The sequence below is a fragment of the Cydia fagiglandana genome, chromosome 27 (assembly GCF_963556715.1).
Source record: "Cydia fagiglandana chromosome 27, ilCydFagi1.1, whole genome shotgun sequence".
In the NCBI taxonomy this organism is placed as follows: Eukaryota; Metazoa; Arthropoda; class Insecta; order Lepidoptera; family Tortricidae; genus Cydia; species Cydia fagiglandana.
This window is the reverse complement of record NC_085958.1, coordinates 686,596-974,953: the sequence shown is the minus strand read 5'-3', so window position 1 is coordinate 974,953 and position 288,358 is coordinate 686,596. Positions and strand designations below refer to the sequence as shown.

General features: G+C 40.6%; 10 protein-coding genes and 1 long non-coding RNA gene across 11 annotated transcripts; 5 read left to right on the top strand and 6 right to left on the bottom strand.

Annotated features, from left to right (window-relative positions):
• The first annotated feature begins 25,192 nt into the window (after window positions 1-25,192).
• On the top strand, window positions 25,193-31,736 carry LOC134677768 (probable pseudouridine-5'-phosphatase). Its single transcript, XM_063536196.1, has 9 exons — window positions 25,193-25,299; window positions 25,819-25,967; window positions 26,550-26,632; window positions 27,154-27,289; window positions 28,396-28,526; window positions 29,088-29,186; window positions 29,531-29,590; window positions 30,463-30,527; window positions 31,264-31,736. Exons 2-9 carry the CDS (start codon window positions 25,880-25,882, stop codon window positions 31,514-31,516), a joined length of 915 nt encoding a protein of 304 aa, XP_063392266.1. The 5' UTR covers window positions 25,193-25,299; window positions 25,819-25,879; the 3' UTR covers window positions 31,517-31,736.
• A 1,155-nt stretch (window positions 31,737-32,891) lies between these two features.
• Window positions 32,892-71,455, bottom strand: LOC134677978 (fatty acyl-CoA reductase wat-like). Its single transcript, XM_063536410.1, has 13 exons — window positions 71,329-71,455; window positions 55,701-55,878; window positions 52,370-52,460; window positions 51,603-51,725; window positions 50,674-50,798; window positions 47,499-47,657; window positions 39,937-40,046; window positions 38,118-38,185; window positions 37,692-37,887; window positions 36,734-36,914; window positions 35,977-36,098; window positions 34,371-34,504; window positions 32,892-33,015 (listed from the first exon to the last, which is right to left on the bottom strand). Coding segments are annotated over exons 1-13 (1,593 nt in total). The 5' UTR covers window positions 71,330-71,455; the 3' UTR covers window positions 32,892-32,910.
• Window positions 71,456-73,423: 1,968 nt separating this feature from the next.
• LOC134677959 (uncharacterized) lies at window positions 73,424-74,180 on the top strand. The gene is made up of 2 exons (XR_010100137.1): window positions 73,424-74,059; window positions 74,097-74,180. It is a non-coding gene; the product is annotated as an uncharacterized LOC134677959 (long non-coding RNA).
• A 7,352-nt stretch (window positions 74,181-81,532) lies between these two features.
• On the bottom strand, window positions 81,533-111,363 carry LOC134677986 (DNA-binding protein Ets97D). Its single transcript, XM_063536422.1, has 11 exons — window positions 111,038-111,363; window positions 110,177-110,275; window positions 109,466-109,587; window positions 108,099-108,246; window positions 92,036-92,177; window positions 88,103-88,228; window positions 86,968-87,041; window positions 86,105-86,184; window positions 85,599-85,737; window positions 84,910-85,063; window positions 81,533-84,628 (listed from the first exon to the last, which is right to left on the bottom strand). Exons 1-11 carry the CDS (start codon window positions 111,183-111,185, stop codon window positions 84,523-84,525), a joined length of 1,338 nt encoding a protein of 445 aa, XP_063392492.1. The 5' UTR covers window positions 111,186-111,363; the 3' UTR covers window positions 81,533-84,522.
• Window positions 111,364-115,513: 4,150 nt separating this feature from the next.
• On the bottom strand, window positions 115,514-145,625 carry LOC134677954 (uncharacterized). Its single transcript, XM_063536389.1, has 3 exons — window positions 143,470-145,625; window positions 117,654-117,775; window positions 115,514-116,880 (listed from the first exon to the last, which is right to left on the bottom strand). Exons 1-3 carry the CDS (start codon window positions 145,270-145,272, stop codon window positions 116,256-116,258), a joined length of 2,550 nt encoding a protein of 849 aa, XP_063392459.1. The 5' UTR covers window positions 145,273-145,625; the 3' UTR covers window positions 115,514-116,255.
• A 488-nt stretch (window positions 145,626-146,113) lies between these two features.
• On the bottom strand, window positions 146,114-184,944 carry LOC134678010 (cullin-2). Its single transcript, XM_063536450.1, has 18 exons — window positions 184,731-184,944; window positions 183,481-183,640; window positions 182,551-182,675; window positions 182,137-182,232; window positions 180,632-180,725; window positions 179,875-179,949; window positions 177,883-178,044; window positions 174,830-174,983; window positions 169,854-170,026; window positions 166,813-166,953; window positions 164,065-164,267; window positions 160,144-160,291; window positions 158,634-158,804; window positions 157,259-157,468; window positions 151,266-151,400; window positions 150,198-150,294; window positions 149,172-149,293; window positions 146,114-147,697 (listed from the first exon to the last, which is right to left on the bottom strand). Exons 2-18 carry the CDS (start codon window positions 183,541-183,543, stop codon window positions 147,536-147,538), a joined length of 2,331 nt encoding a protein of 776 aa, XP_063392520.1. The 5' UTR covers window positions 183,544-183,640; window positions 184,731-184,944; the 3' UTR covers window positions 146,114-147,535.
• An 889-nt stretch (window positions 184,945-185,833) lies between these two features.
• Window positions 185,834-188,621, top strand: LOC134677787 (uncharacterized). The gene is made up of 2 exons (XM_063536214.1): window positions 185,834-188,488; window positions 188,568-188,621. Exons 1-2 carry the CDS (start codon window positions 185,834-185,836, stop codon window positions 188,619-188,621), a joined length of 2,709 nt encoding a protein of 902 aa, XP_063392284.1.
• Window positions 188,622-188,739: 118 nt separating this feature from the next.
• On the top strand, window positions 188,740-191,383 carry LOC134677786 (uncharacterized). The gene has a single exon (XM_063536213.1). It carries the CDS (start codon window positions 188,759-188,761, stop codon window positions 191,381-191,383), a length of 2,625 nt encoding a protein of 874 aa, XP_063392283.1. The 5' UTR covers window positions 188,740-188,758.
• Window positions 191,384-195,792: 4,409 nt separating this feature from the next.
• Window positions 195,793-230,924, top strand: LOC134678034 (putative fatty acyl-CoA reductase CG5065). Its single transcript, XM_063536469.1, has 12 exons — window positions 195,793-195,926; window positions 220,122-220,328; window positions 220,730-220,887; window positions 221,054-221,144; window positions 222,192-222,337; window positions 222,957-223,066; window positions 223,686-223,878; window positions 224,501-224,577; window positions 228,476-228,638; window positions 229,072-229,222; window positions 229,808-229,914; window positions 230,796-230,924. The coding sequence occupies exons 1-12, from the start codon at window positions 195,813-195,815 to the stop codon at window positions 230,893-230,895; spliced, it is 1,617 nt and encodes a 538-aa protein (XP_063392539.1). The 5' UTR covers window positions 195,793-195,812; the 3' UTR covers window positions 230,896-230,924.
• Window positions 230,925-231,798: 874 nt separating this feature from the next.
• On the bottom strand, window positions 231,799-264,114 carry LOC134678036 (putative fatty acyl-CoA reductase CG5065). The gene is made up of 14 exons (XM_063536471.1): window positions 263,946-264,114; window positions 261,352-261,430; window positions 260,239-260,355; window positions 259,559-259,716; window positions 259,160-259,250; window positions 253,094-253,239; window positions 252,752-252,861; window positions 250,838-250,921; window positions 250,340-250,448; window positions 249,430-249,506; window positions 247,672-247,834; window positions 246,430-246,538; window positions 233,741-233,889; window positions 231,799-232,688 (listed from the first exon to the last, which is right to left on the bottom strand). Exons 2-14 carry the CDS (start codon window positions 261,424-261,426, stop codon window positions 232,553-232,555), a joined length of 1,524 nt encoding a protein of 507 aa, XP_063392541.1. The 5' UTR covers window positions 261,427-261,430; window positions 263,946-264,114; the 3' UTR covers window positions 231,799-232,552.
• A 13,153-nt stretch (window positions 264,115-277,267) lies between these two features.
• Window positions 277,268-286,849, bottom strand: LOC134677833 (adenosine 5'-monophosphoramidase HINT1-like). Its single transcript, XM_063536260.1, has 2 exons — window positions 286,429-286,849; window positions 277,268-282,496 (listed from the first exon to the last, which is right to left on the bottom strand). The coding sequence occupies exons 1-2, from the start codon at window positions 286,756-286,758 to the stop codon at window positions 282,335-282,337; spliced, it is 492 nt and encodes a 163-aa protein (XP_063392330.1). The 5' UTR covers window positions 286,759-286,849; the 3' UTR covers window positions 277,268-282,334.
• Window positions 286,850-288,358: the final 1,509 nt, after the last annotated feature.

The following is a 288,358-nucleotide window of genomic DNA, read 5'->3' as shown; positions in this document are numbered from 1 at the left end:
TTTTAGAAGCGGCATAAGACGTGCTATCACCTTGCCAAATAACGTTGAAATTCAAAGAACCAGGCTACCTCAAATGTAGGTCTCAAAGTTATCAGCCTAAGCCCATACTAGGTTTTGCCCAATTTTCTTTCAGAAGTTGTAGAGATCACACATTCTTACTAGTATTTTTAGGAGCGGCATAAGACAAGCTAAAATCTTGCCAACTAACGTTTAAATCGAAAGAACCAGGCCACCTCAAATCTGGGTCTCAAAGTTATCAGCCCAAACCCATACAAGGTTTTGCCCAATTTTCTTTCAGAAGTTGTTGAGATCACACATTCTTACTAGTATTTTTAGAAGCGGCTTAAAACGTGCTACCATATTACCAACTAACGTTGAAATTCAAAGAAACAGGCTACCTCAAATCTAGGTCTCAAAGTTATCAGCCTAAGCCCATACTAGGTTTAGCCCAATTTTCTTTCAGAAGTTGTAGAGATCACACATTCTTACTAGTATTTTTAGAAGCGGCATAGGACATGCTACCATATTGCCAAGTAACGTTGAAATTCAAAGAACCAGGCTACCTCAAATCTAGGTCCCAAAAATATGAGCCTAAGCCCATACTAGGTTTTGCCCAACTTTCTTTCAGATGTTGTAGAGATCACATATTCTTACAAGTATTTTTAGAAGTGGCATAGGACATGCTACCAGATTGCCAAGTAACGTTGAAATTCAAAGAACCAGGCTACCTCAAATCTGATCTCAAATTTATCAGCCTAAGCCCATACTAGGTTTAGCCCAATTTTCTTTTATAAGTTGTAGAGATCACACATTCTTACTAGTATTTTTAGAAGCGGCATAGAACATGCTACCATATTGCCAAGTAACGTTGAAATTCAAAGAACCAGGCTTGTCTTATGTCGCTTTTAAAAATACTAGTAAGAATGTGTGATCTCTACAACTTCTAAAAGAAAATTGGGCTAAACCTAGTATAGGCTTAGGCTGATAAATTTGAGACCTACATTTGAGGTAGCCTGGTTCATTGAATTTCAACGTTATTTGGCAAGGTGATAGCACGTCTTATGCCGCTTCTAAAAATACTAGTAAGAATGTGTGATCTCTACAACTTCTAAAAGAAAATTGGGCATAACCTTGTATGGGCTTAGGCTGATAACTTTGAGACCTAGATTTGAGATAGCCTGGTTCTTTCGATTTAAACGTTAGTTAGCAAGATTGTAGCTTGTCTTATGCCGCTTTTAAAAATACTAGTAAGAATGTGTGATCTCTACAAGTTCTAAAAGAAAATTGGGCTAAACCTAGTATGGGCTTAGGGTGATAACTTTGAGATCAGATTTGAGGTAGCCTGGTTCTTTGAATTTCAACGTTACTTGGCAATATGGTAGCATGTCCTATGCCGCTTCTAAAAATACTAGTAAGGATGTGTGATCTCTACAACTTCTAAAAGAAAATTGGGCTAAACCTAGTATGGGCTTAGGCTGATAACTTTGAGATCAGATTTGAGCCTGGTTCTTTGAATTTCAACGTTACTTGGCAATATGGTAGCATGTTCTATGCCGCTTCTAAAAATACTAGTAAGAATGTGTGATCTCTACAACTTCTGAAAGGAAATTGGGCAAAACCTTGTATGGGTTTGGGCTGATAACTTTGAGACCCAGATTTGAGGTAGCCTGGTTCTTTCGATTTAAACGTTAGTTGGCAAGATTGTAGCTTGTCTTATGCCGCTCCTAAAAATAATAGTAAGAATGTGTGATCTCTACAACTTCTGAAAGAAAATTGGGCAAAACTTGGTATGGGCTTAGGCTCATATTTTTACGACCTAGATTTGAGGTAGCCTGGTTCTTTGAATTTCAACGTTACTTGGCAATATGGTAGCATGTCCTATGCCGCTTCTAAAAATACTAGTAAGAATGTGTGATCTCTACAACTTCTGAAAGAAAATTGGGCTAAACCTAGTATGGGCTTAGGCTGATAACTTTGAGACCTACATTTGAGGTAGCCTGGTTCTTTGAATTTCAACGTCAGTTGGTAAGGTGATAGCACGTCTTATGCCGCTTCTTAAAATACTAGTAAGAATGTGTGATCTCTACAACTTCTGAAAGAAAATTAGGCATAACCTTGTATGGGCTTAGGCTGATAAATTTGAGACCTAGATTTGAGGTAGTTTGGTTCTTTCGATTTAAACGTTAGTTAGCAAGATTGTAGCTTGTCTTATGTCGCTTTTAAAAATACTATTAAGAATGTGTGATCTCTACAACTTCTAAAAGAAAATTGGGCTAAACCTAGTATAGGCTTAGGCTGATAACTTTGAGATCAGATTTGAGGTAGCCTGGTTCTTTGAATTTCAACGTTACTTGGCAATATGGTAGCATGTCCTATGCCGCTTCTAAAAGTACTAGTAAGAATGTGTGATCTCTACAACTTCTGAAAGGAATTTGGGCTAAACCTAGTATGGGCTAAAGCTGATAAATTTGAGATCAGATTTGAGGTAGCCTGGTTCTTTGAATTTCAACGTTACTTGGTAATATGGTAGCATGTTCTATGCCGCTTCTAAAAATACTAGTAAGAATGTGTGATCTCTACAACTTCTGAAAGGAAATTGGGCAAACTCTAGTATGGGCTTAGGCTGATAACATTGAGACCTACATTTGAGGTAGCCTGGTTCTTTGAATTTCAACGTCAGTTGGCAAGGTGATAGCACGTCTTATGCCGCTTCTTAAAATACTAGTAAGAATGTGTTATCTCTACAACTTCTGAAAGAAAATTGGGCATAACCTTGTATGGGCTTAGGCTGATAACTTTGAGACCTAGATTTGAGGTAGCCTGGTTCTTTCGATTTAAACGTTAGTTAGCAAGATTGTAGCTTGTCTTATGCCGCTTTTAAAAATACTAGTAAGAATGTGTGATCTCTACAACTTCTAAAAGAAAATTGGGCAAAACCTAGTATGGGCTTAGGCTGATAATTTTGAGATCAGATTTGAGGTAGCCTGGTTCTTTGAATTTCAACGTTACTTTGCAATATGGTAGCATGTTCTATGCCGCTTCTAAAAATACTAGTAAGAATGTGTGATCTCTACAACTTCTAAAAGAAAATTGGGTAAAACCTAGTACGGGCTTAGGCTCATATTTTTGGGACCTAATTTGAGGTAGCCTGGTTCTTTGAATTTCAACGTTAGTTGGCAATATGGTAGCACGTCTTATGCCGCTTCTAAAAATACTAGTAAGAATGTGTGATCTCTACAACTTCTGAAAGAAAATTGGGCAAAACCTAGTATGGGCTTAGGCTGATAACATTGAGACCTAGATTTGAGGTAGCCTGTTTCTTTGAATTTCAACGTTACTTGGCAATATGGTAGCATGTCCTATGCCGCTTCTAAAAATACTAGTAAGAATGTGTGATCTCTACAACTTCTGAAAGGAAATTGGGCTAAACCTAGTATGGGCTAAGGCTGATAAATATGAGATCAGATTTGAGGTAGCGTGGTTCTTTGAATTTCAACGTTACTTGGCAATATGGTAGCATGTCCTATGCCGCTTCTAAAAATACTAGTAAGAATGTGTGATCTCTACAACTTCTGAAAGGAAATTGGGAAAAACCTAGTATGGGCTTAGGCTGATAACATTTAGACCTAGATTTGAGGTAGCCTGGTTCTTTGAATTTCAACGTTAGTTGGCAAGATTGTAGCTTGTATTATGTCGCTTTTAAAAATACTATTAAGAATGTGTGATCTCTACAACTTCTAAAAGAAAATTGGGCTAAACCTAGTATGGGCTTAGGCTGATAACTTTGAGATCAGATTTGAGGTAGCCTGGTTCTTTGAATTTCAACGTTACTTGGCAATATGGTAGCATGTCTTATGCCGCTTCTAAAAATACCAGTAAGAATGTGTGATCTCTACAACTTCTGAAAGAAAATTGGGCAAAACTTGGTATGGGCTTAGGCTCATATTTTTGGGTCCTAGATTTGAGGTAGCCTGGTTCTTTGAATTTCAACGTTACTTGGCAATATGGTAGCATGTCCTATGCCGCTTCTAAAAATACTAGTAAGAATGTGTGATCTCTACAACTTCTGAAAGAAAATTGGGCTAAACCTAGTATGGGCTTAGGCTGATAACTTTGAGACCTAGATTTGAGGTAGCCTGGTTCTTTGAATTTCATCGTTATTTGGCAAGGTGATAGCACGTCTTATGCCGCTTCTAAAAATACTAGTAAAAATGTGTGATCTCTACAACTTCTAAAAGAAAATTGGGCAAAACCTAGTATGGGCTTAGGCTGATAACATTGAGACCTACATTTGAGGTAGCCTGGTTCTTTGAATTTCAACGTCAGTTGGCAAGGTGATAGCACGTCTTATGCCGCTTCTTAAAATACTAGTAAGAATGTGTGATCTCTACAACTTCTGAAAGGAAATTGGGAAAAACCTAGTATGGGCTTAGGCTGATAACATTTAGACCTAGATTTGAGGTAGCCTGGTTCTTTGAATTTCAACGTTAGTTGGCAAGATTGTAGCTTGTATTATGTCGCTTTTAAAAATACTATTAAGAATGTGTGATCTCTACAACTTCTAAAAGAAAATTGGGCTAAACCTAGTATGGGCTTAGGCTGATAACTTTGAGATCAGATTTGAGGTAGCCTGGTTCTTTGAATTTCAACGTTACTAGGCAATATGGTAGCATGTCTTATGCCGCTTCTAAAAATACTAGTAAGAATGTGTGATCTTTACAACTTCTGAAAGAAAATTGGGCAAAACTTGGTATGGGCTTAGGCTGATAACATTTAGACCTAGATTTGAGGTAGCCTGGTTCTTTGAATTTCAACGTTACTTGGCAATGTGGTAGCATGTCCTATGCCGCTTCTAAAAATACTAGTAAGAATGTGTGATCTCTACAACTTCTGAAAGAAAATTGAGCAAAACCTAGTATGGGCTTAGGCTGATAACATTGAGACCTAGATTTGAGGTAGCCTGGTTCTTTGAATTTCAACGTTACTTGGCAATATGGTAGCATGTCCTATGCCACTTCTAAAAATACTTGTAAGAATGTGTGATCTCTACAACATCTGAAAGAATGTTGGGCAAAACCTAGTATGGGCTTAGGCTCATATTTTTGGGACCTAGATTTGAGGTAGCCTGGTTCTTTGAATTTCAACGTTACTTGGCAATGTGGTAGCATATCTTATGCCGCTTCTAAAAATACTAGTAAGAATGTGTGATCTCTACAACTTCTGAAAGGAAATTGGGCTAAACCTAGTATGGGCTTAGGGTGATAACTTTGAGATCAGATTTGAGGTAGCCTGGTTCTTTGAATTTCAATGTTACTTGGCAATATGGTAGCATGTCCTATGCCGCTTCTAAAAATACTAGTAAGGATGTGTGATCTCTACAACTTCTAAAAGAAAATTGGGCTAAACCTAGTATGGGATTAGGCTGATAACTTTGAGATCAGATTTGAGCCTGGTTCTTTAAATTTCAACGTTACTTTGCAATATGGTAGCATGTTCTATGCCGCTTCTAAAAATACTAGTAAGAATGTGTGATCTCTACAACTTCTGAAAGGAAATTGGGCAAAACCTAGTATGGGCTTAGGCTGATAACATTTAGACCTGGATTTGAGGTAGCCTGTTTCTTTGAATTTCAACGTTACTTGGCAATATGGTAGCATGTCCTATGCCGCTTCTAAAAATACTAGTAAGAATGTGTGATCTCTACAACTTCTGAAAGAAAATTGGGCAAAACCTTGTATGGGTTTGGGCTGATAACTTTGAGACCCAGATTTGAGGTAGCCTGGTTCTTTCGATTTAAACGTTAGTTGGCAAGATTGTAGCTTGTCTTATGCCGCTCCTAAAAATACTAGTAAGAATGTGTGATCTCTACAACTTCTGAAAGAAAATTGGGCAAAACTTGGTATGGGCTTAGGCTCATATTTTTGGGACCTAGATTTGAGGTAGCCTGGTTCTTTGAATTTCAACGTTACTTGGCAATATGGTAGCATGTCCTATGCCGCTTCTAAAAATACTAGTAAGAATGTGTGATCTCTACAACTTCTGAAAGAAAATTGGGCAAAACCTAGTATGGGCTTAGGCTGATAACTTTGAGACCTACATTTGAGGTAGCCTGGTTCTTTGAATTTCAACGTTATTTGGCAAGGTGATAGCACGTCTTATGCCGCTTCTAAAAATACTAGTAAGAATGTGTGATCTCTACAACTTCTGAAAGAAAATTGGGCATAACCTTGTATGGGCTTAGGCTGATAACTTTGAGACCTAGATTTGAGGTAGCCTGGTTCTTTCGATTTAAACGTTAGTTAGCAAGATTGTAGCTTGTCTTATGCCGCTTTTAAAAATACTAGTAAGAATGTGTGATCTCTACAACTTCTAAAAGAAAATTGGGCTAAACCTAGTATGGGCTTAGGGTGATAACTTTGAGATCAGATTTGAGGTAGCCTGGTTCTTTGAATTTCAACGTTACTTGGCAATCTGGTAGCATGTCCTATGCCGCTTCTAAAAATATTAGTAAGAATGTGTGATCTCTACAACTTCTGAAAGGAAATTGAGCAAACCCTAGTATGGGCTTAGGCTAATGACATTTAGACCTAGATTTGAGGTAGCCTGGTTCTTTGAATTTCAACGTTAGTTGGCAATATGGTAGCACGTCTTATGCCGCTTCTTAAAATACTAGTAAGAATGTGTGATCTCTACAACTTCTTAAAGAAAATTGGGCAAAACCTAGTATGGGCTTAGGCTCATATTTTTGAGACCTAGATTTGAGGTAGCCTGGTTCTTTGAATTTCAACGTTAGTTGGCAATATGGTAGCACGTCTTATGCCGCTTCTAAAAATACTAGTAAGAATGTGTGATCTCTACAACTTCTGAAAGAAAATTAGGCTAAACCTAGTATGGGCTTAGGCTGATAACTTTGAGACCTAGATTTGAGGTAGCCTGGTTCTTTCGATTTAAACGTTAGTTAGCAAGATTGTAGCTTGTCTTATGCCGCTTTTAAAAATACTAGTAAGAATGTGTGATCTCTACAACTTCTAAAAGAAAATTGGGCTAAACCTAGTATGGGCTTAGGGTGATAACTTTGAGATCAGATTTGAGGTAGCCTGGTTCTTTGAATTTCAACGTTACTTGGCAATCTGGTAGCACGTCTTATGCCGCTTCTAAAAATACTAGTAAGAATGTGTGATCTCTACAACTTCTGAAAGAAAATTGGGCTAAACCTAGTATGGGCTTAGGCTGATAACTTTGAGACCTAGATTTGAGGTAGCCTGGTTCTTTGAATTTCAACGTTAGTTGGCAATATGGTAGCACGTCTTATGCCGCTTCTTAAAATACTAGTAAGAATGTGTGATCTCTACAACTTCTTAAAGAAAATTGGGCAAAACCTAGTATGGGCTTAGGCTCATATTTTTGAGACCTAGATTTGAGGTAGCCTGGTTCTTTGAATTTCAACGTTAGTTGGCAATATGGTAGCACGTCTTATGCCGCTTCTAAAAATACTAGTAAGAATGTGTGATCTCTACAACTTCTGAAAGAAAATTAGGCTAAACCTAGTATGGGCTTAGGCTGATAACTTTGAGACCTAGATTTGAGGTAGCCTGGTTCTTTGAAATTCAACGTTAGTTGGCAACGTGATAGCACGTCTTATGCCGCTTCTAAAAATACTAGTAACAATGTGTGATCTCTACAACTTCTGGTATAAATCTGAGCAAAACCTTAGTATGGGCTTAGGCTGATTTCTTTGAGTCCAAAATTTTTCCTAGCCTGGTTCTTTCAATTTCAACCTGTGTTGGCATGGTAATATCTCGTGTAATGCTGCTTTGAATGTTATTAGTTAAAAAGTGTGATCTTTATGAATTCACACTAATAATTCATTTGTGAAGTTAGCAGCCTAAAATTAAATTTTACATTTCTTTAAATTTCAAGTGTTTTTGGTTTCTGATGGGTCAGTTTTGATAGATTTGTCATTTGTGTCACTTGTTATGTCCTTATTTTCCTTAAACAACATTGTTTTCGTTGTTTATTTTTAATTTTTAATAAGACGATTTAATTTGGTCGGGTTATCATGGTCAGCTAACTTTGGGCTGCTAACTTCACACCGGTATATGGAGCCTGGTGACAGACAGACGAACGAACGGATGGACAGACAAATAGACGGACAGACGGACAGACAGACAGACAGACGGACATCGGAGTATTAAGGCGTATCCAGATTAGTCAATTTTTCGCCAATCTGATTCCGTTCAGATTAAATCAGGAGGTGCAGACGCAAATACCAATTTTGCTCGCCGAATTCAACCGCCGATAATGACCGATATTACCGATATAATGAAGTGCGTACGCAAGAATACCAATTTGTGAGGCTAGTATTTACGTTCTGGGGCATTTTTTAAATTTAGAGTGCTCTAATATCACCATAAATCTAAAATTGGAGACTGACGGCAATTTCATTTCTGATCAAATCGACTGATTTGATCAGTCCCGTCTGGATACTACTTTAGTAATAGGGTCCCGTTTTTACGGTTTGGGTCTAATCCTAATAATCACAGAAACATTCAGCCTGGCAAAAAAAGAGTAGAAATTAAAAAGTGGCAACACTGTAGTGTCATCCCGTTCTCTGATTTGAAAGGGACGACACTACAGTGTTGCCACTTTTTAATTTCTACTCTTTTTTGCCGGGCTGTAAAATAAAAAATCTCTCTATGTCAGGTGACGGTGATATTCCACGTGGCGGCGACCATCACCTTCGATGAGCCGCTGCGTGTGGCGACCAGAACCAACGTGAGGGGGACCATGCAGGCGTTGCTGCTGGGAAAAGACTGCAAGAAGCTTAAGTGAGTAAAACATAAGATATGATAAGATAAGCTAAGATAAGATAAGACAAGGTGATAGAGGCCAGAACCAACGTGCGGGGGACCATGCACGCGTTACTGCTGGGAAAGGACTGTAAGAAGCTTAAGTGAGTAAAACATAAGATAAGATAAGATAAGCTAAGATAAGATAAGACAAGGTGATAGAGGCCAGAACCAACGTGCGGGGGACCATGCAGGCGTTACTGCTCGGAAAAGACTGCAAGAAGCTTAAGTGAGTAAAACATAAGATAAGATAAGATTAAACAGGGTGTTAGTTTAGCGACCAGAACCAAGTACGAGGGACCATGCAAGCATTACTACTAGGAAAGGACTGCAAGAAGCTCAAGTTTGAGAAAAGATAACTAAAGATAAGATAAGGTGGGTCTTGACGTGTGGCTACCAAAACTAACGTACGGGGGACCACGCAGGCGTTACTACGGGGAAAGGACTGCAAGAAGATGAGATAATATAAAACGTACCAATCAAGTCAACCAACGTACGGTCATAGACTTTAATTGTTGATCCATCTAAGGTTCAGGCTAATTTGGTTGTCAATACTAACGGTATGAAATGTCCAATGTAAAGTAAACCCTAAATGGCTTAATTAAAGTCCACTATTACTTTTCCTTTGAGACAATCCATCAATCTCTATTCCAGATCGTTCGTGCACGTATCCACTGCGTACGCGCACGCCACCCGCAGCCGCATCGGGGGCTCCGTGCGCGAGGACTTCTACGACAGCCCCGGCGACCCCCGCACCATGGTGGACCTGGTCGAGCAGCTGAGCGAAGAGAAACTGGCCGCTATTAAACCTAAGTGAGTTTACCCAATTCCATGGTAGATGGCGCTGGAACGGAGCCGTGAAATTCTACATCGCGGTGTTAAGATTTTTCCTGAATTCAAGACTCGCTTGGTGAGTTTGAGGTGCCAGTAGGGTGACAGAAGATTCATTCAATGAATACTTCTACGACAGCCCCGGCGACCCCCGCACCATGGTGGACCTGGTCGAGCAGCTGAGTGAAGAGAAACTGGCCGCTTTTAAATCTAAGTGAGTTTACCCAATTTCATGGTAGATGGCGCTGGAACGGAGCGGCGAAATCCTACATCGCGGTGTTAAGATTTTTCCTGAATTCAAGACTCGCTTGGTGAGTTTGAGGTGCCTGTAGGATGGGAACAGAAGATTCATTCAATGAATTCTTCTACGACAGCCCCGGCGACCCCCGCACCATGGTGGACCTGGTCGAGCAGCTGAGCGAGGAGAAACTGGCCGCTATTAAGCCTAAGTGAGTTTACCCAATATCATGGTAGATGGCGCTGGAATGGAGCTGCGAAATCCTAGATCGCGGTGTTAAGATTTTTCCTGAATTCATGAGTTTCGCTTGGTGAGTTTGAGGTGCCTGTAGGGTGGGGAGAGTGGGGACAGAAAATTCAGTCAATGGATACTTCTAACAGCTGAGTGACGAGAAGCTGGCTGCTATTAAACCTCAGTGAGTTTACCCAATTCCATGGTAGATGGCGCTGGAACGGAGCTGCGAAATCCTACATCGCGGTACTTTATAGGTCTTTCTAATAGTAGGAGATCCCCCATATAGTGGACCTTCACCAATCTGTCTGACGGATGAAACTATGAAAATATGTTCCAGAACATAAATAAATAGGGCTGCCTAAAGAAATATGGTCAAGGCTATTTTTAATAAATTTTTGAATAAAGATTTTTTTCGCCAAATTTCACCGATTTGTCTGACGATCGAAATAAGTTTCAATGGAAAGTATACAACTTGTACAACATAAATCATCTAGGTTGCCTATCTTTTTCCGGTCACTATTATGTGGTTGCCGTGTTTAAAGAGGTGATTTGTATCGACATTTGCACTCATCTGTCTGACGCTTGAATCAAAATGATGGTAATTTTATTGCAAATACAATGGTATAGGGTTGCCTGCGAAAATCCGGTCACAGATTGCCGAGAGAAGGGTTGCCAGGCTTTTAATTAAAATAAGAAGGGAAGACTTTTAGCGATAACTCATAAACGGCTGCACTAATCAAGTTTGTTTTAATTTTATGTGATTGAGTTTTTTAAGCAATATTTTCATGATTTTTTTCATATTTTTTGGACAGATGGTTCAAAAGTTAGAAGGAAAAACCGTGTTTTTTTCTTTCTAAACGATTATTTCCGAAATGATTCACTTTATCGAGAAATGTTTTGAAAGGCCTATCCAAAGACACCCCACACTATGAGGGTGAAACGATAAAAAAAATTGTCACACACAATTTGTTTCTTTAAAAGCGATTATTTCCGAAAATATTCACTCCTCACGTACATTTTGTTTTTTTCGAGGCGATTATTTCCTAAAATATTCACTTTATCAGAAAATGTTTTCTAAAAAACCGTATTTATTTCAAAAGATCTATCCAACGACATGTCACATTATAGGGTTGAAGCGAAAAAAATGGTCACATACATTTTTTTCTTTTTTTTTCGTTTGATACCTATGTCAGAAAATGTCATTTGATATGAATTTTAAAAATTAATAGAGTTCTTCAAAAAAATTTTTTTGATAAAGTGAATATTTTAGGAAATAATCGCCTCGAAAGAAACAAAATGTACGTGAGATTTTTTTTTTCGTGTCAACCCTATGGTGTGGGATGTTATTGGAAAGGTCTTTCAAAATGAATAGGGGTTTTAAGAGATTTTTTTTTGATAAAGTGAATATTTTCGGAAATAATCGCTTTGAAAGAAACAAATTGTGTGTGACAATTTTTTTATCTTTTCAATCTCATAGTGTGGGGTGTCGTTAGATAGGCCTTTTAAAATTAATAGGGGTCTTTAAACAACATTTCTTGATAAAGTGAATCATTTCGGAAATAATCGTTTAGAAAGAAAAAAAAAGGTTTTTCTTTCTAACTTTTGAAACATCTGTCCAAAATATATGAAAAAAATCATGAAAATAGTGCTTAAAAAACTAAATCAAATAAAATAAAATTAAACTTGATTAGTGCCGCCGTTTATGAGTTATCGCTAAAAGTCTTCCCTTCTTATTTTAATTAAAAGCCTGGCAACCCTTATTTGTGACCGGATTTTCGCAGGCAACCCTATACCATTGTATTTGCAATAAAATTACCATCATTTTGATGTATAATTCAAGCGTCAGACAGATGAGTGCAAATATCGATATAAAATCACCTCTTTAAACACGGCAACCACATAATAGTGACCGGAAAAAGATAGGCAACCTAGATGATTTATGTTGTACAAGTTGTATACTTTCCATTAAAACTTATTTCGATCGTCAGACAAATCGGTGAAAATTGGCGAAAAAAAACTTTTTTCAAAAATGTATTAAAAATAGCCTTGACCATATTTCTTTAGGCAACCCTGTTTATTTATGTTCTGGAACATATTTTCTTTCATATTTTCATAGTTTCATCCGTCAGACAGATTGGTGAAGGTCGACCATAGAAACGGATCGTGGGATCTTAGACCATAAATCTCAATAATGACTACTGTATTTGTCTTCGTTTAAAACGTCTCGGTTGTAACGAATATCCAAATAGGATAATTTGCCAGTAACTGGCCACCCCAAACCAAAAATTAATCCTATTCACCTATAAACAGCCACCTTATTGAAAGCTGGCCAGTTATTGAAACGTACATAAAATGAAGTCTGTTTATAGGTGAACAGGATTCATTTTTGGTTTGGGGTGGCCAGTTACTGGCGAATTACCCTAATGCGAATTTTTTTTCTTCGCTCAGGTTGATCGAAGACTGGCCTAACACGTACGCCTACACCAAAGCTTTAGCCGAGGAGGCTGTGAGGACCATGTCAGGGGACCTGCCCATCTGCATCGTCAGACCCGCCATAGGTGAGCTACAGATAGACAGACAGACAGACAGACAGACAGACAGACAGACAGACAGACACAGACAGACAGACATACAAAGCTTTAGCCGAGGAGGCTGTGAGGACCATGTCAGGGGACCTGCCCATCTGCATCGTCAGACCCGCCATAGGTGAGCTACAGATAGACAGATAGACAGACAGACAGACAGACAGACAGACACAGACAGACAGACATACAAAGCTTTAGCCGAGGAGGCTGTGAGGACCATGTCAGGGGACCTGCCCATCTGCATCGTCAGACCCGCCATAGGTGAGCTACAGATAGACAGACAGACAGACAGACAGACACAGACAGACAGACATACAAAGCTTTAGCCGAGGAGGCTGTGAGGACCATGTCAGGGGACCTGCCCATCTGCATCGTCAGACCCGCCATAGGTGAGCTACAGATAGACAGACAGACAGACAGACAGACAGACACAGACAGACAGACATACAAAGCTTTAGCCGAGGAGGCTGTGAGGACCATGTCAGGGGACCTGCCCATCTGCATCGTCAGACCCGCCATAGGTGAGCTACAGATAGACAGACAGACAGACAGACAGACAGACACAGACAGACAGACATACAAAGCTTTAGCCGAGGAGGCTGTGAGGACCATGTCAGGGGACCTGCCCATCTGCATCGTCGGACCCGCCATAGGTGAGCTACAGATAGACAAAATGAAATGTTTTGGGAAGTTTGAAGATGGTCCGCACTTGCATATTGCTAAGTACCAGTCAACCGTTGGATCAAACAGAATCTTACTTACAATAACCCTAAGTAAGTGGGTACTTGCCTGATGTATTTAAAATAAATGATTTTACACCATGCATTTTATGCACCAGAAGATTAATAGAGAAACATATACATACAGTAGTTATTTTCAGACAAAATTTATATTTATAGAACCGAGTTAAAACCCGTATAAAACTGTAAAGAATAGGTAATTTGATCGTGACGTCACATGCTCCACTTAAATTCCATAGTATTAAAATCGTTTTGACAGTTAAAAAAAAATCTGATTTGACTATTAGTCAAATACCCTATTGGTGTGGAATGAAACCCAGTATATCATCATGAAGCCTTTAACATCTTGAGCGTCTGTATATAAGGGACAACGTCTCTCGTGGCTGTATAAGCCATATATATGTTTAAATAGAGATAAAATAAATGTCCCATACAAATTTGTCAATGTCTTACATGTTTTTTATTTCAGTCATAGCATCGAACCTGGAGCCTAACCCTGGCTGGGTTGACATGAGCAGCGTCTACGGACCTAGTGGGGTAAGTGCAGGACCCCTATTCGACAAGCGACGTTTGACGTATCGTGTTGATCTCCCGTTGATGTGGTAAAAATCATAAGTTCTCGAATACGTACAATGTCAAAATTTGACATTAACAATCCACAGTTAGGGTGACAAGCAAACCAAACCGAACCACCCTTAGTTTAGAGTTGAGTTTTGGTTGTACCAAATGATATTATCCACCGTTGATGGAATCAACACTCAGTATGCAATAAAATCAACTGTTGATTTGACGTGGATGCGAAATCTGACAGTTGTACATGTCGAATTTGGCCCCAGCTCTAGCACCCAGTTCTAGAGGCAAAGTGATGTGACAATTCCACAATAAAGCATATAGGGGGCCATCGAGTGCGCCGACTTCTGGTCGAAAGGTGTCATGTTTTTGTGTTCGAAAGGAGTTTCCGGGGCAAACTGCCGAATCCGATAAAAGACCAACCGATGCAACGGAGCCACGCCGTTTTGTCGACTAAATAGTGTTTAGTTTTAAGTTTATAAAAAACATTATGTATGTTAGTCTGTAAGGTATTTGTAATATGGGCCTCGTTGCCTGAATAAAATTTCTAAATAAATAAATAAACGTCATGTTTTCATAGGTAGTTGGTGTTTTGGTGTTTGTTCCACACTTTTTACAAGCTTTTAATTAGTTTAACGTTTCACCAGTCCCGTTGTCTGTCTGTAATTAAATCTTGCAAGTTAAATTTGACCCACTTCCCGGTTTCCAACGAAAAAAATTTGCATACATATGTAACCATGCAATATTATGGTACCATCGAGATGATCAGAGGGGTTATCCATTAATTACGTCACACGTTTAGGGGGTGGGAGGGGGTCAAGAAAATGTGACATGTTGTGACAAGGGGGAGGGGGGAGTCACAAACATTGTGACGTCATTTTAACTTCATCACTATTCATCAGTAACCGAAAATTAATTTTTCTTTTTTTATTCGCTGTACATTTAAATAATGAGGTTTTGGAAGTAGGTAATTTTCGTTCCTAATTGGTTTTGTGTTATAAAATTGCTTTTTATTAAGAGTGCTATTACATTTCGGGGTTGAGCGAGTTTAGGTATTTTACGCGCTGCGGCAGGCCGTGCGAGCTCAGTATTCCGATCCCTTCTACCACACTCGCACTACAATGATGGATTAAACATTCTTGATCCTTCGTGAAGCATATTGAAATCAACCATAACAACACTAACTGTACTTAACTTATAAAGTCCTAAAACTGTTATTTGGTAAGTACGAAAATACTAAATGCAGTGCAAATGTACATAGGGGCTGTTCATAAATTACGTCATCTATTTTTGACCCCCCCATCCCTCAAATCATCCAAAAATCATGCTTCGGATGACTCTGTTTCCTCCTACGTCATGCTACCATCATCCGATGTCCAGACCCCCCCCCCCTCCTCCCATTTGAAACGACGTAATTTATGAATAGCCCCATACTCGTACTTATGAACGTATATTACTCGAAAGAAATTATAGGTACTCAATTATTTACAAGAAACAAGTTACAAGAAACTGAAGATACACAGGGTCTGATGATGGAGCTGGAAGGTGGCCACGGGTACCAGTCTATCATGTAACTAAACCACTTCGTGTTTGGGCTCGTTTGATTCGTCTCAACAAGACCTTTGACACTGAAGATACACAGGGTCTGATGATGGAGCTGGAAGGTGGCCACGGGTACCAGTCTCTCATGTAACTAAACAATTTCGTGTTTGGGCTCGTTTGATTCGTCTCAACAAGATCTTTGACACAAGACAGTATTCAGGGTCTGATGATGGAGCTGGAAGGTGGTCACCATTACCAATCAACCATACAACTAAACCACATCGTGTTTAGGCTCGTTTTATTCATCTCAACAAGATCTTTGACACTACAGTCCGTTTTTTTTAACATTAGAAAGAACTTCGCAGAAGTAAGCTTGTGGTTCCAAATCCGGCACTATTAGCGGTAATAATTTGAAGTAAATTATATGTATTGACCATGCTTCATTAGATAATTCAATCATTATTAACAATTAAAGAGCCCGATAAAAACTGCACGCTTGCTTCTGTAGAGTTCTTTCTAATGCTAAAAAAAACGAACTATATATAGGTGATACTCAGAGTCTGATGATGGAGCTGGAAGTTGGTTACCGGTACCAATCAACCATGCAACTAAACCACTTCATATTTAGGCTCGTTTGACTAGTCTCAACAAGATCTTTGACACTAGGTGATACTCAGAGTCTGATGATGGAGCTGGAAGATGGTCACCGGTACCAATCAACCATGCAACTAAACCACTTCGTGTTTAGGCTCGTTTGATTCGTCTCAACAAGATCTTTGACACTAGGTGATAAACCAAACACGAAGCCCAAACACGAAGTGTTTGAGTTATGTGATAGACTGGTACCCGTCGCCACCTTCGAGCTCCATCATCAGACCCTGAGTAGTATCTTGTGTCAAAGATCTTGTTGCGACGAATCAAACGAGCCCAAACACGAAGTGGTTCAGTTACATGGTAGACTGGTACCCGTGGCCACAGTCCAGCTCCATCATCAGACCCTGAGTACTAACTTGTGTCCAAGGTCTTGTTGAGACGAATCAAACGAGCCCAAACATGAAGTGGTTCAGTTACATGATAGCAGTGTTGGCAAAAAATCAATTCGAATTGACGATTGAGAATTGACCGATCAATTCGAATTGACGATTGACGAAACTAATTCTAAATCTACTGATTGAAGATTGACGATTACTAATCGTTAATTCGAATTGATCGGTCAATCCTCAATCGTCAATTCGTATTGACGATTACTTTGTATGTACCTACCTAATGTCCTTTTTATTTAGGCCATTTTTGTGAAACGTTAGAAACATGTTTCGAAACCTTTGGGCACCTCAGATATCGATTTTGAACGCAATCGGTTAATTGGAAGAAATGTCCCATAAATGTCCAGAAAATAAACATGTTACGGAACCTTTGGAAATCTCAGATATCGTTTTAAAGTGCCAACGATCAATTTAAAAAAATGTCCCGAAATGGAAGGGACATCCTTCAATACTGACGTCAGAAACATTTTTCGGGACCTATGGTCGACATCGATTACGAATATGAACGTAATTGGCCAATTTCGAAAAATGTCCCTAAAAGGGACATCAGTCAATACTGACATCAGGAACATGTTTTCGAACCTCTGGGAACCTCAGATATCGACTTTAAGTCCAGTAAGTCCCTAAAAAGGACACCTTTGAAAACTAATCTTAGGGAAGGGAAAGGGACCCTAGGTTAATCTAGATTGAGAATTGATTTAATCCAAATTGAGGATTGATGCGTTAATTCCAATTGATTCAATCGGATTGACGCGTCAATCAGAATTAAATCAATTCGAATTGATCAATTCGGATTGATCAATTCGGATTGACGCGTCAGTTCGATTGATCAATCCGGATTGATTTAGTTCAGATTGATGCCAACACTGCATGATAGACAGGTACCCGTCGCCACCTTCGAACTCATCATCAGATCCTGAGTACTATCTTGTGTCAAAGATCTTGTTGAGATGAATAAAACGTGCCTAAACACGAAGTGGTTCAGTTACATGATAGACTGGTACCCGTGGCCACCTTTCAGCTCCATAATCAAACCTTGTGTATCTTCAGTGTCAAAGATCTTGTTGAGACTAATCAAACGAGCCCAAACACGAAGTGGTTTAGTTGCATGGTTGATTGGTACCGGTGACCACCTTCCGGCTCCATCATCAGACCCTGAGTACTATCTTGTGTCAAAGATCTTGTTGAGACGAATAAAACGAGCCTTAACACGAAGTGGTTTCGTTGCACGGTTGATTGGTACCGGTGACCACCTTCCGGCTCCATCATCAGACCCTGAGTACTATCTTGTGTCAAAGATCTTGTTGAGACGAATAAAACGAGCCTAAACACGAAGTGGTTTAGTTGCATGGTTGATTGGTACCGGTGACCACCTTCCGGCTCCATCATCAGACCCTGAGTACTATCTTGTGTCAAAGATCTTGTTGAGATGAATCAAACGAGCCCAAACACGAAGTGGTTTACTTGCATGGTTGATTGGTACCGGTGACCACCTTCCGGCTCCATCATCAGACCCTGAGTACTATCTTGTGTCAAAGATCTTGTTGAGACGAATTAAACGAGCCCAAACACGAAATGGTTTAATTGCATGGTTGATTAGTACCGGTGACCACATTCCGGCTCCATCATCAGACCCTGAGTACTATCTTGTGTCAAAGATCTTGTTGAGACGAATAAAACGAGCCTAAACACGAAGTGGTTTAGTTGCATGGTTGATTGGTACCGGTGACCACCTTCCGGCTCCATCATCAGACCCTGAGTACTATCTTGAGTCAAATAAATACATATAGAATGTCAGGTCGTTTCAAATATTTTTAATCCTGTCCGGTAGTTTATTAAACTGTACCATTATAAATTATAATACTATAAAAACAGTGCTAGGATCAAAGTCTCTCGTTGCGGTTTACACGCACACAGTATAGCGTTTTACACGGCGCCCGCCGCACACAATGATAAAAAACCTCGTCGTCGCCGTTGAAAATGTGCGGAGCCGACCGACACACGTCCTGCCTGTACAAGCTCTGCCGCGGCACTGAGCTGGCGAGCGCGCGTCATCGGTAATATAGAGTAGTTTTCAAAAAATTGCCAAAAAATTATAGTAGAATTTCATAAACACTAATGTATACCAACAGTATAAGCAAACGTTGCAGATTGCTTGAGTATGAAAATGACTTCGATATTAAGTAGATTTTCGTAGAAATTGACACTTGTTTCGGAGAGAAAATTGAGTTCGTTTTACTTTGATTTTCTCTTTCTCAAAGGTATGTAGGAAAAATATCGTTTGATATGCCTAAAGTACAGGGTATTAGTAATACAAAATAGCCAGGTTTAGCAGAGTAAACTTCTCAACATTTCGAAATAAGAGCTTGCCGTTCAGTGCTTCACGCGGTTTTTCGGAAACGACCATCAGAAAAAAATTCATTACTAATTTAATAAGTCCTTTTTCTAATATTTACAACGATATTTAAAAAGATAAGAAGACGCTTTTACTGGAACAAGTACTCATTGTTTCTAATAATGAGCACAAAGTCCTGAATTTCGTCGACTAGTATCATCAATTTTGCATTATTTCGACTTTTCTTGTAAGAGCGCTCTTAAAAAGATAAAGCCCAGTTAGTATTGCCGATATCGTTGAAAACAAAATTGCCTAAAATGTGACGTCACACCAGGTGGGGAGGGATTTGCAAAATGTGACCAAGTGTGACAAGGAGGGGGGGAGGGGTCAAAAAACCTAGAAATTCGTGTGACGTAATTAATGGATGATCCCAGATGATGGAGACACGAGGTGGCCATTAGGAACTCTGTGATAAAACAACGCAACCTAATTGTGTTTGAGGTAGTTAGAATTGTCTCGATGAGTTGCCTGTGGACAGAAAAGTACTTTAGTCAGCAAGAAAAGCTTGTACCAAAAAAAAAATTAAAAAAAAAAACTAAAAATATTTCATATATACCTTGCAAAGTTAGCTTGGTTCTGATTATCTGTCTATATTTTTTCCAGCTCCTCGTAGGCTCCGGTCTTGGCGTTATGCACACTTTCATGGCCGAAGATGGCGCCAAAATCGACCTGATTCCCGTGGACTATGTCAACAATGCTACCATTGTGGCAGGTTGGGCCACGGCGGAACGCCGCAAGAACGGACAGAGGGATATTAAGATATATACCGTGTCGCCGGCTAGGAACCCTATTACGTGGCGTAAGTATTTGAGTAAAACCTAATTCCCATGGACTAGACTACGTCAAAAATGCTACCATTGTGGCAGGATGGGCCACGGCAGAACGCCGCAACAACGAACGGAATGACATCAAGATAAAGATGGTCAAGCAAATCTTGTCAGTAGAAAATTCAAGGGCGCAAATTTGAAAAATGTATATCTTAGGCGCAATATCCCTTCGCAACTACATTTTCCAAATTTGCCGCCTTTTTCTACTTACAAGATCTGCTTGACCAATATATACCTAGTCACCGACTAGAAACTCTATTACGTGGCGAAAGTATGTATTTGAGTAAAAAAAATGCTGGCTCACTGAAAATGAGGCTTCTGTTCCTCACCAACTGCATACGATATTGCTAATTGCTATGCTGCATGTCATCATCATATCAGCCAGAGGACGTCCACTGCTGGACATAGGCCTCCCCCAAAGAGTGCCACAATGACCGGTCTTGCGCCACCCGCATCCAGCGGACTCCCGCGACCTTTATCAGGTGCATGTATTTATGGTTATTTATTTACTTTTCAGACGAGATAATGAATATAATGTTCACGAAGGTATACTACTGCGCCAGCTCGCCTAAAGCGGTGTGGTACACATTCGTACACCATACCAGCCGCTGGTGGGTGTTCTGTCTGCTGACTTGGCTGCTACACTTCGTTCCTGGATACCTGGCGGACGGAGTTCTGACGATGCTTGGAAAGAAACCTAAGTGAGTACCGTCTTACAACAGGGCCATCATACCGTCTTACAACAGGGCCATCATACCGTCTTACAACAGGGCCATCATACCGTCTTACAACAGGGCCATCATACCCTCTTACAACAGGGCCATCATACCGTCTTACAACAGGGCCATCATACCGTCTTACAACAGGGCCATCATACCCTCTTACAACAGGGCCATCATACCCTCTTACAACAGGGCCATCATACCGTCTTACAACAGGGCCATCATACCGGCCCACTAAGGGCCAGCGTGTGTAGTTTGTATCTTTAGGTATTTAAATAAAAGTAAACAAAATCTACCCTCAAATCGCTATACTTAAGCCAGTTGAAGCTAGATGAAAACATTACATGATCAAATAATGTAGGTTAAAGTCAGGAAGTTCAGTGACAGATCCCGGTGTCTTTGTACTGGTTGGTTAATCACTAAATGTTATAACTACCCGAAAAAGTAAAAATTGTTTCATCATCATCATCATCTCAGCCATAAGACGTCCACTGCTGAACATAGGCCTCCCCCATAGGAAAATAGGGAAAAATTGTTTACTTTTATTTCAATACCTAAAGATGTAAATAACACTTGCACTGCGTGGGCTATCAAAATCGCTGCAGACTTTTCTTGGTCTAACCTAATACATTTTCATTATATTTTCAGAGCGATGAAATTATACCGGCTGGCATTTAACCTGTCTTCAGTTCTGGCTTATTTCACCTGCCACGAGTTTCACTTCAACGATGACAATCTGGTCAAATTAAACAACAGCTTATCCAAGACAGGTACGTTAAGCTATCAGTTAGAGTGAGAGGAGCGCGCTGTCTCACTCATGCAATCTGTCTTATTTCACCTGCCACGAGTTTCACTTCAACGATGACAATCTGGTCAAATTAAACAACAGCTTATCCAAGACAGGTACGTTAAGCTATCAGTTAGAGTGAGAGGAGCGCGCTGTCTCACTCATGCAATCTGTCTTATTTCACCTGCCACGAGTTTCACTTCAACGATGACAATCTGGTCAAATTAAACAACAGCTTATCCAAGACAGGTACGTTAAGCTATCAGTTAGAGTGAGAGGAGCGCGCTGTCTCACTCATGCAATCTGTCTTATTTCACCTGCCACGAGTTTCACTTCAACGATGATAATCTGGTCAAATTAAACAACAGCTTATCCAAGACAGGTACGTTAAGCTATGAGTTGGAGTGAGAGGAGCGCGCTGTCTCACTCATACAACCTGTCTTATTTCACCTGCCACGAGTTTCACTTCAACGATGACAATCTGGTCAAATTAAACAACAGCTTATCCAAGACAGGTACGTTAAGCTATCAGTTAGAGTGAGAGGAGCGCGCTGTCTCACTCATACAAACTGTCTCGTGCTGGCTTACTTTACCTGCCACGAGTTCCAATACTCTAAAGCACCCTGCACACTCGTGCGGGAATTAGTTGATGTGTGATTCGCGCACGGGTGTGGAACGGGCTTAAAATGCATAATGTTATTTTTGGTCAAAAGCCCCCTCCAGACTATGCGCGTGAATCGCGGGCGAAGCCGGGAATGCGAGTGTGGAGTCGATTTCGCTGTCTGCGAAAATCGACTCCACATAACCGTATAAATAACCATAAATACATGCACCTGATAAAAGGTCGCGGGAGTCCGCTGGATGCGGGTGGCGCAAGACCGGTCATTGTGGCACTCTTTGGGGGAGGCCTATGTCCAGCAGTGGACGTCCTCTGGCTGATATGATGATGACATGCAGCATAGCAATTAGCAATATCGTATGCAGTTGGTGAGGAACAGAAGCCTCATTTTCAGTGAGCCAGCATTTTTTTTACTCAAATACATACTTTCGCCACGTAATAGAGTTTCTAGTCGGTGACTAGGTATATATTGGTCAAGCTGCTTCCCATGGACTAGACTACGTCAAAAATGCTACCATTGTGGCAGGATGGGCCACGGCAGAACGCCGCAACAACGAACGGAATGACATCAAGATAAAGATGGTCAAGCAGATCTTGTAAGTAGAAAAAGGTGGCAAATTTGGAAAATGTAGTTGCGAAGGGATATTGCGCCTATATACATTTTTCAAATTTGCGCCTTTGAATTTTCTACTGACAAGATTTGCTTGACCATCTTTATCTTGATGTCACTCCGTTCGTTGTTGCGGCGTTCTGCCGTGGCCCATCCTGCCACAATGGTAGCATTTTTGACGTAGTCTAGTCCATGGGAATTAGGTTTTACTCAAATACTTACGCCACGTAATAGGGTTCCTAGCCGGCGACACGGTATATATCTTAATATCCCTCTGTCCGTTCTTGCGGCGTTCCGCCGTGGCCCAACCTGCCACAATGGTAGCATTGTTGACATAGTCCACGGGAATCAGGTCGATTTTGGCGCCATCTTCGGCCATGAAAGTGTGCATAACGCCAAGACCGGAGCCTACGAGGAGCTGGAAAAAAATATATTAAAAATATATTCGCGCACGGGTGTGGAACGGGCTTAAAATGCATAATGTTATTTTTGGTCAAAAGCCCCCTCCAGACTATGCGCGTGAATCGCGGGCGAAGCCGGGAATGCGAGTGTGGAGTCGATTTCGCTGTCTGCGAAAATCGACTCCACACTCGCGTTCGCGGCTTCGCCCGCGATTCACGCGCATAGTCTGGAGGGGGCTAAACACACAAACAATTCAATAACAATTTTAACAAACTAGGCCTTATTGGGAGTAGTCCGGTTTCCTCACGATGTTTTCCTTCACCGAAAAGCGACTGGTAAATATCAATTGATATTTCGTACATAAGTTCCGAAAAACTCATTGGTACATACGAGCCGGGGTTTGAACCCGCGACCTCCAGATTGCAAGTCGCACGCTCTTACCACTAGGCCACCAGCGCTTTATTTAGGGGGCTCTAATATGACCAAAAATATAAAATTAGTGATTAAATTGGAGATTGACGCCAATTTCATTTCTGATCAAATCGGTCGATTTGATCACCTCTGTCTGGACACGCCTTTATTGTTGCGTCTACATATACAAGTATTGTTTCTGTGACTTTCAGACCAAGACCTGTACAACTTCGACGTGGAGAAGATGGACTGGACCCAGCAGATGGTGACGTGGGCCATCGGCCTGAGGAAATACATCGTCAAAGACGGCCTCCAGGGCACGGAGTACGCAGTCAAAAAGCAGGGGGTATGTGTTAGAGAGAGACAGCGGCGTTAGACAGACATTTTCACATACATTTTGTATGAACCATTATAAGCGATTTACATTCGCGCGCCAGCCACGAGACGAGCCGCGAGCCGCGCCACGAGACGCGAGTGTAAGCGGTGGGCTCGTGGTTCGTCTCGTGGCTTGTACCTAAGCTCGTTGAGCTAATATAATTTAAACACTAACGGCACGGCATAAGGTTTATTACCGAATGACAAGCCGAACGCGAGTGTGTCGAGGCGAACCACGAGACGCGCCGCGAGCCGAGCCGCGAGCCTCGGGTCTAAACCGGCTATTAGAAAATAGACACCCAAAATTTGTATGGAAAACTGGGGACACTTTTTTTCTTTGTCTCATTCAATAGTACTCGTGATTCTGAATCTAAATAACCCATAAGTTGATGGTTTTTCGAAAAAAGTATTTGGTACCATTTATTTTGAAAACCCCCACATAGAATCACCCTTAAAAATGTTACCCAGAACAAAAAGAATAGATAGTATAGAGGGGTCCTGTCATTGTAAATTTTGTAGTCACAGTAAATTTATTGCCATCTATCGACAGACGACTAAAACTCAAAATGAAAACGTATAAAATTATCAAATAAATGTATATATATGGATAAATGATTTTATTATTTTTATATCATTTTGATCCATGTTCATTCACTGATATCTATGTGTTAAAATTGTTAAATATGAAACGGTGACGTCACGCCATCCAGCCGAGTATAGGCTAAAGGTGTGTGCGGCATCTATCCGAGAATGACTTTTTCTTGATTTTCGAGGCACGTTTTTTCCTTAGACTTTATTCATCTTATACGAAGTTACATAAATACATATGTCTTTGCCCAGAATAACGAATTTTTTTTTTCAGGTGCTTCGGGTGCTAAGTTACTTAGTTGGCGCGCTTTACCTCTACGCTATATACAAGCTGCTTACTTTAGTCTGTTGGTTTGTTTGTCTCCTTGTTGCTATCTTTTAAATAAATCACTGGTTTTCTACTTTGTAGTTTCTTTTACAACATTGTATTACACCATTTTACCCTAAATAGGTGCATGACAATAGGGATGTTTCCTGTACTTAAAATAAATTATTTCAAACCGTGCACGAAATAAAGCACCAGATAATGATTAGAAAAACATAGATATCAGCTATTTTTAAACACAATTTGTATTTAATAAATCGGATTGAAATATAAAAAGTAGGTGAGTTTACCGTGACGTCACTATATTAGTTTTCATATAAATTCCATACTAGCAAATCGTTTTGACAGTTCTAAAAAAGAAGCTGATTTGAATAGTAGGAATGTAGCCTATATCAACATATTCGTGACCATAGAGTCCATAGAGATGGCAGTGCTACATCTGATATAACCGATATCAAAGAGAATATAACCACTATGACCGATATGACATAAATTAAAAAAAAAAATCTAACGTCAGATCTGACAGACATCAAAATTCAAAATTTAATAAACAGATAGTTTTTATTAAAAATCAGTTTTCACACCATTTTCTGTTTAAAACAACAGGTTTGTTAATTACTTTATTTGTATTTAGATAGATATATGTATACCTAAACACTTTTCGGGGTTCAAACCCCGGCTAGTACCAATGAGTTTTTCAAAACTTATGTACGAAATATCATTTGATATTTACCAATCGCTTTCTCGCTTTTCGGTGAAGGAAAACATCGTGAGAAAACCGGACTAATCCCAAAGGCCTAATTGCCTAATATTTAGTAGTTTTTATGTAGTAGTATATTCATTATATATTAGTATTTTTTATTTATTTTATTATTTTTATCTGTGTATTGTATTATGTAGTTTATTATGTTTTTCAGTTGTTTGCAATAGTTCCTAGTTAATTAAATTCTCTTACTTTTCTTCTCGCACCATTTTTATTACATCTCTGTTTAGCTCTATGGTTGACTGGTAGAGAATGCCTTTAGGCATTAAGTCCGCCATTTTTACATTTTATATGTATTTTGTGCAATAAAGTTTAAATAAATAAATAAATTTACAAATTTGTACACCTACAACTTTGCCCAGTTCCCCGGGCAAAGATGAACAATGTCCTGGCAAAATTTGGCTCGTCGGCCCCTCGCGAGCAATGATCCACATCCCGGCCCAGTTCTACTGCACCAGGAAGTTTAAGAAAGTGACCCATTGCCTTTTCGACTTGGACGGTACGGTACTTGGTAAGCAATTATATCCATATACCTACTAATCTATACTTAATATGTGATTGAGGCCATTATTAACGATGCTCCGATATAAATACAATGCCGCGCGACGCTGTGTGGCGTAAGCGCCATCGACAATAAGGTCCCTTTTCATAGATAATGCCCCATATTATAAAAGGAAGTCTGTCTGTCTGTTACCTCTTCACGCTTAAACCGCTGAAGGCGCTGAACCGATTTAGATAAAATTCGGTATAGACATTATTTTAGTCCCGAGGAAGGACATAGGATAGTTTTTATCCCAGAAATCATCCCTTATAAGTAAGGGTGGAATTTTGTATGTGTTGTATGCGTGACTCACTCCGCGATTCTGTCGCTTTGCTACAGGTAGCTAAAAGTGCATCCGTTCGACCCCAATTTTGGGGTTTGCCATAAGCCGCGCGTGGCGCTGTCGCCACCTAGCGGCCATATCTGTGCTGATCGTAACAGACGCGTTTTGTTAGGGAGTGAGTCTTCTGTACCTAGTACGATTATTTATTCTGTGGCATTACTATATGTACTCTATTTGTATTGTATTCTTATACAAACATATATCTACAGATTCCGAAGTTGTTTATCAAAAAGCAATCAGGACGATCTGCGAAAAATATGGAAAAACGTACACCAAGGATCTGGAAATTGAGGTAAGTAGGTACATACATATAATCACGCCTATTTCCCGGAGGGGTAGGCAGAGATCACGGATTTCCACTTGTTACGATCCTGACATACCTCTTTCGCTTCCTTCACTTTCATAACATCATCATCATCATCATCTCAGCCATAAGACGTCCACTGCTGAACATAGGCCCCTTTTTTGGGGGGTGAATGCCATAATCGCCCCGCTTGGCAGGCGGGTTGGCGATCGCAGTCGAGTACACCGAATTTGAGGGACGCTGCTGCCTGTCCACCGGTGGTCTTGGACGTGGTTTAAGGACATACCCGAGTCCTGGACGCAGTTTAAGGACATACCCGGGTCATAACATAAGGTTTCATAACATAACATAAGGTATGTTGAAGTTTAGTTTAATTTTATTTTAGTAAATACAATAAACTATGTCAGTGCTACGGCGCCACGGACCGTGACCTGTCAGAAACAGTCGTGCAGCGCGTGCTGTTGCCGATTTCCTTGGACTGTCTTACAGTTATCTTATCTTATCTTCAGTGCTACGGCGCCACGGACCGTGACCTGTCAGAAACAGTCGTGCAGCGCGTGCTGCTGCCGATTTCCGTGGACGATTTCGAGCACCAACTCACCGACCTCGTCGGCAAAGATGTCTCCAACGCACCATTACTGCCTGGTAAGTCTAGCGATGCCTTTCTCGCGCGACCGATTAATTCCGAGCGACCGTTTGGCAGAGTCGCCATGTGAGGTGGGACGTTAAGACAAACACTATCTTTGGAGTACTTATAGGTTTATTTTGATATATAATACTTATGCTAGGGTATATATAGGGTACATATGAGAGAGTGTGCGTGTCATATACGGCCGGCCGGCTAGTGGATGTGAGAGCGACCCTGCATAAACCGATGGCCCCGGGTTCAAATCCTGGCAAGGGCATTTATTTGTGTGATGATGTATTTAAGTAGGTATTTATATATTTTAAAGTGTGGCTACAAAAATAACTGCATTCCCGTCGCCTGGGAGGTTTTGGGATTATACTGAGCAACTTTTACTACGGGACCAACCCAGAAATCGCGTAAAAAAAATTTGGCTGTTTCATATATTTTGGCTGGTCCATTTCCTATGGGAGTGTAAATTTTTTAGTATAACTCAGTATCCAAACCAAAACCTCCCTGGCAACGGGAAGGCAGATATTTTTTAGCCGCAGTCGTCGTTGTCTGAGTACCCACAACACTAGCCTTCTTGAACCGTGGGGCTTAGTCAATTTGTGTAAAAAGTTTTCCGGCCTAGCGGCAGGGTCCGCTTTCCTGCTCAGTCTTCTCCACTTTGCCCGGTCTTCGGTGTGAGATTGTTCTCTTCCATGTCCGCTGTCACGACGTCCACCCAGCGCTTCTTAGCGTTGATTTTGAAGACCGGTCTGGCCTAGTGGGTAGTGACCCTGCCTGCGAAGCCGATGGTCCTGGGTTCGAATCCCAGTAAGGGCATTTATTTGTATGATGATACAGATATTTGTTCCTGAGTCATGGGTGTTTTCTATGTATTTAAGTATTTGTATATTATATATATATCGTTGTCTGAGTACCCACAACACAAGCCTTCTTGAGCTTACTGTGGGACTTAGTCAATCTGTGTAAGAATGTCCTATAATATTTATTTATTATTTATTTATTATTACGCCTACCGTGGCCACGTGATATAGAAAAGGCGCCTCTCGCGCCATCGCGTGAAAAAATGACCTATAATATTTATTAAATCTTTATTAAAAAAAAAAAATGGTTGCAGGCGCCGAGCGTCTTCTGACGCATCTGTATGACTCCAAGGTCCCTATAGCACTAGCGACCAACAGTACGGAGCGTGCTGTGAGGATCGCCGCACAAGCGCGACCAAAACTCTTCGCGCTCTTCAACCACAAGGTACGGCAACGCGCAGGTGACCTCGTGGCTCAATTTCACCATACGAGCATTTTTATCTAATTTCCATGAAATTTTGAAATATTGATATGATATAACAAAATGTGATGTGATAATTCGTAGGAAAATAAAATAAAGCCAATATTACTTTCAGCGTACACATATTCATGAAATTTTGAAAGATATTTCAGTTTAAAAATTTGATCCGGGCACGGGAATTTTTGTGTCCATGGGAATTGGATTTTGCTGGCACGGGAATTAGTTTTCTAAGAAGTAATCGTATTAAAACTATGTTTTTTTTATGGATCAAAAATAAAATAAGAAACTTTTAGTAAGCAGTCCCAGTAGCCTATTCAATTCAATTCATCTTTGCATCTCCAGAGAAGTTACATCTGAAAACCTTCCATATAAAGTTAACAGTTGGCAAACAAAATATTGTATTAATTTAATATTTAAAAACACAAATCATGGAAATTGTCTCTGATTTGTGAGAGATGTGGGCAAAGCTGGCGGTGGGCAAAGTTGTCACGTTTGGGCAAAGTTGTAATTTTCTTATTTCCTTAGGTGTGCGCTACGGACCCCGAAGTGGATCGCGGGAAGCCCCACCCTGACATCTACCTCGTCGCGGCCAGCCGGTTCCCGACCAAACCTAAACCTGCACATGTAATGACTATATATAAAAAGTAACAGTGGACCGACGCCTTTGATGTTTGCGTAAATGCCGACACCGCACAGTAGGGTTGTCAAACTTGTTGTGCTTTTACACAATTGTGGACGATTCAAACTGCTCGGGAGCGCTTTTTTGTTCGAAGTTGGATTACACAGTATAAATCGGTGTACACTGTCAATATCCAGAGACTAAAATGGGGTCTCCGTTTGTATGGAGAACCGAACGAACTGGTAGGAACCTTTCCTCTTAATAGTTTCTAGGCAAACATTAATAATGCAGCGCAGTACTATTATTTATTCTGCGGAAACGCTTATAATTTTGTAATATTTTCCGACAGTGTATCGTGTTCGAAGATTCTGAAATCGGAGTAAAAGCGGCGGTCGCAGCGGGCATGCAGGTTACTACTAAACACCTATACCTACCAGTGGTGGCGCGTCAAACATATCCATAGGCAAGCCGGGGCTTATTTGGCTTACATATGTGACGTTATCTATGAAAAGGGACCTTATTGTCGATGGCGCTTACGCCATTGCTAACGATGTTCCGATATAAATACAACGCCGCGCGACGCTGTGCGGCGTATGCGCCATCGACAATAAGGTCCCTTTTCATAGATAATGCCCCATATTTCCTTTACAACTCTGCTCAAACGTCCAAAAACAAGCAAGCCGGTGGGAATCGGCTTTTATGGACGCGTCGCCACTGATACCTACACATAATTATATTATAGTACATGTACTCATCCTTACTTGTCTTTTTGCCTTTCTGTTTTTTTTTTCTTACGGTAGAAAATAAACAGTAGTTTGTGTTACAAGGGATCAAAATGATATTTTTCCTTCAAGGGCGTACATTGTATCTTGAATGAAGCGATGGATTCTAAATGAAAGTAGAATCCTGAGCGTAATGAGGGATTCAAGTGTTAACGACAAAAACGAAATAATTTTGATACCATGTGACACATATACTGCTTTTCACATCAACGATGAGATTAATAAAAAAATAACTAAATGAGGAAATTATCATGTATCAGAAACACTATTTAAGCTAAAAAAATTGTATGTCAAAATGAAAAAAAAAATGTGTCCTAGAACAGAAAAGTACAACTTTGATCCCTCCTAGCAGGGAAGTAAAGTGCCACTTTGATCCCTCCTAGCGGGGAAGAGAAAGCCCTTTTTCGAATCTTAGGTGGTGTGAAAAGGAACAACGTTCGTGTACGGAACTGTCCCTATGACGGAATTGCCCGCATTGATCTTATTTGTTATTTTACAGGTGGTGATGATACCGAACCGACGCTTAGACCGTCAGAAGACGCGCCAAGCCACCATAGTCCTAAGGTTAGCTCCTGGCTGTTTCAATACCCGCCATAGGGGCTATTCAGTCCATGAACATATATGTCTTTGATTTTCAATTGAATGAAAAAAATCATTTGCTTTTGATTGCTGAAACTAAAAACAATCGCTGCTTTGTCGATGATATTATCAATTTTGGTCGTTGTTCGATAAAAACTTTAGTGGACGGAATAGTCCCTATGACGGTATTCGCCACATTGACCTTACTTACTTTACCATTTTCCAGGCATAGTACGATTTATCGACCACATAAGCGCCAATATAATTTCAACTTCAGTATTCCGATATAAGGTTAAAAATAGATTGCACTTTCGGGAAATGCTTCAAATGAATTATCAAACCTGGATTAAAGATAAAGATTAAGATAAAAAATTGTTTATTCAAGTAGGCATATTACAATGCGCTTATGAACGTCAAATAAACCTTTACCGGCTCCAACCGTACACCTCTGCCCCGAGAAGATTTTAAATCCCCCCTCAATTGGAGGAGGGTATCCCAATATGGGACCGGCAACAAAATCGGCGGGACACATCTTTTCAAAACATTATTACATCTTATAATTAACATGTATTACGAGTAATTAAGAAAAATACAATTTAAATTACTATAGAATTCATGCAATTATACTCAGTGAGAATTTGAATATGTTTAAATTTTTTGGGAAAACATTGTAGATTGGTCTGGCCTGGAAAAGGGTTAAGTTAGAACTTCTATTCCACAGATCTCTACGCGACTTCAAACCTGAAGAGTTCGGCCTCCCACCCTTCCCCGAAACACCAGCCAAAGGCAAACCCACTTCAGCCCGCGTCGAACAAGAATCTAAAGCGGAAAACACTGAAACTAAGAAGGTTGAACCGGTACAGCCGACCGCTTTGCTCGTTGACTACTCCCCCAAGTCGTCAAAAATATCTAAAATATCAAAACTAAGGGCGCAAATGTCACTTTTGATGAACAAGAAAGTACTAGTTCGCTAAACGTTTTTTGTAATGCATTTGATAAGGTCGACCCATGTTTCTACGAAAAATGTTTTAAATGGAATATGTGGTAATCTCCTTAGCCAGATTATTTATAAATTGAGCACAAAAACCTAAAATAATTTTGTCAAGCTTTATACCAACATAAATAAAATTGATGTCATAACCGGGATATCTCAGGGATCATTGTTGGGACAACTGTTGTATAAAATTTCTATTATATCATGCTTTGCTTTTTTAAACCCTGAAATCGTAGCCGTTGTGTTTGATAATTACCTCAAGATTTACAATGAATAAAATGCAATTATTGCATAGCTCTTTATAGAGTGATATAGATTTAAATATAGTCAACGAATAAAATATCGAAGAAATCGATAAAGAACAAAACATTGACTAAAACAAGTTGGGTATTCTCATCGAAATAATTTTCAAGTTATCATACACTTCAATATTTAAACTTCCTATCTGTAAAAAAAACCTATAAAATGACAAGGAAGAATTTAATAAAATGGATTACTTACATTTTTATTTTGAAAGCTAGTTCACCTACCTATTTATTGAAATATAATTTAAAACAAATTAAATTTTGAACGAAGTCTGTGTTTTGCAAAATAAGGATTGTAAGAAAAATGATAAAAGTGATTCTATGCAAATGAGAATTAGGGTTTAAGATGGGAAGTTTTGAAAATAGGGCATATTGAAGTCAATTTTTTTTTGCGTGAAGGACAATTAGACATTTGGGGCATTATCTATGAAAAGGGACCTTATTGTCGATGGCGCTTACGCCGCACAGCGTCGTGCGATATTGTATTTATATCGGAGCATCGTTAATAATGGCGTAAGCGCCATCGACAGTAAGGTCCCTTTTCATAGATAACGTCACATTTTATTACTACCTACCTATACGATAGGGTTATTACCGTACACGGGAAGAAGCTGATAAATAGCGAGAAAAAATTTAAGAAATTTGATCTTTATGTAATTTAATTTTAAGTTCAAATTTCTTCAATAAAATATCTCGAGTTGTCAACTTCCTCCCGCCGTATAATTTTTAACCATTTAAGTAACTGGGAATATGAGTTGACTTTGAAGGTTCAAAATAATTGTAGGAAACATTCCCTTTGCCTTATAAAGATTTTATATGTATGTAATATGAATATGTATACACTGCTGAATACTTACAAAATACATGAAGCTTTGAAAATTGGTTTTTTAGTCCAAAATCGAAAACAACCATTTTTATAAAGAACTTTCGATCCGCACACCTAGCACACTTTTGCTATATATGGCTATAAATAACGCAAGGACCTTTTATCTAGGCTGGATTTAATGCATTATATATATATTAATTATGTATTTAATTAAAAACAATCTGAATAATTAATAAATATTTATTATAAACTAACTAACACCGAGACAAACCAAAAAACGTAACTACACAGCTTATAAATGGCGTAAAGATACAGCGCGCCAACCAAGTAATTCAGCACTCTGAAGACCTGAAAATAAAATTATTATTAAATATTGAAATAGAGAAATATTTGGGGACAGAAGGATGACGTACAGCTTGGCAAAAAAAGAGTACAAATTAAAAAGTGGCAACACCGTAGTGTCGTCCGGTTTTCTTATATATATTGGTTTGAAAGGGACGACACTACAGTGTTGCCACTTTTTAATTTCTACTCTTTTTTGCCAAGCTGTAGGGCAGCCAAACTACGCAGACAACACAGAACAGAGCTCTCTGGCGCAAATGTACAAGGAGACCCGACCCCAGTTGAGCTGGGAAGAGGATTTGACCAAAGATGAAGAAGAAGAAATATTTGGGGACGAAGTTACACACCCAACCCAAATATATTGATATGTCAGTACGCGCTTCGCACGCTTGAACGCCCGACCTCACGGTGTGAGGAACGCCGCAGGCGCCCTTGTGTTAGATCGGACTTAGCCCCCCCCCCACATCTAGCGTCTTTCGAGCGTCGGCGTCTACAACTCTATGGCCGCTGCTCGACGCAACGTCGACGCAACTGCGCAGCGACGTCATTTTCCATAGCGCTGAACAGACGCCAACAGACGCCGACGCTCGAAAGACGCTAGATGTGGGGCCCTTAAGCCTGACCATACAGTGCAAAGGGCGCCGTGTACGTCAGAGCGCGCTTGGCGGCAGGGCTCGGAAACCGTTCTCATTTGTCAAACCGCTTTTGTTCATTCGCCCGGGAACGAAAAGGATTTCGTTTCCGTTTGCGGTTACCGGTTAAAGATCTGTTCTTTTGAGATAACGGTTTATACCATATACGTTCTCATTTCGTTCTCGAGGAACGAAATTAACCAGTTAAATTGAAAATATCGAAGCGAGATAGAACGAGTAAGTATTGATTGCTATCTCTTTCACGTATGATATCGAGTTTAACCGAGAGTCTCCGAAAGCCAAGAGGAACCGGTATTATATCGTTCCCTGCGAACCATAAAGTTCTGTTCCCTCTTCTTACCGGTTAGGAGAGTGAACGTAATTTGTTGGTTCGCGTTCCATCAATTAACCGGTTTTTTAATGAACGAAATAATATAACGGTTTTGGAACGATATTAACCTTTAACCGACAGGAATTTTTGAGCGAGCGTGCTTGTGTCGCCACCGGCAGTAATTGTACGACGCAGAGTAAGGTTGGCATAGTTACGGGAGTTATAAATGTGCTGTAAAAACCAAATCAGATCTTTGTCTTATTTATCAGACTGTGGCGAAATGAACTGGATATGTAATGTCTTATATATCAGACTCTGGCGGTTAAAGGGTTATTTCAATACCGGTTCCGAGGCCGTTTGGCGCGCTTGAATGTCGGGCTTCGCCAGATCCTACATACCTGTTGCTTCTTGACGGCGTAGTTGGTGTCCCGAAGACCATCCTTGATGATGTACTTCCTCAGACCGATGGCCCACATGACCATCTGCTCGGTCCAGTTCATCTTCTCGACATCAAAGTTGTATATGTCTTTATCTATAAAGAAAAAGAAACTGAATTAGTTTAAAAACTCATTAGCACAGTCTATAAAACAGTCATTCTTGCGAAGCCGTCTATAGTTCGTTTTTTAGGGTTCCGTACCCAAAGGGTAAAACGGGACCCTATTACTAAGACTTCGCTGTCCGTCCGTCCGTCCGTCCGTCCGTCCGTCCGTCCGTCCGTCCGTCCGTCCGTCCGTCCATCCGTCCGTCTGTCACCAGGCTGTATCTCACGAACCGTGATAGCTAGACAGTTGAAATTTTCACAGATGATGTATTTCTGTTGCCGCTATAACAACAAATACTAAAAACAGAATAAAATAAAGATTTAAATGGGGCTCCCATACAACAAACGTGATTTTTGACCAAAGTTAAGCAACGTCGGGAGTGGTCAGTACTTGGATGGGTGACCGTTTTCTTTTTGCATTTTTTTCCGTTTTTTATTTGCTTTATGGTACGGAACCCTTCGTGCGCGAGTCCGACTCGCACTTGCGCGGTTTTTTTTAGCATTAGAAGGAACTTGCAAGAAGATAAGCGATCTTGACAAGTCTTTTAATTGGAAAACGCTTTTTATAATCAATAACTATTACTTATGAAAGCAGAAGAATATAAATGATCGTATTAGATTCATAATTGTTACATATGTGTCGCTTAACTTCAAACTCGGGTAAATCCATTCGACCCTCTCAGCAAATGTCTACCCTATTACCTTTTCTTAATACCAAAATCGCATAATCTGAGAGATGGATTTACCCGAGTTTGAAGTTAAGCGACTCATATTTGCTTACTTATTTGTAACTTATTTTTTAAATGTGTATTTCAATTAAAAGACACACCAAGATTGTTTACCTTATTTCTAATGCTAAAAAAACGAACTATAGGTATAGACAGGGCAATCGTGTGGGGTGCGAAGGGCGAGGGGCGGGTCGCGCGCACCCGAGCTGCATACATCACCATTGTTAGTAGCTCGGTACTACTTATAGGGCTAGCGTCTTATTTACAATGTTTGGTGTGTAAAAGTCTGTAAGAACACTTCTGTGTTCTTATACGGTATCGTCATTTACGCAAACATCAAAGGCCAGTCCACTGTTACTTGTTAGGGTTCCGTACCTCAAAAGGAAAAAACGGAACCCTTATAACATCACTCGTGCGTCAGTTTAGGTCTTAAACAGAATCGCAATAAGGACATCATGGTAAGGCCCCAGGAACCCGATTTTGAATTCCGATCGCTCGATTTCGGCACTCGAAAATCGGTGGAAAACGGAGAAATGCCAATTTTTGAAATACGTGCGATACAAATTGGGAATCAAGTGAAATTGACCACTCGTTTTCAATTTTACTTATGAGTAGAATTTAAATGCCTATTAGTAGTGGAGTGGAGATATTATTGAACGAAGTAGACGAAATCGAGCAGTCGTAATTCAAAAATCAGTTCTTCCACCCCCAAGTTCTTATATTTTATCTAGTTACCTGTTTTAGATAGGCTATCCTGCAGGTGCACCAAGTTTTCATCTTTAAAATAGAACTCGTGACAGGTGAAGTAGGCCAGCACCGAGGACAGGTTGTAACACGTTCTGTATATCTTCATCGCCCTGAAACGAATAAAAAAATATAGATTGCACGGTAGGGGGGGTGGTCAAGGTATAAATATGGCCGACCATTCTGGACAGGTCATTCCGTTGCCGGGCGTCAGACCGTCAACAACTCCTGAGGATGCCTCGTAGAGAGGCGAAACACGTGTCGAGTATTATTCTTTTGGTGGTGATTTGTTATATTTATTAACCGACTTCCTTTGCGTATTTATTTTCGCGCTGCGAGTGGCATTCGGCTCGATTCTGAAAATGTATTAGATCTCTACTAGACCTCAACAAGTTACGATATGGATATTTTAAAGATATTTGTAAGATAGGTATGTCAAATTTGACGTTTCCGCGATTCTGGAGGTCCTCTTGAACGATTTCGACAAGATAGATAAGTCAAATTTGACGTTTCCGCGATTCTGGAGGTCCTCTTGAACGATTTCGACAAGTTATGACTTAGATATCCAAGTCACATCTAGTCGATATCTAATGTAAATCTAGTTGATCTCTATATCGTTTCTAGATCTTGTGATTATCTCGTTTCCCGAATACGCGTGATTGTGTTTATATCGGAGCATCTTTAATAATGGCGTAGCCGCCATCGACAATAAGGTCCCTTTTCGTAGATTACAATTTTTTTTACTTACTTTGGCTTCTTCCCTAGCAACATAAGAGCCCCGTCAGCCAGGTATCCCGGTATATAGTGTAGCAGCCAGGTCAGCAGAACGAACACCCATCTGATCCGCGTATGGATGTCGAAGTTGTACCAGATGGCCTTCGGGGTGCCGCATAGCACCGCCTTTGAGTAGGATATCTCGAAGATTTCCCCTGAAACAGGATTTAAATCATGGTATAATAATATACTCCGCCTGGTACTCTCTTCCCGTCTTTTCTAGGTCACCTGACTGACACAAGCCTACGTCATCATGCGACAGCGCTAATATATGATAATATACGATAGCGCTAAAATATATATAGCGGCCATGTTATTGTGACGTAGGCTTGTGTCACTCTGGGAAGAGAAGACCATGTTTTATTAGACTATGATATAAATCATAACCCTCCTTTTGCGTTGCCGTAGTCGGGTAATAAGCTTTTAATAGGGAATATTACGCGAAACATTCGTAGGGGGCGCTACTACCACAATCCAGCATCAATCTGGGGGTCTACCGCGAAACAAATCGAAATTTCGTTATCTAACCTCTCTATCACTCTTGCATATTCGAGCGATAAAGAGGCAGATAAGTAAATTTCGATTTTTGCGATTCCCGGTAGGCTCTTGTTAACAAACCGCCTTGATGCATCAATGTCATATTTTATTGTATGAAAAGTTGTCAAAAAATAGTTTAAGGCACAGTATGTATATACATAAGTTCTCTATGGTTTACTAGCTAGCTTTGTAAATAACCTCCTAGCTATTTCCGTGCCGCGTTCCCGTGGCACTATAGTCCACGAAAATAAAATTTATACATTAAAACTTACGCCAAGTCTTAGGATTCCTCGCCGGCGACACGGTATATATGTATCTTGATACCCTTCTGTCCATTTCGGTGGCACATTCCCGTGGCACTATAGTCCACGAAAATAAAATACATTAAAACTTACGCCATTTCTTAGGATTCCTCGCCGGCGACACGGTATATATCTTGATATCCTTCTGGCCATTTCCGTGGCGCGTTCCCGTGGCCCACGCGGCTGCTATGGTGGCGTTGTTGACGTAGTCCACGGGAATCAGGTCGATGTATGTGTCATCGTTGGCCATTATAGTGTGTATGACGCCCAGACCGCAGCCGAGGAAGAGCTGGAATGAATGTTAAGCTTTTAGTGTTAGACCAAGACTAGTCTGCAACGATGCAACGACGAGAACGGGCCGGACCGTTGTGTAATCCGTGGACCCGGACACACGGGTAACATAGGTACACTACGGACCCTAATTACCCGTTCCGAACGGGCCACAAATCCGGTTTCGTGTAACACGAGACGAGAACGGCGCCCCATAGACGGCTACACGAAGCCCTAATTTATGCTTACCCCGCTCGGTCCGTAGACACTGCTCATGTCGACCCATCCCGGGCTTGGTTCCAGATTCGATGCTATTACTGAAACAAAACAAATATAATTTCACCACACTAAACCAAAGCAAATATTAAATGTAAAATATCAAACAAATTCAAAGCAAATCAAATCCAAATGAATGTTATTAAATATTTATCATCCAAAATCATCATTTAAAAGTCAATTCTACCAGCAAACATAAGAAAACAACTCAAAATTTGCATTTGATTACTTTGCCTCACATGTGAATAAAATGCAACTTTGCTATCAGTTTTTGAAGTGCAAAGTGAGCCTTTCCGAGCTATAATTATCAACAAAATAGTATAATTACACCTAGGGCAATAAATAAAATTGATAAATAATAAAATAAATTTAATTTAAGTAACAAGGACTCATATCACATAATATTGAATTTAAATCCAGTTACTGTAATGCCATACGATAAATAATATTAACATACACTATTCTAAATACTACATACAAATACAACAAACAAATAAAGTAAGAAATGTTTGTCAAACTCAGCTTTGCCTCGGCCGATAATTGCATGTGATCCGAGGCTAGCAATACGTAAGTTGCAAAACATTCTCAACATTTCCAGTAACTTGGGAAATTCTCATGCAATTTTACACTTAGAAAATTCCCGTGCAGATTAGAGACGAGTAAGTATATATTACTCAATAAAAAACCGGGCAAGTGCGAGTCGGACTCGCGCACGATGGGTTCCGTACCATAATAAACGTAAGCAAAAAAAAAACGGTCACCCATCCAAGTACCTACTGACCACTCCCGACGTTGCTTAACTTTGGTCAAAAATCACGTTTGTTGTATGGGAGCCCCATTTAAATCTTTATTTTATTCTGTTTTTAGTATTTGTTGTTATAGCGGCAACAGAAATACATCATCTGTGAAAATTTCAACTGTCTAGCTATCACGGTTCGTGAGATACAGCCTGGTGACAGACGGACGGACGGACAGTGAAGTCTTAGTAATAGGGTCCCGTTTTACCCCAGGGGTACGGAACCCTAAAAAATACATAGATTGCTCACTCCATACAATAGTTTAGGTACCAATAACACTATTATTTTCATTGTCGACATCTAGCATCGAGTAGCGGAATTATCAGTACTGCTACTTGACAATAGGTAGCGCCGACCGGAAAGTCTAATGCTCAGCAACATAACACTTTCCGGTCGGCGCTACATCTATTGTCAAGTAGCAGTACTGATAATTCCGCTACTCGATGCTAGATGTCGACTATGAAAATAATAGTATTTTTGGTACCAAAACCAGTGTTGCCAACTCGGATTTAGAAAAAATGCTAGACTGATGTATAGATTATGCCAAAATTATTCCAACTTTTTTTGAAATAAGCAAAAAAAAATGTTAAAATGTCACTTGAAATTATAGACACTTCAAACACATAATTTTTTCAAATTTGCCGTTTTTTTCTACTGACAAAATCTGCTTGACCAACTTTATATAGACCGTCGACGTCCATCCGTCCACAAAAGTCGTAATTCATAATACCTAATGAAAATATGAACCACATAAGGCGATAGCGCATATTGTTGCTGCCAAGTTGGTACAAACTTGGCTTAGACTAAATTATGCTAAAAAATATGCCAGATGCTAAATGGAAAATATTGGTGCCAAAGCGAGTGAAAATATGCCAGATCTGGCATCATTTATGTCAAGTTGGCAACACTGACCAAAACTGTTGTATGGAGTGAGCATTCTTATCTTACTATATTTCTTTATGGCTCTACTGTATGTTTGTCTATCTGTAGCTCACCTATGGCGGGTCTGACGATGCAGATGGGCAGGTCCCCTGACATGGTCCTCACAGCCTCCTCGGCTAAAGCTTTCGTGTAGGCGTACGTGTTAGGCCAGTCTTCGATCAGCCTGTAAAGAAACCATTGAAATGTAAATAAAACTATATACTTATGTAACGTACATTACACTGAGCTTCTAGCCAGGCGTGGCTCACTCCGCGATTTCGTTGCCTCGCATAAGTAGCTAATACAATATACATCCGTTCCACACCAATTTTGGTGGCTAGCCATAAGCCGCGCGTGGCGCTGTCGCCACCTAGCGGTCATATCTCTCCTAACGCGTTTTGTTAGAGAGTGAGTCTTTTGTATCTAGTACTAATATCCTATATCCGCCCATACGTCAAACCTTGCCAAGCAAAATGAAATTTTATTTTGTCAACACAAAGATTAAATTAGAATGGAACAGGAGACCTTTTTATAGGTCTCTGGGCGGCTAGACGTTATTTATTCTGTGCCCTAATGTAAATTACGGGATCCCTTTGTTTCCCATAAAGTTTTTAGTAATAATTTATTGTTTGTCATATTATCGTTAGTCATAAAACTGAAACCGTTAACTTTTCTGGATTTTCGTAAGGTTATTCTGTAGAAAGGTTAGGTTAGGTTAGGTTTGTTTTATGCCAATCCTGAAAAGTTACGGGTTTCTGAGAAAAATCAATTATGACTAACGAAAATTCGGACAAACAATACATTATGACTTAGAACTATTTGGGAAACAATAGAGACCCGTAAATTACATTCGATAGCGTATATTTTTGTATGGGCAGTTGAACAGCGCGCCAAGCGGGACGTTTTGGAAGCTCTAAATCCCATACAAAATGACATTTAACGCAAACGCGTACGTCACGTCACGTTATGACGTTATTGGAATGAAATTTACACTAGAGGTACTGGCGGCTTAGCCAAGGTTACAAATCGCTATCGCTTCGCCATCGAATCGCTTTGTGTCTCTCTATCACTCTTCCATATTAGCAAAAAGAATAGATAGTATAGAGGGGTCCTGTAATTGTAAATTTTGTAATCACAGTAAATTTACTGCCATCTATCGACACACGACTAAAACTCAACGTATAAAATTATCCAAAAATGTATATATATGGATAAATGATTTTATATTGTTTTGACCCATGCTCATTCACTCATATCTATGTGTTAAAATTGTGAAATATGAAACGGTGTCACGCCATCTAGCCGAGAATAGGCCAAAGGTGTGTGCGCCATCTATGCGAGAATGACGATTTCTTGATTTCCGAGGCACGTTTTTTTTCCTTTGTTCATCTTATACGAAGTTACATATATGTCTTTGATATTAATGTAACAGTGACAATTGCGTTTCGTTCGCTACGTAACGTCAGGGCCGTCTTAAACTATGCTGGGTGCCTTTGGACACAAGAATTTTGGGCCCTTTTGGAAAGTAAAGAAAGTAATCTATTTTTTTTTCTATTATCTATAATGTTACTGTCTGTCCTTGGGGGCCCCCTGAGGATGGGGGCCATGGGGCCCCGTGTGCCCTTATGTTAAAGACGGTACTGCGTAGCTTTAGCGATTGGCATGTTGTTAACGGAGCCTGACCTACTAACACGATATACTTACGATATAAGTATTAAGTTACTTAGTTTAGGTATTGATGTAAAATATTTAAGAGTCAGCTATAATGTTTGCTTAGGGGTCATCCATTAATTACATCACACGTTTAGGGGGAGGGAGGGGGTCAAGAAAATGTGACATATTGTGACATGGGGGAGGGGGGAGGCACAAACTTTGTGACGTCACTTTAACTTCATCAGTAACCGAAAAATTATTTAAATTATTTTATTCGCTGTACATTTAAATAACAAGTTTTTAAAACGATAATCGTTTTTATTCGTTTAATTTTCTGTCCTAAGCAGTTTTGGGTTATAAAATTACTAATATTTATATCGTCAAAAATATTTTGATAAAATATTAATAATACTTAGGTACTTAGATACTTAATTCGATTTGGCGTTTTCGAGAAAAAATGTGACCTCACACTTGGGGGGAGGGGTTTGCCAAATGTGACCAAGTGTGACAAGGAGGGGGGGAGGGGTCAAAAAACCTAGAAATTCGTGTGACGTAATTAATGGATGACCCCTTACGAGATTTTATATTAGGTATATGTTGACCATTCTAAACTATACAGGGTGATCAATCCAAATGGGTCAGTATGGAGAAGTCCGAAACTATGAGAGATAGCGAAATCTGTTCTTAGGAACCATGGCGTCGATTTTAGATTTAATAATAATGACATTCAAACTTTTTTTTAACTCTCATACATAACCGGGAATCGAACCTGGTCAATATTCTTTATGTAACCGCGTGTAGTATTTGTTTGTATAATTGATCCTAAAAGTATAAGGACCAACGGCTCGATTCGGGAAATGAGTTAGAGATTAACTAGATTCGATATAGTAAAGATATGTGACGTTCCACGGCAAAAGGTACCTTATGGCGGCTGGCGCCGCGATTCGGGAAATGAATTAGAGATTCACTAGATATAAAATAGTAAAGATATGTCACGTTCCACGGCAAAAGGTACCTCATGGCGGTTGGCGCTTACGTCGCATAGCGCCGCAATAATATTGGAGAGGCGTTAATAATAGCGTAAGCGCCAACCGCCATGAGGTACCTTTTGCCGGAGTTTGAACCTGCGACCTCCGGATTGAAAGTCGCACGCTCTTTCCGCTAGGCCACCAGCGCTTCTATATAACATGTTACACAAAAAAGGCCGCAAAAAATATCTGACATATCGCGGCCTTCGAAGAGTAACATAATATTATTGCTGATGCCTGGTACAATGACATCAATCGGTGATCAGAGGGTCTACCGCGAACTACGTTTAACGTGTTGCCTCCCTCTCACACTTACGTACGAATTTACAAGTGCGACGTGCGACAGAGAGTCAACACGTCGATACGTGGTTCGCGGTAGGCCCGAATGGAAATGACGTGTGCTCAATAACAAAAAGAACCGACCAAGTGCGAGTCGGACTCGCGTTCCGAGGGCTCCGTAGACTACCCAGTTTTTAACAATGTATTTTTTAATGTGGAACTTGAATGAAATGTCTTTAAAAACCCGTGGGGGTTGGATCAAAAATCAAGTAATTAAGTCCGACTCACGCTTGACTGCACATTTGTAATAGATTTGTCATCTATAGGTAAATAATTATTTTGTGTATTTTTCCAAATTTTAGACCCAGTAGTTTCGGAGATCAGACAAACAGACAAAGGGTAAAAACGGGACCCTATTACTAAGACTCCGCTATCCGTCTGATGTCCGTCTGTCTGTTACCAGGCTGTAACTCATGAACCGTGATAGCTGGACAGTTGAAATTTTCACAGATGATGTATTCCTGTTGCCGCTATAACAACAAATGAGTACATACTAAAAATAAAATAAAATAAATATTTAACTTTTTTGCCGTTTTTTGCGTAATGGTACGCAACCCTTCGTGCGCGAGTCCGACTCGCACTTGTTTTTTCTTTTTGAGATACGGACCCCAAAAAAATATTCAAGGTCCTATCGATTTCGCTAATATCTTATGTAAACCGGAATCATACGCCGAAGTGTTTTTTGCAGCATTTTCCTCGATAGTAATTGCCATAGAATTATATATTGACGTGACACATGTTGACCTCACATTGCGGAACTAGAGGGTCTAATTGTTTTGTTAAAACAATTATTGGTTACTATACCGGGTGTGGCCGGTAACATGAGCAAATAATTAAAACATAGATTGTACTCCTCAAACGGTGACTCTTTTGTTCTACAACTTTTAAAAATTATGAATTATTTAGACTCCCTATTTTTCATATAAAATAAATATTATCTTCAATGGACGCCATCGCCACGCCATATCATTGTGATTGACGTTGCTTGTCACGCCATAAACATAACAAAATTCGCAATACATTGCGTCTTAGAATAAACTTAATCTATTAAAAAACAAACCACAAGTTATTTTTAAAAGTCGCTGAACAAATGTTGGTCAGTATGAGGAGTACAGCCTACAGTTACATTTTTTGCTCATGTTACAGGCCACACCCGGTATAAAAAAAACTTTAGATTTAAGTTAGGAACTGAACCCCTAGTCGAGTCATCCTTTATATTATTGACCCGCTACAAGCAGAAAACTGTGTTACGTCTTTCCTGTAGACATACACAAGAGTTAAGGGCTATAAAGGTTAATTTTCTTATTTAACCCTTATCCACGTGAAAAGGTCCTCCTTTTATTTAAAGAACTATGATAAAATCATTGCTTAAATGCCCACAAGCTGTTAACTATTGCCCACAGGAGAGGAAAACTAAAGTGTTCGCGCGAACTGTACATTTTTCTTAACTCTTGTGTATGTCTACAGGAAAGACGTAACACAGTTTTCTGTTTGACGCTCAATTCCTCATTGCCTATAATTATTTATCATAGCGTCGATAACTTTAGCGTTTATAACTAAGTGTCATGTTATTAATACTATGTTTAGCATAACCGGTAGATAATTGTCATTGTAGGTCCAACACCTGACTTGTTATAGTAACTTGAGTATATGTAAACAGATCAAATGCCAACCTGTAATAATCTTTACAAGATAAGATGATGTAATTGGCCCTGAGGTACTAGTATCGCTAAAAGCAGCCTTTTTAGGGTTCCGTACCCAAAGGGCAAAACGGGACCCTATTACTAAGACTTCGCTGTCCGTCCGTCCGTCTGTCTGTCACCAGGCTGTATCTCACGAACCGTGATAGCTAGACAGTTGAAATTTTCACAGATGATGTATTTCTGTTGCCGCTATAACAACAAATACTAAAAACAGAATAAAATAAAGATTTAAGTAGGGCTCCCATACAACAAACGTGATTTTTGACCAAAGTTAAGCAACGTCGGGCGTGGTCAGTACTTGGATGGGTGACCGTTTTCTTTTTGCATTTTTTTCCGTTTTTTTTTTGCTTTATGGTACGGAACCCTTCGTGCAGAGGCGTAACTAGGGGGGGGTTGGAGGGGGCACGTGCCCCGGGCGCTGTCCAAGGGGGGGGGCGCCAAAATGGGCAAAATACCTCCCATAGAAAATGGACCAGCCAAAATGTAGGACACAGCCAAATTTTTTTTTCGCGACTTGCTCAGTAGGTGTAATCCCAAAATCTCCCTGGCAAGGAAAATGCAGTTATTTTTTAGCCAACCTGTATACAGGATGGTCCAAACCTTGACGTCCAAAAATTTTTTTTAGTATCGTCGTCGTGGGTTATCAGAATATATATACCCCATGATTAGCCGATTTTTCGTAGTTTACGAGTTTAACTTTTAACTTTTGTTAAGAAATTCCGGGGTGAAGCTTTGCTTTGCTTTTATGTCTTCTAATACATGTTCGTGGTATTTGCACATATAACATGAAATAGCGATGGGGAAGTGACACCATAAAATAATAGTAGAAATAACAAAAGAGGACTTTTTTAATGAATTACTAATTTGGAAGCTTTCCACCTCAGTTCCTTTGACCGGCGACTCTGAAAAATTAGGACTATTAAGTATCACTTTTTTGACCTTTTAAAAAAACTTAGGGTCTAGCAGTTTCTAAAATAACAAAAAGTCCTTGAAATCGCTTGTATTTTATTTTATCATTATTTATTTTTTTATTTATTTAGGTAAGGGCAACATCTAAGCTTGAACTCAGCTCAACTCAGCCAAGTGAGGATGCTGTTGTTTTAGCAACTGCGCCGTTGGTCAAGGATTATGTTACAAAAAGAAACAATAAAGTTCAATAGTTTTTTTTTAAATTAAATCATCACCCCAGAATTTCTTAACAAACGTTAAAAGTAATAAAAATCATAATTCGAAAACTACGAAACGTCGGCTAACGTACATATTCTGATAGCCCACAGCGTGAGAAATTTAAAAAAATTATGGACGTCAAGGTTTGGACCACCCTGTATAAGACATGCCGTGATAACATCGCTCGTTCTGTGATACTAGAATGTCGTGAAAAACCTGTGTCAGGTTTCGATGTGGGATCGGGACAAACTAGTCCAATTCAATCCCACCAAGACTCAATTTTGCGCGTTTAGGGCTAAGAAAACCTCATTTTTCAAGGCACAAGCCTTCCCATCTCAGGGAGTATTGGGAGCCTCGGTGTTGAGATCTCCATCAGTGACGTCCAATAATTTCGTAGCCACCTTGCTGGGTAGGCTGCGCTCGTATCCAAAAAAAAACTCGGTGTGCTCAATAAAGGGAGGCGATACTTTACTCTGGGGTAGACAGATCCCATTTATTGAGTACTGCTGTCACCTTTGGGCAGGAGCATCTGGATGCCACCTTGGACCCTTCAAATCAGTCCAAATGTACCTGTGAATAGTCTACGATCCCAAACTCACAAGCGATATTGAACCTTTAAGTCTAAGGAGATCTCCAAAAAATAAGTGTATAAGTTTTAAAATGGTCGGCAACGCGCATGTGACCGCTGACCATCAGGTGGGTCGTAAGCTTGTTAGCCACCGATGTACTAAAAACACTTTTTTGTCTCAATTAAAAGTAAACTGTAAGTAATAAGTAAAAAAGTAACTCTTTCGTTAGTTCATTTCGTTTGAGGGGGAGGGGGGGCGCAAATTTGGTGCCTGCCCCGGGCGCCATATCCTCTAGCTACGCCTCTGCCTTCGTGCGCGAGTCCGACTCGCACTTGCCCGGTTTTTATTTTATCCTTCTTCCTCGCGTTATCCCCGCATTTTTCCACGGCTCCGCTTGGCAACTAATCCCAAGAATTGATGTGGATCTCGGGGTCCGCTTGACAACTAATCCCAAGAATTGATGTGGGCACTATAGTTTTTATGAAAGCGTCTGCCGTCTGACCTTCCAACCCAAAGGGTAAACTAGGCCTTATTGCGTGGGTGGGCCGGTTTCCTAACGATGTTTTCCTTCACCGAAAAACAACTGGTAAATATCAGATGATATTTCGTACATAAGTTCCGAAAAACTCATTGGTACGAGCCGGGGTTCGAACCCGCGACCTCCGGATTGAAAGTCGCACGCTCTTACAAATTGGGTAAACTCACTTAGATTTAATGGCGGCCAGTCTCTCCTCGCTCAGCTGCTCGACCAGGTCCACCATGGTGCGGGGGTCCCCGGGGCTGTCGTAGAAGTATTCATTGAATGAATCTTCTGTCTACCCTACAGGTACCTCAAACTCACCAAGCGAAACTCATGAATTCAGGAAAAATCTTAACACCGCGATGTAGGATTTCCCCGCTCCGTTCCAGCGCCATCTACCATGATATTGGGTAAACTCACTTAGGCTTAATAGCGGCCAGTTTCTCTTCGCTCAGCTGCTCGACCAGGTCCACCATGGTGCGGGGGTCGCCGGGGCTGTCGTAGAAGTATTCATTGAATGAATCTTCTGTCCCCACCCTACAAGCACCTCAAACTCACCAAGCGAAACTCATGAATTCAGGAAAAATCTTAACACCGCGATGTAGGATTTCCCCGCTCCGTTCCAGCGCCATCTACCATGATATTGGGTAAACTCACTTAGGCTTAATAGCGGCCAGTTTCTCTTCGCTCAGCTGCTCGACCAGGTCCACCATGGTGCGGGGGTCGCCGGGGCTGTCGTAGAAGTCCTCGCGCACGGAGCCCCCGATGCGGCTGCGGGTGGCGTGCGCGTACGCAGTGGATACGTGCACGAACGATCTGGAATAGATGTACTGGTTTATTGCTTGGTTACCTATAGGTCTGTCATGTATAGTAAGATTATTCTCAAATAATTTTTGCGCCTAAGGTCCACTTGCACCATTCTACTAGCCCGAGGTTAACCGGTTAAACCTGGAGTTACAATGGTTACCAGTACGCTTAACCCCGGGTTATTGGGATGGTGCAAGTGGGCCTTAGAGTCCTAAGATCTGTTAAACGAAATCTATGTTTCTTTTGCGCGAGCGGTGAGCTCCCGTGTAGAGCGCGTGCCAAAGCAACAATTTCATTTAAAAAGCGACTGTATTGTGGTGGTTTTAAGGTTGAAATCTGTCTACATTGTGTAACATGTTTTGGTAATGTAGAACGATCGACGACCTCAATGTAGGCGAGCGCAAACATCAAACATCAACATTTATTCAGCAAATAGGCCACAAGGGCACTTTTACACGTCAACATTGAATTTACATACAAGCAAATAAACATCAAAGTTTATAAAAGACATATAACCGCAAATATCAATTCAAACTCTTCTTCTTCCTCGCGTTATCCCGGCATTTTTTGCTACGGCTCTCACATAGGAGATTGGAGTCCGCTTGTCAACCTCCTAAACCTACCCACCTTAACCTTAACCTTGGGTTAGTTTGAAATATCAATTCAAACTAAAGTATTACAATTAGGTAGGTACTTAAGAGATGAATTAAAGTCTCTAAATGTTGCACATATTATTACATACTCGTAGATTTGAACCCTAATACCATACAGGGGATACAGCCGCTTTTTAAATGATATTGTTGCTTTGGCATGCGCTATACTAAGCTCACCGCTCGCACAAAAGAAAATTTAGGAAACAATAGAGACCCCAAAAACGCAAGAGTAATAAAAATTTTAGCAGTTTTGAATTCATAGAATTTGTCCTAAAAGGTCATTGAGACATTCGGGACTTTAGGAGGTCACTAACCGCCTCAGATTATGATATATATATAATATGTACTTTGCATTACTTACGCATAATAAAAGAAACACGTGACATATGGGGTCATCCATTAATTACGTCACACCAATTTCTAGGTTTTTTGATCCCTCCCTCCCCCCTTGTCACACTTGGTCACATTTGGCAAACCCCTCCCCCACTAGTGTGACGTCACATTTTTTCTACGAAATCGCCAAATCGAATTAAGTAAGTACCTAAGTATTATTAATATTTTATCAAAATATTTTTGACGATATAAATATTAGTAAGATATAAATAGTAGTAAGGGGGAGGCCTATGTTCAGCAGTGGACGTCTTATGGCTGAGATGATGATGATGATGATGATGAAATATTAGTAATTTTATAACCCAAAACTGCTTAGGAAAGAAAATTAAACGATTAAAAACTATTTTCGTTTTAAAAACTTGTTATTTAAATGTACAGCGAACTAAATAATTTAAATAAATTTTCGGTTACTGATGAAGTTAAAGTGACGTCACAAAGTTTGTGTCTCCCCCCTCCCCCATGTCACAATATGTCACATTTTCTTGACCCCCTCCCTCCCCCTAAACGTGTGACGTAATTAATGGATGACCCCTAACACACAAGGTTAATCTTAATTTTCGGCCCTACCGGTTTTTCAACATTTTTTTTCAACATTTTTAGGGTCCCGTACCAAATAAGTACAAGGTACCCTTATGGTGCGACTCCGTCCGTCACAGGTATACTTGAGTAATCGAAAAAAAAGATTTATGAAGGAAAATTAAAAATTATACCATTTTTCCTCGCCCCCCCTCTTTCTCTAAAGATTATCAATGAAAAATCATGAAATCAGCAATATTACAGGATAAATCGCGCCTCTATCTTGAAAACTTTTTTTTATAAAAATACTTTTCCGAATTGAATTTGCAATTTTGCCACCTTTGCCAATGTTGATACTTCTGGCCAAGTCTTTTGTGTTTATAGCTACATTGATATTATTTAAAGTTTGTACGGAACCCTCGGTGCGCGAGTTAAACGAGTGAGTTCGTTCGACTTGACCGGTTTTTTTAAAATAAATAATGTAATATATTTTAAAGTCATTGGCCACTGAACTGGGTATTGAGATAGGTCATCCCTTGAGTTAGAATTAGAATAGTATCGGACTAAGTTAAAGGTGACACTCGGTTATCAACAGCAACTGCATTACTGCTACTGGCATTACTGCTGGCATTATGGTGTGCAGGCGGGTTTACGCCTTTTTTACGTTTACGTTCTTTTTTCCATTTTGTACAGAGAGAATCAGATTAATTTAAAGTAAAATAGTGTGTAGAAACACAAGATATGAAAATCCATGCACAGATAGTTATTTGTTTTACAAGGGGGCAAAGTTATTGTTTAACCTCTCGTGCTAATATTGATACCAGAGCAAGCGAAAAGATTCCAAGATTGAATCACAAGCGTAGCGAAGCGTAAAGGTCATCGTTATTGACAATGGTCAGTGGTCACTAAAGCTGTATCCAGACGAGAATATTTTTCGCCAATCTGATGAAATTCTCCGATCGAACAGGGCTGTGCGGACGCAAATACCAATTTGATTCCCCGATCACATCAGCAGGTGCCTTAGAGAATATAACCAACGGATAGGCCATGTCTATAATTTTCGGTACAAAATAGTCTGCCGTTTTTTGCGGGGGAGGGCACATCAAATGTGTACGTCATGTCAGATAAACGTCAGTCCATACATGTGGTTGACATGTGGTTGACCATTGGCCGCCTTTTTTCGACAGAGGGGAACGCCTGTTAATGACCATTCCGTTGGTTATATTCTCTAAGGCAGGTGCGGACACAAAAATGCCAATTTTCATAGTAGAATGCAAATTGGTGATTTAATTTGTGTACGTGTGGACGCTACGTGACGTGGTGGACGAGTATGGCCAATGAACCATTGGAAAAAACCCAACTACCCAACCCGACAACTCAAAACAGATCGTCTTGGCGCCGATAAGGAGTGCCGACCCCACCTAATGTGGGATAAGGCAAAGGAAAAGAAGAAGATGACTTACTTGATATGTTTGCAGTCCTTTCCCAATAGTAACGCTTGCATGGTCCCCCTTACGTTTGTCCTTGTGGCCAAACGAAGGGGCTCATCGAAGGTCACTGTCGCGGCAACGTGGAAAATTATGTTTACCTGTCGAAAAAAGATTTATGACGCTATTCATAAACGCGTTACTGGTTCGAATTAGGTATAGTCAGAAAGTAAAAAGTCTGCAGCGATTTTGATAGCCCACGCAGTACAAGTGTCATTTTAAACGTCAAACTTCTATGAAATTATGACGTATACATAACACTTACACTGCGTGGGCTATCAAATCCGCTGCAGACTTTGTTTGGTGCAACTATATATATGAATCTTTTGTCTTAATCTGTCATTTTGACTTATGTATTTGTAAGAAAGGGATAAAATATAAAACATAATTTAACTAAATCAGGCCCGTCAAGTTTTATTAAAAAGGGGCTTAGTGTTGCAGTTTACTGACGTTTATTGAGGGGAAGGTACACATACATACATACTCGTACATACATCACTGGCTCAGTGACCCAAAAAGGATCTTGGCCTCTGACACAAGAGAGCGCCATTCTGCCCTATTCTGCGCCACTTCACGCCAGTTGGGTATTCCGAGGACGGACAGGTATTTTTGGGCTTCGTCAGCGGTATCTGGGACGCCCAGACGGACGTTTTCCCCCCGGATGCCCCACATACGCTCTTCTCACAGCACGATCCTCCCCCATCCTCTCCAGGTGACCAAGCCAGCGGAGTGGTGTGGCTTTGACACAAATGCTTATTTATTGCATTTACCTTATTTACGTAACAACTCGGCCTATCTGTGCTCGACCTCGAACCCTCCGTTTATGCCATTATAACCACTCGGCCATTCTGACAATAGTATGTCCCAGTGCCTGTTTTTGATACAGCATTTCTACATAGTCTTACCTCATTGGCTAATGTATACCAGTCTTGATCACTTATGCCCATGCGCAGTTGTGTGATGTCTCCACTGACAGCTGTCACTCGTTCTATGAAGCCTGGTTTACGTTTGTGCAGCCCATCGTATACCTGTCAGTGACATATTGAATCATAAATAATTATAATTTATAGTAGCTAGAATTGGAATTGAAGCGCTGGTGGCCTAGCGGCGAGAGTGTGCCACTTGCAATCTGGAGGTCGCGGGTTCAAACCCCGGCTCGTACCAATGAGTTTTTCGGAACTTATGTACGAAATATCATTTGATATTTACCAGTCGCTTTTCGGTGAAGGAAAACATCGTGAGGAAACCGGACTAATCCCAATAAGGCCTAGTTTACCCTCTGGGTTGGAAGGTCAGATGGCAGTCTCTTTCGTAAAAATTAGTGCCTACGTCAAATCATGGGATTAGTTGTCAAGCGGACCCCAGGCTCTCATGAGCCGTGGCGAAATGCCGATATAACGCGAGGAAGAAGAAGAGTAAGCTACAATGATATTCTTTGGTTAACATATTCACTGACAGCGACTCGCTATGCGGGCTCTCTCGTAGGCGCTTTTTGCTACATACGGGCTTTCCTATGTCATCGGCTACGCTATGTGCTATGTGTTCGCACTAGCTCGGTATGTGTTAGAATGTTAATAAATAGTCAATTAAAGAGATACAAAGGTTTTACGGCGTATATTTATAGTGTAGTTATCATTTATATCATAAAAATAGCTTGAAAGGTATATCTTACCGGATCCTGGAAGATCTTTGCGACTCGCTCTTGCGAAGTCTGTCCTTTTTTCTCTCGCAGCAGAAGATATACTCGTTTGATGTCGCACGACCTGACGGACAAACATACACATATTACATAAATGTAAGTATATGAATAAATGGACTAATATAAATAAATGGACGGCATGACAATTTTTCACATAACTAAAGTAGTTCGGAAGATATTAAGAAAATTTTCGTGATATGGCATACCTAATCTTTATAAGGTCAATTAGTTTTGTATCATATTTGTGACGTTATCAATGAAAAGGGACCTTATTGTCGATGGCGCTTACGCCATTGTTAACGAAGCTCCCATATGAATACTATGCCGCGCGACGCTCTGTGGCGTAAGCGCCATCGACAATAACGTCCCTTTTCATGGATAATGCTCCATTTGAAGTAGATTTGGCCGATTCTGTGTAATTTTTCGTGCTATTAGGTAGGTACCTGAACTTTGTGATAAACCTAAAGATGATAAGGTACAAATGTAGTGCATACTTATATTCCATCGTATTTTCTCGGAAACGTTCGTATTTGTCATGCTACTTCAGTCAACCTCAGTACTTTTTGAACCGACACTGACTGAAATAGCAAGACACGTTCGTACGTTTCCGTGAAAAACAAAATGGAAAACAATTATGCACTACATCTGTATCTTTTGAGACTTGTGACATAAAAGCTTTTCAACCAGATGTTTCCCAAGGAACATAGTCCCGGCCGTGACAAATATGACAGCATCTTTATAGAACTCTTGAACGGCCGAGTCGTTACGACTATCGCCTCTTCTACACTCGCGTGCAAAAGTATTGCATCACTTTGCATTTTTTCAACTGCACCCAATAATTTTGTAAACCGGTTATTTTCGATTAATTATTTTAATGGGATCATGTCCCTTGAAGTTTTAGCTTTACGAAAAGTTAAAAAACATGGAAAACGGCCCAGTATTTTTCAAATTATCGGCATTTTCCCGATTTGTGAGCGGTTTCGCGTTATCACGCGCACGAGTTGCGCTACCCTTGACCCCTATAAAACGGGGGGTAGGGGAGGGGTTGTTATCAGTCACTCATCAAAAGTTGACCGGTACACATCTCCGCATATTTTCCCGTGAAGAAGACCTGTGAAAAATGGAAACCACTGAAGCTGAAGTCCGCCAAGTCATCCAGCTCCTGCAAGAGGGGCGTAGCCAACGTTCAGTAGCTGCCACGCTGAATTTAAGTCAATCTACCTTTACTTCAAGACCAAGAAGCGGCCGCAAAAAGTGTATATCAGAGAGGGACGACCGCTTCATTGTCACAACATCTCTCCGAGATCGACACCTGACAAGCGTTGCCATCCAGCAGCGTCTGCGTGAGATACGAGGAGTGGCTGCCAGTGAGTGGACAATAAGAAGAAGACTCAAGAATGCGAACTTGACACCCAGGAGGCCCGCAACGGGGCCCAGATTGCTGGCGCGACACCGTACAGCCCGAAGAGAGTTTGCAGAAAATCATATGGACTGGACCATTGAGCAATGGACCCCAGTTCTCTTCTCGGACGAGTGCAGAATATGTTTGAATGGATGTGACCGAAGAGGAAGAGTCTACAGAAGGCCAGAAGAACGGTTCGCCCAATGTTGCTTCTCCGAAAGGGTCGCCTATGGCGGTGGATCCGTGATGTTCTGGGGCGGCGTTTCCTACGACGCGCGAACAGAGCTGGTTTTCATGCCTGGGGGGGCCGTGGCGGTGGATTGACCGCTGCCAAATACATTACTGACATCCTGGAGGAACATGTTGTTCCTTATGCCGGTATTTTTGATGAGGGGTTCATCCTAATGCAGGATAATGCCCCGTGTCATACCGCTAGGGCCACCGCAGCCTACCTTCTCGAAGTGGGCATCGACACCATGACATCGACACCATCGAGCCCGGACCTTAACCCCATTGAACACGTGTGGGACTACCTGAAAAGGAGGATTCAGAAGCGTAATCCTGCCCCGGCCAATGTTGAGGAGCTGAAGGGAGCCTTGCTGGAGGAGTGTGACGCTATTCCACAAGATTTCATTAGAAAATTGATTAGGTCATGAAAAACCGCTTGATTTGTGTGAGGAGGGCTAGGGGTGGCAACACCAGGTATTAATTTAATAATAATAATTTATTTTGTATTAAATAAATGACTTTTATTCTTAACTTTCCTAAATTTATTTCTCGACCATTATGTCGCTACTTTCAGTTTCTGATTTTTTTTAGTCTTCAGATTTGAAATTTCATTAAATTTCCCAATTTTCTAATGCGTTACATTATAAGCTTTCAGTTGATACCAAAATTTTCAGAATCGGCTCTAGAATTACAAAGATATTGGGTGCGGACGAAAAATGCAGTGATGCAATACTTTTGCACGCGAGTGTATTATAAGTAGTTAACCTGCCTGCGCGTGCTCAAAATGTATTTACACATGCTTTGGCTTGAGTGATAAATTTTATGACATACCTAATGTAGTTTTAAACGGTTTTAAGACATTTTTTGTGACACACTTTAAATATTTGGACGATTCAAAGACATTTTTTGAGACACACGTTAAATATTTGGACGGTTATGTGTTATTTTTCGTGACATACCTGAAATTTGTGACAAACCTAAGGATCTTTATAGAACTCTTGAATGGCCGAATGGCACCGCCCTATCGCCTCTTCTATCATAAGCAGCTGACCGGCCTGAGTTCTCGAAATGATCTACACATGCTTTGGCTTAAGTGATAAATTTTGTGACATACCTAATGTAGATTTGAACGATTTTAAGACATTTTTTGAGACACACGTTAAATATTTGCACGGTTTTGTGTCATTTTTGGTGACATACCTGAACTTTGTGACAAACCTAAGGACGCTAAGGTCCTAAGTCAGTTTTGTGACTTGTGACATACCTGAACAGCTTTTCCACTAAATGTTTCCCAAGGAAACCAGACCCGCCCGTGACAAATATGACAGCGTCTTTATAGAACTCTTGATTGGCCGAGTCATTACGACTATCGCCCCTTCTATCATAACTATCATAAGTAGCTAACCGGCTACAGTGCTCAAAATAATCTACACATGCTTTGGCTTGAGTTAAATTTTGTATAAAGCAGATTTGGACGATTATCAGACAGATTTTGTGACATATTTTAAATATTTGGACGATTTTAAGACTTTTTCGTGACATATTTTAAAAAATTTGACGATTTTATGTCATTTTTTGTGATAGCTATTTTTTTTTTCATTTTTGATTATAGGTGAACTATAAGTGAACTGTGTGACAAACCTAAAGATGCCTCGGTCAGTTTTGCGACATTACCTGAACAGCTTCTCAACCAGATGTTTCCCAAGGAACCCGGATCCGCCCGTGACAAATATGACAGCATCTTTATAGAACTCTTGAACGGCCGAATCGCCGCGCGCGATAGCCTCATCGATCGCGCGGTGCCGCGACATCGCCGCGATCTCTTGTGCTAGCGCCGGATCCATGGTACCCACTGTTGAAAATAAATTTCTGTTAAAAATGTTAATTTAAATGTTTTTTGTAAAAAAAAACATTTTTGAGAGTTTTATTATATTTAATTCAAAATTAATCAATTTAATTGATCAAATGCTCAAAATGTAATTTATTTCTCGTGTAGGGGGTTCAATTATTTAAAAATCTATGGATACAGTTTAAATTGTGTTGTAAATTAAAATAATGTCTTCTTTCAGTAAAATACCCTATCTACGATATTTAAGGTACTTTCCCTTGATGTCCCATACTCTTGGGACACCCTGTATTACAACTTATCTTTTATGTAATAATTTCCTTATTTTACACAAAAAAACATGATTTCATTTATTTATTTAGAGTTAGACCAAGAAAAGTCTGCAGCGACTGCACAATTACTTGAAATTACAAAATGTACAAATAGCGGACTTAATTCCAGAAGACATTCTCTACCAGTCAACCATGAGCTAATTAATTTTAGTAAGGACTACTACTTTCTTTTCCTTTAATATAAATAACATAGAGTTAGACTAATAAAAGTCTGCAGCGATTTTGATAGCGCACGCAGTGCAAGTGCTATTTTAAACGAAAACCTCTATGAAATTATGACGTATAAACAACACTTGCACTTCGAGGGCTATCAGAATTGCTGCAGAATTTTCTTGGTCTAACTCTAAATACCTAATTACCTACGTTATGACGTATGGAAAACTTAGTTGTAAAAACTTTATTGCTAACGCTACGTCTTACGTAGGCGAACAACGCGCGAACGCGGCGCGGCGCGGCGCGGCGAAATCAATCCTTTGATGCCCATAGAAGTGTCCTACGTAAGCGATCTCGTTGCGAACGCGGTGCGGCGCGATTTGCACGCGAATGTCAGGCGGCGCGGCGCGGCGCGGCGCGGCGGCACATTACATTTTATTAACGACTTACGCTACGTCTTACGTAGGCGAACAACGCGCGAACGCGGCGCGGCGCGGCGCGGCGGCGGCCGCTTTCGCCGCGCCGCGCCGCGCCGCGTTCGCGCGTTGTTCGCCTACGTAAGACGTAGCGTAAGTCGTTAATAAAATGTAATGTGCCGCCGCGCCGCGCCGCGCCGCGCCGCCTGACATTCGCGTGCAAATCGCGCCGCACCGCGTTCGCAACGAGATCGCTTACGTAGGACACTTCTATGGGCATCAAAGGATTGATTTCGCCGCGCCGCGCCGCGCCGCGTTCGCGCGTTGTTCGCCTACGTAAGACGTAGCGTAAGTCGTTAATAAAATGTAATGTGTTATACCTAAGCATCATTAATTGGTATCACTTAATTGGTATCACCTACTTTTTCATTGTACTAATCCGTTTATAACCACAACATTAATAGCAATTACTATCGTGTTATTGTTTATAAATATACTTAATACTTACAGTGTTTTAGGGTTCCGTGCCAAAAGAGCAGAAGTTGCTAAGCGGGCGAGGTGTTCAAAATTACCTTGACGCGCTCTTATTTTCTTAACAATAAAGTCAAGATTATTTTGAACACCTCGCCCGCTTAGCAACTTCTGCTGCTGACAGCACCTATACCCCGAAGTTTATTTTTTATTAGGGTAACATTCCATTTCCACGACAGCTGCACTACTGTCAATTTTACTATGGAAATTGACAATGACAGCGACGCGTTCAGTACCGGTAGTGCAGCTGCGGTTAGAAATGGAATGTTACCATTAGCCTGTAGGAGTGTCGCATTTTTATATTTTGACCCATGTTTATGTTCTTGTTATACTTATTTTCTTATTTCATTTCCATGAATTGTTACCCGAAATATATTATTTTCTATCGATAACATAACCCCGAAGTTCTTCTTCTTCCTGGCGTTATCCCGGCATTTTGCCACGGCTCATGGGAGCCTGGGGTCCGCTTGACAACTAATCCCATGATTTGACGTAGGCACTAGTTTTTACGGAAGCGACTGCCATCTGACCTTCCAACCCAGAGGGAAAACTAGGCCTTATTGGGATTAGTCCGGTTTCCTCACGATTTTTTCCTTCACCGAAAAGCGACTGGCAAATATCAAATGACATAGAGCCGAAGTTAACGGACTTTAAAAAAACCGGGCAAGTGCGAGTCGGACTCGCGCACGAAGGGTTCCGTACCATAATGCAAAAAAAAAAAACAAAAAAAAGAAAAGAAATATAAACGGTCACCCATCCAAGTACTGACCACTCCCGACGTTGCTTAACTTTGGTCAAAAATCACGTTTGTTGTATGGGAGCCCCATTTAAATCTTTATTTTATTCTGTTTTTAGTATTTGTTGTTATAGCGGCAACAGAAATACATCATCTGTGAAAATTTCAACTGTCTAGCTATCACGGTTCGTGAGATACAGCCTGGTGACAGACGGACGGATGGACGGACGGACGGACGGACGGACGGACAGACGGACGGACGGACGGACGGACGGACGGACGGACAGCGAAGTCTTAGTAATAGGGTCCCGTTTTACCCTTTGGGTACGGAACCCTAAAAACACGGTATATCTCTTATAATGATGGAAATACCCACTGTTGGTTCTGACGCACGACTGCGGATACAGAATCCTAATTACGATAGATGACGTTTTGTTTTGCCACAAATAATAAAATGAAACCGGTCAAGTGCGAGTTGGACCACCTACAAATGTGGAACTTGCAGAAAATACACAAAATTTCCAATATTTCTGGTAACTTTTATAATAATTTCAGTCTATAAAAGTCCTTCTGCTGGGCACAGGCCTCCTCTCATGCGCGAGAGGGCTTGGGCTATAGTCCCCACGCTAGCCAACTGCGGATTGGGGACTTCACATACACCTTTGAATTTCTTCGCAGATGTATGCAGGTTTCCTCACGATGTTTTCCTTCACCGAAAAGCTAGTGGTAAATATCAAATGATTTTTCGTACATAAGTTACGAAAACCTCATTGGTACGAGCCACAGGATTTGAACCCGCGACCTCCGGGTTGAAAGTCGGACGTCATATCCACTCGGCCACCACCGCTCTCAAAAACCATTAAATATATTTAATAACTGAAACATGTCAGTTGTAATAAGAATCAGACAGTAAAATTAAAAGTAAGATCCATAAATTCCTTGGCGAAGTACATAGGGTCATTCAATAAAAGGTTTCCGAGTTTTTTTTTATTGCGACAATTTGATTGAAATAAATTGGCGTCAATTTCATCTATAACTGCAAAACGTAATTCAAGACCAAAAAAAGTAAGACAATGTGCCACTGCAATAATTTGTTTGTAAAATAGTAAATTCCTTCTGATAAATAATCACTCTAAGATAAATTATTCATTAGTAATTTTAATCCTACTATCAGAGATATATTATAACTCCGTATAAGATAAATAAAGTCTAAAAAAAACGTGCCTCGGATATCAAGAATAAGTCATTCTCGAATAGATGGCGCCATTATAATTTATACCTTTGGCCTATTCTCGGCTAGATGGCGTTGAGGACACCGTTTGATATTTAACAATTTTAACACATATCAGTGAAAGGACATGGGTCAGTATGGAACAATAAAAATTAAAAATAATTTATCCGTAAACATATTTTGATTAATTTATACATTTTCAATTTTATTTTAAGTTTTAATCGTGTGTCGATAGATGGCAGTAAATGTACCGTGACTACACAATTGACAATGACAGGACCCCTCTATACTATCTATTATTTTTGCTACTATTTAAAAAAAGTACTTTTATTTACTTATTATTACATAAATACAAGACGCGCTAGTAAAAAGTGGCAACTTTGTTGACTTTTTTTGGTCTTGAATTACGTTTTGCAGTTTACCTACGGATTACACGTGAACAACGTCCGCATAGAATTAACGTTTATTTTAATTTTAATGGCTGTCTGCATAGAATTAATTATTATTCATATTACTGCATAAGCGACGACCGTCTATTTTTTATATTTATTTTTATTGTATATTTAGGTAAAAACTGAATTGATTATAAGTAGAATATAAATAACTAATTATGGAAAAAGCCCCACTGTTAGTTCTGACCAAGTTCTGACGCAAATCTACTGCAGACTGTATTCTAAATACGAAAGAATGACGTTTTATATGTCACAAATAGTTATTTGTTTTACAATGGGGCAAAGTGGCTTCCAAAATCGAACCACGAGCGTAGCGAGTGGTTCGAAAAATGGAATCTTGAGCGTTGCGAGGGTTTCAAAGCACGAGGGTTAAACAAAATTTGCCCCCAAGTGAAACACAAAATTTTTCACCACATCAACCCAAACCAAATATTAAATGTAAAATATCAAACAAAATCAACCCATATGAAATATTTATCATCCAAAATCATAATTTTAAAAGTCAATTCTACCAGCAAACATAAGAAAACAAATCAAAATTTGCATACTTTGCCTCACATGTGAACAAAATGCAACTTTGCTATTAGTTTTGGAAGTGCTTTCCGAGCTGGTGTGGTGAAAAATAATACAATTAATCCAGTGAGTTTGCGCCGTGCTACAAATGTTTTCCGGTCACTGATATTGACATACGCCAATAGATATTGTCAAAACAAAGTTAGGTAACTTACGGAAACGTACAGTAAAAACATGACTTGCATTTTCATCAGTCTCCGTACAAAAAACGTAGCATGACATGACAAATACGAACGTTTACGACGACGAAAACATTTTTTTCACCACACCAACTCGGAAAGGCTTACTTTGCACTTCAAAAACTGATAGCAAAGTTGCATTTTATTCACATTTGAGGCAAAGTAATCAAATGCAAATTTTGAGTTGTTTTCTTATGTTTGCTGGTAGAATTGACTTTTAAATGATGATTTTCGATGATAAATATTTAATAACATTCATTTGGATTTGATTTGGTTTGATTTTGTTTGATATTTTACATTTAAAATTTGCTTCGGGTTGGTGTGGTGAAAAATTTTGTGTTTAACTCGGGGCAAATTTTGTTTAACCCTCGTGCTTTGAAAGCCTCGCAACGCTCAAGATTCCATTTTTCGAACAACTCGCTACGCTCGTGGTTCAATTCTGGAATCTTTCGCTAGCTCGGGTATCAATATTAGCACGAGCGGTTAAACAACAACTTTGCCCCACTGTAAAACAAATAACTATTTGTGACATATAAAACGTCATTCTTTCGTATTTAGAATACAGTCTGCAGTAGATTTGCGTCAGAACTTGGTCAGAACTAACAGTGGGGCTTTTTCCATAATTAGTTATATATATATATTCTGGAATCTTTCGCTAGCTCGGGTATCAATATTAGCACGAGCGATTAAACAACTTTGCCCCCGAGTGAAACAAATAACTATTGTCTTCGTTGTCATCGTCTTCTCGTTTGTTAAATTACTTAGTAGCACGAAACTATAAACTTATCGATGTCTGGTGATTAAAGCGGGCCACTCACACACCTGCCGCAGGGGCAATATTGGAATTGGACCCTTAATTGCCTCCTTAATTGTGATGTGTGTAGAGAAGCAGGGGCAATTTTTAGATTGGGCCTGCAGGAGGGCGGCAGGGGCGCAAGACCTTCCTAGCTCCCTAGATTGTATCTACCGCCCTGCTAGGTTGTTACATGTGTAGTACGATTGGGGCAATTCCAGTCAGTTCATTGGCGACTACTGAACCAAACGGACCAATCCTTTGGTGCTTTGATAACACAGGAGCCATTCTCGTCGACGTGCGTTCAGCGGGACTATCACTTACACACTGAGTGGCAGGCTAGTGTGTAGAAAACAGCCTAAAATTGCTCCGACCACCGTGCGACCGGTATTGCCCCTGCGGCAGTTGTGTGAGTGGCCCGCTATAGTTTGTCAAAGGACTGTCTCTTTTCAATCATAGACAGCGAGAGTGATACCTACATTTGCCTTACACTAGTGCTAGCACCCAAAAGATAAGGATTTGTATAGTTTTCCTGGTTCTTACTGACTGACAAATAGGTTTGACCAACTATAACTATGTATGGGATGCATAATTACAGACTTACTGCGTTTAAACTTTGACTACTTTGAGTAGCAGTGTGAGAATTGTGAGATACGAGATATTTACAAAGTAGTGACGAAATCTTTCCGCATAAAGGCCAGCGCAAACCGGCGGAGCGTAGCGCAGATCACCGAGGAGGATTTACGAAGCGCAGCGCACACCGGCGAGGTAAAATCTCCCGCGATACTGCGAGCGCCCGCCAGCCCGAGCGCTGGCGGCCGGCGCATCAGAGAGCACTTCGGCACATGCCGGGGGATGCCGCGGCATGCCGGCGCCTACCGCCGCGGTATCCTCTAACGGGCTCCTCGATGCCGCGGAGTAACTATCCTCCGTGATGCTCCGAGGTCGGTCTCAAAGCATTTAAATTTATACCTGAAGGTCATTGAAATAGGGAAGAAAATACATTGATAATTTTAAAGTGATCTGCGCTGCGCTCCGCCGGTTTGCTCAGGCCTTTATACTATGACTACGCAATGTTACAATTTAGTAACTTTTATTTCTTAATCAACGAGGTTAACGACTTTGTTCACTTAATTAATGATAATTAGAACCGTAGATGTAATGATCATTATCTCTAGCGCAGCGGAAAGGCTTTCAAAATGAAGGTGGTGGGTTTATTATTAAACCCCGGCACAGAATAAATAATATTATTAGGTACAGAAGACTCACTCTCTAACAAAACGCGTTTGTTACGATCAGGACCGATATGGCCGCTAGGTGGCGACAGCGCCACGCGCGGCTTATGGCAAACCCCAAAATTGGGGCCGAACGGATGTACTTTTAGCTACCTGTAGCAAAGCGACGAAATCGCGAAGTGAGCCACGCCTGACCCCGGCTCGCACACACGGCCGCTAAATTGCATGGTCACTTTCTTAATGGATTAATTCACGTGGCTATGCAATTCTGCAGCTCGCTGTAAAGCATCATATATCGCAACATTAATATTGACATTTCCTAGTTGTTTTTCTATGAAGCTAAGAAGGTTATATCACGAAGAAACTGGATTAAAAACCGGCCAAGTGCGAGTCGGAATCGCGCACGTAGGGAAACCTACCATTACGCAAAAAACGGCAAAAAAATCACGTATGTTGTATGGCAGCCCACTTAAATACAATGTATTATATTCTGTTTTTAGTATTTGTTGTTATAGCGGCAACAAAAATCCATCATCTGTGAAAATTTAAACTAAGTATGTCTATTACGGTTGATGAGACACGATACAGCTTGGTGACAGACAGACGGACAGTGTATTCTTAGTAATAGGGTCCCGTTTTTACCCTTAGGGCACGAAACCCTAAAAACGGCTTAACCAGTCACATTTAAAATGTATTTCATGGAAAGACTTGCTAAAAAGTTCACTTGCAAGCCCTCTTTTGCTTTTGAAAGACCGACGATAAGACACGGACAGACAGACGGACGTGGCTTATATTTGAGTAGCTTATAGGGAATGCTCCCGGTACTGAGTTTGTATGGCGAGAACCGGGAATTCCCGGTTCCGGTACTGTTTGTATAGAAAACCAGTACCGGGAGCACTCCCTAGTAGCTTAAGTAGATTCCTAATTGACTACGAGACCCTAGAATGGTATTAAAATGCGCAACATTTCAATATTATACAGGTCCTGACTTATATGCAAATATCTTATGCATATGCACACTGCAAATTACATTGTGGCTTAATTATAGCACGGAATCTTATTAATAAGGTTTCCGACGTATTCTTTTTTCTGTCTGCGGGCGGTAGCACAAAAAACCGTAATTGCTATGTATAAATTAGGTACTTTATTATTATTACGTAACAACGTAACGTTTTTTTTCTAAATAAAGTTTTCTGATTTAAGAAGAATAAACTCATTATCAATATCAGAATAAAAGCAAATCTAGTCAGTAGAAAAAGGCGCGAAGTTCAAATTTTCTATGAGACGATAATCCATTAAGCGCCTACATTTTGTTAATTTGCCGCCTTTTTCTAATACTGACAAGATTTGCTTGACCAAGTATAATCGCTCAACCGATCATAGACAAAATAATTTCCATGGAAAGTTTTAACTTTATTTTTATAAGCTTTATCTTCTCAATTTTTTCATTATGAAACTACAAGGGTTCCGTATTTGCTATTGTGGCCACGGAACCCTAAAACAGACGTCTATAAGCAAATAATAGCATAATTTAAACTCACGTATTCGTTAATATACTTAAACATAGCACAAAACCAGGTCAATGTCTGACAAACATCGAATTTGTCAATATGCATTTTTAAATATTTTCATTACTCAGACATTTTGTGCTGACGAATTCTTTAGTTTTGGCTCAATAGGACACGCATTTTTACGTAATGGTAATAATAAATTTTGTAGGTTACAAAAATAGCCAGAAATAGATTTACGAACAGATGTTCCGTCAGATCCAGAAAAATGAAATTGTTAAAATTAATTAAAATCAATCAATAACATTTTATTATAAGCACACTTTACATTCCAAAAAATATTACAATTACAAAGATGGCGTCATTGATTTAGTAATTAAATTACATTAAACTCTCTAGTTAAGTTATATTAAACATCACTCAAAAGTCGATTCGAAGTTTTTGGGCTGGTTGTTCAGCGAACAAGAGGTGTGTTTTGCCACTCTTGTGTATAAAATGCAAATTTCTCATCAGGTTTTGAATAATTAAGAGAGTATTTACCAGCTTGTATGGTGAAAATAACTATTTGTGGTCAGATATGTCTGGCGGATTAATCGGTCAAAATATTTCAATCGATATTACTTTCACAAAAACTTGCTATTTGTTATTGTAGGTACCCCGGAAACTTCCAAACTGGGAAAATATACCTACTTATGTGGCGCGCGCACCGCTAGTAAAATCGCAAATGATCCAAACGACGTTTTTCATGTTTTTGCGTTTTTTCGATGACGTTTTTTCTGCTTTATGAATTAACACAACCAAGGTTTGAGCCCACAATTTTAGACCACATATTATTATAAGTATATGAAAGGTTTAAGCGTAGGTATGCGTGCGTGTTTGTGGTCAAATGGATAAATGTATTTCTGCAACCATTTGCTCACGTGCGTCACTTTGAAATAGTTGTTTATTCTTATAGAACTGGATCCAAAGTTTATTAGCTATAGGTCAACCACTTAGCTCAGGCGATTTATTTGTTGTATGCATATTGCATACAACATGTTGGATGATTAAGTCAATTGTGACGTTATCTATGAATCTGTCTGTCTCTGTCTGTATTTATATCGGAGCATCGTTAATAATGGCGTAAGCGCCATCGACAATAAGGTCCCTTTTCATAGATAATGCCTCAATTAAGGTAAGGTGGGGTAAGACGAACATAGTTTACTATTGCCACAAAACAAACAGTATAGGTATGAGGATTCCATACAAGTGTTTATCTTGCCCCGGTGATAATCTTACCCCACCTTACCTTAAGTCTTCTATTGACGTGTCGATGTGTGTCCATATTTTTGTGTTCTTAAATTATTATTTTTTTATTGGAAAAGATAAACATTTGACCACAATCTCGCCTGATGCTAAGTGCCGATGCAGTCTAGGGTGGAACATGCTTACCGCATTCGGAATACCTTCTTTCCGATGCGGTAACTAAACGCATAGTCTACTCTCTGACAGTTCTCCTGTCAAAATTTCAACCTTATTTATGTTTCATAAAAATTCCGAAAATGATTCTAAAATACTAATTAAATTAGGAAGTGACCTATTTGAGCAGTTTAGGTAGACTAGGAGGATCATTTTGATATGCATGAAGCCAGGTTTGGTTCAACAACCTCCGCGCAATTTGGGTGACAAGTTCCGTTCAAGTGGCATACTCTTTAGACTTGTTTCTTCGAAACCAGCTAACCAGGAGGCAGGATATGCCAACCAACCTACAGCTGAGAAGGTACATTATAGTTTTACATAAGTGTCATACTCTGGTGTATGTTATTTTGTTGGAAATGCGACAGTCATGTTGTACCGGTTATCTTGTATGGAAAAGCATGCATTTATCCTAGGCAAATATGTAGCATCGCTACAGAGATGTCTATTCTATTCACTCTTGATTTAAAGAGATCCAAGGTATAGTGGACTTAGGGTTGCCAGATCGAAAGGCGCTAAATATTATCGGGAAACAACATAAATTTTTCGGGATTTAGGGACTTAAGTCGGGAAAAAAAATACATTGAAATTAAAGTAATTGTTTTAAAAACAACGATATTTTACATTATTGGCACTACGTCAGCTCGCTCGCTCGACGACAGTTCGGAACTTGAAATTGTTGTTTTATAACGTGAAGCTGTTTTTCGGGACAGTTTAGACTTTGTCGGGAATCGGGAACACATGCTAAAAATCGGGAGAATCCCGCCAAATCCCGACCATCTGGCAACCCTAAGTGGACTGGGAATCGATTTGCAGGAAGTGAATTTATTATGAGCTTTGTAGCTTGAAATAAATGAATTTTATTTATATTTGTACATACGTTACCCTCAGAGCTCCATCACTTCTGAACCGATTTGGTATTTTTTTTTCAAATGTATACAGGGTGATTTCGGGGTCGTGGAGCAAGAGAGCTAGACATCATACAGAATCCAAAGATGAGCCTAATGATGTTGTTAATTATTGTATATCACCAATAATGATGATTATTTTCCAGATCACAAGTAGGAAAAAACATTTTTGCATACAATTTGGTGACCTTACTCAATGTGACGTCTTGTCGCTTTCCATAAAGCGTATGTCAAAAGTCATAGGGTGACCATAATTACTTAGTATAACATTAATTTTACTTGAAAAATAAGAATAATTAAAGTAATTATCTTTTAATCAAATACTACCATATGATAATGTGGATCATTTACAGAGTCAGAAAAAGTGGTTCTGGATCACGACCCAGAAATCACCCTGTATACGTAGTTCCCAATGGGTCCCATTTTAGTCACAATCAATTTCTGACGATGGGATCTACGAGTAATTGAGGGAAATCCTCAAATATAAGATTTATTATAATTCCTAACATATACACCTACAAATGAAGTGATTTATGTAGAGCTCAACTTCATTACCATCCGCGTTAGATAAGCGCCACTTGTACCATCCCACTAACCCGGAGTTAAGCGGTTAAACCATTAACCCAGTGAACAATAATCCTGAGATATTTGAAATCCTCAAATATAAGATTTCCTAACACTCATACCTACAAATGAAGTGATAAGAATAAGAATAAGAGATGTTTATTAGCACAAATAATAATAACTAATAATACGTACTGGATAGTACGTCGGTTCCTCTCTCTGCAGCCCTGACCACCGGTAGCTTGGGCCTTGCCCCGCTGCTGGCGGCACCCTAGGTTAGGTTTTTTATAATGTGTTTATATGTATTTTTTATTGTTTTGTAAGTGTTTTTATATTCATATTATAAAAACCCTAGCCTAAGAAAAATGATGAATAAAGAATACTAATAACACAAATGATGATGATTTATGTAGAGCTCAACTTCATTACCATCCGCGTTAGATAAGTGGTTGACCTGCAGCTTAATAGTATGTGACATTCCACGGAAAAAGGTACCTTTTGGGGGCTGGCGCTTACGTCGCATAGCGCCGCAATAATATTGGAGCGGCGTTAATAATAGCGTAAGCGCCAACCGCCATAAGGTACCTTTAACGTGGGACGTCACATATATATATTAGGTATGTATATTTTTAACGCATAGTCTCATCTGCTACTATTGACTAACTATGTAATACGATACTGCGGCGACGCGCCGCCATGTCCCTACAAAACAGGCGTGTGCAAGATTTTCCATTAAAAACAATGATTTAACAAAAAATACTAAACCGGAACTATCGCTACGATATGTAAATGATTTCTTGCAAATTACTTTTACGATAAAACGGTTGATTACTTCTGGATACAGATTCTGATTTTGTAATTAATTAAGGCTTTGAATTGAATAGGATTATTTGTATTAATTAGGTATGTACTTAATATTACAAGATAAAGAATTCAAGTCTTGGAGACCCTTTTACATTTTCTAAGGATAATATAATAGAGACTTTTACATATCTAAAGAATTTTAGTACATATTTGTGTTATTTGTTTTTTTATTATAGTTTTTTTTGTTTTCGACATTTAGAGACTGTATACATATTTTGAGTAATAAAGTATCTAATATTTCATTGATTCCATATTTGTAATTGTTCTTTTTTATAATTTTGGTTATTTTATTGCTTGTAAAAATATGACATGTGGCCTAATATTTGCTGAATAAATTTTTGATGTTTGAAAAATGGAAAAATCTTTACGAGTATTTACGTCAAATAGGTTTAACTTGAATTCAATTGAATAGATTTGATCTCACGGCTCGGCGCGCACGCCGATTAGAGCGTACGAAATGCAATAGTCGTCATTAGGTATCTTGCTCGCACCTATTGGTGCATGAGATGCACCAGTGGGGAGACACTTCTTTCGTGTATTCTCGGCTCAGTTCGGCTCAGCATTGCTGCGAGCAATTAAGGGTTGGCACAACTTGACGTCCCTTTGCGTACACAACCATCTGAGGTTCAAAATTCATCCTACCCTACCCTAATTTGACTACCCTAACTACACAGCCGAGGGATATGGATAGTGTCTTACATAAGGGGCATTTTGATTCGTCCCTGAATCGCTGACAAACTTCGGTTTTGTCAGGCGTGGCTCACTCCGCAAAAGTACATCCGTTCGACCCCAATTTTGGGGTTTGCCATAAGCCGCGCGTGGCGCTGTCGGCACCTAGCGGCCATATCTGTGTTGATCGTGACAGACGCGTTTTGTTTGAGAGTGAGTCTTCTGTACCTAGTACTATTATTTATTCTGTGCTATTGCATAAGATGCACCAGTGGGGAGACACTCCTTTCGTGTATTCTCGGCTCCGTTCGGCTCAGCATTACTCCGAGCAATTAAGGGTTGGCACAACTTGACGTCCCTTTGCGTACACAACCACAGATAAGACGATGACTTGAATGTTGACTACCCGAGGGATATGGATAGTGTCTTACATAAGGAAGAGGCATTTTGATTCGCCCTGAATCGCTGTCAAACTTCGGTTTTGTAGGAAGTGTCGTTGCTGTACTGAGTGTAGGTACAGTACCTACTACATACTATTATTTATTCTGTGTGTGCACCACAAAACTTCAAGGCAGGGTTGCCAACTCCAATTTTTTTTTACCCCTGAGCTCAACTTAAAAACCCCTAAAACTGTACTATTATTTTGGAAAACCCACTAAATAAAAAATAAAAGAAATTATTGTAGATATTCCAAATTTAGAACATTATTATGATTTTCAACCGGTTCGACATTTTAATGATCATACAAATGAACGTTATACATAAATGGTCAAGAAAATTAATCTTGTCGGTAGAAAAGGGCGCGAAGATCAGATTTTGTATGGGACGATATCCCTTCGCGCCTACATTTTTTCAAATTTGCCTCACTTTTCTACTCTAAAAAAACACTAAAAATATTTAGCCCCTAAAAAACCCCCTAGCTGATTTATTTCCCCCTAAATTTAGTGGTAAAACCACTAAGTTGGCATCCCTGCTTCAAGGTAATAACAAAATCAAATAAATCTTTGCTGATCATGCTGATGACGGAAGTGTTAAAGCAGTCCATTTAGGTTTGTTCGTTTTCTGTTTTTGAACGCTCTTGGGTATCTAAAGCTGTATCCAGACGAGACAATTTTTCACCAATCTGATGAAATTCTCCGATCGAACAGGGCCGTGCGGACGCAAATACCGATTCCCCGATCACATCAGCAGGTGCGGACACAAAAATGCCAATTTTCATAGTAAATGCAAATTGTTGATTTAATTTGTGTACGTGTGGACGCTAGATGAGATTGACTAAAATTATTTTCCTGAACAAATCGACTGATTTCATTAGTCCCGTCTGGATACCCCTTAAATGGGGTTTTTGGTTGTGAGTAACGCTCATTTCGAGGCTTAAAGACTCGAAACGTTAAGACTCTCGAGGCCACAGAATAAATAATAGTACTAGGTACAGAAGACTCGCTCTCTAACAAAACGCGTCTGTTACGATCAGCACAGATATGGCCGCTAGGTGGCGACAGCGCCACGCGCGGCTTATGGCAAACCCCAAAATTGGGGTCGAACGGATGTACTTTTAGCTACCTGTAGCAAAGCAACGAAATCGCGGAGTGAGCCACGCCTGTCGAGGCTTAACGCCTTAAAGGCAGCAAAGACGATTTCTTACATTTATCTATTTATTTTTTGTTTAGGTTATTTTTTTATTTATTAATAAATTAAATACAATTCTCAAATATAGTCGAGTCTTCAAGACTTACGAGTCTTGAGAGCTCGAGTCTTTAAGCCTAAAAATAACCGTTATTCACAACACTAGTTTTTTTATTTGTTGACAATTTTATTTATTCGTTGGATTTTGAAAAAGAAATGGTAGATAGATGGTCAGGGACACTCAGGGTATGATAGAACACATATCCCTATTCTATACAATGTAAGCGCAATTTAGCCGTAGCTATTTTCTACGAAATATTCTACTGAGTCACGAAAACGTATGGAATTTTTGTAATTCATAGGAAAATTACAGTCATTATTTTGTCCCATTTTGGAATTTCGTATTTATTACACCCAGAATGAGGAGCTCAATTTCATCATTCAAATCCATCAAATTTTATCCATAATGTACTAATGTAGGTACATATGTAGGTACTTAACAAAAAAATACGACAAAAAAAAACAGCCCAGGAAGTATATATTCACACATCTTTTTACGTTTATTGTAAAACCCGGAAAGTATGAAAAAATAAAATTGTAAGTTTTAGGCGAAAGTAAAGCAGAGATTTTTCTCTGCTTTGCCCTAAGGTTGACTGGTAGAGAATGCATTAAGTCCGCCTTTTGTTCGATAAGTTTCTTATTGTGCAATTAAGATTAAATAAATAAATAAACACATTAAATAAAAACTGTCCATTATAATTGAATATTTGCATTTTAATAATTTTAAATTATTACGATTTAAGGGATCATTTTAATTAATTTGACTTAGTTTTGTTTTAATTTGAATCATTTGTGTTGTTTTAATAAATTTGTAATGAATTATTTATTTTTAATTACTTATGTTTGTTATGTTATGTATATGGACTAGGACATGTCTGAAATAAACGTTTGCATTACATTACATTATTCGTAAATATTTTTAAAAACGTAATAAGTATATTTAATTAAAATTAATTAAATTAAAATTTTTGACTGCGCATTAACCTTATACTTAATTAGTATTTTTTTATTTTAGCTATTTTTAATCTGAATTTAATCAATTAAAAACACAACCAATTAAATTATATTGACTAGATTTAATCGTTTTCTATTTTACCTAATTGTATTTTTATTAAATTATAAATATAATATTGATCAATTTTTTATTAAATAATTAAAAATAGTAACTTACTTTTTAATATAATCGAAACTCGTTCAAAATATCACAACTGGCACTTTAAAGTACACTTAGAAATCACTGCTTTAATTATATTAATTTAATTAATTGATTAATTTATTTATTATTTATTTATTTATAAAACAAATATAAAAAGTAATACTATAGAAATTAATTTAATTATTATTTTACATAAAACACGTCTAGCCGACGTGTTATACACTATACTTATGTGCTAATATCACCATCTTAAGTTATACCATCGGCCACACTGTTAACTGACAGTTCCTGAACCTTATTACTATAGGCATAAGGTCCACCGATGGGCAGTCAAGGTTTCGGTTTGTATGCACGATCGCATAATTCACGTGTATTACTTGTGTTAAAGGTTTTTGAAGCTTCCGTGCAGTAGTTAAAGTGCATATTTAAATGCGTTAATATTTTTTGGCTGTGCTGGCTGTTTAGGGTTCCGTAGTATTTTAGGAATTTTTATATTTTCACCCTAGAATAGTGGAATTTTCTTTTCCGTTTGATAGATATCGATTCGATAGATTTTTCATAGATACGTTTACGTTTACCTATACGTTTTTTTTTTAAGTTAATATGTGTCGTCCCACGGTAAAGGTACCTTATGGCGGTTGGCGCTTATGCTATTACGCTACGTCTTACGTAGGCGAACAACGCGCGAACGCGGCGCGGCGCGGCGCGGCGAAAGCGGCCGCCGCCGCGCCGCGCCGCCTGACATTCGCGTGCAAATCGCGCCGCACCGCGTTCGCAACGAGATCGCTTACGTAGGACACTTCTATGGGCATCAAAGGATTGATTTCGCCGCGCCGCGCCGCGCCGCGTTCGCGCGTTGTTCGCCTACGTAAGACGTAGCGTTATTAACGCCGCTCCAATATTATTGCGGCGCTATGCGACGTAAGCGCCCGCCGCGATAAGGTACCTTTTGCCGTGGAACGTCACATATTTATTATCAGAAATAACTACTCTCAAAGGTAACACAGACAGTCCCCTATGCCGTGGGTGCATGGAGAAAGAAGAAACAGCCTCTCACGTGGTGTTGGAATGCAGCGGAGTGGCCCCATACAGGGCAAAACATCTCGGATCCCCGAGAGACCTCCCCGAGGTCCTACTCAACATCAAAGGTTTGGTGGGATTCCTCGAGGAGCTGGGCTGGCAGGACTTGCCCTCCCCCTATCACGCAAAATAGGCGCAGGACGTCGAGTTGCAAAAAATCGCCCGAACTACAATACAATACAACTACTTAGTCCCAAAAATGTCGCCCTTCTGACTTTTAACCCTTCTTTGCATGATTTTTTATTTTTGCTTGTGTTTAATATATGTGTCACGTAATTGTTTACTGATTGTGAGAAAAATAGTAAAAAAAATTACAACATCGATTTTCACTGCGAAATCAGTGTCAGAAGTTGCATAGGCTAAATCATATTTTTGTAAATATATAACTACTAGTAAGGGGTATCAGAAAAAATTTTTCACGCCACTGTTCGGAAATGTGGCAATAGATGGTCTAAAACCAAGCTGGAAAGTAGGCAATAGCTGTAGCACCTGAAGCACCACTACTACAATGTTTCATTGTTGTCATCATCTGTCATTGGTGACACTTCGCTACAGCAATGAGTATCATTTAAAACATAAAAATCAATAAAAGGTCTTTTTTTGCGCAACTTTTTCCTTCAAAAATAAAATTAGGTTATTTATAGCACCAATTTCTTGTTTAAAAAAAAAGAAATATCAAAACCATTCACTTCATTTTTTTTTAACAATTATCCATTCAGTTCACGCTTAAGGCGTTTTTTACTTTTGTAGCTTTTTGTGGTTTTATTAGCAAAAACGCTTCTAATTTTAGAGTCGGTTTGAAGCAAATAACAGAAAAACGCCTCTTAAAAGTGGTAAAAAAAGTAAAAAAAGGCGGGATCTGAAAATACCTACTGAATTAGATAGTGTAAATTATGTTTCACTAAAAAATATAAGAAACTCGTATCTACGCTCGCTATAAAAATGAGTTCTTCTAGTGAAGAAAATGATATTCTTACGCTGACGCCTACCGAAATTCAAGAGACAGTGCAGGCAGCGGCTAGTAATTTGCTACCAGAGAAATCGCGGGCTAGTACTTATAGTTATGCAAATGTTTTCTTATTTCCTCGCAGTAGTCGTGAAAAGCACTATGTAATGCCTCGGCCGGAAACGCTAAAGATGGACTCGTATTATTCGAGGGCCTCCACTAACGTGTCGGCCCTCGAACTCACTCGTCCATCTTTTAGCGATTTTCCGTCCTCTCCTACAATGTACTATACCGCCATCAGAAAGGTTCAGCTCACTTCTCATATCGACAAAATTACGTCAAAGGCATATAGAATGTTAGGTTTTATTTTCCGACAAAGTAAAAATTTTAGTGATCCTCGAACCATTATTTTACTTTATAATGCCTTTGTCAGATCGCATTTAGAATTCGCTTCGGTCGTTTGGAGTCCTCAATATGCAGTGCATATTAATGCCATTGAAAAAATCCAAAATAAATTTATTAAATGGTTGAAATATAGATTCAAATTGTTTGATAGTGATAACATGGTAAGTCTCCAGCTGCGCAGGGAGCAAAAAGATCAAATTTTTCTGTTTAAATTACTAAACCATCTAATCGAGTCGCAATATCTTATTAGCAATATTTCATATAGATGTCCTAATTCCCGAACTAGATCCAAAGCTTTATTTGCCATTCCATTCTGTCGTACTAGGTACTTCAAAAACTCATATCTTGTTAGAGCATGCTCTACGTATAACTCTAAATATTCCAATTTTGATGTGTTCAACATGAAGCTGGGTAAATTTGTCACCTCAATGAAAAATAAACTATAACCTAAATAAGAACACACTTACATAAGTATAGGATGTAGGTAACTAAGTATTTGTTTTTTTTTTCTCGTTTTAACTAGCCAGCTAAAATATCAGTTCAATAACTTTCGGTTTACTTGATTGCTTTGGATAATTTTTTTTTTTTTTTTTTTTATTTTTTTTTTTTTTTTTTTTTTTTTATTGAGAAACAAACAGTCTTAAAATAAACATATGAGCAACTTAGCTAGTAGCTACAAATTAATTTTGGTATAGACCTATAGTTCCCTAATTTACAAATATATAAAATTAGTGTAAACTTATAGTACCCAATTACATAAAAATGGAATAGATGTAAAAGATAAACGACTCAAATTACAAATATCCGGTTGCTTGCAACATTTCACACTTATTCTACTTCAACAAAGAATATACAGTTTTCTTAAACATACCTAATGAACTGCCAAACAAGTCTGCGTCCATACATTTTTCATTGTACTGATAATACTCTTTATTTGTATTCTTTGTATTTCATTAAGTTATTCCCTTTGAGCATTTCTGTTTTAATTTACCAGTGGAAACTGTTTTGGCTTGTGTATTATTAATATTAATTCATATTGTGTAAGATTGAAAGCTGTTTGTTTCCCAATAAAATAAAATAAAATAAAAAATAAAATACACTATTTGTGATATTTCTAAAAAAATAAGTTCAAAAACTAAAACCCGACTACTGCAAATCGCGCTCTAAAAAGTATGAAACAAGATAGAATTCTTATCTAAAATTATCAAGCAGGAAGTATTATAAATGTTACCATTTTTTTATATAAAATACAACGTAATATAATTTACTGAATTTTTTATATATTTACAGAGATTCAGAGGATCACCGTGGTCGTATGCCACGATTATAAACTTAACACGTTCGCGGACGCTCAGTCACACCAGTTGGACACCTAAATTTTGTATGGAAATATTGGGACTGTTATAGCATTCCTGTCACTACAAATATATCTTTTAGGTTTGTATATGACGCGTAATGCTATGCAAGGCGAATGCTATGCAATCCGCGTCAATATGAAGTATATTTTTTATACGCTATGTGACAACAAATGCTATACAATTCGGATGCATAAGCATGTCTGTCACATGACGTAGTCAAGATGGGATTTTATATGACATCGCATGTTATAGCATTCATACATCGTGCTCGATGGACTTGATGGCTGAGACTTCTGACTTCCTAACGGCGCGATTTTTGCTCTAAAGACTCATTTGCTGACCTCTTCAAACAATTTTCTTCTTCTGTTTTGTTCCCTCTTTGCTTATCATTGTAATATTGAGTCCATCTCATACATGCCCCATGCCAAGCACGTTCGCTGTTCATTCGACCTCAAATTATGTGATACTACCTACAAATTATGCGTTGGAGACCGGCTCTAATCTAAAGACCCAGCCATGGGTCTCATAGCATGTTGTAGAGAGCCGAGTTGCAATGTTGAGCTCTCTTAAAATGAGAGGAGTGTTCTTCTTGCTGTCCAAGGTATACGCAGCATTTTACGCCAACACTACTTCTCAAAAGTGTCAATATGTACCGCATTACACTTTTTCAGTTCCCTGTAACGCACCGCCGCGTTAAGTTCTGGACGTAAAGCGTCCACCACTTTTCCAAGCTTTTGCCAAGCGATGATTCACCCAACTTTATATTCTTTTTCGGATGCATCTGCACCAAATACAAGGCATGAAATATACACAGAATGATACCACAAATGCGTGTCATAAGGTGCTTACCTTGTGGGAGGTGATCATCGAGCGCCAACAGGCTATAATTCACAATTATATGACCAAAACTATGACTAGTAACGTAATTATTTCAATAATAGGTATACACATTCATGCCTCACTTTTTCACATTAATCGTTATCAAAATTTTACTGTAGTGTAATTAACAGCAAGTAAACACGTTTGTTTATTAAAACACAATGAAAAACTTAAAGAAATTGTAAGAAAAACATTAATTACGATTTTATAAAAATACGTCAAAATCGCTATCGCGCACGAAATTGACCCAAATTACATGTGTCCACTCCCAGACGCACCTGCCGGGCTACTAAGGGAGCTGCCATACAAAGACGAATGCTATAGCATCCGCGTCACAGAAAGGGGGGCCAATTTGGAGATGTCACAGGATAATTTTTAACTTCGATAAAACTATGTAATATGGCAGTACGCATTATTTGACTCTGGTGACTGGTAGAGGAAAAGTTGATGAATAATATTATACTGTGGTTAAGCGGATTGATAAGCATTTCAACGAAGAAATTTAAAAAGAATAACGGATGCAATAGCAGGCGCGTCACCAGGAGGAGTACAAAAACGGATGCTATGCAATCCGCGTCCGCGAACGTGTTAAAAGTAATGTGGCATACGACCACGGCTATCCTCTGAATCTCTGTAAATATATAAAAAAAATCAGTAAATTATATTACGTTGTATTTTATATAAAAAAATGGTAACATTTATATATAATACTTCCTGCTTGATAATTTTAGATAAGAATTCTATCTTGTTTCATACTTTTTAGAGCGCGATTTGCAGTAGTCGGGTTTTAGTTTTTGAACTTATTTTTTATTTAATTAATTTTGGGGTCATGATTTCGTTACTAACTTTTTGAAGTCACTTTATATTACTTTTGCGAGGGCGTCCTCAGTACAGAAATGCACGCAGAGCGCCGCCTATATCGGGCTACGCCCGACTCCTTTAGTGCCTATGAGGGCGCCGATGGCGGCCGTCTTTGGAACGCATACGTCGGGCTACGCCCGACTCTTTTAATATGAGGGCGCCGAAGGCGCCCGGCTTTGGAACGCGTACGTCGGGTTACGCTCGCCACTTTTAGTATGAGGGCGCCGAAGGCGCCCGGCTTTGGAACGCGTATGTCGGGCTACGCCCGAGTTTTTAGTATGGGGGCACCGAAGGTGCCCGGCTTTGGAACGCGTAAGTCGGGCTACGCCCGACTCTTTTAGTATGAGGGCGCCGAAGACGCCCGGCTTTGGAACGCGTACGTCGGGCTCCGCCCGACTCTTTTAGTATGAGGGCGCCGAAGGCGCCCGGCTTTGGAACGCGTATGTCGGGCTACGCCCGACTCTTTTAGTATGAGGGCGCCGAAGGCGCCCGGCTTTGGAACGCGTACGTCGGGCTACGCCCGACACTTTTAGTATGAGGGCGCCGAAGGTGCCCGGCTTTGCAACGCGTACGTCGGGCTCCGCCCGACTCATTTAGTATGAGGGCGCCGAAGGCGCCCGGCTTTGGACCGCGTACGTCGAGCTACGCCCGACACTTTTAGTATGAGGGCGCTGAAGGCGCCCGACTTTGCAACGCGTACGTCGGGCTCCGCCCGACTCTTTTAGTATGGGGGCGCCGAAGGCGCCCGGCTTTGCAACGCGTACGTCGGGCTCCGCCCGACTCTTTTAGTATGAGGGCGCCGAAGGCGCCCGGCTTTGGAAAGCGTACCTTTGCAACGCGTACGTCGGGCTCTGCCCGACTCTTTTAGTATGGGGGCGCCGAAGGCGCCCGGCTTTGCAACGCGTACGTCGGGCTCCGCCCGACTCTTTTAGTATGAGGGCGCCGAAGGCGCCCGGCTTTGGAACGCGTACGTCGGGCTACGCCCGACACTTTTAGTATGGGGGCGTCGAAGGCGTTCGACTTTGCAACGCGTACGTCGGGCTCCGCCCGACTCTTTTAGTGTGAGGGCGCCGAAGGCGCCCGACTTTGCAATGAGGGCGCCGAAGGCGCCCGGCTTTGGAACGCGTACGTCGGGCTAAGCCCGACACTTTTAGTATGAGGGCGCCGAAGGCGCCCGACTTTGCAACGCGTACGTCGGGCTCCGCCCGACTCTTTTAGTATGAGGGCGCCGAAGGCGCCCGGCTTTGCAACGCGTACGTCGGGCTCCGCCCGACTCTTTTAGTATGAGGGCGCCGAAGGCGCCCGGCTTTGGAACGCGTACGTCGGGCTCCGCCCGACTCTTCTAGTATGAGGGCGCCGAAGGCGCCCGGCTTTGGAACGCGTATGTCGGGCTACGCCCGACTCTTTTAGTATGAGGGCGCCGAAGGCGCCCGGCTTTGCAACGCGTACGTCGGGCTCCGCCCGACTCTTTTAGTATGAGGGCGCCGAAGGCGCCCGGCTTTGGAACGCGTACGTCGGGCTCCGCCCGACTCATTTAGTATGAGGGCGCCGAAGGCGCCCGGCTTTGGAACACGTACGTCGGGCTACGCCCAACACTTTTAGTATGAAGGCGCCGAAGGCGCCCGACTTTGCAACGCGTACGTCGGGCTCCGCCCGACTCTTTTAGTATGAGGGCGCCGAAGGCGCCCGGCTTTGCAACGCGTACGTCGGGCTCCGCCCGACTCTTTTAATATGAGGGCGCCGAAGGCGCCCGGCTTTGGAACGCGTACGTCGGGCTACGCCCGACTCTTTTAGTATGAGGGCGCCGAAGGCGCCCGGCTTTGGAACGCGTACGTCGGGCTCCGCCCGAATCTTTTAGTATGAGGGCGCCGAAGGGGCCCGGCTGTGGAACGCGTACGTCGGGCTACGCCCGACAATTTTAGTACGAGGGCGCCGAAGGCGCCCGGCTTCGGAACGCGTACGTATCTTGTAAAAAAATTGACTGTTTCATACATTTTGGCTGATGAGGACTTCTATACCTATTCACGTTATAAAATGTTGCAGGACATTAAAAAAAACACCATGTATAGCGGCCATACAAATTTCTTTTGCAAAAACCTTCTTGTATCGCCGTAGTCGCGTAACACGCGGATAGAATCCAGAGCGCTTGTAGATTCATAGTTCGAATCACCTAACCGAAAATTTAATGTTTTATCTGGCGCATGCAAGCAAAGCCGGTTGCAAACGCTAACAATATTTATATATTTGAAATGTGCTAATTGAGCTCTTTCCAATGATGTATGACACATCATCATTACTTAATTTTAGTTTTTTGGTTCGCGACTTTATGACCTCTAGAGGGCGCAGTGTTCATTTTTTTGTGACGCCATATAGCCTATAACCAGCGGACGATTAAGACGTTTCGAATGACACATCGTTTGTTAAATTATAATAAGTATTTTAGAAGTTATGAGGGAACAGATGAACATACATACATACATACATACCCACATACATACCGGTCAAAATCATAACCCTCCTTTTGCGTTGCCGTAGTCGGGTAATGATATAGTTTGTAAATATAAAATAATTACAAACCCTGAAAAATCTGCCCAAAATCACATACTAAAAAATCATCAACTTCCAGGTTTTTCCAACTTTTCCGAAATTTCGTCTTTAAATAAATGTATTTTTTTATAAATTAATATACTGCGTAAATTTATGTCAAAAATCAGAAAATGGATTAGTGTTGAAAGTTGACAGTGTTAAAAATAAATATCAATCACCTCCGAAAGCCCCTTTATTTCATAGGACAATGTTATGATGGAAATTTCCATCACCATGCAAAGAAGGGTTAAACCGTGGGTCCAAAAAAATATAATAAAATGTAATAAGTACTTAATAAAACCAATGAAAAGTATTCTTCAATACACCAGCTCGAAAAGGCGGTTTTTATTAGAAATGCCCCGAATAGTGGTTTTGGCCGTATATTGAAACTTCGGCCCCTCTCTCCGGCGAAGCGGCTAATTATCGGTGACCGAATAATACACCCGATTGATTGGACCCGGTATGTCCTTAAACCACGTCCAAGACCACCGGTGGACGGGCAGCAGCGTCCCTCAAATTCGGTGTACTCGACTGCGATCGCCAACCCGCCTGCCAAGCGTGGCGATTATGGCATTCACCCCCCAAAAAAGGGGGAGGCCTATGTTCAGCAGTGGACGTCTTATGGCTGAGATGATGATGATGATGATGAATAATACATCTTGACATGCGAACATTTAGGGCCAGTTGCACCAACCACATTTGACAGACTGATCAACATCAGCCGGCGCGCCCCGGCGCTTTACTATGAAACTTTCCATACATTAACATTTAGCGAACTCTTTAACGATACGAACAGTTTGGTGCAACTGACCCTTAGAGTCACAACTTGCAATTTTTTAGGTAAGGTGTATTCGGATAATACCGAATGTCGGATAATTCCGAAATTCAGATGAAAATCACCCTAAATTCCATCATAATAAAAGTCTCTTTTCGGAATTAGCCGAGTAAACCTTAGGTGCAACAGTAGTAGGCAACATTCAACCGAATACCGAATATTCGGCAAAGTGGCCGAATACCGAACAGTTGCCGAATATTCGTGACATCTCTAGTCTTTATTCGTCAAAAACTGATGAGAAAGTTGCATTTTATTTTGATTTGTTTCCTTATGTGCTGGTGGGATTGGTGACGATTTTAAATACTTTAATATTTAATAACATTTATTTGGATATGATTTATAATGTTACAGTTAGCATTAGCCTATCCTCCTATAACCCACCATATAAAATTTTCAATTTTTTAATTTGAACCTTATTCTACAGGGTGTCCCAGAAATCGACGTCAAGCCGTAAACGGATGATAGACCAAGTCATAACAGTTATCATAAAAATACAAAAAAAAATCCAACTCATGTTCTTTAAAAATTATGGTCACTTTAAAAATTCACTAAAAAATCCACATCCTGTAATGGTTCTTTTAACTCTTGTTACTACAAATTCCATAATTAATTCTAATTTTTTTATTATTGTGTAATCTTGAATAATTACAGGGTGTGGATTTTTTAGTGAATTTTTAAAGTGACCATAATTTTTAAAGAACATGAGTTGGATTTTTTTTTGTATTTTTATGATAACTGTTATGACTTGGTCTATCATCCGTTTACGGCTTGACGTCGAATTCTGGGACAGCCTGTATAAGTAAATTGGAACTAATTTCGTTTGTTTTAAAGAGCAATGTAACAAAAGAAATACTACTTTATTTGGTTCATGGAAGATTCAAATTAGATTGCACGATTATGTACAGTCGCCATCAGATATATCGGAGCGGCCAAGGTGCTCACAAATATCTGAACACGCCTCTATTGTCAGGGCGTTAGAGTGCGTGTTCAGATATTGTGAACACCTTGGCCGCTCCGATATATCTGATGGCGACTGTACATAGTAATGTATCTACATTTAATCCCAGGAAGCTATTATAGCCAATATGACAATACAAGGTTTAGGTATTCAAATGTGACGTTCCACGGAAAAGGTACCTTATGACGGCTGGCGCTTACGAATTACGTAGCATAGCGCCGCAATAATATTGAAGCAGCGTTAATAAGAGCATAAGCGCCAACAGCCATAAGGTACCTTTACCCGTGGGACGTCACAAATAAAACAACATGTATATTAAACAAGCATAAACTGTATTTGTACAAACAGACCTTAAATACACTATTTACACACGCACGTACGCAAACACACATACATCGGTCAAGGCGTGTTTACTATTTATATGTCGGCGGCCGATCGTAAGATCAGGCAGATCGTAATGTTCCTGTGTAATGTTTTGACGATAGTCACATTAAACCAATATGTGACCCACACCCGGTCTGTAATAATATTACAAGCAAAAAATATAATAAAATAAATATAATTTTTTGCTTATATTATAAGCAAAAAATTAAACAGTAGGCTGTACTCCTCATACTGACCAACATTTGTTTAGCGACTTTTAAAAATAACTTGTGGTTTGATTTTTAATACACTTTAAAGTTTATTCTAAGACGCAATGTATTGCGAATTTTGTTATGTTTAAGGTGTGACAAGCAACGTCAATCACAATGATATGCAGGGGTCGGACAAAAAGTGCGGATGACGTAAAAATGACGTAATCTTGCACACAGGATGATGTTTGAGTTTGTATTTAAACTTCCGTGTGACATGTAGTAACAAAGTAGTATTAATGAAGTAACAAAATAATCGTAAATAAATCCATGGAATTAATAATACAGGTGGTAGGGTGATGTAGTGAATAAAATAAATTTCACGAATAAATGTCTTTTAATATTGCTTACCTTCGTTGGTATATCTTGATTACAGCAAGAGCAGTATACGTGTTTGTCACGTACCTCCAAAAACGGAAAATTGCCACAATATTCGAGTAAAGATGACATTTTAGAGCGTTTTCTTATACATTAGTAAACATAAATTTTAGCTAAATATAATCGTGAAGATACAATAGCTAAACAATAACGAAGTCAATTTATTGTTCATCTGATTGACAATGTGTCAGTCAAAAACGTACTTACTCATTTAAAGTGGCGATATCGTTTAATAAAGAGGTTGATAAATGATAAGTGATAATTGTTTATGAAAATCAAAAATACTATTTGAAATCATCCTATAAGTAGTTTGACGTCATCCGCACTTTTTGTCCGACCCCTGATTGATATGTGTCGCTTAACTTCAAACTCTGGTAAATCCATTGGACCCTCTCAGCAAATATCTACCCTATTACGTTTTCTTAATACCAAAATCGCATAATCTGACAGATGGATTTACCCGAGTTTGAAGTTAAGCGACTCATATGGCGTGGCGATGGCGTCCATTGAAGATAATATTTATTTTGTATGAAAAATAGGGAGTCTAAATACTTCATAATTTTTTAAAGTTGTCGAACAAAAGTGTCACCGTTTGACGAGTACAATCTATGTTTTAATTATTTGCTCGTGTTACAGGCCACACCCGGTATAGGCAGGATAGGTTCGTTAGGTTGCTTCAGATGCCCGAAGGGCAAACTGTCTAAAAATAGGACTCCGTCAACTCAGGGAACGAGTCAAAGATTTTCACGTTTTACGATATGCTTAGGAATTTCACTATATGCCTGATCTTACGATCGGCCGCCGACATATACATCGACAGTCTTAACATATGTATTTATAGTTGGTCAAACCAATTTGTCAGTCAGAACTAGGGTTGCCAACCGTACTATATAATATAGTATTGTACTATATTTCGGCCTTGCGTACTATATATTTTAGGATACTATATAGTACGCAAAAATACTATATTCCGATGGGTCCTTACGCTGTGCTTTTTTTTCATAAATATGAAATAACAACATAACTCAAAGTTCTTAAACTGAACAAGCGCGAGTGTTGCATGCTTTAACGTGAACCTACATGTCAATGTTACTGTCAAGAGTGTTATGTCAAAAGTGACACTATCAGTGTCACTGTCACGTCCTCATATACAGCACTCAGCCAACTGTCAACGGTTTTTTCATCTTGTGATGTGAAGTTTCAGAAGTTTGTAACTTTGCATCAACGAAATAAATTGAAATAATATTTCAAACTACTTGTTTAATGGATAACCAAAATGATAATCTGATAATGATCAAAGTAAAAGGATTATAATAGGAACAATGGGTCGGCCTAAAGCAAAGGGAGTGCAAAAAAAGACAGAAAAATTTTGACCAAAAGTGCAAAATGTATAGGAATCGTAGAAAAAATTCAATCAAAACGCTAAAATAAGCATGTTATGTAGGAATAACTTTTCTCTAAAATCGAAAATGGCCAAGATATTTGACCCGAAACTTTAGTCCAACCCATGATTTTACACACGCCTACTGACACGCGCGATATTTGGCATACTTTTCATTTATTTTAAACCATCTCCTTGACTGTACTATATTTTCTTTCAGTGTACTATATATTTTATATGTAATTTTGCAAAATACTATATTTCACTAAAAAAAAGTTGGCAACCCTAGTCAGAACCAGGAAAACTATACTCAACCTTTTCTTTTGGGTGCTAGTACTAGTGTAAGACAGAGATAGTATGATTCTCTCTGTCTATGATTGAAATGAGACAGTCCTTTGACAAACTATAAATGTAATTGTGACGTTCCACGGCAAAAAGTACCTTATGGCGGCTGGCGCTTACGTCGCATAGCACCGCAATGATATTGGAGCGGCGTTAATAATAGCGTAAGCGCCAACCGCCATAAGGTACCTTTTCCCGTGGGACGTCACAATTTTGTTTGAATTTATGTTCTAAATTAGAATTTTTGTGTAATTCCGTACCTGCTACTATAATCATATTTACATAGGTAACACTGAAAGTTTCTGGGCCACAATTATTGAGGATTTTTTTATTCCGCTATCACTGTTTTCGTGAGTGACCTATTTTGCTACAATAAGCATCCACGGATGTGGCGTGAGACACGAAATTGTACACGAGCCTGGCGTGCTGTGAATATCATGAGACTCTGCGAATGTTGTGAGTGACCCAGTGAGTGACCAAACTGCACGAGAACACTTTCACACCAGTGGCCCTCGGACCAGTGGACACGAGAAAAATATATGTGAGTGACCCGTGTGTGAGTGACCCCCTACGCCTCGTGCCTGTCGTCGTGGACCTCCTGCACGAGCTGCGCGAGCTCGCCCGCGCCGTACCCGAGCAGCTGCTGAAGATCACACACGAACTTATACACGAACCTGTTGACAAATTATAAGCACAGAATAAGAAACAATTACATTTTTGACACGAGGTTTATATCGTTCACTACTTTTCTTTCAACGTGTGTGAGTGACCGACACACTCACTGTCCGTGAGTGACCGAGTGTGAAATACAATCCCCTGTCCGTGAGTGACCGAGTGTGAAATACAATACACTGTCCCTGAGTGACTGAGTGTGAAATACAACCCACTGTCCGTGAGTGACCGAGTGTGAAATACAATCACTGTCCGTGAGTGACCGAGTGTGAAATACACTCACCTTTTCCCCGCAACCTTCGCGATCATATCTCCGTCGTAATAATATCTCAGTGCCCTCGACAGTTTCTCGTAGTTCATGGCCGGTTTGTGTTTGCGCGCGCCCCACAGTCGAGCCACTCGCTCCGGCTCGAGGAGCTTAAACTCGCCCTCTGTGCCTGCGGGACAAGGAAAGGGATTATGAATGAATGAATGAATTTATTTATTACAGACAACATTAGGTCCACATAAAACGCTGCTGCCACGCACCTTGTCTATAGTTCGTTTTTTTCATTACAAATAAGGTAGTGAGTGTATTGCTTCGTGAGTGACCGCATACAGGCCTACAGGGTATGTTGTTGTGTGTGTGAGTGGCCGTGTGAGTGCGACCCAGTGAGTTAGTGAAAGAGTAAGTGACCGATTATGGTGTGAGTGCCTAACTGTGGTATGAGTGACCGTGTTGTGTGAGTGAGTGACCAAGTCAGGTACTTTGTTAGTGACCGAATGTAGCGTGAGTGACCGCGCAGCAGGCAGGCTGGTATGTGAGCGGTAGCATGAGTGGGTCCTAGTGAGTGCCCGAATGATAGAGTAAGTGACCGAGATAGGAACAATGTTAGTACTTACACGTCTGAGGTGTGAGTGACCGGGTGTCTTGGTCCATGAGTGACCACATGCGAGACATGTTGTGTGAGTGACCGAGTGTGTGATAGTTACCGTGCCACCGTATAACGTCCAGGTGTTCCGCGCTCGTCAGCAGCTCCAGCAGGAACTGCCACAACTGCACTTGTCCGTTGTTCCCGTTCCGAGTGTGAGCGAAGGTCGCGTCCTCGTCCGTGTATGTGTGGATCACTTGCTGTAACCATTTAACTATTTAAATGTGGCTTTCCATCACAGAAGGGTCCTTCCTTCGAGCGCAATAAGGACCTTCTTATCTGAAATTCCAGCGAAAATTATGATGGAATGGTCCTTATGGCACATAAAGCATAAGGAAAGGGTCCCTTCTATGGAAAGCAACAAATAAGTTAATTTTAATTTGAAATCTTCAAAATAATTGAGAGAACTAACTGAGATTTTGATAGAACACGCAGTGCAAGTGTTATTTATATATATCATAATTTTGTAGAAGTTTGACGTTTAAAATAACACTTGCATTGCGCGGGCTATCAAAATCTGCAGACTTTTCTTAGTCTAGAAATATACGAAAAGTGAGGCGAACTTACCATTTTGGGCCGTTTTTTGATGGCCGACTGTGGGGTCTCCAGTGGGTCAGGTTTGGTTTGGTTTTGATTCTGCACCACCGCTGCAACATATAACATTTAATTTCTTCGGACTTCTGGTCGAAGGTTGTGATATTTCCGCGGTTCCATTAAAACGGAATAAAATGAAATGAAAGTTTATTCACGAGAACATATGGTACAGTAGATATTATTAAGTATACATATTGACCCATGATATGTTCAGCCTTATGGCATGTGAAAATTATTTGTATTGACATAATTCATGCATGTCAAAGGAATATAAGTTACAAAAATGTCGCGTTAACCAAAATATTATCAAAATTTAAATTATTAAATACAAACATCTAGTTTCATGCCAATAGATGACGCAACAACAGAAAACTACGTCACGAATTAACATTTTTATGTATTTGACGACCGGTCTGGCCTAGCGGGTGACCTTGCCTGTGAAGCCGATGGTCCTGGGTTTGAGTCCCAGTAATGAACTAATGACATTTATTTGTGTGATGACACAGATATTTGTTCCTGAATCATGGTTGTTTCCACAGAAATATGAATATAAGGTTGTTTTTGTGTTTAAGTATTTATATATTACATATATCGTTGTCTGAGTATCCACAACACAAGCTTTCTTGAGCTTACCGTGGGGCTTAGTCAATTTGTGTAACAATGTCCCTATAATATTTATTTATTAAATTTAAATGAATGAAGTAGGTATCGTATACTTTTATTTTTTACATTGTTTAAGCTTATCGCGAGTCGGTTTAAGCTTAGCGCGGTCTACAACTACACAGCGGTTAAAATACCTATTTTATAACCATTTCCATTTTAAAATTGAAACTTACCAATGAACTTGCATTTCCTCAAAAGTTCAAAATGTGTCCAAAACAAGTCGCCCGGGTCCGATGGTACCTTTTCTCTAAAATTAAATAAAAATTTATAAAAAATTGCATGAGATTGAGATGAAAATTGCAAGCCAAATAGAAAACAGCCAATAGAAATGAGTTTGTTAAAATTGAACTCATTAAAAAAAATGTTTACTTCAAATCACAATTTTGTGTCGCAATTTTTTTATGACGTAGGTATTGAACGTCATGAATAATTAAAAGCGTCACAAAACGAATTTTCTTTTTTTTAACAAAATTAGGTAGGTACTTATAATTTGAAATAGTGTCATATATTTGATATCATCATCATCATTTCAGCCTATATACGTCCCACTGCTGAGCACAGGCCTCCTCTCATGCGCGAGAGATATTCTCATATATTTGATATATTCAAGAAAAAGTGACGGAGCCCGCTAGTGGTGAAGGCCGGATTTACTTAAAACACAAATCTAACATATATCTATTTTAATAACAAAACTTCCGTGAGACACAGACATATGTGACGTCCCACGTGTAAAGGTACCTTATGGCGATTGGCGCTTACGCTATTTACACCGCTCCAATACTATTGCGGCGCTATGCGACGTAAGCGCCCGCCGCCATAAGGTACTTTTTGCCGTGGAACTTCACATATTAAAAATATTAAGAACGGGTCACTCACGTATTTTAAGTCGAAAACGCTCGACATGTTTCACTACGTACCTAGGAATGTCATCAGGAGCTTGCGTTGACGGCGACGGAATACGTGAGTGACCCGTTCTTAATATTTTTAATATCATCATCTCAGCCATAAGACGTCCACTGCTGAACATAGGCCTCCCCCTTATGGGGGGTGAATGCCATAATCGCCACGCTTGGCAGGCGGGTTGGCGATCGCAGTCGAGTACACCGAATTTAAGGGACGCTGCTGCCCGTCCACCGGTGGTCTTGGACGTAGTTTAAGGACATACCCGGGTCCAATTAAGGGTATTTTTAATATGTCTAAATATTTTATGAATATAATTTATTATTTAAGTAGTGTAAAAGTAAGTAAAAGTAAAAAACACATTTTTTAAGAAAGACTCACGATTAAAATGGCGATATTTAAACTTACTTGAAATCTAAATTAGTGAGGGCACACAGCGTCCACCCGCTTATGTGCCAATCTGACAGCTTGACACCTGTCAGATTGAACTGCCGCACCGCCCACTGTATCCATAGCTTGACGTGTTGGACGGACCTGTCAAGGTTGGCACCAGTTGAAATGGTATCGTCTTGGGTCGTCCCATTCGTTTTTCGTCAAGTTCTTAAATTAGTCCTATTCTGCTTTCGTCACCGATTCTACATTCGTCACAATCGTCGGTGGCTTTCAATGTAGAACGAGTGACGAAAGCAGAATAGGACTAATTTAAGAACTTGACGAAAAACGAATGGGACGACCCAAGACGATACCGTTGAAATGATTTAATATGTATGGATACGAAAAGGACCAAAGTATATTATAGTTGTCTAAGCCGTTGGATAATGGTTATTACAGTTCAGCTATAAAATACCATTTTGCGGGGTTATTTATTTATCGTATGGCAATTTTGCGGGGTCGTCGGGTATGATGGCGCGACTGTGGTGCTGCTTGTTTAATATTATAATTGGCTAAACCGTTGCATAATGGTCATTACAGCTGTCTAAACCGTTGTATAATGGTCATTATAGTTGTCTAAACAATTGTATAAGGTCATTACAGTACCCAATTCTTCCCGTGGGTGTCGCAAAAGGCGACCAAGGGAAACATAACCAGGGGGTGGGCAGCAGCGCCCCCTGCAGAACAATTACTGAACTGCGATCCCCAACCCGCATGCCCAGCGTGGGGATTATGGGCATTACCCCCCAAATGAAAACACACGCCAAACGAAAATGGCCCCTAGTTCCCGGCCGCCAAGCTATTCCTGGCCATGGCAGCGGCCACGGTAACGGCGAGGCAAGGGGTGCTAAGAATCCCCGGGCTACGTTAGGCTGCCATTCATTACAAAATTTGACCCTGGCTACGTTTAACGGGCGCACTCTGAGGCTTGACCACCATCTAGCGCAGTTGGAAGTGGAGTTAGAGAACATTAAATGGCATGTTCTAGGGTTATGTGAAATCCGTAGAGAGGGGGAGGATACCGTAACCCTAGAGTCGGGCCATCTTCTCTACTATCGTGAGGGTGATAAAACATCCCAGGGTGGCGTAGGTTTCCTCGTCAATAAGGCCCTCTCTAACAACGTTGAAGAAATCTCCAGTGTGTCGACCAGGGTAGCGTACCTGATCCTTCGGCTGTCCAAGCGCTACAGCATGAAGGTAATTCAGGTTTACGCACCGACCTCGGCACACTCTGATGATGAAGTGGAGGATATGTACGAAGACATATCCAAAGCCCTGCACAACACCACTAAGGCTCACTTCAATGTTGTTATGGGGGACTTTAACGGCAAGGTGGGAACCCAGACGGGCAACGAATCCCGGATAGGCCCGCATGGTTACGGAGTTAGGAATCACAGGGGGCAAATGCTTGTCAACTTCCTAGAGAAAGAGGGACTGTTCTTAATGAACTCCTTCTTTAAGAAACAGCCTCAAAGGAAGTGGACATGGCAAAGCCCCGACACTGTGACTAAAAATGAGATCGACTTCATCATGACGGATAGCAGGCACATATTCAGAGATGTCTCAGTGATCAACAGGTTCAATACCGGATCTGATCACCGACTCCTCCGAGGCTCTCTGAATATCAACTTAAGGCTTGAAAGAAACCGTCTGATGAAGTCCATGCTCCGCCCTAACCCAATCCAAATTATGGCGGGTACCGAGAAGTTCCAGCAGCTTCTCAGGGATAGATTTGTTGCCTTGGAACCCACCAATGACGCTGACGAGACCCTACATAATCTGATCGAAACTCTGAGGGACGAGGGCGTCAAATTCTGCAGAACGCAGCAGACTGGCAAGAAATCCAAACTCTCGGCTGAGACCCTCGGATTGATGACAAAAAGACGGGAAACTACCCAAGCGACTTCGTCGGAGACGTCAGACCTGAACAAGCGAATAGCGAAGATGGTACGGCGCGACCTTCGGAGCTCCAATACACGCCTCATTGAAGAGGCGATAGAGCAAAACCGAGGGTCCAAAGTATTCACTCAGCAGCTTGGCAGGAGTCACCTGACGAAGCTTAAAACGCGCGACGGGAGGACCGTATTGTCGAAGCCGGAGATCTCCGCCGAGATTGAGGATTTCTATGGCCGGTTATATGCTGCACATGCCCCTCATTCCCAACGAGACGAACATGATTCCAGAGCCACCCTGACACGCCATTACACCGACGAACTGCCAGACATCAGTCAAGACGAGATCGTGTTAGCTCTGAGGCAGCTTAAAAATGGAAAAGCCCCCGGTGAGGACGGAATAACATCAGAGCTTTTGAAAGCTGGAGGAACCCCTGTTATACAGGAATTACAGAACCTCTTCAACGCCGTCCTTCACAGTGGGAGAACTCCAAAGGCGTGGAGCGGGAGTTTGGTGGTGCTCTTTTTTAAGAAGGGGGACAAAACCCTCCTTAAAAATTACAGACCCATCTCGCTCCTGAGTCACGTCTATAAGCTGTTCTCACGAGTGGTCACGAACCGTCTCGCCAGGAGACTCGACGAGTTCCAGCCGCCAGAGCAGGCAGGGTTTCGCGGAGGATATTTATGGCACCATAGACCACATTCACACAGTGAGGCAGATTACACAAAAGTGCGAAGAATATAATCAGCCCCTGTGTCTAGCCTTTGTGGACTATGAGAAGGCCTTTGACTCTGTCGAGACCTGGGCTATTCTGGAATCCTTACAGCGATGCCAAATAGACTATCGTTATATCGAGGTGTTGAGATGTCTCTACGAAGCCGCCACCATGAGTGTCCAAGTACAGGGTCAGCAGTCTAAACCTATCCAATTGCGCAGAGGGGTGAGACAGGGGGATGTTATATCCCCGAAACTGTTCACAAGCGCGTTGGAAGATATGTTTAAGACGCTGGACTGGAAAGGTAAGGGCATTAACATAAACGGCGACTACATCTCACACCTACGATTCGCAGATGACATAGTCATAGTGGCGGAGTCGCTAGAGGAGCTGAACCGGATGCTGGACAGCCTAGCTGCGGCCTCGCGACGCATCGGTCTTGGCATGAATTTGGATAAAACCAAAGTCATGATCAATGGCCACATTGATCCAATACCGATAGTCGTAAATGGCCACCTTCTCGAAATCGTTTCGGAATATACTTACCTCGGGCAGATTCTACAGTTAGGTAAAAACAATTTCGAGAAGGAGGCTAAGAGGAGGATCCAGCTGGGCTGGGCAGCGTTTGGGAAACTACGCCGAGTCTTCTCGTCATCCATACCGCAATGCTTGAAAACAAAAGTTTTCAATCAGTGCGTCCTACCTGTCATGACCTACGGAGCCGAGACATGGACACTCACAGTAGGGTTGGTCCACCAGTTCAAAGTCGCTCAGCGAGCTATGGAGAGAGCTATGCTCGGAGTCTCTCTGAAGGATAAGATTCGTAACGAATACATTCGACAGAGAACCAAAGTTATCGACATAGCTCAAAGAATTAGCAAGCTGAAGTGGCAGTGGGCTGGCCATATCGCACGAAGAACCGACAACCGCTGGGGGAAACGTGTTCTTGAGTGGAGACCGCGACTCAGCAAACGTAGTGTAGGACGCCCTCCGACCAGGTGGGATGACGATCTGCGAAAGACTGCAGGCAGATGCTGGATGCGGCAAGCTGAAGACAGGGCGCTATGTCGCTCTTTAGGGGAGGGCTATGTCCAGCAGTGGACTAATATTGCCTGATGATGATGATGATTATGATGATGATGATTACAGTACAGATTACACACCAATATGCTAGCGGCGTATTATAGTTGTCTGAACAGCTATATAATGCTCATTATAGTTGTATAAACCTTTGTATAATGGTCATTACAGTCGTTTAAACCGTTCTATAACGGGCATTACAGTACGGATTAGGTACATACCAATCTGCAGGGTCGTCTGGTATGCTGGCGCGGCTGTGGTGTTGTTTAAAGCTAGCGTCCACGACCCACTTGACGGCGGCGGCGTGCGGCGCCGGGTCCGGCTCTATTTCCGTTTCCTCTATCGTTTCTTCCACTTCTTCTGCTGAAAATAGTTATTTGTTATACAAGGGGGCCATAATCATTTGATATTTAGGGCGATTGTGCACTGCAATGAATTTTACTGTCCGGCAGTCTGAGTTTTCATGGTCCGATATGGCATGAAAAAAAAACCGGGCAAGTGCGAGTCGGACTCGCGCACGAAGGGTTCCGTATCATAATGCAAAAAAAAAAACAAAAAAAAGCAAAAAAAAAACGGTCACCCATCCAATAAGTACTGACCCCTCCCGACGTTGCTTAACTTTGGTCAAAAATCACGTTTGTTGTATGGGAGCCCCATTTAAATCTTTATTTTATTCTGTTTTTAGTATTTGTTGTTATAGCGGCAACAGAAATACATCATCTGTGAAAATTTCAACTGTCTAGCTATCACGGTTCGTGAGATACAGCCTGGTGACAGACGGACGGACGGACGGACGGACGGACGGACAGCGAAGTCTTAGTAATAGGGTCCCGTTTTACCCTTTGGGTACGGAACCCTAAAAACGGATGATTGGCTTGTGCACTTGTCCGTCTTTTTACTCGCAGGTGCGGCGTATTGGCATGAAACACACACGCTTTTCGGTGAAGGAAAACATCGTGAGGAAACCGGACTAATCCCAACAAGGCCTAGTTTACCCTCTGGTTTGGAAGGTCAGATGGTAGTCGATTTCGTAAAGACTAGTGCCTACGCCAATTCTTGGGATGAGTTGCCAAGCGGACCCCAGGCTCCCATGAGCCGTGGCAATAAGCCGGGACAAACGCGAGGAAGATGATAAACAGATATGTCAATGTCGGCGGCCGATCGTAAGATCAGGCATATCGTGAAATTCCTAAGCATATCGTAAAACGTGAAAATCTTCGACTCGTTCCCTGAGTCGGCGGAGCCCCGCGGGGCTCCTATTTCTGGGCAGTTTGCCCTTCGGGCATCTGAAGCAACCTGCCTATATATTGGTTTAATGTGAATATCGTCAAAACATTACATTATGATCTGCCTGTTCTTACGATCGGCCGCCGGCATCGATATTTCATTTAGAGTCACTTTATTTCACCACAATAACTTCTATGTCTGGTTATTTTCCACGTATCGTACCTATAGGTAACCTATAGGTTAAGATATATACAAATATATTTTTAACGGTGGTGGCGGAGCGGATATGACGTGCGACTTTCAATCCGGAGGTCGTGAGATCAAATCCTGGCTCGTACCAATGAGTTTTTTTATATATAATATACAGATATATACATAAATACTTATTATATATAGAAACATCCATAACTGAGTAACAAATATTTATGATGAACAGAAATAAATGCCCTTACCAGGATTCGAACCCGGGACCTCTTCGCGGATGTGAGGCTTTAAATATCCGCATCCGCATCCGCTGATGTCAAAAAATTTGAATCCGCAACATCCCTGGCCTATATCCCGAAAAGTCGGCCAAGTTACCGCACCTATATTCTTGTCCAAATACTAAACGTTTCTTTTTTTAAATAAAAAATGCTAAAAATTTAATATTTGACGTTTATTAAGTACCAAATCTTGACATCCGCATCCGCGGATGTCAAAAAATCTGCATCCGCAACATCCCTGGTAGGCAGGGCAGGGTCACTGTTACTACCGAGTATAGGCTAGGACGCCGCTATTAGTACATTACGAATATTACAATACAAGTGCGAAAAGTTGGATATTCGCAACGAGAGGCGATAAATTTGAGGTCAACACGAGTTGCGAATTACCAATTCGCACGAGTATCGTACAACATTTTACAGTAAATATTATGGCCCTTTAAACTTTTGACATATACCTACACGAAAAGTTATGTTTCACTAGGGCGGATAAGTAGGTCCATATGTACTCCTTCTTCCTTGCGTTATCCCGGCATTTCGCCACGGCTCATGAGAACCTGGGGTCCGCTTGACAACTAATCCCATGATTTGACGTAGGCACTAGTTTTTAAGAAAGCGACTGCCATCTGACCTTCCAACCCAGAGGGTAAACTAGGTCTTATTGGGATTAGTCCGGTTTCCTCACGATGTTTTCCTTCACCGAAAAGCGACTGGTAAATATCAAATGATATTTCGTACATAAGTTCCGAAAAACTCATTGGTACGAGCCGGGGTTTGAACCCGCGACCTCCAGATTGCAAGTCGCACGCTCTCACCGCTAGGCCACCAGCGCTTCAATAGTAGGTCCATATGTACTGTAAAATGTTATTACCTACGTGTTTAGATATATACGCAAAGTATTCAAATATACGGTATTCTAAGAACAAATTAACTTACTTTCTATGAAAATATTTGAATTTGTGTTTTTCAAGTAGACACACTATTCTTTATTGATTTCATATTATATATCCCAGTTTATATTACGTAGGTACTTATGTCTACGTAAAAATACATTTTCTAGTACATTTCCGCGAGTCAATGTATTTTATTGAATATTTAAGGAGGTTATACACTTAGGTTAAGTTATGTAGATTATTTTGGACCTAGAACTTTTACTAGAAAAAATGAGGGATTGACAAAATGAAACATCGATAAACCCTGTTATCGATATCGATAAGCGAAACAACAAGCAAGGGGTCATCCATTAATTACATCACACGTTTAGGGGGAGGGAGGGGTCAAGAAAATGTGACATATTGTGACATGGGGGAGGGGGGAGACACAAACTTTGTGACGTCACTTTAACTTCATCAGTAACCGAAAATTTATTTAAATTATTTTATTCGCTATACATTTAAATAACAAGTTTTTAAAACGATAATCGTTTTTATTCGTTTAATTTTCTTTCCTAAGCAGTTTTGGGTTATAAAATTACTAATATTTATATCGTCAAAAAAAATGTGACGTCACACTAGGGGGGAGGGGTCAAAAAACCTAGAAATTCGTGTGACGTAATTAATGGATGACCCCCAAGTCAAAGATAATTAAGACATGCCACGAATATTTAACGGCGTCCTAGCCTGGTCAGTAGTGACCCCTACGAACCTACGAACCAGGAGGTCCCGGGTTCAAATCCTGGTGGTTTATTTGTGTGTTCATCACAAATATTTGTTCCTGAGTTATGGATGTATTCTATGTAGGTATATAAGTATATATATATTAGTGATGTACCGACTATTGATTTGGCCGACTAGCCGACTAGCCGACTAATCGGCGCTCGAATGGCCTAGTCGGCTAGTCGGCCACATCATTAGTTTCGTATAAGTTTAAGTGAAAAACAATAGTTTCGCTCCTTTTGTTGCGCTATTCATCATAATAGCTTGGCTAAAAGGTGTTTTCTACAGGTTCAAAGACCTATCACAAGAATCCTCGTTCAATTTCTGTCTTTTATTTTACGATCCTGAGCAGACCATCAGTACAGTTTGTAGGAGGCATTTCCATGGCTCTATTTCCCATATGAAGTCGCCAGTTAAGAACCTATCCCCTGTGGTCAGCGTCTTCACGAGCAACGTCTAGCCCTCACGAGCCCTATCTAAGTCTCTAAATTTTGCAATAACATTAATAGTTCCTCATGGCCCTACCATTAAAAAAAAAACAAAAACTGAATAACAATAAAAATAATTAACTGCCGAACTTGCACATGACATTACCCGAGAATCAGTCGAGATCGACCTGTAGAGGAAAACACCAGCCCACCAACATACGATAACGATCAAATGGTCAATTATTTATATGAACAAAAGTTTTCGTATGCATCCTGAATAGGTATTTTAGTAAAATAAACATAAAACATATGGTATTCTTTCACTAATAACGTGCCGACTAATCGGCCATTTTTGCCGACTAGTCGCCGACTAATCGCCGACTACAAATGTGGCCGGATAGTCGACTTTCCCGACTAGTCGGCGACTAGTCGGTACATCCCTAATATATATATATATATGTGTATATTATATATATGTCGTAGTCTAGTACCCACAATACAAGCTTTATTGGGCTTACTGTGGGACTGTCGATATGTGTAAAATTGTTCTATAAAAAATATTCTGCAACGATTGGGTATTCGGCCATTTTGCCGAATATTATAACTTTGTGCGAAGTCGCCACTCACCAGTAACAGAAGTAATCATATGTGACGTTATCTATGAAAAGGGACCTTAGGGGTCATCCATTAATTACGTCACACGTTTAGGGGGAGGGAGGGGGTCAAGAAAATGTGACATATTGTGACATGGGGGAGGGGGGAGACACAAACTTTGTGACGTCACTTTAACTTCATCAGTAAACGATTTTTTTTTAAATTATTTTATTCGCTGTACATTTAAATAACAAGTTTTTAAAACGATAATCGTTTTTATTCTTTTAATTTTCTTTCCTAAGCAGTTTTGGGTTATAAAATTACTAATATTTATATCGTCAAAAATATTTTAATAAAATATTAATAATACTTAGGTACTTACTTAATTCGATTTGGCGATTTCGTAGAAAAAATGTGACGTCACACTAGGGGGGAGGGGTTTGCCAAATGTGACCAAATGTGACAAGGGGGGGGAGGGGTCAAAAAACCTAGAAATTCGTGTGACGTAATTAATGGATGACCCCTTACTGTCGATGGACCTTACGCCATTATTAACGATGCTCCGATATAAATACTGCGTGAAGCTGTGCGACGTAAGCGCCATCGACAATAAGGTCCCTTTTCATAGATAATGTCCCATATTAAAGAAGATATACTACTGCTATTTCGCGGTAGATATATTCTAAAGCAATGATAGTTATTTTGTATAAAGTTGTTGTCAGATGGTTTTAAAGTATCGCGATCCACTTAAGACACTTAAAACCATACCGTATCGATACGTATCGACGAAATGAAATTATCGACATGACTGTCGATAATTTCATTTCAATCACTTCTTTAAGCGTCAGGAAAAAGTTGGGTTATTCCCACTAGTTACCACCAAGTTCTTACCAGTGGTAACTACTGGGATTTTTTTTCCCACCTTTTTCCACTGGTAACTACTGGGAATAGTTATTTGTTTTACAAGGGGGCAAAGTTGTTGTTTAACCGCTCGTGCTAATATTGATACCCGAGCAAGCGAAAGATTCCAAAATTGAACCACGAGCGTAGCGAGTGGTTCGAAAAATGAAATCTTGAGCGTTGCGAGGGTTTCAAAGCACGAGGGTTAAACAAAATTTGCCCCCGAGTGAAACACAAAATTTTTCACCACACCAACCCGAAGCAAATTTTAAATGTAAAATATCAAACAAAATCAAACCAAATCAATGTTATTAAATATTTGTCATCCAAAATCATCATTTAAAAGTCAATTCTACCAGCAAACATAAGAAACTAACACAAAATTTGCATTTGATTACTTTGTCTAACATGTGAATAAAATGCAACTTTGCTATCAGTTTTCGAAGTGAAAAAAGCCAAAAGTAAGCCTTACCGAGCCGGTGTGGTGAAAAAAAATTCCCACTAGTTACTCGTACCACCAACTCGGCTTGGTGGTAACTACTGGGAATTTTTATTCCCAGTAGTTTATTTATTATTCGCCCGGCGGTACTATATGCGGTTTTTCAAGTGCGCATTGTGCAGGTTTTGACCGGTTTTGTAAGTAGTACCGAGCTATTAACAATGGCGATGTATGCAGCTCGGGTGCCCGCGCATGGCGTAGCTCAGGGATCAGCCGTATCTAACATCATGTTCTCTGCTTAACGACCTACCCGACGCCATACTTATGGGCGAAATATTCATGTATGCGGATGACGTGGCGGTGGTTGTTTATGATCCGACCTGTGACACACTAGATACGCAGCTAAGAGCGTTTTCACATTGTCCGATCCGATCGAGTCCGATATCGGATGTCGGATCGGATCCTACATCTCTCAGGACAAAAACGAAGTTTGACAGCGATTCAGGGTCTAATCTTGATATTTATTTATTTATTTATTTATTTATTGAGGAGATAACACAGAAAAACATACATGGGATGAACATAAAACTTAAAGTTACATAAATGGCCTTAAATACAGATGCTTCCATAAACGTATCTCACAGAGAACATATGTATATTTATACCACTTACCGCACATATGTATATTTATATCCCTAACTTATGGCACTATCCCTTTCGGCTATTTAGGGTTGTCAAAATTCAAGTGATTATCTTATCTGTGGTCGTGCACGCAAAAGGACGTCCAGTTGCGTCAACCCTAATAATTGCTCAGAGCAATGCTGAGCCGAACGGAGCCGAGCCTGACCGAAGTCAGGAGTGCCTCCCCACTGGCCCGGGCGCCTTCTTTAGCGGGCACACTACAACAAGCATTATGCCTACACGTACGCACACAAACACATAGAGTCAGACCAAGAATAGTCTGCAGCGGATTTGATAGCCCACGCAGTGAAAATGTTATTTTAAACGTCAAAGTTCTATGAAATTAATTTTTTTTTTATTGAGAAAACCAAACAGTCATATAAACATATCAAAAATACAATACAAGATGTACTGCAACAAAAGATACAATAAAAAAGACCTGGAGGTTCATAAATTATGTTAACTGTGTAAGTACAATTATAACTACTGCATATAAATACCAGATAGAAAAAACTGCTAATCAGTGCTTAGGTACTAAAACAACTTACAAACTTAACTATGGTTTTTAGACTAGATATCGAATTTTGAAAGCAATCTATTTCGGAGAGATGTTTATTATAGTAACTAGGAACTCGTCTGAAAAAGGTATGCCTGGAATAGTTCTTGACAGAAAAACCAATATGAAACAGCGATCGAGGGCGTAAGGGGTGATGCGGACAACTGAAAGTAACTAATCTTAGTGCAAGTGTCATTTATGACGTATAAATGACACTTGCACTGCGTGGGCTATCAAATCCGCTGTAGACTTTTTTTGGTCCCACTCTATTATCGCTCCGACAGCTGACGGGGGCTCCGACATGGCATGGTAATGCTACCAGCTCCTCGTCCGGCTTCAAAACATCCAGTATGTTAATCTTCCTCTCCGCCGCTCGCACTTGTATGTTAACCTGGACAACGCCTTCGCCTCTGATGCACTGCTCTACCAGGGTCTCGGTGTAGATTCAAACCAAAGGTCGCAGGTTCAAACCCCGGCTGGTACCAATGATTTGGAACTTATACAGGTTGGTAAAAAATAAGTGCACTCCCGTTGCCAGGGAGGTGTTGGTATTATACTGAGCAACTTTTACTATGGGACCAACCAAAATGGGGAAAAAAAATTTGGCTATTCATACATTTTCGCGATTTCAGGGTCGGGCCATAGTAAAAGTTGCTCAGTATTGTCATGATTTATTTATATTTATATTAAAGATAGCGTTGAATAATAATTTTAATGTGGCAACATTAGCATTACCCTGATTAATACAGGGGTGGTTGGGAAAATAACATTATACTACTGGCAACACGGTAGGTAGTGGGGACACGGAACGGAGCCAGTTGGAAAGGCTCGGGCAGTTCGTTCACTTGGGTTCAGGCGGTCAAGGAGAACAGACCGTGAAGGATTGCTCAGATCTGAGTAAACGCAAGTACCTCCATTCTTATATTATTAATAGCAGAGTAACCTTACTAGAAGAACCACCACAAATCAGAAGTGTTAACGTACCACTAACCCACAATAGGATTTTAAAGTTTATTTTGAATTCTACGTTTTATGAAACGTAAGTTAGGTATAGAATTAAAAAGTATTTTATTTCATGAGTTTGGGACGATTACATGTTCCAGATATAAGTTTTTGGTGATTGCTTGTAAGTATATAACTACCTACATATTTATAAGAAATTTTCAAATAGTAGGCATGATGTAGTTGCAGGTAGTTTTAAAACTCTCGAGTAAATAATAGTCATTAAAAGTATCTCTTGCTTCTTTGTTAGCAACTGAATTTTAATTAGTTTGCATTTTTGCTATTTTGAGTAAGAAAAATTAACGACTATAGAGGTAACGTTGTGTGATGGACCCCATAGTCCCATAGTCCATCCGGTATCAGTATCAGTACCTATAGTGTGTTTAAAAAAAAAAAGCGTTTTGTCGGTTACTAGATGATGCTATGATGAAGTTATTAGAAATACGATGCGATACGATTATTAGAGATGCGATGATGATGTTATTAGATAGAAAGGTTCATGTGGATCTTCAAACGTTTAATTTAGAAAAGATAAGTGGTGATTATAACAATTATTAACTTACGAGTAAGTGACTACAGCGTAATGATAATACTTTAAAATGGTTCAAAATAATGTATGAATTTGTAAATTCCATTAAAGTTGCAAGCGCTTAAAGTAAGCTGCGGTGCCGGCCAACACGAGATCGCCGCATTTTTGTTTAGTAATAGTAGGTTGAAAATTCGTAATATTGAAAAAAAAAATCGCTTTAGAGATGAATTGATATTTAAAGGTTGTGTATCATCGATTATTCTGACCATGAGTTTATGATAAATAAGTAAACGTTATATTTGATGACACTATAAGACCGATTTTATAGACAACCGATAAGATTGATTTTCGTTTGACGTGAGCGTACGTCGAGGTAGTTGAGAATTGGATGAAATTAATGTTTCTTTTTGACGTGAGTGTACGTCATTGAAATTGAGAATTATTTAATGCAAACATGCGACTACATTTTAAAGTGTCGTATGACTAGTACTTTATAAGGACCTGATCTGACTATGCGAGGTCGCGACAACGCGATGGATGTTTGTTTAGTCCCGAGAATGCGACCAATATTTTCTTTGAATTGTTCATATCTAATACGTATATCCTAAAACGTGATTGAACTTATAGTGGTCTTGTCGGGAATAAAAGAAAACGTACAAGTAGCTAAAAAGTAACACAGCGTTATAATTACAAGTTCGAAATTAATATTGATCTCTGTTGAGCTATATAATACAAACTATTAGGTAGGTAGATTTTTTTTTAATAAATGGTAAAATGGAAAGAGAGATAAATTATATGTATACCTAAAGAGAGCAGATATTGTATAATTCTGAGTATTGTTCGAAATTGTATGGTATTGTTGGAATAAATGTTATTTTCTTCATAACAATGATGTTTTGTCACGATTTGAGTATTTGTTTCAACTTAGACTTGAAATAATTATAATTTTTGTTTGAATTTTAGTTCTTGAGCCAGTTGAAGAAAGTAATGAACATCAATGCGTTTAATGCTTAAAAATTGATTAAGTTCTCTTGTGTTTGATAATAGGTATACCTAACGACCCTAAAACTATGACCTGCTCACGTCTGAAGCTTAAATTGACTTCCATAGCACGACAAATTTTCGTACATTATTCAGTGTTAAATTGTAAGCAATTTACACGGTCGTAAGCAATGATGTAGTAGTAAGTTCGCAAAGTGACAGAATTATAACTCAGATTAGTCTTCTTTTTCCTTCTGAGCAAAGATATATCCCCATGAGCAAAGAGAGAAAGGTTGAATACCTTTAAGCAGGTCATTGAAAATAGTACTTAGGTACATACTAAAGGTAAGCAGAAACCGCGGGTAATCAGTGAGGTCAAATTATTCTAAAAGTGACAACAGAGAAATATTGTGAAATATAAACTTTTTGTTTTATTATGATCGACAATTATAACAGAAATTGATTGTCATTTGACGGGATAAAGATACTCGATAGATCAAAGCAGCTTAAGATTTAGAGGTGATCAAAATACATTATTAGACTATAATACAAATATTTTATTGATAAATTACATACTGAACTTTTGATGAGCATGCAATATTACAGTTATTGCTATTTGTTGTTTTAATTTATCAGCTAAAAGTTTACGATACTCGTAGTTTATGTTAATAAAAGTCATACAGTTGAAAGAGGATTAGCATAAAAATATAAGTAAAGACGGATACTTATTTCAAGTAAGTTAGTGCACAATAATGTGAACAAGCAGTTTGTTTACATAATATGAAGTTTTAATAACATGTATATCAGTTAATATTAAGAGTTTGGACTTGAGAGTATGTCGATTAATTGAGATAAATAAAATATCATCGTCATAATGTGAGCTTGCATTATGGTAAATTTACATGGATGATGAGAGTTTTTCATAATGTGAGCGTGCATTATGGTGAATTTACATGAGCGTGTGTAAATTAGATGATGAGAGGTTTTCATAATGTGAGCGTGCATTATGGTGAATTTACATAAGGGTGTGTAAATTAGATGATGAGAGGTTTTCATAATGTGAGCGTGCATTATGGTGAATTTACATGAGCGTGTGTAAATTAGATGATGAGAGGTTTTCATAATGTGAGCGTGCATTATGGTGAATTTACATGAGCGTGTGTAAATTAGATGATGAGAGGTTTTCATAATGTGAGCGTGCATTATGGTGAATTTACATGAGCGTGTGTAAATTAGATGATGAGAGGTTTTCATAATGTGAGCGTACATTATGGTGAATTTACATGAGCGTATGTAAATTAGATGATGAGAGGTTTTCATAATGTGAGCGTACATTATGGTGAATTTACATGAGCGTATGTAAATTAGATGATGATAAGATAAGATAAGATAATCTTTATTGGTACAATACAGGTACACGTCAGATAAAATTTTGTACAATAATTATACAAATTCCACATTACAGAGTATTTCAATTGAAATATACACAATATGGTAATGTCAACAATTCAAAATAGAAAAAAATTATAAATAAAAAAAAAAAGATGTTTTAATTTATAAAACATATTAAATTAGTCATTGGCAGTGCCATTATTTTATTAAAGGTGTAAAAGTTTTTTGTGAGTAACCACGAATCTAAATTTCTTTTAAAGGATTGTTGAGTCTGGACATCTCTGATGATTGTACTTTATAATGTGAGTGTACATTATGGTGAATTTACATGAGTATATGTAAATAAGATGATGACAGTTAATCATAATGTAAGAGTACATTATGGTAAACTTACATGAGCGTATGTAAATTAGAAGATGATAGTTTGTCACGACGTTCAGAGTACGTTACTTATAAGTAAATTTACATAAGTGTATGTAAGAGACGATAATGATATAATTTAAATGGGTTAAATGACACTATTATGTAAGTGATAATGCATTTTGATATATTACACTTATACGAGCGTGTGTAAATTTAAATGCGCTGATTCTATATTGCTTAACTAGTATTTAATGACAATATAGAACTTTGAAAGAATTTATGATAAATTGTAAGTACATAAGTTTGTGTAAAAGTACTATCCGATATGATCATACTAAGTATGATTCGTAGCTAACAATGTGAGAGAGCATTATGGTAGCTTAACATAAGTGAAGATAACATAAGAGAAGTTAACCCAAGCTTTTGTATGACAAAAATAAATTTATTTACATGAGAGCGAGTAATGGGAGTTTGTTTTATACAAATCTACAGAATTATTGTATTTTGTCAGTGCAAGATGAGAGCTTTGTTTGTTTGTTGTGTAAGTTTGCGAAAGAACTACTTATACATTTATAACGAATTTGTTTGTTATGAAAGTCATAAGAATTACATGATTTCGGAGATATTTGGTACTATTGAGAGTTTGAGGAGTTAAATATAAAAATATGAATTCTTACCCGAAGTAATTGAAAGTAGACAAAAACAATAGAGAGGAATGTTGGATATTTCATAAGACACAGCTGTTTCATTATTACTATTTAGAGGAAGACTAAACGATATTTAGGAATATAAAGACACATTCGAGTAAAAGGAACTATGCAGTCTGTGTTCTATCAAATACGTAAAAGAGATATCTTTCACAATTCACTGACTCAAGTTACTTGATGATCACGAGTTTATTAAAGGAAATGAAAGCTAAACCTAACTATTAGATTAAATATTATTTTAGATGGATAATTTACATAGCGCTATATAGATGTGAAAATAAACTGATCAATTTAATCCATTTAGTACAACAGAGTTGACTATCTACGCAGTCATGATGAAAGATAAATGTATGAAAGTTGTAGCTTCTTTTTACTATTGAAGTTGATTACTACTAAGTTGAATTTGACAGTATTTCAAATAATTAAATGTAATTGTGATAACAGATTGATATCCCATATTGACTGGATCTTTTAGATTTTTATTGAGTGAGTACCTACTTTGAAGTCGCAACCTTTTGTGACAGTGGGTTTGACAAATTGATTAAACTTTTCTCAATCTATATGCTGTGTTAATGATGATCAGTATTCGAAAAAATTCCTTGTTATAGGCGAAATTTAAATAATTGTTAATTATTATGTTATTATTAATCATGTTCATGTTCCGATGGATTATAAATTATTTGATCTTTTATTATCAAGAAATTGAAGAGTTTTAAGCATACCACGTTCTAACTACCATGAGTTTGCAATGAGCACATTCATTATTTTATTAGAAAGGTGTCAGATGTAGAAGTGCATTAAATAAAAGAATAGAGGTTAGTTATCATGGACTAAACAAGATATTCCGTTAAATAAAACAGAGAATTGCAACGTAAAGTGATTGAGTGCTAAAGAGACAGTACCTAAGGTACATTTACTTATGCCGGTACCATAAAACACCTAGTATATGAAATATGTTTACTGTACAACTTAAACATAGAACACGAATATAATGCAGAGTAGACTTTATAGACAGTAAAAAGGCATCTCTGGTAATAAATAAAATAAATAATGGTATAGACCTACATAAGTATTGATGTGATGTATGTACAGAGTACAGTACAATAATAAATAAATTATCCATAACAAGCTTGGTTAAGTTAGTTACTTTAGTCAGAGTCAGAATAAATAATTGTACTGCCGTACAGAAAGAAAACTTCCTACAAAATCGAAGTTTGACAGCGGTTCAGGGCCGAATCATGGTATCCCTTTCTATTAATATGTCATTATCCCTTTCGGCTATTTAGGGTTATCAAAATTCAAGTGAGTACCTGTGATCATGCACGCAAAAGGAAGTCAAGTAGTGCCAACCCTAATAATTGCTCGGAGCAATGCTGAGCCGAGCAGAACAGAGTTTGACCAAAGTCAGGAATTTCGCACCCTTGCTTTAATAAATATATACATGACGATCATTACCATTGCGCTCAAATACTAGACAAAGGTTTGACAGAATTTGATATGAATAGTGATTGTTTCTTTTAGAAAAGATATTATGGTTTGCAAGTTATTTAAATGTATATTTTTAGAAAAGTAACAAATGTTAATGGACGTAAAAAAAAAAAAGCTGACAAAGGTTTATGGTTCGAGAATCTTAATAAAAATTTGGACTAAGAGTAATGAACCCAGTCATTCCGTCTCCTCGTCTCGCTATGTCATAGAAATAATACCTAGTTTTAGAGAAAGATTATAAAAAAAAATGATTTTATTGGACTTTATAACTAAAACTTGATTTGATTAAGCAGTTTCAATCATTGTTGCAATCAAATAAAGTTAAAACTTTAGTGATGACACTCCATATCTTATATTGACGTAAGGGCGTATCTGGCTGTGATTTAAATGTGTATTTTAAATGTTCATTGCTAATTCAGACATCTTAAGTTTGGCGAATATTAAATAAATTATAATTTAAAAAATTGTTGAAATGATTTGAAAAGAATATTAAGTCATTACTTTCGTGAGAATTAGTAGATGCCCATTAACATCCTTTGAAGTTACAAGACATAACATTTTGTATGTTATTATGTTAATATGGGGATAAACACTAAACAGTGACATTACTTTGAAGAAATGACATTTTAGTGATAGTATAGGGATTGGCATGAAGGAATGACGGCAGTTAATGAATTTAGTTAAACATCTTGCTTCAATGTTGGAGTTATTACAAGATAATGACACTTACATTGAAATAACATTATTATATTGAGAGTGAATTGATGGAAATGATGGAATCAGAAATGACAGAAAGAATGACGGAAGATAAAGAAGTTATTAAACTAGTTTAGTTTTGAAGTAATGACAATGACAAAATAATTGGATTATACTGACAGTGAGTGGAGTGCATAAAGCAATTTAATATCGCTACATGTAGAGAGTTGTATAGGTATTGAATGATAATCAGCGAAAGCGATGTTATTCAAAGTGGCATTTGATTGATTACAAAATATCGTTTTTTTTTCTTTTTGTTTGGGAAAGAAATTTTCGTATGATATTGTAGTGCAAGTAACAATCATGAGATGAGAAGCAAAGTACTGCTAGCTATTAAATATCAGAGGAATTAGAGTAGGATTGTTAATGTCAAGTTGGGGTAATGTTATTTTTATACATTACGGATTCAGAGACATACATGGTAGATGTGTAAATTTGAAACTGAACGTAATAGTTTTGAGCTGAACACAAAACTGGTGGTCTTGAAAATTATAACGTAGACGTCTAATTTCAGGGGTGAAATATTATCTTCTAACTATAATGATTAATACGTGAATGTAGTAAAAGGAAGTCTACATTAATTCAATATACCTAGTATAATATTGGGTCAAACAAGAAGTGAATATTAACATATGTAGAACTGGAAAACGTAGTAGTCGAACAATTTTAGAGTATAAAAAAAAAGAGTACTGAATTAAATAAAAGACACGTATACTTTAACGGACATAAGTAATGTTAAAGTTATGAGAAAACGAAACACAATATGCATAATAAAAACTGAGCTTTGTTATTTATATATATTCCATAGTTATTATACGAAAATTAACAACAGGTATTATGAAATTACATTGTCTAGTATAGATTGAATGTTACGTAGACAAAAAAGAAACGAGTGTTACACCTAAGTGAAAATTTTGGACTCACAGTATATAATAGTAATGAAAAACAGATTTGGAAATTAATTAGTTATGAATAAAGATAAACAGAGCAGAGGACCGAATGTCATGATATTAATTTCAAATGGATATACATCATAATTTTATTTAATCAATTGTGATACGTTACGTTTAAAACTTTGAAATAGAAACTAATTTTTTTTTTATGATTGGCGGAACATATAAAACGGACCTACCTTTTGGTGATAAAGTTCGTGCGCCGGAGTCATGCACGAAGTTGGATGGCCGAATGTCATGATTTATTTATATTTATATTAAAGATAGCGTTGAATAATAATTTTAATGTGGCAACATTAGCATTACCCTGATTAATACAGGGGTGGTTGGGAAAATAACATTATACTACTGGCAACACGGTAGGTAGTGGGGACACGGAACGGAGCCAGTTGGAAAGGCTCGGGCAGTTCGTTCACTTGGGTTCAGGCGGTCAAGGAGAACAGACCGTGAAGGATTGCTCAGATCTGAGTAAACGCAAGTACCTCCATTCTTATATTATTAATAGCAGAGTAACCTTACTAGAAGAACCACCACAGTATAATCCCATAACCTCCCTGGCAACGGGAACGCAGTTATTTTTTAGCCACCATGTATACAAAAAAACCGGGCAAGTGCGAGTCGGACTCGCGCACGAAGGGTTCCGTACCATAATGCAAAAAAAAACAAAAAAAAGCAAAAAAAACGGTCACCCATCCAAGTACTGACCCCTCCCGACGTTGCTTAAGTTTGGTCAAAAATCATGTTTGTTGTATGGGAGCCCCATTTAAATCTTTATTTTATTCTGTTTTTAGTATTTGTTGTTATAGCGGCAACAGAAATACATCATCTGTGAAAATTTCAACTGTCTAGCTATCACGGTTCGTGAGATACAGCCTGGTGACAGACGGACGGACGGACGGACAGCGAAGTCTTAGTAATAGGGTCCCGTTTTACCCTTTGGGTACGGAACCCTAATAGGTATCAATTGATATTTACCAGTAGCTTTTGAAGGTAATCACGAGAAGACCGGAATATCAAAAGCATAAACCACTAGTAGTAGTTTTCCACTTTGTTCTTAGGTCAGATGGCGGTCACTTTCGTAAAAACTAGTGCCAATTTTTGGGATTAGGTTGCCGAGCGGATCCCAAGCTCCCCAATTGCGATTATAGACTTACCAGGTGTAGGTAATGCTACCAGCTCCTCGTCCGGCTTCAAAACATCCAGTATGTTAATCTTCCTCTCCGCCGCTCGCACTTGTATGTTAACCTGGACAACGCCTTCGCCTCTGATGCACTGCTCTACCAGGGTCTTGTGGTTTTCCAGCTGAAAAACATTTTTTTTTTCAAAAATGCACTTATCAACAAAAAATTATTACACTGACTATACTCTGTATCTTTAGGTATGAAAAAAAAAGTTAACAAAATCTACCCTCAAATGGCTTCTTAAGCCAGTTGAAGGTAGATGAAAACATTACATGATCAAATAATGTAGGTTAAAGTCAGGTCGTTCAGTGACAGATCCAGGTGGTTTTGTATTTGGTTGGTTAATCAATAAATGTTATAACTACCCGAAAATGTACAAATTATTTGTTTACTTTTATCCTGTAAGTACCTAAAGATAAGCGTGCAATAGCTGAGACTGACAGGAATATCATGAAACGTCCGTACGGAAATAGTTATTTGTTTTACAAGGGGGCAAAGTTGTTGTTTAACCGCTCGTGCTAATATTGATACCCGAGCAAGCGAAAGATTCCAAAATTGAACCACGAGCGTAGCTAGTGGTTCGAAAAATGGAATCTTGAGCGTTGCGAGGAGGAGTTCAAAGCACGAGGGTTAAACAAAATTTGCCCCCGAGTGAAACACAAAATTTTTCACCACACCAACCCGAAGCAAATATTACTTAGATGTAAAATATCAAACAAAATCAAAACAAATCAAATCCAAATTAATGTTATTAAATATTTATTATCCAAAATCATCATTTAAAAGTCAATTCTACCAGGAAAGATAAGAAAACAACTCAAAATTTGCATTTGATTACATTGCCTCACATGTGAATAAAATGCAACTTTGCTATCAGTTTTTGAAGTGCAAAGTAAGCCTTTCCGAGCTGGTGTGGTGAAAAGGATTTTATGCACTACAACTGTAATATAATGATGCATTATTCCATCTTATCCTCCTAAGGCCCTACTTATGGTACCTCTTCAGTTCGATGAAATTTAAATCCCATTTAATTGGAATTTAAATAACAGTATCAGGTAGAAGACTCACTCTCTAACAAAACGCGTCTGTCACGATCAGCACAGATATGGCCGCTAGGTGGCGACAGCGCCACGCGCGGCTTATGGCAAACCCCAAAATTGGGGTCGAACGGATGTATTTACTTTTAGCTACCTGTAGCAAAGCGACGAAATCGCGGAGTGAGCCACGCCTGGTGAAAGCGAGTAAGTATTTGAACAAATTAAATTATTTTTCAGAAAATATTTTAATTTGGTTTTTTTTTATCAGTTAGACCTGAATACATCTTATTCAATTCTACTGACCATTTTAGCATCTTGCAGCCAGAAGGTGTAATCTGTCAGATCCACTCCAAGCCTCTTCTCTAGCATGCTCCGCAGTTTGGACAGGCGGGTGCGGATGTCCATCAGCTGGACTATCACCTCCTCTGAAACGAACAAGTAATAGTTATTTGTTTTACAAGGGGGCAAAGTTGGTGTTTAACCGCACGTGCTAATATTGATACCCGAGAAAGCGAAAGATTCCAAAGCACGAGGGCTTTGCTTACTTCACGGCCTCCTAGCCTAGTCGGTAGTGATCCTGCCTACGAATCAGGAGGTCCCGGGTTCGAATCCTGGTAAGGGCATTTATTTGTGTGTTCATCACAAATATTTGTTCCTGAGTTATGGGTGTTTTCTATGTATATAAGTATTTATATATTATACACCTATATCGTCGTCTAGTACCCACAACACAAGCCTTATTGAACTTAGGGCCCCCCCACATCTGGCGTCTTTCGAGCGTCGGCGTCTACAATTCTATGGCCGACGTCGACGCAACGTCGACGCAGCGTCGACGCAACTGCGCAGCGACGTCATTTTCCATAGCGCTGGACCGACGCCGACAGACGCCGACGCTCGAAAGACGCCAAATGTGGGGGGGCCCTTACTGTGGAACTAGGTCGAGCTGTGTAAAATTGTCCTATAATATTTATTTTATATTAGTATCAGGGATATAAACCGAAGGTTTTAGTATACCGCTAGAGTCAGTGCTCTGCATGGTGTCCTCATCCTCCGGAGCATCCTCGAACACGGCCAGCGGAGCCTGCAGGATCTCCACTCCTGTCGGCATCAGACCTAGAATGTAATTATTCAAAATATAGTATGGATTTACAATGAATATTTGCATATTTTCTGTGCAATTATAGTTTAATATCATTTATAGTCAATAGAGTGTATGCCATAATTATGTAAATATAAAAAAAAATTGTTTTTACTTTTTAGTTACTTACAGCGAAGAGTTAGGGTCGACATGTGCCACAATAAATGAATCTACCCGTCCATTTGGGTAGATCGGGTAAATACCGGGTAGGTGGGTATTTACCTGGGTGGGTAAATACCTACGAGCCATCTCTAGTTAGGGATAAACATGATATTTGCAGCACAGATATTTATTTCTGAGTCATGTCAGTCATGTGTGTTTTCTATGTATTAAAAATATTTACTTATTTACATTTTATTTTGTGAACATCAGAAGAACTGGATTAGAAGAATGTTTATAACATGAATTAAGATTTACAAATTCAACATTTAACATGATTAAAGCGATTTTAGCGAAAGACCCATGGTAAATTTGGCGCTTTTGAATTTGGAATTTCCTTTAATTTCTATACGAGTTTAAAACTTGAGTATAATTTGTACTTGTACAAGTACACGGGCATTACCGATGTTAAGAGAACCATACCAGTTTTTTTTTTACCTATTATCATCAATACACAATAACAACAACAGTATACCTACCTACTTGAACAAAAAATAAACAAGATATAAAAGCGATGTAAAATTTGACCTTCAAGTAAAGATACACCTACTGTAGAATTATAATAAACAATTACTTACCTAAATCAGATTCGGTAACATATTGAGGAATCACAGAAAGAGGATCCGAAGTATCTACACTGCCCGAAGCTTCCTCAAACGCATTTTCAACACTTTCCATTTTGATTGTGCGTACATTTAAAAGATCGTTCAAATCTGTCACCTCCATGAGTATATTACCCACACGAGCACAGCAACGATCTATCTAATCTAACAGACTTTGGTAAACTTGAGATATTTTTTAAGATTTCAAAATTGTACGAATAGGAAAAGGAAATTGCTCGAAATGTTCACTTCCGCCTATAATCCGCGTGCACCAAAACGTGAAACCATTGACAAGTGTCATTGTGGCAGTACAATTTTCACCAATAAGCTCTAGAATGTCTATGGACGATTTTTTTTGTTAGGTTGGCGTGCCTGCTTTTGCCTATAAAATAATTCAGTTTCTTATACCATAGATAAGCATATTTTTGTATTAGGCAGCCATCTATTGCGCAATAGAACAAGCGTTATTTGTTCTACTCGACAACAGATGGCGCTGGTAAGTACAATTTTCATAGTTCTAGCTTACTTAATTTTTTATCCCGCATAAGCGCACTCCATAAGGGATTGTATTGTATTGTAGTTCGGGCGATTTTCCGCAACTCGACGTCTTGCGCCTATTTTGCGTGATAGGGGGTGGACTAGTCTTGCCAGCCAAGCTCCTCGAGGAATCCTATCAAACCTTTGATGTTGAGTAGGACCTCGGGGAGGTCACTCGGGGATCCGAGATGTTTTGCCCTGTATTCCATAGGGGATATTACTGCAATGTTTTGCCGCCAGAGTGCAGAGTGCAGTTCATAGACTAACTTATACATACTGTGCCTTAAACTGTTTATTGACAAGTTTTCACAGACAATAAAATATGACATACCGGTAAACGCGAAAATTGAAATTTAGTTATCTGCCTCTTTATCGCTCGAATATGCAAGAGTGATAGAGAGATTAGATAACGACATTTCGATTTTCTTGTTTCGCGGTAAGCCATGTGATTGACGTGACGTGTCAATGTGGTTTGTTTACTGTATGTGCCACAAAGGTGCCACCTACACAGAGCTTTGCCTAATATTCCCTATTTTCTCAGCTTTTATTTTCCAAAATGTTTGTATGTTTCACATAAATGTGAAAGTCTGTAATTTGAATGCCATTGGCAAAATTGCAGAACATATATGGATAAAGTTTTGCGTCGAGGGTTAGATTACATAAAAATAAAACAAGGTGTTAGTTTTTATTACAGTGTATTTAAAAACCGAACCTTTACCTTACATTAATGCCAAACACGTAATGTATTCACATATTTCACCAAAATATGGGACATTCAAACAATTTACGGGCCGCCATAGAGTCATGTGAATTTTATCTATTTTTAAATCTGCTTGTCTATGGTCACAGAAATCTGCCAGATACACTCTGGCAAACCCTCTTTGTCAGTAAAATTTTCTATGGAAGAGACACCTTTCGTGCCAATTTTTTTTTAAATTGGGTGCCTTTTTAGTGGCGATGTGACGAGTCCACTTTTTTTCGATTCGAATCATTCGAATCGATTCGGCCACTGATCCGAGTTGAAATTCGAACTGACTCGACTCGACGGTTTGCGTGGTTCGCGACAAGGTCACGGGCCGCGGAGCCGCAAACGAGTCAAGCGGCAGTTGTTGTAAACAGAACCTTTAGGACACCGAATTAAGGTTTATTTTTCAATGGCCATACTACCAGTGAACTCGACTCGGGATGGCGAATCAAGCGGCAGTTGTTGTAAAAAGAACCTTCGGGCTACGGAATTAAGGTTTATTTTTGAATGGTCATAGTACCAGTCAACTCGGATTGAAACGGCGAATCAAGCGGCAGTTGTTGTAAAAAGAACCTTCGGGCTATCGAATTAAGGTTTATTTTTGAATGGCCTTAGCGTAGCGTTGACTCGGCTCGGAGAGTTGGTGAATTGGCGATTCATTCGCCGAGTCAGCGGATCGGATACCAAGTTACCAGTCAGTTTAGTGGCCGAGTTGATTCGGATTGCCAATAGTCTTGATTCGAATCAACTCATCTGTAGGTTGATTCGGATTATTCGAATCAGATAACTCGACTCGCCCATCGCTACTTTTTAGTTTTTACTGACGGAAATGTCTTGCCAAGCTTTAGAAATTTTAGAATAGTCTTATTTTAAAAAACTGACGTTTCTATTCTGTCAAGCTATTTCCGTCAGTAGAAAAAAGCGGCAAATTGTAAAAATGCAGGCGCGAACTGTTATCGACGTTATCGTCCTTTGGAAATTTTGAATTTCGCGCCTTTTTCAACTGGCAAAGTTGTTTGACCGCATGTATCTGACCGATTTCCGTGACCAGTCTGTTCGAAAAGAGAAGAGACGTGGAATGTAAGGGAGCCATAAAGGGAGCTATATTCTACGAAACTTCTTTTTCCGCACAGACTCTATGAACTTAATACGACGATCAGAATTTGGCTGTCTGGCAGCCCTTGATCATTTTACAAAATTTAAAACAAAAGTGTAAATTTTGATATTTTAACTCATAAAATGATGATATGATACCAAACCAACAAACAAAAAATAGGGTAAATCGTCTATTGCCTGGCCAACTTCTAATAACTGGACACCTTATACTAAAATGATTTAAATAAGAATTTTATTTATTTATTCACAGAACTCAAGTAAACCAAATAACATTAGTTTACTTTCTCTTTCTCCGAGAAAAGTCTACAGTAATTTTGATAAGTGTGACACAGTGAAAGTGTTATTTTAAACGTCAAACTTCTATGAAATTATGACGTATTATAGATGACACTTGCACTGCGTGGGCTATCAAAATCGCTGCAGACTTTTCTTGGTCTAAATTCTATAAAGTGTCCAGTTATTGGAAGCTGGCCAGTAATGGACGATTTACCCTAATAGTAGGCTGTATTTTATATATTGATGGAATTTTTCGAATAACTCAAGCAAATTTTGTCAAAAATGCACTGTTCTAAGTCTAAATAATATTTAATAAACCATAGATAACAAAATATAATTCCATTATAAGTTATAACTAACTTTTATGGCTCCTCTACACGATGGGCCAACGCCGGCCACTCCGAGGGACGCAGCCATGCGGTAGAATGAGATAGCAATATCACTCGCTCTCTCTAACGCATAAATGCGTCCCTTGGAGTGGCCGGCGTTGGCCCATCGTGTAGAGGAGCCATTATATACTTCAGGATAAAATGTGTGTTTGTCTGATTCACTTTAAAATTTCACAATTTTATCCTAAATTGTTTAACAAAACTATTTTTACAGAAAATCACAATTATACAATGTTTACAACACTTATATAACAAATAATATCAAAAGAAAAGGAACTTACATACAATTTACAGTGTCTATGGTAACATTACAAACTTTTGTATGAAAAAAAAAACAGTTTTGATACTTTAAAAATATTCTAATGACCTGAAGAGATCCCTTAAAGGGATAAGTCCGCATTTGAACAATATTTTTAATCTATTTATGTAAAATATACCATACCATACAAGTCTGCTATTTTACCAGAAAAAAATAAAACTTTTTTAAGAAATGAATCTGAACATACAATTTTTGTATGAAAATAAAGATATTTTAATCCATAGCGTAAGGCAAGTTTTGTTTACATACAATTTATATACACTAAACGAATATACATATATTATTTTATATACATCTTTATATCTATGATACAGCTTTTTTTTAAGTTTATATACTTTACAAATACGGTGAATATATAAAACTTATAAATTAAAGTTTCAATCACAAAATGATGTTGCTACCTCGACGTTTCATGCTAATTCATTCCATTGTTTTTAAACTTAGTTAATGATTAAGCTGATATTTTTTAAATAAATAGTACATTTCGATGCTAGTGCGGAAGGTATGTCATTACTTCACGAGTACCGAGATATCTTGCCACGAGCCGCAGGCGAGTGGCAAGACTCGGGACGAGTGAAGAATGACATTTCCGCACGTGTATCGAACGACGTTTTTTAATACAGTTGCGAAAAAATAAGAAAAACATTGTTAATCGTACACTAAACAAAAGTGGTAACAGTGACAGCTCGGTTAGACGTCGTCTTTAAGTATATTATATCTATGGGCGTTTGGCAGCTATTCCGTTCCATTCAGTCAACTTATTAAGAACGGAATTTTCAATATTGAATATTAAAAAATAAACGTGTTATAATGATGAAGAGGTAAGTAATTAAATATGAAATATGTAATATTTTTCGTATTCTTACATTAACGGTAGGTTTTTATGCTGATTACGACGTTTAAAGGAAACTAATATTAACACTCATCAATAAGTAGTCGTGAATTGGAACAAGTATAAATTTAAAAAAATTGGAAAAGTAAAAAGCACTAGTTCGAGATAACCAACTTTCCGCACGCTAAACAGCTACGTAAAGTAGCACTTTTTGAGCAACTGTATTAAAAATATATATTTTCAGGCACTCTTAGCATCCTCTTATAGAGAGAAATAAATCTCATATTTTATGTTTTTTATTTCGATAAAATATAAGATCGTAGTGTCATTTAAAAGAAAATTAAAATGCAAATGTGATGGCGAAATAAGTGATGGGCGTTTCAAGAAAAAATGATACTACATATTTTTTTAAATATTTGTCGATATGGAAAAAAATATGGATTTTTTAAAGTTTATCGTGTTTTTTTTTTCAAATGGTTTTACTTAAAGAAGTCATAGGGTATGGAAACACGGTGCTTCGAAACTAATGTGCCGTCGTATTTTTTTTTTTCATGACGAAATTTCAAATTTTATAAGTTTCTAAATGGACAATTTTCTTAATTTCCTGTGAAAGTTTCCTGAAATCTCCGGTAACTTTTCCAACTTTTTGGAAACTTTCAATCTGAAATTCCGTAACTTTCAGAAGAATCAAAATTTTCAGCGCAAAGAGCGCAGGGCTGCTAGATGCGATCTAAACACTGAAACCTTTGATAGAAAATTAATATTTAACTAATTTTTAAAATTTGTTAAATCATCAACCTTAAAATGTTTTTGTAGTTTTTATTAAATATATTTGACAGTTACATCAACAAAATATCATGGTAATTCGCCAGTAACTGGCCGGATTAAACTAAAAATGAATTCTGTTTGTAGGTGAATACAATTCATTTTTAGTTTAGGGTGGCCAGTTACTGGCGAAATACCCTATATAAAACAGAATGTCATGTGTCTAAAACAACTTTGGACGCTAAAATGGAATTCGCCTTCGACTCAGATTTATCATAAAAATCGCACTTCGCCAACGACTTCGCTACTTTATCTACATTTAAATCTATCTTTACATCATTTACTTTATCATTTATTAAATCTAATTTAGATTTATCTTTGTCACCAACTTTAAGATTCATATCATCTATTTTATTTTCCAATGTTTTTATTTGTGTTTTACATTCACCATCATTTTTGTCGTCATTAACATCAAGATTGTTTTCTACTTTCTCATTAATTAAACCATTTTCATTAACTCCATTAACGTTATTTAATTCTTTATCAACCCCATCAACTTTTATATCAACACCATTTCCACTCTTTGTACCTTCTGTATTTACTTCATTTATTTCACTAGCATCCCTACCTTCAACCTCAGCTTTTAACCTCTCTTCTTCTATCCTCTTTTCATCTTCTCTCTTCTCTTCTGCTATCCTATCTTCTTCTTGCTTCCGCTTCCTCTCTTCTATCTCGAGCCGTCTCTGCTTGTTCCACCACGGCATGAAACGTTGGAACATGATCCGACGCCGGTGTTGGGGCTTCAACACCCATGATACTGCCATGTCTACGTCTGCAATCCTGGAGAAAAAAAAGTTAATGGTCAGTTAAAAATAGTACTTATTTTATGAACCAATTTACATGGTGCTGCGTTTAATATGGGCCAAACGAAAGGCAATGAGAGAGTCACATTAAACCAATATATAGGTAAGATAGGTTCGTTAGATTGCTTCATATGCCCGAAGGGCAAAGTGCCCACTGCCCAGATATAGGGAACGAGTCCGTCCGTCGACTCAGGGAACGAGTCAAAGATTTTCACGTTTCACGATATGCCTGATCTTACGATCGGCCGCCGACATATATACAGTCAACAACCCTACTGGATCTTACCTACCTGGTACCTTATTGTGTCTTTTTTCTTTTTCTTACTTTGTTTGATTCTTTGCTGTATGTAATTTTTCTTTGCGACAATTAAGTACTTTTTATTTTATTTATTTTAATACGGCCCGGCCATGACATTGCGTGACCGGCGGCAGCGGCAATCATAGGTGGGAACGAAAGGTCCGGTCGCTGTCTCGCTCCAACCTGGTTGACACCGCCGCCAGTCGCGCAATGTCGTGGTCGAGCTGTTAGGGCTACCGTTTGATCCTCATGTATGGTCAGCGAAAAATTGTGCTCAAGGCCAAAAATTTACAATATGTATGAGGAATATCTAGTGGTGGTCAAAAAATGTAATCAGTCCTCCTGGTCCCAATTGTTTTAAAATATGCTAAATATGTGTCGTGAAAAGGTTGCCAATATGGCTTTTTTGTGCTATAAAAATGCCAATTGGCAACTAAATGTGCAATACTCACTTCCTCTTGAATCTGTCCCGGTCCATGGCATCTTGCTCCCAGTTGCCTCGGCGAGCCTGCCTCGCCGCGAACGACCATACTCGCATCACGTGCACTTTTGGTGGCTTCTCGGAGAAGGACACCTGAAAAGAAAGAAATTGTCATGAGAACATTGTTTTAATTTTATTATTAAATGAAATAAACCTAAACTCAATGCGGGCTGTACACACTCCGAGACAGGCGATAAACGGGTGTACAGTCACCTGCAATAATATGTTACACAACGAAGGCCGCAAAAATATCTGACACGATCTTATTTGTAGAGCCATAAGAGCGCGTCACATATTTCTTCTGCCTTCGAAGAGTAACGTATTATTGCAGGTGACTGTACATACTGTTCCCTTTTCGTCTCGCGGTTCTCCGATTGGATCAAAGTCAGAGGCTTTCGACGAGTTTGTACAGCCGGCATAAGAATGTGACAGAGCCCTACAGCGGCCACGGCCTGATCCGACCGACCCCGAGAAAGGCCCAGAACGAGTGTGTACATTACATACTGCTCCCTTCATCATATCATATCATATTTATTTATTGCAACCATGGTATTTCTATAGATATTACAATGTCTGGGTAGTTCCACATGGACCCTGTGAGGGCATAGCAATATTACATGCTTAGGATCTAATCTTAAATCTATGCGTATAATATGAAAGTAAGTCAAGTTTTTATATGAAAGTCGAATTGAATCAGTTAATTGTCAGTATGTGTATTCAATACAAATAGGCAACGAATTAATTATTAAGTGATGTCAAGTTAATATTTAAATGCAATATGTCAACAAATTGATTCAATTAAGTTTGTAAGAATACAGATAATAATGTCCGAATTTAAAATTAGTGCACAAAATTAGTGGTGTTGCTAAAGAGACTGGTCAGTAAAAAAATCTTCTAAATTGTAGTAGCATTTGTCAATCAAATAAGTTTTAAGTCTAGTCAAAAAGGTTTTGTTACATTTTTCTGCTTTTATACTGTCATCTATTCTGTTGTACACTTTTATGGCCATGGCGTACGGGCTTGAGCTGTATAATTTTAATTTAGAGCCTGTTATTGCTACCAGGTTATTTCTCTCTCGCCTCTCGTCTCGCTTTCTCCGATTGGAGAGGATTTTTGCCGAGACTCGGTGAGAGACTCACGACGAGTGTGTACAGCCGGCATAAGAATGTGACCGAGCCCTACAGCGGCCAAGGCCGGATGCGACCGACCCCGAGAAAGGCCCAGAACGAGTGTGTACATTACATACTGCTCCCTTCTCGTCTCTAGGGCATGCTCCCGGGAATTCCCGGTTCTCAAATTCCCGTAAAAATTATAAAATTTTGAAAAGCTTTATCTCGGAAAATATTAGATGTACAGAGACAATTCTAATGTTTTATTGTAGCAAATTTAGTCCACTTTAAAAACGCCCTAGGAAGTTACTACCAAAAACTAGTACTTTAGGGTTATAATCGCCCAAATCTAAAAAAAATTGCGGTTTATTCGATTTTTGACAAAGTTGCGTTCGGCGCTCGAAGTCACAAACTTGGATTATTCATTGGGCCAACATCATAAACAAGTCTGCAAAAAATCAGAACTACCGGATTTGACGCAAAAGAGTCAGGTTACAAAATTCGACAAAGTTACTGGATTAATATTACTCGGGATGACGTAAGGATTCTAATGATATATCATTCATCTAAATCGGTTAAGGCATTCAGAAGTTATGGTGGAATAAAGAGACTCACATTACATACAAACATGAACCCTGAAAACAATAATCTTTTTGTTTGGGCAGTCGTGTAAAAAGTAGAGATGCAACGCATAGTTGTTTGGCCGGATACCGGATATTCGGCCTGACCATCGGCCGAATATCAAGTATCCGGCGGCCGAATATTCGGCCAGCGGAACTATACCTACATTTCGGTATTACAGGTGCGTATTCTGCAGGTTTGACCTGTTTCCTAGTGAACGTTCGCCCGGACTCATTTCTAGGTTCGAAATGAGTGCGCGTGCAAGTCAGTGGAATGTTTAAATTGTTTTAAAATAATTAGTTTACTCCGAAATCAAGCAATTTTACTATCTGGTACCCGGCCAGATAGTAGGTCACTATCCGGTATCCGGCCTGATATTAAAATCATAGCCGGATACCGAATAACAACCGAATATCCGGCGCATCTCTAGTAAAAAGTTGTGATACGATATATAAGATCACTTTGGCCGTCATTATCTAAAGTCTGTGCGGAAAGAGAAGAGTTGTGGAATGTATGGGGCCCCATACATTCCACAACTCTTCTCTTTCCGCACAGACTCTATTTGAAGCTGACTGTAAAACATAGACATATGTGACGTTCCACGGCAAAAGGTACCTTATGGAGGCTGGCGCTTACGTCGCATAGCGCCGCAATAATATTGGAGCGGCGTTAATAATAGCGTAAGCGCCAACCGCCATAAGGTACCTTTATCAGTGGGACGTCACATATAAGGACTGAATAGTTTTGTTAACACTACCAATTTCCAGACGATGACGTAACGATCAAGATTAAACTCAACGTCATGATTGTCCAAGTGTAAACACCCGGATGAGTCACGCGTGACGTCACGAGATGACGAGGTAACACGAAAGAGGACTGGGTCAATGATACTATACAGTTCGTCGAGAAACGACCAGTTGCTTCGAGAAATGCTGTGTGAGTAAATACGCGCAAAACTTATCTCAATATGTTCTAGTCCTCTACCACAGAATAAATGGGGCATTATCGATGAAAAGGGACCTTATTGTAGAAGGCGCTTACGCTGCACAGCGTCGCGCCGCATTGAAATTATATCGGAGCATCGCTAATAATGGCGTAAGCATAGATAACGTCACAAATAATAGTACTAGGTAGTAGGTACAGAAGGATCAATCTCTAACAAAACTCTGTACTTTAGGGCCCCCCCCACATCTGGCGTCTTTCGAGCGTCGGCGTCTACAATTCTATGGCCGACGTCGACGCAACGTCGACGCAACTGCGCAGCGACGTCATTTTCCAAAACGCTGGACCGACGCCGACAGACGCCGACGCTCGAAAGACGCCAGATGTGGGGGGGGGGCCTTAGGAATAAGAACATTGTATACCGTAAACCGGTTGAGTATGACACTTACTAATCAAATAATATTATTGTAACATCTGTAAACTGTCATTGCACTATCTGACAATAAATGATTACTTACTTACTTAAAACGCGTCTATAACGACAGATATGACCGCAAGGTGGCGCAAGCGCGAGCAGGCGTCCATTCCATAGCGGTGCGCGGCAACCACTTCTGCTAGACACCAAAAGTGGTGTGGGCCGCATGTACTTGTAGCGACGCGACGAAATCGCGGAGTGAGCCACGCCTGCCTATACAACAATATTGTTTCTTGCCCTTGCCCCCTAGCCTGCGAAACTCGCATGCGAGATCTCGCATCGTCTAAATCTGCCCTTACCAGGCGTGGCTCACTCCGCGATTTCGTCGCTTTGTTACAGGTAGCTAAAAGTACATCCGTTCGACCCCAATTTTGGGGTTTGCCATAAGCCGCGCGTGGCGCTCTCGCCACCTAGCGGTCATTCTGTGCTGATCGAGACAGACGCGTTTTGTTAGAGAGTGAGTCTTTTGTACCTAGTACTATTATTTATTCTGTGATTGTACTGAGGCGGGACCATTTGATTTGCTTTGAGGGGAAATGAAATGATTCTATCCGCCTGGTATTTTACACGTAGCCAGTGTCCCTGACTATTTCCGTTACTTTTACATTACTTTCAAACAACTTAAAATACCCTCAGAAACCAAGTGCGACCAGTAAAATGATGAAACAAGTTGTCCGTATTGCGATAAGGTTATCATGTATTCAGTTTTACTTCAAGTATTCATAATACAACTCGACTATAATTAGCTCCAGTATAATTGACTTCAACAATATTTTGTTAATGCATGATAAATTGTGACGTTATCTATGAAAAGGGACCTTATTGTCGATGGCGCTTAATACATTATTAACGATGCTCCGATATAAATACAATGCCGCGCGACGCTGTGCGGTGTAAGCGCCGTCGACAATAAGGTCCCTTTTCATAGATAATGCCCCAATTGGTGGCGACTGTACTATATCATTATTCATATCTGACGATTGTATTATATATATTTGATCTGTAAGTGAATTGCAGTGCCCTCTCAGGGTTGTGTTGAGACATAATTTATTAATAAACCTACTGTACACACAAAGCAAGGAAATAAATGAAATGAAACTCCCTAAAGAAACTACGTGATTACACAAAACAGATAAGTACAGAAGTCAATCACATGTATGTACTTTACTTTTCATACCTACGCTCGGCGGCAGTGAACGCATATATTTAGTATGGAAACCGCCTTTAGGAACATTACCGTTCAAATTCTCGGGCCAAATTAGCACACATACAAAATTACGCCTACATTTAAATAAGACGACGCGTTTACAGAGCCTGTAATCAAAGCTGGTAAACAAAATAATAGTCATCTTTATTACACTAATGGTACATAGCTAAGTGTAGATGAAATGCATATAATGTCAATAACTACCAATCAGCGACATTAATCCGCTAATAACCTTCTTGCTGTACGTACTGGCCGCTGAGAGTTTGCGGTTCATATTTGATTAGAATATGACTTGGACAGGGATAGGTTTATGCCATACATTGAAGAACCAGTCAAATAATTCACGTATAATAATTTAATGCAGATTAAAAGATAACTAGTTAAAATGTTGTTATGAAATGACAGACTGACTCAACATAAGTAAATATATCATTGTTGTATAAATGTATTCCGCTATAATAAGTATTTTGTATATTTTATTATCAATCTGTATGGCAGTGCGAAGTCACATTCAGGTATAGTCTGTCCGTTTTTCTAAGATCAAGTACGCCATTGTAATGTATGGTAAACTTGATCTTAGAATTCGGACTGGCTATACAGCCTGCAAAATTTACATGGGTACACGAATCGGGTCAAAAATGGCTTGAGAGAGAACCGACATATATGTGACGGTAGAGGGTGGATTCGAATGATCAACATTTTCAGATAATGTGTGTATTTGTTAAATTAATTCAGTGGAAGTGTATCTACATATAGGAGACCGGGTATGATTATCTCACGAGTTAGTCCGGGTATGGTTCCAGTAAAGGATGGTACGGCAGTGTTTGCTTCGCGCTCGACTTGGCGGGGGCACTACCGTGCCCCCCGATTCAGTGGAAGTGTATCTACATATAGGAGACCGGGTATGATTATCTCACGAGTTATATCTCATGAATAGAACATATTCTAGATATCTTTCCAGGCATCCACTTAATTTCATGTCTCTCTAATTGGACAGCTTTTTTCCATAGTTCTCTGCGAATAGCATCTTGTGGGAATCTGAATGGAAAGTAATGTAAAATGATAATATCAAATTTGATTATGAATTTGAAAGAATGAGGTAGTTTTTTTACAGCTCCGTCTCATTAAATAAAAAAGGAAAATACAAATCTGTAAGAAAGAATTCATTACCTACTACATTTATAATTATATAGAAAATACCTAAACCAAGCACAAGTTAATAAAATAGTCTACTTCATTTGGCATAACACCATCCCTATTATCCTTGCAATTTAAAAAGTCGTATGTTGTTATGAAAGTCGTATGCAGTTGTTACGTTTTAGCTTAGCACGGTAGTATTGAAAACAAATCGTCATGTTTATTCCAAATTTTACTGAAGTTATCTGTTTACTACAAGTGAAAAGTGATTCCACTATCCTTGGTATGAACTAAAATAACTTCTGCACCACTTCACGACACATGAAGACATTTTTAATTACAAAAAAACGTTGTTTTTATAAATCAAATTAGCCATCCGTCACTGACTGTCATCTCGGACGAACTGAAGTTGCGAATCGAATAGTTTGTAAGCACCGCCTACAATCGAATAGTTTACGTTGGGTCATAACTGAGCGGACAGAATACTTCCATGTATATCAGTTCGCTGCTCGGCGGTCGCTCTAGGGTTGCGATTGTCGCGAACTATGACTTATGCACAAAAAAAAAACCGGGCAAGTGCGAGTCGGACTCGCGCACGAAGGGTTCCGTACCATAATGAAAAAAACAAAAACAAAAAAAAGCAAAAAAACGGTCACCCATCCAAGTACTGACCCCTCCCGACGTTGCTTAACTTTGGTCTAAAATCACGTTTGTTGTATGGGAGCCCCATTTAAATCTTTATTTTATTCTGTTTTTAGTATTTGTTGTTATAGCGGCAACAGATATACATCATCTGTGAAAATTTCAACTGTCTAGCTATCACGGTTCGTGAGATACAGCCTGGTGACAGACGGACGGACGGACGGACAGCGAAGTCTTAGTAATAGGGTCCCGTTTTACCCTTTAGGTACGGAACCCTAAAAACTATCGTGGTAGTGGCACTCGTATCCATCGTATCGTATCTCGTATCTAGTTGTTTGATGTATTGTTGAGGATGAAACGGGAAGAATGGAAATATAAATTAATAACTCAAATAGGTATTTTCATTTTAATGTCATTGTTATATTACAAATTTGCCACAGAAAATATCTTGCGATTATTTCGAGATTGGCGAAATGCACGATTATTATATTTTAAAGTGTAATAAATTCGCATTCTCATGTACAATGTAATAAATTCGCATACGCATTCTCTCTGAAACCACTGGTAGCTTAAAAAACGACAATTCGCCGGTTAATGTTGAATTTAAACAACCGTCCACTGTACAGTTATAATAACTTTTTGTTTTGTTTCTCCATTATTGCACAAAAATGTTCACAGACGCGTGTCTCAAGCGGATGGCACTAGGGTTTCTGGTTTCTCGACCTTTTTAATTTCTCGAGGCACGGGAATTCTCGACCAAGATTTCTCGAGTTTCTCGAGTACCTCGAGAAATTTTGAAAGTTCCAAAAAACACCATGTTAATAAAATAGTCTACTTCATTTGGCATAACACCATCCCTATTATCCTTGCAATTTAAAAAGTCGTATGTTGTTATGAAAGTCGTATGCAGTTGTTACGTTTTAGCTTAGCACGGTAGTATTGAAAACAAATCGTCATGTTTATTCCAAATTTTACTGAAGTTATCTGTTTACTACAAGTGAAAAGTGATTCCACTATCCTTGGTATGAACTAAAATAACTTCTGCACCACTTCACGACACATGAAGACATTTTTAATTACAAAAAAACGTTGTTTTTATAAATCAAATTAGCCATCCGTCACTGACTGTCATCTCGGACGAACTGAAGTTGCGAATCGAATAGTTTGTAAGCACCGCCTACAATCGAATAGTTTACGTTGGGTCATAACTGAGCGGACAGAATACTTCCATGTATATCAGTTCGCTGCTCGGCGGTCGCTCTAGGGTTGCGATTGTCGCGAACTATGACTTATGCACAAAAAAAAAACCGGGCAAGTGCGAGTCGGACTCGCGCACGAAGGGTTCCGTACCATAATGAAAAAAACAAAAACAAAAAAAAGCAAAAAAACGGTCACCCATCCAAGTACTGACCCCTCCCGACGTTGCTTAACTTTGGTCTAAAATCACGTTTGTTGTATGGGAGCCCCATTTAAATCTTTATTTTATTCTGTTTTTAGTATTTGTTGTTATAGCGGCAACAGATATACATCATCTGTGAAAATTTCAACTGTCTAGCTATCACGGTTCGTGAGATACAGCCTGGTGACAGACGGACGGACGGACGGACAGCGAAGTCTTAGTAATAGGGTCCCGTTTTACCCTTTAGGTACGGAACCCTAAAAACTATCGTGGTAGTGGCACTCGTATCCATCGTATCGTATCTCGTATCTAGTTGTTTGATTTATTGTTGAGGATGAAACGGGAAGAATGGAAATATAAATTAATAACTCAAATAGGTATTTTCATTTTAATGTCATTGTTATATTACAAATTTGCCACAGAAAATATCTTGCGATTATTTCGAGATTGGCGAAATGCACGATTATTATATTTTAAAGTGTAATAAATTCGCATTCTCATGTACAATGTAATAAATTCGCATACGCATTCTCTCTGAAACCACTGGTAGCTTAAAAAACGACAATTCGCCGGTTAATGTTGAATTTAAACAACCGTCCACTGTACAGTTATAATAACTTTTTGTTTTGTTTCTCCATTATTGCACAAAAATGTTCACAGACGCGTGTCTCAAGCGGATGGCACTAGGGTTTCTGGTTTCTCGACCTTTTTAATTTCTCGAGGCACGGGAATTCTCGACCAAGATTTCTCGAGTTTCTCGAGTACCTCGAGAAATTTTGAAAGTTCCAAAAAACACCATGTTATTTTAATTTTTTTGCTTTTTTACAAATCAGACTCATAGGAATCGTAGGTGAAATCAATAACCAAACATATGGTAAATTTTTAGTCACCATAAATTGCACTTAATACTCAAAAACACAACAACAAAAAAAACCATAGGTGCAGGTGGTGCACACTGGCGATGTTACTTAATGCTATAGTGCAGCGGTCGGCATCAGGCGGCCCGCGAACCTCTCACTTGCGGCCAGCGAGCCCCCGTGCCCGTGGCTATTCTGTATGGAATATTGTCAAACGACAATGTATGCTAGTCACACATATTACCAAAGTGCGGCCCGCGTCAACTTCGTTAACTACTATGTGGCACTTGGCTGTTAAAAGGTTGCCGACCGCTGCTATACTGTATTTCTTAAGGTATTGTACAAAATGTAAACAAACCACAATAAGATATTTTATTAGGCATTGAGTTTTATCAATAAATTTAACTCGATGTGACAAAACTTACAAAAGTTTTACTACTGACGTATTATTAATACTATTAATAGGTACTCGTACTTACTAAACGTAAAAATAAAGCTATATATCACTGGTAGTTTTTTATTTGGTTGGATAACTACCTAATAAATGTTTTAAGTAAGTACCTAAAATGTAAAAAAAATCATTGTTCATTTTTATTTAACTACCTAAAGATAATACATTATAGACACATCATGTGCTATACGCGTGTTTTCTTTTTTATTTCTCGAGTTCTCGAGGCATTGAGTATTTTTTTCCCGTCTCGACTTAGGACAAATTTCTCGAGATTTCTCGCCTCGAGAATTCTCGAGCAGAAACCCTAGATGGCACTCGCGCTCGCAGTGGTCCCAACTGGTCCGAGATATCGTGTCCGTGAGCAGTGTCTATGTGTGCGTTGCTCGAGCGCGCTTTGTATGTAGATTGATTTCTGTACCTATCTCTTTTGTGGTGATTACGAGTATATGTGACTTTGTCTATGAAAAGGAACCTTATTGTCGATGGCGCTTACGCCATTATTAAATATGCTCTGATATAAATTCAATGCCACGCCACGGTATACGGCGTAAGTGCCATCGACAATAAGGTCCCTTTTTATAGATAATGCCCCATATTATTTCATGTGTGAATCGATTTAGAAAATTTTACTTTAGTTCAAAAGTATATAAGTGTGTGGAAAATTATCTATGGTTCGGAATATCTAAATACGTATTAAGTTTCTATGACAAGGGTTTTCAGAAAAATGGTACCAACAAAAAACAAGACCGAAGTGATCCCATAAGTGTTCCGTGAACAAAGTTTTGTACGGAACACTAAAAATATACTTTTTTTCGAAAAACCATTAACTTTTAGGTTATTTAGACTCAGAATCACGACTATCACGAGTATATACTATTGAATGAGACAAAGAAAAAAAGTGTCCCCGGTTTTTCATACAAATTTCGGTCAGTTGTAACGGTCCATACAAAATGTATGTGAAAGTGCGGTACAAAGCTGAATTTTTTTGGACACATTTTTTTTTCAATCGATTATCCTCGTGATTCCGAGTAGAAATAAAAAGTTGATGGATTTTCGAAATAAAGTAAGTACCATTTACTTTTAAGTGAAAATGCCAAAACACACCTTGACTTGTGTCAAGGTGTGTTTAAAAACATAGTGTAATCTATGACGACATAACACTATGAATGTGATACGCATGACTGATAGCACGTATGCCGTGTTATGTAATTTTACGTTTTAATAGGCTGCTTTTCCACTGAGGAGGTTTCCGCACAAAAAACATATATGTGACGTTATCTATGAAAAGGGACCTTATTGTCGATGGCGCTTACGCCGTTATTAACGATGCTGCAATATAAATACAATGCCGCGCGACGCTGTGCGGCGTAAGCGCCATCGACAATAAGGTCCCTTTTCATAGACAATGCCCCATATCTCATCGATCTGGGTTCATCGACCTTCCAGACAACGCTACTGTATTCGCGAGCATTCACGTCTAGATGTTATCGGTCAATTAGGTCACGCGGTCGACAGCGAAAAACAATGTCTACTACTTTAGGAAACCGATTTACATCTTGTCTGTGTGATAATTATTCTGACCGAATTTTTCTTTGACGGGTCTAAAGACTCTAAAGCACGAAAAGGTCTTTATACAAGGAGTAGACTCCAGTTCGAGCAAAAAGCTTTGGAAACTAAGTAAAAAACAACTCCAAATCATAACGGGGGTGTATATGTACTCCTAACTTTATCAAAAAGGGCGTTCTTTACCAATGAAGGATTGACTATGAAAATAAACAACCAGTCACAAATAAAGCCAATATATTAAAATAAATTCCAAATAATTATATACAATCCCCATAAACATTTCAATAGCGCGATGTAGAAATCGCCACTTATGGTACACCGCCATCTCGCGTGATATTTGGTTAACATCTTTCTATGAATGGTACATTACGGAAGTACAGACGCGAACAGGGGTGTTTATTGACCATTACGGGGTCAAAGGAATTCTGGCAAGATGGGACACTCTGACAACACCGATTGTCGTATGTGTGGCGAAGAGGAAGAAACAGTGAAACACCTAATGTGTGAATGTCACGCCCTCGCCAGAAAAAGCATGAAGGACTTTGGAGCAGGATATCTGGAACCAAAGGACTTTAAAACGCTACCCATGAGCTCCATCATACACACATGGATATGGGAAAAGCTCTTGAGTAGTTGACGGATCTTTCCTAGGGGGGTATGCTCAAAAGATCCCTATGGCTCGAAGTGTATCTGCAAGGACCCCCGAAAACAATAACACCCGCCCCGGCTTCGCAAGGCTTACACAAAACCACAACAAATTATACACTTAAACCTTCCTCAAGAATCACTCTATCGATAGGTGAAAACCGCATGAAAATCCGTTCAGTAATTTTTGAGTTGATCGTGAACATACATACACACAGACAGACGCGGCGGGGGACTTTGTTTTATAACCTCTAGCCGCCCAGACCTATAAAAAGGTCTCGTGTTCCATTCTAATTTGAACTTTGTGTTGACAAAATAAAATTTCATTTTGCTTGGCAAGGTTTGACGTATGGGCGGCTAGAGGATAAAGGTGTAGTGATACGTGTCAGTGACCTCGACAATGTACCCGCTTGATTCATCCCTTGCACAACAAAACCCTGTTTTACACTAACAGAATGACGAAGCATGATGCTTTTGTCTCTTTCCCACTATGACTGTTGTGTGTCATACATTACGCGTGAACTGGTGAATTAGACTTTGGATCAATGATCCATCTATACGAGCCCAGGTGCATATGGGGCATAATCTATGAAAAGGGACCTTATTGTCGATGGCGCTTACGCCGCACAGCGTCGCGCGGCATTGCAATTATATCGGAGCATCGCTAATAATGGCGTAAGCGCCATCGACAATAAGGTCCCTTTTCATAGATAACGTCACATATTAGTAAACGGCCGTTTTCATATATCCTGCGTTGATTCCGTAAATATCTTGGCAGTTACAAACAAAACTATATAATTAATGTGTTCAAAAATAAACCTAATTGTTTGAGCCATAACATCTAATTTAAAATCCAATTACGCAGTGACTCCATATTTATTAAATTCAAACAAAAAACACCACAATTTAATTGTGACGTCACTATAAAAATGAGCTGTATACTCTTGTCTTTAAAGTTCAATTTCGAATGGATCTCGGCTGACAGATGGAAACATTTGGCCAAGCCAAGGTCAATGCCTGCGGACGCGAATAAAATACGCAGAGTACGACATATCCTCCAAAAATCGGCCAAGTACGAGTCGGACTCGCGCACGAAGGGTTCCGTACCATTACGTAAAAAACGGCAGAAAATTACGTTTGTTGTATGGAAGGCCCACTTATATATTTATTATATTCTGTTTAGTATTTGTTGTTATAGTATAGCGGCAATAGAAATACATCATCTGTGAAAATTTCAACTGTCTAGCTATCACGGTTCGCCACATACAACCTGGTGACAGACAGACAGGCGGATAGACACCGGCTGCGTGTGCGTGACGTGCACGTGCGCGTGCGGCGTTGTAGTATACAGATCCTTATGGGAGACGGCACACCGCTTGCGTGACGTGTGCGTGTGCGGCTCCAATATTTTAGCGAACGCACACGCGCACGTCACGCACACGCAAGCCGACGTGGCTCGGCCTTTAGTAATAGGGTCCCATTTTTGGGTATGGAACCTTAAAAAGCCCTTCGGCTATATATAGCAAAACTCTTAAGACAAACTATTTTCTTGTAGGTACGATTTAAACGTTTTTCTTATCAAAAGCTAATTAAATGAAACATGTTCGTGACACAACACATTTGTACAAACACTGGCAGGTGTGAATTTATCGAACTGATAAAAACTGTCACGCCTTCTGCCCGCGTCACTTTAAAATACACAATCACACATAGGTATTGGAAGTCGTACATTCCTCTCATATTTTTTGCATCTGTAATATCTGTATGGTGTTTCAGAAACAGCGTATCCCAAGCATTCCAACGTGACGTCATTCAAGGCCATTATGTGACGTTATCTATGAAAAGGGACCTTATTGTCGATGGCGCTTACGCCATTATTAACGATGCTCCGATATAAATACAATGCCGCGCGACGCTGTGCGGCGTAAGCGCCATCGAAAATAAGGTCCCTTTTCATAGATTATGCCCCATATTTCGCGCCTCCCGCGAGACGAGATACGAGACATCCCTCCATGTTCACCTGTGTGTGTAACATTCATTCATTAGCCGTTACGTTCGTTCACTAAACTGCCAAAACGATAGAATCTCACACGAGCTGTTCTGTACGGATATGATGGTCGTTCTTGCCTACGTGACAGCGTGATAAAACGGTGTCCGTCACTTTCTATCCCATGGTGTTAAAAAGTGACAGTTATTTTATCACGTTGATAAAGATGGATAAAGCCATCCATAATACGCCGGCTGGATAGATACTTACGTCACTAGTGTCACTACGTATATGGGGCATTATCTATGAAAAGGGACCTTATTGTCGATGGCGCTTACGCCGCACAGCAACGCACGTCATTGTATTTATATCGGAGCACCGTTAATAATGGCGTAAGCGCCATCGACAATAAGGTCCCTTTTCATAGATAACGCCACATATAATGTCCACATTCCTATGAGAGCGGCAAGTCAAGGCCATTCATACATTGCACTACCAAATCGCGTAACGTGAATCTCGCTTGTAAACATGGTAAGCGGATACCATAGCCTATAGCTCGCGAGTTCGAATTTTTCAAAATGGTGTTTTTCATGTTTCTTTGAATTCTGAACAAAAATAACCACGCAATGCGCGGTTTCAAAAGAATTTCCATATGCGAACGCTCCGACTGAGGGTTCTTATCGCCTTATTGTTCTTTTTTTTTTGTATGTCGAAATGTGTCATGAATCTTATATATGACGTTATCTATGAAAAGGGACCTTATTGTCAATGGCGCTTACGCCATTGTTAACGATGCTCCGATATTAATACAATGCCGCGCGACGCTATGCGGCGTAAGCGCCATCGACAATAAGGTCCCTTTTCATAGATAATGACCCATATTATTTATACTGGTCACCCACACTCGTCATTCCGGCCATTGGAATATCGTTCCAATGTCGACCGCGTGCCAAAATATTCCACGAACGCCATGATAGATCGACGGACGCCATAGGCTTTTCTGACGGACGCACGCCAAAAACGGCAATAAATCTGTTGTCTTATGTGTGACGTGACAGATGGCCCCTGTTTTAGCGTTGTGACAGTTTTCATTGTCTGGGCTATAACCGGGAAAATCGAAGTTCGCAAATTGCGGGGATTTTTCTCTGTCACTCTAATTACGCCTTCATTGGAGTAAAAGAGAAAGATCCCCGCAATTTGCGAATTTCGGTTTTCGCGGTAGCCACTCTGGTCCTCGCCGCCACCCATATGTGACGTATCTATGAAAAGGGACCTTATTGTCGATGGCGCTTACGTCATTGCCATTATTAACGATGCTCCGATATAAATACAATGCCGCGCGATGCTGTGCGGCGTAAGCGCCATCGACAATAAGGTCCCTTTTCATAGATAATGCCCCATATGTGACGTATCTATGAAAAAGGACTTTATTGTCGATGGCGCTTACGCCATTGCCATTATAAACGATGCTCCGATATAAATACAATACCTCGCAACGCTGTACGGCGTAAGCGCCATCGACAATAAGGTCCCTTTTCATAGATAATGCCCCAAATTGAAGACATAATACACGATAACAACCACATTCTTTCTTAAAAGACAACAAAGTATTGAAGCATTTAAAGTCATTACTTTATCATTAACCGTCATTATCGTTAAGGGTCCAGTTTGTAAAAACAAGGTCATTAGGTACTGCATTCATTTAGACTTCTTATATGGGGCATTATCTATGAAAAGGGACCTTATTGTCGATGGCGCTTACGCCGCACAGCGTCGCGCGGCATTGTATTTATATTGGAGCATCGCTAATAATGGCGTAAGCGCCATCGACAATAAGTTCCATTTTCATAGATAACGTCACATATCCTAAATACTATACGTACGCTAATCCAGAGATGGGCATTAATCGATTAACTTTTTAATCGACTAATCAATCGATTAAAAAAGTTAATCGTCAAAATTAATCGGCGATTAATTTAATCGTGATTAATTTAGTCGACCTAACATACGATTGGACCCGGGTATGTCCTTAAACTACGTCCAAACCAGCGGTGGTAGGTCCCGCAAGGGGCCGCCTGGTTTGCTACCACCCTCCCGCCGGAGTCAGGCGCCAAGCAGCCTTGCTGCGTTTCGTCTATGTGCGGGAGTACCAGTGCCTTTGGGGGATGATTGGCTGTCAGTTGTGTTGCATAATGCCGGTTTTTGGATTCTTGAGTGACGTCGGGCCGAGCGGCTCACGCTGGAGGGTAGCGGGATCCGAGGCACGGTCTTGCCGGTGGCCGACCGCAGGAAGTTGGGGGCCCAATTGTACGACAGCCACGTACGAGAGGCTGCCCCGCCACCTAGCGAAAAATCCTGGAATAGCTCCACCGTGCCAGATGGCGACTGGACGGGAGGACCCGGTGGGTTATTTCAGGGGGGCTCGGGCGTCCCCGCAGTCTCCAAGTGAGCTCCTCATTGTCCGGATTAGCTCAAGTGATCCAATTGGTAAACACAACACCTCGACAGGCATTTTTTTTCACCCATCCCACACTCCACAAACATGAAGTCGAAAAGGAAAAAGAATAGGGTTAAACACCGGCTGCACTTCCTCCCATTGAAAGTGCACCTCACCAACATCAGGGGGTTGCACTCAAATATCGATCCGGTCCACCACCATCTTGAAACCGAAAAACCGCACCTATTCTTTTTGACGGAGACGCAAATCAAAACCCCAGCGGACGCGTCGTACCTCAACTACCCAGGCTACTCACTGGAACATAAGTTCAGAGCACGTGCTGGGGTCTGTGTGTACGTCCGCGATGACATTTGCTGCAAGCGTCTCCGTTGCTTTGAGGCTGCCGGGTTTTCCATTTTGTGGATTATGGTTGACTCGGGCTCAGAGAAAACTCTGTATGCCTGTGTCTACCGATCGCACAGCGGAAACCAGGAGACAACTAGGCTCTTTGACCACCTTACTGAGATGGCAGATAAAGCCCAACAGCGGTACCCTGCGGCTCAACTCGTATTCCTTGGGGACTTTAACGCCCACCACGAGGAGTGGCTGTTCCCGTTCAAGAATACCTGCCACGCTGGGAGGGAAGCGCGCAAATTTGCTGTATCCCTAAACCTTACCCAGCTGGTAAATGTTGCGACGCGGATACCGGATGTTACTGACCATACACCCAATTGCCTTGACCTTCTGCTGACAACTGATCCAGACAGGCACTCGGTTTCGATCTCAGCTCCGCTAGGATCGTCCGATCACTGTCTAGTGAAATCCGTGTCGATCCACTCTCCTCCTGATCTCTGCCCTAGGGGCACGAGGAGAGTATGGCGATACGAGTCAGCGGACTGGGATGAGATGCGGCATTTCTTTGCGTCTTTCCCCTGGCAGCAGGTCTGTTTTTCTTCGGGTGACCCCTCTTGTTCTGCTGAGGCTGTTGCTGATGTGATTCGGCAGGGAATGGAATATTTCATTCCGTTCTCCGACCTATCGCTCGATCACAAGACCCGAGCATGGTACAATTCGGACTGTGCTAGAGCCGAGGCCCTTAAGCAGTCTGCATACCAGGCTTGGGTATTAGCCCGCGATACCAAAGCTGGAGCACAGAGGGTTCGCGCGAGGAAAAAAGCCTTTAACTCAGCTGCCAAGTCCTGCAAACGGGTGCTTCAAAAGGCTCGATTCGACCACGTCAGTCGAATAGGGGCCAAACTTGCCTCCTACCCTCCTGGTAGCAAGCGGTTCTGGTCCCTGTCGAAAGCGGTCGAATCCAACTTCTGCCGACCCACATTGCCACCTCTGCAGAAACCTGATGGGACACTGGCCCACTCCGCGACAGAGAAAGCTAACTTGTTTGCTTCTCTGTTTGCGAGCAATTCACGTCTAGATGCAGGCTCAAAACTTCCACCTACGCTACCTCAATGCAGTTCCTCTATGCAGAGAATTGCTATACATCAAAAAGAGGTACGCCGAGCTCTGCAGAATCTTGACGTGAATAAGGCCAATGGACCAGACGGTATACCTGCACGTGTACTAAAGCAGTGTGCGCCTGAGTTGTCTCCTGTACTGACACGCCTGTACCGCCTCTCTCTCCAAACAAGAACGGTGCCGAAATCCTGGAAGCTTGCAAACGTGCAGCCAGTACCCAAGAAGGGTAGTCGTGCTGATCCCTGCAATTACCGACCAATCGCCATTACCTCCATGCTCTGTAAAGTCATGGAAAGGGTACTTAACGGCAAGCTGCTGGCATACCTCGAAGCAAATGATCTGCTCAGTGACCGTCAGTATGGCTTTCGCCGAGGTCGGTCTACTGGGGATCTTTTAGCGTATGTCACGCACTGCTGCGGCGAGGCCATCGAGAGGAACGGTGAAGCGCTTGCTGTTTCACTGGACATCTCGAAGGCCTTTGACAGGGTTTGGCACGCAAGTCTCCTTAACAAGCTTCCTGCATACGGCATCCCTGCTGACTTTTGTAGCTGGCTATCTGATTTCTTGAGTGAACGGTCGATCAGAGTAGTTATTGATGGCTGCTCTTCGGACCTCATGGCCATTGACGCTGGTGTTCCTCAGGGGTCTGTTCTCTCCGCAACCCTTTTCCTGCTCCACATTAACGACATGCTGCAACCCAGCATTGTAGGTTATGCAGATGACAGTACGGTTGTTGAAAGATATTTGGCTAGTGCAGGGGACAGCAGGGAGGATATACGTTCACAGAGAGAGGCCATGGTTGAGCGAATGAACTTGACCCTTAGTCTCGTTTCCCAGTGGGGTGATGACAATCTGGTCGCGTTCAATGCCTCCAAAACGCAGACGTGTCTATTTTCCGCAAAACGGAGTCCATTCGACCTGACTCCTTCTTTCCGGGGTGCATCTGTACCTATTGCCGACAGTCTGGAACTCCTCGGCATGGAGCTGAGTTCAGTCCTCAGCTTCGGCAGCTTCATTGAGTCTAAAGCTCAAACTGCGGCCAGAAAGCTGGGCGTCCTAAATAAGGTGAAGCGATACTTCACACCTGGACAGCTTCTAACACTTTACAAAGCTCAAGTCCGGTCGTGTATGGAGTATTGCAGCCACCTGTGGGATGGCTCAGCTAAATACCAACTCGCCGCTTTGGACTCAGTGGAGCGCAGAGCCAGGAGGATGATTGGCGACAAGAAGCTAACGGCTAAGCTTCAGTCTTTGGCCCATCGGCGGAAAGTCGCCAGCCTGTCGGTATTCTACAGGCTGCACTTCGGGGAGTGTGCCCAAGAGCTACACGAGCTTATACCACCGTCCCCATTCTACCATCGGACTTTTAGACGCACGGCCGGTTTCCATCCTTACATGGTAGATATTCCACCAATTCGCACGAAGCGCTTTGCTTCTACTTTCCTTATGCGAACTGCCAAGGAATGGAATTCCCTGCCGGCGTCTATATTTCCGTGTTCTTATAACCCGGCAACCTTCAAATCAAGAGTGAACAGGCACCTTCTGGGCAAGCTCGCTCCATCGTAGGCCACGTCTACGCCTCGGCTAGTCTGTGGCCATGAGTAAGCCCATTCATAATAAAAAAAAAAAAAAAAAAAAAATTGAAATTGAATTAATCTTAATATTAATCGATTAAATTTCTCGATTAACTCTCGATTGAAAGTAGACAGGTGGTCATTTTTGTATGTAACTAAAAATCAAAACTTCTTGCGTACACATTAAAAACCATTCCAGTGTTATAACTGTGCTTCAATAATATAAGATGGTTACATTGGTTACTATAATAATGCTTAGTGAATAGTGATGCATGCAGCCTACACAACATAAACATAATATTTTATGCATAATTAGACAAATTCTATTTGTTCCTGTATATTATTTAAATAGTAAAACTAATCCATATTCCGGATTCTTACTTAAAGTATTTTAATTTATAAAATTACATTTGTTTTGAGACGATATGTCGAAAAACTTGGAAAAACCCGGAAGTTGATGATTTTTAGTACGTGATTTTGGGCACATTTTTCGGGGTTCGTAATAATTTTATATTTCAAGACTTTATCATAGGAATATCACAAATAGTATACCTTTTTGATGGCAGTAAGATTTTTCCTATATCTCTTACTAGTATGTAATTATATATTTACATAAAATATGATTTAGCCTATGCAACTTCCAACATTGATTTCGCAGTAAAAATTGATGCTATATTTTTTTTACCATTTTTCCTAGAATCAGGAAACAATTATGTGATACATATATTAATTTTCGGCAAAAAGACAAAATCGTGCATTTAAGGGTTAAACACCTGGGTAAGTTGAGAAACTAATAACACGTGGCATATAATACAGTGACATAAAATACTAAGCATACGTACTCTTTGTAGGTTTGTTTTATTGTTTACATAGGACTAGAAATTCCAAAATAGATAACAACCGTTTATCCATAATTTGCCATTGTTATATGACCTTAAGAACTGTCAACATAACCCGAGATAAGAACAACCTTTAACAAAAAAAATTGCCTACAGAGCTTAAAATGCCATTATTATATCTTCGTCAGCCGGTCTATATAATTCGCACGATAGTAAGTACCTTTCGAGAGCAAATGCACGTGTTTGTTTAAAAAAATGATAATTTTGCTTTAGGTATGCCTATAGCGATTTCAGTATTTTATTGATAACAAAATGGGACGAACTCTAAAACATCCCTTTTCTAACAAAAACAAAATTCGAAGACGGTCGAAATTAATAGTCTCCAAGTGAACATACATAAAAATTCGTCTGTTACTTATATTGATATTATGTTTCAGACGAATTAGGCACCTCGTTCTTTTTTTAAAGTCGGTTAAACAGACCATATTTATTGCTAAAATTAATCGAGAGAAAATTAATCGAACTAATTAATCGATTAAAAAAATTAATCGCCAGTAATTAGTCGACGATTAATTTAATCGTGACAATATTAGTCGGAGCTTTTCGACTAAAATTAATTAATCGTCACTTTTAATCGTTGCTCGCGATTAAGTCGGTTAATTTTAATCGTTAATCGTCAGTCGATTACATTTTGCCCAACTCTGCGCTAATCATAGGATTTTAAACTATTTTATGCCAAAAATGCCTTACATCATTTTGGAAAAGAGCTGATACTCTTCAAACTGCTTCGATCAAATCGATTTCTATCAAACGTAGCTGAGAACCACCGCAAGGAAACTCGCTTTCATGTCAAAAAACGCATCGAAATCGGTTCATCCGTTTGACAGCTACGATGCCACAGATATTGACATACTCAGACAGACATAGGTGTGAAACATAACACCTCCTTTTTGCGTCGGGAATTAATAAATCTATAGTGGCAGTACTACATTTTGCCACTTTAAGGAGCCCACAGATTACCAGTCCGCCGGACGAGATCGGCCTGTCAGTTAAACGCAAAAGGTGACAGTTCTGAACAACTGACAGGCTGATATCGTCCGGCAAACTGGTAATCTGTGGGCCACTTCAAAGCCGCTGTGCAGACATAGCTTAGTCGGACTCTATACTCTGCATCTTTAATTTAAATAAACGTAAACAAACAATTTGTAAATTTTCGGGTAGTTATAACATTTATTGGTTAACCAACCAAATACAAAATCGCCTGGATCAGTCACTGAACGACTTGACAACCTACATTATTTGATCATGTAATGTTTTCATCTACCCTCAACTGGCTTAAGGAGCCATTTGAGGGTAGATTATGTATACTTTTATTAAAATACCCAAAGATACAGAGTATACGAAGAGATTAAAAGGCTCGAGCATTAGCACACGTTTCCGTATTGTTATGTTGTGATGTCACAATGTAATCTATCGTATATCGACCCCAGATTTATGTACGTTGTCGTGCCAACTGAACATGTATAAAAAACAGAATAAATACGAGATTGTATGAGACGTAATACTTTTGGCACACATTTGTGCACGCGGGGTGCCAAAATGTTTAAACGGATCAAATGTAGCTAAAATGTAGCGTTTAATGGTATTGTTTTTTGCTGGCATTGAGATACCCCGAAGATTCAATTATATTGTTTACTTAGACTTAGTTTAATGAAGCGCCTGTGCAGACCGCATGCGTGTACGTGCGCGCTGTAATATACAGATCGTTATGAGTGACGGCACACCGCTTGCGTGACGTGTGCGTGCAGCTCTAACATTATTAACGTGCACGTCTATGCACACGTAACCGGTGTGCTCTGGCCTTAAGGCCACAGGCTTTGATGTTTGCGTAAATGCCGATACCGCAGGGTTATCACAGACTTCTATACAACTGCACATTTTCAATAAGACACGCTAACCCTGTAAGTAGTACCGAGCTAACAATGGCGATGTATGCAGCTCGGGTGCGCACAACCCTCCCCTCCCCACGCCACTCGCACCCTAGATGATTACCCCCGATGCCCCGTCTAGGCGGCTTCGTCGAATGACTGTATTGTTTTATAGACTGTGGTTTGGTGCAACCGGTTATACTGGAAATCTTTCCATACAATTTTATTGTTTTATTGTTAGGGTTCCGTACCCAAAGGGTAAAAACGGGGACCTATAACTAAGACTCCGCTGTCCGTCTGTCTATCACCAGGCTGTAACTCGAGAACCGTGATAGCTAGACAGTTAAAATTTTCACAGATGATGTATTTCTGTTGCCGCTATAACAACACATACTAAACAGAATATAATAAATATTTAAGTGGGGCTCCGATACAATAAATGTGTTTTTATGCCGTTTTTTGCGTAAATGGTACGGAACCCTTCGTGCGCGAGTCCGACTCGCACTTGGCTGGTTTTCAATGTATTTTATCGCTTGAACACGCAATGGTTGCATGCGAACATTACAAGTGCACGTAACGTAACATGCTATCTCTGTCTTGCAGTAAGTGGTGGCAATTATATATTTTTGCAATGCAAAGTAATACGATTCTACTTTTTGTACTTTATTGCATAACATATGTAAATATTATAAATCTTAGTTTAAGGAAATGTTTGTCATACCCTTTTAGGGTCCATGAGGTACTTACTTGTATAATGGGGCATTATCTATGAAAAGGGACCTTATTGTCGATGGCGCTTACGCCGCACAGCGTCGCGCGGCATTGTATTTATATCGGAGCACCGTTAATAATGGCGTAAGCGCCATCGACAATAAGGTCCCTTTTCATAGATAATGCCCCAAATGTTGTAACATCTCTTGTTTTAACCATGGTGCAATAAATGGTTGATTGATTGATTGATATTTTATAGAGTAACGTAAGAATTGTTTTGAATTTGATAAAATTACGGCAATTACTGGAAGATTATTTTTTTATTTGCTTTGCTAATAACTTTGCTGACTGTACTTTAATAGACCGAAGCTTATTGGGGCATTATCCATGAAAAGGGACCTTATTGTCGATGGCGCTTACGCCGCACAGCGTCGGGCGGCATTGTATTTATATCGGAGCATCGTTCATCATAATGGCGCAAGCGCCATCGACAATAAGGTCCCTTTTCATAGATAACGTCAGACTAGTAGATACATAGACTAGTATTTTTTTATACAACATTTTGTTTGACGATCCTTTTGTGAAATTCTTAGTGTTAAATTTGATCTGTATAATAATCCAATGTTATTATTGAATAATATTAACATCAATAAATTGCTCTGATAATTAGATTAAGCTTAATCACGATTCCTAAGAGCTTGTTGCCTAGATGAATAAAGTATATTTTGAGTTTGAGTCACGATTTTCACTAACCGTCCCTCTCTGCGCCTTAAATAGTTATTTCACATAAGGTCTACTGCATATCATACAAGTAAACAAATTGGCAACGTGAACTTAGTTTTTGACCCTCAATGGAAACCACCACTAGGAGTCTAGGACGTATTGATCATACCCATATTGGTAAACATTATTCCAAAGAGATAAGTTATTAATATTAAAACCGGGCAAGTCGGACTCGCGCACGTAGGGTTCCGTACCATAATGCAAAAAAAGGCAAAAAAAATCGGTCACCCATCCAAGTACTGACCCCGCCCGACGTTGCTTAACTTCGGTCAAAAATCACGTTTGTTGTATGGAAGCCCCACTTAAATCTTTATTTTATTCTGTTTTTAGTACTTGTTGTTATAGCGGCAACAGAAATACATCATCTGTGAAAATTTCAACTGTCTAGCTACCACGGTTCGTGAGATACAGCCTGGTGACAGACGGACGGACGGACAGCAGAGTCTTAGTAATAGGGTCCCGTTTTACCCTTTGGGTACGGAACCCTAATAATTATGTTATGAGTCATTAAAACAATAAACATACGATTCCTAGTATTTTTGTCCACGTTTACTCTAGTTATTAACTTATTAAATTTGGACATGAGTATGTGGTAAAATTTACTAATTTATTATAGTGGGGATTAGTAGGGATATTATTTTCATGATATTGGAGGCAAACGGGCAGCGATTACCGCCACCAGAGGCACAGAATAAATAATAGTACTAGGTACAGAAGACTCACTCTCTAACAAAACGCGTCTCACGATCAGCACAGATATGGCCGCTAGGTGGCGACAGCGCCACGCGCGGCTTATGGCAAACCCCAAAATTGGGGTCGAAAGCCTGGTGACAGACGGACGGACGGACAGCAGAGTCTTAGTAATAGGGTCCCGTTTTACCCTTTGGGTACGGAACCCTAATAATTATGTTATGAGTCATTAAAACAATAAACATACGATTCCTAGTATTTTTGTCCACGTTTACTCTAGTTATTAACTTATTAAATTTGGACATGAGTATGTGGTAAAATTTACTAATTTATTATAGTGGGGATTAGTAGGGATATTATTTTCATGATATTGGAGGCAAACGGGCAGCGATTACCGCCACCAGAGGCACAGAATAAATAATAGTACTAGGTACAGAAGACTCACTCTCTAACAAAACGCGTCTCACGATCAGCACAGATATGGCCGCTAGGTGGCGACAGCGCCACGCGCGGCTTATGGCAAACCCCAAAATTGGGGTCGAACGGATGTAGTTTTAGCTACCTGTAGCAAAGCGACGAAATCGCGGAGTGAGCCACGCCTGCCAGAGGTGACAGTAAGTGTAAGTGCGTTGCCGGCATTTAAGATGAGAGTACGCTCTTTTCTTGAAAGTTTGAAGTTGAAGGCCGTATCGGTCCGGAGATACAGCAGGCGACGGTTCATTTCACACTTTCCACAGTTTAAGGCCGAGCCACACCGGCTTGCGTGTGCGTGACGTGCGCGTGTGCGTGCGCTAAAATGTTGGAGCCGCACACGCACACGTCACGCAAGCGGTGTGCCGTCTCTCATAAAGATCTGTATACTACAACGCCGCACGCGCACGTGCACGTCACGCACACGCAGCCGGTGTGCACAGGCCTTTAGCTGTGCGAGGCAGAAAGTTTCTGGAGAAACGCACAGTTGAGGACTGCCAACCATCTACTCGAATTTGATACAGACTATAAGGTATATATTATACTTAGGGGTCATCCATTAATTACGTCACACGAATTTCTAGGTTTTTTTACCCCTCCCCCCTCCTTGTCACACTTGGTCACATTTGGCAAACCCCTCCCCCCTAGTGTGACGTCACATTTTTTTCTACGAAATCGCCAAATCAAATTAAGTAAGTACCTAAGTATTATTGATATTTAATCAAAATATTTTTGACGATATAAATATTAGTAATTTTATGACCCAAAACTGCTTAGGAAAAAAAATTAAACGAATAAAAACGATTATCGTTTTAAAAACTTGTTATTTAAATGTACAGCGAATAAAATAATTCAAATAAATTTTCGGTTACTGATGAAGTTAAAGTGACGTCACAAAGTTTGTGTCTCCCCCTCGCCCATGTCACAATGTCACATTTTCTTGACTTTCTCCCTCCCCCTAAACGTGTGATGTAATTAATGGATGACCCCTTACTACATATAAATAAACTAAACCTAGCAATAACACGTCCACAAAAGGTCAGTCCAGTGTGTTTATACTTTTCAATTTGACCAATGACAGATTGAGGAAATACTTTATTGCTAATTCATTATTACCCTTTATGTACCTATGTGTGACATGTTGTGTTAGTGTGATTCATTGGTTGAATTAATATGAGGCATTATCTATGATGGGTCCTCTACACTACACGATGGGCCAGCGCCGGCCACTCCAAGGGACGTAGCCATGCGGTAGAATGAGATAGCAATATCACTTGCTCCCTCTAACGCATAAATGCGTCCCTTGAGTGGCCGGCGCTGGCTCATCGTGTAGAGGAGCCATGAAAAGGGACCTTATTGCCGATGGAGCTTACACCTCACAGCGTCGCGAGCATTGAATTTATATCGGAGCGTCGTTAAAAATGGCGTAAGCGCCATCGACAATAAGGTCCCTTTTCATAGACAACGTCACATATTTTTAACCGTGTTCAAAATATACGGGCGATTGAATGTATGTTTGTTTATAACATACACCCAATAGGCATATTGATAATATCAATAGACATTTTGTATCATGCATGATGGGGCGAATATTCGGTAATTATTCGGTATTCGGCATATCTTTCAACGTTCGTATTCGGCCGAATAATTCGGTTTCGAACTGTTATTTACAGAATAAACATTTGTGACGTTGTCTATGAAAAGGGACCTTATTGTCGATGGCGCCTGCGCCATTATTAACGATGCTCCGATATTAATTCAATGCTGCGCGCGGTTCGTATAATTGATAATTGCAAAACTGGAAAGCATAACAAAACATCAAAATCAAGTAAAAAACACTCACCTTCTTAGGTGGCTGCTGTCTCCTCAATAATTTCTTAGCATCAGTCAGAAGCAATCCTGTATTCACCTCCTCAGGCAAATCCAACTCCTCGCACACTGTCACACTATCCACCTCATCCCCACTCTCCTCCCGCACTGTATCGTCAAACAAACTGTCATCCGTCAAGTCTCCAACGGTCCGAGTCAGTGAATGTGACAATTTACACGATACACCGCAGCCTGAGTCACTAACGTCCGAATCAGAGTCACTCTCGACCGCGGAGTCACCGAAGACATCGTGAGATGTGTAGCAACTGTCTGGTGAGTCTTCGAAGACGATGAATGAGTCTTCAGAGTCGCAGTCGGATAATGAGTGGTGTCTCGCTGCTTTCGGGCTGTCGGTGAAGACTATTTGGAATGAGTCATCACTATCTGTTGATGCAGAACGGAAGCGACCATGGACCTCATCAAAGTATTCAGGTTCCGGTTCAGGTACTAACTTCGGTACGTTGATCATATCACAAAGCTTAGTTTGCGGTAATATTGGTGAATTATCAGGGCTAGAGACCTCTTCAGTGTCTAAAGAGTTACCAAAACTCATATCTTCTTGAATACTCTTTATTAATTGCGACTGCTTTCTTTTATCCGTGGTCCTCGCCGGATTTTTAAAGTGCTTATCCTGTACTTTCTTGTTTTTCATATCTGTCACGGGTTCCAAGGCAGAATCCGATTCAGTTTTCGTTAATCTAGATTTAGGTTTTCGGCGTTGCAGCAAAGCTTTTAGTCTGTTTACTTTGTCTTCGCACGCTGCGATAACTTCTTGTTTTTCTTTTATTTCTTCAGGTACATTCGGTAAATCGGGTTTAACTTCAATTTTATCTCCTATGTGCTCAATTATTCCTTTTGACACACTTTTTTGACTGTCTTTTACATCGGCTTGTGATTCTACTTGAGTATTAGCTATAGCTTCCTTTGTTTCTATATTGTGGTTATTAGTTTTATCTAAAGGGACAATTTCGGCTTCTGGCAGCGTCTGGACAATATCCATAACTTCTTTCACCTCCGTCTTGACTCTCACGGCTGCAGCTTCTATCACCTCTTCCTTATGATTGTTAAATGGACTGATACACTCAATATGGTTGCTGTTTGAGAGTCGGACAAAGTCTTCCGGTGAGAAGGCATCTTCAAACGATTCCTCGACCGAACCGGGCTCGACAAAGACTCTCTTAGGCTTTCTTCTGTATTTTGGGGTGGTAGGAACAGGTTTGCTGCTGAGTAAGTGTCTTACTCGGTTGAGTTTGTCCTCGCAGTGCGCCGCGGCGCTCCGACAATCCGCACTCATGGCGTCGTCTTCCTTGAGCGACTGCGAGCGTGTAGACTTATTTAAATCCGCTTCGCTGGCCGTCTGCCAGCTCGGCTCGGGATCAAAACAATCGTAGTATTGCTGCGTTGGCTCGCGACGCTTAAAAACGCCGCTTGATATTGCACTAATAACCCCTGAGAAAAAACTGCCAAAACTAAAAGAATATTCAGTTCTAGCTTGCTCTTTCTCCATTTTTGGCTCTGGATATGCTTTAGGCTCCAATTTAGGCTCTTTATATGGTGGTTTTGGCTTTTCCGCTGTTGGTATGGTATCCGCTAAGTTCTTTTGAAGCGGATTTGGCATCATATGCAAGCTGTGTATCAACATTTCTTCGGCAAAAGTCTTTGACAAGTCTGTCTTTGATGTATCGGTACTATAGTTTGCTATTGAGTACATGTTAAACGCTGGAATAGGGCTCAAATTGAGCTGATTGCGCCTATTGCGCCACTGATTAGTGTGCATTGTGGTTACGTTACTAACTTTACTAAGACACTACGCAAAGTCTGTGAGGATGCTAGGCCATTTTAGCACTCAAGCTACCATAGGGTCCAAAAATCTTGCTGTACAAGGATCTAGGAACGGCTTATGAGTGAGTCTACACCACTTTCTAGAGCACTTCAAGGATGGATGCACTGATATCAAGTCAAAAGAGTTCAAGGGAATCACTATTTCGCGACCAAACACTGTATCTCCTCGTGAAACGATGTTCGCTACGACTGTAGAACTTGTAGATTTGTTTTCTTCGTAATAACTAACGTTTGTGGGCTCCATTATTGCAAAATTGCGAAAACACATTAAACACACATCTTTACGCTTCGGCCATTTTGAGAATAATAAAGGACAAAGATAAGGAAATAGTATTTATAAAAATCTGTAGTCTATGGTCAGAGTGGCTGATGTAACAATAGTGAAACGATATTGTTTCAAGTTAAAACACATAATAAACCATGGTGACCAATATAACAAAACAAATAAATAATACAATCGGTCGTGAGTCATGTTACGAGTGTTTATGGTCAACAAGTCCGAGGACTTTTGGATGCCATCTCTTTCACTCTTCTAAACTCTTTCGTTAGATAGAAAGAGAGAGGCAGCTACTAACATATATCGTGCTACCACAGATTGCACTGCATCTTACAAATAAATGTTGTATCGATAGTTCTGCTATCCGACACAAGGTGGCGCAGAATGCAATACCTTGAATATGCAATGCGCTCGAGATTGTGGTGAGTCAATGTTAACTTTACAATGAAATTAGTATTGTATATGTAACATCTAAATTAAAGAATACGCTATATTTAGTTAATATATTTATTGGCCCATAACATAATCAACTTTACACAGTACAATCCATCTACAATACTCTAATATATTATGAAACTTTTTTATTATATTGTAAAAGTTAAAAATAACATGTCTCGCACGTCATAAAAACTCATTCGCCAAATTGGGTTTTATTTTATTTCTATACATTTTACAAGATTATATTGGATATTCTGAGAACGATGTAGTCAGACCATGATAACTTAGCAGCGATTTTTACAGCACAGATTGTGCAAGTGTTATTTCAAAGGTCATAATTTCATACAAGTCTCTGCTAAAAAATCGCTGCCGAATTAGGTCAGTCTGAGTCTAGAGCTTTGAAAGCTATTTGACCGAACGAGCGCAATGTGCGACTGAAGCGATTCCCTTCTAGCTTGGACCAAATGCTTTCGTATATCCGCCAGGTGTCTTCTACAGGGTCGCATTTCTCAAACAAACGTAGCCTATGGATGCACGAAGTTTCAGAGTTGGCCGACCTTTAAAATACCTGTAGGTACACATACATCCGCCGTAGTGTAGTGTAGTGGTGCGCTGTACAAACCTAAGTCACTATTTTGACATGTACAGTCAACAACAGAGCTATGAATACAGGCAAAGTGTCAAAAATATGTATACAGTACTTTATTGCCTGTACATTAAGGTCGTGTATACATATTTTTGGCACTTTGCCTGTATTCATAGCTCTGTTGTTGACTGTACAGTAAGCACGTACCACTTGCACCATTCCACTAACCCGGGATTAACCGGTTAAACCTGTAGTTACCATGGTTACCAGTACAATTTGGCACTGGGTTAACGGTTTAACCGCTTAACCCCGGGTTAGTGGGATAGTGCAAGTGGACCTAAGCCGCAGATATAACTGGCCCCCTTGCAAACAAGTTTCTATGCAGCTGGTTAGATATCTCTGCAGTTTTCTGTACGTATAGACAAATTTATGGTAAAATTTATAAGTCACTCCCTTATCAATGGCGGAGCGTCAAAAGGCAATTTCCCCCGCCATTTAAAAGTAGTTTCGTAGATTAGTACGAACGAGACACAAGCACTGGTGGCCTAGCGGTAAGATCGAGCGGCTTTCAATCCGGAGCTCGCGGGTTCAAACCCCGGCTCGTACCAATGAGTTTTTCGGAACTTATGTACGAAATATCATGTGATATATACCAGTAGCTTTTCTGTGAAGGAAAACATCGTGTGGACCGGACTAATCATAATAAGGCCTAGTTCCCCTCCGGGTTGGAAGGTCAGATAGCAATCGCTTTCGTAAAAACTAGTGCCGACGCCAATTCCTGGGATTAGTTGCCAAGCGGACCCCAGGCTCCCACGAGCCGTGGCGAAATGCCGGGATAACGCGAGAAAGAAGAGTACGAACGAGACACTATCTAGGTAGTCTAAAGAGAGGTTAGATCTAAGCTAGATAACTGTAAGTATCAAGACGTCCCGGCGCGCGCTCCAAGTACTGCTTATCTATAAGGGCCTCGATACATTTCTTGATCATTGCGACGGACGGCGCGAAGGAGCCACGCGCCTGTGACACCACTTCTTGGATCAGCTCGTTGTGGCGTAGTACCTGGAAAATGGGCTTTATTGTGAACGCTGTAAGGTTGATTTTATCAGAGCATGCATAGATTTTTTTTATCAAGCGATCGTGGCCTAGCGGTAAGAGCGTGCGACTTTCAATCCGGGTTCAAACCCCGGCTCGTACTAATGAGTTTTTCGGAACTTATGTACCAAATATTAATGATTTTTACCAGTTGCTTTTCGGTGAAGGAAAACATCGTGAGGAAACCGGACTAATCCCGTTTAGTTTCCCCTCTGGGTTGAAAGGTCAGATGGCAGTCGCTTTCGTAAAAACAAGTGCCTACTTCAATTCTCGGGATTAGTTGCCAAGCGGACCCCATGCTCCCATGAGCCATGGTAAAATGCCGGGACAACACGAGGAAGATGATGATAATGCACAATAAAAAAAGTTTGTTTTATAAAAAAAAGTTTCCTTGTTTCGTAACTTTTTCGCATGTATTTTTTTTTCTCTAATGAATGAATGAATGAAAACCTTTATTTCAGGCAACTAGTGGCCCATACATAAATGTGACGTTATCTAGGAAAAGGGACCTTATTGTCGATGGCGCTTACGCCATTATTAGCGATGCTCTGATACAATTTTAATGCCGCGCGACGCTGTGCGGCGTAAGCGCCATCGACAATAAGGTCCCTTTTCATAGATAATGCCCCAAATACCTTAAAACTAGCAAACATATTATGGCACTTGGCGCTTCCGCTATTATTAACGCCGCTCAAATATTGCGGTGCTATTCGACGTAACCGCCAGCCGCCACAAGGTGCCTTTTGCCGTGGAACGTCACATATAAATGACGTGCCTTAGATTCTAGTTAGATTACGTAATTTATCATTTATTTGTTGACATTTTATATTCATTATTTTATATTGTTCTGTACCTATATTGTTTGCTATGTATTGTGTGATTTTTCTCACTGTTTTATGGGCTAAACGCCTGAAATAAATGATATTTTTTAGTGTTCCGTACCCAAAGGGTAAAACGGGACCCTATTACTAAGACTTCGCTGTCCGTCCGTCCGTCCGTCTGTCACCAGGCTGTATCTCACGAACCGTGATAGCTAGACAGTTGAAATTTTCACAGATGATGTATTTCTGTTGCCGCTATAACAACAAATACTAAAAACAGAATAAAATAAAGATTTAAATGGGGCTCCCATACAACAAACGTGATTTTTGATCGAAGTTAAGCAACGTCGGGCGAGGTCAGTACTTGGATGGGTGACCGTTTTTTTTTGTTGCCTTTTTTTGCATTATGGTACGGAACCCTTCGTGCGCGTGTCCGACTCGCACTTGCCCGATTTTTGACCAAAGTTAAGCAACGTCGGGAGTGGTCAGTACTTGGATGGGTGACCGTTTTTTTTTTTGCTTTTTTTTTGTTTTTTTTTTTTTTGCATTATGGTACGGAACCCTTCGTGCGCGAGTCCGACTCGCACTTGGCCGGTTTTTTTTTCTGAACCGAAGCATACCTTTCTCTGTTTCATGACGCGCACTAGCGCGGCCTGCAGGTACATTTTGCGGTCGTCGTCGCAGTGTGTCGACTCGGCCGAATCCGGGTTGTTCGTGCTACTGGCACCGGTGCCCGCAGCGGCTGTACCTGATACAAATAGTTATTTGTGACGTTATCTATGAAAAGGGACCTTATTGTCGATGGCGCTTACGCCATTATTAGCGATGCTTCGATATATTCTATCTATTCTATTCTATAATTTAAATGCCGCGCGACGCTGTGCGGCGTAAGCGCCATTGACACTAAGGTCCCTTCATAGATAATGCCCCATTTGTTTCACAAGGGGGCAAAGTTGTTGTTTAACCGCTCGTGCTAAATATTGATACTTGAGCAAGCGAAAGATTCCAAAATTGGACCACGAGAGAGTGGTTATTACCGTATTACCGGTACCGATATTACCGTATGCGTGGCAGAGGGGGTAGCGCGACTATGTTCAGTCTGGAGGATGTTTTGTCTGTGCTTTCGCCTTTCTAATATTAGTATAGAAGTATACACCGTGTTTTTATTGAATTCCGTTAACTTCGGGGTATGGTTAAGTACGTTTAAGAGAACTAAACGGCATAGTTAATTTAAAAAAAAAAATATTTTGTTTTCTTTTTTGGAATTTTTTTTTTGTTTAAAAAGTAATTAAATGTAGCATATAGCGTTGTTGTAACACGGGCATTACATTTAACTCAACCAAACAATTGAAATCTGTGACATATCAATGTCATTTCGTACATCAAACGACCGAGATTGTACTTAAGTTTAGTAGCAAATGTATGAACTCATTCTAAACACTAATCAATATGTAAATCGGCCCTAAGGCAAGTGTACACGCTTGTAGAGGCCTTATATGAAAAAAATAAATTATTGATTATCTCCGAAATTGACTTAATTAGAACATCGGTGTCTTTGAGAAAGTTACTTGATTTAAGCTCAGGAATGCACCCTTGAAATTAACGGAAATCAAAAAAAAACACGGTGTAGATTGTAAGCTACATACCCTGGTGTGTGGCGGCGGTGGTGAGCCGTATCTTGGTCCGCTTCGAGCTGAGGTTGAGGTTGAGCGTGAGCACGCCCTCCCCGCGCCCCGCGGACCCCTCCCCGCCCTCTTCCACGGCAGACGACTCGGATTCACCCTCCGCCTCGTTCTCCACGTCACCCTGTATATTTTAATAACAAAATTTCCGTGAGAAACAGACATATTAAATATATTAAGTGACCCGTTCTTTAATAATATATTTAATATAATAATATATTTCTTTAATAATATATTTAATATATTATTAAAGAATCATAATATAATAATCATGGTCATAATTTTCAAAATTCGCATCCCTAAAACCTAGAAAACGACATACCGCCCTATTTGAAGTTTAAGACACGTCAAATATTGTGTGTAGTAACAAATGTAGTGTCAAATGTAACGTTTCTTCAAACAAAAACGTCACTTGACACTGACATATCTAATCCATATCGTATCTAGTCGTAATACTTGACGTATCTTAAAGTTCGAATAGGGTCTATACACGAAGAAGCGCTGGTGACCTAGCGGTAAGAGCGTGCGACTTGCAATCCGGAGGTCGCGGGTTCAAACACCGACTCTAGCTTTTCGGTGAAGGAAAACATCGTGAGGAAACCTGCAGATGTATATCTGCGAAGAAATTCAAAGGTCCCCAAGGTCAAGAAAGGTCAAGGTGAAGTCCCCAATCCGCATTGGGCTAGCGTGGGGACTATAGCCCAAGCCCTCTCGCGTATGAGAGGAGGCCTGTGCTCAGCAGTGGGACGTATATAGGCTGAAATGATGATGATGATGATGATTTACCAGTCGCTTTTCGGTGAAGGAAAACATCGTGAGGAAACCGGACTAACCCCAATAAGGCCTAGTTTCCCCTCTGGGTTGGAAGGTCAGATGGCAGTCGCTTTCGTAAAAACTAGTGCCTACGTCAAGTCATGGGATTAGTTGTCAAGCGGACCCCAGGCTCTCGTGAGCCGTGGCGAAATGCCGGGATAACGCGAGGAAGAAGAAGAAGAGTGTATATACACGACTTTTACGAAGAAGTGTGTATACCTGTGCTAAAAGCAAGCCGGCTTCTAGGAGAGGTCTCAGCTGTCTCGTCCACGCGTCTCCCGTCAGCTGCAGTCTGGCTCTCAGCTCTTTGGCCGCCAGAGAATCCACCGTTTCGAAACATAGTAGGAGAGCGCACTGTAAGAAATAGTATGTATTAGAATATCATCTGTTTCTTAAAATAAATAACAAACGTGACTTTATTGTCGTTTTTTGCGTAATGGTACGGAATCATTCGTGCGCGAGTCCGAAACGCCGGTTTTTTTTCAGATTGTTGACATATGTATTTTTCTCAATAAATAAAAAAAAAATATATGTCAACTGGATGTCGGATGTAATACGATTCTAAATTTCTAATCGCTACTAAGACAGATGTTAACATACCTGCGGAGTGCTGGCGCTGAGGTGGTACGGGCGAGGCGTGTATCTGGTCCTCAGCTCGCCGGTGCAGAGGTGGTGCAGCCAGGCGAGGCGGCGGCCGCTGAAGGAGGCGCGGTAGAAGATACCTGTGGAGTGCTGGCGCTGAGGTGGTACGGGCGAGGCGTGTATCTGGTCCTCAGCTCGCCGGTGCAGAGGTGGTGCAGCCAGGCGAGGCGGCGGCCGCTGAAGGAGGCGCGGTAGAAGATACCTGTGGAGTGCTGGCGCTGAGGTGGTACGGGCGAGGCGTGTATCTGGTCCTCAGCTCGCCGGTGCAGAGGTGGTGCAGCCAGGCGAGGCGGCGGCCGCTGAAGGAGGCGCGGTAGAAGATACCTGTGGAGTGCTGGCGCTGAGGTGGTACGGGCGAGGCGTGTATCTGGTCCTCAGCTCGCCGGTGCAGAGGTGGTGCAGCCAGGCGAGGCGGCGGCCGCTGAAGGAGGCGCGGTAGAAGATACCTGTGGAGTGCTGGCGCTGAGGTGGTACGGGCGAGGCGTGTATCTGGTCCTCAGCTCGCCGGTGCAGAGGTGGTGCAGCCAGGCGAGGCGGCGGCCGCTGAAGGAGGCGCGGTAGAAGATACCTGTGGAGTGCTGGCGCTGAGGTGGTACGGGCGAGGCGTGTATCTGGTCCTCAGCTCGCCGGTGCAGAGGTGGTGCAGCCAGGCGAGGCGGCGGCCGCTGAAGGAGGCGCGGTAGAAGATACCTGTGGAGTGCTGGCGCTGAGGTGGTACGGGCGAGGCGTGTATCTGGTCCTCAGCTCGCCGGTGCAGAGGTGGTGCAGCCAGGCGAGGCGGCGGCCGCTGAAGGAGGCGCGGTAGAAGATACCTGTGGAGTGCTGGCGCTGAGGTGGTACGGGCGAGGCGTGTATCTGGTCCTCAGCTCGCCGGTGCAGAGGTGGTGCAGCCAGGCGAGGCGGCGGCCGCTGAAGGAGGCGCGGTAGAAGATACCTGTGGAGTGCTGGCGCTGAGGTGGTACGGGCGAGGCGTGTATCTGGTCCTCAGCTCGCCGGTGCAGAGGTGGTGCAGCCAGGCGAGGCGGCGGCCGCTGAAGGAGGCGCGGTAGAAGATACCTGTGGAGTGCTGGCGCTGAGGTGGTACGGGCGAGGCGTGTATCTGGTCCTCAGCTCGCCGGTGCAGAGGTGGTGCAGCCAGGCGAGGCGGCGGCCGCTGAAGGAGGCGCGGTAGAAGATACCTGTGGAGTGCTGGCGCTGAGGTGGTACGGGCGAGGCGTGTATCTGGTCCTCAGCTCGCCGGTGCAGAGGTGGTGCAGCCAGGCGAGGCGGCGGCCGCTGAAGGAGGCGCGGTAGAAGATACCTGTGGAGTGCTGGCGCTGAGGTGGTACGGGCGAGGCGTGTATCTGGTCCTCAGCTCGCCGGTGCAGAGGTGGTGCAGCCAGGCGAGGCGGCGGCCGCTGAAGGAGGCGCGGTAGAAGATACCTGTGGAGTGCTGGCGCTGAGGTGGTACGGGCGAGGCGTGTATCTGGTCCTCAGCTCGCCGGTGCAGAGGTGGTGCAGCCAGGCGAGGCGGCGGCCGCTGAAGGAGGCGCGGTAGAAGATACCTGTGGAGTGCTGGCGCTGAGGTGGTACGGGCGAGGCGTGTATCTGGTCCTCAGCTCGCCGGTGCAGAGGTGGTGCAGCCAGGCGAGGCGGCGGCCGCTGAAGGAGGCGCGGTAGAAGATACCTGTGGAGTGCTGGCGCTGAGGTGGTACGGGCGAGGCGTGTATCTGGTCCTCAGCTCGCCGGTGCAGAGGTGGTGCAGCCAGGCGAGGCGGCGGCCGCTGAAGGAGGCGCGGTAGAAGATACCTGTGGAGTGCTGGCGCTGAGGTGGTACGGGCGAGGCGTGTATCTGGTCCTCAGCTCGCCGGTGCAGAGGTGGTGCAGCCAGGCGAGGCGGCGGCCGCTGAAGGAGGCGCGGTAGAAGATACCTGTGGAGTGCTGGCGCTGAGGTGGTACGGGCGAGGCGTGTATCTGGTCCTCAGCTCGCCGGTGCAGAGGTGGTGCAGCCAGGCGAGGCGGCGGCCGCTGAAGGAGGCGCGGTAGAAGATACCTGTGGAGTGCTGGCGCTGAGGTGGTACGGGCGAGGCGTGTATCTGGTCCTCAGCTCGCCGGTGCAGAGGTGGTGCAGCCAGGCGAGGCGGCGGCCGCTGAAGGAGGCGCGGTAGAAGATACCTGTGGAGTGCTGGCGCTGAGGTGGTACGGGCGAGGCGTGTATCTGGTCCTCAGCTCGCCGGTGCAGAGGTGGTGCAGCCAGGCGAGGCGGCGGCCGCTGAAGGAGGCGCGGTAGAAGATACCTGTGGAGTGCTGGCGCTGAGGTGGTACGGGCGAGGCGTGTATCTGGTCCTCAGCTCGCCGGTGCAGAGGTGGTGCAGCCAGGCGAGGCGGCGGCCGCTGAAGGAGGCGCGGTAGAAGATACCTGTGGAGTGCTGGCGCTGAGGTGGTACGGGCGAGGCGTGTATCTGGTCCTCAGCTCGCCGGTGCAGAGGTGGTGCAGCCAGGCGAGGCGGCGGCCGCTGAAGGAGGCGCGGTAGAAGATACCTGTGGAGTGCTGGCGCTGAGGTGGTACGGGCGAGGCGTGTATCTGGTCCTCAGCTCGCCGGTGCAGAGGTGGTGCAGCCAGGCGAGGCGGCGGCCGCTGAAGGAGGCGCGGTAGAAGATACCTGTGGAGTGCTGGCGCTGAGGTGGTACGGGCGAGGCGTGTATCTGGTCCTCAGCTCGCCGGTGCAGAGGTGGTGCAGCCAGGCGAGGCGGCGGCCGCTGAAGGAGGCGCGGTAGAAGATACCTGTGGAGTGCTGGCGCTGAGGTGGTACGGGCGAGGCGTGTATCTGGTCCTCAGCTCGCCGGTGCAGAGGTGGTGCAGCCAGGCGAGGCGGCGGCCGCTGAAGGAGGCGCGGTAGAAGATACCTGTGGAGTGCTGGCGCTGAGGTGGTACGGGCGAGGCGTGTATCTGGTCCTCAGCTCGCCGGTGCAGAGGTGGTGCAGCCAGGCGAGGCGGCGGCCGCTGAAGGAGGCGCGGTAGAAGATACCTGTGGAGTGCTGGCGCTGAGGTGGTACGGGCGAGGCGTGTATCTGGTCCTCAGCTCGCCGGTGCAGAGGTGGTGCAGCCAGGCGAGGCGGCGGCCGCTGAAGGAGGCGCGGTAGAAGATACCTGTGGAGTGCTGGCGCTGAGGTGGTACGGGCGAGGCGTGTATCTGGTCCTCAGCTCGCCGGTGCAGAGGTGGTGCAGCCAGGCGAGGCGGCGGCCGCTGAAGGAGGCGCGGTAGAAGATACCTGTGGAGTGCTGGCGCTGAGGTGGTACGGGCGAGGCGTGTATCTGGTCCTCAGCTCGCCGGTGCAGAGGTGGTGCAGCCAGGCGAGGCGGCGGCCGCTGAAGGAGGCGCGGTAGAAGATACCTGTGGAGTGCTGGCGCTGAGGTGGTACGGGCGAGGCGTGTATCTGGTCCTCAGCTCGCCGGTGCAGAGGTGGTGCAGCCAGGCGAGGCGGCGGCCGCTGAAGGAGGCGCGGTAGAAGATACCTGTGGAGTGCTGGCGCTGAGGTGGTACGGGCGAGGCGTGTATCTGGTCCTCAGCTCGCCGGTGCAGAGGTGGTGCAGCCAGGCGAGGCGGCGGCCGCTGAAGGAGGCGCGGTAGAAGATACCTGTGGAGTGCTGGCGCTGAGGTGGTACGGGCGAGGCGTGTATCTGGTCCTCAGCTCGCCGGTGCAGAGGTGGTGCAGCCAGGCGAGGCGGCGGCCGCTGAAGGAGGCGCGGTAGAAGATACCTGTGGAGTGCTGGCGCTGAGGTGGTACGGGCGAGGCGTGTATCTGGTCCTCAGCTCGCCGGTGCAGAGGTGGTGCAGCCAGGCGAGGCGGCGGCCGCTGAAGGAGGCGCGGTAGAAGATACCTGTGGAGTGCTGGCGCTGAGGTGGTACGGGCGAGGCGTGTATCTGGTCCTCAGCTCGCCGGTGCAGAGGTGGTGCAGCCAGGCGAGGCGGCGGCCGCTGAAGGAGGCGCGGTAGAAGATACCTGTGGAGTGCTGGCGCTGAGGTGGTACGGGCGAGGCGTGTATCTGGTCCTCAGCTCGCCGGTGCAGAGGTGGTGCAGCCAGGCGAGGCGGCGGCCGCTGAAGGAGGCGCGGTAGAAGATACCTGTGGAGTGCTGGCGCTGAGGTGGTACGGGCGAGGCGTGTATCTGGTCCTCAGCTCGCCGGTGCAGAGGTGGTGCAGCCAGGCGAGGCGGCGGCCGCTGAAGGAGGCGCGGTAGAAGATACCTGTGGAGTGCTGGCGCTGAGGTGGTACGGGCGAGGCGTGTATCTGGTCCTCAGCTCGCCGGTGCAGAGGTGGTGCAGCCAGGCGAGGCGGCGGCCGCTGAAGGAGGCGCGGTAGAAGATACCTGTGGAGTGCTGGCGCTGAGGTGGTACGGGCGAGGCGTGTATCTGGTCCTCAGCTCGCCGGTGCAGAGGTGGTGCAGCCAGGCGAGGCGGCGGCCGCTGAAGGAGGCGCGGTAGAAGATACCTGTGGAGTGCTGGCGCTGAGGTGGTACGGGCGAGGCGTGTATCTGGTCCTCAGCTCGCCGGTGCAGAGGTGGTGCAGCCAGGCGAGGCGGCGGCCGCTGAAGGAGGCGCGGTAGAAGATACCTGTGGAGTGCTGGCGCTGAGGTGGTACGGGCGAGGCGTGTATCTGGTCCTCAGCTCGCCGGTGCAGAGGTGGTGCAGCCAGGCGAGGCGGCGGCCGCTGAAGGAGGCGCGGTAGAAGATACCTGTGGAGTGCTGGCGCTGAGGTGGTACGGGCGAGGCGTGTATCTGGTCCTCAGCTCGCCGGTGCAGAGGTGGTGCAGCCAGGCGAGGCGGCGGCCGCTGAAGGAGGCGCGGTAGAAGATACCTGTGGAGTGCTGGCGCTGAGGTGGTACGGGCGAGGCGTGTATCTGGTCCTCAGCTCGCCGGTGCAGAGGTGGTGCAGCCAGGCGAGGCGGCGGCCGCTGAAGGAGGCGCGGTAGAAGATACCTGTGGAGTGCTGGCGCTGAGGTGGTACGGGCGAGGCGTGTATCTGGTCCTCAGCTCGCCGGTGCAGAGGTGGTGCAGCCAGGCGAGGCGGCGGCCGCTGAAGGAGGCGCGGTAGAAGATACCTGTGGAGTGCTGGCGCTGAGGTGGTACGGGCGAGGCGTGTATCTGGTCCTCAGCTCGCCGGTGCAGAGGTGGTGCAGCCAGGCGAGGCGGCGGCCGCTGAAGGAGGCGCGGTAGAAGATACCTGTGGAGTGCTGGCGCTGAGGTGGTACGGGCGAGGCGTGTATCTGGTCCTCAGCTCGCCGGTGCAGAGGTGGTGCAGCCAGGCGAGGCGGCGGCCGCTGAAGGAGGCGCGGTAGAAGATACCTGTGGAGTGCTGGCGCTGAGGTGGTACGGGCGAGGCGTGTATCTGGTCCTCAGCTCGCCGGTGCAGAGGTGGTGCAGCCAGGCGAGGCGGCGGCCGCTGAAGGAGGCGCGGTAGAAGATACCTGTGGAGTGCTGGCGCTGAGGTGGTACGGGCGAGGCGTGTATCTGGTCCTCAGCTCGCCGGTGCAGAGGTGGTGCAGCCAGGCGAGGCGGCGGCCGCTGAAGGAGGCGCGGTAGAAGATACCTGTGGAGTGCTGGCGCTGAGGTGGTACGGGCGAGGCGTGTATCTGGTCCTCAGCTCGCCGGTGCAGAGGTGGTGCAGCCAGGCGAGGCGGCGGCCGCTGAAGGAGGCGCGGTAGAAGGCCTCGAACTGGCGCGCGGGGCGCTCCAGCGCGGCGGGGGGCGCCAGGGGCGCCATGGCGCCGCCCAGCGGCCACGCGCCCGCCTGCAGCACCTGAGGAACGTCATTTTAAGCTGAGAGGTCGTTGAAATCTATATTTTGTGATCAGTAATGTAATGTTTCCTGGTGGCCAGTGGTGGTGGACCAGGAAACCCAAGGATAGAAACGAATGGAAGCAGCTGGGAGAGGCCTATGTGTCAGAAGACACGCTGAACACTAATCCGGACAATACGATGTGTTAGTTTTTAAGTAAATTTGTTTATGAATGTAATGTAATACTGTTTTAGTTTCAGCAATAAAGGCTATTATGATTATGAATGTAAAGTTTGTCAAATGGACACATCTATCAGCGACGGGCTTCGCTTTCGCATCACCAGTTGTGAAAATAAAAAAGAAATTCTCCTCGCCTCCATCTTCGTCAAACTGTCCTAACATACTATCTAACACTCCTCCTCGCTTCACTCGGGTCGTACCTGCACGCTGAACCCTGGCATGCCTGCCTGAGGTTGTTCCTGCTCTCTCAAATGTTGTTGGAACTTGTTATTAAAGTCAGAGTCAGTATGCACACTCCTCCTCGCTTCACTCGGGTCGTACCTGCACACTGAACTCTGGCATCCCTGCCTGGGGTTGTTCCTGCTCTCTCAAATGTTGTTGGAACTTGTTATTAAAGTCAGAGTCAGTATGCACACTCCTCCTCGCTTCACTCGGGTCGTACCTGCACACTGAACGCTGGCATCCCTGCCTGAGGTTGTTCCTGCTCTCTCAAATGTTGTTGGAACTTGTTATTAAAGTCAGAGTCAGTATGCACACTCCTCCTCGCTTCACTCGGGTCGTACCTGCACACTGAACCCTGGCATGCCTGCCTGAGGTTGTTCCTGCTCTCTCAGATGTTGTTGGAACTTGTTGTTAAGGTCCACTGAGACTTACATTAGTATACACACATCTCCTCGCTTCACTCGGGTCGTACCTGCACACTGAACCCTGGCATGCCTGCTTGAGGTTGTTCCTGCTCTCTCAGATGTTGTTGGAACTTACTATTACAGTCAGAATCAGTATACACACTCCTCCTCGCTTCACTCGGGTCGTACCTGCACGCTGAACCCTGGCATGCCTGCCTGAGGTTGTTCCTGCTCTCTCAGATGTTGTTGGAACTTGTTGTTAAGGTCCACTGAGACTTACATTAGTATACACACATCTCCTCGCTTCACTCGGGTCGTACCTGCACACTGAACCCTGGCATGCCTGCCTGAGGTTGTTCCTGCTCTCTCAGATGTTGTTGGAACTTGTTGTTCAGGTCAGCTGAGACAGCAACATCGGTGAACATGCGATGCAGCTTATTGGTGAACTCGTAACCGCAGGCAGCTTTTAGGCGGTTGATCATTGCTTCTTCCTAAAAATACATAATTTTATTATACTCTATAGTTCGTTTTTTTGCATTAGAAATAAGGTAAACAATCTTGATGTGTCTTTTAAATGAAAAACACATTTTAAAAATAAGTTACGGCAAATATGTAACAATTATGAATCGAATACAATCATTTATATTCTTCTGCTTTCATAAGTAATAGTTTTTGATTTTTAAAAAGCGAATTTCAATTAATAGACATGTCAAGATCGCTTATCTTCTTGCAAGTTCTTTCTAATGCTAAAAAAAACGAACTATAGCACAGGGCTCATCAGGGTTTCTGAGGCCCAATATGGCCCACAGTTTAGAGACCTCTGCTTTAGCACAGAATAAATAATAGTACTAGGTACAGAAGACTCGCTCTCTAACAAAATGCGTCTGTTACGATCAGGACAGATATGGCCGCTAGGTGGCGACAGCGCCACGCGCGGCTTATGGCTAGCCACCAAAATTGGTGTGGAACGGATGTACTTTTAGCCACTTTTCCGAATGAAGGTTGAGGGAGGCGATGGCTGAGATACGCGTCATACTCGTGAACGGGTGCTGTTTGTGGAGACTGGTCTGTTAAGCTAACACGAGCTATTATACTTAGTAACTTAATTTTTATTAATTAATTACAGTGAGACGCCTCATTCTGTTCTCGTATGTTCCTTTTCTCTTAATGAATGTATTAATTATACAGGATATTGACTCTTGGAGACCCTATACATCTCTAAGGATAACTTGATAAACTATATAATCTTATAGTTCTGACACCTAGAGACATTTACACCTCTAAATATTATAGATTTTTTTTCGTGTGTTTTTTTATCTGTATTTTGTATGTCATTCGACATTAAGAGACCATATACATCTCTCAGTAATTGTAATACATTAGATTAAATTGTTAGTTTTATTTTATAAAATTGTTGATGTTATTATTTTTGCTTTTATGTAAATTCAATGTTGACGTGTAAAAGTGCCCTTGTGGCCTATTTGCTGAATAAATGTTGATGTTTGATGATGTTTGATGTTTGAGCTCCCTGTAGCAAAGCGACGAAATCGCGGAGTGAGCCACGCCTGGTACATAAAACATGAAAGAACACACATCAATAGTACAAAGGCGAACTTATTCCTTTCAGGGATCTGTTCCAGTTAACCTTAGGGCCCCCCCACATCTGGCGTCTTTCGAGCGTCGGCGTCTAAAATTCTATGGCCGCTGCTCGACGCAACTGCGCAGCGACGTCATTTTCCATAGCGCTGACCAGACGCCGACAGACGCCAACGCTCGAAAGACGCTAGATGTGGGGGGGGGGGGCTTAGGGATACAGACTATATGCTCTACCTGTTCCATACTAGCAGACAGCTGATGAATGAGCCGCCGGGCCAGGGCCCTGGCGTAGTACTTCTGAAAGACGTCTTTGTCGTCGATGTACTTGAAAACCAAGATGGCGGCGGCGAGGCGCGCTTCCGGTTCCGCTTCGCTTCCGCGTCTGTCAATAAAAACGGTATTTTTAATCGCAGTTTATATAGAAGTCAAGTTACTTTAGAGATAAGGGCGTCTATTGGCTAGGGTAGGCTATGCTATAATTAAATTAAACTTATTTACCTGCCATTATAAATATTATAATGAATGAATAATATAGTATGTATTTTATGCAACCGTTGTTTAAGAGAGGTCAAAAGAGGCGAGTGGCATGAGTAACAATTTGAGGCGATGCCGAAAATTGTTAATGAAGACGCCACGAGTATTTTTTGACTCAGTTAAACAACCTTGCATACAATACTTTTTCTACGACAAATCACTTACATTGAAATAAAATGATAAATTTAACGAATATTTTTCATTCAAGTAATAGCAAAGAATGAAGGGTACGGGCGGGAAAAGAATGAATGAAATAAAAAAATATGTCTATGGTTCACTCATCTGTCAAAGATGACAATTTAAATTAGGTTGGCAACAATCTATTTCATACAATATTTTTTAAGTGGTGATCACACGAGGTATCGTAAAAGATACTGCGTGTATGCACAAATACTTTTTTTGGGAATAGACTAAAGACTTGTCTTGACAACTATAAGATAGGGGTTTAAAGGTATGTGCACAACCCTTTAAATGACAAATAAAACTACGGGAGTAGAAAAAATAAATAAATTTAACTCGCATTGTTCCATAACGAATAATGAACCTCATGCAGTTTTGGTTGAAAACGTCACATATGTGTATTCATTCTTAAGTCCTAGCTCTTCAGTAAAGTCCATCCTGTAAATACAGGTTGGTAAATAAATGAGTAATTAAATGTACCTCCTAAGCAGGGCGTCGCAGTATCTAGCTAGTAACTCGGGCGCCCTCGGCGGGCTGTGGTCGTCGGGGCGCGAGTTGACGACGCTGGAGCAGGCCCGGTCCAGGGCGCCTAGGAACGCCTGGTTGTTGTCTAACACTTACCTCCTCAGCAGGGCGTCGCAGTATCTAGCTAGTAACTCGGGCGCCCTCGGCGGGCTGTGGTCGTCGGGGCGCGAGTTGACGACGCTGGAGCAGGCCCGGTCCAGGGCGCCTAGGAACGCCTGGTTGTTGTCTAACACTTACCTCCTCAGCAGGGCGTCGCAGTATCTAGCTAGTAACTCGGGCGCCCTCGGCGGGCTGTGGTCGTCGGGGCGCGAGTTGACGACGCTGGAGCAGGCCCGGTCCAGGGCGCCTAGGAACGCCTGGTTGTTGTCTAACACTTACCTCCTCAGCAGGGCGTCGCAGTATCTAGCTAGTAACTCGGGCGCCCTCGGCGGGCTGTGGTCGTCGGGGCGCGAGTTGACGACGCTGGAGCAGGCCCGGTCCAGGGCGCCTAGGAACGCCTGGTTGTTGTCTAACACTTACCTCCTCAGCAGGGCGTCGCAGTATCTAGCTAGTAACTCGGGCGCCCTCGGCGGGCTGTGGTCGTCGGGGCGCGAGTTGACGACGCTGGAGCAGGCCCGGTCCAGGGCGCCTAGGAACGCCTGGTTGTTGTCTAACACTTACCTCCTCAGCAGGGCGTCGCAGTATCTAGCTAGTAACTCGGGCGCCCTCGGCGGGCTGTGGTCGTCGGGGCGCGAGTTGACGACGCTGGAGCAGGCCCGGTCCAGGGCGCCTAGGAACGCCTGGTTGTTGTCTAACACTTACCTCCTCAGCAGGGCGTCGCAGTATCTAGCTAGTAACTCGGGCGCCCTCGGCGGGCTGTGGTCGTCGGGGCGCGAGTTGACGACGCTGGAGCAGGCCCGGTCCAGGGCGCCTAGGAACGCCTGGTTGTTGTCTAACACTTACCTCCTCAGCAGGGCGTCGCAGTATCTAGCTAGTAACTCGGGCGCCCTCGGCGGGCTGTGGTCGTCGGGGCGCGAGTTGACGACGCTGGAGCAGGCCCGGTCCAGGGCGCCTAGGAACGCCTGGTTGTTGTCTAACACTTACCTCCTCAGCAGGGCGTCGCAGTATCTAGCTAGTAACTCGGGCGCCCTCGGCGGGCTGTGGTCGTCGGGGCGCGAGTTGACGACGCTGGAGCAGGCCCGGTCCAGGGCGCCTAGGAACGCCTGGTTGTTGTCTAACACTTACCTCCTCAGCAGGGCGTCGCAGTATCTAGCTAGTAACTCGGGCGCCCTCGGCGGGCTGTGGTCGTCGGGGCGCGAGTTGACGACGCTGGAGCAGGCCCGGTCCAGGGCGCCTAGGAACGCCTGGTTGTTGTCTAACACTTACCTCCTCAGCAGGGCGTCGCAGTATCTAGCTAGTAACTCGGGCGCCCTCGGCGGGCTGTGGTCGTCGGGGCGCGAGTTGACGACGCTGGAGCAGGCCCGGTCCAGGGCGCCTAGGAACGCCTGGTTGTTGTCTAACACTTACCTCCTCAGCAGGGCGTCGCAGTATCTAGCTAGTAACTCGGGCGCCCTCGGCGGGCTGTGGTCGTCGGGGCGCGAGTTGACGACGCTGGAGCAGGCCCGGTCCAGGGCGCCTAGGAACGCCTGGTTGTTGTCTAACACTTACCTCCTCAGCAGGGCGTCGCAGTATCTAGCTAGTAACTCGGGCGCCCTCGGCGGGCTGTGGTCGTCGGGGCGCGAGTTGACGACGCTGGAGCAGGCCCGGTCCAGGGCGCCTAGGAACGCCTGGTTGTTGTCTAACACTTACCTCCTCAGCAGGGCGTCGCAGTATCTAGCTAGTAACTCGGGCGCCCTCGGCGGGCTGTGGTCGTCGGGGCGCGAGTTGACGACGCTGGAGCAGGCCCGGTCCAGGGCGCCTAGGAACGCCTGGTTGTTGTCTAACACTTACCTCCTCAGCAGGGCGTCGCAGTATCTAGCTAGTAACTCGGGCGCCCTCGGCGGGCTGTGGTCGTCGGGGCGCGAGTTGACGACGCTGGAGCAGGCCCGGTCCAGGGCGCCTAGGAACGCCTGGTTGTTGTCTAACACTTACCTCCTCAGCAGGGCGTCGCAGTATCTAGCTAGTAACTCGGGCGCCCTCGGCGGGCTGTGGTCGTCGGGGCGCGAGTTGACGACGCTGGAGCAGGCCCGGTCCAGGGCGCCTAGGAACGCCTGGTTGTTGTCTAACACTTACCTCCTCAGCAGGGCGTCGCAGTATCTAGCTAGTAACTCGGGCGCCCTCGGCGGGCTGTGGTCGTCGGGGCGCGAGTTGACGACGCTGGAGCAGGCCCGGTCCAGGGCGCCTAGGAACGCCTGGTTGTTGTCTAACACTTACCTCCTCAGCAGGGCGTCGCAGTATCTAGCTAGTAACTCGGGCGCCCTCGGCGGGCTGTGGTCGTCGGGGCGCGAGTTGACGACGCTGGAGCAGGCCCGGTCCAGGGCGCCTAGGAACGCCTGGTTGTTGTCTAACACTTACCTCCTCAGCAGGGCGTCGCAGTATCTAGCTAGTAACTCGGGCGCCCTCGGCGGGCTGTGGTCGTCGGGGCGCGAGTTGACGACGCTGGAGCAGGCCCGGTCCAGGGCGCCTAGGAACGCCTGGTTGTTGTCTAACACTTACCTCCTCAGCAGGGCGTCGCAGTATCTAGCTAGTAACTCGGGCGCCCTCGGCGGGCTGTGGTCGTCGGGGCGCGAGTTGACGACGCTGGAGCAGGCCCGGTCCAGGGCGCCTAGGAACGCCTGGTTGTTGTCTAACACTTACCTCCTCAGCAGGGCGTCGCAGTATCTAGCTAGTAACTCGGGCGCCCTCGGCGGGCTGTGGTCGTCGGGGCGCGAGTTGACGACGCTGGAGCAGGCCCGGTCCAGGGCGCCTAGGAACGCCTGGTTGTTGTCTAACACTTACCTCCTCAGCAGGGCGTCGCAGTATCTAGCTAGTAACTCGGGCGCCCTCGGCGGGCTGTGGTCGTCGGGGCGCGAGTTGACGACGCTGGAGCAGGCCCGGTCCAGGGCGCCTAGGAACGCCTGGTTGTTGTCGAACACTTCCGCGAACAGCGCCGAGTATTTTGTGTGGAGGGATACCATGGAGGATACGAAGTGGGTGTGGGCCTGAAAAAAAAACATATATGTGATGTTATCTATGAAAAGCGACCTTATTGTCGATGGCGCTTACGTCATTATTAACGCTCCGATATAAGTACAATGCCCCGCGATCTTGTGCGACGTACAAAAATATAACTTAACGGTGACAAACGTAAATTTCATTATGTACCTACTACACTGTCAAAATAAACTATTTAACTCATGGTAGGAGACGATCATCTCAATTTACATATCAAAAGTAACTTTAGTGTGTTTATGTTGCAGTCATTTCATCCCACAGACAAAACATTTATTTTATTTATTTAAACTTTATTGCACGATAACAAAATGTACAAATGGCGGACTTAATGCCTTAAGGCATTCTCTACCAGTCAACCATTGGGTCAATCAGAAAACTTGTACTTAGTGCAGGATTGTAGACAACGCGAAGAATTATGAATCACAAATCAGGTTATTCTAAACAATATTCTAATTATAAACTACACATATAAAGATAATAGACCGGGAGATAGTGACACATTTTACTGGGTCATTTGTACCAGTATGGCGGTTCGTCAGGGGTCTAAGCATGTAATGAAGGAAAGAAAAATGATGGTCATAGCGCTGGTACCGGCGGCCCAATCGCGTGGGCGTTAGTCGAACGTGTCGGGTAAAATACGAGTGTCGAACGATTTGTACCACAAAAATCCTCGTATTATTCGATAGTCCATAAAAAAGAAGTAGACGGTAGCGTAATGCCATACTTCTCCGGTGTGGCTTACAGCCCGCCATACTGAGGCGAACACGTTAATTAAAAAAAAAAACAATTCAATCATTTGTGCCAAGCTAATTTTTGCACAGGTGATCATCGTCGAGCAGCCATTCATGGACATCACCATGCCATACTTTTCGGATGGTTCCAAATGGCCGCCATACCGCCGCAAAGGAGTTAATTTTTTTTTATAGCTAAACGATTTGTACCAGTATTGCATTTAAATTTTTGGAAATTATTTGATAAAATGTGACCGTTATTATAATTGCCATACTTATAGTAGGGGGAAAAAGTACTGCCATACTTGAAAAACTTATTTAACCGACACGTTTCAAAAATACGACTATGTATACGTAAAATAATTTTTTACAGCATGGCATCATCATATTCTGTTTGTTTGGATACAATTATACCTAAAAAAAAAATATTTCAGTTTATAACTACGGGGCGGACGACTGTGAGACTTAAGCCAAGACTTAAAACAAAAAACAATTTTTTGACGATTTGTACCAGTATGGCATTTGGATTTTTGGAAATTGTATGATGCAATGTGACCATTATTATATTTGCCATACTTCTAATAGGGGGAAAAAGGGGCACCATACTTGAAATAAAAAAAAAATTATTGTACACATTTGCCACCTCCTACAGGTATGGCATTATGAGATTTCCATTTATGATCACACAGAAAGTCTTGAAAAAAAATTACAAGATGGTACAAATCGTTTAGCTATAAAAAAAAATTAACTCCTTTGCGGCGGTATGGCGGCCATTTGGAACCATCCGAAAAGTATGGCATGGTGATGTCCATGAATGGCTGCTCGACGATGATCACCTGTGCAAAAATTAGCTTGGCACAAATGATTGAATTGTTTTTTTTTAATTAACGTGTTCGCCTCAGTATGGCGGGCTGTAAGCCACACCGGAGAAGTATGGCATTACGCTACCGTCTACTTCTTTTTTATGGACTATCGAATAATACGAGGATTTTTGTGGTACAAATCGTTCGACACTCGTATTTTACCCGACACGTTCGACTAACGCCCACGCGATTGGGCCGCCGGTACCAGCGCTATGACCATCATTTTTCTTTCCTTCATTACATGCTTAGACCCCTGACGAACCGCCATACTGGTACAAATGACCCAGTAAAATGTGTCACTATCTCCCGGTCTATAATAGCAATAGACACCTACATATATACAAACATGCATACATACATACATATATAAATAAATATGTTATATTCTGTTAGGAGATCCGTAGACGAACTAAAGTCGCCGACATAGCCCACCGGATTAGCAAGCTGAAGTGGCAATGGGCAGGCCACATTACACGCAGAGAAGATGGCCGATGGGGTCGAAAAGTGCTCGAGTGGAGACCACGGACTAGCAAGCGCAGCGTAGGACGTCCACCCACAAGATGGACAGACGACCTTGTTAAGGTCGCCGGAAGACGCTGGATGCGGGTCGCTTCCAACCGGCACGTTTGGAGGTCCAAGGGGGAGGCCTATGTTCAGCAGTGGACGTCTTATGGCTGAGATGATGATGATGATGATGATTCTGTTATGTACCCAAGAATATAAGTAAAATGCGGATCATTTATAAGTAAAATGCGAAACATCCTCCAGACCGAGCATAGTCGCGCTACCCCCTCTGCCACGCATACGGTAATGCTCTAAACTCGGTCTAGAGGATTCCTAGTCTGTTTCATACCATCTTTGGCACACTGGGCGTGGGCCGCGTCCACCAATAGGCGCAGCGCGTTCTAATGCTAGACAGAGACAGGTGTACAACTGACCTCGTCTTTAGTATGCTTATGTTGGAGTAACTCCGTCCCATCTTTGGCACACTGGGCGTGGGCCGCGTCCACCAATGGGCGAAGAGCATTGGCTCCGAGTGGACGGAGAAGAGTGTACATACGACGTAGGTCTGTGCGGTGCTGCAAAAAAAAATATACAGGGTGAAATTTAAATCACTGGCCATATTCATTCCCGGCACTAGGTTACACTTAAGTAATCTATTTAGCGAAAAAAAAGAGTACATTTTTTTTTAATTTTCATTTTTCAATTTTTAAATATTTTCCACGAGTCGTGGTCACCCTATTACCACAAATGTAAACAAACCTAATAGTAGGTTTTAACAACAACATCAGCAAAACCCTTATCTGACCTTCACTAAACCTTATAATCGTTGCAATAGGGTCCACCCAGTTAGTGTTGGCGATGGTAGGCAGGTTTATCAATTTCGAGGGTAGTCTAAACTAAACCATTCCGCGCTAGCGGTAAACATAACGGTAAGCATAAATGATTAGTCACTCGCCAACCTTAAAATAAAAAAACGCGCGCATACTAAGGTTAAAAAAAATGTTTTCGAACCGGGAATATTACGAAGTGGTACGGTGTTATTTATTAAGTGGTGAGTGTTTACGTGGTGCACAAAGATTATACGAAATGGAATCCGTTCCACGCCTTCGCAGACAAGGATTGAATCCAAGAGTACCATCTCGTGGGACTTACGTTAATTGCGTCGATTTTTAATCAAATGTACGTAAGTTGATTCAATTTTTTAAATACGCCTGAATGCAAAGATTCCTGACCTAGTTTTTACTCATTGTTTTTAAGCCACGGACGTTTTGTTAATAATCATTAGTCAGAAATAACATTTTAGATTAAAAATGGGTTCCCTTTGCATTTTGACGGTTCTAAGCCCGTTAAAGTATGAAAGGAAAAATTAGCAACTTATGTAGGTAATCTCGCTGCAATAGGGTTCATAATTGGTGACGCGATTGCAAACAGCGGGAGGGGCGGGGTGTCAATGACCTTAACTGATAAGAGAGAAGCGGGTGTAGTGGGTAGTTGTCGGTTCACCATAACGTACGAGGTTTTTAGGACAACTTGATGATGAGTTATTTCGAAAAAAATGTACTGAGAGGTATTAAAAGAAAAAACACGTGTTTAATATTTTCTCGAGTTCTTTCGGTTGTTTCAATTTGGCCAGTGAATTAAATTTCACCCTGTAGATTTTAATTAGTGGGTCAATTTTTGAAGAGGCTGTTTTTTCGACATTTGTATGGCATTTTTTATTTTTGAATAATCTGATTTATAATCATCGTTTTAGGAAGGGTTTTTAACAACAAAAAATATACTGTAAGAGGCACCTCTGTACTTTTTATAGATATGGACGTTTACAGATCGACATTTGTGTGACTCTATTTAGCCATTTGCAAGGCGCTTTTGACATGTATAAGGCATTTTTTCGACATTATATGACAGTATCAACATCTATATGCCACTATTTATTATGTTTGTTGCATTTATAAAACCCTGACGACATTTGTATGACACCTACTCGACATCTGTATGACACTATATCGACATTTGTATGCCACAATCGACATTTTTATGGTCAAAATAGCCGTATAAATGAAGCCATACAAATGTCGCGACATGTCGCCAATAATATTTTTTTGCGATATTTCCTACACAGTACAACTGATTTACTTATGTATTTTAATACTATATATTTTGACACTATATTTGCAACTATTATTGTAAAATAAACATTTTTATTTCAACGATGTACCAACGTATTAAGGGTCCATACAAATGTCATTGTAGTCGTACCAAAATATATCGTAAGAGATTCTTACCTGTATTAAAATAAATTAAATTGTTTTCGCGTCTACATTCGATGTCAATCGATACCCAACTAACCGCTCTATTGCGTCGTAAATTTAATCTAACCGTTATTCAATAGACAAAGAAGATTATAGGGGGTATATTTCATAGTCATAACAAAACAGGTGCCGCGCGGGACAGCGATAAAAACGCTTCTCTTGTTTTATTAAATAACGCATTAATTTATCAATATGATTAAATCAATTTTCTAGAAAATGCTGTTTATAAAAATACAAAGTTGTTTATAATATGTTGCCTACATCCAAAGTTATGATTTTTTTTTATTGCGCTATGCTGCCACTGACACGCGCAGAATTCGCCGTTTTTGGAACTTCAAATGCGATTTTGTCAGGAACAAATAACATATTAGGTACAGTTGTGCAGGATTTGTAAAGCTTATAATACATTGAATGAAAATATATACATACCCAGTCTTATAGTTTTATGGATTTCGAGTTTTAGCCGTGGGACAGCAAAAAATGCCTATTTGAAAATTGACCCTAGTATATGTACAAAATATCGTTCTATCCCATATTTTAAATGACAATTAAATTGTCCCAATTCGTCAAACCCAAATTGTTGTTATAGCGGCAACAGAAATACATCATCTGTGAAAATTTCCACTGTCTAGCTATCACGGTTCATGAGATACAGCCTTGTGACAGGCGGACAAATTAGTAATAGGGTCCCGTTTTTACCCTTTGGGTACGGAACTCTAAAAGAGATACCGATGAATTGAGGCCCTTGTCTTGTAAAAAAACTGCCTAGATGCATCCATGTCATATTTTGTTGTCTGTGAAAACTTGTCAAAAACAATAGTTATCTGCCTCTTTATCGCTCGAATATGCAAGTGATAGAGAGGTTGGTTAACGAAATTTCGATTTTCTTGTTTCGCGGTAGACCCCCAGATAGCGATGGATAGTGGTAGTGGCGCCCCCTACGCAGTTTCACGTAATATTCCCTATTCACAAAAACGTCCGAGATATTTGAGTTGTTATCCTATATGGGGCATTATCTTTGAAAAGGGACCTTATTGTGGCGCTTACGCCGCACAGCGTCGCGCGGCATTGTATTTATATCGAAGCATCGTTAATAATGGCGTAAGCGCCATCGACAATAAGGTCCCCTTTCATAGATGTCACATGTGCTGTGGGGGTGTCACCTGAGCGTTGTCCGGCCGGGTGTCGTCCGTGGCGTGTTTGAGGAGGGTGGCGCACTCGGCGTGCAGGGCGGGGAGGTGCGCCGCGACGGCCGCCCGCTCGTAGCATCCCCTCACCGCTTCGGTGGAGGATGAGTGGAGAAAACGGGCACCCAGGGCCACTTCACGTTGGAGACCTGAAAAGAATATTTTATATTTAAGCAATGACTTTTTATTTATGTAGACGGGTGACGTTCATAGTTGACAAAACTAAAATTTGATCCAACGATTTTGACAACTTGACAGGTTGGCGTCACCCATACGACTAACTAAATATAGGTTCCGGAACCCATATTTAATGGCTCACGATCGTGCGCCTGGTACCATATCTACCTCAATTTACTTACATCTATGTATTTAAGTCATGATTTTTTTAAGTCAATATATAATAATATTGTATCACAGACAAAACATGACAACTGAGCATAGTCGAAAGCGTCTTTGTGTGACGCCCGTGTCTTTGAACGGACCAATCACGGCACGGGACTTCGCTCACCTCGTCCCGCGCACCCCCGCATTTTTGGCATCATCGGTTGCATGAAATAATTGCTCTAAACTCGGACTAGAGGATTCCTAGTCTATGTATTGTATCGTATCGTGTATACAGTGTGTGTCTGAACATGGGGCTTTAAATCCAGAGCTTGATTTTACTCGCTAAACTAAGTTACTTTTACTATGGGACCAACCCTCAAATCGGGGATTTTTTTTTTGGCTTTTCCATAGAAAACGTCGACATCAGCCAAAATGTATGAAAAAGTAATAAAAATTCGGGATTTCGGGGTTGGTGCCATAATAAAAGTAGCTCAGTTTAGCGAGTAGATTCGAGCCCTGGATTTAAAGCCCCATGGTCAGAGACACACTGTATGTGTTGCGTTTTTATCAAAGATAAAGTTTCTGAAACGTCATTAGAACATTATATTTGGTTGAAAACGTCACATTCGTAAATATATATAAATATATACGGCGCAGTTTCCAGGAATGCACGACACGCTCACTCAAAAATGCTTATTTCACTCTGTTGCATTACTTTAACAATTCGCTCGTCTACGCTCTCTTTTGCACTCATGGCACTCATTCTATGGTTGATTATAACTATTATAAAATAAAATTACGCATTCTATTTCACTGCGCTCTGCTATTTAATTTATTGATGTCCTTTGGTGGTATGCATTGCTTAAAATACCTCTATAATTTATTGTTTACTCAATTTTACTTAGACTTTTTATCTAAATGGCTAATGATAGGTTAGGTGATAATTATCCTTCTATTTACTACCAGAACGTTCGGGGGCTTAGGTCAAAAACATTTACATTTTATCGCAATTTAAGTTTGGCCTCTTTTGACATAGTAACTCTAACCGAGACGTGGCTAGTGGATGGAGTTTTGGATTCCGAATTATTTGATGACAGGTACGTTGTGTGGCGGCGGGACCGGGACTCCGGCTTAACGGGACAAAGTCGCGGTGGGGGCGTGATCATAGCTACTCGGCGTGAACTGACGGTAACACCGCAACCTTCTTTCCAGTCATCTGCAGAGGATTTATGGGTTACGCTCACACTCAAGGATAACCACGGTAGACCAGTAAAAGTACATTTGTGCGTATTGTATCTGTGCAAACAAAATAATGGTTTTACTTTTTCGCATCAATTAAATAATTTTCTGAGCAACTTAAGTAATATCGTATTAAATAACCCTGATGACAAATTCTTGGTAATTGGAGATTTTAACATGAGCAATATTGTATGGACAGCGCAGGACTCCGTTATGGTACCGTCTAATTATGTAAGTAGCGACGAGTGCAGTTTTGTTGACGAACTTAACGCTGTTAATTTTAACCAGTACAATGGCATTGTAAATCGTTTCGGCAAGATATTAGATTTGGTTATATCTAATGACCTTGTATCAATTAGTCACTGCACGAGTCCTCTAGTACCTATTGACCCATATCATGAGCCTCTTATTGTTAAAATGGAGTATACTACGATTAACCCTCTACAGTCAGCTCCCTTAGTTAAATATTATTGGAATAAAGGTCCGCTATACATCTATCAATAGTGAATTAGGATCTATATGCTGGGAAGAGGAATTTTCTGGTCGCTCATTGGCCCAATCGCTGGATTTCTTTTACATGACTTTTCGTAGACTTAGAGACAAATTTGTTCCTAGCAAAAATATTAAAAAAGACAATTATCCCGCTTGGTTTTCGGTTCCTTTGAAAAAAGCAATAAAAGAAAAATATAAATATTTAAAAAAATACAGAACTTACAAAAATATTTCCGACTTAATTTCATATAATGTGTTGCGGGACAGAGTTCGTAAATTAGAACACGAATGCTTTACTACTTTTGTGCGTCGTGCTGAAACAAATATTACTAGTAATCCTAGACAATTCTGGTCATTCGTCAAATCACGATCAACCTCCCACGGTCTGCCCAGCAGTATGAAATATGGAAGTCAGTCGGTTAATACAGGACAAGATATTTGTGAAGCCTTTTCTGATTATTTTTTTACCAATTTTTCACCATCAATTAATTCGACAAGTTGTAACTCACTTGTCTCTAGCACTGAGTCAATCGCCAACATAAATTCAATTGAGGTCGACCCAGATCTCGTCACCACCTTATTGCTTAAGTTAGACTCCTCCAAGTCCGCAGGCCCCGATCAGCTCCCAGCACAATTCTTAATTAAATGTGCGGAGAACCTAGCAAGGCCGATAGTTATGCTTTTTCAGCGTTCCTTCGCAGAGTGCTCTATACCTTCCATTTGGAAGTCTGCTTTTATCACCCCAGTACATAAAAAAGGGCCCAAAACTGATATTGCGAATTACAGGCCCATTTCCAAACTATGTATTATATCAAAAGTGCTTGAAAAAATTGTATTTGAACAAGTCTATAATTCTTTAAGTAACTGTTTTAGTGCTAATCAACATGGGTTTTTGCGACGTAGATCTACAGTATCTAATCTTATTCTATTGAATGATTATGTTACTGATGCTATGGACAGTGGGTCCCAAGTTGATGTAATATATACTGATTACAGCAAATGTTTCGATCGTATTGACCACAGTTTATTAATATCAAAGCTGAATAACATCGGGATAAGTGGGGATTTACTGAGATGGTTTATATCCTATATCGAGAATAGGACCCAGGCTGTTGTGGTAAATAATTATATGTCTGGCTGGGTCACTGTTCCTAGTGGGGTACCGCAAGGGTCATTACTAGGGCCACTGCTCTTTAATATATTCATTAATGATATTGACAAATGTCTCCTGCATTCTAACCTTCTATGTTTCGTCGTGACATGAAGGTTTTCTTAAAGATAAAATCTGCTGCTGACTCTATATTACTTCAGTCTGACCTTGCACGCCTTGACGATTACTGCCAATTATACAGATTAGATTTGAATCCCTCTAAATGTTTTACAATGACCTTCTCACGCCAACGTAACTTAATCGACACTAACTATGCCTTAAAGGGCCTAACTCTTCAGAAAGTATCATGTATGAGAGATTTAGGTGTCATGCACGACTCAAAACTGATTTTTGATAATCACATCAATAGCATTATTAGTGGCGCTTATAAAGCACTAGGTTTCATAATGCGCAATTCTATTCACTTCACTCAGGCTAAGACGCTTAAAGTGCTTTATTGTTCATATGTTAGAAGTAAGTTAGAATATGCCTCTCAGGTCTGGAACCCTTGCTACCATACATATATAGACAGAATCGAACGCATTCAGCAAAAATTCGTAAAACACCTTTGCTTTAAATTGAAATATCCCTACAGTTCTTCCAACTATCTTAAAATATGTAAGCACCATCACCTTGTCCCTTTACAAAAACGCCGTGAAGTAGCCGATATTAGCTACCTAATAAGTATTACTAATGGTGTAATCGATTGCCCCGAGTTGCTAAGTAAACTGTGTTTCAAAACCCCCTCTCGTTCTAAAAGGTATCATCCCCCATTAGCAATCAAAAATGCATCTTCCAAATACAGACAGAATAGTTTTTTAACGCGCGCCAGTCGTAACCTTAACGAGTTGTCTAAAGAATTTGATATTGATATATTCAACTGTAGAATCCCTAACGTGAGACGTAATTTAGTGCAGAGATATTTCGAGTCTATTGAGTGAGCGTGTTGTCGCCTTCTTAAATACCTACAAATGTATTATTAATATTTTTACTTTAATAGTCCTCATTTTGTTACTTGTTAATTAGTATCTTTGTTACTTTCAATTTATCTTTATTAGATATGATTTGTGTTGGCTTTGTTCACATATGTGCTTGCGATAGTGCGTAACCTTAGTATAAGTAGTACCTGTTAGTTTAGTATTATGTTACTACCTGTGAGTTCCTTTAATTGGCTTTCTGTATCCATTATAATTTCTATGGTATTGTCATAGCTGTTGGTTCTCCAAATAAATTAAAAAAAAAAAAAAAAAAATATAAAATGCTTAAATTAGAATTATTGTAAAAGAGCTAACATATTATTAGACTATCAATTAATATTTGGTTTAATATTAATCGTGTACCTAAAAACAGTATAAAAAAATATTATAAAAAGTCATTGTCACCGGGACTTGATACGGATGCCAAATTTCATCGAAATCGGTTGAGTAGAAGTGGTCGAAAAATCGATTGCAAGATTTGAAGCACATATATATAGGTATGTAGATATATACAAAGAAGATACGGGGTCAAGCTAAATAAAACCGTTTAAAAACCGGACAAGTGCGAGTTGGATTCGCCCGACGAGGGTTCCGTACTTTTTAGTACCTATTTGTTGTTATAGCGGCAACAGAAATACATCATCTGTGAAATTTCAACTGTCTAGCTGTCACGGTTCATGAGATACAGCCTGGTAACAGACAGACAGACAGTGGAGTCTTAGTAATAGGGTCCCCTTTTTACCCTTTGGGTACGGAACCCTAAAAATCACCTTGTAAGACATCCCGCATGTAGTGTGAGATATCGCCGGCGCGCAGTAAGTCCGCCGCGAGGCGCGCGTGGGCCGCCTGGGCTTGGGTCAGGTACGGCTCTAAGACCAGTTGCTGGTACAGGGCGAGGGGAGCGCGTACTCTGAACGATTGTACCTGTGGGACAAAAATAGAAATATTAATAGAAGGTATTTTATTTTAATTCTTTTTTACAAGCTTTTATTTAGTTTCACCTGACCGTTGTCTGTGTGTAATCAAATCTTGCAAGTAAAATTTGATCCACTTCCCGGTTTCCGATTGACCTGAAATTTTGCATACATACGTAAGTCGGGTGACAATGCAGTATTATGGTATCATCGAGCTGATCTGATGATGGAGACCGGAGGTGGCCATAGGAACTATGTGATAAAACAACGAAACCTAATTGTGTTTGGGGTTTTTAGAATTGTCTCGATGAACATTAGTTGCCTGTGGAAAGAAAAGTACAGTCAGCGATAAAAGCTTGTACCAAAAACCGGGCAAGTGCGAGTCGGACTCGCGCATGAAGGGTTCCGTACCATAAAGCAAAAAAAAAAAAACGGAAAAAAATGCAACAAGAAAACGGTCACCCGTCCAAGTACTGACCACGCCCGACGTTGCTTAACTTTGGTCAAATATCACGTTTGCTGTATGGGAGCCCCACTTAAATCTTTATTTTATTCTGTTTTTAGTATTTCTTGTTATAGCGGCAACAGAAATACATCATCTGTGAAAATTTCAACTGTCTAGCTATCACGGTTCGTGAGATACAGCCTGGTGACAGACGGACGGACGGACGGACGGACAGCGAAGTCTTAGTAATAGGGTCCCGTTTTACCCTTTGGGTACGGAACCCTAAAAATGAAATTTTTGCCAAAAACTTATTTTAAGATTAGGGTGGTATTTATCCACTCAACCGTCCGGCCCGCAAGACTGTTTTCCTGTCAACCGTCCGGGTTTTTTTAGCGACGCACGCCCCGCGCAGCGCATTCACGAATATCTACAAAAATTATAACTACACTGCCATCTAAATTTTTTTAGAGCTAACTGTTTAGTTAGGCTAAGTTGTCGCATCAAGAGAATTAGTAAATAATGCCGAAATATTCCGTTAGATGGCTCTGAAGTCAATTATTTCTTCCCCCCTTTGGATAGTAAGGTTCCCGCGGACGGTTAAGAGCATATTTTTTTCGGATACTATGCTATCGTCGGACGGTCAAGTGGTTAGGAGAGTTAGACCAAGATAAGTCTGCAACGATTTCAATAGCACACGCAGTGCAAGTGTTATTTAGTGTTTTGACGTCCGGTCTGGCCTAGTGGGTAGTGTAGTGACCATGCCTGTGAATCTGATGGTCCCGGGTTCGAATCCCGGTAAGGGCATTTATTTGTGTGATGACACAGATATTTGTTCCTGAGTCATGGATGTTTTCTATGTATATCAGTACCCACAACAACATAAGCTTTCTACAATGCTGCTGTTTCTTCTTTTTTTCTGAAATTGCTTTTTTTTCCTGTGTTGTGTACAACAAAGTGATTAGTTGATTACTACTACTATTAGTAATATAATAGTCGATTACTAATTTCTTGAGCTTACCGTGGGACTTAGTCAATTTGTGTAAAAATGTCCCTATAATATTTATTATTATTTATTTATTCATTTTATATAGTTTAACCACACCTCGGACACTGGCGATCAAATGTATGAAACAAATGCGTTCCTACGCACACAGTCTAAGCTCGTATAGGTGAACGCGTACCATGCTTGTGTGAGTGAGATAAGGTTCGTGCTAGGGTTCCCGCCATTTTGTTGTCAAGTTCGATGACCTTAATGACTCAAAACTCATTGCGTGAATTAGGAAGACATAAGAATCGTATTATGCTGCAAGGGTCTAAGCTCGATTTATACAATAGTTTCCTATTTTGAATCAGTATAAACGAAGTAACAAAATTTTTGTAGGGAAATTCAGGCCACCAAAATATTACGTAAGTTGAAAACATGATTATTTGTTCATCTAGATATTGTGTTGTTTTCAGTGTGATCTGATAGGTTTTGTAAATATTTGTTTAATATTTGAATATTTTACGTGGCCTCCGCTCTGCGCACCGGGTGTTTAATGTTATTAATAACAACTATTTTCGAATTTTCATTTTGCATAATTAGAATTGCATAATTTTGAATGCAGAAATGATTATTTAGTATAAAAACAAAATGAATAAGAACAAATTGCATAATTTCAGAAATAATAATAATGCAGTTGCATAGTAATGTATTTGCATAACAGGCAATCAGTATAATGATCACTTTGTATACTATTTAATGCTCATAACTTTTTTTTTCCATAAAAACCACGCACGCCTTCCAAATGTCCGGGACCCCACGGTCCCGAGAATTCGTAAGACACAGACAAAATAATAATAACAATACACGCCTATACACGTCCCACTGCTGGGCACAAACATCATCTCATGATCGGGAGGGTAATAAAATGTGTACAATGTATTATAAAATAAGTCGGTTTTGGCTCGCTGAAGGGTCACAGTTCTACCTAACACTCCTCCTCGCTTCGCTCGTCGTCGTACCAAACGGCGACCTGCCTTAATAAGGTAGAATATGTAAGTAAATTGTATTATGTCGCCCGATCATTCTTTAAAATATAATTCTACATTTTAATCATAATACTAATTGTATGTTATAACAAGTAAAATTATTCCTAATGATCGTTATAAACAACGTTTTTATGATTATAGAACATTCTGTAATTTAATTATTATAACGAATAATATTATGGATTTTGTTTCTATATATTATGTTTAATATGAGTTTTAAAAGTAGTTAAATGTAATTATGCAAACTGTTTGTATTAAAATTGAACGGCACCCCTGCGCACCGCGTCGTCGCGTCCTTGCCGGCCGGTAACTGTGAAGTAACCGAGAGCGGGCGGGCGGCACTTTCAACGGGAGGCAGGCAGGGAGTGGCCATACTGTACGCTAGTACTCTTTATTATACTGTGGTTTAACAGTTATTATAGATATTACTTACGTCGACAGCGCTATGGATGGCGCGGCGCAGCACGTCGGCGTGCTTGGGGTCGGGCGCGGAGGCGCGCGCCTCGCCGAGCGCGGCCACCACGCGCGCGGACAGCGCGCCCGACAGCGGCCGGACCAGGACTCGCTCCCAGATCACCAGGCCCAGCTCGCCCACCTGATGATGAATCAATCAATGAATTATTGTTTATTTGCGGAATACGGATTAAAAAGAAAAAAAAAGAAAAGAAAAAGAAAAAAGAAAAAGAACAGAAGAAGAGAAAGAAGAAAAAGAAAGAGAGGGGATAAGTTATAAATTGAAATGTCATGTACTAAGAAAAAGTGACCAAGGCCTCCAGTGCCCCAGGCTGGAATCAAACCAGCGTCCTCTGCTATCGCGGCAGGTGGTACAATCAGTTGTTGTTACAATATACAGTCCACCATACTCTACTTAATTAATGAAATGAATGAAAATGAAAACATTTATTTTCAGGCAACTATTGGCCCATAGATAAATACCTTAAAACTAGCATACATATTATTACAAAATATATCTTAAAACTAAAAACACAATTATGGCTGCGACGCAGTTCGCAACCCCGCAGTGTCAGGGAGCCGGCCGCGGAACCGCCGGAACTTGACACCCTTCGGCCAAAACTCCTCCTTGGTGAAGGTCGCTAGTTGTTCAGTCGGAACGCTCAGCACAAAAGAATTAAAATTAAGCATGCAATTATAAAATATAGATATTGTGGCTGGAAGTTATACAAAATAAAGATGCCTTATTACTAAAATAAATGTAATTAATGGGAAGAAGCGTAAAAAACCGGCCAAGTGCGAGTCAGATTCGCGCGCAAAAGGATCCGTACCATTACTTAAAAAAAAACGGGGAAAACATCACATTTGTTGTATGGAATCCCCACTTATATATTTATTATATTCTGTATTTAGTATTTGTTGTTCTAGCAGCAACAGTAATACATCATCTGTGAAAATTTCAACTGTTTAGCTACCACGGTTTATGAGATACAGCCTGGTGACAGACAGACGGACAGCGGAGTCTTAGTAATAGGGACCCGTTTTTACCCTTTGGGCACGGGACCTTAAAAAGGATTAAAAAATTTAGTATGGTAACGTCAGTAGCCATACTTTATCCTATTGTAAGTACAAAATTTCATACGTCTGTATAGACTTACTGCGGAATCTTAGTCTCTATATATAAAACAAAATCCTCCGCCGCGTCTATCTGTTTGTATGTGCGCTATAAACTCAAAAACTACTGAACGGATTTTCATGCCAGTTTTCGCCTATCATTAGAGTGATTCTTGAGGAAGGTTTAGGTGTACAATTTGTTATGGTTTTGTGTAACCCGTGCGATGCTGGGGCGTTTTTTTAGCATTAGATATAAGGTAAACAATCTTGGTGTGTCTTTTAATTGAAAAACACATTTTAAAAATAAGTTACGGCAAATATGTAACAATTATGAATCTAATACGATCATTTATATTCTTCTGCTTTGATAAGTAATAGTCTTTGATTTTTGAAAAGCGTTTTTCAATTAAAAGACATGTCAAGATCGCTCCTCGCAAGTTCTTTCTAATGCTAAATAAAACCGGGCAAGTGCGAGTCGGACTCGCGCACGAAGAGTTCCGTACCATAATGAAAAAAAAAACGGAAAAATAATGTAAAAAAAAAACGGTCACCCATCCAAGTACTGACCACGCCCGATGTTGCTTAACTTTGGTCAAAAATCACGATTGTTGTATGGGAGCCCCATTTAAATCTTTATTTTATTCTGTTTTTAGTATTTGTTGTTACAGCGGCAACAGAAATACATCATCTGTGAAAATTTCAACTGTCTAGCTATCACGGTTCGTGAGATACAGCCTGGTGACAGACAGACGGACGGACGGACGGACAGCGAAGTCTTAGTAATAGGGTCCCGTTTTACCCTTTGGGTACGGAACCCTAAAAAAACGAACTATAGTAAATAAAATAAGCATAAACATACCTCTAGTTGCCGCGAGTCACTGTCAGGACAGCTGACAGTTGCGGCCGATCCGTATATTATCTCAGCGTCTGACACCTGACAATAAAAACACATTCTAATAAACGGTACAATAAATCATTTTGACGACCGGTCTGGCCTAGTGGGTAGTGACCCTGCCTGCGAAGCCGATGGTCCTGGGTTCGAATCCCAGTAAGGGCATTTATTTGTATGATGATACAGATATTTGTTCCTGAGTCATGGGTGTTTTCTATGTATTTAAGTATTTGTATATTATATAAATAAATAAATAATAAATAAATATTATAGGACATTCTTACACAGATTGACTAAGTCCCACAGTAAGCTCAAGAAGGCTATATATATCGTTGTCTGAGTACCCACAACACAAGCCTTCTTGAGCTTACTGTGGGACTTAGTCAATCTGTGTAAGAATGTCCTAGAGTATTTATTTATTTATCATAAAATTCATAAAAGTGGAACCACAGAATCGAATCATGCTATCCCTTTCTAATATGTGAAACTATCCCTTTCGACTATTTAGGGTTGTCAAAATTCAAGTGATTATTTTATCTGTGTTTGTGCACGCAAAGTCTAATGGTGCCAACCCTAATAATTGGTCATAGCAATGCTGAGCCGAACGGAGCCGAGTTCGACCGAAGTCAGAAGTGTCTCCCCACTGGTGGAACCCAGTTTATCACTACACCTTATAAAACTCATATGGCATTATAGTGTGGGTAAAGAAAACAGACAAACATACCTTCTGCCTCCTGACGTGTTGTAAGTTGAGGTAAGAGTAGAGGCTGTTCAGATAAGCCACGCCTTCGGAGTATTCACGCCACGCCTCCACGTAACTGACAACAGACATACAAGTACGTTAGTAAACAGTAAGTCAAAAGACTGACACCTGATACTATTAATAAAAAACCTATCGCGTTCCAAGAGTTCCGTACATTACCCAATTTTTAACTCCGTATTTTATTAGAATGAAATGTTTTAACCTTTTGAACGCCACAGACGGCAATTGACGTCAACGCAAATCGTGAGAACGACGCCAAAGACGGCTTTTAATAATAATAAATAAATAAGGAGGCGGCAGGGCAGCTTGTGGCGAGCTGTTGGGAGTAACGACCCCACGGACCCGAGTGCTCCCGAGAGTCGGTCAGGGTCTCCGCCTCCGGCGTGTCTTCCTCGGTCGGAGTGGACCCCAAGGAGACCCGCAGGACTCTCAGCTCTGGCTTGCCTTCATTGGCCGTCCAGAGAGGAGTCGCTAGAGCTATATGCTCCGGGGGTGGAAGTGAAAGATACATAATACGCGAGTTGGCACAGTGGCTGGTAACAGCCACTGAGGCGCACACCTCTCGACACCCCTGAGCCGCTCACACCGATGTTGCCCCTGGTCGTCTTCGCGACGGCAGTTTCAGGGGCCCATCTAGTCAGCGGCAAGTCACCGCCTGCCTCGATAACTTGTGAAAACATTGTTATGGCAGGTGTCCGTACGTCTTTGTAATAACCCAGTCTCATAGTCCACCCAAACTTCAATCCATAGACCGGTATACTGGTCTCTTTTTCTACAATAGTCCCAATGCCTGCTGAGACCGGTTCATGGGTGTTTATTGTTGCACCTGTGAACGGGTTTCAGCAGGCGTTCTACATGACATAAAAGCTCTCCAAGGGGCCTCTACGTGTTGGATCTGTGTCCCCACGCAAGCCTATCAAAAAACCGGGATCATAGGCCCGTGATATCCAAGGAGATACAAACAATTATAAATAAATAATAATAATAAATTTGACGTTTTTTGAAGAAAATCTACTGAAAAACAACCCACTTTTAGATTGGTATTATTTATTCACAAAACTAAATTTTACCCCCGTGGCGTCAGGGGCACGGCAAATGGATGCGCCGTTTGGCGTTCAAAAGATTTAAAAACTCGTAGGGATCGGATCAAAAACCAAGTAATTAAGTCCGACTCACGCTTACCTGCACATTTCTGATAGGTTTCCCTGTCATAGGTAAAGAACTATTTTGATCAAAATTTTAGACCCAGTAGTTTCGGAAATAAAGGGGGGAGGGATGGTCGGACAGACAGACACACGAATGATCCTATAAGGGTTCCGCTTTTTCCTTTTGAACCCTACAAACTTGTCATCTACTAGAATGACTAACAATAAGACTTCAATTGTCTTGTTTCTTTCTGATTTGTTCGGAGTATCCAATTAGTATGCAGTGGCCATAACTGTAGCAGTCACCCTACTCATAGTTACCGGTCTAGTAGTCCGTCATAAGGGTCGTTGTTCTCAAGGGGGGAGGAGCCGCGGACCCTCTCCAGCAAGCCCTCCACATGCTCTTCTAGAAATCGTCTGCAACGACAAGAAATTGTATAAATATAACATCAATTTCACAAATTCTACACAAAACGTGTAAACTTTACTTGCATACAATGGTTACGTGCGTCGACTTTGCTTCTATGGCACTATATTATGGGGTAATTTCTTTAGTAGTTAGTTATTTAACTTCCACTTCAACATTTACTCGGCAAATAGGCCACAAGGGCACATTTACACGTCAACATTAAATTTACATACAAGCAAAAATAATAACAATACAATAACAATTTTATAAAATACAATTAACTGCATCTACCAATTCGAACTAAGGGGTCATTTCTTATGAAATACCTAGTTTCGTCATAAAGCCGATCCGCAAGCGGTTCCGGGTGGGCCACACAGAGCGCGTAGACGTCGCTAAAGCGAAGGTTCCACACGCCGCGCTCCACCGCACGGAGACCCACCACTCCGGCCACCTGCAGAAAAAAAATGTTGATACTAATATTGAAAAAAAAAAGTAACTGGGTGTATCAACTTCTTTGTATTGTAACCCTGTCCCTTTGCCCTTATCATCCCTTATAAACCAAGTGTGAATAAAGAAAAACAATTTAAAAAGTAACATTCCATACCACAGAGAATCTTAAGCAGTTGCCATTAGGCACTTTTTTATATGGAAAGACACAAATAATCTGCATATTGCCTCACCAGTTTGAAGTGTTTTAGGTCACTGTTTTAAAACAATGCATATTGCACAGATCAGTGACGTTTTCAAGTAAAAGGTACTATGTACTTTGCTTACCCTATTACTAAGACTCCACTGTCTGTCTGTCTGTCTGTCTGTCACCAGGCTGTATCTCATGACATGAACTGTAATAGCAAGGCAGTTGAAATTTTCAGAGATGATGTATTTCTGTTGCCGCTATAACCGAAGTTTGGACAATTTATCGCAAAAATAAATATTGTATGGAACATGATACAATTTTATTAACAATTTCGAGTAAAATCTGGACATTTTATAAAGATAATGAGTACTAGATAATGAGTTTTATTTTATTTTTATAATGAGTACATAATATGAGTTTAATAAATCTTGTCCTATTTTGAGATATAAATGATTTTTGATGGTTTTGTGATGATTTGTCTGATCACTGGCTATATAACAATAAAAACTAATAACAGATTAAAGTTTCAAGTAGGGCTCCCATACAAAAAACGTGATTTTTTTGTTGTTTATTGTGTAATGGTTTTTTGCATTTAAAAAAAAACTTGAACAATTGTTACCGTTTCACGCAAGTTGGCCCACGTCTCCTGGAAGTCAATGTTCCTCGGCTTAAGAGACATCATCGGAGTTGATGCTTCTCTGGCCTCTCACTCCTCACTCTTCTCTTTCTTACACACTCAAGCTTCTACAAGAGGTTTGGGTGTTCTAGTTGTTATGTATCTGAAAAGAGGATGAAAAAGTTCATTTTTTTTATATTTGTTTTTTTAAGTGACAAAGGAGAAGCCAAATTGTCTGATGGTAAGCAATGACCATCGCTTATGGACACCTGCAACACCACAGGGGTTGCAAGTGCATTGCCAGCCTTTAAGATGGGAGTAATAGGGAGAGAACTCTCTTATTTATGGCGCTTGGATACAGTCAGAATGGAAGAGCTTCACTATATCTGCTCTACCAATCTTATGTATGTATGTATGTATGTATGTATGTATGTATATGTATATAAACACAAGAGTTGAAAGCAATGAAAAATCTTGTAGATGGTTTTCCCATGGGTAGTTGCGTCAGTTTATCCTCCGGGTGCAGTCTGTCCACTTGACGGATTAGTAAATAATACATTTAGTTTATAATTTGCTACTTGCGAAGTATATTTTTTATGTAGATAAATAAATTGTTTAGATATTAAGGATGCAATAAGTCCACATTTGTGCAGCAATGAAGGTTTATATTCAAATTTCGTCAAGTGGACGGAAACTGACACCGGACGAAAACTAGCACAATGACCCTAGACAGTCTTACCACATTCACCTTAATGTTTCTACTTTTATAAAACAAACCAAAATGTTTAAAGTACCTAATAAATTAATTAAACTGTTCCATAGTTTCAACACATGCTATTAAGTGCACTAAAAACTTTACAAGTAGCCATATGCTTTATGACCTTTATTTATATTTTTATGGAAAATAAACATACCTATGGTTCACTATAACACGGCTGTTTATCTAATGTCTTTAGTCTGATCAGTACAACTATTAAAAAAAAAACAATTAAAAGTTTAAAAGCCACTAGTATTTTTTCACTACAGCTGGGCGCTTCATAACAATAAACACGCAGTTTTCGCCTAGCCGGGAATCACGGGAGCTCTGAACCTATGTTTATATCGAATAAGCCGAACAAAGAACCGACTTGGCACCGTGTCAAGCCAGCGACCTTAAAATTACTCAGCAAAATTGGCAACAAGAAAAATACTAACAAACCTACATAACCAACAAAATACAGTCTTTTAAGGCATTAAAACATCACCGAACATACCTGTTATGTTCTATTCGGATAGCTTAATACGTCGAAAGACGAAAGTTACGTGAATATCAGCGGTTCCTGTTTATTTTAGGTCGAAATAAACACAAATTCATCGCACGCAATAGATTAGGAATCTGCCTACGATAAGTTTGACATTCGGAAGGTGTCATGGCGTTGTTGACAGCCGATCAGTTGCGTTTTGGTTTTGCACTGATATATTTGTAAATTGGATAAAAAACTATATTATCTTAAAGTTCTTGTTTATTATTTGGTTTAAATTATACTTTAAAATATTGAGTATATTTTGAGATCAAACATCAATTACAAAAATGCACCTATCCTATAACTTGTATTGGTGTCAAAAGATGACGTCTATGCGTATGCAGTATTATTTAGTTTTACTACTCGCCGACAGATGACGCTAACTATTACGTAAATAAAATCCCACCAAAAACATTCTGTAAAAAACTAGCCAAGTCTCGATGGAGCTGCTTGTTTATCTCTAAAAAGTAATGAAATCTAGACAAAGTCGTGCCAAGTCTAAGGTTCCTTACTGCGATTTCTTTATTATTATAGTTAATGTTGTGTGACTTGGCCGTTGAAGGGTACACAAGGGTACAAAACCAGGTGCTCCATGACACCATTGCACCAATCTGTCGCCAGAACCGCTACCCATTGACGATGGAAAATTGCCACTTGGAAAACGTTGATTCAATAACCAGTCAATTGTAGGCTTGATAAAGCTGCGTATTTCAATAATACTTATGTATGGGCGAGCCTGAAACAAACACTTCTTTTTGGTGCAATGGCAGATTGGTGCAATGGTGTTGTAGTTGACGGCCTCCTTTGATATCGATATACTTTTATACTTTTTCTATATTCTATTGTTTTTACTGTCACTAATGTCTTTCGGAAAATTACACCTATATTTTGCAAGATTTCCTCGTTTTTATTGCGAATCAAGCTCTGACCATTTCATTGGTCTTCGAGCCGGTCCTAGTGTTATGTTTGAACCGCGCACTAAGTAAGTTTCGAGCTACGTAATGTTTCGCACTCCTATAAGAACAAGAAGTCTAACACGCGCAGAGCGCGATGTAAAACCTGAGGTAATTAGAATGTCCAAGTCTTCGCCCTCGCACTCAACGACTATTCGACCAGCAGACACGACGTTCGTTGCTGGCAGCAGCCACATGGAAACCTCGGCGCACACCGATGTGCCGCACCCGCTGCCAGCGCACAGCATGGTATCTAAATCCTCGTCTGCCATACGGAAAAGGTTAGAATATGAGCGCGCTAAAGAAATGGCTAAGATTGACAAGCATTTGTTAGATTTGAAGTATGAGGCTGAACTAGCCGACCTAAAGTCAGAAAAATACAGTTTACACCAAAGTGGTAAAAGCTCACGTCACAGTTCCCGCGTAACCGACGCCAGTAAGAGCACTCGTCAAAATGTTGAAGACTGGATGGAGCGTAGCGCGCGAGAACTTGATCCGTTGCTGCCCGCCCCCGAGGATGATGATAACCTGGGCGACCGCAACCAGCCGGCACCTCCCCTCGCCGACTCTAATGGTACTATCAAGCTACTCGCAGCCGCAGTAAAGAATTTGACGATCGCCTCCACTAAAGATAAGTCACATGCCAACATTTTGAGCCGCATATGTACGCCGCGAGATTTACCGAAATATTCCGGCGATCCGCTCGAATGGCTGCAATTTAAACAAGCGTTTGAGGAGTCAACTGACGTTTGTAAATTTACCCCGAAGGAAAACTTATGGAGATTACGTAAGTGTCTGCAAGGACAAGCAAAAGAAACCGTGTCAGCCCTGCTTATGACCGCCGCCTCTCCTGATCGTATTATGGCGACACTTGAACTTCGTCACGGCGACCCCGAATGTATTATAAGCAGACTCATTCATGACATTAAGAAGCTTCAGACCATGTCCCAAGAGTACCAGAAAGATATTGTCAATTTTTCTGTCAAAGTTCAAAACTTTGTGGAGTCTGTGAAGGCAGTGGGGCGCGAGGAGTACGTGCAAGGGCTTAGCATTGTCCCATTGTTGATTTCCAAACTACCTCCAGTACTCGTTTCAAAGTGGTCGGACTATAGCTATCCACTTATCAAGGACGGAGCAAAGTCACGTTTGAATATTATGTCCGACTTTCTCAACATGGAGGCTCTCAAGATTGCCACGACCGCCAACGTTCATCTACAAAGTTATCGCCCTGAGCAGAATAAACAAAAGCAACACGATACTACTACTAAAGTTGCACCGAAAGCGCAAGCAATTTTATTGCAAACTGACCAACGCGACGACGAAGGGAAGAACGATAAGTGCCTCTTTTGCCGCACTCAATGTCACAAGTTGCCTGACTGTAAGAAGTTTAAACGCGCTTTACGTAAAGACAGATGGCGCCACGTTAAGAAGTACGGACTTTGCTACAAATGCATATCGCAACGCCACGATCGTGAGACTTGTTCTGCGCCTGCGTGCGACAAGGACGGATGCGGAGGTGCACACCACAGTCTATTGCACTACGTAGACATCAGCAAAGATGGCAAAGCTTCCACTTCGCGCCCGGTTGACGTTAACGTCAGCGCCTTGCCGCAGCCCGAGTCAACCTCAGTCACGGAGTCACCATCGAGTTCCACAATACAGTCATCGTCTGTAACTGAAGCTGCGACGTGCTCTATAAATACTGAAAAGCGCGTACTATTGAAAGTAGTTCCTGTCAACATTCACGGACCGAACGGCGTGTTTAGTACGACTGCATTTTTGGACGACGGGTCTTCAGTTTCGTTATTCAGCTCCGAGTTAGCAGCGCGCGCCGGCCTCACCGGCCGCAACGAATCCATGCGCGTGTGCGGCGCCTGGAAAGACGACGAGCTTGTGCACGAAGCAACTGTACTGACTTTACGTATTTCTAGTGCTAGTGGTAGTATACATGATTTAAATGTACGTAGCGTTCAACAATTGAGTATACCTGTACAAAATGTTAACTTAGTAGACTGCGACAAGTATGAGCATTTGAAAAAACTTAAAACTCAACTTCCTTTTGCTAAGATTTCTAAGCCAGAGTTGTTAATAGGTCAGGACAATTATAATTTACTTGTACCTTTAGAAGTATGCTTAGGGCCTGATAACGAACCGTCAGCTACACGCACCCCCTTAGGTTGGTGTGTCCATGGGCCGGTACATGTGCCGCGCGCGTCGCGGGCCGCACGATCAGCGCACGCCACGCTCAACCTCTGCGTGGTGCCTGAGGAAGACGCCGTCGCGCACGCACTGCGTGAGCTACACGACGAGGTACGCCGCTCGTTTGCGATCGACTCTTTGGGAGTTGCAGGTAAGCCTAGAGAGAATGCTGACGATGTGAAAGCGCAGGAAATGTTAGAAAAGTCTGCAGTGCTCACCAACGGCAGGTGGTCAGTGGGTCTTCCGTGGAAAGATCCGCACGTCAGCTTGCCCGATAGTTACCCTAGCGCATTTAAGCGGCTACAGGGTGTAGAAAAGAAAATGCTAGCTGATAAAGCTTATGGACTCAGGTACGAGGAACGTGTCAACCATTTGTTTGAAAACGATTTCGCACGGGAAATGGCCGACACGTCACTCACGCCTAACACATGGTACTTGCCACATTTCGGAGTTGACAATCCGAACAAGAAGAAGCTGCGTTTGGTTTATGACGCAGCAGCTAAAAGTCAAGGCAAGTCTCTAAATGACTTTCTTCTGACGGGTCCGGATTTACTCGTTTCCTTGTTCGGCATTATGGTTCGTTTTCGAGAGGATAGGGTAGCCGTAACCGGTGACATAAAAGATATGTTTTTGAGAATTAAAATTAATCCCGTAGACCAGAACACCCTCAGATTCCTGTGGCGAGGTAGGAACCCCACAGGCCCAGTGAAGACGTACGCGATGACGTCGCTGATTTTCGGCGCGAACTGCTCCCCCTTTATTGCCCAGTACATTAAGAACAAGAACGCTAGCAGGTTCGAATCTACGCTTCCAGCTGCCGTCTCTGCTATACACAGCCAGCACTATATGGACGACTATATTGATAGTCTGCCGGATGAAGCTACCGCCATCAGTATGGTAAAGAATATTCGCGATATTCACAGTGCGGGAGGTTTCGAAATCCGCAACTGGACGTGTAATAGCGCAAATGTGCTCGACACTATACCTAAGGATATTTTAGGTAATACAGCTGTGAGGTTTGGACTGGACGATCATGATGAAGGTGAGCGCACTCTTGGACTGATTTGGTACCCTGCCAAGGATGAACTGGGGTTCGATGTGTCATTCAAGCGCATTCCCGACAGCGTCATCAAAGGCGAACTGAGACCTACGAAGAGGGTTATGTTGCGTGTTATTATGTCAATTTTTGACATTTTTGGGTTCTTGTCACCATTTACTACACAAGGCAAAGTTATGTTGCAGGACGCCTGGCGTCTTCATATCGACTGGGACGATATTATTCCAGATGAATTGTATAAAAAATGGTGCAATTGGTTGGAATTACTGAAGGTTATTGGAGAAATTCGCCTGCTAAGATGGTACCAGTCATGCGCTGCCAGGTGTAAGATGGGCGATGAGTTGACCACAACTTTACCAAGCTCTTCCTTTCATGCCGTGACCGAGCAATGCTATAGTGACTTAGAACTGCATTTATTCAGTGACGCCTCACTTAAGGCAATGTCAGCGGTTGCGTACTGGCGTTGGAAGAGTAACGATCAGATATGTGTCGCGTTTGTTGCCAGCAAAAGCCGAGTATCTTCGGTGAAACCTCAAACTGTGCCGCGATTGGAACTTCAAGCTGCTTTACTAGCAGCTCGACTCGCTGACTCAATAGCGAAGGCACATCGTTTGCACGTTACACGGCGATACTTTTGGTGCGATTCAAGTACTGTGCCACACTGGATTGGCAACAACACTCGTCGATACAAGACTTTCGAAGCTAATAGATTAGGCGAGATCGACGACCTGTCACAAGCCTCTGAGTGGAGATATGTGCCAACAGGACTGAACGTGGCGGACATTGCTACAAGAGAAACGTTCAATTATCAGTCTTTTCTGAATGAGTGGTTCAAGGGACCCGAGTTTTTGTACAGCGATGAGACTTGCTGGCCAGCGAACGTCCTGGAACCCGAAAATGAAGTCGGCGCTGAAGCTTGCATGACCGTAGTAGAAAACTCACGTACATGTTTCCCGGTTCCTGACCCTGAGCGCTTCTCCTCGTGGCTACGATTTATGCGATCTACCGCTTGTGTTCTCAAGTTTGTAAATAAATGCAGAGGTATCGCACTTGATGACTACGCCCTGATGGAGGAAGCAAAGCAGTTAATCCTGCGCCAAGCTCAAGAAGATTCCTTTGCCAGTGACATACAAGCAGTAAAGGCAGGAAAAGACTTGCCACGCGATAGTCGGCTGCGAAATCTATCTCCATACTTGGACGAGAACAATGTTTTGCGCGTGAGTGGCCGCATTGATGCTGTTTCTGACGTACCTCAGGAAGCGAAAAGGCCCATTATTCTTGACGGACGGCATCCTACTGCCAAGCTTTTGGTCAAGCACTATCATGTGAAGGCTGCCCACGGACACCAAGAAGCGGTAGTAAATGATTTAAAACAAGAATTTTGGATAATTCACTTGCGACCTACCGTCAAAAATGTTGCGTCTCGTTGCATGCTCTGCAGGTTAAGAAAGGCTACCCCACAGGTGCCTCGGATGGGTGACTTACCTCAAGCGCGCATGGCGCATCATCAACGTGCCTTCACCTTTTGCGGGATCGATCTGTTTGGGCCCATGGAAGTCACAGTAGGCAGACGTCGAGAAAAACGTTACGGCGTTTTGTTTACTTGCCTAACAGTTCGTGCAGTCCACATAGAAGTTGTTCACACACTAACTACCGACTCATTGATTATGGCGCTTCGACGAATGGCGTCCCGACGCGGGTGGCCGTCGCATATTTATTTCGACAACGGCACGAACCTACGCGGAGCAGACGTCGAATTGCGAAGATCCATACAGGAGCTCGACGAAGAATCACTTAGAGCCGAAGCTCTTAACAATCAAGTTCGCTGGACTTTTATTCCGCCCGCCAGCCCCCATTGGGGTGGGGCGTGGGAGCGCTTGATTCGGACCGTGAAGCGATCTCTTCGTGTCATTTTAAAAGAACGAGCGCCTCGAGATGAAACTCTAAGCACTCTACTAGCGGAAGTAGAAGGTATTGTCAACGGTCGACCACTAACACACGTGTCGGTAGAGCCGGGCTCCTCTGACGCGCTTACGCCCAACCACTTTCTTATAGGCTCTTCGTCCAGGTTACCAATACATGGCGTATTTGACGATTCGGACTTAGCCTTAAGGAAGCAATGGCGAATAGCGCAGCGATTGGCCGACATGTACTGGAAGCGATGGATGAAGGAGTTCCTCCCGCTTCTGTTACCGAGAAAGAAGTGGCAACAGGAGCAGAAGCCAGTGAGTGTCGGGGACCTTGTGCTTGTGGTGGACCCTGACTCGCCTCGAAACGTGTGGCCACGAGGCCTGATAAAAAATGTCCTACCGGGAAAAGACGGTCGCATCAGGGTGGTCGACGTCAGCACCGCTACCGGCGTGCTGCGCCGGTCTGTGGCGCGCGTGGCTCCTGTACCTACCCTAGCTGATTAGTGCTAGTTTGCGCACTAGGGTGGGGAGTGTAGTTGACGGCCTCCTTTGATATCGATATACTTTTATACTTTTTCTATATTCTACTGTTTTTACTGTCACTAATGTCTTTCGGAAAATTACACCTATATTTTGCAAGATTTCCTCGTTTTTATTGCGAATCAAGCTCTGACCATTTCAGGTGTCATGGAGCACCTGGTTTTGTACCCTTGTGTACCCTTCAACGGCCAAGTCACACAACATTAACTATAATAATAAAGAAATCGCAGTAAGGAACCTTAGACTTGGCACGACTTTGTCTAGATTTCATTACTTTTTAGAGATAAACAAGCAGCTCCATCGAGACTTGGCTAGTTTTTTACAGAATGTTTTTGGTGGGATTTCACTTCTTTTTGTAGAAACCCCCTGGCACTGATTAAAATAACCGACTTGGTTTCACATTACATCTCAAAACTTTTTTGTAGTAAAAGCGTTGCGAGACTTGCACCTTTTTACATGTAATGTTTTTGATGGGATCTCATCTCTTTTTGTAGGCAGTCCTTCTTTTCGGGTACTCATACCCATACTATGTATACACATATCATAACTAAACATATCTTCATTCATACTCACATCGTACATCGTAGTGTACCTTTACTTTACCTACTATTTGTAGGAACTGCAACAGTAACTTTGTAATATCATATATTTATATGGGATTACAAACTTACTTATGCAGTTCTTAGATCTTTAAAACGTGACTGATATTGCAATATTTTTAGGTTTTTCCTTTATGTGGCCATTAAACCCTAACTCTGTACCAAATTTCAGCTCTCTGAGTTTATGGGAAGTACTAGTTCTATTCTGATGATCATGAGTGAGTTTCATAAATGCGAAACTTTGCTTTCGCTTAACTTCGGAACTAAATGACCTACAGACTTGAAATTTTGGATTTTAAGTATGTGATTATAGCTTACTGGATGACCAAAATTTCTGCGTTCTGGTCTTATCCAGAGGTTCTCAAATAGGGGCCTGAAAATGCGGCGAAATGGTTCCAGTAAAGGATGGTACGGCAGTGATTGCTTCGCGCTCGACTTGGCGGGGGCACTGCCGTGCCCCCCGATGGCGGGGGCACTGCCGTGCCCCCCGATGTAATTAAATTATCTTGGGAAACCCGCACTGAGTAATTGTGTCTTCGACGTATGTTACAGATCCATGATTAACTAATTACCCTGTAATTGGTTAATTACAAGGTTTAATAGCAGTAACTGGAGATTAAGAGATATATGGAATTTTACGTAATCTATTTCCGATGATTTGGTAATAATATTTTGTATTTATAAATGAGTTATTTATTCATACTCTACGACTATTTAGCCATAAAAACTGCGCCAAAATTGCGTCATATAAACGTTTGTATGCCTTAAATTGCATACCAATAAGTTTTAAGAAAAACGTTTGTAAAGCATATTTATGACTTATTTTTGCTAGTTGGGTAACTTTACCTATACTATACTACGTTAACCAGCAAATTGCTGAATTGATTATAATAAATAATAAATAACACCAAGAAAAGAAGCCCTCGTCCTATCGACCGAGTGAAAGCGAATGTCTCCATTTCAGGTTCGTCAATAATGAAATTAAAGGAAAAATAATATGTTTATTAAAATGTTTTGATGTAAGTACATATAGAAGGTTGTCCAAAAATGTTTTCGTATGTCTGTCTGCATTTTTCAATCGATTGGTGAGCAGTTTCGAGAATTATATAGAAATTTATGTCGTATTAAATAAATATATTAAAAACGGGTCACTCACGTTTTTTTTTGAGTGACCCGTTTTTAATATATTTGATATGTGTCTCACGGAAGTTTTGTTATAAAAATTTATGTCGGTTCATTTTTTTGGAAAATTTGCAAAATGGCGTAGTAGGGTTCGCGAGCTCTACAGCTCATAGAGTCACCCTACGAATCTTTGTTTCTTAAAGGATATACTTGGTCAAGCAGATCTTGTCAGTAGAAAAAGGCGGCAAATTTGAAAAATGTAGGCGCGAAGGGATAGTGTCTCATAGAAAATTTGAATTTCGCGCCTTTTTCTACTGACAAGATTTGCTTGACCATCTATAAATGCAAAATGGCGAAGCCCCCTCTATGGGCTCGCGAGCTCTGCAGCTCACGGAGTCATACTAGGAAGTTTTATAAATATTCGCAAAATTGCGAAGCCCCCTCTATGGGCTGGGGAGCTCTACTAGGAAGAAGATTCATCATCATCATCATCATCTCAGCCATAAGACGTCCACTGCTGAACATAGCTGCCCCTTTGGGGGGTGAATGCCATAATCGCCACGCTTGGCAGGCGGGTTGGCGATCGCAGTCGAGTACACCGAATTTGAGGGACGCTGCTGCCCGTCCACCGGTGGTCTTGGACGTAGTTTAAGGACATACCCGGGTCAGGAAGAAGATTAGTTTGTCAAAAAAAAAGCGGCCAAGTGCGAGTCGGACTCGCCCATGAAGGGTTCCGTAGCAGCAAGTAACATAATAAAATTGCGGTTTACGATTTATGACGATAAAAAAAAAACTACTTACTAGATCTCGTTCAAACCAATTTTCGGTGAAAGTTTGCATGGTAATGTACATCATATATTTTTTTAATTTTATCATTCTCTTATATTAGAAGTTACAGGGGGGGGGGGGGGGACACATTTTACCACTTTGGAAGTGTCTCTCGCGCAAACTATTCAGTTTAGAAAAAAATTATGTTAAAAACCTCAATATCATTTTTGAAGACCTATCCATAGATACACCACACGTATGGGTTAGATGAAAAAAAAAATTTTAAGTTTCAGTTCTAAGTAAGGGGGACCCCCATAATTTATTGATTTTTTTCTGTTTTTGTGTGAAAATCTTAACGCGGTTCACAGAATACATCTACTTACCAAGTTTCAACAGTATAGTTCTTATAGTTTCGGAAAAAAGTGGCTGTGACATACGGACGGACAGACAGACATGACGAATCTATAGGGTTCCGTCCGTTTTTTGCCATTTGGCTATGGAACCCTAAAAAGGCAAAAGTCAAAGATCTTTTATAGTACCTACTGTACCTAATCAAGGGATGTATCTTCAGATGTGTGAGCGGATATTGTGAGATTGCGTGTCGGACTATTGACAAAATTAACATGTAGTGGGTGGTTTGAAATTGTGATGTCTACCCCAAAGTTTTTCATAGACTCTTCGTCGGGTAAACAGTTACTGCTGGGACTTCAGTTAAGCCCGATTTAGACGATGCGAGAACTCGCATGCGAGTTTCACACCATTGCGGATTTTGATTGGTCGTTTGATTTGGACGTAATCCACAGTCCGCAATGTAACTAAAATCGCATGCGAGTTCGCGCGCCGTCTAAATCAGCCCTTAGGGGTCATCCATTAATTACGTCACACCAATTTCTAGGCTTTTTGACCCCCCCCCCCCCTTGTCACACTTGGTCACATTTGGCAAACCCCTCCCCCCCTAGTGTGACGTCACATTTTTTCTACGAAATCGCCAAATCGAATTAAGTAAACCTAAGTATTATTAATATTTTATCAAAATATAAATATGTATTAGTAATTTTATAACCCAAAACTGCTTAGGAAAGAAAATTAAACGAATAAAAACTATTTTCGTTTTAAAAACTTGTTATTTAAATGTACAGCGAACTAAATAATTTAATTTAAATTTTTCGGTTACTGATGAAGTTAAAGTGACGTCACAAAGTTTGTGTCTCCCCCCTCCCCCATGTCACAATATGTCACATTTTCTTGACCCCCTCCCACCCCCTAAACGTGTGACGTAATTAATGGATGACCCCTTAGCCGCGACCACGACCAGTGAAATCTGCTTCGAAACGTTGGAAATAAAGGTAGCAAAATAAATTCGCGATATACCTACCCGATTATTAAATAATTTTTCACCACACTAGCTCGGGAAGGCTTAGTTTGCACTTCAAGAACTGATAGCAAAGTTGCATATTATTCACATGTGAGGCAAAGTAATCAAATGCAAATTGTGAGTTCTTTTCTTATGTTGGCTGGTAGAATGTAGAATTGACTTTTAAATGATGATTATGGATGATAAATATTTAATAACATTCTTTTTTGTTTGATTTGGTTTGATTTTGTTTCATAATTTACATAGAGGCAAATATTCCTCGGGTTGGTGTGGTGAAAATATGTTTTAATATTATGTACCCATTTAAACCTAGTAATATGAAACCCATGACTAAACACTCATTAGCTAAAGCACCATACTCACGGCATACGCACTGTTATTATACAAACTTAACAATACCAACGGCGAACCAGCTAACTAGTCTCTCCCCAGACAAATTTTGCAGGTTTCATAGACAGCAGCGCCACATTCGACGGTAAATGTAAGTTGTTTTTGCAATAGCGCTCATTGCATACAAGATACCTTATTTATGTCGCTCGCTATGAGATTGCCATCATTTAGATATAGAACGTCGTACAATAGTGACCTATATTTATTTATTTTTTTAAATAGTGAGTGCGTTTCGTTCGTGTGTGACTGGCAGGTTTGTTTTTGAATTTATTTTTTATTTTCAAGTTGGTTATCGTGTGTTTTTGTTTTAATTTTGTGTGTTTTATTTGTGGCTGGCAGGTTTGTTTTTAATTATTTATTTTTATTTTACACAGTGTAAATAGAGAAAATTACCATTAATTTTTATAGTGTTTGTGCGAAATAGGTACATTTATTTATATTTTTACTTGAATAAAATTATACCAAAAATATTTTAAGTTCGAATTACGAAAAAGAAATTTAAACTTTCGAGGTTCATATGCTTAATTTATAGCCTAGTTTTGAAAGTTTATATACTTATGTAGGTACTTAGGTTTATAAGTTGTGTTGTTTCCTTCCGGTTTGCTTATTTTACGTGATTAGAAACGTTTACTTCATATTTAATGTTGTTTATTATGGTGGTCACGTTAGTAAACAAATTAACTGAATGAACATTATGTTACCATTGAGATGTGCAATAGCTGGCGACATGTGACAATTATATAGATAATTATGCATTTATATTAAAACTATAATCTGAAAAAGTTGAGGGGTTATTGATGGTAAGTAAATATTCTATAAGCGCTTAACTACCTACTCTCAAACAGACTTTTTTCATATATTTTTATTTATTTTCTATATACCCACATACATACATACATACATACACAACATACATACATATACATATATTTTTATTTATTTTTTAGACGGTTTACCCGAGTCAGTGATCAGTGCACCTTCGATAAACTCTTTTAAAAACAAACTCGATGAACACTTTCGTAGGCTACAAAACACAAGTGGACATTGATGTGCGCGTATCAGCTTTAAGCTGCCTGTGCATTTACATATAATAATATAATAATATAATGTTGCACAATTGACATAGGTCAACTTCTTTGAGTCAATTGAGCCATAGGCATTAGAATCTTGAACGCAAGCTCCTGATGACACTCCTCGGTACTACGGAGTGAAACATGTCGAGCATTTTTCGACTTAAAATACGCGAGTGACCCGTTCTCAATATAGGTATTTAATATGTCTGTGTCCAACGGAAGTTTTGTTATTTAAATTAGAATCTTGAGATAGGCTATCAAAAGTGTAGTGAAGTCCCTATCACTCCCTATCCCTACCTACTTAGGGCCCCCCCACATCTGGCGTCTTTCGAGCGTCGGCGTCTGTCGGCGTCGGTCCAGCGCTATGCAAAATGACGTCGCTGCGCAGTTGCGTCGACGCTGCGTCGACGTTGCGTCGACGTCGGCCATAGAATTGTAGACGCCGACGCTCGAAAGACGCCAGATGTGGGGGGGCCCTTAAACCTCTGGAGCGCCCTACTGTCACACGTGTGCTGGTAACTAGTATAGGAGTTCCATACTACGGTAATTCTGGGGCGCTCCACGGGTTAAATACCTAAAAACGATTTCTAGAATGTTGTACGTGAGGACCTATTGGGTTCCATGTTCCGTACTTCAAAAGGAAAAATCGGAACCCTTTTTTATACAGGATGTAACAAAAATAGCGTGCAACCGTTTTAAGAACATATTCGGTATCGAGTACTTATTAGGAAAAAAGTAAAAGATAAATTTCTTTGACAAAAGGGCTTATGGGCTCAAGTTCATATTAAACTAAAAAAAATAACGATGAGACTTCTTTGGCGCAGTACTTAACAGTACTTACATACAGTCAAGGAATTTAAATTCCGACCCATTTCGTACTTTGTCACAGTGACAATCAATATGAAAGCCGCTAGAGACCTCATACGGTTGTCACTGTGACAAAGTACGAAATGGGTCGGAATTTAAATTCCTTGACTGTACATATCATGTACTTACATATTACATTTAGACTGCTAAAATCATAAGTAAGTGCTAGAATGCTAAGGTCATTTTAATATCCGCTTACTTACTTATTAACTGTTTAAATATTCCGTGAAGGAAAATTTCCTGAGTCATCATTACGATACCAAGGAATTTGAGAGAAACGAAATCCAATTAATAAATTTGTTGTAATGTATATAGACTAATTGTAAGTACATGTAGTTAGTTAATGTCATTAATAATTAGTTAATTATGAAATAAAACTATTTAGACTGATTACTTCACGTATAATTAACGTATTAAGTTTATAGTTAAATAGGATTTAAAATTAAATATATATAGTCAATTTAAATTAATTATAGGTATGAGTTAAAATTACTTATAACAAAATATATACTATGAGTTCAATAGTACAGTCGCTATCAGATATATCAGAGCGGTCAAGACGCTCACAAACATCTGAACACGCCTCTATTTGTCGAGGTGTTAGAGTGCGCGTTCAGATATTGTGAACACCTTGGCCGCTCCGATATATCTGATGGCGACTGTACCCATCAATAGCCATTTTAAAATTTGATATGTAGGAAAAGGATATTTTTGTAAGGGAAATATTGCCGACCAGTATCGATGTCGAGAATATTGCCAAAAAAAAACATATTTACTACAAAACAAAAGTGTGAGCTAAAGAACAGTCAAATAAAGATATGGCCAAACCGTGTTTTTATCTAATACTCTGAAAATTCTCTTTAAAATTTTGCTCATTAGGTCTATCGGTTATATCACTAGCTATTTTAAACAAAAATTACACTGCTATAGTATTTTTTTAACAACATACACTAGAAAATAAATAGAAATTAAACATGTTTTCGTGTTTTTTTTTATCAAGCGAACTTTTCTTAAGATTTTAGTTAAAGCCCTAGGTTGCAAAATATAGTCTCGTTTCTGTACGATTTTGTTCCTGGCATTTGCTCTTGATTAAAATGTATAAAAACTTTTAGCCGCCTCTTTAGTCATTGTCATTAAAGGTGACAGTACGGTGTCATCTATTGGGCATTAGCACGTGTGGCACTAGGAGGTTTACCTAATTAAGTCAATAAATTAGCAATCTCTGTAGCATGTACGTGTGTATGTATGTAGTATTGTAACCTGGTGCAGATATGAGTTTCTAAATAAAAAAATATTTAGACTCTATTGTGTGGCTAGTTCTCACAGTCTGTGGGAATTGTTTAGCATTCCTAAATAATTAATCTAGTTAAGCACTAAAATGGCCTGTGATATATGTGTAATATGTAAGAGTTTAAAAACAATTAAATAAAGAAAAGTTTAACTTACTGTGAGTCTGAGTAGTGATGGCAGGTTGATAAATTTTTTTGTACACTAAATTATTTCGGAAAAGCCCAATAGTTTTGAGATAAAAATTCTTACATTTAGAAATACCTCCACGCCTAAGAAAAAGCTACAACTATTTATCTACTAAATCGAGAAGTAAATTATTTTACTGCTATTTTGTACGTCGAATGTAAACTTATTAGATCTGTTAATTAAACTATAGAAAAACTTAAGGATATTGGCAATAGCGTATAATATCGGCTTTTTGTATTTTTTATGCAGAATTTTTAGTACTAAGGAGGCGATGAGGCTTAAATCGTGTATTTTTTTAATCTTTACCGGTTCAGGGGTTAATGTACAAAAGGCGAAATTAATGTCATTAGGCATTCTCTACCAGTCAACCTTAGCTCAAAGCAGAAAAGATAATAATATAACTGTTGCAAAGGTCTATGAACACCCAAGCGCATAGCCTTGAAAAGGCCATCGCAACGAGCAAGCTTAACTAAAAATATACCACGGATGCTTACTCCGACCGCAAGAGAAATAAAAGTTATGGCTGAAGCCTTAGGGGACACACAGTGGGCTTAGCCAGGCGTGGCTCACTCCGCGATTTCGTCGCTTTGCAACAGGTAGAGCTACAAGTACCTACATCCGTCCCACACCAATTTTGGTGGCTAGCCATAAGCCGCGCGTGGCGCTGTCGCCACCTAGCGGCCATATCTGTCCTGATCGTAACAGATGCGTTTTGTTAGAGAGTGAGTCTTCTGTAATAGTTCTATTATTTATTCTGTGGCTGGCATAGCACACGAGCGCCGTCACATTATCTCGTCGATCTCTAATTAAGACAGTTTGGTCAAAATTATTTTCGTTGTCTTGTTTGTAAACACTCTCTCACACTTCTTTTTTTTAGCTTTTATCTAATATATAAAAAAAATGATGATCGATGAAAAAAATGATGTCTTTCTAGCCGTAGATTATATTTATCTTGAAAAAAAAACTAAATTTCATCCTATACAAAAAGCCGTCACATTTTTAGGGGACAAAAACAAGACAGCGTATTTTATTGCTATCAATTTCTTTCATATATTTACTGTGTCGTGTTATTAATCACCACATATTGTTTTGATATGTCATAAGATTATCGCATACGTGAGGTGGTTTTAAAACGAGCAATACAAATAAAATAAATGGCGGAGTAGGCCAAAGACACGTCTGCAAAATAAATAAATAAAACAAAGATCCTCTGGAACGTTCTGTGTATAAGAGTTGTTTAATTATATATCTTAACTACGTTGGAATACGGTCTTTATTTCAAAAGAACTTAAAATATGATGCTATTTTTTAATTGAGCTGGTTTTCTAGCTGTAGCGGGATACAATTTATATTTATAATTTCAATATTGATTTTGTTTATGTTATTGTCCATTTATTGTAAACTACGTGTATGTGAGGTGTGCAATAAAGAGTATTGTATTGTATTGTATTGTATTGTATTGACCCGTATGCTGTGTCGTAGTATGGATTAAGTATATGTAAGTGTAAGGCACTGGTCCCACCGCGAGCTAGTAAGCTATGAGCTATCGGCTATAAACACGAATAAAAGATAAGCACTCCCGTGTAAATAAAAGAGACACGGCGATATTTATAGCTCACCGCTGGGCGAGTAACTATAAATATCGCCGTGTCTCTTTTATTCACACGGGAGTGCTTATCTTTTGTTCGTGTTTATAGCCGATAGCTCATAGCTTACTAGCTCGCGGTGGGACCAGTGCCTAAGTTGGGGTGTCCCTTATTTTACGATTTTCAGAAATAAATAACGCATACCCCCTAAATCAGTTTCTTTTATCCCAAAACACTCTGTAAAAAAATTCAGATTCCTGTAACTGTAACCCGTGTCGACTTTCATTTTCCCATACAATGTATGAAAATGACAATTTTTTTCTTTCTTTTTCATTTCAATTTTGTATAATATTGCAATATTTATAAACTGAAATATTGCAATATTATACAAAATCGAACACAAAACCAATAAAAAATGATCAAAGTGTCTGGCTCTGGACAAATTTCTCCATAGTAATTTGTATGGGAATTTCAGTTGTAAGTCGGCACGGGTTCTTGTTACTGTACTAGAATATCCTGAAAAAAAAATTCATGGTGGTTTGGAGTAGTATCGTTATACGTATTTAGGGCGTATGCGTTGTTAATTTAAAAAATCCCAAAATAAGGGACACCCTAGTGTAAGTGTATCGTCTGACTGTGCTGTTTTCTGAGTCACTGGGTAAAACAAAAAGTTGACTGACCTACAAATACGTCAGTGGAAATATAATAAACCGGCCACTTCCTTACTATAATACTTATTGGTTGCCGATCTCGTCGCATATTAATTGATTGTCCTAATGTAATGTTACGCATAAAATTCTTTACAGTACATATGGTCCTATTTTCCCGCACTAGTGCGTAAAATAGCACTTTTCGTGCGATGTCAAAAGTTTAAAGGGCCATATGTACTGTAAAACGTTGTACGATACACATGCGAATAGTTAGGTAATTCGCAACTCGTGTCGATTTAAAAGACTCCCTTCGGTCGTGTTTTAATTTATCGCCACTCGTTTCGAATTTCCTCTTTTTCGCACTTGTATCGTAAATAACTATTTCGCATGATTTTTCTCCAGCTGAAACAATGAGTATTTTTGAAAATATTTTGCATAGGTTGTGTACAATAGGGTAGGTTAGGTTAGGTTTGTTTTATAATTTTTCAGAAATGATATTAGTTTCAGCATATAATCGAAAAAAGGATAAAATTAGTTTATATACACATGCACATGCATTCGTAACTACATATATGTATGTATATAGAACACGGAAATAACGTATTATTACATAATTTAATTAAACCGTTGCACTTCACTTTTACACTGAATTGTCGACCTTGAATAAACAAATTTACAAAAACAGTCGGTGGAATCATTAAACAATCAATGTTTCATGAATTAAAAGCGGATTTTGAATGCAGTTCTGTTGAAAGACGGCAAAGTTAAATTTGTATTGAAATGTTCTTACAAAATGCGTTTGATGTGTGAGGAAAGTAGGAAGTAAAAATATAAATACAAGATGTTTTTGTAATGTACTTAAGTATATTTAAAATTTCGTTACGTATTAAAGCCAATAAATAATTTTAAAATTTCTAATGAATTGTAAATTCTTTCATTTATTATTAGACACTAAAATAAACAGACAATTTACTTAGGAATTTAATTGTAACTAAAATTTAATTAAGTTTATTAGAAATCAACCAGGACAATGGAAATGCATAATACGCATTTATTTAGTGCCTTAGAGATCAATTAGAATCGTTAAGTTTAATTTTATTACTTCATTAAATATTAGACTTTAATTACTCGCTATTTAATTGCTAACTTTGTATATTAAGAGGATAGTGGACAACAGTTTCTTCATACAATCGTAGTCCCCATTATCCTCTCTGGATATTGACATTATGGAAAATATTTCTACACATTTTATTGTATCTTATATACGGACCATAGCCATGCCCTTTCATTTGACTTATTTATATTTTTTGATTATTCCATTTATTTATTTTTCTTCTTAGGCTAGGTTATTTATAACATGAATATAAAAGTAAAATACAAAAACACATAAAAAACAATAAAAAATAAGTATAAACACATTATAAAAAACCTAACCTAGGGTGCCGCATATTTGTTGATTATTATTAAAGTTAGGACCGAACTTTTTTATGAACATAAACTATAAACTCTGTCTCGTTTCCTAGTCGTCACTGTGTCGTATCCGTCACATATAAATTGTCACTAATTGTGCTCGTAAGAGTAACATTGCAAAGCTGCGTTTGCAAGGCCGTTGCACTCACCAAACCGTATTATTGCGTACCTATCTAAACTAAACAAGGCAATAATTACATCGATATCCGAAATATAATCAGACATTATTTCTTTCGGTTGTCTGGAAGAGATCGCTTTTTAGCGATAAGACCGCCTGTTGTTACCTAGTCTTATAGAAATAGGAATAGAGAATTTTTATTTGGCGTAAAAAAAAACATACATTTGGTAGGTACAACATTATGTTTGTATTTCGATTTTTGTAATTTTTTTAAACTTTATGGTGCAGTAGAGGATATTTACTTACATTAAAGGATATTTACTAAATATAATTAGTATTTATTTCCACTAATTGATAAAAGAACATTAAAACTAAATATAAAAAGTAGGAAAATATTGCCGTTAATATTGCCAAAAAATTATATAGGCAATATTTTCATTTAAACTTTTATTGTCACAGTATGTTGTCCCATTTTTTTGTCATTATTGTCAAATGATGGCACACAAAACTCACTACGTCATTCCCTAAAGGTTCGTCCACACTGACCATATGACCACTGACGTAAATAAATCGAGCAATCTTCGACTTAAAATACGTGAGTGACCGTTTTAATATATCGGGTCACTCACGCAATTTACACATGTTTATTTTCGTTGTTTGTGTATTTATAATGACGTAACTCCTCAAGTTATTGAAGTAATAAAATCCTCATAACTATGACTAATTCATTACAAAATAATGCATAAACATGATACATTGAAGTACATCACTTAATGAAAGTTCATTGTATGGCATTAAATTAACACGTCTTTCGCAAAAGCAAAGTTCAGACTTATCTAATCGGACTGACTATCCAAAAATATGTGAACAATAAATGTACCTAATTTAGAAAAGGAGATCATAATTAAACAAATATTAAAGTAAGTTGGTATTTTTAATGAAAGGGTACAATCGTGTTGTTATTTAATATACAAAGTTGGCTTTATATTTTTTTTTCAAATACTAAGTTTTTATTGAATTAGTACAGTTAGACCAAGCTAAGTTGGCAGCGATTTTGATAGCCTATACTAGACTGTGCAAGTGTTATTTAAACGTCATAATTTCATAGAAGTCTTTTTTAGGAATTTATTAATCTATCAAAATGTAAATTTAATTACTCCATAATGTATATTTTATTTTGCGTGACATTGACTTTTTTCAGAATTGTTTACTCAATAACTAAATAAAATAGAGAAACTCAAATATTTGTGATAAAAAAAATCGTGTCGTTAGGAGGATAAATAAAAAACCTTATGTAATACCTAACTATAATAAATAATAAGCTAATAACTTCACATGATTATATATAAAAATAATACGTTTACTTGATTAGAACCACAGAATAAATAAGAGTACTAGGTACAGAAGACTCACTCTCTAACAAAACGCGTCTTTTACGATCAGGACAGATATGGCCGCTAGGTGGCGACAGCGCCACGCGCGGCTTATGGCATATCCCAAAATTGGTGTGGAACGGATGTACTTTTAGCTACCTGTAGTAAAGCGACGAAATCGCGGAGTGAGCCACGCCTGTTAGAACAGAGTATGACATCAACGATAATTACGTTGACGCCACGTTAAATAGCGTATTTACATACAAACATACATAACCATACTATGTACACACATCCGTATGAGATCTTTGTCTTCGGTAGGCAAGCCTATTCAGTTCATTATTAAACGGTCGATTATTGACATTGAAATAGCTGTCGACTGGTAGTTGGTATCATATTGCAATGAAATTAAAAAAAAAATGGGCAATCGGTGAAAATAGTAAAAAAATAGGGACAACTTGGCCTACATAGACTATACATTTGTCTATATAAAAGATATATACTCGTACAGTTCTGAAAATAATACTTAAAAACTTATTTAAATCCCAAATGTTAAACACATACCAATGCGGTTTTCTGTGATGTTAAATTACTAAACGTTCATGATACAAATTATAGTAGAATTATGATTTAATGCTATTTAAGGCGAAGACCTCCTGAGTCTAAATGTACATTACAATGTACATATTCATGCAATCTTATTTGAACTTTCATGGAACAAATAAAGTAGCATTTCTTTTGTTTAATTGTTTTTTAAAACAAACTTTGTTCCAATTTACTTATTAGATTAAGGTTCAAATTAAAAGTTGAATAAAATATGGTTGTCTGTAAAGTCGGTTTACAGACGATAATTTTGCGTGATAACCTGATAACGTCATAAGAAATATTACGTAACGTTACCATGGAGATTTGTCCACAACGTTACCATGGAGATCCGTCCACAACGTGACACTTTTTCGTGCATGCTACCGGTGTTCATCGATTTATAAGACGTTATCACGTCAAAATTTTTTTATGGTGGGTCTTACGAGGATATATTATACTGTTGTCTAGTACATGGGTAGCTTACCGTAGGATTAGCACATCTACCATCAGTTTGGCATTGATATAAACGCTATCGTGAGCGTTATTTACTTTCGATAGGTAATTTACCGTTTACTCGTACTAATGAAATAATAATTCTGGCTCTTTTTTTAGTATATTTTCTTTATTTCTTTATTCTGAACAATAATTATTTTGTCGAACATTGAATTGCTTAATACCTAATTAAAATTATGTACATTGCTATCAAAAAATAAAATAAATACTGGAGTATATAAAATTACAGAATAACAATTACAAATGTCAACAGTTATTACAATATTATTAGAATGAAAATTCACAGCACGCATCCAAATTAAAAATTAGTCACTTACTAGAAAATAATAGTTATATAGTTAGAAAGGGACAGTATCGTTTGGAGTGGAGTGAAGTTAGGCACATAAGACCGTAAAGAAACGTAAAACGTGACATACGGCACGGCAAAGTAAATGAAAAATACTCTGCCAACTGATGGTAGAGGCTTAGGTCGGTCTGTGTACATTGTCCTACTTATAATTAGTTATTTGTACAACAAGAGATCAAAGTTTGATATTTCTTCGAGTGCTTATTTTGAGTCCCGTGCAAGCGAAAGATTCTATAATAGATGTTGTATAATAGACCCCGCATGTTGAAATGACATTTGACTATAAAAGTCACTTGAATGACATTTTGTCTCACTCAGTGAGCAAAATACGATTTTGCTCACTCATACTGTCTCACTAAGTGAGCAAAATGCGATTTTGCTCACTGAGTCATTTTGCTCACTGTTTTTAAGAAGCAAAGTACCCTTGTTCGAGCTGCTGAGGTTAAATAGTTATTTGTACAACAAGAGATCAAAGTTTGATATTTCTTCGAGTGCTTATTTTGAGTTCCGTGCAAGCGAAAGATTCTATAATAGATTCACGAGCGTAGCGAGTGAATCTAATTTAGAATCTTGAGCGTAGTAAGGGATTCAAAAGCGCACGAGATGTAAATAACTTTGATCTCGTGTAGTACACAAAATTTTTCACTCTAAGCAGTGAGAACATACCTAGAGGGACAGAGATAATAGAACCCAAGTATATCGAACTTGTATTAGACCCCGCATGTTGAAATGACATTTGACTATAAAAGTCACTTGAATGACATTTTGTCTCACTCAGTGAGCAAAATGCGATTTTGCTCACTCATACTGTCTCACTAAGAGACCAAAATGCGATTTTGCTCACTGAGTGAGACAAAATGACTCAGTGAGCAAAATCGAATTTTGCTCACTGTTTTTAAGAAGCAAAGTACCCTTGTTCGAGCTGCTGAGGTGAAAAATAATTTACTTTATTTATTTACTGAGCAGGCTCATCATCTCTGTTCGTTACTTACCTGTTATAATAATGCGATGGCACGAATCTTAGAGGCCTATTCAAACTTACGTTGTATCATCAAAATGATATTTATAATAATGATGTCAGTCGCGCGTGCATTTCGCTCGTACTTGTCCGTACACGTATTGGGGCAATGTCACTTAAAAGTGTATTATTAACTTTTTTTTCGAAAATCTATCTGTTCAGCCTCTTTGAAGGTACTTGTCAAATGTATTCTCTTTGGTTTACTTGATGATATATAAACACGTCAGTCAATAAAAGTCATGTTTTAATAAACAATGTTTTCTTTACAAATTAATATAGTTATTCGCAAAATAGAGTAAACATGGTCCAAAACGAACCGGATAATTAAAATAAAGAGAAACAGTGAAGTTGTGTAAAAATTGTGCACGTTATATTTACGTATTTTAGATAAATTTTTCGAAATTCACAACGAATATGTCGACATCCGAGACTCTTAAAAGTCTTATAACACTTCAACAAGACAACTTAGAAGTAACAGAAAAGGCACACGTGAATTTCAAAAAATCGCCAAAAGAAAGAATTACTATAGGATACGTACAAGGCCGTTTAGAAACATTGGAAAATAACTATAAAGAATTCAAAACCATCCATCAAAGATTGATTACTGGCGTTTCAAAGGAAGACAAATGCAAATTATCATATTTTACGGAAGATTTATATGATACTTTCGAAGAACGTTATTACATGTATAAGGGTGAGTTAAAGACAGTTTTGCAGAAATTTAATGCCGAAATAAAGGACAACCAAGTTATAGAAAATAGTTCAGGCAATCAAGCGTCAAACAGTGAGATAAAATTACCCCGAATCACTATCCCAACATTCAGCGGTGAGTACACGGAGTGGCAATCCTTCCACGATTTATTTAACACCTTAATTCATAAAAATAGTTCGCTAGATGATGTGCAACGCATGCACTACCTGAAAGTTAACGTGAAAGGTGACGCAGAATACCTATTAAGACAATTTTCGATTACCGCCGAAAATTACCAACAAGCATGGAATATTTTGAAGAAAAGGTACGATAACAAAAGGTACATCGCAAATTGTCATTTTAAAAGGTTTTTTGGCCAGAGGACAATTGTCAAAGAATCAGCCACTGCTTTGAAACAACTGCTTGATACGTCTGTAGAATGTCTGAATTCTCTCAAAAATCTCGGTTTACCAATAACTCAATGGGATGCCATTGTAATTTACATAATCGTTTCAAAATTGGACCCTGATAGCCATAAACATTGGGAAGAGTTGATAAATGGCGAAGATTCATCAGTGTTTCCAACTTTCGAAAGATTGAAGTCGTTCCTGGAAACTCGGTTTAGAACTTTAGAAATGGTAGAACCAGATAACAAGAGTTGGAAACCAGCCGCCCCAAGGACGTTTCACGTCACAGCCAGCGATACTTGTTTAGAGATACAATGTGCATTTTGTAAAGAAGACCACTACATTTTCAATTGTAAACAATTTGCAAAGCAACCATTAGATGACAGATACAACTTTGTTCGAGAAAACAATCTCTGCTTTAACTGCCTCATACCCAATCATGCAGTGTGGCGATGTAGACAGAAGTCGTCATGCCAAGTGTGCAAGAGACGTCATCATTCTTTACTGCATCGAGATTCAAAACCGACAGAAGAAATGCAAGAAAACAATAAAGTTGACACGTCCTTAGATGACTCAAAGGTAGTTGCACACGTTAGACCAAATGAAGAAGCAACTGAGAAAAACATTATGTTAGCTACAGCGTTAGTAGATGTAACATCGAAGTGTGGACAGCCGCAAATGTGTCGAGCGTTCATTGACCCAGGATCCGAAATATCCTTCGTCGCAGCTCGAGTCGTAGAGATGTTAAACTTGAAGAAAACGACAATTAGCGGAGTAGTCTCAGGAATCGAAGAAGGTAGCGTGTGCATAAAAAACAAGGTGGAGCTACAAATCTCGTCGAGGTATGAGCCCGATTTCGTCGTCAAGGTAAATGCATATGTACTTAAATCTATAACTCGTAGTTTACCAGCTAGGGAAGTAAATTGTGAACCGTGGCCGCAACTTGATGATGCAAAGTTAGCTGACCCTACCTTTAATATTCCGAGTAGAGTTGATATTCTTCTTGGTGCAGACGTTTATGGCAAAATTCTTGAATCTGGGTTTATGAAGGGACCGGGCTATTTAGTAGCACAGTATACACGCCTAGGTTGGATTGTGACAGGTGACACTAATACAACTTCTTCCAGACCTAGCAAACATGCGAGCTTTCATGTTATCCGTCAAGTAGAAGAAGACAACAATCTTTTAAAGAGATTTTGGGAGGTTGAAACACAAGGTTATACAAACATGAAGGGATGGTCAAAGGAAGAAGAATTATGCGAAGAAATTTACAAAACAACTACAACGAGAGATGACACTGGAAGATATATAGTACATTTACCGTTGAAAGAAAGTGTGGAGGATACGGTGAAGTCTTGTGGAGAGACCAAACAGCAAGCAACGTTGAGATTCAAACAGCTGGAAAGGAAGTTTGAGAAAAATGATCATTTGAAGAAGGAATACGCAAAGGTCATACATGAGTACCTGGAATTAGGGCACATGAAGAGAACTGAAGTGGAAGACGATGCTGCAGCAGTGTACCTTCCTCATCATGCTGTTGTCAAGGAAACTAGAGACACTACGAAGGTTCGTGTGGTTTTTGATGCTTCAGCGAAAGGCTCTCGTGGCGTCTCGTTAAACAACGCTATGATGATAGGGCCCACACTGCAACCGGGATTACGAAGTCTAGTAATTCGCTGGAGAGCCCATAGAATCTGTGTGATTGGAGACATTGTTAAGATGTACCGACAGGTGTGGATGACAGACGAACACACAGACTTACAGCGGATTGTTTGGAGAGATACACCTTCTGAAAAAATAGAGAGCTACAAATTACTTACTGTTACATTCGGAACTGCTGCTGCACCTTATCTAGCTGTGCGGACACTCAATCAATTGGCCGATGATGAAGCACACATTTACCCACGTGCGGCATCGATAGTAAAAAACAGTTTCTACATGGACGATTTAATGACCGGACATGAAGATAAGTCTGAAATTAAGAAACTGTGCCAAGATATTAATTGTCTGTTAAAGGCAGGCGGGTTTGAAATGCAGAAATGGTCAAGTAACTCCGAAGAGCTGCTCGAGTTTCTCCGAAACGGGAGAACGTGTGAAGAATCTGAGAACAAAATTGAAATTAAATTAGACAAGGTTATAAAGATATTGGGACTTACATGGGATAGAAAAGAGGATGTATTCAAAATTACAGTAAACTTACCAAATTCTAGAATCCCGACAACGAAGAGACAGATAATATCAGAAGTCGCAAGTCTGTTCGACCCATTCGGATGGTTAGCTCCTGTAATAATAACAGCCAAGGTGATGATACAACGATTATGGCTGTATAATCTGAGCTGGGATGATGAACTGCCACCCGAAGTTGTCGAGGAGTGGCGAAATTACCGAGAAGAGTTAAGTGAACTTCAATCAATACAGATACCACGTTGGATCAAGATAACTTCTCGTAGCAAGGATATTCAACTTCATGGTTTTGCTGATGCATCATCACTTGCATATGCAGGTGTAGTCTACCTTCGAGTGACAGATGAAAATGATATTATACACATTAGTATGCTTGCTGCAAAAACAAAGGTATCACCTTTGAAACAATTGACTATACCAAGATTAGAGTTATGTGCTGCGGTATTGACAGCGAAACTTCTAAGAGAAATGTCAGATTTATTACAGGTTTCGATGGACAATGTATATGCTTGGACAGATTCAATGGTAGTGTTGTCTTGGCTACAGTCTCAACCAAGTCGATGGCAGTTATTTGTCGGTAATAGAGTATCCGACATCATACAACTTATTGACCAAGACAAATGGAGACATGTTCCGTCAGCAGACAACCCAGCGGATCTCGCTTCAAGGGGTGTAAGTTCAAGAGACATGGCGGACAGTGATATATGGTGGACGGGACCTAAATGGCTTAGATATCAGAATATAGATTTTGAAAGAACCAAAATACCAAGTACTGACCTCGAGATGAGAAAGACGTTTCATGTAAGATTGGATGACAATCCAGTTTGGGAAAGATTCTCATCTATGTCCAAATTGAAGAGAGTCTTAGCATGGTGTTTTAGATTTCTAGATCATACTCATAGCTCAAATAGAGAAAGGTTTTTGACAGCCGCGGAACTCAATAATATCGAAAACAAATGCATCCAATATTATCAATGTCTGGTCTATGATCAAGAAATAGAAGATCTGAAAGAAAACGGTAAAATAAAGAACAAGAGCTCCTTGATTAGTCTCGGACCTTACTTAGATGAAAATAACTTATTAAGAGTTGGAGGGCGGCTTAATAATGCACAAATATCAGAAGACGAGAAACACCCTATAATTATTCCTTGTAAACAACACATAACAAGATTATTAGTAAATGAAGCTCACATAAAAACATTACATGGTGACATACAGCAGATGATGACATACTTGCGCAGCAAGTACTGGATAGTAAGCTTGAAATCAGCTGTAAGACAAGTTACAAGAAATTGCAAAATCTGTATTATAGACAAAGCAAGGACACAACAACAATTAATGGGTCAGCTTCCTGCTTCAAGGGTTACATCTCATCGCGCCTTCTTGAATAGTGGTGTCGACTACGCTGGACCTGTACAGTTGAAGACTTCGAAAGGGAGAGGTTATAAGACTACGAAAGGATATATCTGCTTATTCGTTTGCATGTCTACGCGAGCTATTCATTTAGAAGCGGTTACAGATCTTACAGCACAAGGGTTTATCGCAGCATTTAGAAGGTTTGTTGCCAGGAGAGGTCACTGTGCTCACCTTTGGAGCGATAATGGTACAAATTTTACAGGAGCAGCCAAAGAATTAAAGGACATGTTTTCGAAAGGTAAAACAAACATAGCGAGTGAAATAGCAGAACTGTTAGCTAACGATGGAACTACCTGGCACTTTATTCCACCAAGAGCACCAAATTTTGGTGGTTTGTGGGAAGCTGGTGTGAGATCGATGAAAAAACACCTCAATAGAGTAAGCAGTACTACAAAAATGACATATGAAGAAATATCAACATTACTGGCTCAAATCGAAGCGTGTTTAAATTCTCGACCTTTGTGTAAAATGGACGAAACATTAGCAACATTAAATCCACTAACACCGGGTCATTTTTTAATTGGCGAACCGTTAATCAACGTACCTGGGATAAACTATGAAGAAAGAAATGTGAATTTGCTTACTAGATGGCAGTTCATACAAAATAGAATGCAAGATTTCTGGCGTAGGTGGAGAGTGGAGTATCTTAACACTTTACAACAACGATACAAGTGGCACGACACTGTGAAGTCTCCCTGTATTGGAGATATTGTTATTGTCAAAGAAGATGATATGCCTCCAGCCAAATGGCTATTGGGTAAAATTAAGGAGCTACATCCGGGGGCGGACAATTTAGTCCGAGTTGTTACCCTTCAGTGTAAGGGTGATAATATCATTAAAAGACCTTTATCCAAATTAATTTTATTGCCAAGTAAAATGACATAGACCGCAATGGGTTCATGGTGGGCGGTTAACTTTGCAATATCATAAGGAGGATTTATTGTTATCGCAATAAGCTGATTGAATTGTTTTTCCTCTAGGTTAGGTACTTTATTTGTATTTCATGACAAGTATTGATCAGTTACAAAGTTATGTTTTTATTTTGCATGAAATGTATATTACGTTGAATATTTCATTCGATTAGGGTTGTGACAAGAGTTAATTGCTATTTATGTTAATGTTTTTTTTTTTTTGACTGTAAGTCAAGGCTATTTAAGTATAAAATAAGTATTTTGGTGGGCGGTATGTTCAGCCTCTTTGAAGGTACTTGTCAAATGTATTCTCTTTGGTTTACTTGATGATATATAAACACGTCAGTCAATAAAAGTCATGTTTTAATAAACAATGTTTTCTTTACAAATTTGGGTTATTTCTACTCAGAATTACGAGATCGATTAAAAAAAAAATTGTGTCCCAGAAAAAATGACAGTTTTGTAACGCATTTTCACATGCATTTTGTATGGACCGTTACAAAACTGACGCCCAAAATTTGTATGAAAATCTAAATCTGGGGACATTTTTTCTTTGTCTCAATCAATAGTAGTTACTCGTGATTCTCAGTCTAAATAGCCGCAAAAGTTGATGGTTTTTCGAAAAAAGTATATGGTACCATTTTTTTCTGAAAACCCCCATTGGCGCGAGCGAGACGCACGGGTGACTGACATCATTTATGGCTCCTCTACACGATGGGCCAGCGCCGGCCACTCCAAGGGACGCATTTATGCGTTAGAGGGAGCAAGTGATATTGCTTTCTCATTCTACCGCATGGCTGCGACCCTTGGAGTGGCCGGCGCTAGCTCATCGTGTAGAGGAGCCATTAGATATCATTTTGATGCCACAATGTAAATTTGAATTGATTTCCTGCAATCAGGACTTGTGATCATCATTGTTCACGCTATTTGACAATACACGTGCTAATGGCATTTTTTATCTCATTCTATCACATGATTCCCTCTCTTTTTTACACGGTTTGTTGACATAAAAGACCGAGTTATGTTTTTAACGCATATATAGTTATAGTAGTATACCCTATAATGGGCGTGGAACCAGTAATTAGACAAAAAAACATAATTCCTCTAAAATAAGTATCTAAAAGTAGTTAATAAACACTGGCTGTATATTATCATAAATAAGAGTCCTAGAGCTGTTTCAGTTTGAAGTTTCATTAAATTTGGTTGCTTTTTAAGAAATTGGCGTCAACCCAAAAGTTGTCGTGTCACTGAAAAAAAATACCATTACGAATTCTTAACAACTTCGCTAAGAGAGGTGAGTTAATTTATTAAATTTCAATTAATTAATACTTGACGAAAACTAGAATGTGTTTTGTTAATTGAATTTACCATGAGATAAGGTATACAACACACTATGTTGTGACTCCACAGATGTAAAAAAATATTGGTATTTGGCCCAATCCCATTATAGGAGCTGTAAAACTGCGTACCTCCTATGATGGGACAATTGACAGAATGATGCTTGCCATGCCATAATTTCATGTTTAAACAATACAGAAGTAAAATGTAGTTACGAAATATGTCAATCAGGAGGTATTCTCGGACTTCGGATAAATTAATATCGTTTTTCCAAACTTTTATTTAACTTGCCCTGTTAGTTAGTGTGGGTCCAATCTTGGTAGCTGAATTTGAGCCACTTTTCGATTTCCGATTCAGTTGAAATTTTGTGTAAGTACGTAATTAAGTATGCAAATCGGATGATAATGCAATATTATGATAACATGGACCTAATCTGATGATGGAGACAGGAGGTGGCCATGGGAACTTTATCGCAATAAACCCTAACTAATTGTGTTTGGGTATATTAGAATTGTCTCGATGGATCTAATACAATAATAATTGGCTGTGGAAAGAAAAATACATTCAGCGATAAAAGCTTATACCAAAAATTGATTTTTTTGTCGTAACTTATTCCCCATTTCAATATTTTATACTGATAGAGCAATGTCCATTATAGGGGGCCCATTACTGGATCCACGTCCATTACCGGGGGCCCATTACTGGAGCTTTGGTGTCCATGACTGGATAAAAAAAGTTTATTTTGTTAAATAGTTTTAATTTGTTAAATATGTGGAAACTAATTGCATTATCTTTGATACAACACGCCTAAAACATGAAAGACGGATAGGACTTTCATCTTTTAACACGCTAAGCGGTAGACCATTTACATGTATACGGGAAATATCATAAATACTCCAAATTTCCTCTTAAATGTCCCATGACTGGTGCTGTTACTATAGGTGTTAATTCACTGGAATATTCTTTAATCCGTCGAATTTTTTGCAATTACTTGATGGCTTTTAAATAATTATATATTTCATTTCCTTTTCAAGATATCGAGATCTTTTCAAAATTATTTCTCATAAAAAAATAAGTTGATTTTAGTATGTAAGTATGTCATTTAGTAACTACTAAATACGCTAGTGTTCAGTACTGTTGAAGAAATAAATAATTTTCTATTTTGTACTTTTTTCTGTAACAACAACTAAAGGATGATTCACGCTAGACCGGGCCGTGACGAGGCGTCCGACATGTCACTTTATATAATGGCTGATCGGGGTTATTCCCACTAGTTACCACCAAGTTCTTACCAGTGGTAACTACTAGGAATTTTTTTCCCACCTTTTACCACTGGTCACTACTGGGAAAAAAAATCCCACTAGTTACCACCAATATATTGTTAGAATTCAATACTAATAAAAACAGTATAAATAGTATAGTATAAATGTAGCGTGCTATAATAAATAATTATGTGTCAGTTAGTGATTCAGTAAACTGCTTTAAAAGTGATCAAAAATATTAAAACAGTTTTTCCGGTATAAGTGTAAAAACTAAAAACTAAAATAGAAGAGTCTTATTAAAATAGAAGAGTCTTATTAGAAATTAACTTATTAACTGTAAATTTAATTACATATTTATACAATGATGATCGGTGTTTGCCCGGCCGCGGCCCGGTCTAGAGTGAATTATCCTTTATGCGTATAACAACGCAACAACAACTTATTATCAAAGAATGATCATCAAATCAGGCGATCAAATATTAACCTTGAACGTTAAATAAAATAACATGACCAATGGCATTACAATGTAAGCATTACAATCTGTATCTTTAACCGAGACCGTAAAGCCATTATTTGTATTCGCATTTATATTAAAAACCGGCCAGGTGCGAATCGGACTCGCGCACGCAGGGTTCCGTGCCATTACGCAAAAAACGGCAAAAAAATCACGCTTGTTGTATGGGAACCCCACTTAAATATTTATTTTATTTGGTTTTTAGTTGTTATAGCGGCAAGAGAAATACATAATCTGTGAAAATTTCAATTGTCTAGCTATCACGGTTCATGAGATACAGCTTGATGACAGACAAACGGACACACGGACAGTGGAGTCTTAGTAATAGGGTTCTTTTTAGGGTTCCGTACCCAAAGGGTAAAACGGGACCCTATTACTAAGACTTTGCTGTCCGTCCGTCCGTCCGTCCGTCCGTCCGTCCGTCCGTCCGTCCGTCTGTCCGTCCGTCCGTCCGTCCGTCCGTCCGTCCGTCTGTCACCAGGCTGTATCTCACGAACCGTGATAGCTAGACAGTTGAAATTTTCACAGATGATGTATTTCTGTTGCCGCTATAACAACAAATACTAAAAACAGAATAAAATAATGATTAAAATGGGGCTCCCATACAACAAACGTGATTTTTGACCAAAGTTAAGCAACGTCGGGAGTGGTCAGTACTTGGATGGGTGACCGTTTTTTTTGCTTTTTTTTGCATTATGGTACGGAACCCTTCGTGCGCGAGTCCGACTCGCACTTGCCCGGTTTTTTACCTTATGGGTACGGAACCCTAAAAGCATAGGTCAAATTTGATCTGCAGCAAGTGTTTTTGTACACTCATCAATTGCAACATTGCCCGCAGTGCGTATAGCACGTTCGATGCAATCATTATGGCATTTGCTTGTACATGAATTTGAAGGTCCATTTGTAAGGCTTGTATACATACTTATGTTATGAGTGCCCTAGAGAGTATTGTTATAAAAACGTTGGCCTTCATATCGAATAACAAGTAACGTTAATTGGAAATTTAAGTCACATAATTTTTTATTTTACAAACATTTTAGTTGTCGCCATACAAAGTCACTCTTTCATATTAAAACTATAGTCTGAAAAAAAAGAGTAAAAACTGGCTGTAGTGTCGTCCCGTTTTCTTATATAGATTGATTTGAAAGGGATGACATTACAGTATTGCCACTTTTTAATTTCTACTCTTTTTTTGTCAGACTATACCATGACTAGACATAATGAAATAACATGACATTTTAATGTTCATGATAATTTTCACGCAGCAAAAAGTGGCAAAAATATTTACAAATACGTAGTACAACGTACAACTAAAGCTCGCTTTTTTATTGTGGCAATATTCACCGTGTAGGGAAATATTGCCGATTGTGCCAAACCACTTTAACGTACTTTTTCTTGGTCTAACTCTATCTATAGGTATATTTTATAGAACAGTTACCTATTACTAAATTATACTTTAGACCAGCGGTCGGCAACCCGCGAACCTCTCACTTGCGGCCCGCGAGCTTCCCTGGCTACTTTGTATGTAATATTGACAAACGACAATGTCTGATAAAGTCATAAATATTAACAAAGTGCGGCCCGCGTCCACTTCGTTAACTGCTATGTGGCCCTTGGCTGCTGAAAGGTTGCCGACCGCTGCTTTAGACTTTAGATTGCAACAACAAGCTAGGTCATACACTCTTGTTTCACGACCTAGACATTCTACTAATAGGATTTAAAAAATGTGAAAGTTTTCGTGTTTAGATATTTTGGATGTTTGTTCCTACTGAGGAATTATGATAAAATTTGACACACACACACATATAATATATACCTATTTTTTACAAGCTTTTATTTACTTTCGACCGTTGTCTGTCTGTAATCAAATCTTGCAAGTTAAATTGGATCCACTTCCCGGTTTCCGATTGAGCTGAAATTTTGCATGTATGTATAAATCGGATGACAATGCAATATGAGGGTGTCATCGAGCTGATCTGATGATGGAGACCGGAGGTGGCCATAGGAACTCTGTGATGAAACATTTAGAATTGTCTCGATGAGCATTAGTTGTCTGTCGTAAGAAAAGTACAGTCAGCGATAAAAGCTTGTACCAAAAATGAAATTTTTGCAAAAAACTTATTTAACGATTACCGCCTGTTGTTTATCTCTGCTCGTATTTCTGTTTTCTTTTTTATTGTTTTCTTTTCTTGAGGCGTGCAAAAAAAAACAAAAGAGTATTCTATTGTATATTCACAAATACGTGTGTTGGATTGTACAACGAAGCTGCAAAAGTGCATACCCACTTTATGAATATGAATATGTGCACTTGCAGCTGTGTGTATAAGTTTATTTGTTGTTATAGCGGCCACAGAAATACATCATCTGTGAAAATTTCAACTGTCAAGCTTTTTTGAGATACAGCCCGGTGACAGACAGAGACGGACAGACGAACAGTGGTCTTGGTAATAGGTTCCCGTTTTTACCCTTTGGGTACGGAACCCTAAAAACGGGACACTATTACTAAGACTCCACGTCCGTCTGTCTGTCACCAGGCTGTATATCACGAACCGTGATAGCTAGCGTGACAGTTGAAATTTTCACAGATGATGTATTTCTGTTGCCGCTTTAACAACAAATACTAAAAATATAATAAAATAAACAAACAACTCTCCCATAGGTACAAGAAACGTTAAATTTTCGCCGTTTTTTGCGTAATGGTACGGAACTCTTCGCGCGCGAGTCCGACTCGCACTTGGCCGGTATTTTGTATGTCTTTATACCTTTCTTTTTTATGTACCTACTATGTTGTGGCGTTAAAAAATGTTTTTTCTTTCTTACATAGAAATTTGACTTTGATAATGACATCGCCTCACTTTGCTTTGCAAATAGCGGAGCTAGCTTGGTAATCTGCTTAATTGATAATTGTAGATGACCTGCAGTTAACCCTACGGTTTCGACATAACCTAGATCAAGCTCTACCATTACTGACGAACTAATGATTAATAGCTCATCAGGGGGTCTAGCCAAGATGCCAATCGTTTGCATCGTAGCGCACGAAACGCCTCCCTCCTAACGAAGAAATAATAGTACTACCGTAACCGTACAGAAAGGACACTTTACAAACCCGAAGTTTGACAGCGATTCAGGGTCGAATCATGCTATCCCTTTCTAATATATAGCACTATCCCTTTCGGCTATTTACGGTTGTCAAAATTCAGGTGATTATCTTATCTGTGGTCGTGCACGCACAAGGAAGTCAAAGTGGTGCCAACCCTAATGATTGCTCGGAGCAATGCTGAGCCGAACGGTGCCGAGTTCGACCGAAGTCAGGAGTGTCTCCCCACTGGCATTAATATGGAAGAATGACAGAGAGATATTAGCGTTTTATTGGCCAACAGTAGGGAGACTCTCCTGACTTCGGGTATTCTCGGCTCCGTTCGGCTATGCATGAGAAAATAAATATCCAGAAATTTACGCAAATTTTGAAAATCTTCTGGAACTAAGTACCTAGCACATTGCTAGAGTTAGACCAAGAAAAGTCTGCACCGATTTTGATAGCCCACGCAGTGCAAGTGTTATTTACACTAATTTCATAAAAGTTTGACGTATAAAATGACACTAGCTCTGCGTGGGCTAATCTAAATCGCTGCAGACTTTTCTCGGTCTGACCACAGAATAAATAATAGTATTAGCACAGAATAAGTAATAGTATTATCATAGTATTAGGTACAGAAGACTCACTCTCTAACAAAACGCCTCTGTTACGATCAGCACAGATATGGCCGCTAGGTGGCGACAGCGCCACGCGCGGCTTATGGCAAACCCCAAAATTGGGGTGGAACGGATGTACTTTTAGCTACCTGTAGCAAAGCGACGAAATCGCGGAGTGAGCCACGCCTGGTCTGACTCTAGGCTAACGTCAGTTTGTATGACGATTTGTTAAAATCGACCTTGCCTCATATAACGAGGCCATTTATATGCGGTTAATATGAAGACAATTAAACGCATTAGTTAACGTTAACTAATCGACATTGTGACCAAAATGGAAACGACAATGCAGAGAAAGTTGACATGCTATTAGGAAAAATTAGTTACCTAATGATTATATATATTTTACAAGCTTTTTATTAACTTGCAATCTACATATACTTACCTACTTAAATAAAAGTAAACAAATAATTTGTACATTTTCGGGTAGTTCTAGTTATAATATAACTTATAACATTTATTGATTAACCAACTAAATACAAAACCACCGGGATCTGTCACTGAACGACCTGACTTTAACCTACATTATTTGATCATGTAATGTTTTCATCTACCCTCATCAACTGGCTTAAGAAGCCATTTGGGGGTAGATTTTGTTTACTCTTTTTTAAATACCTAAAAATACAGACTATAGGTATGTAATCGCTTACTATCAGGCGGGCCGTATACTTGTTTGCCACCGACATGGTACATAAAAAATGTGGTGTCACATTTATGTATATTTATTTAAATTCAAAGGTTAACTGAAAGAGATCCCATATAGGAATAAGTTCGCATTTGTTGTATTAATTTAATCTGTAACTGTGTTTCTCGGGTTTTTATTTCTATATGCTATAAACATACATAACATACTCGTACATAAGTAGTAACAAAAAGTTCAATTCTAAATTTATTTTACAGAAATCCACCATGGCGCCATCTATGAGCGTAGCGGAGTACTACGCAAACAAGACAATCTTCATCACCGGAGCCACTGGCTTCATGGGCAAGGTGCTTGTGGAGAAGCTCCTGAGATCCTGCCCTGATCTGAAGAGGATATACATGTTGATGAGAGCGAAGAAGGGGCAGAGTAGCAGCGAGAGGCTTGAGGGGTTTTTAAAGTGCCGGGTGTGTTGATTTTAACGCCATCTTGCGGCGAGTAGCAGTACTTCTAGTGTTTCTTTCATAGCACTATATAATTTTTGTTTTGAATAGTGGGATTAACTTTTGTCTGCCTATATTGAGGTCATGCAAAATTGTCCACAAAGATAATTTTCAGGTTTTTATCCTTAATTTAGCTCTCAACCTTATTTACTCATCCATTCATTCAAATTCATACTCTTTTTAGGGTTCCGTACCAAAAAGGTACAAAAGAGGGTTCCTTTTTTTGGTGTTTAATTTGTTCTCTATAAGTGTGTGCAATCGTTTATCTCTTCTGCCGACACCTATACGCCTGTTTGGCATCATGATTACCTTATAAAATCAAAATATTACCTACCAATGACCTCAACTGACCCCCTTGTGTTTAGATATTCGACCGTCTTCACGAAACCAACCCCAAATGCTTCGAGAAACTCCGCCTGATCCCAGGAGACATCCTGGCTGTAGGCATGGGCATCTCAGAAGAGCATCGTCAAGAACTGAGGAAGGAGACGCAGATCATCTTCCATTGCGCTGCTTGCGTCAGGTAATTATATTGGACAGCGCCATCTAGTGACTAGTAGCAGCAACATCTAGTAAAATGTCTAGCCATGAACTTACTCTGTTTAATGTACTTAACTAGTTCTTGGTCTAACTCTAAATTTCGGCTGGTGGTTGTTTATTTACTAATGTATCCTCATTTCGTATTTCAGGTTCGACATGCCGCTTAAGGACGCGATGGACCTCAACACGGGCGGGACCCAGCGCGTCCTGGACCTTACCGACGGCATGGCACAGCTCGAGGTGGGTACTAATCATATAGTCGCACCAATAAAAGTCTGCAGTGGATTTGAGAGATGACGGCACCTGGAGGATCCGGAAAAATGCCGAGATCGAGGAGTTAGTGGCCGAACCCAATATCATCGGCGAAACGAAAGCGCACAGACTTCACTGGTTCGGTCACCTACTCAGAATGGGAGAGGATCGGGCTGTCAAGAAGGCGTTCTTGGGACGACCGACTGGTAACCGTCCAGTGGGTCGGCCCAGGTATCGCTGGGAAGACAGTGTGGCGGCGGATCTGCTTCAGCTTCGCGTCAGTAACTGGCAGGAAGTTGCGCAGGATCGGGACAGGTGGCACGCTCTCGTTTCGGAGGCCAAGATTCTCTTTGGATCGCTGAGCCAAAATAGTTAGTTGGTAGTTAGTGGATTTGATAGCCCACGCAGTGTAAGTGTTATTTATACGTCATAATTTTATAGAAGTTTGACGTTTAAAATGACACTTGCACTGCGTGGGCTATTAAAATAGCTGCAGACTTTTTACGGTCTAACTATAAATCATTTATTTTTTTCGTGATAAACTACTTAAACATACAAAAGTAACATGATAAAGTTTAAGACATTTTAATTACATATTGTTTACCACGAAATGGGCTCGCCTCAGCATAATGCTGAATATATGACAAAAACAGCTGCAAGAGCGTGCCATTGGCATTAAGTCCGCCTTTTTTGTGTTGTCTATCATTTTTTAGTACTAATGATTTATTAAAAGTATAAATAAACACAGAGAAACACATATTTTTTACGTCTTTCTTCCTTCCGACTTCCGATATAGGATAGGACAGTGTGAAAAAGCTCTAAGAATCACAGAGCCACAGATCTATTAATCACTAAGTGTTCCTATTGGCTCCTCTACACGATGGGCCAACGCCGGCCACTCCAAGGGACGCATTTATGCGTTATAGGGAGCAAGTGATATTGCTTTCTCATTCTACCGCATGGCTGCGTCCCTTGGAGTGTCCGGCGTTGGCCCATCGTGTAGAGGAGCCATAACGCATGTACCCCCGTCCACAGGTATTTGTCCACGTCTCCACAGCGTACTGCCGCTGCGAGCTTCCCGTTCTGGAGGAGCGGGTGTACGCGACCAAACACAAGCCGCAAGAGATCATGCAGTGCGTGGAATGGATGGACGATGATCTCATCTCGCATTTACAACCCAAGTAAGAATAACATGGGCTGGCCATATCGCACGAAGAACCGACAACCGCTGGGGTAGACGCGTTCTTGAGTGGAGACCGCGACTTGGCAAACGTAGTGTAGGACGCCCCCCGACCAGGTGGGATGAGGATCTGCGAAAGACTGCAGGCAGATGCTGGATGCGGCAAGCTGAGGACAGGGCGCTATGGCGCTCTTTAGGGGAGGGCTATGTCCAGCAGTGGACAGCTATAGCCTGATGATGATGATGAAGTATAACATAATGATGTTCTTCTAGGAGGAAGATCTTGCAGTCTGTTTGTCGTGAACCTTTGTCTCAGGAACACTTGAAACTCCTCCTTTCTTCCTTGATCTCTTTGTATGGTTAACTTAATAAACTCTGAATTAAACCCTTAAATAGTGAATAGATTCAGGCGTTACTTTGCAGCAATCCATAATAATTAAAACCAAAATATTACTTTGCTAATCTGCGAAAAGATAACGTGCTAGTCAATCAGTGCTAACCCGTTATACTTACTTGCGTTTTTTTGCATGCAATTAATGTTAACACCCTTGCACCGCAGTGCAGTTTACCGCAGTTTGCGATGGGAGGGTGGGAACATTAAAATTCTATTTTTTTTCTAGATTGATTGACCCCCAACCGAATACCTACGCGTACACAAAATCGTTGTCGGAGTCACTAGTGGCGCAGTACGAAGGAAAGTTCCCTATCGCCATCGCGAGGCCATCTATCGGTGAGTAGCTGTGACTTGGATTATAAGTAAATAGGCTTTCGGTCTCACTAGTCAGGAAAGTTCCCTATTACCATCGCGAGGCCCTCTATTGATGAATAGCTGAAACTTTTTTATAATAAATTGATTCTCAATATTCAAACTCGGTTAACTACAACAATGCGTTTGGGGCAAGGTCATACATAAGCTTTCATACCAAAACCACAGAATAATCTCTCTCTATGGTACTAGTTGACAATAGATGTCGACTACATAACTTACACACTAATATAATTCATCCTCATCATCATCATCATCTCAGCCATAAGACGTCCACTGCTGAACATAGGCCTCCCCCTTTTTGGGGGGTGAATGCCATAATCGCCACGCTTGGCAGGCGGGTTGGCGATCGCAGTCGAGTACACCGAATTTGAGGGACGCTGCTGCCCGTCCACCGGTGGTTTTGGACGTGGTTTAAGGACATACCCGGGTCCTGGACGTAGTTTAAGGACATACCTGGGTCCGGGTCCTAATATAATTACTACGAAATAACTCGCATTTTGGTATGGAGTTACCTCTTTCTTTACTTATATTTCTCTATGGTTCAGGGCTAACTACTAATTTAATTTGTTTATATTTCCAGTGACAGCAGCCCACAAGGAACCCATGCCGGGCTGGGTAGACAACCTGAACGGGCCCACCGGCCTTTTAGTGGGCGCGGGGAAGGGAGTCATCAGGACCATGCACTGTAAGGACACGCTGAAGGCCGACGTCATTCCTGTGGACTTCGTCGTCAACGGGTGTATACTGGTGGCTTATAATACAGGCGTTCATAAGTAAGTCATATCGTATCGTATTGTATACTTATGTCATAGGTATAGAAGGCAGATATAGCAACAGTGCCATAGAGTAACACTAGACCACCAATTCCCTTGACATTCGCGTAACCAAAACGATGCGGACTTATCAGTACCGCTACTTGACACTAGATGTCACGGTTGTCGCGACTGATGAAAAGTGTATTGCTCAACAACAATATTATAAGCGGAAGGAGTTGAAAATAGAGTTCCGCTCCTAAGAGGCTGTCCATAAATTACGTCATCGATTTTTGACGGTTTTTGACCCCTCCCCCTAAAATCATCCAAAAATCATGCTTCGAATGACCCCATTTCCTCCTACTTCATGCTACCATCATCAGATGTCCAGACCCCCCCCCACTAATTTGAAATGACGTAATTTATGAATATCCCCTAATATGAGTTGTAAATTGTTGATCAATACATTTTTCGTCAGTCGCGATACTTGTGACATCTAGTGTCGACTACGAAAATACTTATAAGGGATAACATTTTATTTTACACTTTTTGAAGTCGCGTTTTTTTTTAATTTAATTTTCTACTGGTAAATTTGGTTTGCCTTACTATGTAATCATTTTTTAAATTGATTGTTTTTTTACAGACCAAAAGAAGTACAAGTGGTGAATCTGACTGAATCAGGAAGGAATCCCCTCACGTGGGGTGCGGCGCTCGATATGGGTAAGATTAAAAGATTAAAAGCACGAATTAAAATCCTTTGTTTAATACAATAGGTTTAAATTCGTTCGCACTGATCAGTGCTTAGACATACCAGAGATATATATAACTCCGTATAAGATAAATAAAGTCTAAGAAAAAAACGTGCCTCGGATGTCAAGCAAAAGTCACTGTCGAATAGATGGCGCCATATACCTTTGGCCTATTGTCGTTTAGATGGCGTTGGCGACACCGTTTGATATTTAACAATTTTAACACGTATCAGTGAAAGAACATGGGTCATTGTGGAACAATAAAAATTAATAATCATATATCCGTAAACATATTTTAATTCATTTATACATTTTCAATTTTATTTTAAGTTTTAATCGTGTGTCGATAGATGGCAGTAAATGTACCGTGACTACAAAATTTACTTTGACAGGACCCCTCTATACTATCTATTCTTTTTGGACATACGAAGGGTTAATATAATACGACATTCTTTTATAACATTTTTCTAACTCGAAGGGTAGGATGACACCTGTCATCTCCATATAATTTATAACCTAAAAACGTCAAATCTTGCAAAATTGTATTGAGATGACAGGTGTCATCCTATCCGTCGAGTTTGAAAAATATTCTACCTAGTATTCATTCAATCTTTTAATTTTGTATTATATTATATTTTGTATACTAACTAAGAAAACATTCTTAACTCAGGATAGGAACAAATATCAGTGATGAACACATAAATAAATTCCCTTACCAGGATTTGAACCCGGGACCTCCTGCTTCGAGTTCATAGGCAGGGTCACTACCGACTGGGCTAAGAGTCCGTTGAATGATTGAACAATGATTAAATAACTTTAAAATTATGTATAAACTAAACAAATTAAAACTAAACTAACATTAATATTAGCTATACTAGCTGTGCCCGCGGCTCCGCCCGCGTGGAATTCGGTTTGTGTCAGTAAGCTGCTAAATATATAAAAAATAGTAAATTACATTACGCTGTATTTTATTATTCAAAAAATTATAACATTTATAATTTCCTGCATGATAATTTATAATTTCCTAAAATAATTCTATCTTATTGTTTCATACTTTTTAGAGCGCGATTTGTAGTAGTCCGATTACGCCCGACTCTTTTAGTATGAGAAAGTCGAAGTCGCCTAGCTTTGGACCGCATTCAGCGCGCCACGTGCGTAGGGCTTAGCCCGATGCTTTGAGTATGAGGGTGCCTTCGGCTCCCATCTTTGGCAAGCGTACAGCGTGTCATGTACGTCGGGTTACGCCCGACGCTTTGAGTATGAGGGAGGCGCCCGGCTTTGGAACGCGTACAGCGTGCCACGTACGTCGGGCGTAGCCCTGAGTATGAGAGTGCCTTCGGGGCCCAACTTTGGCAAGCGTACAGCGTGTCACGTACGTCGGTCTACGCCCGGCTCTTTTAGTATGAGGGCGCCGAAGACGCCCAGCTTTGAAACGCGTACGTTACGCCCGACGCTCTGAGTATGAGGGCGCCGGAAGCGCCCGTCTTCGGAACGCGTACAGCGTGTCACGTACGTCGGTCTACTCCCGACGCTTTGAGTATGAGGGCGCCGAAGGCGCCCGGCTTCGGAACACGCACAGTGTGTCACGTACGTCGGTCTACGCCCGACTCTTTGAGTATAAGGGCGCCGAAGGCGCCCGGCTTTGGTAACCATACAGCGTGTCACGTACGTCTCTTTTAGTATGAGAAAGTCGAAGTCGCCTGGCTTTGACCGCGTGCAGCGCGCCACGTTGTCGGGCTACGCCAGATTCTTTTAGTATGAGGGCGCCGAAGGCGCTCGGCTTTGGAACGCGTACAGCGCGACACGTACGTCGGGTTAAGTCCGAAGCAGTGCCGGATTAAGATATTTTGATGACATAAGCATTTCTAGACCATGGTGCCCTCTCTCCCTAGGGTCATTAAGATTACTTTATTTTTTTTGGTAAATTGAGTGAAGTTCATTGCCGCATTACAGCTGAGAATGGAAATCAGTTACATCATTTTATCTCGAAAATTGACAGTGCCGCAGCAGTAATGTTGCAACAGAGTACCTAATGCTGCTGCAGTCGCCACCCGAATGTCACTTTTATCATATCTTAGGTTAGAATGTAATTGAAAACGCGAGTGAAGCGAGCGCGAAAATTTTTGGATATAAAAACGCAATTTGATAGACAGTTAAATTGTACATTTTTACTTTTAGTATGGAAATTAGGCACATCATTTTATCACGAAAATTGACAGTGCTGCAGCAGTGACGTTGTAACACAGTAATGCTGCTGCAGTCGCCACCCGAACGTCACCTTTATCATATCTTAGAAAGTGATTGAAAACGCGAGCGAATCGAGCGCGAAAATTTTTCGATATAAAAACGCAATATGATAGATAGTTGTACATTTTTACTTTTAGTATGGAAATCGGTCATATCATTTTATGACGAAAATTGACAGTAACGTTGCAACAGACTAATGCTGCTGCAGTCGCCACCCGAATGTCACCTTTATCATACCTTAGAAAGTAATTAAAAACGCGAGCGAAGCGAGCGCGAAAATTTTTCGATATAAAAAACGCAATTTTACTTTTAGTCCCAACCAGGCGCGAATCCAGGATTTCATACAAAGAAGGGATGGGACAATTTTCTATCAGCCTAGCTTCGCATAGGGCTCGATATTTAAGGGTTTCAGCGAGGTTGTTTTCATGCATAAAAGATGCAAGAAAGCAGAGCTTGGAATTGACCAAATGATTGAATTGGCGAAGTGTGAGCAAGGCAGTAGGCCCAGCTGCGAAAGAGGAAAGCTTGGATCCACGCCCAAGTGTAATTAAGGCAGAAGATCAACTTTGCCGTAAGGCAGAAGGCCTCGCATAAGACCTAACGCCGAACCGCAAAAGAGTGAGAGAGAGTGAAACCCAGATAAATAAATATATACCTACCTACATACAAACACGAACGCTGAAAACACCATACACTCTCTCTCTCTCTTTTCTGGGTAGTCGTGAAAAAGATGTCACTGTGCAATGAGGGGTAATTAATTTACTGTCGTTTAATTTTGTTGTATATTATTAAATCGACATAATTATTCAATTAAATTTGTTGATGTCCGTACCCCCTCATCTAAACTTAGAGTTAATTTGGCAAAAACCTTCCTCGGTGGCTATTCATGTCACTACGTATTAAATTCAGCGCCATCTGTTAGTTTACCAGGGTACTCAATAGTGGTAGCACATATTTGAAAAAAGTTTGCCCCTCCTTCCTAAGTAGCGCCATAAGATTCAGGGGCAAACTTAAATCAAGCGAGTGTTGTGGCTACCCCCTCTTTTAAGGGTTGATTTTTTATAGCCTATAACCTGGCCGGAGATTTTCCCGACAGATTAGTAAAGTTTGCATCAAAATCCGTTCAGCCGTTTTCACGTGATGCGCGTTCAAATAAACAGACAAACAGATAAACAGACAAACAGACAAAAATTCTAAAAACTGTTGGAACTTGTTCTGTTATCGATTCTAAGTATCCCCAGCCAACTTTTTTTCAAATATCTTCCATGTACAGACTTTCGACCCTCTACAGCTTTATTATATGTATAGAATAGATAGATTACCCTGCTATGCCTAGTCATTCACTGCTTCAAACATTCACGATTTTTACTCATCGAGTAAAATTAACTTTTAAATATACCTCTTACGTTTCGGGGACGGCGTTGTCCCCGCATTTTACGCGATTAAGGGTCGGTTGCACCAAACTGTTCGTATCGTTAAAGAGTTCGCTAAATTGTTATGTATGGAAAGTTTCATAGTGGCGCGCCGGGGTGCGCCGGCTGACGTCGATCAGTCTGTCAAATGTGGTGCAACTGGCCCTAAGTGCCGTCGTTGTGAATAATAATGATTTACTCCTTCCCCAGGCCGTATCCACGTCCAAGAGTTCCCATTCTCCGTGTGCCTCTGGTACCCGGGGGGCTCCCCCAAGTCCTCGCGCCTCCTGCATCAGATCGCGCTACTTTTCACACACATCATACCGGCCTACCTCGTCGATTTGCTGCTGATGATGCTGGGAAAGAAGACTTTGTAAGTATTCTTTAAAAAAAATGTAAGTTAAGTAAAAGAATATTGGTAAAAAATCTTCTGCCACGGCTTATTTGAGCCTGGAGTCTGCTTGACAACTAATGCCAATCGTCATAGGCACTAGTTTTTGCGAAAGCGACTGCCATCTGACCTTTCAACTCAAAGTCGCAGTCTCTAAGTGGCAGTACCGCTATACATTCGTGGCATCGAAGGTGACATTGGTGGCCCATGAGGGGAGATGGAAAAAAAAAGCAAACTTCCCCTGTTAGTCCTCCCTCGTCTGCCACCTTTGCTAAAACTTCTGTATTAGTAAAGTTAGCTTTAACCCCAATTTACGCCCCAACCCGGGGGATGGAGGAAGGGGTGATTTCGTGAATAAAACATATGCCACCAGCGCATAAAAAATATTCTGAGCTTTTTTATTGTTTTTTTCCAGCATGGTCCAAGTACAGAAGCGTATCAGTTACGGCCTGGAGGTGTTGCAGTACTACACGACCAAGGAATGGTACTTTAAAAACGATAACTTTGTGGCTCTACGGAATATCATATCCAAGGAGGACGATGAGACATTCTACACGGATGTTAAGGTTAGTTCTTAGTTTGGTTCTTAGTTTTCATGGGGTAAGGTATAATTCCATTTACTGGCCCTAAACGTGCCACTGTCAACACTAAGGTAAACGTACTGGTGCTCGACGCGGTCCCAGTACATGTCATCTTAAAACTTAAGTCATTGTCAAAAGAGGTGACAGCAAGGTGTCATATATTGGGCATTAGCTTGTCGAGCACTAGTACGTGTATCACCTATTATACATATGTTACCCTGGTGCGAAAACACACACATAGTCGTTTTTAGGGCTCCGTACCCAAAGGGTAAAAACGAGACCCTATTACTAAGACTCCACTGTCCGTCTGTCGGTCTGTCTGTCACCAGGCTGTAATTCATGAACCGTGACAGTTGAAATTTTCACAGATGATGTATTTCTGTTGCTGATATAACAGCGAACACTAAAAACAAAATGAAATAAATATTTAAGTATGAGAGTCCCTCATACAACAAACGTGATTTGCATAATGGTACGGAACCCTTAGTGCGCGAGTCAGACTCGCACTTGGCCGCTTTTATATATGAAATTTATTTTAGTTTGTAAATTAATAGTATTTTCTACTTGAAGATGATAAACTGGAGTTCGTACATCCGAGACTACATTTACGGCGCGCGCCAGTATTGCTGCAAGGAGGACCCGTCTAGTCTGCCCCAAGCCAGGAAGCTGCAGAAACAGTAAGTACAACCACAGAGAAAAAAAGAAAAAAGGAAAATGAAAAAGAAAAAAAATAAATAGAGAGAATATATGTTATATCGTAGTCGACATCTAGCGTCAAATAGCGGATTTATCAGTGCCGCTACTCGACACCAGATGTCACGAGTGTCGCTATAGCCAGAAAGCTGCAGAAACAGTAAGTACCTACAACAGAAACTCATTTATAATCATAATCACATTTCCGAACCAAAGTTATCTTCTTCCGGCGTTTGCCAGGGACCTTTCCTACTTGCCTTTCTTGGGCGTTGTCTCGTGCATATTTATGTAAAGAAAGATTGATATAGTTTGCCAAAGAACTGTCTCATTTCAATCATAGACAGAGTGAATCTTACTATCTTTGTCTTACACTAGTGCTAGCACCCAAAAGAAAAGGATGAGTATAGTTTTCCTGGTTGTTACTGACTGACAAATTGGTTTGACCAACTATAACTCCACATCAGTTTTCTCACCAAAACGTGAGTCATTTCATGGACGACATCTAACATCAAGTAGTGGAACTATCAGTATCACTACTCGACACCAGATGTCACAAGTGTCGCTATACTGACGGAAAATGTACTGCTAAAACAATTTACAACTAATATTAATTAAATTACATGCAGAAGACTTGAAAATAGACTTCCGGTTCCGATTATAATATTAGCTGAAAATTGTTGAGCATTAGACTTTTCATTCGTCGCGACATCTATTGTCAACTAGCGGTACTAATATGGAGTTAGCACTCTATACTTTTATTATTTCTCTATGATTTGAGACAGTGAGTTTTTCCACAATTTCTTTATTTTTAAGGATTGCAGTTTTGATTTAATACAAAATTAATTATATTTTTTGTCTCTTTCAGATTGTACTACCTCGACAGAGTCACTACTATCATCATATATTCGCTGTGCGCGTACTTCTTATATTATTATGTAAAGATGTTTGTATCAGTTATGTTTTAATGTATTTATTGTATTCTCATGTATTAATAAATTATTAGTAATAAATTTATAATCCGTCCAATGAAACTGTATTTTTTTCTTGGTTAATAAATATTTTTTACTTATTCTTAACTAATATCAAAAAGAATAGATAGTATAGAGGGGTCTTGTCCCTGTCATAGTAAATTTTGTAGTCACTGTAAATTTACTGCCATCTATCGACACACGACTAAAACTCAAAATAAAGACATAAAATTATCAAAATAATGTATATGGATAAATGATTTTATTATTTTTATATAATTTTGACCCATGTTCATTCACTGATATCTATGTGTTAAAATTGTTAAAAATGAAACGGTGTCGTCACGCCATCTAGCCGAGAATAGGCCAAAGGTGTGTGCGCCATCTATCCGAGAATGACTTTTTCTTGATTTCCGAGGCACGTTTCTTTCTTAGAATTTATTCATCTTATACGAAGTTACATATGTCTTTGGTCGTGGGTACTGAGACTACGATACATGTAATAAATAATAATATACATATAGAAAATATCCATGACTCAGGAACTATCTAGAAATATCTGTATCATCACAGAAATAAATGCCCTTACCGGGATTCGAACCCGGGACCATCAGCTTCACAGGCAGGGTCACTACCTACTAGGCCAGACCGGACGTCAAAGTCAAAACACTAAATAACACACTGCGTATGCTATCGAAATCGTTGCAGACTTGTTTGGTCTAACTCTAATAAATACCACCCTAATCTATAGTTCGTTTTTTTAGCATTAGAATTAGAAAGAACTTGCAAGAATGTAAGCGATCTTGACATGTCTTTTAATTGAAAAACTCGTTTTAAAAATCATGCTATCATATAATATAATCATGCTAAATATTTATTAATTAATTACCAAAAACGAAATTATCCATTACAACATTTATTTACATCACAATACAACCATATACAATTATTAGAGTTAATTAAATCTATCCTATTGGCATTTGATCGGTCACAATTCGGATTGGATCAATAAAATTGTGAGTAAAGTCCCATGTGGACGAGGTGTTGACTAAATGTGACGTTATCTATGAAAAGGCACCTTATTGTCCTGATGCTCCGTTTTAAATACAATTGCGCGAGACGCTGTGGGGCCATAGAGAAATATAGTAAGACAAGAGTGCTCACTCCATACATCAGTTTTGGTACCAAGAATATTAGTATTTTCATAGTCGACATCTAGCATCGAGTAGCGGAATTACCGCTACTCGATACTAGATGTCTCACCCACGAAAATTGTATTGAACAACAATTTACAACTAATATTAGAAGCAGAAGGAGTTGAAAAAAGAGTTCCGGTTAATCCGTTTATAATATTAACTGAAAATTGTTGAGCATTAGACTTTTCGGTCGCCGCTACATCTATTGTCGCAGTAGCAGTACTGATAATTCCGCTACTCGATGCTAGATGTCGACTATGAAAATACTAATATTTTTGGTACCAATACTGATGTATGGAGTGAGCACTCTTGTCTTACTATATTTCTCTATGGTGGGGCGTAAGCGCCATCGACAATAAGGTCCCTTTTCATAGATAATGTCCCAAATTTACAGGTAATGTGAGCGTAACACCAATGTACATATTTTTCCTATCTCTAAAGAAGCTACAAACTAGGTATTAATACGGAGATATATTCTTCAACGAAACGTCGAGGTATCCGATGGCCGCGGTGAACACATGCGCGTAGCTGTAGAGGAACCAGCAGAGGAGGAAGATCAATATGCAGCGAGTCACGCGGTCTACGTAGTACCGTCTGAGGAGAAACAGTAAAAATATATATGTACATATTATAATTAAAAAATATATATAAGGTATACAGGGTGTTTGGTACATCGTTTGCGAAATTAAAACGGCAGATAGCTTGAGTCATTTGCTATCTTCTCATACCTAGAAAAACAAAATTGGCCATGGTTTTTTTTACTACTACGCAAGAAAAAATTTGAAATTTACGAAAATTTGTCATAGAAGTGAAATTTTTTTTTGCACCAAATTAAAAATGTCTAGGCCTGAGAAGATAGCAAATGACTCAACCTATCTGCCGTTTTAATTTGGCAAACGATGTACCAAACATCCTGTATAAATATTCGCTGTCCTCGAGTGAGGTCTTGGTAACCCAGTTGGGAGACAAAGCAAAAGCATCGATTGCAGACTTTTCTGTTTAATACATATTTTGATAGCTTTAGAAGTTTTTTACACACAGCAGACATTACAGAGTGTACAAGGGAACTTCTTTGAACTTAGGGTACCAATAGGCGCCATCTAGTAGTGAAGTACAATAAACCGATTAAATATGACCTCGTTTCTACATATGCTCAACAGATGGCGTACTTTACTTAGTCATATTTTATCGCATTTCTTTCGCGTCAAATACATTTTTCTTTCGTCAGTGCTCTAGTAGTCGAGAGCGCGTTGTGAGTTTAAAATACTTACATGTTATGCAGTCTCCTGGCCCGCTCCAGGTTGGCCGGGTCCTCCTTGCAGCAGTACTCCCTGGCTCCGATCATGTAGTTCAGGTATTTGTTATTAGACCTGTATGTAAGCAGTATATCCTCACATGTTATGTAGTCTCCTGGCTCGCTCCAGGTTGCTGGGATCCTCCTTGCAGCAGTACTGGCTCCGATCATGTAGTGCAGGTATTTGTTATGAGACCTGTATGTAAGTAGTATATCCTCACATGTTATGTAGTCTCCTGGCCCGCTCCAGGTTGCTGGGGTCCTCCTTGCCTTGCCTTGGGGTACTCCCTGGCTCCGATCATGTAGTGCAGGTATTTGTTATGAGACCTGTATGTAAGCAGTATGTCCTCACATGTTATGCAGTCTCCTGGCCCGCTCCAGGTTGCTGGGGTCCTCCTTGCAGCAGTACTCCCTGGCTCCGATCATATAGTTCTTCAGGTAGTCGTTCACGTCGACCTTGCTCACGTCGGTGAAGAACGTTTCGTTGTCGGCCTCTGACACCTGAACAATTTCATAAATAAAGTAAGGATAAGGACGCGTAGCACGTAGAATATCGTACATTGACTCCTCCTCCTGTTTCTAGCACTATAGCACGCGCGTAATTATCTGCCCGATTCGAACTCAATTAATACTAAGGATAATAAAATTAATAGTAAGGATATGGATTAGATGTCAAAAGTGACCCCTAACACAAACACAACACAAAGACACAAAACACAAAGAGAGGAATACGCACTGCTGGTGGCTGAACGGAGGATCTACCGGAAGATACTGGGACCCACTCGCGGAGAAAATGGCTCGTGGAGGATACGCAGGAACCAGGAAATCGAAGATCTAGTGGCCGAGCACAATATAGTAGGAGAAACGAAAGCCTCAAGACTCCGATGGCTCGGGCACGTGGTCCGTATGGGTGAAGATCGAGCGGTTTGGAGAGCGTACTCGGGCCGTCCGGATGGTCGACGACCGGTTGGGCGTCCTAGGTATCGCTGGTGCAATGAGGTCGGGAAAGATCTGAACGAGTGCCGTCGATTGGACAGAAACGCACGCTAGTCAGAGAAGCATGGCGTTCCTTAGTGTCAGAGGCCAAGATCTACTTCAGGTCGCTGCGCCACGGCAGTAAGTAAGTAAGTTATGTCAAAAGTGACGTGTTTGTTTGAAAAAACTGACTGACACTGACATATCTAATCCATATAGTTTCTAGATCTAAACGGATCCTAAAGTTCCAATCGGGCCGATTTACCTGGACAAAATTCTTTAGCTCATTGTACCTACACATCACAGTCATGTAAAATAGATAAGATAGACCGATTCAGTTGCGGTTTTCTGTTAATGACTTCTGATTGTTTTTAGATGAGTTCTACATCAAAAAAATGCTGCTTTTCTAGATACTATCATGAATAAAACTAGGAAATGTAATTTTAATGTATAGACGTACCACATCATATACCACATAACCACAGAAAAGATAATAATACGCAAGGTATCCGCATCAGGGTTGAGGCATAACTATTAGAGTCAGACAGAGAAAAGTCTGCAGCGATATTGATGATAGCCCACGCAGTGCAAGTGTCATTTTAAACGTCAAACTACCATGAAATTATGACGTGTAAATAACACATGAACTGCGTGCCCATACAACCATTTCCAGTCGCCGTTACGACGCGGTGTAGACACATCTTGTGTCGACACCGTCTGTTTCGGTCACAATTCCAGTCGCAGAGTCGTCGCCGTGTCGACACAGTTACCAGAAATGGGGAAGGGTCGACACATGACACAAAGTGACATAAAGTGTGGTCGCCGTGTGCACACATTGTTTCGGGTTTGCGACTACTTTATGCCAAAATCATTCGTTCATTCGTTCATTTTGTTCCTGTCAAATGGAAACTGTCAGATGGAAAAATTGTTAAATAAAAATAAGTGACATTAATACGTCATCTCTAAAACGGATTACAAGACGTAATTATATATTGTTTGCATTTATATTACAATAGGACTTAAATTATTATGGGGAATTAAACTGCTCGAGTGATTTGATAAACTAAGTGTAATATAATCAACGCGCCACCACATTGTTTTAGTTTAGCCGGAAATGAAATTGTTTACTTCTCAGTGCTTGTGTTCATAAATATATTATTTGATGCATTTTTAGTACTTCGATGCGTATACTATACTTAAATAACAGAAATAACGCTTTACATACTACGAAACTTGTTAATTATGATGTATAAATATGGTTTAAGGCTGAGAAATATTGCAGTCACAAAGTAGTCGCAAATGTTTCGACTTTGTGTCGACTCTGTGTAGACACATGACACGCGCTGTCAAAAGTAATAACAAAGTTACTGGATTTGCAAAATGGCTCCTTGTGTTCATTTGTTTTCAGATATTCTCAAAGTGTAAAAATGACGTGGTCAGAGATGGGACTTAATAGATTAACTGTTTATTCGACTAATTAATGGAATAAAAAAAGTTAATCCTCAAATTTTAATCACGATTAGTTTAGTCGACCTAACATAGATTGAAATTGAATTAATCTGAACATTAATCGAATAAATTATCGATTAAATCTCGGTTGGAAGTTGACAGGGGGCCATTTTTGTACGTAAAAATAATAGAAATGTCTTGCATGCAGATGGTAGCCAAACACTTTGTCATAAAAGTCGAGATGGGTGTCGATTTATAGGTTTTAGGGAGTGCCGATTTCGAAAATGATGACCATTTTGGAATCCAAAATGGCGGCCATGCACTGTGTCATAAAAGTCGTCATGGATGTCGTTTTATACGTTTTAGGGGGCCCCAATTTTGAAAATGATGACCATTTTGAAATCCAAAATGGCGGCCATGCACTATGTAATAAAAGTCGTCATATGGGTGTCGTTTTATAGGTTTTGGGGGGCGCAGATTTAGAAAATGATGACCATTTTGGATTCCAAAATGGTGGCCATGCACTATGTCATAAAAGTCGTCATGGGTGTCGTTTTATAGGTTTTAAGGGGCGCAGATTTCGAAAACGATGACCAATTTGGATTCCAAGATGGCGGCCATGCACTATGTCATAAAAGTCGTCATGGATGTCGTTTTATAGGTTTTAGGGGGCCCCGCTTTCGAAAATGATGACCATTTTGGAATCCAGAATGGCGGCCATGCACTATGTCATAAAAGTCGTCATGGGTGTCGTTTTATAGGTTTTGGGGGGCGCAGATTTCGAAAACGATAACCAATTTGGATTCCAAGATGGCGGCCATGCACTATGTCATAAAAGTCGTCATGGGTGTCGTTTTATAGGTTTTAAGGGGCGCAGATTTCGAAAACGATGACCAATTTGGATTCCAAGATGGCGGCCATGCACTATGTCATAAAAGTCGTCATGGATGTCGTTTTATAGGTTTTAGGGGGCCCCGCTTTCGAAAATGATGACCATTTTGGAATCCAGAATGGCGGCCATGCACTATGTCATAAAAGTCGTCATGGGTGTCGTTTTATAGGTTTTGGGGGGCGCAGATTTCGAAAACGATAACCAATTTGGATTCCAAGATGGCGGCCATGCACTATGTCATAAAAGTCGTCATGGATGTCGTTTTATAGGTTTTACGGGGCCCCGCTTTCGAAAATGATGACCATTTTGGAATCCAGAATGGCGGCCATGCACTATGTCATAAAAGTCGTCATGGGTGTCGTTTTATAGGTTTTGGGGTGCGCAGATTTCGAAAACGATAACCATTTTCGATTCCAAAATGGCGGCCATGCACTATGTCATAAAAGTCGTCATGGATGTCGTTTTATGGGTTTTTGGGGGGCCCCGATTTAGAAAATGATGACCATTTTGAAATCCAAAATGGCGGCCATGCACTATGTCATAAAAGTCGTCATGGGTGTCGTTTTATAGGTTTTGGGGGGCGCAGATTTCGAAAACGATAACCATTTTCGATTCCAAAATGGCGGCCATGCACTATGTCATAAAAGTCGTCATGGATGTCGTTTTATAGGTTTTGGGGGGCACAGATTTAAAAAATGATGACCATTTTGGATTCCAAAATGGTGGCCATGCACTATGTCATAAAAGTCGTCATGGGTGTCGTTTTATAGGTTTTAGGGGGCGCAGATTTCGAAAACGATGACCATTTTGGATTCCAAAATGGCGGCCATGCACTATGTCATAAAAGTCGTCATGGATGTCGTTTTATAGGTTTTAGGGGGCCCCGCTTTCGAAAATGATGACCATTTTGGAATCCAGAATGGCGGCCATGCACTATGTCATGAAAGTTGTCATGGGTGTCGTTTTATCGGTTTTGGGGGGCGCAGATTTCGAAAACGATAACCATTTTCGATTCCAAAATGGCGGCCATGCACTATGTCATAAAAGTTGTCATGGGTGTCGTTTTATAGGTTTTGGGGGGCGCAGATTTCGAAAACGATGACCATTTTGGATTCCAAGATGGCGGCCATGCACTATGTCATAAAAGTCGTCATGGATGTCGTTTTGTAGGTTTTAGGGGGCGCAGATTTCGAAAACGATGGCCATTTTGGATTCCAAAATGGCGGCCACGCACTATGTCATAAAAGTTGTCATGGGTGTCGTTTTATAGGTTTTAGGGGGCCCTGATTTCGAAAATGATGACCATTTTGGAATCCAAAATGGCGGCCATGCAGTATGTCATTAAAGTCGTCATGGCTGTCGTTTTATAGGTTTTAGGGAGCGCAGATTTCGAAAATAATAACTATTTTGGAATCGAAGATGGCGGCCATGCACTATGTTAAAAGTCGACATGAATGTCGTTTTGTTGGTCATGGTCATCATTTTCGAAATCTGCTCTTCCTAACACCTATAAATCAACATCTCGTCGCTGTGCCTACAAAAGTCGCTATGTGATTTTTGACGATTTTTAGGTTTTAATGCCATTTTGAACCTTATTTCTATACGCATATGCTCCAAAAACAGCGTTGAGCTTATTTCAATATTTAAGGATTTAACAAATGTAGGTATGTGATGCCCATACAATGAATGCTCTTAATATAATCGCTAACTGAAATAAATCACATAACTACATTAGTTTATTTGAACAGCAATTACAGACGTGCGCTCGCTATGTCATTCTTGACACAGCGATATTTTCTACAAGTTTATTGAAAAATTATTAGATGCGCTTGCGCCCGATATGTAGTTTCTCGCACATAGCGATAATTTTTTACTAGTTGGAGTCGATGCTATGTTTCCAGACCGTGCGTTTTACGACACATGGCGGAATTTTCTTATAACAATCCAGTATCCAGTCTACATGTTATTACGTGTGTGTACAAATAATTGAGTTTTCGTTACAAGTTGTTGGCAGTTTTAAAGGTAACAAGTGAATGAAAATTTACATAAAAAATAGAAATAATATATGTATTGCCTATTTATATGTTGTACAGTAGAACCCGCTTAAGACGATTCTGAAGGGACCTAGCAAAAACAGCGTCTTAAACGGGAAATCGTATTAAACGTGAAAAAATAACTAGTATTATTTCATGTACAAACACCGCAGCGGTGATAATGAGCGAATGATATCTAAGTGTAGGTAAGTATAAGTTCACACGCGGTTATTAATCTAGGAACACTAACGATAGGCTCAACTAGAAAGTCGCGGAGTACCTAACTAATTGCAAATAAAAATCTGGGAGCGATAGCTTGCACTCCGTGGTCCATATTCCATTACTGTCTAGCGAATGGCATAGCATTCTCACGCCGGTAAGGACCCAACAAAAGATATTAGACAAAACAAATAACCTAAGGGTAGGTAATAAACACATTAAAAAATTTTGGCTAACGGCGTATTGCATAACAATACGACAGTACAACGGTTATGTCAATAACGCAAACGTGCAGATGGTGCGTATCGGGAATTTTAGATGGCGTATTAAGCGGGATGCGAGTCGTATTAACCGTTAAGAAATGTATGAAAACAGGCCTTAAGTTGCAGGGACCGGCGTAAAATGGTGTATTATGCGGGAAATCGTATTAAACGTGATCGTATTAAGCGGGTTCTACTGTATATTTAATTATTTAAGTACCTACTGCGGAATTACCAACTACACACAAGAGATTATGGACACCTTAAATAATAAACACCACGCGGTTGGATTACTCTTGGACCTCACGAAAGCATACGACAAAGTTTCACATAGAATATTGCTCAACAAATTATACGGATCGGGAATTAGAGGGTTAGCTCATGACTGGTTCAAATCTTACCTAGAGAAGCGAACGCAGCTTGTCCAAATCGAATACCTAAATCCGTCTACTAATGAGATGGAAATAATTCGGTCAAATATTATAGAAGCGCAAGGCTCAATCCCACAGGGAAGTGTTTTAGGTTGTCTCCTCTTTTTATTATATATTAATGATCTCCCGAAGGAGATCGATGCCAAATGCACTTTATTTGCAGATGACGTTTCTCTCCTTTTTGATTTCGATAATACGGAAAATTGTAATGTAAAACTAACACAAACCTTAAATAATATAAATGAATGGATGCGCGACCACAATTTAACAATAAATACGAATAAAACTAAATTAATACAATTTTATCCACATCAAAGAACGCCTCTACAATTAGAATTATTACTAGATAACACGGAAATTGAAGAAGTAGAGCATTTCAAACTACTAGGTGTTACTCTAGATAACCATATCAACTGGAAAACTCACATCGCATGCGTTAAAACGAAAATATCCCAGTTTCTGTACGGACTCTTTACGCTCCGGAAAACAACAAACTTTGGTACAGCACTGTCAGCTTACTATGCCTTTACACAGTCTTGGCTACGTTATGGGATTGTAATATGGGGCGACAGTACAGATGCACACGACATATTTGTCATGCAGAAAAAATGCGTTCGTGTATTGGTGGGTATCCAAGAACCCGATAGCTGCAAGCCACATTTTTTTGAGCACGGCATACTTACGCTACCATGTCTTTATATTTTAGAATTATGTATTTATGTCAAAAAAAAACATACACTTGTTCAAACAGCTGCCAAATCGAAGGCTAAAATACAAACTTGAACTACCCGCGCCTAAATTACAAATATATAGGAAAAGCCCTCTTTATGCAGCAGTTAAATGCTACAATCATATTCCGGACTTTATAAAGGCAGAAGAAAGAGAGACAACATATACAAAAAGATTGAAATGGTTCCTTGCGAGAAAAGTATATTATTCTATTAATGATTTCTTTGCAGATAGCTTTAATATGTAATTTATTAGTTTTATTTATATAATTTAATAATTTAATAGGATGCTACTTATTGTGCTGTATTGCATGACATATGTAAATATTATAAATCTTAGTTTAAGGAAATGTTTGTCATACCCTTTTAGGGTCCATGAGGTACTTACTTGTATAAATGTTGTAACATCTCTTGTTGTAACCATGGCGCAATAAATGATTGATTGATTGATTGATTGAATGGAGTTTTACCGATGCTTTTGGATCAAAATATTACGTAATTGTGATCTATCTCTGATAATAAAAAAAAATTATAAAGTTAGCGCAATGTACTTTATAACATGAACATGTAGTGCATTTATGCATTACTAAAGAAACATTTTTTTTTTCATATTATATTATTTAGGATATTCTTACACAGATTGACTAAGTCCAACAGTAAGCTCAAGAAGGCTTGTGTTGTGAGTACTCAGACAACGATATATATAATCCCACCAAAAACATTCTGTAAAAAACTAGCCAAGTCTCGATGGAGCTGCTTGTTTATCTCTAAAAAGTAATGAAATCTAGACAAAGTCGTGCCAAGTCTAAGGTTCCTTACTGCGATTTCTTTATTATTATAGTTAATGTTGTGTGACTTGGCCGTTGAAGGGTACACAAGGGTACAAAACCAGGTGCTCCATGACACCATTGCACCAATCTGTCGCCAGAACCGCTACCCATTGACGATGGAAAATTGCCACTTGGAAAACGTTGATTCAATAACCAGTCAATTGTAGGCTTGATAAAGCTGCGTATTTCAATAATACTTATGTATGGGCGAGCCTGAAACAAACACTTCTTTTTGGTGCAATGGGATTTCACTTCTTTTTGTAGAAACGTGGGCATATTGATTTATTTAATTAGTTTTTCGTATTTAACACATTTTTTTTCTTTTTATTAGGAGTAGTTTTTTTATTATTACAAATCTTACTTTTCTTTTTTTCCGGTTCTGATTCTTGTACAGTAGCAACAGTTTTTCGTATTGCCCATTTATTAAATCTAATAATTAAATAATAATCAGTAATCCGTCACTAATCATCATATAATGACTTGGCAATCGCACATAATGCTTTACTCGTACCGTACTCGTAAATATGTGTATGTGTAATGCTCAAACTGCAATTAGCGCTAGCGTTATGTTCAATTAGAATTATTTTTAATAGGTGACGATGATCCTTTTGTCATTATGCAGCCGTGCGATGGCCAAGTCATTATACGTATTACAAATTAAAGATATCTTATTGATACGGTTTTAACACCCCCTGGCACTGATTAAAATAACCGACTTGGTTTCACATTACATCTCAAAACTTTTTTGTAGTAAAAGCGTTGCGAGACTTGCACCTTTTTACATGTAATGTTTTTGATGGGATCTCATCTCTTTTTGTAGGCAGTCCTTCTTTTCGGGTACTCATACCCATACTATGTATACACATATCATAACTAAACATATCTTCATTCATACTCACATCGTACATCGTAGTGTACCTTTACTTTACTTTACCTACTATTTGTAGGAACTGCAACAGTAACTTTGTAATATCATATATTTATATGGGATTACAAACTTACTTATGCAGTTCTTAGATCTTTAAAACGTGACTGATATTGCAATATTTTTAGGTTTTCCCTTTATGTGGCCATTAAACCCTAAACCTGTACCAAATTTCAGCTCTCTGAGTTAATGGGAAGTACTAGTTCTATTCTGATGATCATGAGTGAGTTTCATAAATGCGAAACTTTGCTTTCGCTTAACTTCGGAACTAAATGACCTACAGACTTGAAATTTTGGATTTTAAGTATGTGATTATAGCTTACTGGATGACCAAAATTTCTGCGTTCTGGTCTTATCCAGAGGTTCTCAAATAGGGGCCTGAAAATGCGGCGAAATGGTTCCAGTAAAGGATGGTACGGCAGTGTTTGCTTCGCGCTCGACTTGGCGGGGACACTGCCGTGCCCCCCGATAAATACATAGAAAACAACCATGACCAAGCCATGACTCAGAAACAAATATCTGTGTCATTGCACAAATAAATGCCCTTACTGGGATTAGAACCCAGGACCATCGCCTTCACAGGCAGGGTCAATATCTTAAAGACAATTGTTTATTTTCAACTCAGCTAGGCAATATCGTGTCGTGTTTAATATTGTAACATAAACTTAGATAATAAATGAAAAAAAAAAGTAGTAAATATCAGACAAATACATTATTATATTATTCATGTCTTTTCAAAGGAAAATAATAAGTACCAGAATATATGTAGAAGAATAGTTTGAATTCTTTATTCGTATGCTGTTGGGAGAAAGAAGTTTAATGAAATATTAGAAGACAGCAAAATTTCAATTTACAAGCCACGTAAATACTGCAGTGACCCTTGTGTTGCCTACAAGCAAGGAAATATTAATATTAAATAATATCTAGTTATAATAAAAAAGTACGTAGACTATTCAATCATAATTAAATTTCCATTAACTATATCAACTTAAAAGTTTTTTTTTCTGTTTTATTGAACACCCCCATCATTTTATTAAATAACCATGTGACGATAAAGCACACAAATTGTATAAGGTTCTTAATAATTAAATCTAGCCATGTACAGGTTAAGACACTTAGCGGTTTTTACGACTCAAACAAAAATCGCTATGTAACATATTTATAAAAAAATATTTTTTTCACACTATTCAAACTAAAAATTCATTTCAGGCAATTCCGTAATATATGTTAAATTACAAATACTTCTATCATAAAAATTATGATTTGTATATGTTCAATAGTTATCGAAATAAACAGTTTTTTGTGTCTCCTGTAAAGTAGGTTAAAAACATGTGGCGACTTTTGCACGCACAGCGACGATCTATGACGGCTTATATGACAAAGTGCACGGCAGACATCTTGGAATCCAAAATGGTCATCATTTTCGAATTCTGCACTCCCTAAAACCTATAAAACGATAGCCATGACGACTTTTATGACAAAGTGCACGGCACACATCTTGGATTCCAAACTGGTCATCATTTTCGAAATCGGCACTTCCTAAAACCTATAAAACGATATTCATGACGACTTTTATGACACGTAGCAAATACGTAGCGGCCATCTTGGATTATAAAATGATCATCGTTTTCGAATTCTGCACTCCCTAAAACCTATAAATCGACATCCGTGACGACGCAAGTTATCTTTATTTTCAGATCTAACAAATTGCTACAGAATACAAAGGACAAAAAAAGAAGCGAGGAGGTAATGAAACAAGCAAAAATACAGATGATTCCTCGACGCAATTTGATGCTTCTTAAATTGTGTCCAGATTTTTTTGTCATAAAAGTTTTTATTTTTCACGTATTACTCTCACAAATCTCACAAGTTCCGTGACATTTCGACCTTGTAATTTTTTAAGTAAATGTTTTTGTTTATCTGTGAGGATCTCACTAGAATAATATAATCAAGGTATGTTTATATTTGATAATTGAAATAGTAACGCAAAAAAAAATATATTTGTGTCTTATATTCCTGCCGAAGACTTTTATTTTTGCTTTTCCTTCTACACAAGTTTGGTCAAGTAATAAGAATTTAGGGCTCTCAATTTTATTTTGACTTCTACAACAGTAAAGCTACGAGGCCATGTTTGGTATCGTTTTCGTATAAATTCGCAGTACCAAATTTAGTTATGGTATCACATTGACACCATTCCAAAGTAAAAACATATAAACTTACTTTCTTATAAACTCCTCTTCACGCTTAAACTGCTGAACAGTTTTAATTTAAATTTAGTACACATATATTTTGAGTCCCGAGACAGGACATAATAAGTTATCTCAAAAATCATCCTTCAAAGGTGTGAAATGAGGTGTAGGGGGGAATTCAGAATTGACTTCTTGAAGTTAATACTGTTTAAGTTTAGGTTTGAAGTCATGTTTTTTTTATCATTTTTAACTAAATCAAAGATGTAGACCATCCCAAATTTAATATAAATCGGTTCAGCGGTTATTGATTTCACGTACAAATTTCCACGCCACTTTTCACACCTTCAAAAGATGATTTTGGTTATAAGATCTATCCTATGTCCTGTTCCGGGACGCAAACTATTTCTATACCAAATTTCAACGAAATCGGTTCAGCGGTTAAGCGTCAAGAGGAGTTTAAAAAAAACCGACCAAGTGCGAGTCGGACTCGCGTATTAAGGGTTCCGTACATTAAGTCCGACTCGCGCTTGACTGCACATTTCTAATAGGGTTTCCTGTCATCTATAGGTAAAGAACTATTTTGTGTATTCAGACAGACAGACATACAGACGCACGAGTGATCCTATAAGGATTCCGTTTTTTGCTTTTGAGGTACGGAACCCTAAAAAGATTTTTTTAATTTTGTGGAATGGTTTCAATGTGATACCTTAAATGGATTCAGCAACCCAGATTTATACGAAAACGATACCATACACGGCCTAGCACCTTCACTTATGTAGATATATCAAGATAAAATTGAGAGCCCTAAATAAACTTTCAAGAGCGGATATCTCAAAAACTATTCAACATATCGAAAAAATTGACTGAATAAACTTGTAACAAATTAAATTAACTTTCATTTTGTATAAGTGGCCATGTCGCTAAGATGCATAGTTTCCGAGATATAATCGAAAAACCGGAAAATGGGACATTCAAAGCCCCCTCTCTTCCCCCCGCTCAAGGGCTACGGCCGGGGACTTTTGATATGTTCACCTCCTAACTTGTCCAAACCAAGTTACAGAGTCAAAAATTGTGTTCCGAGCATTTCCCTCTACAACTTTTTTGAGCATTCGTTGGCTGACCTAAGTAGCTTATTGCATTTCTTTAAAAACTTTTCTGTAAAAGGTTGACGGGTGTTGGGTGTTTATATGGTTTTGGTCGATTATTATCATTTGCATCGCCCATGATGACTTACTAGAATTACTTACGAGCACACGAGACACTAATAGTAGTTTGACAAACCTTGGTTTTCAAGAGGTATTTTATATTGACATTTGCTGTCACAAATTTGCTGTCAAATTTAGTCGCAAACCGCACGCAAAGTGCACACAAATGTGTCGACACCTTGTTACGGAAAAGTGTACACACGGCGACGACACTTTGTTTCGAAACAATTCTAGACACATTGTGTGGACTCTGTTACGACACATCTGACATTTAGTTACCACTTTGATGATTCTGCGACTGGAATGGTTATATGGGCAGTGTTGCCAACTCGGATTTTGAAAAAATGCTAGACTTATGTCTAGATTATGCCAAAATTATGCCAAGGTTTTTTTAAATATGCTAAAAAAAATGCTAAAATATCAACTTTAAATTAGATACTTAAAACACATACATATTTCAAATTTGCCGCCTTTTTCTACTGACAAGATCTGCTTGACCTACTTTATATAATCCGTCGTCGTCTATCCGTCCACAAAAGTCAAAATTCATATGAAAATATGAACCACATAAGGCGATGGCGCATATTGTTGCTGCCAATTTGGTGCAAACTTGGCTTAGACTAAATTATGCTAAAAAATATGCCAGATGATGGAAAATTTTGGTGCCAAAGCAATTAATTATGCCAAGTTGGCAACACTGGGCGTGGCTCACTCCGCGATTTCGTCGCTTTGCTACAGGTAGCTAAAACTCCATCCGTTCGACCCCAATTTTGGGGTTTGCCATACGTAAGCCGAGCGTGGCGCTGTCGCCACCTAGCGGCCATATCTGTGCTGATCGTGACAGACGCGTTTTGCTAGAGACTGAGTCTTCTGTACCTAGTACTATTATTTATTCTGTGCCTTACCTTAGAACGCAGAGCGATGAAGTTAGTATTCTTGAAATGCCATTCCTTGGTCGTGTAGTATTGGAGCACGTCCAGACCGTGACCGATTCGCTCCTGGACTTTCACCATACTGCGGAAATTAAATTAACTAAACTCATAATTATTATCCACTCTCCGCATGACAATAAACATATTTGGATTTAGCATAGAACTTGGCACTCAATATCTCCATTCTTTTTGCCACCAAGCCCACAGCCAAGCATAATTTTTGTATTGAACTTGGCTCTCCTTTTTTACATTTATGTTTTTGGTGGGATTAGATTAATTAGACACACAGTTTTTATTTTAAGTATCTTTTACCTCCTTCTCCTCCTTCTCTTTAGTATCTTTTTTTTGTTTTTAAGCCGCCGGAAGACGCTGGATGCGGGTGGCTTCCAACCGGTACGAATGGAGGTCCAAGGGGGAGGCCTATGTTCAGCAGTGGACGTCTTATGGCTGAGATGATGATGATGATGATCTTTTACCTCGCCTTGTCCCGGCATTTTGCCACGGCTCATGGGAGCCTGAGGTCCGCTTGACAACTAACCCCATCATTTGACGTAAGCACTAGTTTTTACGAAAGCGACGTCCTGCCATCTGACCTTCCAATCCAGAGGCGAAACTAGGCCTTATTGGGATTACTCCGGGTTTCTCACGATGTTTTCCGTCACCGAAAAGCGACTGGCAGACATCAAATGATATTTCGTACATAAGTTTCAAAAAACTCATTGGTACGAGCCGGGGTACGAATGCGTGACCACCGCATTGAAAGTCGCACGCTCTTACCGCTAGGCCACCAGCGCTTCATTTTAAGTATATTATGTTATTTTATTTCTCTAAGGTTTTTAGGTTGCATTTGAAACCCTTGGCCGAGTAAATCAGTCCTTTAAAAGGGCAGACTTTACGGCCGAATACGCCAAGTAGTTAAAAGTTAAGTGATTCTATCACAATTAAAAATCGGCCTAGGCATCAAATTGGATGCCGGCGTTTAATGAATGGCCTAGGCGACTAATTTTATTACCTGATTAATTTAACCAGGTAGCTGCAACATGACCCTGAAATACTCACAAAGTCTTCTTCCCCAGTAGAAAGAGTAGCACATCGATGAGATAAGCCGGTACCAGCTGTGTGGTGACCAGGCAGAACTGATACCATAGCCAGTAGGACTTGGAGCTACCCGGGTACCAGAGCGCCATGGTCCATGACCAATACTGGAATACTTACAAAGTCTTCTTCCCCAGTAGAAACAGCAGTACATCGATGAGATAAGCCGGTACCAGCTGTGTGGTGACCAGGCAGAACTGGTGCCAGAGCCAGTAGGACTTGATGGAACCCCCCGGGTACCAGAGCGCCATGGTTGGAGGGAACATATTCACCCAATACTCCCCTGAAATAAGATAACCCACATCATAAAGAGAGGTCATAATATCAATACTAGTACATTAAGAGCCACTTCATTGTTATGCAGAGTGAGGAACAGCACCAACAGCATCCTAGCCATGTATGCAGATAGGTTTGATGGGGCCTACCTGAACCACTGTGGTGCACTCCACATGTGCTTAAATTAAATTAATTAATTAATATGTAAATATGTAGATAGATAGTTACTCAATAAGTTGTGTGTGTATACCTACTAACATTAGTTGTAAGATTAAAATGTGTCACTAACGAAATAGATCCTTTGTTGGTCTTAAATAAATTTAATTTAATTTAATTTAATTAAAGGGGCTCCCCGCGGTTTTCATCGATTTTTGACAAGTTTTGAGCCGCTCCTACATTTGCACTACAGATATAATTATAAGACAAACGGCTATCGGTTCTTCGATATTTTATCTCCATTCTTGTCTACCGGATTTTGGAAGTATTGAATATGTACTTATTTTATTATGATTTTTTTAAACATTGTCTAAAAAAACACGTTTTTGATAACTCAATTGCTGTGAAAAATCTTACATATATACGAAATCTACATATTTGGATTCGTCTTTTTTAACGTCTCTAAAAACTGGTCATAGATTTTAATTTTAATTTAATTAACATATAAGTAACTTATGGCCAGAAAACCAGTTTTTTGGCATAAAATTGTTTAACATTGATGCCAAATATCTCGAAGACAGTGAACTTTGAAGTAAGCCCCTTAAATGAGTACACTAGAGCAAAGACATATGTAACTTCGTATAAGATGAATAAAGTCTAAGAAAAAAACGTGCCTCGGAAATCAAGAAAAAACCGGGCAAGTGCGAGTCGGACGAAGGGTTCCGTACCATAATGCAAAAAAAAACAAAAAAAAAGCAAAAAAAATAGGTCACCCATCCAAGTACTAACCTCTCCCGACGTTGCTTAACTTTGGTCAAAAATCACGTTTGTTGTATGGAAGCCCCACTTAAATCTTTATTTTATTCTGTTTTTAGTACCTATTTGTTGTTATAGCGGCAACAGAAATATATACATCATCTGTGAAAATTTCAACTGTCTAGCTATCACGGTTCGTGAGATACAGCGTGGTGACAGACAGACGGATAGACGGACGGACGGACAGCGAAGTCTTAGTAATAGGGTCCCGTTTTACCCTTTGGGTACGGAACCCTAAAAAGTAATTCTCGCATAGATGGCGCACACACCTTTGGTCTATTCTCGGTGAGATGGCGTGACGAAACCGTTTCATATTTAACAATTTTAACACTTATAGATATCAGTGAATGAACATGGGTCAAAATGATATAAAAATAATAAAATCATTTATCCATATATATAAATTTTTTTGTTAATTTTATACGTGTTTATTTTGAGTTATAGTCGTGTCGATAGATGGCAGTAAATTTACAGTGACTACAACATTTACTATGACAGGGCCCCTCTATACTATCTATTCTTTTTGACTAGAGTAAGTTCCCTTTATTGTCAGGGGTAACTTTAAAGCAGCAGTGAATTTTCCACAATAATCGTCGTTCAGTGTTACTCATTGGGTCTATTTATACGTACCTAGCCTTATCATCTCCCCCCACGTACAGCGCAGCGCACCGGACATCGTGACGTTGAAAAACTTGGCCTCCTGTGGCCTGTCAACAACAACGCCATCTATCGTAAATTTACTAATCTAAAAATATACTAATGTAATGGCTCCTCTACACGATGGGCCAGCGCCGGCTACTCCAAGGGACGCAGCCATGCGGTAGAATGAGACAGCAATATCACTTGCTCCCTCTAACGCATAAATGCGTCCCTTGGAGTGGCTGGCGCTGGCCCATCGTGTAGAGGAGCCATAAGCGGTTGGTAAAAACATAGAGAAATAAATAGGATAGAGTGCTAACTCCATAGATCAGTTTTCATACCAAAACGCGGTTTATTTTCGTTGTCAACATCTAGCGTCAAGTAGTGGATTTTTCAGTACTGCTCCTTGACACCAGATGTCACCAGAGGCGGTAACGTGTATTCTTACATTACACGTTACGGCTGTCTGTTAGTTAGTTATCCTGGGCATTTTCCGCAAATTGACAACTATTGTGCCTATTTTGCGTGAAAACGAGGTTGCACTACTCTAGCCACCCCAGCTCGTCCATGAAACCTAGCAGTGTCTTCAGGTTGCTAACTGCCTCCTTCAGTGTGCACGGAGTCTCTAGGTATTGGTTCCTGTATGCTTCTACCTGTTTACAGTGTAGTTTACAGTGTGTAGTGTGTAGTGTAGTGTAGTGTATCTTGCTGTTTCTTCTTTTTCCATGCACGCTCTGCACATGTGGCTGTCTGTTTTTCCCATATTATATATTAGGTGTTTGTTTAGTGTGTTAATGTCCTGTGATTAATCCCACTATTTTGCGTAGTTGGTGTCTGGGTGTTTTCAGTAGTACTACTAGTACTTTGGTAAGCTTCTACGGCCGTCTGGACCCGGCTTTACCTTTCAATGGCAGTAGCGAAAGCTAGAAGGATGCATGCGTTGACGACCACATCAACCGGCATAGCGTCAGCGAGGTAGGAAGGCTCGCAGTGCATCGTGCGAATAACGCCTGGACAGACAGAAGATAACGCTGAATTTAATGCAAAAATAAATAAAAAATCTTTAGGTACGCCTCAAATCTTTCACAAGTCTATATAGCGCGGCATCATAGTAGGCAGTCTCGCATTAGCAGCTGTTGTGTTGGTAAAGAGATGGGTCGGTATCAGAGAGGCACGAGTGAAAATCTCATCCGAAGCAGTTTTTTTCTTTTTTTTCTGAAACAGAATCTTGGACCGCGGACTGGACGCACGCGGTGAGCGGCTAATCGGGGCCATTCATACATTGCGCTGCCGTATGAGCGGCAAATAAGGCCATTACCTATTTGCGCTCGACCGCAGAGTTACAAAAGGAATGTGCCACAAAGATCCTAATAGGTAAAGTATGAAGTTGTAGACTCACCTTTCCCACTGCCAATGATTAAGCCCGTGGGCCCATTTAAGTTGTCCACCCAGCCGGGGATCGGCTCCTTCAGTGCTGCCACCACTGAAATTATCAACACAGTCAATTCTTTGGAAGACATTGTTTAGATCCCAGCACTCTCCAGCAGTAATATGCTATCAGAATCTACTACGATATGATAGCTACAGTAGGGGTGCGAAACTCCTGACTTCGGCCAAACTCGGCTCAGCTGACTCAGCTCGGCTCAGCATTGCTCCGAGCTATTATTAGGGTTGACACAACTTGACGTCCCTTTACGTGGATGCCACAGATAAGATAATGGCTTGAATTTTGACAACCCTAAATAGCCGAAAGGGATAGTGCCATATATTAGAAAGGGACAGCTTGATTCAACCCTGAACCGCTGTCAAACTTCGGTTTTGTATTTATTATTTATTTATTGGAAAACTAACAGCACATGAATAGTTATTTGTTTTACAAGGGGGCAAGATACCCGAGCAAGCGAAAGATTCCAAAATTGAACCACGAGCGTAGCGGATAGTGGTTCGAAAAATGGAATCTTGAGCGTTGCGAGGGTTTCAAAGCACGAGGGTTAAAAAAAATTTGCCCCCAAAACACAAAATTTTTCACCACACCAACCCGAAGCAAATATTAAATGTAAAATATCAAACAAAATCAAACCAAATCAAATTCAAATGAATGTTATTAAATATTTATCATCCAAACACATCATTTAAAAGTCAATTCTACCAGCAAACATAAGAAAACAACTCAAAATTTGCATTTGATTACTTTGCCTCACATGTGAATAAAATGCAACTTTGCTATCAGTTTTTGAAGTGCAAAGTAAGCCTTTCCGAGCTGGTGTGGTGAAAACATAATTATTAGCACTGTGTATAAAAATCGGGGGCCAATTATAGGTTCTCACAGATAGAAATTACATAGAAGATAACTTCGCTAAGTAAGTTATATAGTTTACAATTCTGCGTAGACTAAGCAAGTGCATACATAAATTAAAAATAAAAACGATTGAGGACATAAATCATTACAGACAAGATAGAAAGGTCAAGCTCACTCAAGCTCACTCAAAGAATTTAAGCGTTAAAATACGTCGTATAGACTGCGTATTTATATTAAACACATCAATATCGTGCACTCTTGACAGACTGTTAAGTGTTCTGTCCAAGGCCCCTACGTTTATTGTTCTATTTGACGGCGCAGCAACTAGTATCATTTCTCTCTCCTCGCTCTTTTAAAATGCCATTTGTCAAAAAAGGACAACTATACTGTTGGCAAGATGGACTTCAAATCCAAGTGGCCCCTTTTTAGGCAACCCAGGTTGTGCATGTGTGCGTAAAAACGTATATGTGTGCTCTTTTAGGGATGTGAAAAGTCGATTTTAATCATGTTATATATCGATAAACGCTACACAGCGGAACGAAATAGCGATTAATTGAAGCTTCAATATCTTCGTTAAACATAAACATAATTGAAATGCTTATGGATAATGAATATATTATAATGTAATTAAATAATTCAATTATTGCGGACCACCTATTTTAGTAGGTATTTATGTATTTTAATTAAATATCTGAACTTTCGCTTGGTTCTCTCCTGGGGCGTGACTATAAAATTGTGATCTGATAATCACAATAAAGAAAAAAATCGTTTTTGTTCATTTTAGGTATAGTTAAACCTTTAAAGTAAAATTAAAATTGCAAGAAATGTCGGTAGTTTATCGATATGACTTTATCGACATGGCTACAGCAAAGTGGGTCGCTTTGTTAATCGTACACTAAACAAAAAGTGGTCCCACTGACAGCTCGCTTGGAAGGCATCTGTATATATTCTTATATCTATGGTTCTGTCTGTCAAAACAACCAGTTTCTGGAACTAAATAATAGATGGCGTTACCAATAGAAGGCCTCGCAATGGCGACGGGGAACTTCTTGCCGTATTCTGCCACCATGTCTTCCGTTATGGCTTTGGTGTATGCGTACGTGTTAGGTTCGGGGGCGATCAGTCTGTGGGAAGAAATAAAAGTTTTTACTCAAATAATGGTAAGCGTCTAAGGTGGTGGTACCAGTGCTCGACATGCTAATGGACAATAAAATTGGTGTGGAACGGAGTACTTTCAGCTACCTGTAGCAAAGCGACGAAATCGCGTAGTGAGCTGCTACTATGGTCAAATCAATTAAGGGGCCTATTATATTCATCATTTTACAACAGATGGCGCTGAAACTAAAAACAAAATACTTGGGTTCTAAATAGTCCAGCATGCTGTCCTCCATCCAGTCCACTATGTCCATGATCCAGGCGGGCTTATGGACGGCGGGATATAACTTTTCTTCCAGTACGTCAAGCTCGCAACGGCAGTAGGCGGTCGAGATGTGGACTAACACCTTAAATTATAATAATAAATAAAAAACTTAATAGATAGGTATTACATACACACTATCGCCGGTGGCCTAGCGGTAAGAGCGTGCGTCTTTCAATCCGGAGGTCGCGGGTTCTAACCCCGGCTCGTACCAATGAGTTTTTCGGAACTTATGCACGAAATATTATTTGATATTTACCAGTCGCTTTTCGGTGAAGGAAAACATCGTGAGGAAACCGGACTGATTCCAAAGATACGGTCACACTCTCGGTTGGAAAGTCAGATGGCAGTCGCCAATTCTCGGGATACCTAGTTGTCAAGCGGACCTCAGGCTCCCATGAGCCGTGGCAAAATGCCGGGACAACGCGAGAAAGATGATGATGACACTAAAGAAAAAGTGTCCATGTCCACCGGTGGCCGAGGCGGGAATCGAACCCGCGTCTTCAGCTTACGCGTCACCGGTATTGTATTATGTACCTACCGGTATCGGATCGGTCACTTTTTCTTGAGTGTACCTATAGTGTATGATATCTGTTCCAGTTTATATATATTATATTAGGTAAATACTTAAAAAACAAATAAAAAATATATCAGATAATATACAAATTTTACCTTCCAATAAAATTGGTATTATGTTTCCTTCCACATCGAAGATCTTCATTGAGAGAGTAACGCGATCGTTGACCGATTGATGCCGCTAGCGTCTATGCAGTCGCTCCGCTCCACGCCGTGACGTAGTTCCGCTTCCCGTCCCTGCCAACCATTGCTCGCTTCCCGCTAATCGCCGCCGCCATGTCATTGTTGAGGAGAAGTACCGTCGGCATAAAGTAGCCTAGTAGCCTGCCAGGAAGGCATTACTCAGATCTTCGATGTGGAAGGAAACATAATACCAATTTTATTGGAAGGTAAAATTTGTATATTATGTGTTCCGTACTCCACATCGAAGATCTTCATTGAGACCTGTTTATTATCTCCTGGTGGCGAGTTAGCGGGCGCGCAAGCGATAGGGCTACACCTACTGTCATAGAACTCAGAGAAAGAATAAATATATATACACCATGTTGCAACCCATGAAATCACATCAGTGACTCGTTATAATGTGAATTACAGGAAATTGAGAATTGAAATTGTAATCTCAGGTTCGAATCTGACGTTAAACTGGTTTAAGAGATTTCTCATTCGAAATCGCATCCGATCCGCAGAATCTCGGCGAGTCATGTTCCCAATTAACATAAGCGAAAATATCGCTAAGTGAATAGCTTTCCAGCCAATTTAGTTATTAAGTACATCGTGGATCGAAAGCAATCGTAGGCGAGGCCGGCTTGGATGAGACTGTGGCTGAAAGAAATAAGCGAAGTGTCCCCTAACATTTTGTGTAATTCTCGCAAGGTGACGTACCCAGACTACCTACTTATACTGGGTCTATACTTTATTCCGGAGCTTCTAAGATTCCAGTCGGTAAGACACGTTCTCTGGTTTAGAGCCGAATTTCGGACACAAAATAATAGCGTTAAAGTTATCTATGTAATTGCCCGGGCTACAGTGTAGTAGAGTAAGGTCATTGACCCTGCGGCCTGATGCTAACAGCAAAAGTGCGGCAGCTGTTCTATCGTACTTCTTCTAACGTACCTAACGTTGTAGGGCTATTTAAATTAGGGCAAGTAGATGTCTCGCATCCCAAGCTGGTGCTTTGGGAGGCGTTGGTCTCGCTATTAATGGCGTTGGATGAAGGCATAGTGTCCGATAGTGGTTCATATACAGCACTTGTGAGAGGCTTATGAACGAGTATCGTTCTGAAAGCTAACATGGATAATAGAAATAGACGTCTGAGATAGCTCGCTACTTCACTGGATAGAGGTACCTGGCAGTTGATCTTATTTTTGATGCACCATAAAGACCATTTCTACATTGTGGCCGTACATGCAGCCTAGACAAGGGGACGATCTAGGGGCTCCCGTTACTGGTTTTCTATACAAACACAGTACCGGAATCGGGAGTATCCGGTTCTTCCATATTAGTGAGACAGTGACAGTTGCGTTTCGTTCGCTACGTAGCGTTAGACCTTGGCATGTTATATGCATGCGCCAGTCACGCCAGTAGCGGACTTCACTCCTGATCCCGCCAGCTCGGTGTTGGAGCGTCCTATCTGACAGGAGCTGCGCCTCATTCTTAAGGTCGTTGACTCGTAAGGGAGGGCAGTCTGACGTTGTGTTCACTAGGACCGCCAGTAAATTGCAAGCTTACCACAGCTGCTTTAAGACTCTCCTTATCACGCCGTCGCAGTACACAGACTAGGCTGGGAGGTGGAGACATCCATGCCAAGTCTCACAGGCAGCTGCCAAACGTCGTGGTAGCAGTTCAATGAGTCTGTTAAGAAATACCGTGGCACAGTGCGAGGGCTCTCGAAAGCGGAGGCCGGCCAACAAGGCGCCTGTCAGGCGAAGGCAGTCTCGGCGGCTGCTGGGCGCAGCTGCCACTCGGGCGCGCAGTGACTTCTTGATAAACCGTTGCCCTCGGGGGTTGTACCGACCTGGCAAGTAGCAAGCAACCAGCGCGACCTGTAGACGATCTGCTGGCATCAGCAGTTTTTGCGACAGCCGTACTAACGGAAGGGATGTAGTGTCGCCGTCGTTTTATGTATACTGTACCAGTGCGGTTGTATGTTTACACTTCTGCCGTCAGCGCTGCAGATGCGGCCCGTTAACGGTTACTCTTCGCTGAAAGGGCCTTACCTCGTACATTGTCTACCAATATTGGAGATTGTAACAGACTGCTTGCATAAGATGAGGAAGAAAGTGGTGCGAGGCTTTCGGCAGCTCCGTGTTGCTGGGGACTGCGAAGGCTTCACCTTCCTCCATGAACTAAAGTTTGCGAATTTGAGACTGAACAGAGGGCATTGAGTCTCATTTCTGCGAGAAACTCTGCAGCAAGGCAGGCCTGTATGTCGCGAAAAAGAAAACTTTCAATCGGGGTGTTGTGCCGCGTGTCCCACGTGATGTCTAGGAGCGTGATGGTCTAATTCGCTTTATCCGAAGAGACACCCTATATCCGTATATTGAGTTAGTATAGGGCATCGAGTTAGTAGCATGCTTTTAAGGAAATCGAACTGATGAAATCAAGTCTAAAATCGATTTTGGCGCTTTGCGTAACAAAACTGTTTCGATAAAGTCGAATACAGACATATGGAAACTGCTGGAGTCCTCCTGGCCCCTTTCTCTTGGAAACTCAAGCTTGTTCAGGCGCAGCGGGTTTATTTGTCCCATTTTGTTTATTATGGGCTTTTCGCACGAGTTCGTCTTTGTAAGACGGAACTTAAGCTGGAGAGCGCGAGCAAGCAGAGATAATTATGTGAAGTCTGCAGACCTTTTCGATGCCTTTCACCTCGGTTTCGAGCGGTCGCACAGGGCCTTGGCGCTAGCTGTTCTCCGGTTGGACCACTCCATGGCCTCGAGAAGTCGTAGGAACTTCGAAGCGACACAGCGAAGTCGATCAGCACCTTTATGAAGCCCGGGAACACGACGTATTTTCCTCTGAGTATCGACACATCTTACCGCTTTCAACTCCGGGCAGTCGAGCCGCGCTAGGACGGGGCTCTTTACGGCCTTGTCTGCCGTCGCCGGAGGATTCTTTAACCGAAACCAAGAGCTTAGCGGTCTGTTCGTGCTGTACCATACCATACCTATACCTGCACCATAGCTATAGGCGCCTGCGTACCTCAATGGAACCATGATACTGTGGCGCCCAGCGAGCAAGGGACGACATCGTCGTAGTTGCAGCATCGGAGGACAGCATCGGCGTGATTGTGGCGACCGCCGCCGCTCGGGAGGCGCCGGTGCGTGAAGCTAGGGGCACCGGTGCCTGAGGCCGGGCGGCTCATGGCGGCCGCCACTAGTTCGGGAAGCGCTGGTGCGTGAGGCGAGGACCCATCGTGGCGGTCCGCTCTAGAGGCGCTGTCGCGTGAGGCGGGCGGCTCCATCGTGGCGGCCGCCGCCACCGGCTCGGGAGGCGCCGGTGCGTGAGGCGCCATCGTGGCGGCCAGCTCGGGAGGCACCGGTGCATGAGGCGGTCGCCGTCTGGCTCGGGAGGCACTGGTGTGAGGCGAGAGGCGCCATCGTGGCGGCCAGCTCGAGAGGCGCCATCGTGGCGGCCAGCTCGAGAGGCGCCATCGTGGCGGCCAGCTCGAGAGGCGCCATCGTGGCGGCCAGCTCGAGAGGCGTCAGTGCGCAGGTGGTGGTGCCATCGTGGCGGGCGGCATCATCGTGGCGGGCAGCGCCATTGTGGCAGCCGCCGCCGCCGCGTCGATGCGTAATGCGAGAGGCGCCATCGTGGCGGCCAGCTCGGGGGGAGGCGGCGTCATCGAGCGGGCGGCGCCATCATGGCGGCCACCGTCGCCAGGCTCAGGTGCGTGAGGCGAGAGGCGCCGTCGTGGCGGCCAGCTCGACAGGCGCCGGTGCGCGTGACGGACGTTACCGGCACGGGAGGCGCCGATGGCTAGGCTCGTAGCTGCACGCATCATCACGGCGACGCTGTTGCCCTCGGCGGTGCCATCGTGGTGGCCACCACCGGCGCGTAGGTCACCAGCGACGCCATGACGGGCGGCAACCAACGCGGCGATCGTCGCTGTACTCGTAGCATTTCCACTGCTTACACTTCCTTACCTTACCTTCCTTCCGCTCGAGCAGTCGGGACGCAGAAGCGGTCCGCCTTCACCTTGGCGGATCCACCCGCGATGCGCCCGCAGTTGCAGGAGCGGGCGTGTGACGTCTCGCAGAGCCTCGCGGATCTCTCGGAGTCCCGCTGGACTGGAGGCGTCCGCACCGCGACTGCAGCAACAGGAGCGGGCGGCGTCCGCACCGCGACTGCAGCAACAGGAGCGGGCGTGTGACGTCTCTCGGAGTCCCGCGGACTGGAGGCGTCCGCACCGCGACTGCAGCAACAGGAGCGGGCGTGTGACGTCTCTCCGAGTCCTGCGGACTGGAGGCGTCCACCGTGGCCCGCAGCGTCGCGGTGTCTCGGAGTCACCTTGGACGACAGCAGAAGACGCGGCGCGCGCGGGCGGGGGCGGGCGCCGGGGGACGGGGCGCCCCGGTCGCGCCGCAACTAACAACACGAGGTACTCCCAGGCTACTGCCTGAGAACCCTCCTTTAGTGTCGAAGTAACTTCTGAACGCCAATAAAATTAGAATATCTTAAACTGGCTCACCGGATGGCTCGAGACAATCCAAACCTCCTTATCAGCGAAGCGCGGCACCCGACAGCGGCGCGCGCAGGCCGTCCGCCGCCGCGCCGCCCCCGCCGCCGCAGGCACGATGACCGCACGTTCCCTCTCCGATGCGGAGCGACTTGTTACCACTTGTTAACGAAAACCACTGACGCACTTCCTACTTCGATCTCGAAAATGCGAGTTAACGGTAACGATTTTAGCAGCATGGAATGTGAAAATTAATTTAGCAAGAAAAAAGTGGGTAGAATCGAAAAGCACCGTTCGATGACTTCGATCGCGAGACCGCCAAAAGACTAATAGTGGCGATCTCTGCCATATCTCACTATTTAATCGACCGAGCTTTGGATCGGAAATGTTAAAGCACCATGCTGCAAAAATATACGCAAAAAATATTTGCGGACCATCGGTCATGACGGTCGACGAAACAATGACATGGCGGCGGCGATTAGCGGGAAGCGAGCAATGGTTGGCAGGGACGGGAAGCGGAACTACGTCACGGCGTGGAGCGGAGCGACTGCATTGACGCTAGCGGCATCAATCGGTCAACGATCGCGTTACTCTCTCAATGAAGATCTTCGATGTGGAGTACGGAACACATAATAATTTTATTTGTTTCCTAGTCGGATAAGAAATATAAATACCTAAGGAAGATTTTTCGTATAAGTAGCGGTATTTTGAATTAGAGTAGACTGACTGAAAATTGCAAAAGTAAATACTTTACCTCTAAATTCTCCATCTTTTCAGCAAGTTTCAAGACACGTAATGTCCCGGTTGTGTTCAAGTTTACAGCATCTTTAAGTTTCTGGTCAAAACTGAAACAAAATGTCATACTTAAAAAGCAAAATGAGAACGATTTTTTCTGCTCGATACATGCAGTACAATCGAGGTTTGAACCCACGAATTTAAACCACTATACATACATATTTTGCATAACTGAAGAGCTAGAAAAAAAAATGAAGCCATAATATTAGGTATAATAATATATCTTACATGGTGTAGCGTGAATCAATCTAGTCGTGGGCGAAAACGACTTCTGCGAGGCCCTTTTCAAGGTAATAAAGTTGGCTTTGCGAGGCCTAAGTGCGAGGCCGTGGGCCTATAGCTACGCCACTGATCTTACCGCACACAAGCAGCACTGTGGAACACCACATGACAGCGTCTCTGCAGCTCCTGTCTGTCATCATTGCTGAGTCCTAACTCATCTTCCAGGATATCTCCGGCCACTAGCCGTAGTTTGTTGAACACGTCAGGCTGCTTGGCTCGCAGGGGATTGAAGAGCTGGAGACAAATAGATTCAAGATTCTAAATATTCAAATAGGCCTAGTAACAAGCACTTTTTTCAATAATTGTGTACAAATATATCATTTTAATCTAATTATCGGAGCAAATTAGTGATGTTGCCATTTTAATCTTTAAAAAATTTAACTGCTTTACAGATCGAATTTAATAATAAGAATTTCAAAATAAGATCATAAAAAATGTACCTATCATTGATCGATCCTTGCTCATTTGAAATAAACATCAAGATAAAAATAATTGCTAAGTCCCATAAATACCTATAAGGCTCGAAATTACTCAATAGGGTAGTTTACTCATCAGTCAAATCAGATAACTATTTATTATGAAACGTCCCCCCAAAAAAGGGGAGGCCTATGTTCAGCAGTGGACGTCTTATGGCTGAGATGATGATGATGATGAAACGTTAAAACTTTATATTATGAGCGGACTTAGGCCTGACGTGATTACTGTCGATCAGTCTTAGGCCTCACCCTATTGTTGACAAGCGGATTCAGGCCTCACCTTATTGCCGATGAGCTCCCGCAGCCGATCCTCGCTGGACACTCCCTTCTTCTGGCGCAGCAGAAGGTAGATAGTGTTCAGCTCTGGGCAGGAGCGCAGCAGCTTTTCCACCAGGATCTGAAAGAACAGCTGTCTTCAGTACCCATGTCAATAAAATATAAGATATTGAATGGTACTTACAATTTTCTTTTACATTACGGAAGTTTTTAAATGGCAAAGCCCTACTCAAATATTTATTTTGTTGTTTGTAGAATTACCTGTCGCTCTTTAAATTTTCGACATATGCAGGGAAAATAATTATTTCCGCACTATCGCTGAAAAGTAGCACCAAATGTATTGTAATAAAAATTAGAGATGCACCGGATATCCGGTTACTATCCGGTATCCAGCCTATCCGGCCATTGTTTTACTATCCGGCCGGATACCGGATAGTGACCTACTATCCGGCCGGATACCGGATAGTGACCTACTATCCGGCCGGATACCGGATAGTAATATTGCTTGATTTCGGAGTAAGCAAGTTAGATTTAAGAAACAGACACGGTCATCATCGCACTTGTTTATTATTTTAAAACAATTTAATCATTCTTCTGACTTACACGCGCACTCATTTCGAACCTAGAAATGAGTCCTAGCGAACGTTTACTAGGAAACAGGTCAAACCTGCAGAATGCGCACCTGAAAAACCGAAATGCTGGTCGGCGGCCGGATACCGGATATTCGGCCGATGGTCAGGCCGAATATCCGGTATCCGGTATCCGGCCAAACAACTATCCGTTGCATCTCTAATAAAAATACCCAATTCAAAGACACAAATTTGGGGTACAAATTTCTTATCGAGGGGAAGGGGGGTATGGAGTTGAGGGTCGAGGTTTGGGCGTTGAGAGGTCGGGGGCTTGGGGTTGAGGGGTCGGGGTTGGTTGTTGAGGGGTCGGGGTTGGTTGTTGAGGGGTCGGGGTTGGTTGTTGAGGGGTTGGGTGTTGGGGAGTAGAGGGGTCGGGGTTGGTTGTTGAGGGGTTGGGTGTTGGGGAGTAGAGGGGTCGGGTGTTGGGTGTTGAGGGGCCGGGGTTGGGAGCTAGTATAATAATTATTAATGTATAATATTGTACTGACCTTTCCAACGAATCCAGTAGCCCCGGTGATCAGCACATTTTTGCCTGCATAGTACTCACCTACTGAAGGGGCCATTGCCCTGCAACAACGAATTGTGCAATTATGCATGTGCATATTTTGCATATTGTGCATCGATTATAAATGCAACTTAACTGTATTGTTATACAGGGTGGAAAGATAAGTCGGGCCCTGGAGGGAAACTACCTTAAATCCTTAAGCTGGCTCATTTTACTTAAAGGAGACATTCCTTTATTTTTAAAAAGAAACAAAACTGCATTCAAAGAATTTTTCTTTTTTTCTTCAATTTGGCTTGTCTAAAAAAATCTTGAGTACTAAATATTAGATTTTATGGATATTTTGTAAGACAGACGAGTGTAAGACCTAATGTTTCTTGGAGAAATGTTATCATTAACATTAACTGTATCGACTAGTACAATAAAATTGCGAGTTTTTATTTTTTGGAATTTTTAGTCGGTTCGAGTCCCGGGCGAGGCAAGCGAGTTTTAGAAAATCTTTGAATGCAGTTTTGTTTCTTTTTAAAAATAAAGGAATGTCTCCTTTAAGTAAAATGAGCCAGCTTAAGGATTTAAGGTAGTTTCCCTCCAGGGCCCGACTTATCTTTCCACACTATACTTATCGGAAGATTAGCGCTGGAAGCCACCAGCAACATGCTGAGATGGGGCCATTTCGTGGCACTTTAATTTACTTTGCGTTTTCCTTTTTATTATGTATTGTCTCGATTGTGTGTGCTTACGAATAAATACCAACTATTAAAGAATTTGAGTAAGAAAACCCTTGTATATAATCCTGTACAATCATATTTTTAACCCCCGACGCTAAAAGCGGGGTGTGAATATGTTTTAGACGCCATTCTGTCTGTCTGTCTCTGGCATCGTAGCTCTCAAACGCATCGACCGATTTCGATGCGGCTTTTTTTGTGTGAAAGAGAGTTTCCTTGCGGTGGTTTTTAGCCGTTTGATACAAATCGATCCATCAGTTTTTTAGTATCAGCTCTTTTCCAAAATGGTGTAAGGCATTTTTGGCATAAAATGGATTTTTTGGCATGTAAATGTTATTTTTTTAAACTTTTTATTAGTAGCTATGAATAGGGACTTACTCGTTGCACCAAATGCAAGCCCGATGCACACTAATCAACACAATGCACTACGAAACCGGCATCATGCATTTTCATTAGAGAAAATCAAAATAACTTGATACAATAAAGCCGCCAGTCAGGTTAGACACGCTGCGTTTTTGCGGTTATACGCGTACAAGTGCAATCAAGTAATATTGTTCCGTAATCTTTTCTTTAATAGTTAAATAATAATAATTCAGCCTATATACGTCCCACTGCTGGGCACTGGCCTCCTTTTATGCGCGAGAGGGCTTGGGCTATAGTGCCCGAACTAGCCCAACTTTTTCTGGGGATTTCAGTATACACCTTTGAATTTCTTCGCAGACGTATGCAGGTTTTCTCACGATGTTTTCCTTCACCAAAAAGCTCGTAAATATCAAATGATATTTCGTACATAAGTTTAGTACTTTAATTTTGATAGTTATTATGTGTAAAAGAAACGGGCCAAGTAAGTGCGATTCGGACTCACCCATGAAGGGTTCCGTAGCAGCAAGTAACATAATAAAATTGCGGTTTACGATTTATGACGTATTAAAAAAACTACTTACTAGATTTTGTTCAAAACAATTTTCGGTGGAAGTTTGCGTGGTAATGTACATCATATATTTTTTTTAGTTTTATCATTCTCTTATTTTAGAAATTACTGGGGGGAAATGACTTTGGAAGTGTCTCTCGCGCAAACTATTCAGTTTAGGAAAAAAGTATATTAGAAACCTCTATATCATTTTTGAAGACCTATACATAGACACCACATACGTACGGGTTTGATGAAAAAAAAATGAGTTTCAGTTCTAAATATGGGGAACCCCCAACATTTAATGTTTTTTTTTCTATTTTTGTATGAAAATCTTTATGTGGTTCACAGAATACATCTACTTACCAAGTTTCAACAGTATAGTTCTTATAGTTTCAGAAAAAAGTGGCTGTGACATACGGACAGACAGACATGACGAATCCATAAGGGTTTCGTTTTTTGCCATTTGGCTACGGAGCCCTAAAAAGGGGCCAAGTGCGAGTCGGACTCGCGCATGAAGCGTTCCCTAACATTACGCAAAAAACTGCAAAAACACGTTTCAACAAACGTGTAGGTATACGTACGTACGTATTTAACGTACGTGTGTACGTATTTAAGTGGAACTCCCATACAACTATGGAAGCTCCACTTAAATAATTTAATTTATGCTGTTATCGCGTTTCATGAGATACAGCCTGGTGACAGACAGACAGACTCTAGCTTAGGAGGAGGAGGAGGCTTAAGTCTTAGAAACAGAAAGGAGTCTAATTAATAGGGCCGTTTTAATCCTTCGGGTACGGAATCGTAAAAATTTAAGTAGAAGAAAGATTTTTTCACGCGAAAGATTTTAGGCTTTTGTATGGAGGGTAGAGCTGGATAGCAGTAGCGGTAAATCCCCTACTTTCTTCTTTTATTTTGCTTATTTTTAAAACGTAAATCACTTACTTTCAAGAAATGATCCACAGGGCAAAACGAGAACTATTACAAGAAACGTTTCTTTACTTTAAACACAAAAAATAACAAAAATTATAACAATTGCCTGACTTGCAAGAAACGTTCTTCCGGGTCACAAAACACTACTGTCACTACTCGATTGTCCGTCTGTCTGTCTGTCCGCTATACTGCTGCGTTAGTGGGCAAACTAATGATGGGTCATATAATGAGTGTTATTGTTCATTGACTTATTGCGTGTGATAGCAATCGAGTGCAAGCGCAAAGAAAATACGAGAAACGTAAGATTTTTTTTAATGTTTAATGAATCCCTTAATTCTGTGTAGAGTGGGAGTGTGCATTAGACCATATTAGACCAATTAGACAGAACCAAGTGGCGGGAAAAAGGGGAGGCCTATGCACAGCAGTGGGAAACACTAATAGTCTAATTAAATAAGTTTTTGGCAAAAATTTCATTTTTGTTACAAGCTTTTATCGCTGACTGTACTTTTCTTACAACAGACAACTAACACTCGTCGAGACAATTCTAAAAACCCCTACCACAATTAGGTTACGTTGTTTCATCACAGAGTTCCAATGGCCACCTCCTGTCTCCATCATCAGATCAGCTCGATGGTAAGTATCATAATATTGCATTGTCATCCGATTTATACATGCATGCAATTTCAGCTCAAATTGATTACACACAGACATATAGAAATAACGGTCAGGTGAAACTACATAAAAGCTTGTAAAAATAGTAGATTGTTGACCAAGGGATGAAAAGCACTCATTTCTGCCGAGGTAGTTTGGACAGCCAGACGCACGGGTGATCCTATAAAGGTTCCGTTATTTCCTTTTGAGAACTTCCTTATTCTACAGATTTTTTTTTTTATTATGAATGGGCTTACTCATGGCCACAGACTAGCCGAGGCGTAGACGTGGTCTACGATGGAGCGAGCTCGCCCAGAAGGTGCCTGTTCACTCTTGATTTGAAGGTTGCCGGGTTATAATTGACATGATTCATTAAAAAGATTATAAACGAAGTTTTGAAAGCAATAGCCACACGTAATAGCGGCCAGTCGTCACGGCGTCTAGGCGTTACCGTGATCGTAACGTAACTCTAAACGTATGTTGATAGCCGCTAATTGTAACAAAACACCGGTTGCTTGCCCACTGTCGGCGTCAGTGCTGAGCAAATAGCAACTAGGGGTCACTTGCACCATTAACCTGGGGTTAACCGGTTAAACCTGGATTAGCATGGTTCCCAGTACAATTGAGGCATTATCTATGAAAAGGGACCTTATTGTCGATGGCGCTTACGCCGCACAGCGTCGCGCGGCATTGTATTTATATCGGAGCATCGTTAATAATGGCTTAAGGGCCATCGACAATAAGGTCCCTTTTCATAGATAACGTCACAGTTTCCCACTTTCCCAGTGGCGTAGTGTGAACTAATCTAGCTGTGGGCGAAATCACATCTGCGAGGCCCTAATATACTCTTTCACTGTTCCCGAAAGGGCCTCGCGCGAGGCCCCCTTAGGGCGCGAGGCCGTGACGGCCCACTTCGCCACGCCTAGCTACGCCACTATTTGACACGGGGTTAACGGTTTAACCCACGTCTAACCGCTTGAGGCCCACTTGCACCATCCCACTATCCCGGGGTTAAGCGGTTTAACCGTCAACCCATTGTCAAATTGTACTGGTAACCATGGTAACTTTAGGTTTAACCGGTTAACCCCGGGTTAGTGGAAGGGTGCAAGTGGGCTTAACAAGTGGCGCTAGAGATATACGGAGCGAGTAGTCGATGTATGGCGGGATTTAAGAGGAATTAAAGGCTATCGCTTCTCCATACAAACGTATTTTCCATTTTCCTCGAATATTGACGTTATGGAAAATATTTTTCACATAGGTACATAATGCACCTCACCGGTACGTACTACATGTACTACACACATACTTGAACAAGAAAACCTTCAAACTCACATTTTAATATTAAATTATATAGGTACCTAAGTTATGTAATTTTGCTATCATTCGCGCCATGCGCGACTGATAACTAAATAACTTCATTTTAAATAGATATCATTTAGATGTCTAAGTGTACGTTCGAATTGGCCTCTATGTTGTTTCGTGTACGATTGTCGCGAAGTATTTATTTATTTGTATGTTAATTATACGTAATAATCATGTCAAAAGGATGCAAGCTTCGCTGACTTTAATCTTGACCCAGTTCACTGTTAATAACATATTAATAACATGTAACAAACAGTTTGTCTCTATCTATTTAACAGATGCTTGTTAAGTGTTTAGCCCAATCCAGAGGGGGACAATTTTTCGCCAATCTGATTAAATTGTCCGATCAAATCAAATGGTGTGGACGCAAAAGTCGATTTCGACCGCCGATTATGACCGATATTACCGATAAAATGGAGTAGGTTCGGACGCAAGAATACCAATTTGTGATGCTAGTATTAGGTACCTATTTTCGTTTGGGGGTATTTTTAGGGTTCCGTAGCCAAATGGCAAAAAACGGAACCCTTATGGATTCGTCATATCTGTCTGTCCGTCCGTCCGTATGTCACAGCCACTTTTTTCCGAAACTATAAGAACTATAGTGTTGAAACTTGGTAAGTAGATGTATTCTGTGAACCGCATTAACATTTTCTCACAAAAATAGAAAAAAGACAATAAATTTTGGGGGTTCCCCATACATAGAACTGAAACTCAATTTTTTTTTATTTCACCGAACCCATAAGTGTGGGTTATCTATGGATAGGTCTTCAAAAATGATATTGAGGTTTCTACTATCATTTTTTTCTAAACTGAACAGTTTGAGCGAGAGACACTTCCAAAGTGGTAAAATGTGTCCCCCCCTGTAACTTCTAAAATAAGAGAATGATAAAACTAAAAAAAATACATGATGACATACCATACAAACTTTCACCGAAAATTGGTTTGAACGAGATCTAGTAAGTAGTTTTTTAGGGTTCCGTACCCAAAGGGTAAAACGGGACCCTATTACTAAGACTTCGCTGTCCGTCCGTCCGTCCGTCCGTCTGTCACCAGGCTGTATCTCACGAACCGTGATAGCTAGACAGTTGAAATTTTCACAGATGATGTATTTCTGTTGCCGCTATAACAACAAATAGTAAAAACAGAATAAAATAAAGATTTAAATGGGGCTCCCATACAACAAACGTGATTTTTGACCAAAGTTAAGCAACGTCGGGAGTGGTCAGTACTTGGATGGGTGACCTTTTTTTTTGCTTTTTTTTTGTTTTTTTTTGCATTATGGTACGGAACCCTTCGTGCGCGAGTCCGACTCGCACTTTTTTATTTAGAGCGCTCAAATATCACTAAATATAAATCTAAAATTGGAGACTGACAACGTCCCCGTCTTGACTCCACTTTATACGGCGACCAAAAACGTTGCGTTTTCTTCCCTCATATTTTAACGCCTTATGTTATTCATAAAAAGAAATTTATTCTAAATATTGATGACTTAGTGTTTGCATTTATTCACTGTAACTGCACTTTGAACGGCGAATGACTAGGTAAGTACCTAAAGGGGCCCACTGATTAACAATAGTAGATTGTTAACCAAGGGTGGAAAGGCACCCATTTCTGTCGAGGTTGTTTGGCGCTCGAACGCAGTGAGAGCGCCAATAGTCCGAGACAGAAATGGTGCCTTTCACCCGAGTTAAACACTCTACTTTTCATATCGAATGCGAGGAAACCAAACAAGACAAGGCCATTTCGCAAAATCAGTAATGGAAGTACCTAATAGATCTACGGCCATGATTTATTTTCCTTAGTACTTACTTGCAATCGGAGACTTTACAGGTGTGATTAATAACCCCTAGCGAAAATCATTTAGATTGCGAAATTATTTACGAAAACACACATTTTTTTAACAAACTGCAGTCATTTTAAATGATTTGTTCATTATAGTATGAAAATCAGCGGAATTGCCTCTTACTTTTTAATTTTATACTTTTTCGTTCTAAAAGCCGCAACAGACTACCGGACCGCACCGCGACCTTGGTGCGCCGCACCACGTAATAACATAATAAAAGTATTTAAATATTAAATAACAATTTAATTAATAATATAAGTAATTTTTTTCTTGTATTTTATTTTATTTTCATGAATATAGTGCTAAATATCTTTAAAAATCAATTTAATATCGTACAAACGTTTAACTGTGGCTGTATAAGATTCTGCCTTTGCCCATTTACGCAAGTGTAAGGTTTAAAAAAATATTTTTGGTGTATTCCTTTTGGTTTCCGCCTTATGAAATCGAGTAAATAGAATTCAACGAAATAAATCAAGAATAATTTGTTTTTAACAATTCACTTATATCATTTTTTATAAAAAAAGGATCAACGTGGGCTTAATAAAATTAAACAATTACCAATTGTTCCAGGCGAGGAAATAAAGACACTATTTTTCCATTTTGTTTCCACCCAGTTGTTCGTGGGACGGGGACGCAGAGGAGTACACCACTTTTCTGCACTAGAGCATAAACGTATCACTTTCTGCGCACCTTTTAGAACAACAACGACCCACTTTCAGAGCATGAGATATGAAAAAAAAATATATATAAGCTGCAGGTTAGGCTGCTAAAGTTAATAGGTAGTACCCTATAAAATTAAAGAGAATCGTGTGTGTGATAGTGACCTGTTCACTTCATGTAAGGTCCTACCCGTTCACACAAAATTTAAATACCATATGTTAAAAGAGCAATACTTTAGAAATGATATCCAGCATTTAATCTCTCATCCAATAAATACGAGGCAAGTAACAAATCAAATGCTTCGAAAGCCCCAATTTAATAATTTTTATGGCAGAAGAACATCAGATTATATCATACCAGATTTAATAAATAAGTTACCTAAAGAATGGAAAGATAAGATAACACCAAATAATATTGGAAATATTCTTAAAAAAGAAATGCTTAAACAATTAAATAATTTTAACTAAAACGCATTATTATCTTATTCCATTTAGCATAAATGGAGCAGCCTGTACCTAGTACCTATGCGCCGACCGGTTCTTATCTTGCTCGGCCGGCCGGTGTGATAACAGATGCGCTCAGCTTGTAATTTTTTTGCAATCGTTATATGCATAATGCTGTTTACGAATTAGATGTCAAAATATTATGTAATTGTGATTTATCTCTAATAAAAAATAAAAAAAAACAATCCGGCGGACGGTATCGGCCTCTAAGTTGTTTTTTACAAGCTTTTATTTACTTTCACCTGACCGTTGTCTGTCTGTCTGATTTTGCATGCATGTATAAATCGGATGACAATGATTATGGTACGATCGAGCTGATCTGATGATGGAGACAGGAGGTGGCCATAGGAACTCTGTGATAAAACAACGCAACCTAATTGTGTTAGGGGTTTTTAGAATTGGCTGGATGAGTATTAGTTGTCTGTCGTAAGAAAAGTACAGTCAGCGATAAAAGCTTATACCAAACATGATTTTTTTTCCAAAAACTTATTTTATTTATTTATTTATTTAAACTTTATTGCACAAAGTATATACAAAAATGTACAAATGGCGGACTTAATGCCAAATGGCATTCTCTACCAGTCAACCATAGGGCCAAACAGACATCTACAATTGGTGCAGAGAGAGAAATATACTTATTCAGTGAATAAAAAAAAAGCAAACTATACATATAAACTACATAAATAAATAAAATATATATGAACTACTACATATTTATACAATACATACTATAAATATAATAATGATGGATATTATTCGAACTCTTGTTTTAGCAAATGCTTACGCAACAACCGCTTAAAAGAAAACTTACTTGGAGCTTGTCTAATATTTAGAGGGAGTGAATTCCAGAGACGACTAGCCTGGACGGCGAAAGAATTAGTCATAAAACCAGTACGGTGAGAAGGTATGGTCAGTTTGAGAACGCGGGAGGTACGCAGCTCACATCCTGGACGAGGAGTATCGAAGACGAATTTACTTTTGAGATATCCAGGAGCTATTTTATGATATAGGAGGCAAAAACGAGCAGACGGATCACGCGATGGTAAGCGATTACCGCCGCCCATGGACACCCGCAACACCAGAAGGGTAGCAAGCGCGTTGCAGGCATTTAAGATGGGAGTACGCTCTTTTCTTGAAGGTTTTAAGGTCGTATCGGTCCGGAAATACCGCAGGCGACAGTTCATTCCACAGTTTGGATGTGCGAGGCAGGAAGTTTCTGGAGAATCGCACAGTTGAGGACTGCCAACCATCCAAGAGTTGTTCGGAACCACAGACTCCTCCACCACCTCCAGACTGAGCATAGTAGCTCTACCCCCTCTGCCACGCATACGGTAATTTTACTCCATTTTCGAGTCGAAAGTGTAGTGTGACGTCCGTGTCTTTGAATGGACCAATCACGGCACGGGAATTCGCTCACCTCGTCCCGCGCACCCCCGTATTTTTGGCAGCATCGGTTTCATGAAATAATTGCTCTAAACTCGGTCTAGAGGATTCCTAGTCTATGTTCGGAACTGCCAAAATTTTGTTCTAACTTTTTTTGGCCTTATGAAATAATGGTTTTGACAACACGCATCTTACACATAATAATACACCCAATCCATACTAAATAAATGCGAAAGTGTGTCTGTCTGTCTGTGTGATACCTCTTCACTCTTAAAGCGCTGAATCAATTTAGTAGAAAGTTGGCATAAAGATAGTTTGAGTTACGGGGAAGGAAGGAGATAGGATTAGTTTTAGTTTTATATCGGGAATCATCCCTAAAGAGAGTGAAAAGGGGTGGAATAGGATAATTGACTGACAATATTTAAAACCCTACGTACCCAAAGGGTAAAAACGGGACCCTATTCCTAAGACTCCACTCTGTCCGTCTGTCTGTCACTATGCAGGCTGTATCTCATGAACCGTATAGCTAGACAGTTTCCCAGATTTTTCACAGATGATGTATTTCTGTAGTAAGGCATTTTCGTTATTAAATGGAGTTTCTAGCATAGTGTGTCTTTTAATTTATTAAATTTAGGTAATTAATAGTAATTTCGGACTAGCGTACAAGACCTACTTACCTAGATAGCCTGACCTAGTTGGCGCCGATGCGTCTGCGCCGATATCAATATGATATTTTAGTCACGTACGAGTTGCAACATTTTGCTCGAGATAGCGTTGTTAGGGTTCCGTACCCAAAGGGTAAAACGGGACCCTATTACTAAGACTTCGCTGTCCGTCCGTTCGTCCGTCTGTACGTCTGTCTGTCACCAGGCTGTATCTCACGAACCGTGATAGCTAGACAGTTGAAATTTTCACAGATGATGTATTCTGTTGCCGCTATAACAACAAATACTAAAAACAGAATAAAATAAAGATTTAAGTGGGGCTCCCATACAACAAACGTGATTTTTGACCGAAGTTCTGTTAAGCAACGTCGGGCGGGGTCAGTACTTGGATGGGTGACCGTTTTTTTTTTTGCATTATGGTACGGAACCCTTCGTGCGCGAGTCCGACTCGCACTTGCCCGGTTTTTTTATAGCACGTCTGTGGCAAACAAGCGGAGACCATAGCCTATGGACGCTTTTACTGCGTTACGAGTTTGTTTATAGGTATATATTAATGCATAAAGCTATAATATAGCTTAAATTATAAATAAAATAATGTTATGGGGTTTCAGCAAACCCCATTAACATGACATGACATGGGGTGTGGTTGTTATGGCGATATGATCCGTTTCAATAGTTTTGTTGCAGCTAGATTGAGAGAAACAATAGCATTTCATTTCGTTTCCTGCAAACGATTGTCACATCTTGGCTAGGCCCCCAGGAAAGAGCCTAGCCGAGCCTAGCTAGCCAGGAAAGTTAAAATGAACGTAGGTACATCTGGTGCTCCATTACGACACCCTGTAATAATTAAGCTCATTATACGTAACGGAACTAGTTCGAAAATTTTAAGGCCCATAGGTACTGTAAAACGTTGTACGATACACGTGCGAAGAATAGGTACCTACCTAAAGGATGACTCACGTTAGACCGGGCCGTGTCCGGGCCGGAGCTTCCGGGGCTTACTTTTTTATGACATGACAGGTGATCATGTGATGATTGCCACGGCCCGGTCTAACGTGATTCATCCTTTAGGTTCTAGGGTAGGTATCCAAGTAACATTTTAGTCCTATAATTTTAGTTTTTATCGCTAAAAGCTTGTATAGACGTCGTATTAAGGTTCCAGAGGTGACCACCTGTTGTATAAAAGCGTTTGGCAACACCTTTTTGCTCTATAGGCTTATACAGCTCATATATTCTATAAACAATTGATGTAAAGGTTTACATCATCATTTTATAGAGCCGTTATAGGCGTGTACTATGACAGGTTCAAATATAACCACTATAGAGCAATATTTCTGTATAATAGTCTTTGGAATCACTTTTATGCAACAAATTTGCACTATTAAGGGTCCTCTGCAAGCCACTATAGTTTTGTGTTTTAACAGTGACAAAAACCCAACTATACAACGATTTTAGGATATAGTGGCTTTAGAGATCACTGCTATAGTACATAATACTTTAGTAGTTTGCTCTATTAAAGTTCCCTGCAAGCCGCTATAGTTCTGTGTTTTAACAGTGACAAAAATCCAACTATACAACGATTTTAGGATATAGTGGCTTTAGAGATCACTGCTATAGTACATAATACTTTGTAGTTTGCGCTATTAAGGTTCCCTGCAAGCCGCTATAGTTTTGTGTTTTAACAGTCACAAAAACCCAACTATACAACGATTTTAGGATATAGTAGCTTTAGAGATCACTGCTATAGTACATAATACTTTAGTAGTTTGCGCTATTAAGGTTCCCTGGAAGCCGCTATAGTTTTGTGTTTTAACAGTGACGAAAATCCAACTATACAACGATTTTAGGATATAGTGACTTTAGAGATCACTGCTATAGTACATAATACTTTAGTAGTTTGCGCTATTAAGGTTCCCTGCAAGCCGCTATAGTTTTGTGTTTTAACAGTGCCAAAAACCCAACTATACAACGATTTTAGGATATAGTGGCTTTAGAGATCACTGCTATAGTTCATAATACTTTAGTAGTTTGCGCTATTAAGATTCCCTGCTAGCTGCTATAGTTTTGTGTTTTAACAGTGACAAAAACCCATCTATACAACGATTTCAGGATATAGTGGCTTTAGAGATCACTGCTATAGTACATAATACTTTAGTAGTCATATGAACACTATTATATAACTGTTTTGCTCTGTAGTAGCGTTTTTGGGACATATTTTTATAGCATTAAAAAGCGCTTTCGTAGTTTTTAAATCCCTATTATATCTCATCGCTGTAAACGTCACAATGACTCTTTTATATCACAAAACTGTTGTATAGTGGTTTTTCTTTTAAAAGACAACAGCGTTATAGCTGAGTTTTTATATCTTTTATAAACCGAGTTAGATACATAAAGGTAGAAACCGACTACTTGTAAATGATAAATTTGATCTGTAATGGCTACTTATATCTTGCTTAGGTATATAAGTTCAGGCCTAACGCTACGTCTTACGTAGGCGAACAACGCGCGAACGCGGCGCGGCGCGGCGCGGCGAAAGCGGCCGCCGCCGCGCCGCGCCGCGCCGCGCCGCCTGACATTCGCGTGCAAATCGCGCCGCACCGCGTTCGCAACGAGATCGCTTACGTAGGACACTTCTATGGGCATCAAAGGATTGATTTCGCCGCGCCGCGCCGCGCCGCGTTCGCGCGTTGTTCGCCTACGTAAGACGTAGCGTAAGCCACATAATGTGGTTCCATACAAAATATTTTTATATTAATGAATTGATAAAAAAAGACCCCAGTAATATAGTGATTGTAGTTCAGATTTATCGTCAATGATTTAATACAAGCATATAATCGTGACGGTTTAGATATTTATCGCCATCCATTATTAGCACATTTTTTTACCAATAACACTGAAAAAGAAAACAACAGTAATAACTACATCTTAGTTTAAAAAAATCCTACGTCCTTTTCTAAAGAGTTTGTTGGTGTAACTGGGTCACAGCAAAATTCTTTTGGAACCCTAATTTTAATCATGATGGCGGTGAATATTTCGTCGTAAGTTCTATAGTTAGCCTATAAAAGCGTCGGATTTACTTCTTGGCTGTATAGTAGTAACTATGGTGAATATCATAATATTTTATTAAATTATTTTATTAAAATCATAAATAAAGCGAGGGGGCATTTAAAATTCCTCATTAACCTAATACTATTCTAACGGTAAAACTGCCGTCCCATATACTTTTTGCGCTAAGGACCGAATTATTCGACATCTAAATGACGCATATTAATATAAAGTCTTTACTTGTCACCATTTTACTTAGTACCGTTTTTGTGAAGTAAACACACAACAAAACCACTCACAACAGTTGATGGAAAACTTGATAGCAAATTGCGTAGTAAAGGAACTATAAATTCTACAATAGTATAAAAAAGCACTATAATAGAATTTCAAATACTACTATAGTATAAAACAAGCACTATAATGGAATCTCAAATGCTACTATAGTATAAATTAACACTATAATGGCGTTTCTGACAACAAATTAGAACAAGAGTCATGCATTACATCACTTTTATAGACCTAAAACGTCACGACTGACACTGCTACAGGTCTACTATATCACTGAATGGCACATAAGATGCGCCATTTTGGCTTTATACAACCTTCTTAGGTCTTTTATAGGACCTTAAGTGGTATTTAGGAAACGTTCTATCGACTGCTATAGTACCACAAATTGTTACTTGTACCTATATATGAAAATGAAAGTTTTGAGTATTTTGCCTAAGACGAGTGCAATTGATGTAACAACAATCTAAAATAGACACCTGTGCTATTAGGAAATAGGTTAATCTAAACTGACACGTGCTCTTTTACATATAACTTCTGTCTGTACTTATGTCGCAACGACGATAAGGGTAGGTTTATAGGCCAGAGTTCCGGACAGACAGACATACAAGTCGACATGAAGGCTGCTGTGGCTGTGTGTGTTATTTCCGCGTTGCTGCAGGTAAGTCATATTCAAACCTAAACACTTTTTTCTCTCGCTACGCTCGTGGTTCAATTTAAAGATTTAGATAATTTATTGGTCAAGTAGGCTACAATGCGCTTATGAACGTTAAATAAAGCTACACCGGCTCCAACCCTACACCTCTGCCTCGAGAAGATTTAAGTCCCCCCTCAATTAGAGGAGGGTATCCCAATATGGGATTTTGGAATCTTACTCGGGTATCAATATCTAGTACTACGAATATTGACGCTGACTGGAGAAATTAAAGCAATCTAACTGTAAGCAATCGCGTATCGATGAAATCGAAAATTCAAGGTCCTTTTTGGAAGGTCTTAATTTATTACTTTATTTCCAGCTCGCGGCAGCGTGTTGCAAATGCGACCCCGCCCCGCTCTCCCTGCTCTTACTTGAAGCGCCTCTGCCGCCCTGCGCGCCCCCACCCCTATGCCTACCACCGCCGCCGCCACTACCCCTATATCTACCTCCCCCGCCGCCGTTGTGTCTACCGCCACCGTGCTTGCCTCCTCCAGCGCCGCTAATATATTCAGCCCCCCCGGCGCCTTTACCTCTACCCGCGCCGGCACCTATATTCCTGCCAGCCCCCGCGCCATTGCCACCATGCGCTCCTGCCCCTATATACTTGCCAGCCCCTGCACCCGCTCCTGCCCCTATATACTTGCCAGCCCCTGCACCCCTCCCACCCGCTCCTGCCCCTATATACTTGCCAGCCCCTGCACCCCTCCCACCCGCTCCTGCCCCTATATTCCTGCCCGCCCCTGCTCCGTTACCCCCTTGCGCTCCAGCCCCAATAGTCTTACCCGCCCCTGCCCTCCCTCCTTTACCGCCAATCAAGCTGTCTTTACCCCCCTGCGCCCCCCCAGCTCCTCTAATATTACCAGCACCGGCACCTTTAGCCTTACCGCCCCCCCTACCCCTCCCCCTGCCCCCGTGTGGCTGCGCCCCCCCTTTGCTGCCCCCACCAACTTACCTACCCCCCTGCGGATGCGCTGAGCCTAAAGTGACCATCCTGCCATATCCCCCATGTGGATGCTAGGATTTAAATACAGGGGCTGTATATAAGGGATTATAATAAAATTTAATAATTAACATAGAGTTCATGTAAGAGCTAGCTAACATTGCACTGGGGGCCGATTTTTTAATTTCGACGAATCGATTTCGTATATTTCGTTCAATAATATCTCCAGTACCAAAACGAGTGGTCAATACCACTCTATTCCCAATTTCTATCGCTAGTATGTACGCATTACGCTGTTTTGTACCGATTTTCGAATGACGAAATCGAACGCTCGAAATTCAACAATCGGTCCCCATTTGGAGATGACGTTACCACACTCTGTCATCTCAAATGGCATGCGGAGTTAGCTATAGGTCCTACTCTTCCATTTGGTACCACAAATCATGCATATTTAAAAGGAAACATCACTCGTAAACATTTGAGTTGAATCAAATTTGCTTATAAATCAATTAACTCCTTTTTGCAACCAGTTGCTGATTTAAACAATCGATCATTACCCGAAAAACATAAAGCCTAAATTAATTTAATATTTCAGATGTTACCTACCTAATAATGCATAGCTGTTTTGCATCGTTTTCCTCGAAACCGTTTGTATTTGTCATTTTATACTTCACTTCAGTCAACCTCAGCACCACCTCTACTTTTCGTTCCGAGAAATAGACACGTTCGTAAGTTTCCGTGAAAATACGATGGAAAATAATTATGCACTATATCTTTTAAGGCAATAAAATGGTCAATAAAAATGTTGAGGCAAGAGATACTTGTAGGGAATCCTGATACCTACTGTTTCGTCTTGCCCGAAGCAAAAAAACTTATCTATGACCTTAATGTAGGTAAATACAAAAAATCAGAAATCAATTAATTACCAATCTACAGGCATTACAAAAATAAGGAATCACAACTTTTTTTATATTCATGTATTTTTGCTGCACCTATGACTTTTGAAATAAATATAATAGTATAACTCAAAATTGTCTATCATTTCATGACCCCGACATGGCCCGGCGAAGTTTTTTTTTATTTATCGCCACACGTTTTTTTCCTGTTTTCGCACATGTATCGTAATTAACCTTATGCGTTGTTTTAGATGGGTTGCAATAGCAATAGCGTGAGACTATTGCAATAGCAATTGCATTGCAATAGTCTCACGGATAGGGTGTGTGGAAAGATAATGTAAAAATTCTAATCTTCGATTTTAGGTGGGTATGGTGTAAATAATGAAATAACTAAGTAACTATAGTATAATAAAAACATATATTGAACTTCGTATTACAGTTTAACAACTTGCTAAAGTGCATACAGGACCGCTGTGGCGCTATTCAACTAGTGTTGCCATATAACCAATTTAGTGACATGAATAATAAACAGCATGAGAAGCAGATAATTATTTGAAAATTGGCCGAAACTTAGTTTCGGTTTAAGCCATGTTACGAATTTGGTAATATGCAAGTGGAATCGTGCCCCTGCGCTCGTGACGACCCATTGCTTTTAGCAATGGGGTCACTGGCGCATTGCTACTTTAATACTAAAATACGGCCAAAGATAAACAAAGGAATATAACAGTAATTAAATAATTAATAACATGAATATAATGATACGGCACTATACTCTATCTTTAGGTATATAAATAAAAGTAGGTAAACATAATCTACCTTCGAATGGCTCCTTAAGCCAGTTGAGGGTAGATGAAAACATTACATGATCAAATAATGTAGGTTAAAGTGGTACTTCAGTGACAGATTCGGGCAGTTTTTGACGTAATTTTTTATTTATTTTATTTATTTAAGCCTTTTATTTCTTTAATAATACATTATAATATACACAATACAATTAAATTTAAATTATACATTTTACAATTATACAATTAATGTTGATATAAAATGTGATTATTATTATTTACTTATTAACTTTTATTATTATTAAAGACCTCTCGACGAGTATAGGCCTCCTCCATTTCTCTCCACTTTTTCCTATCTTGGGCTATTTTTGTCCAGTCGTCGTTTGTAAACTTTGTAAGTTCGTCCGCCCATCTTTCTAAAGGGATTCTTTTAGTCCACCTTTCTTTGTCGTGGCGTGCAACATGTCCGGCCCATCTCCATTTGAGCTTTTTGCAGTGGGTTAGAGCGTCAATGACTTTAGTTTTCTTCCTTATCTCGGTATTTCGTTGCCTGTCCCTGTAAGACGTAATAACGTCTTATAAATCGATGAACACCGGCGGTAGCACGCAAAAAGTGTGAAAAAGTGTCACGTTGTGGACAGATCTCCATGGTAACGTTAAGGCCAAAGTATGCAATTTTCCATTTATGTTTTCTTATGACGTTATCACGCAAAATTATCGTCCGTAAACTGACTTTACAGGCAATTATACTTTTTTATTTGGTTGGTTGACCAATAAATGTTATAACTACCCGAAAATGTTCAAATTGTTTGTTTACTTTTATTTAAATACCTGAAGATACAGAGCAGTTTAAATTTTAAGGTAACTTTTAGCCAACATAGAAAAGTTTAATTACAATTAAGGGGTCATCCATTAATTACGTCACACGAATTTCAAGGTTTTTTGACCCCTCCCCCCCCATTGTCACACTTGGTCACATTTGGCAAACCCCTCCCCCCTGGTGTGACGTCACATTTTTTCAGCGAAATCGGAAAATCGAATTAAGTATTATTATTTTATTGTCATAATATTAGTAAATTTATAACCCAAAACTGATTATGAAAAAAAATTAAACTAAATAAAAACGATTATCGTTCCAAAAACTTGTTTTTGAACTGTAAAGTAATTAAAATGATTAAAATAAAATTTTGGTTACTGATGAAGTTAAAGTGACGTCACAAAGTTTGTGACCCCCCTCTCCCCCTTGTCACAACATGTCACATTTTCTTGACCCCCTCCCCCCCCCCCCCTCCTAAACGTGTGATGTAATTAATGGATGACCCCTAAATATGCGTGATGATCAATACTGATTCCGATATATTAAATCAGCACATATTTAAAATATGATGCAATACAATTTACGCAAATGCGGTAGGTATAATTTACATTATTCACTAATATCTTATGATTAGATATTATTGAGCGTGTTTACGGATTGATTGTTAAATAGGGCAATTTAATTATAGTTTTTATTTTGTCTGAAAAATCGTATTTGGCATTTATTCTTATGCTTTTTGTGGTCTCTAATTCACTTGTAAGGCTTCGGCTAAAAGTTTTACCATGTAAAATTTTATAAACTAAGTACAGTCGCAATCAGATATATCGGAGCGGCCAAGGTGTTCACAATATCTGAACACGCGCTCTAACGCCTTGACAATAGAGGCGTGTACAGATATTTGTGAGTGCCTTGACCGCTCGGATATATCTGATGACGACTTTACATAATATGTAAAATGCAACATCTAAAATCTAAATTGGGAATATTTATAAACCAGACACCCTTTCATAATACTTAGAAATAACACTACGAAATAAGTATTGAGATACCACAGTTTGAGAAGTATACTAAGTGTTCGATCGATCGTCTATTCTCGATTTTTATTCGATAGAAGATCGATAGAATGGTATTGTACAAAAACGGACTAGAGAATAATTGTGACTAGATTTAAAATGGCTACATTTGTGTGTTTTCGTAATAATACATGTGAGACCTAAATATTTAAAATTTTAAGATATGATAAAAAAAATATATTGTTTTTTTTTTAAACAATAATTATACTTAAATTTGCGAGATTCAAATTATGATATTCAATTGGCTATGAGGTAATTTTGGTATAGTAAAAATATTTTTCACATTCTAAAATGTGCCAAATAAAATACCGGTTCTCAAAATCGGCAACCAATCTCAAACTATCACAAGTATCTCCAGTTATGGTCTGAAAAGTACAAAATAATGTATTTGTATTCATTTGTATATATGTTGTATTTTTTTTTCAGCTTCGCGTCAGTAACTGGCAGGAAGTTGCGCAGGATCGGGACAGGTGGCACGCTCTCGTTTCGGAGGCCAAGATTCTCTTTGGATCGCTGAGCCAAAATAGTTAGTTAGTTTAGATATGTTGTATTTTACTATGAATACAAAATATATTATGTTGTAATTTCATATTTAGTATACCACCAACCAGTGGCATCCCATACATTTCTTGTATATTTGTCTCAAATAGCTGCAACCACGCATATAGTAGTACAGTCAGCACCAATAGTTGCTAAGCGGGCGAGGCGTTCAAAATGATCTTGACGCGACTTTATTCATATTTAATTACACAAACGGGTCTACCGCGATATAATTTCATTGTTAACAAAATAAGAGCGTGTCAAGGTAATTTTGAACATCTCGGCCGCTTAGCAACTTCTGCTTCTGAGCTGATTGTACCTAGATTAAATATAAACTGGTTGAATTTTAACATTTTTGAGTTTTCTGGAAAATCCTATAGTTATCAAAAATTAGACGCATTGCGAAATAGGGTAGGTAGTTAATATAGAAAACCCTAAATATTTACCCTGTCTACAATGCTTACCTTTAGTTAAATAAATATCTGCGATTTCTTTATTTACCTCCTTTTTCTTGTTACTAAAATAAAGTAAAATTTAATAGGTTGCATCTATTTCAGAAAAACTACACATCTTAACTTAATGTGATAACAATTTGAGATAATTCATAACCCTTAACTAATTTGGCCAAATTATTGCACAAAATAAAACTAAACTACTATCTAAAATGGCGAATTTATGACACTGGGTAATCATTTTTCTTTTGGTCAGCTTCGTTTAAAAAAATAATAGCATACGCCTTCCAAAAATTATATTACTTATAAGAAAATTAGCAGAAACTTGAAATTAAAAGTGGAAAAACTACTTTTAAAGGGTAAATTTGAAATTTTCAATTTGTATACTTTTACCCCTTTTTCTTATATTTGTGTCATACCAAGTTAATTTTCCCCATCGGTTACAACTAAGGTTTATTTCTGTTGATATGCTTTTGGATATTGGTAACGATATTATAAAGTATAGTCTATATCTTTATATAAATAAAGATAAGCTAAATTATTACCAAAATCGACGTGTGGAGTTAAACGTCACCTTATAATTTAGAAACGACATATCTTTTCCTTGCAAAAAGTTAAGCGTTTCGATACCCTCCCGACTATCCCCCTAAAGGGAGGTACCCCCCCCCCCTTCTTTTCTAGCGCAGTAGAGTAACAACGTAGCCACAAGTAAACCCCATACATTGTAACATTTCAGGCAAATAAATTAGTACTTCGCTTCCTTACATGGCGACCGTGACATTGAATGAATGAGGACGCAAATAAGGGACGCTAATTTGCAAATCCGCTTTTGGGGTTTTTTCCCAATCATGTAAGAGCTTTTATAGGCCGCCTCGTTTGTCTGTTTTGTAGAAGTTGTGATCGATTCAAACATAACTTCGGCTTTCCTTTTATTAATGCATGGTGTGTGTGTTTTTTTTTAATTTAAATCAATATTGTTTGGCTACATTATTACTCTTCTGCCTAGTGGTAGTATGTTAATTATGTAGCCACAATAATAAACCCCTGTAATTAGTATACATTTAAAAAATAAATCAGTTTGCCCTTTTCGAATTTTTCACTTGTTATCCTTACATGGCGACCCTAACATGACTTATGTGGCTACATCATTACTCTATAGTCTGTATCTTAAGGTATTTAAATAAAAGTAAACAAAATCTACCCCCAAATGGTTCCTTAAGCCAGTTGAGGGTAGATGGAAACATTACACGATCAAATAACGTAGGTTAAAGTCAGGTCGTTCACAGATCCAGGTTTTGTATTTGGTTGGTTAACCAATGATTTAACTACCCGAAAATGTACAAATTGTTTATTTTTATTTAAATACCTAAAGATACAGAGTATACTACCCTATAGTGTTCCCTTCCCTTCCTCTTAGCCTGGTGGCCAGCCCATCTGGCGTCCCCCCAGAATATGCAGGTGAAGATGGTAGACGCTCTGCGCTCCCTCCCTACCGTTGTTGACGGCTACCCCCCAGCCAGCAGCATAGTAATGACACAGCCATATTCACTACACATGACGACCCTAACAATGTTAGCTGCGTCACTACTATGCTTCAGTGTTCCCTTGCTCTTAGCCTGGTGGCCAGCCCATCTGGCGTCCCCCCAGAATATGCAGGTGAAGATGGTAGACGCTCTGCGCTCCCTCCCTACCGTTGTTGACGGCTTCCCCCCAGCCAGCAGCATAGTAATGACACAGCCATATTCACTACACATGACGACCCTAACAATGTTAGCTGCGTCACTACTATGCTAGTGTTCCCTTGCTCTTAGCCTGGCGGCCAGCCCATCTGGCGTCCCCCCAGAATATGCAAGTGTAGATGGTAGACGCTCTGAGCGCCCTCTCGGCCGTTGTTGACGACGAGGCGCCAGCCGAGCGGCGCGCGCGCGGTGGCCAGGGCGCGGGCCACGGACATCAGGTGACCGAGGAGCTGTGGATGAGAATAATGAATATAAAACAGACATTCAGCATCAGGCCGCGTAGTCAACATGCCAATCGCTTACGCTCCGTAGCGATCGAAATGCAAGTGTCCCTGTCGCACTAATATGGAAGAGTGACAGAGAGACGCAAAGCGTTTCGTTGCGTAGCGATAGCGATTGTCACCTTGGCTAGGCCGGCAGTAGTAACGTATGAAAATATCTCCCACCCTGGGTTATGGAATCGGGATAATAATTAATACGGTATATCTCGACAGTCAAAAATATCTGTCACCATCTATAGCTAGGTGGGGGTTTTCAGAAAAAATGGTACCATTTACTTTTTTTGGAAAAACCATCCACTTTTGGGTGTCAGTTTTGTAACGGACCATACAAAATGTATGGGAAATTGCGTTACATAACTGTAATTTTTATTGGGACACGTTTTTTTTTTCATTTTAAATCGATAGTTCTCGTAATTCTGAGTAGAAATAACCCAAAAGTTGATTTTCAATTTCAATTTATTTACTTCCTTTGAATACCATTTTAACATTACAGCATGTTGTTCGTGAGAGTAGGAAACGATTCCTCCGTACTAGTAAAACCGGGCAAGTGCGAGTCGGACTCGCGCACGAAGGGTTCCGTACCATAAAGCAAAAATAAACACGGAAAAAAATGCAAAAAGAAAACGGTCACCCATCCAAGTACTGACCACGCCCGACGTTGCTTAACTTTGGTCAAAAATCACGTTTGCTGTATGGGAGCCCCACTTAAATCTTTATTTTATTTTGTTTTTAGTATTTGTTGTTATAGCGGCAACAGAAATACATCATCTGTGAAAATTTCAACTGTCTAGCCTATCACGGTTCGTGAGATACAGCCTGGTGACAGACAGACGGACAGACGGACGGACGGACGGACGGACGGACGGACGGACAGCGAAGTCTTAGTAATAGGGTCCCGTTTTACCCTTTGGGTACGGAACCCTAAAAACTGTAAAACTGTATGACGGCAGGAAGCACCACCTCTCCCGGATCACATTTAATCTATCTAAGTTTAGACGCAGTATAATATTGATTTTCGATAAAAAGTAAATGGTACACTTTTAAGTGAAAAAGCCCAGGTACATAATTAAGATAATACCTAGTTCAAATGGAATTATTAAGGTGAATATTGAAGGTTAAAAACCTGAGTTATTCCAACGTAAACGTGTACTTTCTTCAAGACGCGTTATCAAATCAAACACCGTTATCACATTCCTCGGGCATCTTATCTTTTAATTACAACTCTTTGTTAGCTAGGTATTGCGGAAACTATTCGCTATTAACATAGCCATTATAGCCAAGTTTAACTAGTTGGCAAAACCCTTAGGGCATCCGCTAGGTGGCGCAGTTGCAAGGAGTGGGTGAGCGGGTTAACGAAAAATAGTATGAGTAAGTAGTGGGGAGACACTCCTGACTTCGGTCAAACTCGGCTCCGCTCGACTCAGCATTGCTCCGAGCAATTATTAGGGTTGGCACCACTTGACTTCCATGTGCGTGCACGACCACAGATAAGATAATAACTTGAATTTTGACAACCCTAAATAGCCGAAAGGGATACTGCCATATATTAGAAAGGGATTCGACCCTGAATCGCTGTCAAACTTCGGGTTTGTAGGAAGTGTCCTTTCTGTACGGTAGTACTATTATTCCTTCTGTGGTATGAGCAACGATAATATTAGGCGGTTATCATACTGGATGCGATTCGCACGTCGATGTCGCAGTCGCGGGCGGCGTGTGATAACCGGCGTATGTCGCGACTTGACTTTGAAACCCAACAAAAGAATTAAATCCATACAATCTCAGTGTAACGAGAAATTAAAAATGTAAACAGTACTTTATGCACATGTGGTATGATTTCATTTATTTACGATTGCTTATCGAAATAACTACAATGATAACAGATGTAAGGGGTCATCCATTAATTACGTCACACGAATTTCTAGGTTTTTTGACCCCTCCCCCCCTCCTTGTCACACTTGGTCACATTTGGCAAACCCCTCCCCCCCTAGTGTGACGTCACATTTTTTTCTACGAAATCGCCAAATCGAATTAAGTAATTACCTCAGTATTATTAATATTTTATCAAAATATTTTTGACGATATAAATATTATTAATTTTATAACCCAAACTGCTTAGGAAAGAAAATTAAACGAATAAAAACGATTATCGTTTTAAAAATTTGTTATTTAAATGTACAGTGAATAAAATAATATAAATAAATTTTCAGTTACTGTTGAAGTTAAAGTGACGTCACAAAGTTTGTGTCTCCCCCCTCCCCCATGTCACAATATGTCACATTTTCTTGACCCCCTCCCTCCCCCTAAACGTGTGATGTAATTAATGGATGACCCCTAATTACGAACTCGTTACTATTTCCGGACTACATGAAGGCATACAATAGGGCAGCGTTTCTCAATCTTTTTTTTGACGGAACCCATTTGGAAAGCGAAATACTTGATGGAACCCTACATTGTACGTAAAATCGAACCAAACCCTACATAAAATTTTTCGAGGCGACTAAAGCATCGTGTTCTAAATTCTTGCGGAACCCCTGCAGGGGTGTCGCGGAACCCTAGGAGTATGGCTGCAATAGGGTATTTGACTGTATTTAATATAAATCATTTTACACCATGCATGAAATAATGCACCTGAAGATTAATAGAGAAAAGTAGACAGCAGTTATTTTTAGACACAATTTTTAAAACCCGTATAAAACTATAAACAGTAGGTAAAATTTGATTGTGAAGTCACATGCTAGTTTTTAATTTAAATTTCATAGTAGCAAAATCATTAGGATTAGTCCGGTTTCCTTCACTGAAAAGCAACAACAATCATTATCATTCATCGGGGTTTTCGGTGCGGGGATGATTTCGTATTTATAACTTTTTTATTGTAAAATAATTACCAAACTATGAATTAGACGTTGGTAGTAAGGTCCAAATGTGCTTAGAAATGTTAAATTAGTATCGTTTTTACAGTTTCTACTTGTTATTTGGCTAGTGTAAAACATTCCCGCACCGAAAACCCCGATGTATGTATGATCATTATAAACCTCTCACATTGAATTCTGGCTGCTATAACAGTTCTTTCAAGTCTTTTTAAGAGAATACCTCTTCAGTTTCTGGCCGTTCGCTTTTCGCTAAACCTTACTTAGAAGTGCAACCAAAAATGGTGTATTTGCCATGAAAATATATTCTTGAACTCGGCTTAAAGGGCATAAAATCAGTGGTTCTTAACCTTTTCAGTCCGGTCACCCCTATGACTAACTAGGGAACCTGATTTTACCCCTCCTCCCAATGGTAATAAAAAATAAAACGTGTACGTTTGTTGTATTGTTATATTAGGTTAGCTTATTACCCCCGTAAAATACCAGTTTTTACCCCCACGGGGGTAATTACCCCTAGGTTAAGAACCACTGGCATAAATACTGTTTTTAATTGTCATTATAATGAATGACATTATGTTATCCTAACAATACATTTGCTAATAGCCTTTGTAACATTTGCATACGTATTAAAACGGAAAGGATGAAACAATGTTTTACAGTAATACATGTAATTTTTCCCTTTTTCTGTAAATAAATTGTTGTTTTTAGGGTTCCTTACTCAAAGGGTAAATACTGGACATTCCATCTGTCCGTCTAGCTAGACAGTTGAAATTTTCACAGATGATGTATTTCTGTTGCTGCTATAACAAATACTAAAAAGTACGGAACCTTCGGTGGGCGAGTCCAACTCACACTTGGTTGGTCTTTAATTACTTACTTGTGCCATGACACTAACCCGGAGTTAACTGGTTAAACCTGGAGTTACCATGGTTACCAGTACAATTTGACAGTGGGTTAACGTTTTAACCGTTTAATCTCGGGTTAGTGCAAGACGCCCAAGCTTGAACTCATTACCTCTTTATCAGTTTCTTCCGCATCTTGCAACCTTGGTATCCTCCTTTTAGGAATCACTAGAAAATGCACAGGCGCCTGAGGGGATATATCATTAAACGCCATACACAAGTCGTCTTCGTAAATTATATCCGCGTTTATCTCGCGAGATAAAATCTTGTCGAATATCGTCGGGCCCGGCGTCCCTACACTTTGCACTTTTGCTTTCTTCACTTCATCGCTGTAAGGCCGACGGATCGCGAAGGCAGAGCCGCGGGAAATCTCGTAGATGTTGGTCGGGTAGCTCCGTTTGCAACGGAATTTTAGGGCCCGTTGGATCACTTTGGTGAGCATTTTTAAAGGAATACAGGCATGTCGTAATGCGCAAAAGTTTGCTAAAATTGCTGGATAGTGGAATGGACTAGTTTGACGTTTGTGGAATGCGGGTTGGTTGGGGCGTTTTTTGAGTTTAACTCAGACTAACGAATAATGTCACGTTGATGCTTAAATTGTTGCGATTTGTGAACATGATGTATTAAATGTTTGCTATAGAACATTTTAAGTATAAAGTATTTCGAGTTGATGGCTGTCATATCGATAATTTATTAAAATCTTTAAATATTGGGTTTTGATTGTCAAGAGGTAGTTAAGATTGCAAAAATGCCTCAATTGTTGTTGACCAAGGGCCCAACCTTTTCTGTTCTCTTTCACGACGCAGCAACTAGTATCATTTCTCTCTCCTCGCTCTTTTAAAATGCCGTTTGTCAAAAAAGGACAACCATACTGATGACAAGGTGGACTTCAAATCAAGTGTTGCCTTTCTTGATGCGCCCAGGCTGTGTATGTGTGCGTAAAAGCGTATATGTGTGCTCTTTTAGGGATGTGAAAAGTCGATATTAATCATGTTATATATCGATAAACGCTACACAGCGGAACGAAATAGCGATTAATTGAAGCTTCAATATCTTCGTTAAACATAAACATAATTGAAATGCTAATAGATAATGAATATATTATAATATAATAATATAATTCAATTATTGCGGAACACCTATTTTAGGAGGTATTTATGTATTTTAATTAAATATCGGAACTTTCCCTTGGTTCCCTGCTGGGGCGTGACTATAAAATTGTGATCTGATAACCACAATAAAGAATAAAAGCGTTTTTGGTCATTATAGGTATCGTTAAGCCTTTGAAGTAAAATTAAAATTGCAAGAAATGTCGATAGTTTATCGATATGGCTTTATCGACATGGCTACAGCAACGTGGGCCACATTGTTAATCGTACACTAAACAAAAGTGGCAACAGTGACAGCTCGCTGAGGCTCCGTCTTTATATATTATTAAGTCTATGTTGTTGACCAAGCCCCCTACTCTGTCTGTTCTCTTTCACGGCGCAGCAACTAGTATAATTTCTCTCTCCTTGCTCTTTTAAAAATGCCGTTTGTCAAAAAAGGACAACCATACTGTTGACAAGATGGACTTCAAATCCAAGTGGCCCCTTTTTAGGCGACCCAGTTTGTGCATGTGTGCGCAAAAACGTATATGTGTGCTATTTTAGGGATGTGAAAAGTCGATTTTAATCATGTTATATATCGATAAACGCTACACAGCGGAACGAAATAGCGATTAATTGAAGCTTCAATATCTTCGTTAAACATAAGCATAATTGAAATGCTAATGGATAATGAATATATTATGATGTAATAAAATATTTCAATTATTGCGGACCACCTATTTTAGTAGGTATTTATGTATTTTAATTAAATATCTGGACTTTCCCTTGGTTCTCTCCTGGGGCGTGACTATAAAATTGTGATCTGATTACCACAATAAAGAATAAAAGCGTTTTTGTTCATTTTAGGTATAGTTAAACCTTTGAAGTAAAATTAAAATTGCAAGAAATGTCGATAGTTTATCGATATGACTTTATCGACATCGCTACAGCAAA

Excerpts from the sequence above, each read along its gene's own strand:
- LOC134677986 (XM_063536422.1), bottom strand. The coding sequence starts at position 111,185 with ATGGAGGTGACAGATTTGAACGATCTTTTAAATGTACGCACAATCAAA. Across the intron at positions 108,247-109,465 it reads GGCTGCAAGATGCTAAAATG|CTGGAAAACCACAAGACCCT; the intron begins GTCAGTAGAATT and ends AATGTTTTTCAG. Across the intron at positions 84,629-84,909 it reads GCGAAGGTTGCGGGGAAAAG|GTTCGTGTATAAGTTCGTGT; the intron begins GTGAGTGTATTT and ends ATTTGTCAACAG.
- LOC134678034 (XM_063536469.1), top strand. The coding sequence starts at position 195,813 with ATGTCGCTCGCTATGAGATTGCCATCATTTAGATATAGAACGTCGTAC. Across the intron at positions 220,329-220,729 it reads AGGGGTTTTTAAAGTGCCGG|ATATTCGACCGTCTTCACGA; the intron begins GTGTGTTGATTT and ends CCTTGTGTTTAG. Across the intron at positions 229,223-229,807 it reads CATTCTACACGGATGTTAAG|ATGATAAACTGGAGTTCGTA; the intron begins GTTAGTTCTTAG and ends TTCTACTTGAAG.
- LOC134677954 (XM_063536389.1), bottom strand. The coding sequence starts at position 145,272 with ATGCACACTAATCAGTGGCGCAATAGGCGCAATCAGCTCAATTTGAGC. Across the intron at positions 117,776-143,469 it reads GACAGCAGCCACCTAAGAAG|GTGTCCTTCTCCGAGAAGCC; the intron begins GTGAGTGTTTTT and ends CTTTCTTTTCAG. Across the intron at positions 116,881-117,653 it reads CGGGACAGATTCAAGAGGAA|GATTGCAGACGTAGACATGG; the intron begins GTGAGTATTGCA and ends TTTTTTCTCCAG.
- LOC134677786 (XM_063536213.1), top strand. The coding sequence starts at position 188,759 with ATGGACGACTATATTGATAGTCTGCCGGATGAAGCTACCGCCATCAGT.
- LOC134678010 (XM_063536450.1), bottom strand. The coding sequence starts at position 183,543 with ATGATGTCTCTTAAGCCGAGGAACATTGACTTCCAGGAGACGTGGGCC. Across the intron at positions 160,292-164,064 it reads TGCGACGCCCTGCTGAGGAG|ACGCGGAAGCGAAGCGGAAC; the intron begins GTAAGTGTTAGA and ends TTTTATTGACAG. Across the intron at positions 147,698-149,171 it reads GCGTCATGAAACAGAGAAAG|GTACTACGCCACAACGAGCT; the intron begins GTATGCTTCGGT and ends CCCATTTTCCAG.
- LOC134677787 (XM_063536214.1), top strand. The coding sequence starts at position 185,834 with ATGTCCAAGTCTTCGCCCTCGCACTCAACGACTATTCGACCAGCAGAC. Across the intron at positions 188,489-188,567 it reads TTTCCTTGTTCGGCATTATG|ACCAGAACACCCTCAGATTC; the intron begins GTTCGTTTTCGA and ends TTAATCCCGTAG.
- LOC134678036 (XM_063536471.1), bottom strand. The coding sequence starts at position 261,426 with ATGGCCCCTTCAGTAGGTGAGTACTATGCAGGCAAAAATGTGCTGATC. Across the intron at positions 253,240-259,159 it reads AAAAGATGGAGAATTTAGAG|GTGTTAGTCCACATCTCGAC; the intron begins GTAAAGTATTTA and ends TTATAATTTAAG. Across the intron at positions 249,507-250,339 it reads TTCGCTACTGCCATTGAAAG|GCCACAGGAGGCCAAGTTTT; the intron begins GTAAAGCCGGGT and ends TGTTGTTGACAG.
- LOC134677768 (XM_063536196.1), top strand. The coding sequence starts at position 25,880 with ATGATCCACATCCCGGCCCAGTTCTACTGCACCAGGAAGTTTAAGAAA. Across the intron at positions 28,527-29,087 it reads TCGCGCTCTTCAACCACAAG|GTGTGCGCTACGGACCCCGA; the intron begins GTACGGCAACGC and ends TTATTTCCTTAG. Across the intron at positions 29,591-30,462 it reads CGGTCGCAGCGGGCATGCAG|GTGGTGATGATACCGAACCG; the intron begins GTTACTACTAAA and ends GTTATTTTACAG.
- LOC134677978 (XM_063536410.1), bottom strand. Across the intron at positions 47,658-50,673 it reads AAGGACTGCAAACATATCAA|ATCGTTCGTGCACGTATCCA; the intron begins GTAAGTCATCTT and ends CATCTATTCCAG. Across the intron at positions 36,915-37,691 it reads GAGGAATCCTAAGAAATGGC|GGGAAATCTTCGAGATATCC; the intron begins GTAAGTTTTAAT and ends ATCCTGTTTCAG.
- LOC134677833 (XM_063536260.1), bottom strand. The coding sequence starts at position 286,758 with ATGCTCACCAAAGTGATCCAACGGGCCCTAAAATTCCGTTGCAAACGG. Across the intron at positions 282,497-286,428 it reads CGGAAGAAACTGATAAAGAG|CTCCTCGGTCACCTGATGTC; the intron begins GTAATGAGTTCA and ends TCTCATCCACAG.